The 288,358-nt window shown below is 39.4% G+C and overlaps 2 protein-coding genes and 1 pseudogene across 3 annotated transcripts; 1 reads left to right on the top strand and 2 right to left on the bottom strand.

Moving 5' to 3' along the window:
- Positions 1-51,978: 51,978 nt before the first annotated feature.
- RALGPS2 (Ral GEF with PH domain and SH3 binding motif 2) lies at positions 51,979-209,339 on the top strand. Of its 2 annotated transcripts, XM_040263899.1 has the most exons (20): positions 51,979-52,404; positions 91,643-91,787; positions 97,215-97,319; positions 98,570-98,620; positions 115,064-115,147; positions 123,272-123,361; positions 127,516-127,608; positions 132,464-132,590; positions 172,785-172,922; positions 174,099-174,189; positions 178,963-179,030; positions 180,387-180,522; positions 181,296-181,447; positions 184,652-184,706; positions 188,176-188,253; positions 189,795-189,900; positions 190,436-190,528; positions 196,673-196,778; positions 199,757-199,848; positions 202,610-209,339. In XM_040263899.1, the coding sequence occupies exons 2-20, from the start codon at positions 91,731-91,733 to the stop codon at positions 202,637-202,639; spliced, it is 1,752 nt and encodes a 583-aa protein (XP_040119833.1). In that variant the 5' UTR covers positions 51,979-52,404; positions 91,643-91,730; the 3' UTR covers positions 202,640-209,339. The 2 variants fall into 2 exon arrangements, with proteins under 2 accessions (XP_040119833.1, XP_040119834.1); XM_040263900.1 differs by lacking the exon at positions 188,176-188,253 and having other exon boundaries at positions 202,610-202,993.
- Positions 125,709-126,537, bottom strand: LOC120880529 (annotated as a pseudogene).
- ANGPTL1 (angiopoietin like 1) lies at positions 141,008-167,101 on the bottom strand. The gene is made up of 5 exons (XM_040263901.1): positions 166,575-167,101; positions 160,715-161,560; positions 147,474-147,667; positions 146,042-146,312; positions 141,008-144,734 (listed from the first exon to the last, which is right to left on the bottom strand). Exons 1-5 carry the CDS (start codon positions 166,582-166,584, stop codon positions 144,547-144,549), a joined length of 1,509 nt encoding a protein of 502 aa, XP_040119835.1. The 5' UTR covers positions 166,585-167,101; the 3' UTR covers positions 141,008-144,546.
- Positions 209,340-288,358: the final 79,019 nt, after the last annotated feature.

The following is a 288,358-nucleotide window of genomic DNA, read 5'->3' as shown; positions in this document are numbered from 1 at the left end:
GGGTAAAGACCTTGTCTTACTGTATCCTGAGCCCTAGGATGGTGATAACTCATAGTGGTTCTTAGAAAGTCTTTATTGTAAGAATGAATGAATGAATGATGAGTGGATATTGGTTATTAATAATAAAGGAGTTTGGGGAACCAGGAGAATAACGAGTAGAACATTTAAAAAAATAGATTCTGTTTGGGCTTTGAAGAACTAGAGGGATTTGGATAGGTTAAAAAAAAAAAAAAAAGAAAGGGCTTAGCAGGTGGGAAAGAGCACAAGCAAAACCCAGATATGACCACAGTATTTGTGGGGCAATGAAAATAAACCAGCCTAATAGAGACAGAGAGCAAATACAGAAAGAGACTGACACGGAATAAGTAGGAGGGGTCAGACCAGAGCTGAATGTGTCATGGAGAGGAGTCACTTGATGGGAACATGACCTCTTCCACGGGGGTGGCAAGCTGTCAGTAACAGGTGTGACATCATGTAAAACTGAAACTGGGAGGAAAGGGGAGTTCTGCCACCAGCACAACACTCAGCCAAAGCCTTAGGAAAAGATAAAGGGCTCGACAATCATATTCCCCCATAGCTTGGGTAAAAATCCCAGGAAGATTTTTGTTGTTGTTGTTTTTGTTTTTTTGCTCTTTGCTCTTGAGATATTCAGAAACTTCGAGGTCATGGCAGAATCTGAGAATGGGCCAAGCCAAGAGTACCTCACATTACTCAGTGGTCAGGGAGTCATTAACTGATGCTCTAGAAACCAGGAAGTATCAGATCTTGTGTGAAAGCATGGGAATGAGGGCCATTCTGAAAACACATTGGCAATATCATTGGGGAAAATGTCAGGTTTTTAATGACCAAAAAATGACCAACAGAATTTCAAGCAAAGCTTTCTGTAATGTTGCTGTAGCTAAAACCACTATTTGTTATGATTCAAAGTAATACTGGCTAGCTTTTCTCTAAAGATGCATACTTCGGCCTTTTGAGAAATCATATTTAATCCAGATGTTGTGTAGCAGAGGTGGAGAACCGATTCACTGTGAGAAAAAGCTGGAAATGACCTAGATGAGTACAGGAAAACCCAAGGGACCCAGGCAGTTTTCTATATAGATCAAGCAACTAATTAGATTGTAAAACGTGTTATAGTTCCCTGACTTCCACCTCCCCTCAAAGATATGAAAGGCATTATGTAGCACCAAAGACCACTTTAAAGGATGCTTTAGGATTTGCTTTATTCACAAGCCTACAACTGGACCACTTATCGCACGTTAAGAAAAAAATCCCTCCCTTGTGCCTCTACTGTGTAGACACCACAGCATCTCAAGGGTGGTGCAAACACCGTGTTTGTGCCACTCACTTCCTGGTTCAGCCTCAGTGTCCCTTTTGTCTTCTGATGCACTAGAAGAGTGAGTCACATCTAGTGGGTGTTACGTCACTGGATACTCATGTCTCTGCTGGTGCTTCCCCTATTTTAGCTCAGTGAATCCTCACATGTAAAGGCAGTAGGTAACATCACACCCATGTTACATATTAAAAGGATACACCTCAGAGAATATTTTACGTCCGTGGTCTATTTATTTTGGATAAGGAATATATTGACTCTTGGAGCTCCCATTTCTGAACTCCAAACCTTTGGGTTAAGAATAACTCTTCAGGGAACTTCCCTGGTGGTCCAGCTGCTCCCAACGCAGGGGGTGTGGGTTTGATCCCTGGTGGGGAAACTAGATCCTACATGCTGCAACTGAAATCCAGTATAGCCAAATAAATAAATAAATAAAAATAAATCTTTTTAAAAAGATATTTGTCTTAAAAAAAAAAAAAAAGAGCTCTGCCTTGTCTCAGAGAGGTGGAACTCTTTGAAACAAAATTGCTAAATAACTTAGAAATGCCTAGATTTCACTTATGTTAAGCAAAATCCAAGAAAATAAAAGTTTGAAACAGCAAAAGAATAGGGTCAAAGAAAAAAAAAAAAAGTCCCTTCTTCCTACAGACAAAGGCCACATCATCCTTATCACTATATCCCCAGTGCTTAGATTAAAGAGAAAATCAAGATGGATCTGTGGGGAACAAATAAATTCATATGATAGCTTTGGGTGTTTACAGTACACAGTCCAGACTGGATTTTCCTCAAAAGTCACTCTGCTTCCAAGCAGTTTCCCATCCAAAGTAAGCACCAAAAGGACCTGGCCTACCTCCCTAAGGCGTAAAAAAAGCTTTACAGATGGACAGTTAGGACAACAAACAATGTCTGAGATAAAATAAACTTGATCCACATTGCCCACTTGCCTTTCTTTCTTTCTTTCCTTCCTCCCTCCCACCCTTTCTTTCTTTCTTTCTTTTTATTTCCTCTTTTTTGTTAAAAAAAAAAAAAAAAAGCAGACACATGTTGGGAGGAGAATTCCTGGATGTTTCCCACAAGCAGATGGTAATGTTCTCCTATTCTCATTTTATGGGCTCTAGACAGAGAAGGGGGCGGTGGAAAAGAGAATGATAGAATCGAAATTAGATGAAGCACATCTGGCCAATCAGTAATCCTCTGATTCTAATGACTCTTAAAAGCTACAGTATTTGCAAGAATTATTTACCATTATCACTATACTATCCTTACAATCAAGGAGTAGGCCAGTAAGAAATTTCATCTGCACTTGTTCTTTCAACACATGTTTGGTCAGTACTGAGCATGTCAGGCTTTGGGTTAGTTGCATGTTTTATAGAGAGGACCATCTTACAGAGATGGACAAAACAAAGTGCTTGGTGTCAGCTAGCTCGTAACCAAGACAACCCTGACAGCAGTGACTGTGCAGGTTGGTCAATGCTGGGACAGCGGCATGCCCAGGATACTAGGGAAGTCTTGGAGTGTGGTCAGAACAGGTCCCAAGACCAGGTGACACTACAGCTGTGTCCAGAAAGAGCAGTAGAATTTAGACACAAGCAAAGAAGCAAAGGAAGTGATGTGTAGCAGGAGTAAAAGTCATTGAAATATGACAGCTCCTGAGCTGTTTGGGAATCAGATTTAGTTGGTATCTTTAGAATGTGAGAGGGGGCTGAGGATCAGCAACTGAGCCTGAAGAGCAGCAGGGGCAAATCAAGAAAGACTCTAGCTCTCATGATTGGACGTTAAACTGAAAGCAGTGGGGAACCATGGAAGGATTTCCAACCAGAAACAAAAATGCCATATTAGAACTTTTGGAAGTTCACTTGATTAGCAATGTAATACACAGACTTGGGAATCATGGAAGAAGACTGGAGACAAGAAGACTCATTAGCAAAGGATGGCAAGAAACAAGCCAAGGACTGCCAGTGAGGACGGAGAGGAGGAGGCCAACTGGTCAGTTGGGCATGAAGAATGAGTGCAGAAGGAGATACCATAGAGAATTCCAGGGCTTCTGATTTGATTTACCAGGCAGATGTTGGTATCGCACAACACGCAATGTAGGGAAAGGGCACAGTTTGAGGAGGAAGATGATATGGGCAATGCTGAATAGGTTGAGTTTGACATGTCCAGCTAGCAGTTGGATAGCCATTTCTGGAGCTCAGAAACCAGTTTTATCCTGGAGATATGAATCAGCACGTGGGTGATCACTGAAGCTCTAGGTTTAAGTTCTACTAGAACACTGGCTTACAGACAGTTTTTCTATAGCCCGCAGTAGAAATACATTTAATATCACAATCCTGTGGGCACATGCACACACAGATAAAAATTCACTAAACAGTACTGACTATTGCAAAGTGATGGACTCTAATAATTTTCCCTCTTATTTGATTTTTTTAAAATGCAAGTTAAATGTATGCTAAGTGGGTGCAAACTTTAGTTTAAAACACATAGTCCTAGACTGTAAACTTCTTGTGGCAGGGACCACATCTTACACAATTTGGATTCCCCAAAGTATCTGTTATTAATATAATTCTTTTCACGTAATTTTTGTGGGAGGAAGGGAGGGAAGAAGGGTTTTCTGATAATTTTCTCCAAATACAGTGACATCTTGTCTCCTCAATTCTCTTGAGCTTTTATATACAGTTTCCATTTTTTCCCACACATTTCCAAGATGAATCAAGAATGAATCACTAGAGAGTTCCCCGGAGGTCCAGTGGTTAGGACTCAGCGCCTTCCCTGCTGTGGCCCTGGGTTCAATCCCTGGTCAGGGAACTAAGATCCTGCAAGCCACGCAGTAAAAAGAAAAACAAAAAATCATTAGTGCCTAGGGTAAGAGCTGCTTTTTCTCCCCACAGCACCCCCAATACCAACTCCCCCAGCCACACCAAGCATTACAGGCGTGGAATGTGAAGCTGGACTGAACTGGCAGAGCAATGTGCTCACATGCCCTGGCTGCAGCTCTTTCTGTGCGAAGACTGTCATGCTCTATTCAACATGACATACACAGCTGCCTGGAACCAGAGGAAGACAGCAGTGGCAGCCAACACACAGAGAAGAGGAAGTGGAAACCAGGAGGAAACAGAAGCTATGAGCAAGCTGAAGGCAAGAGGAAGAGAGGACAGGACAGGTTGCCGAAATTAGTTGGTAGGGACAGGAGCGGTTGAAAAAGAGGCAGAGAGTAGTTGAGAAACCATAACAAAGCCCTAGAAAAGGGCGCTGTGTGTGGCCAACGTCTGCTCACAGGGGCAAGATACCCAATTAAGCTACCTTCCACTCCTCTGAGAACATTTCAGGCTCTGTGACGGCTGGCTTTTCATAGATTTATCTTACTCCATGAGGCCTAGCCGTCATAAATAAAATCCCCCCCCTCTTACTTTTGATGAATTTTTAAAATTCTTAAGTTGTAGAAAAGTTGAAAGACTAATAGAGAGAACTCATACTCTTTACTTAGATTCATCAACTTTTAACATTTCACCACATTTCCTTTTGTCTCGGCTTTTTTTCTCTGAAGCATTTGAAAACAGGATGCGTATATCATACTCCTTTGCCTCAATATTTCAGTGTGTATTGCCATAGAACAAAGATGTTTTCTTCTACAACCACAGTACAGGCACATTCAGGAAATTTTACACTGATGTACTGCTTTAAAAGTCTGTCTTTCTACGCCAGTGCTCACTGCAGCATTTTTCAAAATAGCCAAAAGGTAGAAATAACTGAAATATCCATCAGGAGATGAATGGACAAGCAAAATGTGGTATATGCATACCGTGGGATATTATTCAGTCTCAGAAAGGAATGACATTCTAATGTATGCTACAACATGAATAAACCTTGAAAACATGATGCTAAGTGAAATAAGCCAGACACAAAGGACAAATGTTGTATGATTCCACTTATATGAGGTACCTAGAATAGGCACAGTCACAGAGACAGGAAGTAGAACGGTGGTTACCAGAGGCTGGGAGAAAGGGAAAATGGGCAGTTACTGTTTGGTGGATATGGAGTTGCTATTTGGAAAGATGAAAACATTCTGGATAGTGAGGATGATTGTATAGCATTGTGAACATATTTAATGCCACTGAGCTATAAACCAAAAAATAGTTTAAATGGTAATTTTATATTTTATCTCAATTTTTTAAAAATTTCAAATTCTGTGACTTGTCCCAATAATGTCTTTTATAGCATTTTTCCCTCCAGTTCAGGTTCACCCATTGCACATGTAGCGTTTAACTATTATGCCTCCTTATGAAGGTGACGAATTCATGCCTGTTTGCCTGGACTTTTCCCATCTTAACCTTGCAAATGCTGAATCCTGGGAAACCACTCAGGCCCAGACAAACAGGGATGGTCAGTCACCCTACTCTTTAGTCTCCCTTGATCTGTAACTGTTCCTCAGCCTTTGTCTTTCTTTGCCATTTTTAAAGAAATTGGTTCAGTTATTTCATAGAATATTCGCCCATTTGATTTTACCTAATATTTTCCCAGGTTATACATTTCTGGTTGGGGTACCATTTTAGTAATGTTGCATCCTTTCAGAGTACCTCAGAGTCACAAGTGTCCCTTTACCCTGCATTGGCATCTTAATTTTGATCATGGGCAAGGTGTGGTCCAGTTTCACAATCACAGACTTATTACTTTCTTCCCTGTACATTCTTTTTTTTCTCTTCAGTTTTATTGAGCTACAATTGACATATTGGCTTTCTGGGTGGCTCAGCAGTAAGGAATCCACCTGCTAATGCAGGATACATAGGTTCAATTCCTGAGTTGGGAAAAGGCTCTGGAGTAGGAAATGGCCACCTACTCCATTATTATTGCTTGGAAAATTCCATGGACAGAGGAGTCTGGTGGGCTACATTCCATGGGGTCAAAAGAGTTGGACAGAACTGAGTGACTAAGCTACACACACAACTGACATACAGTTTAAATTTAAGGAGCACAGCATAATGATTTGACTGTGGTGACCACAGATGATGACCACAGAAAGTTTAAAGAACACATATCATCTCACATAGATACAAAATTCAGTTCAGTTCAGTTCAGTCGCTCAGTTGTGTCTGACTCTTTGCAACCCCATGAATCTCAGCACACCAGGCCTCCCTGTCCATCACCAACTAGTGGAGTTGACTCAAACCCATGTCCATCGAGTTGGTGATGCCATCCAGCCATCTCATCCTCTGTCGTCCCCTTCTCCTCCTGCCCCCAATGCTTCCCAGCATCAGGGTCTTTTCCAATGAGTCAGCTCTTTGCATGAGGTGGCTAAAGTACTGCAGTTTCAGCTTCAGCTTCAGTCCTTCCAATGAGCACCCAGGACTGATCTCCTTTAGAGTGGACTGGTTGGATCTCCTTGCAGTCCAAGGGACTCTCAAGAGTCTTCTCCAACACCAGAGTTGAAAAGCATCAATTCTTTGATGCTCAGCTTTCTTCACAGTCCAACTCTCACATCCATACATGACCACTGGAAAAACCAGAGCCTTGACTAGACAGACCTTTGTTGGCAAAGTAATGTCTCTGCTTTTTAATATGCTGTCTAGCTTGGTCATAAGTTTCCTTCCAAGAAGTAAGCGTCTTTTAATTTCACGGCTACAGTCACCATCTGCAGTGATTTTGGAGCCCCCCAAAATGAAGTCTGACACTGTTTCCACTGTTTCCGCATCTATTTCCCATGAAGTGATGGGACCAGATGCCATGATCTTCGTTTTCTGAATGTTGAGCTTTAAGTCAACTTTTTCCCTCTCTTCTTTCACTTTCATCAAGAGGCTTTTTAGTTCCTCTTCACTTTCTGCCATAAGGGTGGTGTCATCTGCATATCTGAGGTTACTGAGATTTCTCCTGGCAATCTTGATTCCAGCTTGTGTTTCTTCCAGCCCAGCATTTCTCATGATGTACTCTGCATATAAGTTAAATAAGCAGGGTGACAATATACAGCCTTGATGTACTCCTTTTCCTATTTGGAACCAGTCTGTTGTTCCATGTCCAGTTCTAACTGTTGCTTCCTGACCTGCATACAGGTTTCTCAAGAGGCAGGTCAGGTGGTCTGATATTCCCATCTCTTTCAGAATTTTCCGGTTTGTTGTGACCCACACAGTCAAAATTAAAGAAATAGAAAAATATGTTTTTTTCCTTGTGGTGAGAAAGATTAGGATTTACTCTGTTGATAACTTTCATGTATAACATATAGCAGTGGTTGTTATATTTATCATGTCGTACATTATATCCCTAGTGCTGATTTATCTTACATTTGGAACTTTATACTTTTTGAATGTCTTCATCCAATTCTACTCCCAAGCCCCCACGTCTGGTAAACAAATCTAATCTCTTTTTCCATGAGTCTGGTTGGTTGTTTTTGAAGAATAATTGACCTACAACACTATGTTCGTTCCTGGGACACAGGATAGTGTATTTCTATACATTTTCCTATTCTAGATATTTCTATGTATTTCAAAATGATCGCCACGATAAGGCTAGTTACCACCCTCCCAATATATTTTTTAACATAAACATTTATTGTGGTATGTAAATATTCCTCACAACCTGAAAGAGCCTGTTAATCGCTCAGTCGTTCTGACTCTTTGCCATCTCCATGGACTGCAGCCCACCAGGCTCCTCTGTTCATGGAATTCTCCAGGCAAGAATTGCCATTTCCTCCTCCAGGGGATCTTCCCAACCCAGGGATCAAACCTGGGTATCTTGAATTGCAGGCAGTTTCTTTACCACCTGAACCACCAAGTAAGCCCTGAAAACCCTGAGGAGAAGCTGAACATTTGATAGGAAGCACCTGACAGCATCCTTGCATTCGACAGAAGCAAGCATTTAGGACCCCCTTTCCACTGTCATCACAGGACACAATAAACCACTTTATTCCCACTCCTTCCCTCTTTGGCCACTATGTTTTTTTTATTTGTCTTTCTATAATTGTATTTAGTTACTTTTGGCTGTGCTGGATCTCCGCTGCTGCTCTAAGGCTTTCTCTAGTCGCAGTGGGTTACGGCCACACTCTATTGCAGTGTGCACGCTTCTCACTGCGGTAGCTTCTCTTGTTGCAGAGCATGGGCTCTAGTTTTGTGAACTTCAGTAGTTGTGGCAAGAAGGCCCTAGAGCACGTGGGCTCAGTAGGTGTGGCACATGGGCGTAGTTGCCTCTCGGCATATGGGATCTTAATTCCTGGACCGGGGATCGAACCCATGTCCCCTGCATTGGCAGGTGGATTCCTAACCACTGGACCACCAGGGAAGTCCCCCTGAGGAGAAAGACTTTTCCAAATGCAAATACTTCTTTCTATACAATCCCCTCTTTTTAAAAAATTCTTGGCTTGACTGGTAAAGAGTGCATGTCCTCCTGTTTGAATTTGGTGCCTTGATTCTCATTCTTAAAGGGAAGAGTGTTTTCTTGGGGAAAGCACAATATTTATGTGTTGCAGAGACCTCTACCCTTTTTTATTGCCTTCAGAATTTGTTGTATATTTATTTAGTAAGTGATCGGTTCAGATGAACACATCTTCTTTATGAATTACCCATTCGGGTAAACAGTGAACTCTTCAGAAGCACTGGCAATCACCAGAGGCAGGGCTTTGTGGGGGAAGAGGCGGATGAGCAAAGGTTTCAGAGCTGTTTGAAGGACACAGAAGCCTTCAGCACCTGGGAGCACTGTGGCCTGGAATTCAACCATAGCCCTTATCACAGGCCAACGTCACAGAATCTATTTATCTATTATGTTTTCTGCTTGTTCTCTACCTCTGTGTGCTAAAATGAAGAAACCCTCTGAAGCCAGGGAATCTTTGTTTTTGTTCATAGATTGCGGTGCCTGCTCCATAGCACTCATTCAATTAAAATTAATTGAATGAACGAATGAACTTGTTCATGGATGTAATTAACATAATAATACCGTTGATTGTACACCTAAAAATGGCCAAAGTAGTAAATTTAATGCTGGGTATATTTTGTCACTTAAAAAAAGTTTAACAAAGCCATCTGACATGAGTAGTCCTGGATCGTTCATATACAGTTGACCTTGAACAACACGGGTTTGACCTGTGCAGTCCCACTCATATGCAGATTTTTGTTTCGATAGTAAATACTACAGTGCTACGTGATCTGCCATTGGTTGAATGAACTGTGGATATGGAGGGCCTTATAGGTGGATTTGCAACTACAAGGAGGGTCAGCCACCAAACCCTCTTCCCCACCCCTCACATTGTTCAAGGCTCAACTGCATTTGAAATTACCACAGTGTAACTGTTCTACTAAGGAATCAATCCAGACTAGTTCTTCATTCCAAGAACTGATGGAGGATCAGTCAGTTTCAAAGCCCCTTGACCGAAGTTTTTTCTTTTTCATCCTACTAATCATGAAATTTCTTTTCTTTTTTTTAAATTGCTTATTTGACTGATTTTTGGCTGTGCTGGGTCTTCACCACTGCTTGGGCTTTTCTCTAGTTGCAGCAAGTGGGAGCTACTCTCTAGTTGTGGTGCACGGGCATTGTGGTGGCAGAGCACAAGCTTAGAGTGCTCGGGGTTCAGCAGTTGCAGCTCGCATGCTCTAGAGCACAGGCTCAGTAGTTGTGGCCTTAGTTGCTCTCCTGCATATGAGATCTCCCCAGTCCAGGAATTGAACTTGTGTCTCCTGCTTTGGCAGGTGGATTCTTTACCACTGAGCTACTAGGGAAGCCCGACTCAGGTTTTTAGTTTTATTGGGAGTTGGGGGCTGTGTGTGAAGGATGAAGAATAGCAACCCCTTTTTGGTTATAATCTTTTCTTGACATCCTTCCTCCTGACACACGCCTCACTATCATTCCACCAGAGATTTGAAGAATGGAATCTTTGAACCCTAAAATTAATGATAGAATAGTTTTGCTTTCCCCATTTCACATGGGGAAAGGCAGGAATTCAAATTCAAACGTGAATTCGCATTTTCTGCCAGTATTCTTGGTCATTCACCTTCAGCTGAGTACTAGGGTGCCGTGGCAACAGGGAATTAGAAACTGCCTGGTTAGAAAGTATTGCACGTGCTTCTTCTGTTCTCAGATCCTCCTCCCCCAATAGTGAAGAGCCCATGCTTGCCAGTGATGAGGTCTAGAAAGCACAGAATCAAGAATTACAGTTCAGGGACGTTCTGTGAGCTAGACTGGACAGGGAAGGTGCTCCTACATTAATGGTCCACTCTGGGCAATCTTCTGCTTTAGTGTTCACAAAATGCTTTGCGATCTGCAGATAAACGTGCAGGCTCTGCGAAGTGCAACATACAAATGGCTCCTGGTAAAATCCTTAAGGATCAAAGCTATTTTCTCTTTGCCCTTTGAACTATCTAGTTTACTTTTTAAATTTGAATGCTTTCATACAAGCTGTGATGATGACACGAGTGTGAATACACCATGACCCTTTTGAAAAGATCCTGACTTAGAAAAGTCTTCACCCCAACTCTGACTCTTCTCTGAGGCTTGGGAGGAAAAGAAAGAATGAAAGGATGCTCATTCATATAAGACTTTGAAAGTATATTGGGCACTCAGTTAAAAATACTCTATTAAATTTGACACTTAACTCAATAACTGAAGAAATAGTAATGAAAGAGATTTTGTAAAAGGTAGAAATGATGAGTGCCAAGTCCCATCATTTACAAATTTTCTGCCTTCCATGCAAATGTGGATTCAGATGAAGAAGCAATGAACAGATCTGGGACATCTTCTTTGTATTGTTTTAAGTGTTTTTACACATTTTATCTCATTTAACTTACAGCCATATCTACACATATCTATGTAGATTAGGAAATTGTGATTCTTTTCTTGAGGCAAATGATTTGGCTTTCAACTAAGAAATTTTCTCTCTCCTTCACTCCCATTTTTTCTTTTATGAATTATAGAAACAAGCTATTCTTCCTTTATCTTAATTTTATGCTTCTAAGACTCAGATACATGATTCAGGATTGTTAACAAGTAGAAAAAGTATGTTTGTGTTATAAGGTTAATTATATCAAACACTGAGCCAATATTTTTAATAACTATATTTTATTATAACTATACATTTTAGTTAAAATGTCACTACTGTATTTAGTTTAATTGTATGTTTTGATTCTGAATCGCAATAACAAATGCTGGGTTTGAGCTAAAACTGTCACGGAAGTGGGTAGGAAAGTTGCAAAGAATGTCAGGATAAGTATTATTCAGTGGGAATCAAGCTTTTAGAAGAATGGAATATTCGACTTGCCCCTCATTCCCAACAAGCTCAAGGCACATTTTCCAACTCTCATTTCGGTAAGAAGGGTCAATGAACACAGTGGCTATATGCAGATTATGTTAGTAGTGTATTATTAACAATTTTCATTCTAAGCAAAACAATTTAGCAAAATAAATGTAGATAAAGATAATTATTAAAGTACCATACTAAATAATACATAGGTCACTGCTATATGACTTATTCAATAATATAACCCCACTCAAAAACTTATGTACACTCCCCTTTGTGTAGAGACAATTTATTATTGCAGTTCCCACTCCAGTGAACATAATAAATAACTGTGGAGTTATTAGAAATTATAACTGGAGGTATAGATAAATAGATAAGTTAAATAAGTTAAATAGATAAGTTTCAGGAGAAGATAGAGGATTCTGTGTATATGAGCTTTAAGAAATAGAAATTTATTAGAGTGAAAAATCTGGAGCATGAATATCTGAATTTCAAGAATCTGTTCTAACACTTAGTAACTGTATGACCTTGAGGAAATTCATTTTCAATTGTAACACAAGGAGAAAAATATTACTTGCCTTCCAGCAGGGCTGTGATGTTTTGAGAATAAGTGATAAGGAAAAACATTTTTTAAAGCTAAAACAGCATAGATAAGTTATAATAATAAATATTTCTAGCAAGATTCAGACTTTTGTTTCCATTACAATTTTTATCTAAAAATAAGTTGCCAAATACTCATTTAAGAAATCAGAGAAGTAAATATAAGAAAAAAAATATCCATAGTCCTGCCATCCTTCTTCACCTTCAAGTCTTGCTCAAATATCACTTTTTCGGTGAAGCTTTTCAGGACATTGGGTTTAAAACTGTTGCACGACCGTCTCTACACACATGAACACTACGCACTCACTGACTAGCATTTCGGGTCATGTGACCCACTATTTATTTATTTGTGTACTGCCTATATCCCTCAGGAATTTGAGCCACATAAAGTTAAGGCCTTTTTTCACTTTGTTCACTGTTGTATCCCACTGTCGTCTCTAGTCCCTGTTCCCTGTCAGTAGTCAATAAATATTTGTTTTAAAAAATCAACAAATCCAAACACAAGTACTATAAACACTTAGATGTGTTTCTGGCAGTGTTTTTAAATTTTAAATGCAGTGAATGTTGTTATTTTTAACATACAGCATATAAGTAACATTTATTGAATGCCGGATACTGTGCTAAGGATTTTACCTACTATTTTTCCTTGTTTTTTTTTTTTTTTTTTACCTATTGTTTTTAAATTTACTATGTCAACAAGCCTGAGTGATATTATCTCTGATTTACAAATGAGAGAACCAAAGGCTCAAAGCATTAGGCCATTTTGTTCATCATCAAGCTTCCAGTAAATTAAAACTGGATACAAACCAGTGTGTGACTTTCACAACATCATTGTGCTCTGGAGTTGTACTCTTGCTGCGTTTTTATTTGTATCCATCTTTTTCTACTTCCTTTTATGTCCTAAGTATTTCCTCATGTTATCACATTTCATTTCCTACTTCAATGGCCGAAGCTAACTGCGTATATGAGGCTTAGGAGACAGCAGTAAAATGTGGTGGCTGAAGGTCATATCGATCCTTAAGTGTTCAGTTCTGAGCTTTAGCTAAAAAAATCATATTTAATCTAATCTCTGTTTTTGCCCAGGAACCCCTCCCTACTCCTGTCTACTTACTCACATTTGTATTAGCTGGGATTCCTGGACTCAACCTATCTGCTCAAGCATTTTGCTTTTTAGGGGGGGATTTATGAGAGAACACTGGATTGACTCAGATTTGAAGCTGAACAGCTAAGCCTTGGAAAGCTGTCAGTTGGACCCTGGCCACCAGGGCTCCCTCCCCATCTCCGGCCTCTTAGTGCCTTGCTCTCTGACCAGCTTCCTCCGTGGGAGTACAAGACATCGCTGCCTTGGATGGACATCCTTGCAGCTCTTTGACCAAAGAAAAAAGGAGTATCTTTCTCCAACTCAAGTTTGAAAGATATTGGTAACAAGGCACTGGTTGAACTGGTTGGGACCCTGTGCCTATCCAGGGATGGACCGATGTGCCCAGGGGAAGGGAGAACAGAAACTGACTCAGCTTGGGTTATGTGCCCTTTCTCTGAAGCACTTCACAGTTAGTAGCCCTCACATGATTTTAAGGATCATTTCCCCCAAAAATGTCTGTTCTGAACAAAATATTGAAAGTTCTACTATAGAACCAGATCAAACGCCACCATCTTCCCTAACCACTTCAGGCCTCATTTATTCTTTGTGAAGAAAAATTCATGGAACACCTATCACATGGTAGGCACCGTTAGGTTCATTTGATCAGTCAACAAGGTTTATTCTCAAGTACCATATATTAATGCATATATATGAAATCTGAAAAAAATGGTGTAAGATGATCTTATTTACAAAGCAGAAGTAGAGACACAAATCTAGAGAACAAATGTATGGATACCAAGGGGGGGAAGGGAGGGAAGGGATGAACTGGAAGATTGGGATTGGCATATATACACTACTAATCCAACCAGCCCATTCTGAAGGAGATCAACCCTGGGATTTCTTTGGAAGGAATGATGCTAAAGCTGAAACTCCAGTACTTTGGCCACCTCATGCGAAGAGTTGACTCATTGGAAAAGACTTTGATGCTAGGAGGGGTTGGGGGCAGGAGAAGAAGGGGACGACAGAGGATGAGATGGTGGATGCATCACTGACTCGATGGACGTGAATCTAAGTGAACTCCGGGAGTTGGTGATGGACAGGGAGGCCTGGCCTGCTGCAATTCATGGGGTCGCAAAGAGTCGGACACGACTGAGAGACTGAACTGAACTGAATACTATGTATAAAATAGATAACAAATGAGAACCTGCTGTATAGCACAGGAAAGTCTACTCAGTGCTCTGTGGTGACCTAAATGGGAAGGAAATCCAAAAAAGAGGGTGTATTTGTATATATGTTTAGCTGATTCACTTTGCTGTACAGTAGAAATTAACACAACATTATGGAGCAACTATACTCCAATAAAAACAAACAAATTAAAAAAACCCCACAAAGTTGATTCAGAGCCTCCTATGCCAGGCATCTTGCTAAGTTGCTGGGGACTCAACAGTGAGGAAGAGAGGTAGGTCTCTACCCTCTAGAACTTACACCCTACAGGCCCAACAGTCAATAAACAAGTAGATAAATGACACAATCAAATAAACAGGGGGCCGTAAGAGTGTAATGAAGGTAGCTATGGGGAAGGGGTCTGCAGATAATAGAACAACTACCCAGCTCACAGAGGCTGAACCCATGAAGATCTACTAAATTGAAAGAGAAACTAGAAAAAGGAATGTCTAGCTTATGGTAAAAATAAAGGAAATTTTCTGAATGTTAAGAACTGCTGGTTAAAGGAGGTCATACTCCCTTAGGAGTTTTGGAAAAAACACATCATTTAGCAGTCATTAAGAAAAAATGTGTGACCGTAGGAACTATAAAGTTCACAAGGCTTCAATACACATTTCAAAACAAGCCCAAGAAATAACAATCAAATATGTCATTGCTATACAACTCATTCGAAAACAAATCCACAACAAAAGGAGAAGAAAAAAAAAAAGCTGTTTCAGAGTTCACTTACCTAAGCAACAAAGAATGAAAAGGCTTCTCTGAAAATCCACATGGCATGTTTATTTCTTTAAAAGGACTCCACCGCTCCACCCCATACATTTGTTTGTTTATATGCGTAACAAATATGTAAAAAGAATTAAGATTTGTATTTTGAGATTACTCTTAATACAACAGCAAGCCACATAGTGTCATGAACTTACCCTTTATACACACACATAAACATGCTCTCATGCATAAAAGCAGCATCATATGGAAAAGGTATGAGTTTATAGTCAGAGCTATGTCCCAATTCTAAGTGGTTCTACCACTTAATAGCTGTGTGACTTTGAGCATCTTATTTAACCTTTCCAGACCTCATTTTTCATTTGTAAAATGGAGATAACAATAATAACTTCATGGGGGTATTCTGAAATTTTTATTAAATGAGATCTATGGTGCTAAGCAGTATGTGAATCAGAGTAGGCATTCAATAGATGGTTTTTTTTTTTTTTTTTAAGATTCAGTTTCTGATTAGGCCTGGACAAGACACAATATCATTTTGACTACTCTTGTATTCTATGAAAAAATTAATTTAGTGTATTTTCTTTGTTTGCTAGTGATTCAGACCACATCAGAAATATTAGTTAGATGATAGCTACTATTTCATTACTATGTCAGGAATAATTGGAACAGATCCAGCTAGGGAATAAGTTAAGAACATTAGGAACATTGGCAATGCTTTTTTTTTTTTTTTTTTTTTTTTTGCTTCCTTCTGCTATACACTAGAATAGACAAGGGATTAGGTTAATTATTCATGTGTGAATGGGAGACCCAAAGAACATTCAGTCAAAGCAGCCTTTACAGGTCAGAGGAACCTTGGCCATCTGTATGAAAACTCTTGCCTCCCTGTGTGTTCTGCTCATTCTTGAATTCACAGTCTGGCCCAAGGTGCTCTCATTACTTACTCCATCTGCTATCATTGCTCTGGTTTTAAGGAAAGGGAGTTCATGGTTCTTTTGTTACATCAGTAAACAACACTTACTCTGGAATGTCTTAAGTTCTTATCACCCTTTTACAAATACCTCCAAATCTCTCTTAAATCACACTACCTCGGACATGGAAACCTTGTATCTTACAGTTAGCTAGTCCAGGTCCATTAAAGTAGAAATCCTGCTGGAAGCGATGAGTCAATCAATTCTTTAAGACACAGTCAAGTCCTTATGGGTAACTCTAATCTTAAGAAAGGTTTCCATTCAACAGTTCACAGAGGTTATCTCTTAAGAGTAGAAATAGAGGAAGGTGAGTAGCAGAGAATGGAAGAGAAAGAAAGAGGGAAATTTTTACATTTCATTCCCTTAAATTTGGTTAAAATCAGTTCTAGAATTACATGGAATAAATCTAATGCTGCCTCCAAATGACACTTTCAAACAAAGGCAACTACTTGCTCTTTCTTTGTCTTCTCTTTTTCAAGCTAAGGACTCCTAGTCCTTTAAATGTTCCTCATGTGATAAAGTGTGTACCTTTGTTAGTTGTTCCTGCAGCATTTATTTCCTCTTCCCTTTTTCCACCAGCCCTGATTTCCAAGTGGGACTCCCTGTGGTTCTGGATAAGCTGATCCCCTCCCTGCTCCAAGGGTGGAGTTGACGGCCAGGGCTAACACTCCATTCTCCTGGCCACGGTGATAGCCACAGGTGTGGGCATCTGACTTAAGCCAGTCAAGTTAGAGTAAATCTCAAGACATTAATGCATTGGTTCTAAGGTGGGAGATGGGGGTAAGGGTTCTTGCGAATATTGATATCTGTCTTAGACCATGAAGGGAAGGGCCTATACTCAAAATGGTGTAGGTATCAACACTCAAAAAGAAGACAGAAAAACCTGAGTTCTGGTTGCATCAGGTGAACCTATAGCAAAGCCTTGCCTTAGAATAATTTTACTTCACAATTTTGTGGTTTCAGTTGCATGTGTCAAATTCTTACTTTTGCTTAGCTCAGTTTGATTCTAGTGTTTTGTTCCTTGCAACTAAATATATCCTGACTGATACATGTGAGATGATGTTGTTATGGTTGCCTTCTCTTGGACAAGCTCCAGATTGTCAATGACCCTCTTCCAAGAGTCCCAGGAGAAAAACCTATTATTCTAGATGAAGCCTGACTAGTACAGGTCAGAGGGGGCCTCTCCTGAGACTGGAGTAGAATGTAGTATTGATAATAACTCGATCTGAGACTGGCATTGGAATTTTGAGCATCCCAATTCCAATTACTCTCACCAATAAACTACCTATTTTCCCAAATAATTTACCCAAGTGTAACCTAAACCCTAAACACCAGGCCCTTGTAAGAAAAAAGGGAAAAGTATATTTCAGAATATATTTTCTACCTCTTCCTTCCCTACAGAAAGGCCCAATCCCTGCTGGTTCTACTTTAGCTTTCAAAATAGAATCACCAACTCCCTTCTTCAATTTTGTCACATATAGGTTAAAAAAAAATCTGCAGGTTTTCAAGTATAATCAGTATACCTGAATACTTTGCTAAGCAAAGGGACTACAGTGTTCTGCAACCATGTGGAATGATTGCTTCCTAATTACAATGAGCTCCAGGGGGTTTCATCTAGGAAAGAAGACAGGTGAGTGGTCCACAAGAGGCCTCTGGGTGGATATTTCCCTGGTAACTACACAAAGGTCCGGGTTTGGACCTCAGCTGGGAAAGTTCACAAACTAGATTTTCCAAGTGTATCCCCAGAGGTGCAGACTCAATGATACGCTCACACAGTGTGGACGTATAAACCATAATACCAATGCATTCATTTTTAACTGGAGATGAGCTTTTGAGGCAGGAAACAGATGACCTTAATCTCATTCAGAATACCACACCCTCTTTCCTGAGGACACATACCTGAAAAGTTAGGTTAGTAATCAAGATACTTTCTGGGTGAGGATGGAATTAACAGAAGTTGATTGTCTTGAGGACTTTTTCACTACATAGGTCATGGTTGACCCTGATCAAATATACCCTTACATGGTTACATGAGGGAAACTTATCTATCTAGGGGCCAGGACTATGCCGTGGATCCATATTGCCAAATTGTTCTTTGCAAAATAACAACAGTTAATGTTTATACATGGTGCTTACCCTGTGGTCCATCGCTGTTCCAGACTTCTTATTGATTAACTAACTTAATCTTTATAATGAAACTTTGAGACGTTTGTTATCAGCTTCATTTTACAGATGGCAACCCTGAGTCACAATGGGGTGAATAATTTGCTAAAAGTTGCCTTGTTAACTAGGTGGTAAAGCTAGATCCCCAGGTTTCCTGGCTCCAGAGTCCATGCTTTAAATAGTTATGCTACACTACCCCCTCCCTTTTTTTTGGCTCTGCTGGGTCATCATTGCGATGCGAGGGGGCTTCTGTAGTTGCAGCACACGGGCTCAGTAGTTGTGGCCTGAGGACTTAGTTACCCCATGGCATGTGGGATATTAGTTCCCTGACCAGGGATTGAACCAGCGTCCCCTGCATTGGGAGGCAAATTCTTAACTACTGGACCACCAAAGAAGTCCCTACACTGCCTGGACCACCAGAGAAGTCCCTACACCGTCTCTTGAACATTGTGTTCTTTTATGCTACACCCTACATGCTATGTGGGTTACTTCATAACCTACTTGACACCATTCTCTATAAATCTGATTCCTTATAATACTGTGTCTCTGAAATATTTTTCTTAAAAAGTATATATGTATGTGTTAGTGCTAGTCCCTCAGTCGTGTCCAACTATTTGCAACCCCTTGGACTGTAGCCCACCAGCTCTTCTGTCCATGAAATTCTCTAGGCAAGAACACTGGAGTGGGTTGCCATTCCCTTCTCCAGGGGATCTTCCCGACTCAGGGATCGAACGCAGGTCTCTTGTATTGCAGGCAGAATCTTTACCATCTGAGCCACTGGGGAAGCCCAATATATGTATATACATATATTGTATGTGTATATATGTACATATGAAGCCCTATATATGTATGTGTGTATATATATATACACACAATATATATATACATACATATATACAATATATGTATATATAGACATATGTATATAGAGAAATTTTAAAGAAAAATAGCATATACCATATATGTGGTGTATGTGTATAAAATCCTTACTACTGCCTCCATATATACCAACAAATATGAGCAAAACCATGCTCGTATGGGCAGTTGGCCAGGAGGACAGGAACTTTGTTATACTGAACTAGACAGCATGATGATAGCTGTTAAAATAGCATTCTGCCTATACTTAATCCTTCTCCAAAAAAGGAAATATTTAGTTTCATGGAGGTATTTAATAGTTACAGCAAGAAACACTAGAAAGGAATGAGGAACATGTATTGGCCTCGTGCTAGAAAGTGATGCTACAGTCAGAGGCAGCCCCTCCTGAATAAGGCTTCAGGCAGCGCACCCTCCGTCACTTCGGCATCGCCACAAAAGGCCCCGGTCAGGGCTGGATTTTACTAAGCTAGTCACATCCTTGTTTCAAAGGGATTATTTAAAAACAGCTACAATTTTAGGAAAGATTCTCTTGTTACTTTCTTTTTTAAAAATCTAGTATTTTTTAATAGATTAAAAATTCATGTGATTCCAAAACCCAAATGTACAAAAGTTTATATAGTTTAAAAAAAAAAAAAAGAATGTCTCTCCTATGCCTAAACCCCTGAAACTTGGTTCCCCTCTTGGGAGGCAATTATCGGTTCTTTATTTATCTTTCCAGAGGTATTCTATTATCATTTTCTTTTACTGTCACATTTTCCCCCATGGGGACGTTATTGGAAACTTTTTATCTTGTTTTTGCCACGGTTTCCTTTCTTTCTTTCCTGTCTCTTTTTACAGGCGGCAAGGTTGACTTTCCCTGGGGACCTTCTTCAAAATGTCAACTTCTTGATGGATATTGGTTTTATCCTGTTTCCAACTCCAGTTTCTGCTCTGGTTAGGAGTCAGTTTGTGTGTGACAGCTGGTGGTCCCAGGCACCTTCTGATGAATGATGGATGGGACCAGGAGGAACAACCCTTCCCTAATATTATTAATTGCGAGATTTTTGCAAGCTCAAAATTCTAAGAACTGACAGTTGCCTCCAACTGTTACCAGCTGTTAATTTGGCTGAAGTGGTGGGGATCCAATTTCCCTTCAGCAAATACTCTGGGACAACAGCTAGCTTACTATATATCTTCCTTTACACCCTCTGTGACACTCAATTCTGAATTATTTAAGCCTAAAAATAGTATCCTAAACCTATTCCAGAGTGCCCACATCTACCACTGACCATGTAACCCTGCATGAGTAACTTACCTTGGTCCTGGGTTCCCCATTCATACAATAAGGGAACGAGGTGCATTGATCTGCCTGCTTCCAGCCCTAAAAACCTTCAGACTTAAGAATAGGATGAGATGGTAAATGGTTAATGTTGCAGCAGTCTTTCCACTTTCCCGCAAAGCACCTGACACTTGAAGGAGTGAAGAATCTGGTTGTGATCTTGAAGCAACACCCAGTATGTACTTGAGCAATTTTAGAGCAAATCTGCTCTTTGCTGCCATGGCCTTGCAGGGTTTAAGAACTGCTTTGTTTCACAGCTACAAAAAAATTCTCTCCTAATCCCATATACTAGTGAGTAATTTTTCTTTCTCATTTTAAGTTATTATGAAAACATGGAATTTCCCTGGCAGTCCAGTGGTCCAATGCAGGGGGCTTGGTTTCAATCCTTGGTCAGGGAACTAAGATCCCACATGCCACAGGGTGTGGTCAAAAATTTAAAAAAATAAATGAAATGAAATTTTTTAAAGTTATTATGAAAACAAGCATTAATTTTTTTAAGTATAGAAAAGCAGTAGAAAAAAAAAGCAATCCACCCTTTTAATCTTACCTGTGCTTGTCCAGGTAATCTATAATTCTCACCCAATTTGAAAGTTTAGTTTGAGTCATCAGAGTGACAGTTTTGAGATATGCTTCATGAATTAAATTTTTCTATTTTTATTTATTTATTTGGCCACACCAGGTCATAGTTGCAGCACTCAAACTCTTAGTTGCAGCAAGTGGAATCCAGTTACCCGACCAGGGATCGAAACCCCGCTCCCTACATTGGGAGCATTGACTCTTAGCTACTGTGCCACTAGGGAAGTTCCATGCTTGGTGAATTAGATGCTTCTGTCTGAGAAGAGTGAGCCTGGTGACAAGATTTTATGAATGGAGGTACATTGGGTGCCATATTTCCATGTTCTGAAGCAGAATTTCATCAGGCACTCTAGGGTATCAGTTTCTTAGGGCCCAGCTACAAAATCAAGGAGCTTCCCTGGCAGTTTGGTGGTACAGAATCCACCTGCCAATGCAGGAGACTTGGGTTTGATTCCTGGGACGAGAAGATCCCCCGGAGAAGGAAATGACAACCCATTCCAGTATTCTTGTCTGGGAAAATCCCATGGACAGAGGAGCCCAGTGGGCTACAGTCCGTGGGGTTGCTACAAAGAGTCAGGCATGACTTACCAACTAAACAACATGAATCAAATTCTCAAGAGACTGATTTCTACCCAGACTGACAATACATCAATGTGCACTGGAAAACATACTTTCACTCAGGTCTGCTGTGTATGCATCACCTCCCCCATAGAAGGTACCTGGGGAAAATTTTTTTCTGTCAGAAGATTTGATAAGCATGGAGTTAGTATAAGATAACGTATCCAGGCCCTGATAGATATGCTAAGATAGAAAATTCCTCCTCTACAAAAGAGATTCCTAGTATGCAACTGTCTCATCTTCAGCTCACTCATTGAGCAAACATTCCTCAAATCCCCCAGCAGATATCCTGAAGCTATTACTGGTTAAGTTTCATGGTCCCTCACTTGGAAGGGTCATCCCTCTTATGACCATGGGAGGTGCCTTCATAATAAGTTCATACATTCCTATGTTTCTGTAAAATTTGCAAAAGTAGGCAATTTAAATGTAAACAGTTAAAACTTCCATCTCCTGGCCCTCCTACTTCTCAGTCACAATTCCTCTGGAGTAGGGTGGCTTTGGAGTGGTCGTGGGTACTTTGGGGGTCTGATAAAGGAGTTCAGTTGGGGATGCATTTTGATTGGGTGTAGTGGCTTGCAATCACTTCTGTAATTGGTCATTTACAAGTCTGGTCTTCCAGTGTCAGAATAACTACAGGAATGCTTCTACTACTCACTGAGCCAGTCCGCCCAGCAATAAGACTTGAAAGTGCTGGACCAGAAGTCACATTACAGTGTGAACATGTCCTATTGCATCAGAAGTACATGGAGTGTGGAAGGAAAAGATGATTTGAAACATACAGACAGAAGGTAATCTATGACGCTGAAGGTTTCCTGGCTGCCCCTCTCTTGGTTCAATGTGCCCCATCCCTTTTCCTCTAACACACCTCACACATCCTCTTCAAGGGACTTGAGATTTTTACAAACCCCAGAAAGAGCCTTAGATGTCATGCTGCCTGGTAAATTTTGACTAGAAAAAATCCCCAGGATAAGGAAACATGAAGGGGCCTGGGAATCTGCTCAAAGCGGGGAGAAATGAAAAATACTGAGAATACAAATTAATATGAATTGAATATAGTGGCAATGGAGGAGTGAGAGTATTAAGGGAATGGGAGTGAATGGGAAAGGTGTGTGTGGGAGTGCCGGGAAGGGAGGACTTGGCAGACACTGACAAATTCTTGCTCTCCGTTTCCTTTTAGAGAAGTTGAACACATTGTCCCCTTTCCAAGGGCTTCTTTTCACAAAGTTCACCACGACTGCTTAGTTCAGACTTTATTAAGTACCATGACATTCCAGTTATGCCTCCCTGACATCATCCAGATTAAACGTGAGGGTTTTTGAATACTTGGCGAAATCTTTACTAAATATTGAGTAGATTGAAAAGAATAGTAAATTATGGATATATGTCAAGTACTCAATCTTCAAGGGTAAGAAAGCAAATTAACCTGTGAACCTCTCCCTACCCAATCTCCTCCCCTTCCTCCTTAGAGCTAAGGACTATAATTTTGTAAATAGCATTTGTTTGCTTTCCTTTATAGTTTTATCACATGGATTCATTATTTATTGTTCAGTTGCCATGTTGTCTCTGACTCTTTCCAACCCTATGGACTGCAACAAGTCAGGCCTCCCTGTACTTTATTTCTCAGATTTTGCTCAAACTCATGTCCATTGAGTCAGTGATGCCATCCAAACATCTCACCCTCTGTCACCCTCTTCTCTTCTGCCCTCAATCTTTCCCAGCATCAAGGTCTTTTTCAATGAGTCAGCTCTTCTCATCAGGTGGCCAAAGTTTTGGAGCTTCAGCATCAGTCCTTCCAATGAATATCCAGGGTTGATTTCCTTGAGCATTGACTGGTTTGATTTCCTTGCTGTCCAAGGGACTCTCAAGAGTCTTCTCCAGCACCACAGTTCGAAATCTTCATATCTTCAGCACTCAGCCTTTTTCATGGTCCAACTCTCACATTCATACATGACTAATGGAAAAACCATAGCTTTGCCTAATCAGACTTTCGTTGGCAAAGTGATGTCTCTGCTTTTTAATACACTGTGTAGGTTTATCATAGTTTTCCTTCCAAGGAGCAACCATCTTTTAATTTCATGGCTGCAGTTATCATCTGCAGTGATTTTGGAGCCCAAGAAAATAAAATCTGTCGCTGCTTCCACTTTTTCCCTTTTATTTAACATGAAGTGATAGGATTGGATGCCATGATCTTAGTTATTTGAATGTTGTTTTAAGCCAGTTTTTTCACTCTCCTCTTTCACCCTCATCAAGAGGCTCATTAGTTCCTCTTCACTTTCTGCCGTTAGAGTGATATCATCTTCATATCTGAGGTTGTTAATATTTCTCCTGGCAATCTTGATTCCAGCTTTTGATTCATCCAGCTTGGCATTTCACATGATGTGCTCTGCATTTAAGTTAAATAAGCAGGGTAACAAGTAACAGCCTTGACATACTCCTTTCCCAATTTGGAACCAGTCAGTTTTTCCATGTCCAGTTCTAACTGTTGCTTCCTGACATACATATAGGTTTCTCAGGAGGCACGTAAGGCAGGTAAGATAGTATTCCCAGCTCTTTAAGAATTTTCCACAGTTTGTTGTGATCCACACAATCAAAAGCTTTAGCATAGTCAATGAAGCAGATGTTTTCCTGGAATCCTCTTGCTTTTTCTATGATCCAACAGATGTTGGCAATTTGAGCTCTTGTTCCTCTGCCTTTTTTAAATCCAGCATGTACATCTGGAATTTCTCAGTTCACATACTCCTGAAGCCTAGCTTGAAAGATTTTAAGCATTAGACTCTTTGGCATTGCCCTTATTTGGGACTGGAATACAAACTGACCTTTTCCAGTCCTGTGGCCACTGCTGAATTTTTCAAATATGCTGGCATATTGAGTGCAGCACTTTAAGAGCATCATCTTTTGTTAACTAATTAATCATTAACTTTTTCATAGATTCTTGGCCATATTTACCAGTTAGTTTGTTTCTTCCCAACCTTTATACTTTATTTTCCTTCTTATTCTGGTCAGGATCCCCTGGATGATGTTAAGTAAAGCACCCCGATCTTGTCCCTATCCTAAAGAGAATGCTTTCAGTATGTCACCATTGGATATGATGACTGCTGTAGGGTTTTTGTTAGTGCTCTGTATCAGGCATTCATTACTGTGTAACAGACAACTCCAGTGTCTTAAAATGACGAGCGTTTTATTATTTTTCATGATTCTATGGGTTGACTCTAGGGCAGGTGGCACCAGTAGTAAAGAACCTACCTGCCAGTGCGGGAGACATAAGAGACGCAGATTCGATCCCTGGGTTGGGAAGATCCCTCGGGAGGAGGACGTGGCAACCCACTCCTTATTCCTGCCGGAGAATCCCATGGACAGAGGAGCCTGGCAGACTACAGTCCATAGGGTGGCACAGAGTCAGACACGACTGGAGCGACTTAACACGCACATGGGGCTCCATGGGGATGGCTTCTCTTTCTGTTCTAGGTAGTGTCAGCAGGTCCGGCTGCAACACGGATGAGATCCAAGATGGCCTCACTACAGCTGAGATGGCTGGAAACTGGGGCCTTTCTCTCCTCCTTGTCTTTCCAGGGCTTCTCTCTCTGGCTGGCCTTTTTATAGCAGGAGAGCGTTACTTTCTTGATAGCTTAACTTGTCAAAGTATAACACTTATTGATACTTTCAATAACACAAGAACCTTTGAATGTTCTATTTCTAATCACCCCTGGATTTATATGCTATTATAGAAGTGTTTTTAGTCTATATGGATTAAAAAAATTTTTTTTAATTATAGGAGAGTTACTTTACAATGGTGTGTTGGTTTCTGCTATACACCAGTTCTGGTGAGGTGATGAACCTAGAACCTGTCTGTATTGTAGTTTAGATTTATGTTTACTCACAAATTTAACCCCTTTTTTGCTCTTAATCTCTTCTTGCATCTCAGACTTTCTGCTGGGGATTATGCTACTTCTTCTTGAAGTATATTCTTTAGAATTTCCTTCAATAAATTGGCTGAATCTCAATTCTTGAAAGAAAGTTTTTGCTAGTTATACAATTTTAGATTGCTTTTATTTTCTCTCTCCTAATCCATTGAAGATATTATTTTACCACTTTCTGACTTCCATTTCTATTGTTAAAATTAATTTCCATTCCTTTGAAGACAATATATTATTACTCATCTTCTTTTAAGATCTTCTATTTCACTTTTTTGTATTTCAATCACATTATATGTCTAAGTATGATTTTAAAAAATTATTTATCCTGCTTAGGAGTCTTAAAAACTCATACCAAGGTATAATCAAGATTGAAATTGGAGATATAGTTGGGGATCTGATTGTGAAAGATTTTGAAAGTGTTACTGAGGAGTTGAGTTTATTCTTCAAACCTGGTAGCTATGCACAGTATATAAAAATTTTGGAAAATATGTGTTCCCTTGAATACATTTTATATATATAATTTTCATCATAAGTTCATATAAGTTCACTTCTTGCTAATAAGAGAATATAATAAATATTTTATAAACTAAAATAAGGTGAGGATTGACTAAAATTGGAATATGTTTTACGGAATGTTTGAATGTATCAATTTGATATCTATTTGGATATGATTATATACTATTTATGTGCTTAATGAATAAAGTGTGCTAATTTAAAAATAAATCACATACAATTTTTACCCATCAGTTTTATTAAATGTGTCTTAAAATTTTTGTACTTTAAAATATCATGGTTTCATTTAAAAGAATAAGAATTACTTACCTATGCTGCTTCAATTATTCTGAATTTAAGCCATCCTAATATGAGATCAACACTGTTCCTAACTTGAAGCTTCACCCTTGACAGAATATGTGTAGGACACAAAAAGGCAGGAATGCTTTCATTAATCATTAAGGAGGGTTCCCTGAAACCCATTGTCATGGTAGTATAATCAGTCACACAAGAGGTCAAAACAAATTTTCAATAAACAAATTCTCAATGTCACAATGACTTTAGAGGATCACACACACACACACACACACACACACACACACATGCAAACAGACCTGGATGTCCTACATTTACTTTTGGAAAAGGATTTAGGCAGACAGGTTTTGCCCACAAATAGATATCTGCTTCAAGGGGAGAGGAAGTCCAGACCTTTTTCTTGGGCCAAGAAAGATGGGCAGAAGAGAAACCAGTCATAATTCTTCTATACTTTATTTGGAAGGTTCAAATGATCTAATGGACAGATCTTTCTCTCTTCTTGTAACAGTAAACAGGTAACTGGTACAAGTTTGAAGTAAGACTTTTCATAACATATAACATCTTCAATTACTGCAATACTATGAAATTTGTCTTTTTGAAATTTTACTTGAGAATGGTAAATTAGAGTTATTTTAGTTATTCCTACCTTTTTCTCTGAAAAGAGAGAAATATAAGAAATGTGTAACTTTAGACCAATAGAGAAGAATTTGACCAAGGGTATGGTGGCTCAGATGGTAAAGCGTCTGCCTACAGTGTGGGAGACCCAGGTTCAATCCCTGGGTCAGGAAGATCTCCTGGAGAAGGATATGGCAACCCACTCCAGTATTCTTGCCTGGAAAAACCCATGGACAGAGAAGCCTGATAGGCTACAGTCCATGGGGTTGCAAAGAGTCGGACACGACTGAGCGACTTCACTTTCACTTTCATCTTAGAACAAGGTCTAATACACACTTTATGGTTAAGTGTTAATTGTCCTCAGTACAGACTGTATGCTTGATAGTGTACTAACCATTAAGCAGTTAGAGGAGGTATTGAACAGGGATTAAGGGCACAAGTACAAAGCTAAACTGCCTGGTTCAAATCCCCTAATTAGCTCTGTGAACTTGAGTAATTTTCAAAACTTCTCCAGGCCTCAGTTTCCTCAACAATCATATCAGGTTAAAGTGTTATCTATCTCGGATGATTGTTTTGAGAATTAAATGAATGCCCTCATTTCCTTGGCTGTAAAATGATCTTTTGCTCACAGGACAGTTATAGGGATGCGATGAGTTGTATGTGCATAGTGTTTAAGAGTCGGACACAACTGAAGCAACTTAGCTTCGGCAGCAGCAGTGTTTAGCACCGGGACCTGCCTTATGGTACGACTTCAATAATGTGTTCCATTTAGCAGGTAGGAAATAAATCTGCCTTAACGATACAAAATTAAATGCTTATTTTACTTTCACACACCATATTACAGCTGGGAATTTGAGGATTTAACACACAAATTGAATATGCTGAAAGAGAAACAGACAAGGCATTAACTTTAAAGAGGAAAGTCCCTAGACATCTTTGTATTCCATTGTACGAATTACATATTAAATATAATGGGAAAGGCTAGCAAAAATAAACAAAGATAAATGATTCTCTAATTTTTAAGTAAAGCATATCTCAATTTTAGTTCTCAGTTCAACTAAGAAATGTAATGCCATTATAGAAATGTAATGGCAAAACAAGTTCTCCATTTTATCTTATATTAGTTCTCTGGTTTAGCTCTAACTTGTTGAGAGTAAGCATGTTATGGCAAGACACTAAATCTCCTATAAAATCTAATGTTTTTTTTTTTGTGTGTGTGTAATCATGACTTTTTAAGTTACATATTCTAGATTCTAAATGGCACTAAATCAGGTTAATGTAGCATTAAAACATCCAGATCAAAAAATAAAGGAAGCTGTAAGTTATCTATATTTCTCATAAAACACCAAAAGAATTGAACATTTAGAAATATTTCTATGATTGACTGAATTTTTCAGTTTTTATTTAGACTTTCTTCTTTTTTTATTGGCCATGCCACAAGGCCTATGGATCTTAGTTCCCTGACCAGAGATTGGACCAAGGCCCTTAGCAATGAAAACATAGAGTCTTGACCACTGGACCACCAGAGAGTTCCCTATTTAGACATTTATCATAATCAAGAAGGCATATATTATATAAACAAAGCATTTGAAAGCTAGTTGTTTTTTTAATTTATCCAATGTAAGCTGTTTTTTCTCTTTAATTTCCCTAATTTTCATGCTAGAGATAACTTGAACATTAGAGTGAACAGCTATAGTTTTCAACTGCTCAGAGCCACTCATTATTTGGAGAACTGTCCCTTTGTACTTTATTAGAGCTTGGGGTGGGGAGAGCTGTCATCTGCCACCCACTCTCCCCTATCATCCAGTGAAGTTGCTCAGTCGTGTCCGACTCTTTGCAATCCCATGGACTGTAGCCTACCAGGCTCCTCCATCCATGGAATTTTCCAGGCAAGAGTACTGAAGTGAGTTGCCATTTCCTTCTCCAGCTCCCCTATCATGCTGACAAGTAAATAAATTAGCCCTGGATACAGGTATATGTAAGGCTGAGTTCCTTTTCTGTTCATCTGAAACTATCACAACATTGTTAATCAGCTATACCCCAATATATAAAAAAATAAGAAACAGAGGTCACATAACACCTAGGTTTAGGATCAATCTGTTAACAGCCATAAATATAAGTTATAAACACTAAAACCCACTGGAATCTGATAAGAAGTAGGCCAATTTTTTGAAATTATTGAAATTATTTGAAATAAAATAAATTAGCCCTGGCTAATCAAAATGGTCCAACTTTCCAGGTAAAGTGATTGGTTCAGGGGTAGACACACAACCCGCAGAGGAACCAGTTAGAGTCCTTCCCTGGGACTTTTCAGCCAGAGCTGGAGGGGAAACCTGCTGTCATTTCTAGACCTGTGGGCTGAAAGGATGTTCATCTGGAGTGCTACCTTCTCATCTGTAGAAGTAGATGAATTCAACAAACCAATAAAGAAGATCTGGGAGATTGAAGGATGGGGCTTGATTATATAGCTTGGCCTCTAGATTTAACTCTTGTCTGACATCATGTCCTCACACCCCCACATATGTGGGTGTGTTTTAAAGATAATTTGAGTTGAGTTTATAGCACTTACAACTGGAGGAGTCCTGGTAACTACAGACATTTTTCTAATTTATTCATAGGTGCAACCATTCACCATGAAAGTGAATATATTACAATGAAATACATTAAAAATGTGGTCTAGGTGTCACTTGAACCCGGCTAGTATAACACATGGTTGAGGGCATAGTCTCTGGAGTCACCTTACCTGCCTGCAAAACTAAGCATCGCCTCGGGCTGAGAAGGGCTACCCTCCCAGAGGGCACACAGGCTCTCCGGTTGCCATAGGGATGGCCTCACACACCTGGAACCAGCACTGATTGCCATTTATCATTGCAAGACACTATTATCTTTCTTTGAAGTGTGTTACTAGAAATGTCAGCCATTCTTTGTTTTGTCATCTGTACAATTCTATGAAGAGAAAAGTGGAATGGGAGAACCAAGAAAAACAGGAGCCAGTGTTTTTTTCCATGGATGGGTGGAAGGTTCCTACAGGTTGTGTCTGTGAAGCCACTATTTCATGCATTTCCATTATCTATTTGGGCCCTGCAAAGTACTTGCTTTCACCACCCTGGTTCAGTGACCAGCTATGGTAGAAAATCCTCTCTAACACTCCTAGAATTTTTTCACATGTATGTTATGCTGCCTGGTTGTGTTAGGTTGCCTGGATTCAGAACCCATCTCTATCACTGACTGTAGCACAGTGACTTTGAGCAAGCCACCTAAATTCTCTGTGCCTGTCTCCTTATTTGTGGAATGTAGATAGTATAGCACCTCCCTCCTGGGATTGTTGAGGATCTAAATCATTGACGCATGCTTAGAATAGTGCCAGGCACAGCACTACTTAAGCGTCAACGCTTATTGTGCTTAGGTGTTCATACATCATTTAAATCGGATTTCCTTCTCACTAATCTGTCTGAGGACTGCTTCACGGAGGGAGTAGAAGTCTGTTGAGATGACCCAGGTCAGGGCTTGGGGACTAGAGGAGTTGGAGACAGGGGATGCAGTGGGATGGGTCAGAATGGAGAGGATAAAAAAGCTCGGGGCTTTGCAGAGTGATGAGAACCTGAATGGGATGACAGGTGGAGTCTATGGACCCAGAGTAAGGGACACTTAGAAGATGGAAGAGAGAAAAAGGAAGTAAGAAGGTGCCTAAATATTGGGTTGGCCAAAAAGTTCATTTGAATTTTGGTATAAGATGTTAAGGGAAAACTTGAATGAACTTCTTGGCCATCCCAATAAATTGCACATATTTCAAAGCTTTGTCTAGTGTTGACTTGCATCCAGAAAAGGGGGGAAGAAATTTCTTTTTCCTCTCTTTCACTCTTAGACAAATATCATAATTTAACTGCATTATAAATGAAATAGACTGGTGTGGACAAACCTGAGATCCCAACCATCGTTTATACTCTTTCAACAGGAAATCTCTTCTGAGTTCCGAATACCAGGCTTCAGCAATCTTCTGGAGCAGGATCAGTAGTAAGTTGGGGCTGCCTGTTTGCTGGGAGAGGAGTGAAAAAGGGAGTTTACCACTGGGCAGGTCAGATAGAGAGCCAGTGTCTCACAAGAGAAGAAACTGGAGCTTGCAGTGGTTGAGTTGTCTGGACGAGTGACACAGCTAGGTCTAAAGCCCAATCCCCAGGTCTCTGAATTCCCAGCAGAGATTGGATGACCACCTGCCAATGTTCATAAAGGTATCCAAATACTAGGCTGGAGAAGGTAGAAGTGGGGAGGAAAATCAGAAGATCCCCAAGTATTCCAAACTCAAGATTTAATTACGCTACACTGTCCAATTTTATTTGTATTTATTTATTTATTTTAATTGGAGGCTAATTACTTCACAATATTGTGGTGGGTTTTGCCACACATTCACATGAATCAGCCATGGGTGTACATGTGCTCCCCATCCTGAACCCCCCTCCCACCTTCCTCCCCATCCCATCCCTCTGGGTCATCCCAGTGCACCAGCCCTGAGCACCCTGTCTCATACATCGAACCTGGATTGGCGATCTATTTCACATATGATAATATACATGTTTCAATGCTATTCTCTCAAATCATCCCACCCTCGCCTTCTCCCACAGGATCCAAAAGTCTGTTCTTTACATCCGTGTCTCTTTTGCTGTCTCACATATAGGGTCATTGTTACCATCTTTCTAAATTCCATATTATGCGTTAATATACTGTATTGGTTGGAGAAGGCAATGGCAACCCACTCCAGTACTCTTGCCTGGAAAACCCCATGGACGGAGGAGCCTGGTGGGCTGCAGTTCATGGGGTTGCGAACAGTCAGACACGACTGAGCGACTTCACCTTTCCCTTTTCACTTTCATGCATTGGAGAAGGAAATGGCAACCCACCCCAGTGTTCTTGCCTGGAGAATCCCAGGGACAGGGGAGCCTGGTAGGCTACTGTCTATGGGGTCGCACAGAGTTAGACACGACTGAAGTGACTTAGCAGCTGCATACTGTATTGGTGTTTTTCCTTCTGACATACTTCGCTCTGTATAATAGGCTCCAGTTTCATCCACCTCATTAGAACTGATTCAAATGTTTTCTTTTTAATGGCTGAGTAATACTCCATTGTGTATATGTACCACAGCTTTCTTATCCATTCGTCTGCTGATGGACATCTAGGTTGCTTCCATGTCCTGGCTATTGTAAACAGTGCTGCAATGAACACTGGGGTACATGTGTCTCTTTCAATTCAGTTTCCTCGATGTGTATGCCCAGCAGTGGGATTGCTGGGTCATATGGCAGTTTTATTTCCAGTTTTTCAAGGAATCTCCACACTGTTCTCCATAGTGGCTGTACTAGTTTGCATTCCTACCAACAGTACATTGCCCAATTTTAGACTAGACATAGTAAGTATCAATCACTTGCTTTATCCTTTTGGTGCTGCAACAATCTGGATCATAATCATTCTTTGCTGATGACGATCAACTTGAAATACAATCTGCCATGAACTTCCAGGAATGTTTAGCACCTATGAGGCCCAATGGTAAACAACTTTGCCTAAGGACTGCACGCGTGCACGCATGCTAAGTCACTTTGACTGAAGTGTCATGTCATGTCAATATGTCATGTTCTACTCTTTGCGACCCTGTAGACTGTAGCCCGCCAGGCTGCTCTGTCCATGGGATTCTCCAGGCAAAAATACTGGAGTGGGTTGCCACGCCCTCCACCAAGGGATCATCTCAACTGAGAGATTGAACTCACATCTCCTGTGTCTCCTGCTTAACAGGCAGATTCTTTACTGCTGAGTCACCAGAGAAGCCCCTGACTTAGAACAGTGATAGGAAAAATTTTATGTATTCTTTACTTGCAAGAAATGTCCCAAGATCAGTGATGCCATTATTCTCTCTACCTGACTGCTGTGGAATTAACCAAGAGAGGTGAAATGACCAGCCAACTCATCGCAAATTTTGTGTGGCAAGAAACTAGAGCAATGATCAAAGAGCACTATCCTTGGACTTCCTTGGTGGTTCAGCAGCTAAGACTCGTGCTCTCAGTGCAGGGTTCAATCCCTGGTCGGGGAATGAGATCCCATATACTGCAACTAAGAGTTTACTCGATTAAAATAAAAGATCCTGCATGATGCAAGCAAGACAGATGATCCTGTGTGCCACAACTAAGACCTGGGGCAGCCAAAAAAAACCAAGAAACTCTCTCCTTTCACTGCTTAATGGGGTATAAGCATCAGTAAGACATAGAATCTGATCAATTTTAGCACCAGCACAATGAAAAAGTAATAGCACCAAAAGGCAATAGTGAGAGTGCAAATCTTTACGGTTACCTCTCTGTTGGTGTACTCATGCAGCAAGAGTTAGGTGAATTGCTAAGAGAATAATGACAATCACTCACAGAGCTTTAGCTTTACTAGGCACCAGATCCTATGCTAGTCCCCTAACCTACATCATCTCTGAACCGTACAAGAAGACTTTATTATCCCTGTTTTTCTGATAAAGAACTGAAGCTGAGAGAATTTCACTGACTTGTCTGAGGTCCCCTAGCTGGTAAGGAGCAGATGGGTTTGATGTTGCTGCCCTATATGAGGCAGCTAGGGACTTTGGGTTTGGCATTCTGAGAGATACGCTAGTAGTAGAAATGAACAAACTATAAAGAAGTTGTGGTGCCATGGATAACTTGATTGTGCTATAAGAATTCCAAGAACAGCACAGTTGAATTATAGTAGTAAGGGAGATGTTTTAGTAATATGAACAGTACAACAAAGGGAGGAGAAAAATCTCTTCTACCTGACTATATCACAAACCACTGTTGATCAAAAATCATGCCTTTAAGAAATATTTTAGATTAAATCAGTTGTTTAGGAATCCACTATAATGTATTATGTCTGCTGCTGCTGCTGCTGCTAAGTCGTTTCAGTCGTGTTCGACTCTGTGCGACCCCATAGACGGTAGCCTACCAGGCTCCCTTGTCCCTGGGATTCTCCAGGCAAGAACATTGGAGGGGGTTGCCATTTCCTTCTCCAATGCATGAAAGTGAAAAGGAAGTTGCTCAGTCATGTCTGACTCTTCGAGACCCCATGGACTGCAGCCTACCAGGCTCCTCCGCCCATGGAAGTTTCCAGGCAAGAGTGCTGGAGTGGGGTGCCATTGCCTTCTCTGATGTTTTATGTCTAGTAGATTGGTTAAGACCAGGCACCTGGAGCAAGACTGCCTTGAATCAAATCCTGCTGCTGCCACTTCCCAGCCATGTGACCTTGAACTAGCTACTTATGTTTAGTACCTACCCCATAGGGCTGCCATGAGAATGATTAAATACACATGAAATGCTTAGAAAACACCTGGACCATGAAAAGCATATGGTCAATGTTAGTCAATACTGTTTGCAGAGTAGTTATAAATGGTGTGATGAGATTGAAGGCATGGTCCTCACTTTCAAGGAACTTAGCAATGAGCTGGGATGAAAAAGCATCTGCTAATAATATATCTCAAGAAGTGGTACAACATTAAAACATCTGTTGTCAAGGTATATGCTGTTATATCACTGAAAAAATTTCCAGTAAATAATAATGATTAAGGAAATAAAAGAGAAAGTGAGCTATGACTTAGATTTTGAAGAAGCTGATGGCTCACCACTAGAAAAATTTTTATTCCAGGATTCTGGAAAAGTGACTTGTCCATCTTCATTATTGTTCATATTTATCTGTTATGTATTTAATGATATCCTTCTCTGTGCAAGATGCTGAGATAGTGGTAACAAAGGACTACAAATCTGAAGGAACTCTTATCCTCAAGGAGCTTAAGATCTATTATAAGAAGTTACATATTAATGAAATTCAAGGTAGAAAGTGCATTAAAGGCATCACCAGTTGTTAACACAATAGTTTCTAGAAGTTCTATTATGTACTTTTTTTTTAAAGTGTTAATCTGGTGCACACAGGAGCCCAGATGCCAAGTGCAATAATGAACATGAGAGAGATCTTGTTCTTTTAGGAGGGGCCTCCTGGGTTATAGTAGGAATGGGGAGCAGTCCTCCCTAGGAATCCTCTGCAGGATGAGAAATTTAATCAGGATACAGAGGCTTGAGGAGACCTCACTAAATGGGCAAGAGCATCAGGATGAGGATTTATTAAATTACCCAGCAAGATCATCCATATGGTCCCAATTCTTCTCTCTCCAGTTGTGCCTCCCCTCAATCTCACCATGCTTCAAAGGTAGATTTATTTTGAGAATAAATACTAGATAAGAGATTGTGAGTCAGATAGACTGGTACTTTCCACTCTAAGAATATTTCTGTTTTAACTAGATAAAACAGTTTTGTATCTGGACAATTACCTTTTAGATTCCTCTTTTTTACGTTTTTTCCTACTCTTATATCTGAACAAGGATTTTTAGCATGTTACAGTTTTCAAGTTGATAGCTCATTTTCCATTGGCTACACTCTTGGTTTCTTCCTGATGACATTCAGTGGGGAATCTTCATTTCTCATAAATCCGGCTGGAGGATGGCTTATGTTGGAAGGCTTCCTGTAGAAAACAGAAACTACTAGGGCTTCCCTGGCAGCTCAGACGGTAAAGAATCTGTCTGCAATGCAGGAGACCTGGGTTTGATCCCTGGGTGGGAAAGATCCCCTGGAGAAGGGAAGGGCAAACCCAGTCCAGTATTCTTGTCTGGAGAATTCCATGGACAGAGAAGCCTGGTGGCTTACAATCCTTGGGGTCTCAAACAGTCAGACATGACTGAGCAACTAACACGCATACACAGTAGTTGAATTAACATTTTTTTACCTGGAAATTTCATCTTCTTCCTGACTTTTTGTCTCTATCTCTTGTCCTAGATCTCGAATACTAATTTTAGATTTGACTTCTGTTTGCTGATTATATAACAAATTCTATTTGGTTAATTGAATAGGATTTATAGTTCATACGAAACCTAGCTCATTTGTAGCTAAGCACCACTTTGGCTATGCCTAGTGGGTTGTATCGGAGAAGGCAACGGCACCCCACTCCAGTACTCTTGCCTGGAAAATCCCATGGGCGGAGGAGCCTGGTAGGCTGCAGTCCATGGGGTCTCGAGGAGTTGGACATGACTGAGCAACTTCCTTTTCACTTTTCACTTTCATGCTTTGGAGAAGGAAATGGCAACCCACTCCAGTGTTCTTGCCTGGAGAATCCCAGGGACGGGGGAGCCTGGTGGGCTGCTGTCTACGGGGTCGCACAGAGTCGAACACGACTGAAGAGACTTAGCAGCAGCAGCAGCAGCAGCAGCAGCAGTGGGTTATATGAAACCTGAGAAAATCACACAGTGCCCTGCCTAATGGAAAGAGATGTGTACAGGTAACATCAAATTGAAATAAACGTGAAAGGAAACGAAAGTTAGGAAAAAGCTGGTGTTTGTAAGAAGGATAGGGTGTGGAGTTTTGGCCTTCCAGAAGGGGGATGGAGGTTGAAAGATGACTGATTTTTCGGTCACCTCCCAACAATGTGGACAGAAAATTTTTATACAGTGAGTGTAGAGCCTAAAATGGATTTATCACATGAATCCCTCTAGAAAGACTAGGTATGTTGACTAAATGCTGCTCAAGTAAGTTTGTGTGAATTCCCTTTTTAGGCAAGTTGGGCCCTGAACTTCTAGGCAAGTTCAGGAGCCTGCCGTGGACATGGGCAGGCAAGGCTAGCCCAAGGTTTGATGAGGCAGAGAATTGGAAGGCATCTAGAACAAGGTAAACACAGCATTGACCGGATATTTCTGGGCAGTAATTCGGAAACAAGGAAAAGAAAATGCAGATACTGTGATTGTACCAGTCTTACAACTTCAAGCTAGCACCAAACATTGGTGATTTAGAAAAGTGCTTAGAAATTAACATTATAACACATAACAAAGAATATTACTTATAAAACCAGACAGAAACACTTTTCAAGATTTCTTTTTACTTTTGTAATATTATTTAATCTTTGGAATAATGACATGGGTATAGTTTTCTCAGTACCCCATCTCTCCAAAATTCCTAAACTTTTCAGAGTTCTGCTGTGCAAATCAGCTGGCTTCTTTTTCTCCTTTAAAAAGGCAACTCATTGCATTTTACTCCACTTACTTGAATCTATTTATCCTTTATTTTTTCATCTTCCAAAAATTTTTATTCATTATCCTTTCTTCTTCCATTCTTTCTATACTTTATTGTAACTTTATGTGAATTTTGGGAGGTAGCAGATATAAACATGAATATTCAATTCACCAAGTTTAGAAGGTAGTCAATAAATTTGTTTTTAATTTATCAGAAGCCTTGCCTTTCTTGTAGTTATATTTCAAAATTAATAATATTGATAAGGAAGAAAAGTACTGAGATATAAATACATCTAGACAAGTATCAATATTTATGTTTAGATATAACTTGGCCCCAAAGCCCATTAGTTTTAAAGTGGCTTTATTTCAGTTTCAGCATGTGTGCTGGTATTGTTTATATTATAGTACATATTAGTAAATTGAACACAATTTTTTGAAAAGTGACTAACACTGTTTTTAATGACATCATGATTTCTAAGTGTAGTCACAATTTGAAGGTCAATCTATAACTAGTTTTACCCCCATTTATATCTTCTAAAGTTAAATACTCTTAAATAATAACTGCTATGTTATAGATACAGTGAAGACAAATATAATTGCCATTATTCAACAATGAGTTTCAAATCTGTGTATACTAAGTCATAGTGAAGAAAGTCTCTCTGGCTAAGTGAAGTCTCTATTAAATACAGTAAGAGTTATATAAAATGTATTGGTTGGTCTAACAGAGGGACAAATGCTTATGTTACTAATTTTCAGAGGGAGTTAGAATATTTATTTTCGGAATGTGAAACCACAGATAGAATTACATCTCTTCAGGGAAAGGGACTCATTGGTTATGCAGTAGGCTTTTCCCATCTGTAATGTGATAAGCAACTTTATTACTGCACTCAGTTCAGTTTGGTTCAGTCACACATGCAGTCATGTTGAAATTTTTGCGACTCCATGGACTGCAGCATGCCAAGCCTCCCTGCCCATCACCAACTCCTGGAGTTTACTCAAACTCATGCCCATTGAGTCAGTGATGCCATCAAACCATCTCATCCTCTGCTGTCCCCTTCTCCTCCTGCCTTCAATCTTTCCCAGCATCAGGGTCTTTTCTAGTGAGTCAGTACTTCACATCAGGTAGCCAAAGTATCTGAGTTTCAGCATCAGTCCTTCCAATGAATATTCAGGGCTGATTTCCTTCAGGGTAGATTGGTTGGATTTCCCTGCTGTCCAAGGGACTCTCAAGAATCTTCTCCAACACCACAGTTCAAAAGCATCAATTCTTTAGTGCTCAGCTTTCTTTACAGTCCAACTCTCACATCCATACATGAATGACCACAGGAAAAACCATAGCTTTGACTAGACGGACCTTTGTTGGCAAAGTAATGATTCTGCTTTTTAATATGCTGTCTAGGTTGATCATAGCTTTTTTCCAAGGAGCAAGCGTCTTTTAATTTCATGGCTGCAGTCCCCATCTGCAGTGATTTTGGAGCCCCCAGAAATAAAGTCTGTCACTGTTTACATTGTTTCCCCATCTATTTGCCATCAAGTAATTGGACTGGTTGCCATGATCTTAGTTTTCTGAATGTTGAGTTTTAATCCAATTTTTCACTCTTCTCTTACACTTTCATCAAGAGGCTCTTTAGTTCTCTTCTCTTTCTGCCTTAAGGGTGGTGTCATCTGCATATCTGAGGTTATTGAGATTTCTCCCGGCAATCTTGATTCCAGCTCGTGCTTTTTCCAGCCCCGCGTTTCTCATGATGTACTCTGCATATAAGTTAAATAAGCAGGGTGACAATATACAGCCTTGACATACTCCTTTTCCTGTTTGGAACCAGTCTGTTGTTCCATGTCCAGTTCTAAGTGTTACTTCCTGACCTGCATATAAGTGTCTCAAGAGGCAGGTCAGGTGGCCTGGTATTCCCATCTCTTTCAGAATTTTCCAGTTTGTTGTGATCCACACAGTCAAAAAGGCTTTGGCGTAGTAAATAAAGCAGAAGTAGATGTTTTTCTGGAACTCTCTTGCTTTTTTTGATGATCCAATGGATGTTGGCAATTTGATTTCTGGTTCCTCTGCCTTTTCTAAAACCAGCATGAACATCTGGAAGTTCACGGTTCATGTAGTGTTGAAGCCTGGCTTGGAGAATTTTGAGCATCACTTTACTAGTGTGTGAGATGAATCCAATTGTACGGTAGTTTAAATATTCTTTGGCATTGCCTTTCTTTGGGATTGGAATGAAAACTGACCTTTTCCAGTCCTATGGCCACTGCTGAGTTTTCCAAATTTGCTGGCATATTGAGTGCAGCACTTTCACAGCATCATCTTTCAGGATTTGAAATAACTCAACTGGAATTCCATCACCTCCACTAGCTTTGTTCACAGTGATGCTTCCTAAGGCTCACTTGACTTCACATTCCAGGATGTCTGGCTCTAGGTGAGTGATCACACCATCATGGTTACCTCAGTCATGAAGATCTTTTCTGTACAGTTCTTCTGTGTATTCTTGCCACCTCTTCTTAATATCTTCTGTTTCTGTTAGGTCCATACCATTTCTGTCCTTTATTGAGCCCATCTTTGCATGAAATGATACCTTGGTATCTCTAGTTTTCTTGAGATTTCCAGTCTTTCCCATTCTATTGTTTTCCTCTATTTCTTTGCATTGATCACTGAGGAAGACTTTCTTACCTCTCCTTGCTGTTCTTTGGAACTCTGCATTCAAATGAGTATATCTTTCCTTCTCTCCTTTGCCTTTCATATCTCTTCTTTTCTCGGCTATTTGTAAGGCCTCCTCAGACAGCCATTTTGCCTTTTTGCATTTCTTTTTCTTGGGGATGGTCTTGATCACCGCCTCCTCTACAATGTCATGAACTTTCATCCATAGTTCTTCAGGCACTCTATCAGATCTAATCCCTTGAATTTATTTGTCACTTCCACTGTATAGTCATAAGGGATTTGATTTAGGTCATACCTGAATGGTCTAGTGGTTTTCCCTACTTTCTTCAATTTAAGTCTGAAATTGGCAATAAGGAGTTCATGATCTGAGCCACAGTCAGTTCCTGACTGTGAGCTAGCAAAAACTTTCAATAACCAGAGTAAGCAAAAACACTAAATGACAGACTCCAATTTCACTGTTAAATTTTATATGCATATCTCTCAATATATAAATGCAGAGAGAGATATAAAAGGATATTCTTTAAAATATCTTTTATAATATCACTCATAAAGGTGATATGGTAGAAAATTATCTCCTGTAATATATTTTAAAATTTTCTACCATATCACCTTTATGAAGTGATATTATAAATCTAATGCTATTTTTTCCCACTATTCTAAAAGTATTTTGATTTTTGAAAGCAATTTTACTCTGGAACCCATGAATAAGCATCTATAACCAAGCTGAATTCTAGGAAATATTAAACATATATTGGGTATCTCATGCTGAATTGTTCATAGTTAGTATAAAATATATTTAATAAGTATTTTCCAAGCTTCATTTATGTATATGACATTGTGCTGTTTATTGATAAGAATACACAAGAAACTATTTTAAAATCTTAACAGATGATGCTGTTAAAGTGCTGCACTCAATATGTCAGCAAATTTGGGAAACTCGGCAGTAGCCACAGGATTAGAAAAGGTCAGTTTTCATTCCAACTCCAAAGAAGGGCAATGCCACAGAATGTTCAAATTACTGTACAATGTGCTCATTTCACGTTAGTAAGGTTATGCTTAAAATCCTTCAAGGTAGGCTTTAACAGTACGTGAACCAAGAACTTCCAGATGTTCAAGCTGGATTTAGAAAAGGCAGAAGAACCAGAGATCAAACTGCCAACATCCGTTGCATCCTAGAGAAAGCAAGGGAATTCCAGAAAAAACATCTACTTCTGCCTCATTGACTACGTGAAAGCCTTTGAGTGTGTAGATTACAACTGTGGAAAATTCTTAAGGAGATGGGAATACCAGACCACCTTACCTGCTTCCTGAGAAACCTGTATGTGGGTCAAGAAGCAACAGTTAGAACCAGACATGGAACAACTGACTTGTTCCAAATTGGGAAAGGAGTACATTAAGGCTATATATTGTCACCCTGCTTATTTAACTTCTTTGCCAAGTATATCATGCAAAATGCCAGGCTGGATGAATCTACAAGCTGGAATCAAAATTGCCAGGAGAAATATCAACAACCTTAGATAAGCAGATGACACTACTCTTACAGCAGAAAGTGAAGAGGAATTAATAAGCCTCTTGATGAGGGTGCAAGAAGAGTGAAAAAGCTGGCTTAAAACTCAACATTCAAAAAACTAAGATCATGGCATCCAGTTTCATCATTTCATAGAAAATAGAAGGGGGAAAAGTGGAAGAAATGACAGATTTTATTTTCTTGAGCTCCAAAGTCAATGCAGATAGTGACTGCAGCCATGAAATTAAAAGATATTTGCTCCTTGGAAGGAAAGCAATGACAAACCTACACAGCATATTAAAAAGCAGAGACATCATTTTGATGACAAACATCCGTCTAGTGAAAGCTATCGTTTTTCCAGTAGTCATGTACAAATGTGAGAGATGGACCATAAAGAAGGCTGAGTGCCAAAGAATTGATACTTTTGAATTATGGTGCTGGAGAAGATTCTTGATAGTCTCTTGGACTGCAAGGAGGTCAAATCAGTCAATTGTAAAAGAAATCAACCCTGAAAATTCATGGGAAGGCTTGATGCTGAAGCTGAAGTTCCAAACTTTGGCCACCTGATGCTAAGAACCGACTCATTAGAAAAGACCCTGAGGCTGGGAAAGATTGAAGGCAAAGGGAGAAGGGGGTGGGCAGAGATTGAGATGGTTAGATAGCATCACCAACTCAATGGACAGGAATCAAAACAAACTCTGGGACATAGTGAAGGACAGGGAGGCCTGGCATGCTGCTGTCCATGTGGTCTCAGAGTCAGACATGACTTAGTGACTGAACAAGTGTGTGGAGTGGTGATAGGCGGAGAGTGGAGTGAGGTTATGGAAGTCCCTGGATGCTTCCTTGTTGAACCATAAAGAAATGGGAATTTTTCAACTGGCAAATGAGTAAGGACAGAGAAGACTTGTGACATAATGAAAACAGTGATGGAGGAAAAGTGAGCAAAAGAATAAAAAAAGGATGTAGTTAAATCTAAGAGACTAGTTAGGAATACCTTTCTACATACATTGTTTGGGCTTATAGTTGCAAAACAGTCTGCAAATAAATTATAAGGATCAAGAATAAGTGGATAAATATTAAAGGAGGGAAAAGAGTAAACATTCATTCTAAAGCCTGGAAAAGAGAAGTGATAGGAACAGTAACTGATTAAAGAAAAGTTTTCAGGTTAAAAAGAAAGCTCTTTAATTGTTGTGTTATGCTGTGCTTAGTCACTCAGTAGTGTCCGACCATTGTGAAGATTCTCCAGGCAAAAATACTAGAGTTGGTTGCCACGCCCTGCTCCAGGGGATCTTCCCAACCCAGGGATTGAACCTAGGTCTCCTGCATTGCAGGCAGATTCTTTACAGTCTGAGCCACCAAAGAAGCCCAAGAATACTGGAGTGGGTAACCTGTCCCTCCTCCAGAGATCCTGACCCAGGAATTGAACTAGGGTCTCCTGCATTGCAGGTGGATCCTTTATCAGCTGAGCTACCAGGGAAACCCTTGATTGCTGTGGTTGCTTTTATAAAAGCTATCATGCTTCTGGTAAAACATAAACAAACCAACAACAACAACCAAAAAAAAAAAAAAAAACCCACAATGACAAAAGCAAACAATAGAAATATATAAAGTAGAAAAATGAAGTCCCCTTCTCCACCCCTAATTCCATTCCCCTGGAGTAACAATTGTGACAGCTTTTCTCTGCTGATTTCTATGTACACACCAACTTAAAAGGAAATGGGAGACTCATATACACAATTCCCTCCAAATTCTTCTGGCTCTTTCCCATATTGGTCTATATACAGCTATGTTTTCATGTATGCAAAGAAACAGTATAATTGTATTTACCTACCCTTGTATTGCAGAGTTCCAAAGAATAGCAAGGAGAGATAAGAAAACCTTCTTCAGCGATCAATGCAAAGAAATAGAGGAAAACAACAGAATGGGAAAGACTAGAGATCTCTTCAAGAAAATTAGAGATACCAAGGGAACATTTCATGCAAAGATGGGCTCGATAAAGGACAGAAATGGTATGGACCTAACAGAAGCAGAAGATATTAAGAAGAGGTGGCAAGAATACACAGAAGAACTGTACAGAAAAGATCTTCATGACTGAGATAACCACGATGGTGTGATCACTCACCTAGAACCAGACATCCTGGAATGTGAAGTCAAGTGGGCCTTAGAAAGCATCACTACAAACAAAACTAGTGGAGGTGATGGAATTCCAGTTGAGCTATTTCAAATCCTGAAAGATGATGCTGTGAAAGTGCTGCACTCAATATGCCAGCAAATTTGGAAAACTCAGCAGTGGCCATAGGACTGGAAAAGGTCAGTTTTCATTCCAATCCCAAAGAAAGGCAATGCCAAAGAATATTTAAACTACTGCACAATTGGATTCATCTCACCCGCTAGTAAAATAATGCTCAAAATTCTCCAAGCCAAGCTTCAGCAATACATGAACGGTGAACTTCCAGATGTTCAAGCTGGTTTTAGAAAAGGCAGAAGAACCAGAGATCAAATTGCCAACATCCACTAGATCATGGAAAAAGCAAGAGAGTTCCAGAAAAACATCTATTTCTGCTTTATTGACTATGCCAAAGCCTTTGACTGTGTGGATCACAATAAACTGTGGAAAATTCTGAAAGAGATGGGAATACCAGACCACCTGACCTGCTTCTTGAGAAACCTATATGCAGGCCAGGAAGCAACAGTTAGAACTGGACATGGAACAACAGACTGGTTCCAAACAGGAAAAGGAGTACGTCAAGGCTGTATATTGTCACCCTGCTTATTTAACTTCTATGCAGAGTACATCATGAGAAACACTGGACTGGAAGAAACACAAGCTGGAATCAAGATTGCTGGGAGAAATATCAATAACCTCAGATATGCAGATGACACCCACCCTTATGGCAGAAAGTGAAGAGGAACTAAAAAGCCTCTTGATGAAAGTGAAAGAAGAGAGGGGAAAAATTGGTTTAAAGCTCAACATTCAGAAAACGAAGATCATGGCATCTGGTCCCATCACTCCATGGGAAATAGATGGGGAAACAGTGGAAATAGTGTTAGGCTTTATTTTGGGGGGCTCCAAAATCATTGCAGATGGTGATTGTAGGCATGAAATTAAAAGACGCTTACTCCTTGGAAGGAAAGTTATGACCAACCTAGACAGCATATTGAAAAGCAGAGACGTTACTTTGCCAACAAAGGTCCATCTAGTCAAGGCTATGGTTTTCCAGTGATCATGTATGGATGTGAGAGTTGGACTGTGAAGAAAGCTGAGTGCCGAACAATTGATGCTTTTGAACTGTGGTGTTGGAGAAGACTCTTGAGAGTTAGCAGCAGCAGCAGGACTGCAAGGAGATCCAACCAGTCCATCCTAAAGGAGATCAGTCTTGGGTGTTCATTGGAAGGAATGATGCTGAAGCTGAAACTCCAGTACTTTGGCCACCTCATGCAAAGAGTTGACTCAATGGAAAAGACCCTGATGCTGGGAGGGATTGGGGGCAGGAGGAGAAGGGGATGACAGAGGATGAGATGGCTAGGTGGCATCACCGACTCGATGGACATAAGTTTGGGTGAACTCCGGGAGTTGGTGATGGACAGGGAAGCCTGGCATGCTGTGATTCATGGAGTCACAAAGAGTCGGACATGACTGAGTGACTGAACTGAACTGAACTGAACCCGTTTATTGATAGATATTAAGTATTCCAATTCTCGCTATTACAAGCAATACTAAAAGAGCAGTCCTATATATTTCTTTGAATGTCATTGCAGTATTTTCTTTTAAAACAAGTAATATCTACGTGTAAAATTGCTGGGTCAAAAAGTATGTACATTAAGATTTTCATTAATTTTGGCAAACTGTCCACCAGAGAAATATGCTCATTTAAACTGCCATCAGTTTATGAGACAGTCTGTTGCTTACATTCTGGCTAAACTTGAACATTATGAATCTTATTAATGGGGCAATCTATTAGACAAAAAGGATCTCCCTGGTGGCTCAGATGGTAGTGTCTGCCTGCTGTGCGGGAGACCCGGGTTTGATCCCTGGGTTGGGAAGATCTGCTGGAGAAGGAAATGGCAACCCACTCCAGTAATCTTGCCTGGAAAATTCCATGGACTGAGGAGCCTGGTAGGCTACAGAACATGTCTTGCTTTAATATCTTTCTCCGATTATCATGAAGGGTAGGTGGATTTTCATAGGTTTTATTTTTATTTTTTCTCCTGTGGTTATTTCAGTTTTGTAGGGATTGAACTGATGATGAGTGTCCTGATCTAGATGCCTAATTGCTGTCCACACGCAATTAGACGTGTGGACAGAGGTCTGGGAGACTTTCACCAGTGGAACTGTGATAGTTTAAACAGTAAGGCCATAATAATTCCCTGTATAATCATAAAAAGAAGGGAATACAAGAACCATAGGGAATACAAGAACCGTAGGGAATACAAGAACCATAATAAACACAAGAATAGCGTTAGGAAGGAGGAAAGAGAAAGTGATAGAAACTGAGCAGTAAGCTCAGATAGAAAGCTCAGCAGTTGTAGAGACTGAAGTAGAATCAAGACGGTGCTCTGACATGTTAACTGGTTCAAGAGTTTAGGATAAGTCTTCAATCTCTGAGCTGCAGTTTCCTCATTTATAAAATAAAAAGGTTGGATAAGATGACTCAAATTATAAAATTCATCGTTTCTGTAATTTTAACCCAAGAGATGAGACAATGTCATTGAAGTAGTCAATTTTAGAAAGCATGGGGGATTTGGCAGTAAGGTGGCCATTTAAAATAATTAGCATGTTACGGTCTAGGATGGATTGCTTACTTCTGTCACTGCTGCTTTTTTTTTCTTAATGCTTTTTAAAAAATCCATTTATTTAGAAAAAGCTTATTTGGGAATAATTTCAGATTTATAGAAGTTACAAGGAACAGCCAAGCAACGTTAATCCAGAGTCACTTATCCTTAACATTTCATTTTTTTATTACTTTTGTTTTCTCTTCTCTCTCCCTCTCTCTCTCTTTATATATATATAAATATATTTCTTCACTCCAATCATACATAGATCTTAGCCTATTACTCCTAAATATTGCAGTATTTAGGGACATTATCACAGTATAGCTATGAATTTCAGTGATTTTAATGATATAATGATATAATACTTTAATCAATCTAACATGTTTTCCAATTAATAAAATAATTTGCTTTATAAAATTTTCCCCCTCCATTTAAAGATCCAACCTAGTATCTCATATTGCCTTTAGTTGTCATGGCTCTTTAGCTAGAATATTTTCACAACTTTTGCCTTTCATGGCATTGACAGCTTTGAAGAATACAACTCCCATCCCCTTTAAAAAAAAAAAAGACAACATAACATTCCTCATTTGGGATTTATCTGATATTTCCTCATTAGATTCCTCATTATACTTCCTCATTTCCTCATTAGATGCTGCATCCTCTGGGAACTGCATCTTGAGGCAAAGAATGTGCATCTGCCCCTCATTCGTGACGTTCATTTTGATTACCTGGTAAAGGTTTTGTTCTGTTTCTCCAGTATATAATTACTGTGTTTCATTCCTTGCAACTAACAGGATATCTCTAGGAAGAACTCTAAGATGAGCCAAATATCCTGTTCCTCATCAAAATTTCTCTCCTATAGTTAGTGCCTATTGATGATTCTTGTCTTACCCAAACTTTGCCACTGTGGTTGCAAAAAGACTGTCCAACTCCAGTACTCCTCCACATTTACCTGTTCAAGTATAAGCAAGAGTACGTCCTTCTCCACTGATTTAATGTTTGTTACTAGTATGGATTTATGAATTCCTGTTGTTTTTTAATTCTAACTTTTTTTTTTTTTTTTAAATATTTGGCTGTGCTTGTTCTCCGTTGCTGTGCGCAGGCTTTTTTCCAGTTACAGCGTGGGAGAGCTGCTACTCTTTAGTTGTGGGTACGCTGGCGTCTCACTGTGGTGGAGCACAGGCTCTTATTGCAGAGCACGGCTCCAGGTGGTCTCCGGCTTCGGTAGTCGTGGCTCGCGGACTCTGAGTGTAAGCTCAGTCACTGTGGGACATGGGGCTTAGTTGCTCCGCAGCATGTGGTATCTTCCCCGACCAGGGATCCCACACTACGTGCCCCGCATTGGCAGGCAGATTCTCAACTACTGGACCACCAGGGAAGTCCTCTAGCCTTAATCTGAATGGAGGGTATGTGAATATGAGGAAACTACTGTGATTAACATTATTGACAAAGATGCTCACCTTCCATTATGTATGTAGAACATTTTTATAAAGAAAGTAGAGTGCAATAATAATTTACTTATCTGGTAAACTCAATTTCCAAAATAGAGAGGAAAATATGAAAGTAGGCAGATGGCTTTTGCCCCACATATCAGAGTTGTTTTAGCATTTTCTGAGTTTATTTACTCCCACCTTTTAAAAAATATTGGTTATTTGGCTAGCATGATAAGACAGTTCAAATGGAGTTATGAATGTGCACATAGGCAATGCTGTACAGCAGTGCATCAAGAAGGGACAGCAGGAAGATTGATCAGGAGGACTGCCCAGCTCATTTAGACTCAAAGGAGTGCAAGAACATAGTAGGCCATGATTATTTATTGTAGAGTGAAGGGTACTAAGTACTTCTAAGCTTCTGGGGACATCCTGGTATTATAGCTTTTGTACTGATATAAGACACCTCTGGGTCATTAGGAACAGGTTAAGCTACACCATATTTTATTAGTTTCAGGCAGAGAAGCAAGTGGTATTTCAGAAAAAAACATCAATACAAGTGGGTTAAATGAAACTGTTACTAGTACTTGAAGATGAAAACCTCAGTTACCTAGAATATCTAATTATGTTCAATCCCTCACTGCCCTCTTTCCTCATCCTGTCATATAAATAAGGCATTACTGAAACTGTCCTTAAAGTTAATTTGTATCAATTCATACAAACATTTAGTTACATACTAGTTTGTCTCTCCAAGAGTTGTTACAGGGAGACATTAATCTTCACAAAGTAAATACATCCCTGCTGATCCATATCCTGCAGAGTTGCCCTTGTGAGATAGCTCAGTCATAAAATAAGTCCTTACTGGACAGCAAGGAGATCAAGCCAGTCAATCCTAAAGGAAATCAATCCTGAATATTCATTGGAAGGACTGATGTTGAAGCTGAAGCTCCAATACTCTGGCCACCTGATGTGAAGAACTGACTCATTGGAAAAAACCCTGATACTGGGAAAGATTGAGGGGAGAAGGAGAAGGGGATGACAGAGGATGAGATGGTTGGATGGCATCACTGACTCAATGGATGAGTTTGAGCAAGCTCCAGGAGTTGGTGATGGACAGGGAAGCCTGGCGTGCTGCAGTCCATGGGGTTGCAAATAGCTGGACATGACTGAGCGACCGAACTGAACTGATGACTTTTGAAATTTGTTGCTCATATTTGAATGGATAGGTAATTATCTCTGTTCTTTGTATCTTATTATCTGTGGCATGTCTCTCTTGATTTGGGAATTGTGGCAGGCTTTTCCAGTAACTTGGTGTCAAGTTTTCTGGAGAATGCCTGTCTATTCCTTGAAACCCCTGTGCATTTGAATTTGGAATATGCTACTTTGCCTGTACTTTCAGTCAGAACACTGCAAACATAACAGATCTTTTCAAAATGTCCAGCCAATAAATACATTTGAAAAAAAAAGATTAAAGCTTAGGAAAATTACAGAGATACATGTTATTACTGAAATTCTGTTGGTTGTAAAAGAATTAAGTGTTACTGAAATAATAAGCTTTCTTATGCCACCAGTTCGATTTTGTTTTGACAGCTGTAATGACAAGAGTTATTTGTTGATTCTTTTTTACAGTGGTGGTCTCGTCTTTGAAACTGCTTGTTCCATATCTAAATCAGTTCCTTGGCTTACCCCTTGGAAATAAGATTGATGGACAGTAATAAAACTGTTACATAATGGTGGTTGTTCTGAAACTACTTTTAAGCATATTGAATTCTTATTGATTTCTATTTTATACATTAGTACTTTTTGTTATACTAAGACTTTGTATATTTCTTGTCTTTTGGCAAAAGCAAATGGAAAACATAAACTCAGAGAACTTAACCGTGATTAAAGATGCTCTGATAAAGAAAATTTGCTGTTCTTCTTTGGATGTAAAAAGTCACTGTTTCATTTGCATATCAATGAATAGGAAAGGACACTGACTTCCTAAAATAATTTCCAAGCTATGGAAAAAAAAAAGACATTGAGAGTGAACTTTTTTCTTTATTTCTATACACAAATTCTTAATCTTAATGAAATTTGGAAATGTGGACTTTTGGAAATTTGAACTTAACACAACTCTAAAAGTTAATAAAATTACTATTGTACAGGTTATCAACATGAGAAACAGATTTTGAGTAATTATGCCAAACTCAGAAATTCAGTATGTTAGAATTTAGTATCTCCATGGCCTAGCATCATGAGTCATAGGACTTCTCAAGTCCATATGAAAACTTCACTGCTCTTACAGTAAATTTTAAAAATTTAGATATAGGAAGACAGGCTCATTTGTTTTTATGAAACCCTCCTAGTTTTATTCCTAACTGTGGAAAGCAATCAAAACCTTTGTAGGTGTGAAGGGAAGAAATGTGCTCTGAGTCCTGTTTCCTGAAAGCCCATTTCTTTTTCTCAATCAACCCCACTGGGTGAACAGTACAGAGTAAAGGCTTTTACAACAAGCCTTTTTCATTGCACAAGCCGGATAGTATGGTGCAGGCAGTTCGGTGGATGAGTGATTCCAAGGCTGGAGAAATCTGTTTCAGCTAATTCATGGAGAGTCAATACTGTCCATGGAAAACGGAAATCTTTGGGAAATTACAGCAGATTCTAGCTCAGATCATTTCTGCAGGAGCTGGGTCATGTCCACACTGAAACCACCAGCGGGTAGGAAATGAGGAGCCCCACTGGATTCATATCACTCATCATTCCCTCCAGGAAACAGGAGAGAGAGTGACGGTCTGCCTCACCTGAGTACATTGGGAATAAAAGATACACAGTATGTGACCTGACTGCTGGTAGAAGTGGGACAGTTTCTGCAACAGATACTGGCAGTGTTAAATCTCAGGCCAAGGGAAGGTCCTGCAAAGGTGAGAAATATATAGTAGCTCCTGAAAGCTTCCCACATACCTGGTACTTGAAGTTATCTCCCCATGTAGATACTGGATGTATGAATTCAACTTCTGGCTGTTGGCTCCATTGCAAAGGCTACTATCAGAATCTTCTCTTTTATGAGTCACACTGTGTTGAGCAAGGAGAAACCCTAATCGAAATTTAAAGTTATTACAATTACACAAAATAAAACTCCCTGTTGTTCCTCAGTTTTCCTATTTTTCAAAAGCAGTGATAATGGGATTTATATATACAGATCTATATTGTTGAATTATTACTGTGGGCACATAACCTTTTCCTTACTCTCTTACTAACAATTTAAGAAGATTAAAGATTTACCCAACTAGGATTTTTCCTCGAAGTGCTAGTTCTGTTTGCCTGTTATTTCTTTGGAACTTGAAGCAATTAACATCTGTGGAAAAACGTCCTGTATACATCACACATTCTCCCCTTTTCACCATTAGTCTGCTCTACTTTTTCTTGGTCTATTCTCATTTGACTGGTTTCTCTGCTTCTCCTAGTGATTTCATCATGATTTTTTGGGGAGGACTTTCTTTGAAAGTAAATGAAATAAAAATGAAAAGAACATGAACTTTACCTATCCTTTTTTTGTTTGCTCTTTAACAACTTTGGGTGTGGAGAAGGGAGGGGGAGGCGCTTTAAAGAAGTAACTCTATTTAAGAGACAAGGGTTGAAGGGCATTCTAGCTTCCCTAACTAGAGTGAAGGGCAGTCAATGGAGGAAATAATTAGCATCCTACAATATACACGATTCATCTGTTCTGTTTAGGGGGTATTAGAGAGGAAAGAAAGTAAATGGGAAGGATTTTGTCGCTTTCCTGTTTTGGGGGCAACGCTGGTTCACAGTATTCCTTTCACATTCTACCATACATTGCCTGGAGAGAGAGAGGCAGATCATCCAATAAACCATCCATTTCTAAATGGTCTAATGATAGCATATACAAAGGTGGATCACCTTCCATTTATAGTCAGACTGCATCAAATGGTGCTAATTCTAAATAGGCCACCCCATATAGTGCACCCTCCGAAACAACACCCTTCCGCTGTTTAACGAAATCCATTCCTTTTTTATTCACAGGAAATATTTAATATTCCAGAATCTTGTTCTTGCATTCAACGTGAAATTACCGCTCACCTGGAACTCATCAATCTGAGACCCAAGGGATGCCAAAGTCCCTGTCATCTGCTCATTAAGCCAAGGGCATCACACAAAGGCCTACTTCTAACACCTCCTGAATCTTAATGCGAGAGAGTATTGATCTCTACAATTTATGATCCTACGGCAGTGGGGTGGCTCTTCACACGTGGAACCTCCTCACTGGTGCACAGTGACTTCGAAAAACACCTCTGGCGCGGGCAGGATATAGGATCCGGGAGCCGAGGGTTTCCTCGGTTTCTTCGTTCTCTGGCCTTAAAGGTAAGGTGCCGGGCGCTGAAAGCGGCGGCCACCGCAGCGGATTTCACCGCGGAGGGCCGGGCGCGGGGAGCCGGTGGCCGGGCTGCCGCGGAGGCCCCACCTGTGCGTCCCTCCAATCCTTCCCCGCCCCCTCGTTTGGCGGGTAGCGGCCCCTCCTTCTGGCCGGCTCGAGGCAGAGGGACTGCGGCTGTGGGCGCGCGCCGCGGCCCCGGGCCCCCGGGGACAGTTGGGCTCGGCCTGGCAGAGGATCCGCTGGCGGGAGCGCGCGCCGGGAAGACCCCCGCCGGCCGCGACGCTCGGGGCCCGCGCGAGCGCGCTCGGTTGGTGCACGAGCGCGGCTCCGCCCCGCCTGCTCGGCGCGCGCCCCCGCCCGGCCCGCTCTCCTCCCCCATCCCCGGCGCGGACGGGGTGGATCCAGCTCACTCCCCTCCCCTGAGCGGCCGCGGCGGCGGCCGGCGCTGAATGAGAGACGCCGACTGCTCGGGTCGCTGAGCGCTAGCCTAGGCGGCGGTGGCGGCGGCGGCGAAACGGCGGAACGGGAGGCCCGCGCCGTCCTTCCAACCTCAGAGGCGTCTGCCGGGGCTGCACAGGTCGGTGCCTTCGCCGCGGGCCTGATGCGGAGCCTCGGTGGGCGGTGCGGGGGAGGGAAGGTGGGTGCGCTGCGACCCCCGAGCGGCGCGGAGCCGCAGCGGCGGCGGCATCGCGGGGAATGGCGGCGCCTGGGGCGCTGCGGTGTGTGTCGTTCGCCCGGCCGCGGGCCCCGGGACTGCTCGCCCTCGGCGAGGAGAGGGGGTTGCGGGGCTCGGGCTGAGGGAGGAGGGGGCTCGGAACCCAGGGCCGCGCCTCCCTCGGCAGCTCGCTCTCGGCGTCAGGAGGCGGCCATGGGGTCCCCGCTCCGGCTCTCTGTCCTGAGGCCGGGGGTCAGCCGGTCTCGCCTCTCCTCGCTTCTCCCCTGGGTGGCGGAAGCCCCCGGCCTCCGCCCGGGCTGCCTTGGCGCCCAGCGGCGCCTCAGCCTCCCTTCAGGTGAGCGGAGCCGGGGCTCGGGGAGTCGGAACCCGCCGAGGCGGGCCACACCCCCTCCCCAGCCCTCGCAGCTGCGCCCCCGAAGCCCGGCCGCCCAGCTGGCCGCCTTGCGGACCCGCACTCACGCGGTCAGGGTGACCTGTTGCGGAGCGGCCCGCAGCCCGAATCGCCCGCCGACTCGGACCGGGAGGGACCGGTCCTGCGCTGGCCCCGCGCGGCGGGACGCGGGGCCGGGGGCCGCTGCCGGAGATCGGGTGTGCGGTACTGCTAGGAGCGGACGTACTGAAAAAAATAAATAAATAAAAGAGGTTCCCCCACGGGTCTGATCAAACACTTGCAGAGCGGGGATATCTGTCTGCAAATATCCGGGATTCCATTGCAGTATCGGATTAGGTAGGCTCATAAACACCATGCTTTGGAGGTGATTTGAGAGAAACCCGAGCCAGGAGTGAGGAGCTGTTATCTGTATCTGGAAAATAACCTTAAACCTGTGCTGAGCTAAATTATCCCCCCACACGCCCCCATCAAAGCTCTTTTCCTGTAGCTGTGTGTTGTGCAGACGCAGTCCAGTTTCACTGTACGTGGGCGTGTTTGGGAAGAAGCTGCGAGCTGATAGGAGGTACCTTAGTACAAATGTTAATTTGTTTTATCCAGGAGGGGTGAGCGAAGAGGAAGAAAGGGCACTGATGTTAGCTGTGGAGGAGGGGGCCATTGAAACACTAAATTCTGTTGAAGAAAGCTCTAAAAAGAAATACACAGTACCTGGCCTTTAAGATGGTTAAGAAGGAAATACAGTCAGCAGTTAATTGAGCTTTATCTTTTACATGCCCAGGATTTTAAAATTTCAGCGTTGTAGTTGCTATAGAGAGCTTTGTTTTCGTACCGGTGTTTGTGAATTGATCTTGGTGTTTTTCTGTATTCACCATCAAGCCAGCTCTTTCTCTTTTGAAGATGACCATCAGAATTTTGGGAAACTTTTGGATCTGAGCAGCATAGTATTACAGTCATAGATCATAGCTTGCTAGCCCTAAAAGCCTATTCCATCCAGATAATTATGGTTATACAGTGCTGTAGAATCATAAATAATGTGTGTTACTGTTACTGCTGCATATCTTCCTGGAGACTTTAGAATTATGAAGGATCTTATCCAAACGGTCCTATTTTAATAAAAGCCTCTTACTCAAGCTTTGTAGGCATAAAGTTTATCGTCTAGCTTCGATTTGGAAAAGTACTTGTCTTATTAGCTTGAAGACCAAATGCAAGGACATTATTTTGAAGTGGTAAGATCTACCTTTTTTTTTCTTTTCCATTTTATTCCACCTTTCATTCAATTAAGAAATTTGACTTAAAATTTGACTGGAAATATTGTTCATTTTGCCTAAATCATTCCAGATTGCAATATGCTTTTCTGATACATTCTTTGATTATCAGCAAAAACTGACCAAAATATCCTGAGAGAAAATATAAATACTTTAAAACTGACCTTGTGGATCCTTTATGTACTTTTATCATATATGTGAGTAATGTATTTGTGTGTGTGTTCATGTACCTAGTACATGTCTCTTTCAGTTTAGTACATGTCATTACAGCTGAGACAGCAGTTTTTTGTAGTGAATGATGGATATATGTATAAGTGAAATTGTTCTGTTGCAATTTAAGACACTATTGTCCAGAGGCCCAGTTTGTACATTCATTCATTCATTCTGCACATATTTATTCATTTTCTCCTTGGTGCCAGTTAGTTGCCTAGATGTTGGTGATACAACAGAGAAAAGGATAGGTCTGTGCCCTGATGGAGCTTAAAGGGTAAGTAGGCAGATTGTCAGATAACACTATTTAGCATTAGTTTACAACTTTAAGAAGTAAAAACTCCTCTGAAGAGTTTTTTGGTTAAGGATATTTGTTGTGGTTTTCCTTCTAAGGATAGTGGGAATTATTACTGAGTGAACAAAAGCATCAAGACAAGTTATTTTAAAAATACACTGATGTTTATGTACTTTGGGTATCTGGTTCCCCAAAATAAACACTCTACCTTAAGTCACATGATGCGCAGTTTACATGTGGTTAGACAGCTTTATACTTTTGGTTTATATAGTTAAATGAGATGTTTGCTAAAAATATTTTCTTGGCACTTGTTTTTAAGGGAGTCTAATTCTTTTTTTCCCCTAAAATTTTTAAATCGTTCCCTAAATTTTTTCTTCCTCTGGCTGTGTATGTGTGAGTGGACCAAGGTGCTATTGTTCTTCCTTAAAATCTAATAACCATTATCGCTAAATCAGAGAATTCTGACTGAAATTTTTCTTTTTAAAATATGACAAACACTGGTATAGTTTGTCACAAATTATTGTTGTTGTTTAGTCTCTAAGTCATGTCTGACTCTTTTGCGACCCTATGGACTATAGCCCTCCAGACTCTTCATCCATGAGATTTCCCAGGGAAGAATACTGGAGTGGGTTCCCATTTCCTTCTCCAGGAGATCATCCCGACCCAGGGACCTTTGCACAAAACTTTTTAATATACTGCTGCTGCTGCTAATCGCTTCAGTCATGTCCGACTCTGTGCGACCCCATAGACGGCAGCCACCAGCCTCCCCCGTCCCTGGGATTCTCCAGGCAAGAACACTGGAGTGGGTTGCTATTTCCTTCTCCAGGGGATCATCCCGACCCGGGGACCTTTGCAGATCACAACACTTTTTAATATACTGTTGATTCTTAAATATGTTGGTACTTCTTATTTACAGGGGTGCCAACAGTTAACATTGACCTTGTGCGTGTGCTTAGTCGCTTTGGTCATGTCTGACACTTTGTGACCCTCATGGACCCTTAGCCTCCCAGACTCCCCTGTTCATGACATTTTCTTGGCAAGAATACTGGAGTAGGTTGCCATGCCCTCCTCCGGGGGATCTTCCCCACCCAGGGATGGAGTCCCTGTCTCCTGCATTGGCAGCCATGCCTGCATTGGCTCTACCATGGAGCCACCCGGGAAGCCCAGAACATTGACCATATGTAGGTATTATCATCTCCATTTTGAGCTGAGGAAATGGAAATGTGAGTACACCAACGAGCAAGCAGTGAACCTAAACCCAAGTCTTAGCTCTTACTACAATGTGATGCTCCACCTGGGGCGTGTTGATGGGGGGAGCATCAACATCCACTGCTACAGTTCAGCATACAGTATAGCTGCTAGCCTGCTTTTCCAGAAATTTCTAAATAACTTTTAAACTCTGAACCCAACTGTCAGTTGAGATTTAATTAGAACTGTTTAGAATCTAAAAGTTTTGCTTTTTATTGCTGTATAAAAAAAAGACAGTTTGGATCTACTTTTAATGATATAAATGTTTTGAGAATAAGATGTATTAAAATTAATCCTCTTTTCTGAATGTGAAGTTTTTATTGTATAACAACTGTATGTAGAATAAAGCAAATTGCTTCACTCTGGATGATACATTTTTTTACTTACTCAGTTTTCAATAAAAAGATAATTCAGATAGTCTGAAACTCTGGCTTAACCTGAGTGAGGTTTCTTGGAGAATAAAATTACCCTCTAAATTGTTTTTTTTAAAATATGTCTTACTCCCGTTGGTTTACGGATTTTCTTCAGTGAGAAAATAAAGATTGGATATGATATATTTTGGTAGCTTGAAATTAATCTGGAGTCTTTCTTGATTAACATCTCGAAGTTTTGGTTTAGGAAACCTTTTAACCATGTCATAGGAATAAAAACACTGAAATTTGAAATATGTGACGTCTGCCTATTCTATGCAAAGAAGAAAGTTTGAGTATATATTTAGCGAGTCCCTTTAGTCAGTAATGGCTGGTTAGGGATGTAGGAAGCAGTGTTCATAGGACTCAGCTTGAAGGTGCCTGGCAGCTTATGTGTGCCACCACAGGGAACTTTGGTACAGGCTTTTGAATGACACATGGCTTTGAGAGGCTTGAAAATGAAGCCCTCACCTTGAGCTTAATTGATACCCTTCTGTTATTTTGTTTATATGACCTTTTCTCCAAACAGATCTTTCCTTTAGAGCTCAATTTCTTTCTTGCTCATTCTTGGAGAACCCTTTTCTGAAAGCCTTGCCTAAATAGCAACCCCATCACACTCTACCCTCATCTTTATTTCTCTTCACAACAGTAATTTATCTGACATTATAGCATATGTTAATTTGCTTATTATCTGCTTCCCTCTGAATATAAGGAGGGACCTTCCTTGAGGTCCTTCACGAGGTCAAAGACTTGGCTCACTGATGTCTTCCTAGCACCTAGAAAAGTGCCTGGCACAGTCAATGCCCAGATAAACTTTGTGGAGTGGTTGAATTAATTGATATTAAATGATACAAAAAACACTATAGTTATGTTTCTTGAAAACAACAACACACTAACTTTTGACTTTAAATAATACACCTGTGCAGTTAAAAAGAAAAGAAAGTTGTACTGTAAGACTTAAAATGAAAACCCCACCCCCTGAATAATTTTCCCTCCCAGGTCCTGCTTTTAGAGCAATTATTTTTGATACGTTTATTTCCATATTTTAAGGTATTACTTGTTTTTCAATTTTAGATATCTGTTGGCTTCCTCCTCTGGAAGATGAGTCTATGCTTTAGGGTTCTTAGGCCTGCTGAGGTTCCTTTCCCTTCATCTCCTTAATATAGTCACCTCCTAATATGTTATATCTCCTAATGTAACATATAGTTATGTAACTTATTATGTATTGTTTATATTATTATGACTTTGTGTATCTGTTTACCATTGAACTATGCAGTGTTCTATGATTGTATTTCATGAATTTAAAATTTGGGGGGTACTTCTCTGGTGGACCAGTAGCTAAGACTCTGTGCTCCAGTGCAGGGGCCTAGGTTGCATTGCTGGTCAGGGAACTAGATCCCACATGCCACAGCTGAGTTTGCATGCCGCAACTAAGACCTGTTGCAGCCAAATAAATAAATATTAATTTTTTTTTTTTTTTTGCTTAGTGTCCTATTTGTCTCTGTCCACCCCCTGCCCCCACCAGGAACTGTCTCAGTATGTGCAAACACATCAGATTGATCACTCGATTTTTTTTCAATTGGAAATATCTCAGAGTTCCCTGTCCTTATGCCCAAATCAGCACTGGGGCTCTTCACTCTGCTGGGCGTCGGCTTGTGATTTCCCTTTGTGACCCTGGGAGTTCTCTTTACCTTTTCCCTGTGTTAGAGCCCATGTTCTCTGGATCCCTGTCCTCCTCTTTCTCTGATTTACCCCTTTGTTTTCGTGAAATACATCCCTCAGTAACTTTCAAGAAAGAGTGTTTGAGGAGGTGAAATGTCTGAGACATTTGCATTGCTGAAAATATCTTTCTTCTACGCTGACAGCTGGTTGATAATTTGGCCCTTCTCAGTGTGGGATTCTAAACTGAAGTAATTGTCCTTCAAAATTTAAGGGATGGTACTGTAATTACCTAGCTTCAGGTGGCTGTTGAAAAGTCTCATCCCTTTCGTCTTCTTCATCCTTTCTGCGTGACCGGTGTCCATTAAGATCCTTTCTCGGTCATCAGTCTGTGTCTCTCACGTCTTCTGTGTCTTGTGTGGGTCTTACCGCATTTCTTCTGCACCGGACTCAGTGGGCCCTTCAACCAGCAGTGTCTGTATTAGATGAGAAGAGAGGTGATCATCCAGTGCACAGGTGGAAGGATTAGCTGTTGCTTTACTAGGAGTTAGGAGAGAAGAGCAGAATTTGTGGACAGACATGATGGTGGTGGCTTGAGGAAGTTCTCATCTGAGGTTTTCTGTTAGTGTATGATAAGCAAGACCATTAGCTGAGAGTGAGAAAGAATGGCTGTGTGTATTGGAGGTTTGACAAGGGGGAAGGAGCATGACACAGCCATCCATCAAAGAGTGGAAAAGTGAAGAGAATAGAGGAGAGGAATACGTTGTGTTGGCTGCTGCTGCTGCTAAGTCGCTTCAGTCGTGTCCGACTCTGTGCAACCCCAGAGACGGCAGCCCACCAGGCTCCTCAGTCCATGGGATCTTCCAAGCAAGAACACTGGAGTGGGTTGCCATTTCCTTCTCCAATGCATGAAAGTGAAAAGTGAAAGTGAAGTTGCTCAGTCGTGTCCGACTCTTAGCGACCCTGTGGACTGCAGCCTACCAGGCTCCTCCATCCATGGGATTTTCCAGGCAAGAGTACTGGAGTGCGGTGCCATGGCCTTCTCCGCTTGTGTTGGCTAGTCAGCATTAAGGGCTCACTTACCCGAGAGAGATGATTCTAAATTTCAGGTTCCTGGCTTTAATAGAAGTATCTCTAAAATCTCACCAAATATGGTATCTTACTAAAGGTCTCCCCCCGCCCCCACCCCGGTCAGGTGAGGTTTTTTAAATTAATCATCAAAACTATTCACATATAAGTACTGTATACTTATATGTGTATGTTTTTATACATACAAACATGGCCTATATAACTTCTCATTTGTAGAGAAATGCCAAAAGAAAGTACTATAACTTTTCCCACATGCACATTTGATTTAGAAATCATTTGCTTATTCATTTTTTAAAAGCCATGGAGCATTTTCTGTGTTCCAGGAATAGTTCTTGGTGCTGGGGATACAGCTGTAAACAAAAATACAAAAACATTTGCCTCTATTACATTTATATTTTAACTAACATATAATTAAATACACACATCGACATTCACAAAGAAAGGAACATTATGCAGAGATGAGAAAATATAATGTTATTAAATGTATTTTTTTCAGCTTTCTTGATGTATAATTGACAAAATTGTAAGACATTTAAAGTATACCAAATGATGATTTAATACATGTTTACATTGTGAAAATGCTCAGCATAATTAGCTGTAAGACAGTGGTCCCCAACCTTTTTGGCACCAGAGACTAATTTTGTGGAAAACAGTTTCCATGGATAGGAGTTGGGGGCGGTGGTTCAGGCAGTAACATAAGCAGTGGGAAACACCAGATGAAGCATCACGCACTAGCCCACTGCGTGGCCCTGTTCTTAACAGGCCGTGGACAGATACCAGTCCATGACCTGGGGATTGGTATTAGGGAAGTGAAGTCAAGCCATGACGAGATACCCCTTCACACTACTAGAAGGGCTAGAATTTTAAAAGTTTGGTGATGGAGCAAGTATAGGTATGGATGTTGAGAAATTGGATCCCTCAGACACTAACAGAAATATAAAATTATGTAGCTTCTTTGGAAGATAGTATGGCAGCTCTTAAGGAGATTAAATGTTGAGTTATCATTATGACCCAGCAGTTCTTTCCTAGGTATATACCCAAGGAAGATGAAAGCGTGTCTCCATAAGAAATTGTTCCCAAATGATTATGGCAACATTATTCATTGTAAGGAAAAAAATAGAAATAACGCAAATGTCTATCACCCAACAAGTGAATAAACAAAATGTGATATATCCATCCAATGGGATTATTATTTAGCCCTTAAAAGGAGTAAGGTATGATACATGTTGTATCATCAGTAAATTTTGAAAATATTATGCGTGGTGAAAGAAGTAGTCACAAAAGGCCAGATATTATATGATTACATTTGTATGAAACATGCAGAACAGGAATCTATAGAGATAGAATGCTGATTAGTGGTTGCTTGAGGTTGCAGGTAGGGGATGGGAAGGCCTAAAGAGTATAGGGTTTCTTTTTAAGATTTTAAACATGTTCTACGGCTGACTGCATTGATAGTTCTACATGCCATTGAACTGTATACGTTTTCTTTTTGGCCTCTCTGTGTGGCTTGTTGTATTTTAGCTCCCTGATCAGGGATTGAACGTGAGACCTTGTCAGTGAAAACTCAGGAGTCCTAACCACTGGACCACAAGGGAAATTCCTGAATTGTATACTTTAAATGGATGAATTGTATGGTATGTGACTTATATTTCAAAGCTGTTTAAAAAAGCAAGACATGGCAAAAATAATCAGTGATATGAGGCAATGGCACTATATTTAATTGAGAAAAGCAAGTTACAGAGCCAAGTATAAAATATCCCATTTTAATAAAACAGTAAAAATCCAATGTTTATTGCAGAGTATAAGTGATCTTGTAAGATTGAAAAATGTTGCACACCAGATGTAAACATTTGTTACCTAGTTGGTCTTAGGTAAAAAAGAGGGAGAGAAAGAAGGGAGAAAATAACTTGAAGGAAAAGGGCTTGATATAGGAGAAACAGCATTTATAACATAATAAACATAAATCTTGAAAAGAAAATAGTAGTTGTCTATGTGGTGAGATACTAGGGTTTTTTCCTTTTTCTTATTAGATTTTTCTGGATTGTTTGATTTCTTTTATTAGTATAAATATCTAAAGCTAAATAAGCGATACAAATAAAACATTTATGAAATCTGAAAAAATGCAGCAGTTTGTTTTCCATAATAGCACCCAACTGGAAACAAGCCAGATGCCCTTCAGCAGAAAAATGTAGCAATAATTTGTGGTGTGCTCTGTACTGGAATACTATATATCGGTGAAAAAGAAGGAACTACTGCTATACTTAGCAAATATGGGTGACTATCACAAACTGTTGATAGAAATCAGACACGAGAGTATGTACTGTGTGATCCTCTTTTCTTGAAGCTCAGGAAAAGGTCAAACTCATCTCTGTTGTTGGAAGTCAAAGTAGTGGTTAGGGTTGGGACTAGCAGAGTAAGACTTCTGGAGTGCTGGTAATGCTCTATATCTTTATTTGACTGGTGGTTACATGCACATCTACATAGTAAAAATTCATAAGTACATTTTAGTATTTATGTGTATCTCAATAAAAAAAAGTAAAACACATCAAGCCGAAAAAAATGAAAAAAATAAGCTTTAAAAAATCTGGTGCTCGTGTAAAAAGTCTTTGTATACTTTCAGGGATACTTATATCATTTCCAAAGACAGTTTCTCTCTGCTTTCAGTTTTTTGTTAATTTTTAATTGAAAGATAATTGCTTTATATAATTGTGTTGGTTTCTGCCAAACATCAGCATGAATCACCCATATCTGCCTTCATTTTTAATGGTTGCATCATAATGCATAATGGTTGCACATTCTGTGGGTGTGTCATAATTTCTTTAAGCAGTCTCTTGACAGGACACTTAGGTTGTTTCTAACTTTTATATACGGTAAAGAGCGATAGAGTTAGCATCTTCTCTTATACATCTTCCTGTACTTTTCTGGTCGTTTCCTTTTGATGAATTCCTAAAAGGAGGATGGTTTGCTTGTTTGGAGGTTAAGTACATTTGCATTCTTGCTTGTGCCACGTAATTGTTTCTCTGTGCTCTTACTGACTTGGTGATTAACTTTACAAACATAGATTTTGATCTATTGTATAATAAATTCTTATTTTAATTTGCATTTTAAAATATTTTTGGTGAAATTTATATTTTCATGTTTTTGGACATTTAGGCTATAATTTCCTTTTCATATCTTATATACTTATTGCTTATATTCTTCTCTCTTAAAAGTCTTTTAACCAGATAAGTCAAATAAACAAAAAAATACATAAAGATTAATACACTTAACACCTCAGATAGAAAAAGACAAATACCAAATGATATCACTTACATGTGAAATCTAAAATATGATATAAATGAACTTATCTATGAAACAGAAACAGACTCACAGAGAGAACAAACTGGTGGTTGCCAAGGCGGGGAGGGTTAGGGGAGGGATGGATTGGGAGTTTGGGATTAGCAGATGCAAGCTGTTATATAGAATGGATAAACAACAAGTTCCTGTTGTATACCACAGGGGACTATTTTTAATATCCTGTGATAAACCATAATGGAAAAGAAAAAAAAATACAGTTAACTTGAGAAATGAAACATTACCAGTGCAGTTGAAGCATCCTATTGCTTAACATTAATAACATGTTAGAGCTCTTCATGTATGAAGAATATTGGTTTTGTTGCTTGTTGTAGACCTTTTCCTTATGTTATTTTCTGTCACATAACTTAGAATATTTCCATGGTGGCTCAGATGGTAAAGAATCTGCCTGCAATGCAGGAGACCTCGGTTCAGTCCCTGGGTTGGAAAGATCCCTTGGAGAAGGAAATGGCAACCACTCCAGTATCTTGCCTGAAGAATCCCATGGACAGAGGAGCCTGGTGGGCTACAGTCCATGAGACTCAAAGAGTTGGACATGACTGAGTAACTATCTCTTTTTAGAGTCTTTTATTAAATCTATATTGGCTTCAGTTGTGAGATATACTGTTTAATATACAATTAAGGATAGAAATATACTGTCGGTTAAACCATGACACTCTTAGTTTAAGAGGCATCCTGATTTCAGAGATGTTAAAAGATGAGAAAATATTCATCCTAGAATTGATGAAATATATGTATATGTTTGGCTGTATGTGTGTGTTGTATGTTTTCTTGAGTCAGATTTATCAGTCTTTTCTACTGTTTCTGTGTTTCTGTTGTCAGTCCTAGACCTTCCTATGCCAACATTAAAAAAAAATTAACCTAGTTTTACTTCTAGTATTTTTATGCCTTAAACATTTTTCATCTTTAATTCATCCTGTTTATTTTAATGTAAGATCTAGTTTTTGTCCTTTTACCCAAATAGTTAGCCAGTTGTCATAAATTTAAAGGCCACTGGCAGTTTTTTGAATAAGTAATGAATGATACAGTCAGATGTGCTTATTTGAAAAATATTAATATGGTTATGGATCTTGGTTGGATTTAGTCTAAAAATTCCCAGTTGCATTTTCTATTAAATATATATCTTAATTCATTTGCAGTAAGAGGAACATGAACGTTACAACTGTGATTTCATATTGCCTTAAATAATGCATCTGAGTATTCTTGGAATCAGTCAAATAATTAAAACTATTTTTTGCCACATAGGCCATGGTTTTAATCCTGTGCTTAAAGTTTGTGTGAATGGGGGCAAGTTACTTAATTTTTCTTAATATTCAGCCTCCCTGTTTGTAAAGTGGGCATAGAAGTGTCTTCGCATAGGAACACTGTAAGGATTAAATGAGAAGGTATAAAAGCAAAGTACTAGGCTGAATTAGTTCTTAACTCTTTCTTCTTTCAGGACCGCGAAGATCAAGTGTACTAATCATCATAGCCTAGCTTCTCTTGTATCTGGGGTTACTCTAGATCTCTAGGGTTACTGGAGTAAAGAATTCGTTAGACCTCTTCAAATTCTGATTAAGGTGTCTCAGGGTTTGACTAGAACTTTTCTGGCCTCCTGGAAGTAGCTTGCATGACAGATGTATGTGTTTTCTGTTGCTTTTAAGCTGCCCTTCTGTGAATGTGCTGAAATCTTCATAGCTTTTAGGGTTTTTTAGGTAGGGGATTCGTATGTATTTTAGGTTTGACTGATACAGCTTTTATTCTGTCAGTTGTCATTAGGATAACCTCTGCTGCTTTTCTTTCACAGTTTAGATTTGTGGATATATTTTTTTATAGGTTTGTGTGGTTCAGATCCCATCTCTTAGGGCTGAGGGTACAGGGGTAAGTCTATTAAAAGGGAAATGTTTTGTAGATACTCTTGGGTAAGAAACTACACTTTGGACTCGCTTCTTTTTGTCAACAGTGTTTTTGAAAGGTTTCTGTGAGCCCAGTACTTGTGAAAGTTATCCTGGAGGAGTAAGTTCTAGATCTTGCACTGGTTGTTTACCTCTTCTTGGTGAAGAAAAGAGAGAGAGATGAAATCTTCTATATGAAACCACAGTAAATAACACTAGATTGTATGTGGTTATGTGTCAGATTGAAGAGCAGTGTACAGGAGAAGAGGAGGAGGGAGTTATGTCTCAGTGAGTGCAGGAGTGGTCCTTAGGAAATGTGTTTCATTAAGGTGGTAAGAACATAAGCTTTGGGGAACAGCATTACTGAAGTTACAGCAACAGGAATCAGTTTTGGCATGCTTTGGCCTGAAGGGTTTTTGGAGGTTTTGGAAATAATTTGATAAAATGAGACCAAATTATTCATTCCTTAGAAGTAAAGCAGGTTAAAATTTAAGGGATAACATATACTGTTACTGACTTTTGGCTTCTCACTCTATTTCCTTTCTTTTTTAAGGTTGTAAATTTATCAATTGTAAATGAAGATTGGAGCGAAAATCCAAACTGTTTAGAACCAGTGTTCTTTTTTTTTCCCCAAAGGGAGGGGGTTTCTAGTTAAGTTATATATGTATTAGGTAATCCTCCCCAACAAGAAGATTTAAAACAACATTGATAGGAAAGTAGCATTGATAAGTTTGTTTGCCTTTTCCTTTCTGTCCCTGTTACTTGGTCTTAGCTAATTATGTAGCAGGTTTTCATTTCAAAGTCTTTCCCCTGCCATTGAAAAAGCCAAGGGGTGTAGGGTCAAACTCATCTGAAGAAGGATATTTTGAGCTATAATTCTGAAGGTTTGAGCTTGGGGGAGCCAGCGGTACTGTCGAGGCCTCTGGGCTGCCGTGGGTGAGCAGCGGTGAAGTGGCTGTAGCAGTGGTGTCAGCACTTCTAGACCCCTCTTCTGCTTCAGTTCAGTGTGGTGCAGCGGACATAGCTACGAAGAGAGAGGGTTGTCGACGTTTACTACTTCTATCTGAGCAGAATTGAAAATGATAGACGATGATGGGCTTTCCTTGTCTCAGTCGTAATACCGTGGCTGTCGTGTGGCCACCCTCGACTTAACAACAGCTGGGCCTATGTCCCATGTCTTACTTGTGTGACACTGTAAATTATATGATCTCCTTAATAACAACCAGAAGTTGTATTTATGACTGTTTAATTACTATAACTAAATAGATTAAAAATACTGACAAGACTTTTGAGCCCCAGATGAAGGGTGACTTAGCTGACTCGGTGTCCCAGACATGTGTTTGATAATTCTGGTGTGCTTGCAATTCCACAGTACATTGCAGAGGAATAGACCTCAATAGCTATGTTTTTAACCACGTAAAAGCTATATTCCACCTGATTGATCCAGGAGTGGGCATTTGACCTAAGGGCTGCTAATCTGTAAACCAGCTAACAACCTAGCATTGTTTGGTGGGGAAAATTACAGCCATGTATAGGGAACATGGAGTTAATTTGCCATTGAGCCATGAGAGCCTGAGCTGGGAAGATAACGTTAGTGTGGAGTCCTGTAAAATTAAAGTTTAAGAGACTGGAAAGTTAAGTATAAGCAGAAGCTGTGAGTTACAGAAATGGTAAAGGAGTTGAGGAAGCCAGTTGGTAACCAGAAGAGAATGAGGCATCTGTGATGAGAGAAGCACAAAATTGTAAGCGGGAAACCGTGTGGCGAGAGAGAGATGGGCACAGAGCCTGAGACTGGAGACTCTGCTCTCTGGCTCTGTAGATACTCTCTCCTATTACTCCAGGATTTCTGTGGCTCCTGCCCTTCTGGAGACCCCATCCCGTTTTTCCCCCAGGAAAGCGTGCAGGCTTTGGTGTCACATTTTCGTCAGTAGAATTCTGGCTCCGTCTTTTAATAGTTGTGTGACCTTGGAAAGGTTGTTTTAACTCCTCTGTCTCATTCCTTATCTGTAAAAAGTGAGCATCATAAATAATATTGATACCTTTCCTTATGGGGCTGATGTCAGGATTAAACGAGATGACACAAAAGCTTTTATAACAATAGTAAGATCATAACCAGTGTTCAGTGAGTAGTGTCATACATAACATGCTCTTTAGGGTAATTTGAATGAATTTCTTGCAACTAAAAGAGCCTAAGGAAATAATTTGCTTGGAGATTCACTTAGAGAAGTGCAGCCTAGTGTGTGGGTTGAGTAACCAGGGTTATTTTAGGTAGTGTACAGGGCACTGAAAAATAGTCTTATTCACCCTGTGAGTAATGGGACTTGCTATATTTACTGGCATACCTTCTTTTATTGTATTTTGCTTCATTATACTTCACAGATACTTTGTTTTTTACAGTTTGAAGGTTTGTGGCAACCCTCCATTGAGCAAGTCTGTTGGTGCCTTTTTTCCAACAGCATTGGCTCACTTCTTATCTCTGGGTTACATTTTGGTAATAATTCTTAAAATATTTCAAGCTTTTTCATTATTATATTTGTTATGATGATCTGTGATCAGTGAACTTTGATGTTACATTGTAATTGTTTTGGGACACCCCCGAACCTTCCCCATATACCATAGCGAGCTTAATGTGTGCATTCTGGCTACTCCACCAACTGGCCATTGATGTCCCCACCCCCACTGATCTCTGTCCATCTATTGAGGCCTCCCTATTCCAAAAAAATGGGGTATTGAAATTAGGCCAAGTAATAACCCTACAGTGGCCTCTTAAGTGTCCAAGGGAAAGGAAGAGTAGCACATCTTTCACTTTAAATCAAAAGCTAGAAATGATTACGTTTAGGGTGGAAGGCATGTTGAAAGCCAAGATAAGAAAGCGGAACCAGCCTTATTGTTCATAATGGAGAAAGTTGTAGTGATCTGAACAGAAGATCAAACCAGTTACAATATTCTGTCAGGGGAAAGCCCCAACTCTCTTCAGTTGTATGAACACTGGGAGGGGTGAAGAAGCTGCAGAAGAAAAGTTTGAAGCTATCAGAAGTTGGTTCACAAGGTTTAAGGAAAGAAGCCGTCTCTGTAACATAAAAGTGCAGGGTGAAGCAGGAAGTACTGATGAAGAAGCTGCAGCAACCTAGCCAGAAGTTTTAGCTAAGATAATTAATGAAGGTGGCCACACTAAACAACAGGTTGTCAGTGTAGACAAAACAGCCTTCTGTTGGAAGAAGATGCCATCTAGGACTTTGATAGGTAGAGAGGAGAAGCCAAAGCCTGGCTTCAGAGGATGGGTTGACTCTCTTGTTAGGGGCTAATGTATCTGGTATCTTTAAGTTGAAGCCAGTGCTCATTTACCTTTCCCCAAATCCTGTGGCCCTTAAGAATTATGCTACATCTTCTTTCCCTGTGCTCTACAAATGGCATAGTAAAATCTTGATGGTAGAGCATTTGTTTACATGTTTGTTGTGTTTTTTTTTTTTTCCCAAGACAACTTTTATTGAAGCATAGTTGATTTACAGTGTTGGGTTCCAGGTGTACAGCAAAGTGAATCAGTTAATTTTTTTTCAGATTCTTTTCCATTATAGGTTATTGCAAGATAGCAAGTATACTTCCCTGTGCCATACAACAGGTCCTTATTGTTTATCTAATTTATATACAGTAGTATGTATCTGTTAATCCCAAACTCCTAATTTATCCCTCCACTTCCCGTTCCCCTTTGGTAACCGTAAGTTTGTTTTCTATGTCTATGAGTCTGTTCTGTTTTATAAATAATTTCATTTGTATCACTTTTTTAGACTATACATATAAATAATGTGATATTTGTCTTTGACCTACTTCACTTAGTATAATAATCTCTAGGTCCACCCATGTTGCTGGAAATGGCATTATTTCCTTCTTTTTTTTTATGGCTAAGTAATAAATCTCACATCATCTTTATCCATTTATCTGTTAATAGACATTAGGTTGCTTCCATGTCTTTGCTATTATAAATAGTGCTGCTGTGACCATTGAGGTGGGTGCCTCTTTTCAAATTAGTTTCTGTCTCTTCCGGATACATGCCCAGGAGTGGACTGCTGGATCATATGGTAACTATTCTTTAAGCAGTCTCCATACTGTTCTCCATAGTGGCTCTACCAATTTACATTCCCACCAACAGTGTTTATGACATGTTTTACTGAATATTTTAAGTCTACTGTTGAGACCTACTGCTCAGAAAAAAGATTCCTTTCAAAATATTACTGTTCATTGACAATGCACTTGGTTCCCAAGAGATGGAGATTTTCAAGATTAGTGTTGTTTTCATGCTTGCTAATACATCTATTCTGCAGCCCATGGATCAAAGAGTAATTTTGACTTTTAAGTCATTATTATTTGAGATATATTTTATAAGGCTGTCAGTGAAAGCATTAGTCATTCAGTCATGTCTGCCTGTTTGCGACCCCATGGATAGTAGCCCACCAGGCTCCTCTGTCCGTGGGATTCTCCAGGCAAGAAAACTGGAGTGGGTTGGCATTCCCTTCTCCAGGGGATCTTCCTAACCCAGGGATCAAACCCAGATCTCCTGCATTGCAGACATAGTCTTAACCATTTGAGCCACCAGGGAAGCCCGTAACTGCCACAAGTGTAAGGCTATGGCTGCCACAGATAGTGATTATTTTGATGAATCCAGGCAAAGTAAATTGAAAACCTTCTGGAAAGGATTCAACCATACTTGCTGCCAGTAAGAACATTCATGATTCCTTGGAAGAGGTCAAAATATCAACATAAATAGGAGTTTGGAAGAAGTTGATTCCGGATGACTTTGAAAGGTTCAGGATATAAGTGGAGGAAGTAACTAGCGATGGTGGAAATAGAACTAGAAGTGGAGCCTGAAGGTGTGATTGAATTGCTCCAATCTGATGATTGCTGCTGCTGCTGCTAAGTCACTTCAGTCATGTCCAACCCTGTGTGACCCCAGAGACAGCAGCCCACCAGGCTCCACTGTTCCTGGGATTCTCCAGGCAAGAACACTGGAGTGGGTTGCCATTGCCTTCTCCAGTGCATGAAAGTGAAAAGTGAAAGTGAAGTCGCTCAGTTGTGTCCGACTCTTCACGACCCCGTGGACTATAGCCTATCAGGTTCCTCTGTCCATAGGATTTTCCAGACAAGAGTATGGAGTGGGTTGCCATTTCCTTCTCCAGTCTCATGATTAAACTCGGATGAATGAAGAGTTGCCTTTTATGGGTGAGCAAGAAAGTGTTTCCTTGATATAGAATCTTCTGGTGAAGAAGCAGTGATGATTGTTGAAATTTTAACAAAGAGTTTAGAATATTACAAAAACTTAATGATAAGGTAGTGGCAGTGTTTGAGAGGATTGACTCCAGTTTTTGAAAGAAGTTCTGTAGGTAAAATGCTACCAGTCAGCATTGCATGCTACAAGAAAATCATTCATGAAAGGAAGGGTCAGTCACTGTGTCAGGCTTCATCTTTGTCTCATTTTAAGAAATTGCCATAGCCACCCCAACCTTCGGTAGCCACCAACATGATCAGTCAGCAGCCATTGCCATTGAAGCAAGACCCTCCACCAGCAAAATGATTGACTTGCTAAAGGCTCAGATGGGGGTTAGCGATTTTTAGAAATAAAAGATGTTTAAATTAAGGTATGTACTTTTTTTTAGACATAAGGCTATTGTGCACTTAATTGACTGTAGTATAAACATAACGTCTGCACTGGAAAACCAAAAAATTGGTATGACTTGCTTTATAGCAATATTTGGTTTATTGCAGTGTTCTGGATCTAAACCCAGTATATCTCAGGGATATCCTTTATTTTTTAACCATTTACTAGTTGCTTGGAGCTGTTCTAAGTATTTTACCTGTATTAACTCATTGGATCATCATAATAAACTGATAAAGAAGGTACAGTTGTTACTTTCATTTTAAAGAGGTAGAAACTTAGCAACAGGAAGGCTGTCTTGCTTTATATTATACAGTATGTAAGCGGCAGAACTAGGAATTGAACCCAGGTGGTATGGTTATAGTTTTAGGTTTTTTTAAAAGCATCTATGTCTTTTTCAGTTTATTTACCGTTTTAAATGAAGCCAAGGAAAAGGTTTCAATTTGTTGCTACAATTTCTTTTACATTATTCTAGTGCTTCTCTCCCATTTTAATAAAGAGTTAGCATCCAATGTATTAGGTGGGCAAGATAATGATACTAGGTAGTATACTATTGTAAGAGTCTTATACTGTATGTGAAGTGGTACTGTCACTTGAAGTTAGACCATGGTAAGTTGAAATTTATATACTGTAAATCCTGAAGCAATTCTGTTTTTAAAAAGGCTGAAGGTAATAAGCCATCAAAAGAGATAAAGTGAAGTCAGAGTTATACTTACTTAACTCAAAAGAAGGCATTTAAAAAAGGAGAAAAAGAACCTTGGACAAATAGAAACAAATTGTAAGATAATAGACCTAAATTTGACCAGATTGGCAATCATATTAAATATAAATGGTCTAAACAGAGATTCTCAGATTGGGTTAAAAAGCAAGACTCAACTATATCCTTGCCTATAAAAAATATGCTTTACATATAAAGATGCGAACAGTAAAGGGATGGAAAAAGATACACTATACTCACAACAGTCAAAAAGAAAGATGGAGTGACTGTATTAGACAAAGTAGACTTCTTCAGAGCAAAGGATATTTCCAAGAATAGAAGATGTCATTTAAAAATGATAAAGAGGTCAGTTAATCAGGAGGACATAACAGATCTAAACATTTGTGCCTCTAAGACCAGAACTTCAAAAATGGAGAGAACTTCAAGAAGAAACAGTCAAATCTGCAATTTTAGCTGTATGTTTCAATACCCTTTCTTGAGAATTGAAAAATTGACCTAATTAACATTTACAGAATACTTCACCTAACAACAGCAGAGTATTATTCTCAGGTCTCTTTAAATGTACATAAAACATTTTTCATTATGGACCATATTTTGGGTCATAAAATAAGTCTCTATAATTTAAAAGGATTGAGATCTTATGTTCTCTGATCACAATGGAATTAAATTAGAAACAGAAAGCTTTGGAAAATTTACTAATAGTTGGAAACTAAATAATGCAATTCAAAGAGATTAAAAGTTTTGTACTGAATGGAAATGAAAACAGAACATATCAGAATTTGTGGGATTCTATTAAAGCAGTATCTTAGGGGGAATTTGTATCACTTGAATGCCTGTATTAGAAAAATATCTCAAATTAATGACCTCTACTTCCACCTTAAGAAATTAAAAAGCAAATTAAACCAAAGTAATTAGAAGAGAGGAAATGGTATAGACCAATGTGGAAATTAATGTATAGAAAACAGACAAATAGTAGATAAAATCACTACAACCCCAAACTGCTTCTTTGGGAACATCAGTAAAATGGATAAAGCTTTAACCAGACTTTCAGAGTTATCATCATTACAGATTCTACAGATAATGAAAGGACAACAGGAAAGTATTACAGACAGCATTAAGTCTGTAAATTTTATAACAGGAAAAAGATTGTTCAAAGACATATACTCAGGAGTAGCCAACCTGAATGGCTGTGTATCTATTAGAAAAATTGAATTTTTCATTTAAATATTCCCCCCAAAACACCATTTAGGCCCAGATGGTGAATTCTACTAACCATTTAAGAAATAAATTATATCAGTTCCATACAAACACTTGAAAAAATTGCAGAGGAGGAAGTGCTTCCTAATTTTCTTTGTGAGGCCAGCATAACCCTTATACTTAAACGAGATATAGACTTTATGAGAAAAGTCTGCACAAAAATATTCCACATGCAAAAGTTTTAAATTATAGGAAATTGAATGCAACATTTTATTAAAATGTATATATAATGACCAAGTGGAGTAATCATTCAGGAATGCAAGGTTAGTTTAACATTTAAAAAGCAGTAAATGTAATTCACTCTATGAACCAACTAAAAAAGAAAAACCATGTAATCATCTCTATAAATGCAAAAATAAAAACATTTAATAGTCTTAGGTCCATTCCAGATAATACCTGAGCACAACAAGATTAGAAAGGAACTTTTTCAACCCAATAAAGAGCATATCCCCCCCCCAAAAAAACTACAGATAATGTATTTTTAATGATGGAAAACCAAATAATTTCTCCCTGAGACCAGACTCACTACCTCTGTTCCATGCTGTACTATAAATTCTAGACACTACAGTCAAGCAAGCAAAAAAGATAAAAGGTACCTAGAATGGAAAGGAAAAAGGAAAAGTATCTCTTTTTTCTTTTTTAAACACAACTGTTAGAAAATCTGATGGAACCTATGAAACTGGTGGAACTGCTAAGTTTTGTAAAGTTATGGGATACAGGATCAATGTAGAAATATCAATTGCACTTCTTTATACTAGCAACAAACAAATTGAAATTTAATACAACTGATAACCATTGACAGTAGCAACATGTATACAATACTGAAAACTACACAGCATTGCTGAGCAAAATTAGAGAACATTTAGATAAGTGAGGAGACATTCTTTGTGCATGGGGTCAGAGACTCATTGTTGCTAAGGTGAAAGCTCTCTCCAGTTGAGTTACGGATTCACTGCAAGCCCAGTCAGAATCTTAGCAGGCTTTTTCTGTAGAAACTGACAAGGTGATTCTGAAATTCATGTAGAAATGGCCAGGACCCAGAATATCTAAAACAACTTTGAAAAAGAAGAACAAGATTGGAGAGCTAATACTGCCTGATATCACAATTCATTGCAGAACTAAAGTAATCAAAACAGTGTAGTATTGGTATCAAGATTGAGAAATAGATCAATGGAATAGAAGAGTCCAGAAAAAAGTCCAATAAACATATGGACAACTGAATTTTAATGCAAGTACAAAGGTAATTCATTGAAGAAAAGATAGTCTGTTAAAAAAGATGATGCTGGCTCAATTGGATATATATATATATATAAGCAAATGAACTTCATCTATACCTTGCACTGTATACAAAAATTAAATCAAAATGAATCATAGACCTCAATGTAAAACCTGAAGTTATAAAACATGGAGACAAAAACAGGGCAAAATCTTTGTGACCTTGATTTAGGTAAATATTTCTTAGATACAGCACCAAAAGCACAGACCATAAAACAACACATTGATGAATTGAACTCCATCAAATTAAAGTGTGTGCCCTTTGAAAAATACTAAGAGATGCTTAGTAAGCACCTGTGGAATTGAGTTGGTTCTTCGGTCCTCCTGGTATCCTGACCTGGAACTGGGGATCATGGGCTTCTGTCTCTCTTCAGATCACAACTGTTTCAGTGGCCCTCTGTGGCCCTTATTTTTCTCACCTGTAACATGTATGGTTTGGACCACATGATTTCCAAGGTTCCTTCCAGCTTGGACACCTAACATGTCTGTGAAACAATTGACTTGCAAAGCAATATCTACCATTAAATGTGTTTTTTAAAATAAAAATTAAAAAAACTTTTTAATTCATTTGGTGAAGTGGTTCTCAAATGAGGTGGTTTTGTCCCCCAGGGGACATTTGGTAGTATCTGGAGATATTTGATTGCCAAAACTAGTTAATGGCATCTAGTGGATAGATACTACCAAACAGCCTGTGATGCATAGCCAAATCTTCACACAGAATTATCTAGTCCCAAATATCAGTAGTGCCAAGGTTAAGAAATCCTAGTACAGAGTATCTAAAATCTGTTTAGCTGCTTATTATTTGAAACCTGTGTTATTACACATTCCTATGTTGAACTCAACAGACATGAGTTTGAGTAGACTCCAGGAGTTGGTGATCAACAGGGAGGCCTGGCGTTTTGCAATTCATGGGGTTGCAGAGAGTCGGACACAACTGAGCGACTAAACTGAACTGAACTGATGTTGAACATATTCTTGGTAAAACAAGTTGCTTAATGAAATCCTTTGGAGAACATTGTGTCTTAGATTTTGGGGAATGTGTGTAGATGATGTATTTATGAGACTCTTATTTTTGAAATAATTTTTATATAACTGTGGGGAGTTGATCAATTTGGATATATTGAAGTTTGTGTTCTCATACCATTTAGAAAAAAATATATATTTTTTGGAATTCCCTGGTGGTCCAGCGGTTAAGAATCCACCTTGCACTGTAGGGGACATGGGTTTGATCCCTGGTCAGGGAGTTAAGATCCCACCCACATGCCGCAGAAAAACTAAGCTCACTCACTGCAACTGCTGAGCCCACGCACCACAACTGGAGAATCCATGTGCCAAACAAAGATCCTGCATGACACAACTAAGACCTGACACAGCCAAATAAATAAAAATGTAAAAATGTTTTTAAAAAACCACCACCACCATACATATAATTTCCCAGCCTAGTCTAGTAGAGGCCACCAGTAGAGCTTAATTTTAATGGATGAACTAAAATTTCGTTTTTGAAATAATCTGAAATTTACGTTTAAGATTTGCTAATTACAAATGGCTACTTTGCTACCTTTTTGCCAATATTCCACAGATAGGCCGAAACCCAGGTTCTCAGATTGGAGAATTTCATCAGTTTACATGGTGATGCTTAGATCTTAGTATTTTTTGTTTTCTTGTTACTTTAAAAAAAGAGAGAGAGAACCTAGGGGAGAGAGAAAATAGGTTTTAGTGGAAGAATGAAACGAACAGGGATTTGAATTGGGTTGAGAACATTGTCCCTTAATATGTTGCCTTATGAGAAATGGTCTTTTTTCAAATAGAAGGATACTAGGAATTTTGTATATTCAGTTTGATAAGTAGTTTGCTGCTAATACAAATATATCTAAAGCTGCACTCAGAAGATTGATGTTACACAGTTGAATTTGGTCCACACATAGCCGCCTTCTACATGTTAATCCCACCTGTTGTACTGAAGGAGTACTTTCTGAGATAGAATCTATCCCTGTTTTTGTTCTAGGCCAGGAGTTGGCTGACTTTCCATCAAGGCCCAAGATAGTAAATACTTCAGCCTTTTTTTTTTTTTTTGGTAGGCCATACAGTCTGTGTTGCATCTATTCAGGTCTGCCTTTGTAGCATAAAAGGAACCATAAACAGTACAGAAATGAAGAAATGTGCCCGTGTCCCAATAAAATGTAATTTACAAAAATAAGCCTGGGTCCAGCTTGTAGATTATAGTTTGCCAACCCCTGTTGTAAGCCATCAGCATTTTCTCTTTGGAGCATTTGGCATTTCTGGTTAGTTTCCCAGTGGTGGCTGGTTACAGATGGAAGAAAGAGGTACCTTGTCACTTGCAGCTGCTCTGCCTTGTTGAATGGCTTTTCTTGATGATGGTGTGGGGTAAGTGGATGACAGGAGCTTTAACTGAGAAAGAGAGTTAGCTCTTTAATTCTTTTCAGTTCAGTTCAGTCGCTCAGTCGTGTCTGACTCTTTGCGACCCCATGAATCGCAGCACGCCAGGCCTCCCTGTCCATCACCATCTCCCGGAGTTCACTCAGACTCACATCCATCGAGTCCGTGATGCCATCTAGCCATCTCATCCTCGGTCGTCCCCTTCTCCTCCTGCCCCAAGTCCCTCCCAGCATCAGAGTCTTTTCCAATGAGTCAGCTCTTCTCATGAGGTGGCCAAAGTACTGGAGTTTCACTTTAGCATCATTCCTTCCAAAGAAATCCCAGGGTTGATCTCCTTCAGAATGGACTGGTTGGATCTCCTTGCAGTCCAAGGGACTCTCAAGAGTCTTCTCCAACACCACAGTTTAAAAGCATCAATTCTTCGGCGCTCAGCCAGTCCAACTCTCACATCCATACATGACCACAGGAAAATCCATAGCCTTGACTAGACGGACCTTAGTCGGCAAAGTAGTGTCTCTGCTTTCGAATATGCTATCTAGGTTGGTCATAACTTTTCTTCTAAGGAGTAAGCGTCTTTTAATTTCATGGCTGCAGTCACCATCTGCAGTGATTCTGGAGCCCAAAAAAATAAAGTCTGACACTGTTTCCACTGTTTCCCCAAAAAGGCTTGGTTCCCTTCACCATTACAATCCATATGCAGGTGGTCGACAAATTCTAGCAAGTTTACCTTTGGAAAGTCTCTGGAATTAGGTTGTGTGTGTGTGTGTGTGTTTAATAGAAGTACTTATAACCTCTTGGCTGGAGCAGGGTAATACCTTCTTATCACTCTCTGCTTTTAAGGTTCTTTTCTCTAATCCATCAACCTCCTCAGATGTTGCCAGCTACCTTTCTAGAATGAGTGTGTTATGGCACACATCTCTGCCTATAAAAAATTATACAGTGATTCCCAGTCATTCAGAATAGTGGTTCTTAACCACTTTTTATTTCTGAGTTCCTTTGAAAATCATTTGATAGCTACAGATCCAGGAAAATGATTTTGTGTGTGTGTGTGTTTATCACACAATTTTCATACTTTGGGGAGAAGGGCATTTCATGGCCCTACGGTTTAATTCGTGATCTCTCAGTTAAGAAATCTTGATTTAGAGAGTAAAGTGCATGTTTCTTCCCAGGCTGTTGTTAATATTTTGTGATCTTCCTCCAGTCTGTCTTCATAGGTTATTGTTCATTTCCGTACACACACGCACACATACACGCATGCACACTTTTTCTGCAACACATTAACCAGCATTGTCCTGACATGCCAATTTCTTCCATTCTTCTGTCTTTGCAAGTATTATTTACTCTTGTCAAGAATGTCCTTACCATTACCCTCCATCTGCCCAACATTTGCTTGTTAAGGCTCATCTCAAATATCAGGTTCTCTGTGAAAGCCATCCTCACCTTTCCTCCTTGACAGACATAAGTAAATATGGAGGAATTGTAGTGAGGGAAAGGTGTGGATAAGGATGGAAGAAGGAAAATTCTAGGAGAGAGTTCCTTACTCATAAGAGATATTCCTCCTCTTAACCTCCGTGAGCCTCAGTTTCCTAAGTTGAATGTAATAATATTTATCTCAGGGGGCCGTTAAAATAAGTGAAGAATGTCTCAATCCCTACAGCACCTCAGTCTTTATGCAGGCAATTCCCTTCCTCTGGTCATTGGGTGGCCCCAGGATGCAGGAGCAAACATCTTCAGAGATCAAGTACTCTTGGTTCTTAAAATGTCTGAATGGAAGACTAGGCGGTAAATGTAGTAATGCAAGATTTCTTGAAATCCTTCTGCCAAAATGGTGGTGAGGTGTGTGTTGTAAGCTATAAGTTGCTATGCTAATATTTATATTGTTACAGGCATTGCTGCTTTTAAAAGGCCAGTGGGTCGTTGCTATTAAAGTACGTGATGCTTTTTTTTGGCTAGTCAGTTGCTGCTAGAATAGAGCTCCGTCTTTCGCAGATTAACACTTATGGTGTTCACTGTTCGGTGAATGACTGGGAGGGTGTATGACCTGATAATATGTAATTTTGCTGGGCACATATTGGTCCTAGTCTGCCACTGGTAGGCACATTTGTTATTCTCTGGGTTTTTTTGTGTAGTAACTTTTGATGCGAGAACTGTTTATGCTGCAGGAGGCAACTAGTTCTGGTGATCAAAGAGAAGTAGAAGACAGTACATCTAGAAAGAGGAATTTGGGGTAAATTGTAAGATTCTGTGGTGGCTTAATAAATTCATGATGTAAAAGAGTCTGCTTTGCAACTTGCAAATAACTAGAGATTCAGTTCAGTTCAGTTCAGTCGCTCAGTCGTGTCCAACTCTTTGCGACCCCATGAATCACAGCATGCCAGGACTCGGTCCATCACCAATTCCCAGAGTTCACTCAAACTCATGTCCATCAAGTCAGTGATGCCATCCAGCCATCTCATCCTCTGTTGTCCCCTTCTCCTCCTGCCCCCAATCCCTCCCAGCATCAGGGTCTTTTCCAGTGAGTCAGATCTTTGCATGAGGTGGCCAAAGTATTGGAGTTTCATCTTCAGCATCAGTCCTTCCAGTGAACACCCAGGACTGATCTCCTTTAGGATGGACTGGTTGGATCTCCTTGAAGTCCAACGGACTCTCAAGAGTCTTCTCCAACAGCACAGTTCAAAAGCATCAATTCTTCGGCGCTCAGCTTTCTTCACAGTCCAACTCTCACATCCATACATGACCACTGGAAAAACCAGAGCCTTGACTAGATGGACCTTTGTTGGGAAAGTAATATCTCTGCTTTTGAATATGGTATCTAGGTTGGTCATAACTTTCCTTCCAAGGGGTAAGCATCTTTTAATTTCATGGCTGCAGTCACCATCTGCAGTGATTTTGGAGCCCCCAAGAATCAAGTCTGACACTGTTTCCACTGTTTCCCCATCTATTTCCCATGAAGTGATGGGACCAGATGCCATGATCTTTGTTTTCTGAATGTTGAGCTTTAAGACGACTTTTTCCTTCTCCTCTTTCACTTTCATCAAGAGGCTTTTTAGTTCCTCTTCACTTTCTGCCATGAGGGTGGTGTCATCTGCATATGTGAGGTTATTGAGATTTCTCCTGGCAATCTTGATTCCAGCTTGTGCTTCTTCCAGCCCAGTGTTTCTCATGATGTACTCTGCATAGAAGTTAAATAAGTAGGGTGACAATATACAGCCTTGATGTACTCCTTTTCCTATTTGGAACCAGTCTGTTGTTCCATGTCCAGTTCTAAGTGTTGCTTCCTGACCTGCATATAGGTGTCTCAAGAGGCAGGTCAGGTGGTCTGGTATTCCCATCTCTTTCAGAATTTTCCACATTATTTCAGGGTTTTTAAGAATCATTGAAAGTCTGTTGGAGTGAAAAATATTAGTTATGCTTTAATGTGCTATATGCTATAGTAACATTCTCAAATTTGAGGATATTCAAGATGTCTTGGGACAGATCACTCTTAAACATTGAGGATCTGTTGTACTTGAAGTAATTACGCAGGTACCCATTTGTTGAGGTTTATGAATTCAACAGGAATGTCTTTCTATCACTGTGTATGTGTATGTGTGTATATCTTCTTAATGAGACTTGTAAGATCCTGTAATTTAATAGTCCCATTTATAAGGACTGTCTTTTTATTGCCTCCAGTCCAAGCTTTTGTTTTTACTGTGGCAAACGTTGCCCTTTATACCAGCTTCTCCAGACTCACTTCCTGATGCGTCCCATGACTCTTTTTTACATTTTACCCTCTAATTATATTGTACTCCACTATTGAGGGTTCCCTGAATGCCAATGACAAAGGATTTCACTGTCCCTAGCTTTTGTACATGGTGTTTTCCTTTGTCATCATGTTTACCTAATGAACTTCTATTAGAAGTGAAAAGAGAGAAACCAGATATTTTACCCTCTACCACTCCCACATTTCCACAGTACTTAAACATCCAGTTAAGGATTGGTAGGAAGAGGGTAATTTGGCATTGTAGAAAGCACCAAGGATTAGCATATAGAAGGCTTGTGTTTAAGAGCTACCTGTCCCTTTAATGATGTGAGCTTGGCCAGGTCACATGACTTCCCTCCCATTTGATTGTTGTCTAGCTGTAAAATCAGGAGATTGGAATAAAGCAAAGGGTTAGCAAACTCACCCGCTCCTTCTTTCCTTTACTTCCATTTTTCTTCCCTCCCCTTTTTATTCTTGCACATTTGAAGGATACAGTGGTTTCATGTTGCTTTATAGTAAATTACTACAGCAGTGATTCTCCTAGGGAGTTGGAAGGATAAGGGCATTCCCTGGGTTGAGAGGGGCAAATATTAAAATAAAGGAAGACCTGGAGCTTTGAAATGTACTCCAAGTGGAGATCTCCAAAGTACCTTTCCACCTCTTAAATAATGTTCATCTGTGTTATTCTTGGTAGTAGCATGAGGCAGAAATATTTGAGGGTTTATGTAGCTTAGTTCCAGAACACTGTTCAGGGGATCGTTTCTGGCTCTGAGGTTGAAAGTGACACTAAATAAATGGCCACTAACGCCATCTACTGGTGGAAAGAGTTATACTTTTTATTAGAAATGTACCTTATTCTTTGAAATTTTGCAAGTTGAAGATTTTGGGGACTTCCCCACTGGTTCAGTGGTAAACAATCTGCCTGCAGTACAAAGACACAGGAAATGCAGGTTCAATTCCTGGGTTGGGAACATCCCTTGGAGGAGGAGATGGCAACCCACTCCAGTATTCATGCCCAGAAAAGGACCGAGGAACCTGTTGGGCTGCTGTCCATGGGGTCACAAAGAGTTGGACGTGACTGATCATACACAGACTATGAAATGAAGATTTTAAGGCCAAGAAGGTTTTGTATAACTCAGAAGAACTTGTAGGATTCCCTCCACTTTTTACTTTGAAAGACTTTCAAACCAAAAAGAAAATTATGAGAGTAGTAAAAAAAACTCCTGTTTACCCTCTGTACAAATTCACCAATTTTCAACATTTTGCCCTATTTACTTTGTAATTGATTTATTTCTCCCTCACACACACATATATGCTGTTTTTCTGAAATATTTGAGATTAGTTTTCATACCTCATACCCTTTTATCTCTAATACTTCAGTTGTATTTCTTAACAGCAAATTAATTTTTTTATATAACCACAAGATAGTTATCAAATTCAGGAAACTGATACAGTACATTGATTTGCAGTCTGTATTCTGGTTTCTGAATTGCCCCCAATAACATCTTTATAGCACTTACTGTAGTCCAGTACAGTGGGTGTAGTTATCATATGTCTTTGCGTTTTCTTTCATTTGTAATGGTTCCTCAGGTTTTCTTAGTGTCTCATAACAGTGGCATTTTTAAAAGACTGCATCTATAGACCATACCTCAGTTTAGGCTTGTCTATTTCCTTGAGATTAGGTTCAGGATATGGGTAAATTTAACTCAGATGACCATTATATCTACTACTGTGGGCAGGAATCCCTTGGAAGAAATGGAGTAGCCATCATAGTCAACAAAAGAGTCCAAAATGCAGTACGTGGATGCAGTCGTAAAAATGACAGAATGGTCTCTGTTCATTTCCAAGATAAACCATTCAATATCACGGTAATTCTAAGTCTGTGCCCTGACCAGTAACACTGAAGAAGCTGAAGTTGAACGGTTCTATGAAGACCTACAAGATCTTTTAGAACTAACACCCCAAAAAGATGTCCTTTTCATTATAGGGGACTGGAATGCAAAAGTAGGAAGTCAAGAAACACCTGGAGTAACAGGCAAATTTTGTCTCGGAGTACAGAATGAAGCAGGGCAAAGGCTAATAGAGCTTTGCCAAGAGAACGCACTGGTCATAGCAAACACCCTCTTCCAACAACACAAGAGAAGACTCTACACATGGACATCACCAGATGGTCAATACTGAAATCAGATTGATTATATTCTTTGCAGCCAGAGATGAAGAAGCTCTATACAGTCATCAAAAACAAGATGGAAAGTTGACTGTGGCTGCCAAATTCAGACTTAAATTGAAGAAAATAGGGAAAACCACTAGACCATTCAGGTATGACCTAAATCAAATCCCTTACGATTACACAGTGGAAGTGAGAGATAGATTCAAGGGATTAGATCTAATAGACAGAGTGCCTAATGAACTATGGACGGAGGTTTGTGACGTTGTACAGGAGACAGGGATCAAGACCATCCCCAAAAAAAGAAATGCAGAAAAGCAAAATGGCTGTCTGGGGAGGCCTTACAAATAGCCGAGAAAAGGAGAGAAGCGAAAAGCAAAGGAGAAAAGGAAAGATATACCCATTTGAATGCAGAGTTCCAGAGAATAGCAAGGAGAGATAAGAAAACTTTCCCCAGCGATCAGTGCAAATAAACAGAGGAAAACAATAGAATGGGAAAGACTAGAGATCTCTTCAAGAAAATTAGAGATACCAAGGGAACATTTCATGCAAAATGGGCTCAATAAAGGATAGAAATGGTCTGGACCTAACAGAAGCAGAAGACATTAAGAAGAGGTGGCAAGAATACACAGGAGAACTGTACAGAAAAGATCTTCATGACCCAGATAATCACGATGGTGTGATCACTCACCTAGAGCCAGACATCCTGGAATGTGAAGTCAAGTGGGCCTTAGGAAGCATCACCAAGAACAAAGCTAGTGGAGATGATGGAATTCCAGTGGAGCTATTTCAAATCCTGAAAGATGATGCTGTGAAAGTGCTGCATTCAATATGCCAGCAAATTTGGAAAACTCAGCAGTGGCCACAGGACTGGAAATGGTCAGTTTCATTCCAATCCCAAAGAAAGGCAATGCCAAAGAATGCTCAAACTACCGCACAATTGCACTCATCTCACACGCTAGTAAAGTAATGCTCAAAATTCTCCAAGCCAGGCTTCAGCAATACATGAACCGTGAACTTCCAGATGTTCAAGCTGGTTTTAGAAAAGGCAGAGGAACCAGAGATCATATTGCCAACATCCGCTGGATCATGGAAAAAGCAAGAGAGTTCCAGAAAAACATCTGCTCTGCTTTATTGACTATGCCAAAGCCTTTGATGGTGTGGATCACAATAAACTGTGCAAAATTCTGAAAGAGATGGGAAAACCACACCACCTGACCTGTGTCTTGAGAAATCTGTATGCAGGTCAGGAAGCAACAGTTGGAACTGGACATGGAACAACAGACCTGGTTCCAAACAGGAAAAGGAGTACGTCAAGGCTGTATATTGTCACCCTGCTTATTTAACTTATATGCAGAGTACATCATGCAAAATGCTGGGCTGGATGACGTACAAGCTGGACTCAAGATTGCCAGGAGAAATACCAATAACCTTACATGTGCAGATGACACCACACTTATGGCAGAAAGTGAAGAAGAACTAAAGAGCCTCTTGATGAAAGTGAAAGAGGAGAGTGAAAAAGTTGGCTTAAAGCTCAACATTCAGAAAACTAAGATCATGGCATCTGGTCCTGTCACTTCATGGCAAATAGATGGGGAAACAATGAGAAACTTTATTTTTGGGGGCTCAAAAATCACTGCAGATGGTGACTGCAGCCATGAAATTAAAAGGCACTTACACCTTGGAAGAAAAGTTTGACCAACCTAGACAGCATATTAAAAAGCAGAGACATTACTTTGCCACAAAGGTCCATCTAGTCAGAGCTATGGTTTTTCCAGTAGTCATATATGGATGTGTGAGTTGGACTGTAAAGATAGCTGAGCTCTGAAGAATTGGTGCTTTTGAACTGTGGTATTGGAGAAGACTTTTGAGAGTCCCTTGGACTGCAAGGAGATCCAACGAGTCAATCCTAAAGGAAATCAGTCCTGAATATTCATTGGAAGGACTGATGTTGAAGCTGAAACTCCAATAATTTGGCCACCTGATACGAAGAACTGACTCCCTGGAAAAGACCCTGATGGTGGGAAAGATTGAAGGCGGGAGAAGGGGATGATAGAGGTTGAGATGGTTGGATGGCAACACTGACTTAATGGACATACATTTGAGTAAACTCCAGGAGTTGATGATGGGCAGGGAGGCTTGGCATGCTGCAGTCCATGGGGTTGGGCAGGGAGGCTTGGCATGCTGCAGTCCATGGGGTTGCAAAGAGTCGGACACGATTGAGTGACTGAACTGAGCTGAACTGTGCAGTCTCAGCTCAAATACTCCTAAGTGGTGTGTCCCAGAGTATCCCATAAGAGACACACGATGTCTGTCTGCTCCTCAGGTCAAGGCGTTGTCCAGTTTCATCACAGTATACTTGCTTATTTTTCCTCTCGCAGCTAATAAGCAGTCTGTGAGAAGACACTGGTTTTGGGTTTGTTTTTTTTTTTACTTTTCAAAAATTGAAGTCTTTGTGGGAAAGTTTAAAATATACTGGTAAGCCAAAGTTAGGGAAAACTTGATGTGTAAACCTGGATACAGCCACATTTTAGTGTGTGTTGATACAAGTTCTCTTCTAATGCTGCAATGATAATGACAGCTGAAAGGGATTATACCTGAAATACCCGTTTTGTCACATTGCTTTATTGATTTAGCAGTAAGTTGTGGGCATTTCTGCATGTATCATTGAGGATTTGTTCTTTAGTGACTGCATAGAGTTCCATTGCCTATGGATCATTCAGTGGTGTTCAGTCAGCCTCACATTTCAGGTTTAAGAATCTCCTGAATGTCCAGGCTGTTTAATTGTCCTCCTTTTTATTTATTCCTTTTTGAAAAAATCTTTCTGGCTGTGCCACATGGCTTGTGGGATCTTAGTTCGCTGACTGGGGATTGAACCCAGGCCCTCGACTATGAGACCGCAGAGTACCCACCCCTGGGCTGCCAGGGAATTCCCTGCCCTTGTCTATAGACCCTTTTCCCTCGTGTCTTAAGGGAGGCCCTGCTGTACTGTTGCCCCGCCTGAAATCTTGGCTTGGACATAGAGTTCTGATGCCTGCCTTGCTCCTGCCACACTGACTCACCATGCTGTTTTTCTCTTCCACTGTTTGAATACTAACAGGCTGAGTTCATTCCTCTAATCATTTCTAGGCCTACAACGACACACTTTTGCCAAATACGTAAATGTACTTCTGATTCAGTTGACTTGTCTTCATGCTTTATTTGCTAATATTGTGCAGTATGTTTTTTTTTTTTTTCCAAATAGCATATAGTCTTATGAATTAAATGGACATTTATGGGCTAGTCTTCTGAGTTGAGCCTCTGACCAAAATGCACCCAGACCCACCAAAACAGAAAAACAGATGTTTGAGGGACAGTTATCTTTTTGCTTGGAGCGTCCTTTCTGTTAATGGAATTTCTAGTTAACCTATATTTATATTTTGGGCCAAGTCATATAGGAGATCTTGGAGCTCTCTTTTTTTTTTTTTTAATTATTTGGCTGCTCTGGGTCTTAGTTGCTGTACACAGCATCTTCGATCTTCCTTGCACCACGCACCATCTTTAATTGCGGCATGTGGAATCTCATTCCTTGAACAGAGATCAAACCTGGGGCCCCTGTATTGGGAGCGCAGAGTTGTAGCCACTGGACCACCGGGGAAATCCCCTCTTAAGTATTAGAATCTTGGTAGATTATGAACATTTTATGCTAGAGATTGAATATAACATTTAAAGGCGTTACTTAATAGATTTTCCCCCTTGAATATCTAACTTGAAAGCCTCTCCTGCCTTACAGATAGATAGTTTTAGGCCATTTAGGTACGTAGAAATACAACTTTCCTGTGCAGCGGTGGGCCAGTTTATAAATGGTTCATCCCATTATATGTACAGTTTAGTAGAAATGCAACAAAATTATATCTGAAAAACATATATTGAGTCTTTAGATGGAGAGGTTTAAGCTGGCTAGTTTGTTTTCGCCATTGCCTGTAACGCATGCTTTACCCCTACTTCGGGCAGGCTGTGAAAGTGGCAGTGTGCTAAGTGAAATACTTTTCTGCTATCCCTGTCTTCTCCCTTCTAATTTAAGGTCTCAGCTTACTTTGTTTTGAAAATAATCTTTCTCACACATCTTAAATATGTACCTAAAATATTTCTAAATAAAATACATGCCTGGAAAAAAACAGAGATGTTTAAACTTAAACAATAATTTGGTAAGTGATCAAGTAAACAGTCTTGCTGGGAAACAGTTTATTAAGTTCTTTTGACAGAAGATTTCTAAATATGTAGATTAATTTAAACACTGTCTTTTTTTTCCCCCCAACCTGGGTGGTGTGTGAAATTGCTAAACCTGTCTTTGTGGTTGGCTTACAGTGATTGAAGCTTCTCCAGCACATCTTGTTTTTCTTACAGTTTCAGGGTGTTCTTGTCCATGTGAATTACTATTGTTTGAAAATGCTTGTTATCCTTTGATTAAGAATTAAGTATAGCTTAGAATATTTTATCACTTACTCTGTACTACTAAGGATACATGGGATCATTTCAGTGGACTTTTGAATAAATTCATAAAATAATTTTATGAATTCATGTTTAATTTACACTTGGAAGTTAGTCAGCCAGCATGCAAAGTGGTGTCTCTCCTAAGAGACCTCTCATCATTAAATGCATTGATTTAGTGTTGCAGACTGTTTTGTAGGTTTATCTCCTTCTTGTGCTGAAAGATAGCAGTTATTATTAATATGTTATACACCTAGCACTTCTAAGAAATGAATATTTTTTAAGTAAAAAAATTTTTTTAATTGTTCAGTAAATTTCTTTTCCAGTGTACTTGTGGCTTAAAATATGCTTTCAAAATGGTTCATTTAGAGGCATAGTTTACCATTTTTTCTAATTCACTAATTTATATTGTAATTTTCACATGCTTCTGGAATTTTAAAGAAGGGTTATTTGAGATCTGCCTCTTCCTTTCCTTTTGATTTTTTTTGTGGGTTTTTTTTTTTTTTTTTTTGGTGCGGGGGTGGGTGGGGGGTGGGGGGGGTGGGTTGCCTGTTTTTATGTTTGTTTTGTTTTGTTTTAAGCCCATCACTGATAGATGGACTTTGAGCCTCTGTCTAAATATTAGCAATGCCTTGCCTAATGCCTTACAGCTGGCTGGCAAGTGCCCAAGCTAGAATTTGAGCCCAGGGCTTTCCAACTCCAAAATTTGTGTTCTTGCTATTATACTCACCATTTCTACATGCACTGAGTTTTTCCTATTTGATTACATTTAATTCTCCCAAAATCACTTTGAGGTACACTTTATTGTTTCTTATGACTATGTATGCGTTGTCAGTCTTGTCCAACTCTTTGCAACCCACGGACTGTAGCCCACCAGGCTCCTCTGTTCATGAGATTATTCCAGCAAGAATACTAGAGTGGGTTGCTATATCCTCCTCCAGGGGATCTTCCTGACCCAGGGATCAAACTTGTGTCTACTCCATCTCCTGCATTGCTGGCAGATTCTTTACCACTGAGCCACATGGAAAGCCCATTGTCTCTTATTTATACACAGAGAAATCAAAGTTCAGAGATTACATAATTTACCCAACAGCACATACCTAGTTAAAGTTCTAGAATTAGTATTAATATCTTATGGTTTTCCCACTGAACTACTCTCACTACCCCGCAGGGTGGGTGAAGCCAGTGTTCACAAATTAATATGAATTTTGTTAGATTTTTTTTCTCTTAAATGTCATCTGAAGTTGCCATTCTCACAGCATCAGGGATTCTGAATTAGAAGCTGGTGATGGAGAGTGAAGGTGATGGCAGTTAAGGGGATAGAGTGTGGTCATGGGCTTTTTATGCAACTGGGAAACTAGGCGAGGGTCCTAGAGAGCAGAGATTGGAGAAGCCAGGGTAGGAAAGGGGTCTGCATGTCATTTCAGGTGCTTCGCTGTTCTTGGCGGAAGGTAAGAGTATGTTTTTTTTCACTACTCACCTTCCATAAAGCTCAGTAGCATACCCCTGGCATGGTAATCCTTGAAATACTGATTTTAGTTTCCTAAGCTCATTTCCCTACTCAGAAAACGTGAATGGTTCCTAGCTCCTTTCCTTTCCAATCTAAATTCCTCCTTTTAACAGTTGAGACCATCTGCAGTCTGGTCCTGTCCCTTCTTTGAATCTTTCCAGAATAACTCAGAAAGGTTGTCCCCACTAAGCAAGTCTGTCCACATCATACTTTCGCTCTAGGCCACCTTTGCTTTTAAATTTGCACCCTTGGTGGTGGTGTTTTACTTCCCCTTTCTCTTCAAACCCTTCAACCTGTCTTATTTGGTAAACCTAAAGATATTTCCTCCTCTAGAGATCATGTGACTCTTGAAGCTGAATCACTGTGTAATAAGTTGTCGTATTCCCTGATTTCTCCTGTTTCCCCTCTAGTCGTATTATATAAATCTGCTCAGAGGAAGAAGAAACTTTTAGATTCTCTTCTTTGAACTCCCTCTTCCCTCATTGTGTCCCCCTACCTTCCCTCTCCACTCCTTTGCCCTCTTTTTTTTACCTCCTCCTTCCCCACCCCAAGTTTTTGTTCTATCTGTGCATCAGTTTATCCATCTTTGCTGTCTTTTGTTTTTCTGTCCATCCATCCTCCTTCCCTTTTTCTTCTTCTAGCTGCCTGTTCCTGCTGTGTAAGCTTAGGCAAGTTACCTTTCCACTCATCTCTAAAAACAGGGATATAATGTAATAACTTTGTAGGATTTGTTTTGATCATTGAGTGAATTTTTAGTGGAAAAGTGCTTAGAGCAGGACCTACTGGATAGCTGGCACTCCATAAATGTTAGCTTTGATTTGTTATTGTTGCAGTGTTTTGTGTGTTTCAGTGTATAAAACAAAATGATAGGATTGTCTATAAAAGAAGTTATTTTTTTTTACATAAACACAGGTCATTATTTTAAAAAGTTATTAAATAGAGGTTAATTTTAAACTTATAAACACACTGACAATCTAAAATCACTAATCATCCTAATCATAGTTAACATAAATATTTATATTTTGATCTTGACAGTGAGAACTTATTTTCGGAATTCCACATTGCCTGGATTGAAGGAATGTTACTTCCGACAAATTTTGTTTCCTTCATCTGCTTTGGGTTCCAGGAGCCTCATTCGCTTGTTTACTTATTTTATGTGAATATCTCATCTTGAAGGTCTTGGACCTTGCTGGTAGTATAAATTCAATTGCTGTGTTTATGCTGGAGCATGCCTAGGATAACAAATTTTCATTTCATAGGCACCCTCCTCCAGCCACCATATTAAAGCCCAGGCAAAGACATACAGGTACTTCTCTTTCTGTACCAGAATTTTTTAATAATCCATCTTATCACTGATTGGGTAGACTATCAGTCTCTCTGGTTTTATTCTAGTTAAAATTGTGTTTGGATGGGGTAGAGAGGATAGTGTGTGTGTCTCAGTCCTCATCTCTTGGTTGCTTTTTCTGTTCAGCTGGTGTCAGAGTCCAAGCCCCCATCTCTAAATATCCCTTGTTGTCGTTTTTTAGCCATGTTGCTAGAAATAGAAACATTCCTTTTTTAAAAAAAAAAAACCACAGCTGCGCCAGCTCATCGTTGCTGCGCTTAGGCTCTTCTCCAGTTGTGGTGAGTGGGGGCTACTCTCTAGCTGTGAATGCTTGGGCTTCTCGTTGCAGTGGCTTCTCTTGTCATGGCGCACAGGCTTAGTTGCCCCACACCATGTGGAACCTTCCGAGACTGGGGATCGAACCCATGTCCCCTGCTCTGGCAGGCAGATTCTTAACCACTGAACCATCAAGGAAGTCCTGTATTCATTTAAATGTGTGTATTATTGTGTGCACTGATTATTTGATTGCCATTATGCCGGTATGTATATTACCTGCTTTTTAGTAAATATTAACCATGCTGCTGCTGCTGCTAAGTTGCTTCAGACATGTCCGACTCTGTGCGACCCCATAGATGGCAGCCTACCAGGCTCCTCTGTCTACAGGATTCTCTAGGCAAGAGTACTGGAGTGGGTTGCCATTTCCTTCTCCGAATATTAACCATAAAATTTATTTATTTGATATGTAAGTTAGACTAAGGATACATTTCTTTTAACGATTTGATGAATTTTTCTTAACACTAGGGGGCACTCTTGATCTATGAACTCATATCTAAATTAATCAGCTGCAGAATGTGGAATGAAGTTAAAATTGTTTGAAAACATTTCATTGCAAACTGAATATTGCCTTCAGAAAGAATTCGGATTATCAAGTTCATTTTTCATAGTAGCATAAATATAAATGATTCTTAGTAAGATTCTTAAGAATAAACAAAGTTTATAAAATGAAATACTGTAGATTGGAGGACATTAAAGTATTTATGTGCTCTATTCCTTTTCACATTGGTTTTCCAAATGATTATTTTAAAAATCATTGTTCCAATGATATATATTTCTAATTAAAAAAATTCTATCACAGTGTTTTGCTCTTATCAGGTACTTAGGATATATCTGAAGAAATGAAGATAAATTTAGGATGTGACTGAAACCTGCTACCATTAGTAAAAATTTTTAAGCATTTGAAAACCAGCAGCGTGTTTTTGCTACATCTGGAAAACATATTTTAGGCATTCTCATTCATTGTTTCTGCCATCAGGATATTGCTGATGCCCACCAACAAGTGTTTTGTTGGAGGTATATTCCTAAGATTTTTTTTTTTTTAATTAGAAGATTCTCTTGATTTTAAGCTTCGTGTGGATTCAGTAGCAAGTAGGCAGAATGTGCATTATTATAACAGCACTCTTCACGTGTGTCAGCACTGTTTTAGGTGCTTTGCATGTATTAATCTCTCATCACCACTCTGTGAAGTAGGTACTTCTATCTCTGTTTTATATGTAAGGAGATTGGGTACAGAAAAGGTAAACAGTTCACTCGGTTTAAACTTAGGCAGTTTTGTCCTGTAGTTTGTGCTTCTAAATCACTGCCATACATTGCTTTTCCAGAGAGAAGAAACTTAGCATTTCAAGCGAATTAGTATTTCAAGCTCCGGTTGTTAAGTGGGTATAATTTTATAATGTACAGCATAGGGAATGTAGTCAGTAATATTGTTAATAACTCTGTGTGGTGACAGATGGTTACGAGCCTTATTGTGATGGTCATTGTAATGTGTAAAAATATCAAATCCCTATGTTGTATAGCTGAAACTAATAATGTAAGTCAATTATACTTCAGTAAAAATAGATACAGTTTTAAATACCTAATTGATAGACACTTATCATTTCTCTTCTGGAAAATATCATAGAAATTTAAAGTTTGAAAGGGGCCTTACTCTGTTTAGAGGAAGAAATTGCCTCCGAGATAGATAGTTACCAATATACCCATCGAGGAGGCAATTTCTTTGTGGAAAGGGATTAGAATCACAAGTAAACATTTTGAGTTTCAGTAAAGTAGAAAAAATATGGTAATGTGGAAAAAATATTTGACAAGAATTTCAGATGGCTTAAATTTTATTCTTGACTCCTTATTTACCAGCCTGTGTCCTCAGAGACAGTGTTTGTGTTATGACTGTAATGAAATCCTCCTTAATTAGCCTTATGGTCATTGTGAAGATCAGTGAGATAATGGATTGAGGCTATTCAGTAAGCTTTAAAGCCCTATACAAATAAATATATATGTCATATATTGTGTTATTTTTATAACGTGATATCTTTATAAATAATAATTTGTTTTTAATTATTTGTGATATCTGTGTCAACTATCAACTTGTAAACTTTGTAACTGTAGACTTTCAGCAATGCTAAACTTACTCAGTATGGTTGATTTAGGGATGTCATTTAGATCTCTAAGACATTATTTTGTTAGGCCATGTGTTACTTTGCAAGATTTTTTTTACACTTTTTATTTTCTTAAAGCAAACACTTAAATTTTTTTTCTAACAATAAATGAAAAGTTATATGTTTGTTTTGCAAATAAAGAACATAACAGTAGCATGTATTGAACATATGTGTTGAAAGTAGCATAATAGGATTGTCCTCAAACTGGATTTACTGATTTAACTGAAATGAAAAACAGAATTTGGTAAACTGGAAGTATTTTATTTGGGGGCATAGTGAGAGTTATGGATTTGTTTTCTTAAACTTCCAATAAGACGCACAGTTAAAAGTTTTCTGTTTATTTTTTTGCAGGAATAATAATGTATTTGTGGCCTTGGACGTGAAGCAGTCAGCTTTCTGTTGCTATTAAATAGCGTCAGGGACTGATGTTGTGGGAAGCATGGACCTAATGAACGGGCAGGCAAGCAATGTTAATATTGCTGCGACTGCTTCTGAGGTAAGACATTTAAGAAGTTTAGTTGTGAAATTTCTTGCCTGGCATTCTTTTTTTTTTGTTTTAAGCATTATGGTTGGTTACAGATTTTAAATCATAGCTTGAGAAAAGGGTTACAGGCTTTTCAGTTTTTTAAAAAGCTATTTTAATTGTACCATCCATGTATTCATTATACATTTTAGGAGTTAATCCCTACCTACTTAATATAATTGACAGATAATGATTACTTAAAACCCTTTTGTAGTTTTAGTTTTGAAGGATGGGCAGGATTTCTTCTTAAGGTATTTTCACATTATATGAACCTTGAGAGCAGTAGAACAAGTGGGGCAAAGAATGGCCATGTTGACACTCAGATCCCTTGGTTCCAAGCCTGCTGAAGGAGCCTGGAGAACCGTTAGGCTGCAGTGCTGAAAGGGCTCTTCTGGTGATGTAGCTCAGACTTTTGGAGATGGAGATGAAGACTGAACTAGATGCTCATCTCTGGTTAATGGATTATGATTTTATTTTTGCCGCACTCCCCCCCTTTTTTTGCTTTGTCTATAAATCTAGGGTACTTGCCTGCTTTCCTTAATACTTTCAGCATCTAGCTTCTGTATTTCCCCTTTATTTCATCCTTACCATAGAGGATGAGAAAAAAATGTTTGATACTTTTACACCTTGACTTCAGAGTTCCTTGGTAATTTCAGCTTCATTTTGCCCATGCCAATTTACGTAGGCCTTGCTGTTGTTAGAGAATTCTCAGTCAGCAGTTTCAGTTATTTTTCCTATGTAGATTATTTCCATATTTTTAGCTCTGGCTTCTGTTACAAATTTTATTAAGCATTTATGATGGACCAGGCATTTTACTTACAATACGAACAAAATCAGTTTACTTGTTTCTTTTCTGCTCTACTACTTGTAAAAAAAATAGCTCACTCCCCTTCTCTGACTTCCATCAGTAACTTCCATCAGTAACATCACTATTTCCTTAGCATCTAAGTTCAGTTCTATAGATTTTGCATTAACCTGCTCCTCCTTTGCTCAGCACAACCATTTTCACATCACAACAGGGAGAGTCCACGAGCAGAACATAAATTGGAATCCTCTGTAATGTAATCATCGAGTAACATCTTGGGTCCTGCCCGTACTCTAGTGGAGAGGATCACACAGGCCAGTGACCACCAAGAGATAGAGAATGCCTGGCAGCTGGCTTAGAGCCTGGCCACCACAGCTTATCTCTGAGAGCCAGTCCTGTTCTCCTTGTTTCTACTAGAAGCATCTTGGTTTGGTCAGTTATTATTTCTTGTCTAGAATATTGTAGAGGCCTTTTATTTTGATCTTGCACTTCTGTTCTCTGCTGTTTTTGGTCCATTTGACTATAACTCAATTTTAATATTCTTAAAATACAGTTGTTATACTTTATTGTATTCCCAAACTGTCTGTGGTTCCTTGTTACCTACTAACTAAATACCCATGACATTCAGCCCTGCATTTAGGACTTTTCTCAAAATGGGCTTAAATTTTCTTTCTAATGGATTTAACTACCACTGATTCTCTACTTGAAATTTATATTCTAATGAAAGAATACTACATCTTGCTGATGTTTAAACCCTCAGCTTTTTCTATTTTAAATGCTGTGCTTTTATGAAAGTTTTCTCCTGATTCCCTAAACAGGAGCTTTCTTCTTTCTGAAGCTATTACTTAAAAAAAAAATTTTTTTTAATCATTTTTTCCATAAGTTTGTATATAGCTTTTATTTCTCCTTGAGGAATAGATTAAATATATTTGTAAATATGTCTGTATTGCATGTATATTTACTTGGTATCTTTATAATCATATTTCTTAACTTTGTTAAATGTATGTGGGTATATGATGGTATATTTATGACTTTGTGTCCTGAAATATATGAGATAATATTATAGGAAACAGTACAGAATTGTTTGTTAAATAAAACAGATCATTTCACTTGTATAAAAAAATTATGTTGGCTTTTCTAAAAGTAGATGAATTCCATGAGACCTCAGAGTAGTATAATTCAGTATGTGAGAAGTAAGGGTAGAAAGTCTGCCTTTTAAATTGTCTTCCTGCTATGTCAAGAAAATAAAATTAAAAATACATATTTTTCTACTTTCTGCTAAAATAAAGATGTATTAACATATCAAAATGCAAGCTTCTCAGAAATGCGGCACCCTTACCCTTCTATCTTTACCTTTTAGACCTAACCTGTGCTTAAGCATCTGGTATCAGTAGAGGGGTGGTGAACTTTTTTCATACATTTAGAAGTGTCAATAGTTTTTTGGTCTTTCAGTGGATAAAGAATGACTACTGTGAACTTAGTGTACATTATGTCTCAGTACTGCTTAGCTTGTTATCAATACCAGCCTGTTTGTCACCAGTGGGGAAGCAAGCAGAAGCACATCACTCATAATTTTTAAAGCCCCTGCTAATGGTTTGTAAGAAGAAAAGGAGGAAAATGATTATTCGTTTTGATAAGCATTAAGACTGCCATTATGATCTGCTCACTTCTTTTGAATGAGTTAGAAACTTGGAGAAAATTGCCAAGTTATATTTAAAATGAATGTCTTTACCTAACAGAATATACTTATTATTTGGTAGTTACTGGATTAGTATATACTGTTTAACTGATGTCTGTTTGAATTATTGACATGAATAAATTTCTGTGTTAGTCTTGGAATATAAAATAACATTGTTGACATATTGTAAGCTAGTCACAGTTACAGAGAGCAAACACATGAAATAAGATAAATATATGAAATCCGTTTATTAGACTTTGGGTTTCTGCTCAGACACATAAAGAGCTTGGAATTCATGACTCCTGTCCTCACAGCTTGAAAAAAGCTGGAGAATCTGAAAACCTGCTCTGTTGGAGAACTGATGTCACAGAGCAAATTGACAAGTGGTGCCCTGAGAACTGGAGAGAGAAGCAAATAGAGAGAATCACTGTTTACCAAGAGCAGAAATCACTGGAGTCAGGAAAGGGCAGGGACACTTACTGTAGTTGACAAGCTGCTAGAGGCTCTGTGTGGACTAGCTTGAGAGTTAACATCTCCTGGGGGCTTAGTTTTAGGCCTCCCACCCCACTTTTGTGAATTTTACCTCCAGGAGCTCCACCAAACTTTCACAGTGAAGATCATAGAAAAATTCCTCATACTTCCAGCTGGAGGAGGGGAAGTAACCATTTTGAATATACTAGGGGGAGGTAATCATCCTGAGATATGCCCAGCATGTTCTTTTCTCCACCTGTCCTCAGGGGAGACTACCAGATCCTAACCTACCTGGGGAAAGAGAAACACCCAATTCCGAGCCCTCCAGCCTTCCTGTCTTACTTTCTAAGGGGAGTCTGGGGGTACTGAGAATCACCTAAGGTCACAGCCCAACACAGGCTCACCAAAGTAACAGGCTGTAGGGCGGTGGAACATATCTCCTCTTCCTACTTCCCGTACCTTACCACCACAGCAGCAGGGTTCCTGTATGATAATAAAGGATCACAGCCTAAAGAACTGCAAGGCACATATCTTATCTAAGGAGTTTCTAGGGAAACCCAGAGAGAAAAACAAGGACACTACAGGAAAGTGAAGACACCTCTAGCCACAACAAATAGTAAACAACATAACTCCTATCTAGATAAACATAAACTCTTACACTAAAGGCCTGTTTACCTCCATTTCTGTTACCCACTAAGTCACATCTGACTTTCAACAAATTTTAAGACATGCTGAAAGGTAACCAGAAAAACTTAAATTGAAGAAGTAAAGCAAACAATGCAGTAAGAAACTCCAGATATGGCAAGAGATTTTGGAATTAACAGGCTGGGAATTAAAATAACTATGATTAGTAATGTTAAGAGCTCTAACGGAAAAAAATGGACAACATGCAGGAATAGATGGGTAATATAAGCAGGAATATTGAAACTCTAAGAATCAAAAGGAAATGCTGGAAATCAAAAACGTTGTACCAGAAATGAAGATGACTTTGCTTGACTCACCAGTAGACTGATTACCAGCAGACACCTAAGGAAAGAATCAGTGAACCTGAAGACATGTCAGTAAACTCTTCCCAAGCTGAAGTGCAGTGAGAAAAATCGAATGAGGAAAACGGAACTCAATATTCAAGAATGGTGAGGCCAGTGACAAAAGGTGTAGTGTACACATAATGGAACATCAGAGGAGGAGAAAGAGGAAGGAGCAGAAGAAATATTTTAAGTAATAATGGTGCAGAATTTCCCAAAATTAGTGAGAAATCCCTTCCTTTGTAATGATTTCGATATTTAGTTGCTACTGAAAGGGTAGCAGAGTCTGACAGGACTGAGCGACTGAACTGAACTGAAAGGGAAGGAAAAAGTAAAAATGAAACATAATGACAAGTGCTCAAAACTGATGTATAATAGCTGTTAGCTTGATATACATATTATACCTCTGTAATTGAAACTTTGGTTAATTTTTTGTGCCATTGACTGTAGCCTGAAATTCTACCACCATTTAACAGAACGTGATCTGAATGTTCTTACGGTGCTTTTTCTTTTATTTCAGTCAATGATTTGCAAAATGCATATTTATTTTGTAGTACAGATGAAGTGGAAATTTAACAGAAATAAGGTCTTCAGAGCGAAAAGCCACCTTTTGTTCTGCATATGGCAACAACAAATTAAAATTAAGCAGTAACCTTAAAGCAGAAAATACTTAAATTTGTACTGTAATAGGAAGGGCAGTATCAATTGTACTATCACAGACAGACATTCACCTGACGGATAAGACTGGGTTATTTAGTTAATGGAATTTTAAATGTTCTCCTGTTATGTTAGGAAAATAATTTCTTTTTCTTAATAAACATTAGTTTTAAAAATTATAGATGAGCGTATCCTCCCCCCTGCCTTTTTTTAAAATCTCATTTGAAAATCAGTGAACTTGCTAAAATCTTTCATTTCTATTGGAAATGATAGGAGGTCTGGGTGAGGAAACTGACATATAGGAAAATGACTTACTCGCAAACATAAAAATCTAAAGTTGAGGTTAAATTTAGGAACTGACTCATTTGAAAAGACCCTGATGCTGGGAAAGACTGAAGGCAGGAGGAGAAGGGAACAACAGAGGATGAGGTGGTTGGATGGCATCACCAACTCAATGGACATGAGTTTGAATAAGCTCTGGATGTTGGTGATGGACAGGGAAGCCTGGCATGCTTCAGTCCATGGGGTCACAAAGAGTAGGACACAACTGAGAGACTGAACTGACTGACTGAGGTTAAATTTTACATTGCCCGACCCTTTTTCTAGTGCTCTTCCAACTAAGCAGTCTGTTCCGACTAACTTTTCTCCAATTTGTTAACTCAGTATTCTTAGCTTCCTCAGTTTGTAAAGCCAGTCTAGTTTCCATGATGTTGACTGCAAGACAGTTTTTCAGTGGCTTCGTTTTTTTTTTTTTAATTTAACAGAAAAGTAGCAGTTCTGAATCATTAAGTGACAAAGGTTCTGAACTGAAGAAAAGTTTTGATGCTGTGGTATTTGATGTCCTTAAGGTTACACCAGAAGAATATGCGGTAAGTCTTCCACCTCTTGTTCTCCAGTTTTTGCACATAATTTACATACTGGTATTATTCAATTAGAATTTGTAGGCCCAACAGAGATGTTTAAAAAAAAAAAAGCAAAACTGGGTTTGGGAATCAATGGGGAAAGTAGCACAACAGTGGAGCAAGCAGAGGGATGAAATGGGGAAGGTGAAAAAAAAAATGATACTTGTAGAGAAGCTTTGTAGGTTACACTATCAACTTGGTAAGTAATAGTATTTACCTTTATGATAATTGCTTTCATCTCTACCTACACCTCCACCTCAAGCTAAATGTACTTTACTGACATAGGTAGGAAAGAAGTACTTTTACGTCAATTAAAAAATTAAAGTTGAAGGCATTATTGCATTTCCATCAAGGATACCTAGAAAAACTTAATTCTTAACAGACAAGTGTTCATTTATTTATGTTATCTTTTTCCTTTAGCTTGTTAGCAGAATATACTGATTTCCTGATATTGAGCTACTCTTACATTCCAGGAATAAACTTTAGTATATGGCTAGATTTTGTTTTATATCTGTAGTCACAAGAGAGGTCCATAATCACGTGAAGACCTTCGATATGAGTTGCCACTAGTGTAGAGTCAGTTACTTTGTATAAATTGGGAAAAAATACCTTTGTATGATTATTACATTTTATATTACTGTTTGAGTAGATATGATTTAATAGTCACAGCAACACCACTGCTTTATAAACCAGTAGATCCAATTTTTGTTTTTTATTTTGATTTAGTGTATGTATTTGGGCTTCCTTGGTGGCTCAGATGGTAAAGAATCTGCCTGCAATACAGGAGACTCATGTTCAGTCCCTGGGTCGGGAAGATCCCCTGGAGAAGGGAATGGCAACCCACTCCAGTATTCTTGCCTGGGAAATCCCATGAACAGAGGAGCCTGTTGGGCTACAGTCCTTAGGGTCAAAAAGAGTCAGACACTACTGAATAGCTAACACACACAATGTATGACCATGTTCAAGCTTTTAAAATTATTTGTTTATTTTGTAACTTTACCTCACTTGTCTCACAGGAAAATATAAAAAGGCATGAGATAAATAGAAATAATTTTATTTTATGATATAAGGACTAAATTTTCATTTTTTAAGCCCTTATAAAATTGGGACTTTTTTCTACTAAAGATTTGAGTACAGACTAATAATTTTAATTTCAGATATATGTCATATTATGGCATTCCAAAGAAATTCTAAAAATTTTTTACTTTTTATTTCAGGGTCAGATAACACTAATGGATGTTCCAGTATTTAAAGCCATTCAACCGGATGTGAGTAGTTTTAAGAACTTCCCTTTAAAATATGCAAAATGGTGAATTATATCTCAAATTGAGAAGTTTTAGAAATGAAAAATTACACTTCATTTTAATTTTTAAATGTTTAACACTTTTGGCATTATTCAGGCTTTGGAAACTCGTGGCATTCATAGCTATACACTGTTGAGTCATAGATGAGACTGAGTCATTTTGGTTGCTTTGGCTTCATCACTTTACTGAAGGGGGCATAGACTTAGGCAGGTTGGATGATCTACCTGAGGCTTTGAATCTTTTTAATGGGATAATGGGAGTAAGCTACTGGGTTTCACAGCTCACTTTAGTAATCATTTCCCTTGTACCTTAATTTATGATTTTATAATATGACTGTGTGTTGACACTTCAGCAAGAAGAGAGAGAAGGAAGGCATTTTTTGTTTTATTAAGAAGAAGGAGACTATTATGCATCTACCCACTGTAAGCTGTTTATTACACTGTGTGTGTATGTATGTTCCTATCGTTATCACAACCTGAATATGGTAGCATCTATTTTACTGATGAGAAAACAGCATGACAGTTGTCCCTGACTACAGCTTAGTATTAGAACTGGTTTTCAGACTCTACAAATTGATGCTTTTTCCACTCTTATCAGGTAAGAATATACATATGACTTTGTATCCCCAAACTAAGTCATAGATAATACTGATATATTCAGTACCTTAAGACAGATATATTTTTAGTTCTTTCAGAACAAAATATAGTGAATTTGTTATAGTATTTTCAGGGCAACTATAACATAGCTGTTAGAGAAAACGTCTGTATCTTCAGTGCCATAGACCGTCCTGTGTATTTCAAGTCACTTAATGTCTGAATATCTCAAGTTTGTCACTTACAAAATGAAAGCGTGGGCCTAAATGACCTCTGAGTTTTTGTTATATCTACAATTTTTTTTTTCCCTTTCTCCCTATACCATGGATGGAGGGCACTCTGAAACCATTAGTTTAGCAACAGAGGAAGCATAACAATCTAGTCTATAAAGAAGACACGAACAGAAAAATGGCTTTTGTGTTTAAATAATAGTAACTGGAATATTCATTTCCTCACATCCTTGAACAAAGCAAACTAAATTCTTCATAAAAAGTGCAGCAGTTTGTCCTAAAGCTCAGTCATCTTCTCTTTTTGTGCATGCTCAGGCCCTTCAGCCATGTGTAACCATCTGTGACCCTATGGACAGTTGCCCACCAGGCTCCTCTGTCCATGGGATTCTCCAGGCAAGGATACTGGAGTGGGTTGCCATGCCCTCCATCAGGGAATCTTCCCAACCCAGGGACTGAACCCATGTCTTTTATGTCTCCTGCATTGGCAGGTGGGTTCTTTACCGCTAGCGCTACCTCTTCTCTTTAGACTTATTTTTTTTCCCTTTTGAATAAACTGTAATTACTATATATCTAGAAGTTTCAGACAAGATTAGTGCCATCCAATAGAAATATGTGAACCATTTATATAACTTTACATTTTCTACAAAATAAAAAGAAACAAGTAAAATTAATTTCAATAATTGTATTTAACTGCAGCATCCAAAATATTATCACTTCAACCTGTAATCAGTATAAAAATTATTGAGATTTTTACTCTTTTTTCTGTGCTAAGACTTTGAGATTCAGTGTATATTGTACAATTACAGCAAGTCTTGCCACATTGCAGGTGCTCCATAGCCATTTGTGGCAAGGGGTTGAACACTGAAGATCTAGCAGTGACCACTTACAGACATAAGCTTCAAGTCAATGGGGATTTTTGTGAACTTCCTAGAAGTGAACCTTAAAAATTCCCTTGACCCCCACTTCCTGATCTGATTTAACACTGATCCTGTTGATTTTTTTTTTTTTAGCCTAAATCTCTTATTTATCCATTCTGTCTCTACTCTGAATACCCTAATCAAATAGTGTGGTAACTCATCTGAATTGTTGCATTGCCCTCTTACCTGATCTGTCCACATCCATCCTGACCCTTCTAAACTTTCTCTACCCAAGATCATCTTTCAACATGTAAATCTGCTTTCATGATTCTTCTGCTAAGAATGCTTCAGTGGCTTCCTGTCGCTCTGAACATAAAGACACATTGTCCCAATATTGTCTACAAATCTCTTCTAAGCTTTCCTCTTCCTACCTACTCCAACCTCATCTTCTACCTTTTCTACCTCTTTCTGGTCTAGCTACAGTGGCCTTTTAGCAACCCTCTCACCACTGAGCCTGTGTGCATCCTAGTTAACTCCTAATCATCCTTCACTTCTCAAGTCAAGTTTGACTTTCTCAGATGAGCTTTTTTCTCTTCATACAGGCTCTCCCAGAACTTCCTACTACTTCACTGGACTTGTCAGTTACAGTTTTACATTTATGGATTGTGATTCAATAAGTATTTACTGAGTGTCTGTTCTATGTCGGATGCTGGTTTATAGCAGTGAAGAGACCAAAATTCCTGCCCTTGTGCATCTTACATTTGAGTAAAGTTAGCTAGTAGTGTGTCATGGAAAGTATCAGCCAGCCAGAAGAGGACAGGGCGTGAGGGCCGTGAGAGCTGTGATTTTTGCGTACGGTGATCAGAAAGGCTTCACTGCAAAGGTGCCATCTGAGAAGGACCTGAACAAGATGAGAGAGCAGGCCATGCAACTGTTTGTCGGGGAGAGTGTTCCAGGCAGACAGAACAGTGCCGATATATGGTGCCATAAGTTTCTTTCTTAGTTCTTTTGGGAACAAAATATATTGTATTTGGGGTAGTATATACAAGTCTACAATGGCCCTGAATACTTTTCCTTATACCTTTATTTTGTGACTTTATAATGTGACTATGTGTTGTATCTTAGAGACAAGAAAAAATCAAGGAAAACATTTTTTAGAAAGAATTAGACTAACATTTATTATGCATCTGCCCACTGTAAACTATTTATTATGCTCACATAAGGGAAAAGATTACTGGAGTGAGGTGTGAAGCCCAGGGCAAAGGCCAGTGAGCTCAGTGAGTAAGTGTGGGAGTCTAGTAGAAGGTGAGAGGGCCAGATGGCATGGGACCTGGAGAACCATTACTCTGTAAAAGATCAGAAGCTATGGAGGGGTTTTGAGCAAATGAGTGACATTTTCTGATGTGGGTTTTAAGTAGCTCTTCCTGACTACTGACCAGGGTGTGTGGGGAAGCAAGCATGGGGGTGGGGAGGAGCAGGTACCCAGGACTGAATCGAGGAGACCAGGTGAGCGAGGAAGGTGACTTGGGTCAGGGTGTGAAGGGGGGTGGTGGTGAGAAGTTGTCAGGCACTGTATGCTAAAGAGGAGTCAAGGATGATGGCAAGATTTCTGACCTGACACCTGATTTCTTCCATAGCCTTTGAGATGGAAAATGGTTAGTATTGTGTTCATAGCTCCTGGGACTGCCATTTATAGAGAACAGAATATGCAGTGTAGTCTGTGGAAAAAGGCCAGGGGAGCAGATTTTGAAGGAAGAGCTTGAGTTTGGCTTTGGACATGTTTAGTTTTACATGTGTGTTGGACAGCCAAAGAGAATGTTGAGTTAGGTAATATATACTGTATTTTATATATCTATATATCTATATCTCTATATATATTCCACCACCACCACCCCCACCAGTTCAAGCTGGAAATGTAAGTTTGAGAGTTGTCAGTGTAGAGAGATTTAAAGCGTGGGTGAAATTACCAAGAGTGAATATACTTGGAGAAAAGACGGAACCTATTTAGTGTTGAGGAGGAGCTAGCAAGAGAAATTGAGATGGAGCACCCTATGATTTAGGAGGAAAATTAGGTTAGTGTGAAATTCAGTGAACCAAGTGAAGGACATATTTTTAAGAAGGAAGGAGTGATCCGGTGTAAAGTGATGTTAATCCTGGGCTTATATGTTTATTGCTTGCTACTTCCACTAGGTTTTAAGCTACATGAGGATACTTAGGACAGATACTTTTACTATTTTATCTGGCATGTAGTGGGAACTCAATATTTAGAATGAGAAAATGAACAGTGTTTAGTAAGTGTTTGTCCAATGAGAGAATGTTGTTTGTTTGTTTTTCCAAAATTGAAGCAGTAACTCTTGGAAGGAGCAGTGTAGCACGAAAATATTCTTGTCATGTATCCATCTCATAGAATCTTCAAGATTACGTTAACTCTGGCAGCATCAATAGGACTTTGTCACCTGGCAGAAAAATGTCTTCTGATTTATCCTGGGATATTTAAGACATGTAATAAGATGTGAAGCGTAACAAGATGAAATTCTGTGTACCTACCTAGCCCAGTACTGTTGAAGCCACTCTGCGTCCTTCCATATTCACCTGTCTTCTCTCCTCCCACCAGAGGAACCACTATCCAGTATTGATCATTGATCTGTATTATTCCTGTGCATTTAGTTATCGATTTTCTATAAGTGTATGTTCTCTCTTAACAATATTTGCTTTTGTGGGTTTCAGATTTTTTATGTATGGTATCCTGTGATTTTCTTTTTTGTCTACTTATGTCCAACATTGTTGACCAGCATCCGTGTTTATACTCTAGTGCGTTAACTACTGAGTTGTAGCACATTAACATCCTTAAGTTTATTAAATACTGCCAAATTGTTTTCCATATTGTTTGTACAGATATTATTTGTTTATTATGTAAAACTCTTGCTATTGATAACTTTAACAAAAGATTTTTTAAGTCATGATGTTGTCCAGTCTAATGTATTAGTCTCATTTATTAGCATAAAATGAAGTCTTTCTTACTATGTAGTCAGAATATTAACTTGACTACCAATGAATTATTTTAGTGAAATCCAGATTTAACTTCAGATATGAAAAAACAGTGGTTATCACTGAACAAATAAATTTATCTTCATGTTTCTGTCCATTATACCAATGTTCAAGTATCTATAATTTTATATAAAGCTTTAAAAACTATATATATAATATATAAAATGAAACTATTTAAAAGATCGTTAGTTACACTAAAACTGTTTTAGTCTAAACTCAGTATTCTGTGTATATATCCACGTGTAACTATTTCAGGTGATGATTTATTCACATTTTCTGAAATAAAATGTTCTAAATTTGAGTTTTAAAGAATATAGATTCTGAATCCAGCTATGTGGTTTAGTGATTTGATTTGCAAGTTGGTGATTGAACCACAGAGGTCTCAGTTTTCTGCAAATGAGGCAATTTCTGAGTTACTTGCAACTTATATATTTCACATTAATTCTGTTCCCTAAGTAGATCATTGCCATTCTTACCAGTTTGTGGAATTCTATATTCCCAAGTCTTTTTTTATCATGCAGAATTTATTTAAACTTTTGTCCCTAAACTTGTTCTTGACTTGTAGAAAGAAAGTCCAGTTGTTTTCTCAGAATAAAGCTGTTTATCTGCCTGTCTGCTGCACTGTCTACCTCAGAATTGCTCAGGAAAAAAAAGAAAAACTCCAAGCCTTTTGTTTCCCACTGAAAACTATTGGCCTGATGTTTGAGATGTCAAAAATTAATTTTTATTATATAGAGACTATCCTTAGTCATCAGTAAAACACTGGCTGAAGAAATCTGGTCTTTAAGTAAGCAGATCTGAGTCAGACTTAATGCTCAGTCTGGTTTTTCTCCAACTTGTGTCGCACTTGAAATGGCTTGAAAGTGAAGGAAGAAGAACAAACGAACAGATTTTGCCACTTTGTTTTTTTGTTTTATAATAGAGAATAATGGGAGAAGAACATGTTTACCAATGAAAAGAATTTAATGCTAAAGGAAAGTTCAGTAATTTTCCAAACTACTTAATAGAATTACACAGAAAAAATGTTCGCTCTGGTTTTAAAGTTGTCTGTCTGAGTGGTTTGCACCATCTGTCTATCCATTTTTAGTACCATTCAGAAACCTGCGAGTCATTCTTTTCTCCCTCTGTCCTCTTTCCTCTGTTCTTTAGTATCTCCAGTTGATTTTATTTCCCAAATAACTTTTCTCCCCTTCTGCTTCCCTGTGCTTCCCTGTCAATGCTGAAGGAAATTTTTTAAAAGAGCGCAGTATTTTTACAGGGCTGCAGCTCATTGGCTCGGAGAGTATGAACCTTCCCTAGCGCCTGTACATGTTTGTTGGACCTGAGACAGGTTTCATCTCAGTCTGTTACCTGTATTTACTGGTGGATCCTCCTTTATGTGGACACTGCCCTGACGTCCCTGTAGCTGCTGCCGCCAAGTCGCTTCGGTCGTGTCCCAGCCCACCAGGCTCTCCTGTCCCTGGGATTCTCCAGGCAAGAACACTGGAGTGGGTTGCCATGTTCTTCTCCAGTGCATGAAAGTGAAAAGTGAAAGTGAAGTCGCTCTGTCGTGTCCGACCCTTAGCGACCCCATGGACTGCAGCCCACCAGGCTCCTCCATCCATGGGATTTTCCAGGCAAGAGTGCTGGAGTGGGCTGCCATTGCCTTCTCCGTCCCTGTAGCTAGTGCTACAGAAATCCCTCGCCCTGGTGTTCCTATAGCTTGTGCTACAGAAATCCTAAGAATCTTCATTTGCCCCCTGGCCCAAGCAGCAAGGCCAAATTGGGAAGCTTCTGTGCATGGTGATTACTCTCACACAAAACCCGGCTTTTCATTCTTCTCCCCTTCCTTCTTATAAGTAGCCATTCCTTAGTGATAGGCATGGGAGGGAGACACAGTGATGTATGGTTGCTGACTCTGCAGTTACACTGATTACAAGGAAGGAAAAAAGCTAGTAGTTCTGTTAATACATCCTTACAATTCTTAACTATCAGAGTTGCTCACTGTCTTTTTGTTCTCGTTATTCTTTAAATTAGACCAGTTGGGGGTGTAAATGGGCTTCCCCGATAGCTCAGTTGGTAAAGAATCCACCTGTAATGCAGGAGACCCCATTCGATCCCTGGGTTAGGAAGATCCCCTGGAAAGGATACCCACTCCAGTATTCTGGCCTGGAGGATTCCATGGACTATATGGGGTTGCAAAGAGTCGAACACAATGGAATGACTTTCACTTTCACTTTGAGAGGTAAATTGTTATATATTTTGCTTTCTCTTTTTTTAATCGGTCCAACATTCACAGCTCTTTCTGTGGGAGCTCAGAAAATTCTCAATTACTTAATTTCACTTATTTTAAAATTTATTTTTAAGCCCTTTGAATTCCAAGAAATAGTAGCAAAACATAAAAGCCATGAGCCAGAAGACTTGCAGTTTTGTTTCAGTTTTGACATTTATAGAGTGTGCCACTAATATAACCTATTTCATGTCATTAGGCTTTGTTAAAAAAAAAATTAGATAAGTGAAACAAAGGATTTTAGACTACTTGACCTTTAAAATACTCTTTAGGTCTTTGAAGATTCCTGAAAGTAGAATAAGTTTGGGTGGTGACTTCAGAGTAAGAGCTTCAGTTAAGTGTAGCTTCAGTCAGTAATAAATAGGATTTTGACCAAAACTGCAGAAGTCTTGAGATGATAAGTGTTGGGGGTGGTCAGAAGTCAAGTTTTTAGAGACTGAGGTGGCGGGGGCAGGGTGAGGGTCTCAATGGAACATAAATTCCACCAAGGCAGCAACTTGTCTGCTGGGGTGTCTATAGTGATTGAATGATACTTATTTGATATTTGAATTTGAGTGACCATTCCAAGGCTTTACTCTGTACAGCCTGCAAGCATATCATCTCCCATTGTTTACCATGTTTAGTTATTTTCACAAAAGTCTGTTACCCTGTCCAACAATAATTTTTATCAAGTAACACTTGTTCTGTGGAAGCAGAAGTGTTTTTTTCCTCTCTGCCCATAATCCACAACATTTTCTTCCTTAGTATGAATTCTTCAGCGTTCACTAAGGGCAAAAGTTTACCGTAAGTTAAACACTCATTAATTTCTAGAATGAATTTTCTGATATTTAGTTGAGGCTCTGTTGCTGCTAAGTCACTTCAGTTGTGTCCGACTCTGTGCGACCCCATAGACGGCAGCCCACCACGCTCCCCCATCCCTGGGATTCTCCAGGCAGGAACACTGGAGTGGGTTGCCATTTCCTTCTCCAATGCATGAAAGTGAAAAGTGAAAGTGAAGTCACTCAGTTGTATCCGATTCTTAGTGACCCCATGGACTGCAGCCTACCAGGCTCCTCCATCTATGGGATTTTCCAGGCAAGAGTACTGGAGGGGGTGCCATTAACTCTCATTAAAGTTTTTGCACATTTCTTATATACAAAGGTTGTCCCAGTATGGTTTCTCTTTTGATCATGAATGGTTTTGTTTGTTTTTTTTTTCCTTTAGAAGACTGTTACACATTTACAGGGCTTCTCTCCAGTGTGAGTTCTCTCATGTTGAGGAAGCAATGACTGTATTCTGAGGAATTTTCCATGTTTATTAATAGGATTTTTGTGTTTTTTTCCTATTATGAATTCTCGGATGCTCTATAAAACTTGTATTTCTTCTGAAGAAATACATTGCCATTTTCACTACACTAATGGGATTTCTCCTCAAAATGAGTATTACGTTACTTGGCACAGAATGAGTTATGACAGAACAGTCTCTTGCAATCAGGTTTTCTCTCCGTTAGCAGCTGTGCTTGAAATCTGTACTGTAGTCATTACATTGGATGATGTTTACTTCTCTTAGAGGTTCCCAAATGTTTATGAAGTAACATGATCTGACTGAAAGTCCTCTGACGTGTATTACATTCAAAGAAGAAAGTTCTGTGCTTTATTGTTTATTCTGTTCAGTTCAGTTCAGTTGCTCAGTCGTGTCCAACTCTTTGCGACCCCATGAACCACAGCACACCAGGCCTCCCTGTCCGTCACCAACTCCCAGAGTCCACCCAAACCCATGTCCATTGAGTCGGTGATGCCATCCCACCATCTCACCCTCTGTCGTCCCCTTCTCCTCCTGCCCTCAATCTTTTCCAGCATCAGGTCTTTTCAAGTGAGTCAGCTCATCGCATGAGGTGGCCAAAGTATTGGAGTTTCAGCTTCAACATCAGTCCCTCCAATGAAACACCCAGGACTGATCTCCTTTAGGATGGACCAATTGGATCTCCTTGCAGTCCAAGGGACTCTCAGGAGTCTTCTCCAACACCACAGTTCAAAAAAATCAATTCTTTGAAGCTCAGCTTTCTTTATAGTCCAACTCTCACATCCATACATGACTACTGGAAAAGCCATAGCCTTGACTAAACACACCTTTGTTGACAAAGTAATGTCTCTGCTTTTTAATACGCTATCTAGGTGGGTCATAACTTTCTTCCAGGAAGTAAGCGTCTTTTAATTTCATGGCTGCAGTCACCATCTGCAGTGATTTTGGAGCCCAAAAAAGTAAAGTCAGCCACTGTTTCCCCATTTATTTGCCATGAAGTGATAGGATGTAGGTCAGTATAATAAATCATTTAGATTATATCAATAAACACAATATAATATACACAAACAGTATAATAAGTCATTTAGATTATATCAATAAACAGTAAATACAAAGGATAGATAAAACCTTCCTGTATAACTGGGATACGCTAGAGATTGAGGAAGAATTCTGGTTAAATGAGGGAAAGTACATATAGGTCATTCTGAATCTTATTAAAACATTTCTGAAGAACTTGCAGTTGTGATCTTTCTGGTGATATATGTAAAGAGCTTTCTCTATGCAAAATTTCTTTCGTATGCAAAAAGGCCATAATCTTGGCAACATCCAAAATTCCAACATCAGGAATATCATAATTCTGTCCTTGTTTAATGAAAAGTATCATTTTCATTACGCTTAAAATATAAAAATCCATGAATACAGTAGGAGGTTTGAAGAAAGCAAAGAAGACATGACTTTTCTTCTCGTATTTCGGTGGACTTTCGTAAGGTTAGCTGCTTTGTCAGTTCTTATTGCTGTTTCTCACTGAGAATTGTCTTAATATATAGTAAGGTCAGACTTAGGGAACTAGGGAAGGTGAAGAAGAAAGCTGTTGACTAGGAGAGTAGGTATATCACACCATCAGTGGTAGCAGAAGATAGCTCCTGCCTTAATCTCTGACTTCACTGTAAGGGGCAGCATTAAGGTATTGGAAGTAGGGAGGTTGGGGGAGTAGAGAATGTGACTACATTAGAAAAGTGACGTGATATTTTTGATTTAACATAATACATTAGAATTATATAGTTTCAGAGCTTATTCTGTGGATTAGAAGCATAGGGGTCGCAGTGAGTGCTTCATTTCAGACTGTGACTTCTTTCTAAACAGCCATATAGGCTGAATGGATATACTGGATATACCAGTTCCCTCCAGATCTTCCAGGTTTTGAGCCTAGGAATACCTACCTCAGCAGTAGTGATTTTCTCATTGTGAGGACCCCTACCCTTGCAGTCTTTTACAAATTCCATCGCTTTTTCTTTCTTTCCCTCAGTCTTTGTCTACAGCTGGTCTATATTGGCCTTTTCTCTTCTTCTATCTATAGGTATCCCTACAACATCACCCTTAGAGCAGTCCTTTTAAGAGTGTTGGAACCTACAAGATGAAATTTAGACCAAGAATTTGACTTTACAGAACAAACCTACAAGACATAAGAGAAGCTGTGACTCCCGTGAAATTCAGTAATTCTTTCATAGGGTAGGTGGTCGTCAGTTGTGGTGTTTGCCTTCCACATGCTTTCAAAATATTCTGTTTAATGGCTAAAAATGAACCACGAATATTCTCTCTGATACACTTTTAGTAACCATTAAGAAATTGCCTTTGTATATGTGAGTTACTGCTAGAAGCTTTCTCTTCACTGCCTGTTTTAAAAATTGCAAGTTGAATCCATTTGAGCAGATTTTAAGCATTGAGGCTGCTCTATTTCCTTTAGCCTTTGCTGAAATGGAGGCTTATTTACATAGTGTACTCAACTTGAATCAGTCCTATTCATGAGTCAAACCCTAAAAAAACATCTTTTGAGTCACTAAGTTTACTTTAACTTTTTGGTGTTCATGGAAAGTGGTTTAGTATAGAGCAACTTGAGACCTGGCAGATAACCTGTCAATACAGTATGGTGCTGGTAGGAGAATTTATTTCTCAGATGGTATAGTCTCACTTGGAGAAAGATTCTAAGGTCTGAGACAGAAAGAGACAGAGACAAAGGGAAAAGCAGGGTTTTTTTCCATAGAGATATTTAATGGCTGTTGAGGTAGAGATGGGGCGAGACAGATTCCTTTAAGGTCAGCTAACTGTAAATGCATGTCAGGGTTTAAGAGGAAAGTACTGAATAAGTCCCAGTGTCTACTTCATAATCCATTATATGGGTTTTTCTTGTTTTTGTTTTATAAACTTTTTATTTTGAGGTAATTAGAGATTCACAGGAAGTTACCAAAAAATACTACAAGGATAATTTTAAGATAGGGAACTGTTTTTCTTTTCCTTTTTAAAAAAATTTATTGAGCTGCACCATGTTTTAGTTGAGGCATGTGGGATCTAGTTCCCTAGCTAGGGATGGAATCCAGGCCCCCCTGCACTGGAAACAGAGAGTCTTAACTGCTGGACCACCAGGGAAGTCCCCAAAGATAGATTCACAGTTTTGAAACCAGGAAATAGATGTTTATACAGTACATGTCTGTACAGTCCTGTGGCATTTCATCATCTGTGCAGATTTGCCTAACTGCTTCCTCCATCAAGATACACAGCTATTCCATCAGCACAAAGCTCTGTCACCTGTGCTTCCGGCTTATGGTCACCCCCCCACTCCCCTCTATCCATAATTCCTGGCAGCCGCCATGTTGTTCTCTACCCTTCTCTATCCTTCTCTATCCTTGTTTGATGTTGTATTAGATGAGCTAGTAATGTAACATCGTTTCCAACGGGAAATGTTTTCTGACGCAGAAAGTGCTATCTTAAAACTTAAAGAACCTCCTTATTTCTTCATGTTTTTTTATGTATAAGATGGAGAGCTCCAATGGAATTTTAATGCATCTGCTCCCAAGTAATTTGACTGGAGTTTCATTCAACCCCTGCCTTCTTTCAGGTCTGCTTCGAACAGAGTTTTCTTAAAGAGGAAAAGCATTTTTTCACTAAGTTAGTGATGTTGCAACTCACCAAAAATCGGATGGAGTTTTCAAAACCTCTTAGCTTCCCTTTTTTTGAGGAGCCAGAAAAGAATTTTAAAAAGTTTAATGTAAAAAATAAGGCTATAATCCACTGCTACCTTTGTGTTCCTTGTCATAATAAATTGTAATGATAAAGATAGGATCAAATGAGTTGATATGTATAAGACACTTAGAATAGTTCCTGTCACATAGTGATCTCTACCTTCGGGTTAGCTTTTATTTTTATTGCAGCTGTTAAGACCTATGTTCTAAGGAAGAAAGAACTTTTTAAGCACAGAGTCAGAAGATTAGATCACACAGAAAAGGACAGATGTATTGGCTACTGTCAATAGTTCTGTATGCACATAAAGGAGATAGGGAAGATGTTTACAAAGGTTTATTCAGGTGGTGGGTTCTGGGTGGCATATGGTCCCTCCCTGCTGCCCCTCTCCACCCCCCGATTTTCTGTTTCACAAACTTATTTAACAACTGTAATTACTCTTACAGATGGGGAAGTTAAGGTATAATATATAGAAAGAATTAAGTACACCTAGTGTTGATAAGACGCTTGTGAAACTGACAGCAGTGCTCGTATAAATGATTCAGTATTTCAGAAGGGCAGTTTGACAAATATCAAGACCTTGAAAGAAAGGGTTCCTACTCTTTGACCTAGTGATTTCGCTTCTAGGACTGTATATTTAGGAAATGATCAGAAATGTCAGAAAAGGTGCAAGGATATTCTTTATTTATAATGTAGCCTTATGACAGGAAAATGGCTTGTCAAATGGCTAGATAAGTTTAATAGCAATTTCATAGAGATACTTTGATTATAGCATTAATATAAATTTGGAAATTTTGTTAATTGGTTAAAAACAAATTTAGAGTTGATGGATTTAATCCTAGAAATTTTATCCTAAACCTCGACATCTTTATATAGTTGTATAAATATACTGTGATGTTTAGGAAGACCCAACATGTTTTCTAGCAGTTTGATGTTTTTAATATAGTTATCATGTGTCATGTTTATGTTAATATAATATCTACCACTAAATATTTTGTGTCTATACAAGAGGATTATGTGAATGAGTATATATCTCGGCTGAGTACAAAGTACTCAAATTCCTTTTAACTGTAAAGTTGCTTCTGTCATTTTCTTTTCCTTCAGTAATTTCAAAATTCTAGGTTTAAAAAAAGTGCTTTATATCTTTAGAAAATTTACTGTTTACCGACTGTTAAAGTGACAATTGTTGTCTCTTTCTTCAGTATTCCCCATCTCAATTGCTCAAGCCAGAAACTTGGGAGTTTTAGTACTTCTGGATACCTCATTCTTAACTTACACTGTGTGGATCCAGTTTTTGACCAAGTGATATTTTCAGTATCCATTGATACTGCCCTATTCCAGGGAACATTGCCTTTTTCTTAAAGTGTTATAATACCATCATAACTTCCTCAGTCTTTCCTAAGTCAGCTCATTCTTTTTTGTTTTTATTTAATTTTAAAATTATATTGAAGATACGTATATATCATGCTTAACAAGCTAAATATTTCCACAAGAGAGCAAAATATAACAATATCCTGTTGTTCCCACCCTTCCAACCTCCACCTTTGAGCCCTACACCCATCCAGGTCTCTTAACTTTTCTTATTTGGAAGACTTTATATATGTTTGAAAGATAATATATCTAAATGCCTATTGCTTATGAGTTTTTAATTTTGGATATGATTTATTGACTCTCTCCTATGGAAGATGATTTCACTCTTATTTTCTCTTCCTCTCACATTTGCACAGTTTATTTCCTCCTCTTTTCTTTATAGTTATGTCACAATTTTGACATGAATGAGTAATCACGGCTCAGCTGTTCTTTATAAGTGTAGAGAAAGCTGAAGAACAGTTGATCCATGATTACTTAAATTTTGTTTTCTTTCAGCTAAGTAACTTACTGTAACTTTCTCTGTTTTGGGGTGCAAGCTCAGTAGTATCCAGCTCTTTGAAATCCCATGATTGTAGCCTGCCAGGCTCCTCTGTCCTTGGGATCTTCCTGGCTAGAATCTTGCAGTGGGTTGCCATCTCCTCCAGGGCATCTTCCCGATCCAGGGTTCGAACCCATGTCTCCTGCGTCCCCTGCACTGGCAGGAGCGTTCTTTACCACTGAGCCACCTGGGAATCCCTTTAGCTCTCTCTGTGACTTGTCACTAATTTTTCTGCCAAAAGTGAATCCTGCTGCTGCTGCTAAGTCACTTCAGTCGTGTCCAACTCTCTGTGACCCCAAAGATGGCAGCCCACCAGGCTCCCCCGTCCCTGGGATTCTCCAGGCAAGAACACTGGAGGGGGTTGCCATTTCCTTCTCCAGTGCATGAAAGTGAAAAATGAAAGTGAAGTTGCTCAGTCGTGTCCGACTGTTCGCGACCCTATGGACTGCAGCCCACCAGGCTCCTCCGTCCATGGGGTTCTCCAGGCAAGAGTACTGGAGTGGGGTGCCATTGCCTTCTCCGAGAAGTGAATGCAGTGAGTGTGTTCACTCCAGATAGTGTTTCATCTTTCAGAGATGTCTCTTTTGGAATTTCCGTCCTTGCTATTTACCATCTGGACTGTCGTTCTTATGGTCTGCTCTTAGCTTTGTCTCAGAATCTCCCTTTACTCTTAATCTGGGAATTTCCAGTATTTTCTTTCAGTCTTGGTTCCGTTGTTTCCTGGATCGTCTCTCCCTTTTTCTGACTTTGCTAGTTTGTTTTGATGGAAGACATATTCTGCAAGCTCTGTGAGAATAGGTGCATAAAAGGAAGATTCTCCGAGACTTGCTGAAAATGTCTGTGATATACTTTCATACTTAATTGACACTTTTGTTGAATATAGAATTCTAGGATTTTGAAGGCTTTGTTTCAGTTGTCTTCTATCTTCTAGAGTTGCTGTTGAAATACCTGATACCTTCTGATCCCTTTTTTCTGTATGTTATCTGTTTTTATTTTGTTTTTGAATTGACAGATTTTATGATTTCTTTTGTCTCCAGTCTGCTACAGGTTTTTGATGCTAGGCGTTGGTTTGAGTTTTTGTTTTTTTTTTTTTTATCTTTTATAATGGACATTAGACAGGTCTCTTCTTGTCCTTTAGATTCAGGAGACATTTTCTTGAATTAGCTTTTTTTTTTTTTTCAATAAGTTACTTTTTTTTTTCCTCTCTGTAGTCTCTTAAAATTATTTTTATTATTCAGAAGTTGACTCTAGTGGACTCTTCTAATTAACATACTATTTTTGCCCCCATATTTAGCTTATTGTTTAAAAGGTATTATCACCTTTATCTTTCCTGAATTTTAACAGTTCTTTTATTATATTTTTCATGTCCAAGAGTTTTATTTGGTTATCTGAATCTTTCTTGTTTGTACCCTTCTGTTTTTTCTATTTAACGGGAGCATATCTATCTGGAAGGAATAATTACGTGGTTTTACCCTTTTCTCAGTTTTCTTTTGTTCTCCACCCTAACTCAGTGTCCTCGGAATTCTTCTTTCTTATGGATTATGTCTCTTCCTGGCCATGGTGGTTGTATTACAGCAGGGTTCCTAAACTGTTTTGACCCTTGAACCCCTTTGGAAAACTGAAGCTTCTGGAGCTGAACCCTTACTTAAAATCCAAGAAAATCAGTTCTCATAACATATACCTATCAAAATATTTTTTTAAAACTGTTCTATGGCTATATATGTGCCTCTTCATTAACATATTAAGTATCTAGTGGTGCTGAGATTATAACTTCAAAGCAGTGATGAGTGTAAATGATGTTTTTGAGATATCTGTACCAACATAATGTGATATGAAAATATCTGTGTTTTTATTAGTGATAAGTCACATATATTGCCAATTCTTCTACAGTCAGTAGCCTACATATGTAATTAAAAGCAATGTCATTTCAGTTGGAGGTTAGTGTAAAACAAAATTTTAATTTTCTTCCTTTTTTTTAATATCTAAGTTCTTTCTTGAGCTCTTTGAATTCTATTGATAGATCTATGGGGAATCAAATACCCCCTTTTAGGGGTTTCTTCAAATGCCTGGGGTCATTGGCATTCAGCTCAAAAGATTGAGGTTGCTAGAAAATTGATTGGAAGCTCTGAATGATTGACTGGGACTTGGCAACAAGTAGGCTTCACTTTACGCTGTGGGATGCTCATCTTTCATTATTTGTAGATTTTCCTCTTGGGATTCAAATCTCTTCAAAGAAGAACATATAATTCTGCATATGGAGTATAGTTATAATTATCTATGTTCATATGGATAAGTAATTGTGCCCACTTGTATTCTTGTAAAATTTGCTTTTGTGATTTACCTGAATTGTTATACTATTAAATATGTTCCTATTAAATAAAACAGTTCTGGGAAAGTACACAAACTGTCTTTAATGCTTTTAAACCATTAATGTAACAAGAAGACTGGTCTTTTTCATGAATTTGATTTATATTTGATTTTTCAGGAGCTTTCAAGTTGTGGATGGAATAAAAAAGAAAAATACAGTTCTGCACCAAATGCAGTTGCCTTCACAAGAAGATTTAATCATGTGAGTTGCTTATAAAATTTTGATGTTTAGTTTCTGAAATTCAATTCCTTAGTATGTAATTTTTCATTAAGAAATAATTTAAGTTTTTACATCAGTTCTAGAGCATTTTCAACCAATATCTCTTCAGTGTCTTTCCATATAATCTTTTTTTCTTTTACCTTCTGTAATTCCTGTTGGAAATTTACTGGAACTTTATGTTCTTTCCTACTTGTGTCTTAACCTGTCATATTTTACATCTATCCGTTTGTGCTCCATTCTGTGTTATTTACTCAGATTTATATTTCAATTCAATAAAATAATTCTCTTCAGATGTGTTAAATCTGCTTCAAATCTATGTACTTTTTTTACACTAATGTCATTCCCCCCCCTTTTTTTTTCAATTTCTTAAGTCATCTTCAACTTTTTATTTTGTATTATTACAAGGTGTATTAAATCCCACATCCCTATGCTCTTGAGAGGAAATCTGCCAACAGCAGCTGTTGTACCCTTTCCTTTTTTGCCTTTATTTCCTTTATTTTTGGCCTCAAGTGAAATCTTTTCAAGTTAGTCATGTGCAGTGCTTACTCAGTCAGTTGTGTCTGACTCTCTGCAACCCCATGAACTGTAGCCCAGCAGGCCCTCTGTCCATGGAGATTCTCTGGGCAAGAATACTAGAATGGGTTGCCATGCCCTCCTCCAGGGGATCTTCCCAACCCAGGGATCGAATCCAGGTCTTCCACATTACACCTATAATCTTTACCGTCTGAGCCATAGGGAAGCTCAAAATTACTGGAGTGGGTAGCCTATTCCTTCTCCAGGGGATCTTTCCAATCCAAGATTGAACTGGGGTCTCCTGCATTGCAGACCCATTCTTTCCCAGCTGAGCTACAAGGTAAGCCTACTTTTAAAAAAATGGTTGTCTTTAACTCAGCATTTCTAGGGATTTATAGCAAATAGTATATCTCAAGTTATTTGGTTTCACTGCATTATCCAAAATGGAAATGTGTTAGTATTTTTTTTTTCCATTTAAATTAAACCATTAGTAAGGAACCTACAGCAAACATGTCTTATACTGAATTGCTTATTTAAACTATATGGCAGTTGTTTTAAATTTTTTCTGGAGTGGTCAGGATTTATCATCATGGTAAACTTTTTTCTTTGCCAACAAAAACATTGTCACAGTACCCACTAATTTGACTTTAGATTTTTAAGCACTAATATTATTCTTATATAAGTCAAAAGATTGTTAGGGTCAAATATGTCACAGTATACCAAAAGCTCTTACATTAATCAAGATTACAGTTGATCTATAATAAAATTCATTACTTAGTTATTCCATTACTCTATTACTTTCTCTTAGAAGTGTGATGGGAAATCTGAAGTAGCAAATTACAAAAGAAGTTGCAAAGAGACTTTTATTTTTAAAATGAGTTTCTTGTAGATAGCATATAGTTGAGTCCTTTTTTTTTAGCAGGTAGTTGCTAAAATAAAATCATTACTATTTGAAAGAAAACAACAAAATCTACAATCTATAACATATTATCCATAATGATGACTATACAATTGAAAAAATTACCAGACACACAAAGAAAAAGAAAAGGTTGACTATTAAGAGAAAAAGCATTAAAACTCCAGGAGTTGGCGATGGACAGGAAGGCCTGACATGTGCAGTCCATGGGGTCGCAAAGAGTTGGACATGACTCAGCGGCTGAACTGACTGACTGAGTTAACTCGGCTGGGCTCAAACTCTAAATTCTCTTTCTTATTGGAGAATAGATCGGTTCTTTCCAGATTTTGTCTTTATTTGGGCTTCTTAAAGTTTCCCCTGCACGTGCACAGTTCCGAGGTCAACTGGAGATTTGGATGAAGTTTTTATATAGATTTGGGGCACTTTTCTTACCTTTCTAGAAGTCCCCCCCTTATTGTCTAGCCAGTTGTTCTCTGACTCTTGAAGCCATCAAGACTGTGGCCTTCTCTAAAATTCTCAGTGCACCACATTGTAACTCTGAATGTCCTCAGACACTTAGCTTTATAAGTGCAAATCTCACCCAGTGCATCTTACTTCTTCCAGTGCATCTTACTTCTTTCAAAGATCTGTTCTCCAGTTTATGCCTTCTTTTGGTTCCTCCCTTGTGCTTTTAAATATTGTTTTTATAATTTGTAATTATAATCAGAGGAGCATTTCCAGAGATACCCGCTTCTCCACATTACCAGAAATGGAACTCTCCCACATATTTTTAAAACTATGCTTTTTTAATTGATTATCAAAACAGTAGCACACATTGCCAAAAAACTGAAAAAATGGTAGAAATGTATAAAACCTGGGGGGTAGGTGCAGAATCACCCAGAGATGGCTGTTACTATTTTAGTATATATTTTTTATAATATATTTTAGTATATATTTTTCCATTCTTTATTTTCTTCTTAATCTAATAGAAATCATGTTGTACATATAATTTACAGTCCTGTTGTCTTAACATATCATGAAATGTTACTGTATCATATTGATAAAATCACTTCAAAAACATTTTAAGTATCTGTATAGTCTGCTGTGACTTGACTCATGACAATTTTAATATTCATTCTATTTTGGCTATTTCTTTGGTAACTTTTATTTATGCCTTCTGGCCAGTGGCTTTCTGATATTTTTTTTAATTGGGGGAAAGGTTATCTAATTTTTTTTAAAATGTTACCTTTAGATGATTGGAAATTTGACTAATTAGAAATCAATGTTTTTAGGAATGATAATTTTAGGTTATGTTTATAGAAAGATTCCTTTTTGAAAATGTTGATAGATGCTATCATGTATTGTCTGTGATTTGCTTCACAGTATTAATGGAGCATTTGAGAGTGGGATGAGAGTAGAAGTGAGAAAACTTGGCCATAACTTGGTTGTTGAAGCTGGTTGATGTGTACTAGGGAGTTCATTATTATTATGTTTAGTTCAGTATACGTTTGAAGATTTCCATGATAAAAAGCTAGGAAATTATCTTCCAAGCTTAACATATGTTTGGCTGTAAATAAAAGGTTTTCATAACACTTTTATATGATTATAAAAGCTTGAATAAAGCAGCTACAGTTAGAAATAACCTTTGAATAAAAGTTTTCTAAGATTTACTTTTTAATGAAATACTTGATTCATTCCTAAAATATGTTAAATGTTTGTTTGAATCTTATGAAACTGCCGTTTCTGGCCTATGGAACTGGCAGGTTCATATGGTTAATCTAGTGTATATTAGGAAGTATTATAATAAAACAACTGTGAATTCACCACTTAAACTAAGAATATTACCAAAACTATTGAAGCATTTTATATGTTCTCTGCTCTGTCCTCACTTAAAGGGTAACTATGATCTGAAAAAAATTGTTTCTCTTTTATTTTTTCTTAATTGATTTAAAAAATTTTAACTCTTGTTATAATTCCTATACGAGTAGATTTACCAGAAAAAGTTGTGCCCCTAAACAACATATTGTATATCTTGCTTTTCATCTTTGTAAAACATATCATCAGACTATATATAGACTTCTGTGGTTGGCTTTTTTCACTTGTATTTCTCTGCTGTATCCATAATGTATATAGTGCTTATTCATTGATTTTCAGTGCTATCTTCTAGCATTTCATTGCATGAATGTATCAGAAAGAATTCATCATTCTTTTGAGTGTAGACTAATTTTGAGGGTGGACTAATGTGTCTCCTAATTTTTTGCTGTTGTGAAGAATTTGCTATCAATATTCTAAGAGTTTGGGTGCCCACGTGAATTAGTTTCTCTAATTGGTGGCTTTCAAACATTTTTTGCTATGACCCAGAATAAGATAAAATATTTATACATTGTAACTAAAGTTTTCTGAAATAATACTTACCTGTATTAGACAATATGTACTTTGGTCTTTGCTTAAAAAAAAATTGCTGCTTAAACTTACTAAATTGATTACCATAAAATAAGAGGAAAAAAAACACTGTGATTCATTTGAAAAATATGTTCCTAAATACAAAATTTGTATCAGAAAGAGTTTATCCATGTTTAACTACATAAGACAATATATATTTTACTGTGTATCCTAATCAGCACTTGGTGTCATTAAACTTTGAAATCTAATTGATGTAAAATGACTCAACTTTTATTTTCATTCATTTAAATATTTACTAAGCTCCTACTATGTCCTGAATATTGGTCTTGATGTTGGGGATATATTAGTGAATAAGGAAAACAGAGATCATTCTCCTCATGGACTTTTTCATTCAGTTTTTCCTAATTTTAATTTTAGTTGGTTTTTTTTTCCATTTTCTGACATTCTATCATTTTCAGATTTCTCTGGTCATGTGTATTATTCTCTTATTTTTTACTTTAAACTATTTATTGTAAAATAAAGCATGGATACAAAAAGAACCCACAAAACAAACATATAGTTTAATGAAAGTTTAGGAACTACCCTAGAAACCCCTCCATGTGCCTTCATCCCAATTCATACCCTTTCTTCCTCCAACAATAAGTACTGTCCTGACTTTTATAGCACTCACTGTCATGTATTTATTTTTATAGTTTTTATCAATAAATATATAGTTTTTATCCCTAACTTAGCTTGGCCAGTTTTTTTAATTTGTTAAATGTTTGTGACTTTTTAATTTGCAATTTCTCCCTTTATCCTTTTCTCTTCCTTACTATTTCCTGTGGAAGAACCTCTAGAGTCTCCCATAGTCTACCATAGTCTAGACTGCATTTTGTATAGTGTAATATGTTCTATGTTCTCTGGAAATTAGCTGCTAATTCCAAATGTTCAGTTGTGTTCAGTGCCTTTGACAAGAGTCAGGGTTGTATGGGGTTTCTTCATTAGATCTTTTCTGTGATATTAGTAGATACATTAGATGTTAGATATAAAGAAATATTTTTAGTGAGGATAATTTTATAAAGAGTTATTTTTCCCTCATCTAGTACTTGCATACCTAGAGATTCCATTTCATACAGGTAAGGAAGGATAAATATTTGATTTTTTTCTCTTTATTTAGCAGTTTTGAAGATAATGAATTGGTGTTCTGTCATCCTTTAACAATGACAGAGTAGTTTTTAATTTCTTTAATTTTATTTTAAACTCATAAACATAAACATATATGATGTGAATCAGTATTCCCATTGCCATTATTATCATTATTGAAACTCCACATATTATCCTGTGGTTGGCCAACAGGAGTCTCTTCAGATTGGCTTTCATGACCTTTCTCATGACTCTCTCTTTCATGACCCTTGTAATCTTGAACAGTTTCTTTGCTTTTGTTTGCAAAGACGTTGCATGTTCATTTTGTCCATTACCAGCTCTCTGCCTGGAATCAGCATTTCTTTAACAAATGTTGGTTTCTTATAGCAGGAAATGGACCGAGGTGCTAAAAATGCTCATTGCTATTAGAGTGACCATAATGTCTAGGCTTTTTTAGCAGATATAGCTAAGATATCTATATGTCATACACACACATATATATACCAACTACTTGAAGATAAAATATCTCATAAATTCATACTAATACTTCTAATTCAAATTCAAGACCAGAGTTTTACTTAATCTCTTCCGTATTATGTCTGTATATCCTTTCTTCCATACCTGCAACCTGGTTTTCCATTAATCCTGGGCATGATCCAGTATCCTACAAGTTACTTATTTGCCTTAACCTACATAAACAAATAACAGTTTCAGAATAGCAATACTAATGCCAATAATACTCCTTTAAACAGTTATGTACATATTTTTGCAAATGTTGTATTTCTTTTATAGTAAATAGTATATAGTGTCTGGGCATATAGGCGTTATATAATGTACTCTCCTTCTTTTAACCCTTATCATTCTTATTTCTGTGAACGTGTGTATTTAACGGTCACTGTCTTTCTAATGTTGGTGTTTCTCTAGTCATTTGATTTTCTGAAGCCTGCTCTCCAGGCATTTACTCAGGAAGGGCTCATTGGAACAATACTTGAGTTCTTACATGTTGATAATTTTGCCTGTCCTTTGTATGAAATTTTCTTTCCTTGATAATATTTGATGTAGTACTCCATTTTTTTCTGGCAAAGTGTTGCTATTGGAAAGTCTGATGATAATTAAATTTTCTTTTCCTTAAAGATCACTTTCTCTTTTCTTAGCCTAAAGATTTTTCTTTATTAAGTCCAGTAATTTCATTAAACCGTGTCTTGCTGTTGATCATTCTGGGGCAGTATTATCAGGTGTGATTGGCTTTATGTGGGACTGTCAGTTGGGAAGCACCTACACTTAGCCTTTCTGTCTTGGTGGTCTCAGGGTAGCTGGACCTCCTACGTGGTAGTTAGGAATCCCATAGAGAAGGTTCCAGCAATCAAGGCATGGGCTACATGTTCTTTTATGACCTTGTCATGGAAGTCAGTATCAATTTTGTTAATTTTCTATTCCTTGAAAAAGTCACGAGCTTATTTATCTAGGTTCGATGAGAGGTGACTTATACCCCCAACTTTCAGTGTGAGTAGTGATAAAGAGTTTGTGGCCATGTTTTTAAATTACCATAGTATTTGTCTTAAAATTTGACATTAAATTTATTAAGTCAGTGATCGTGGAGCTAAGATTGAATCATAATTAATATTTTCTAATAAGGTTGTTGTTGGGCTTCCCTGGTGGCTCAGTCGGTAAAGAATCCACCTGCAATGCCCAGGGAGACCTGGGTTCAATCCCTAAGTTGGGAAGATCCCCTGGAGGAGGGTGTGGCAACCCACTCCAGTATACTTGCCTGGAGAATTCCCATGGACAGAGGAGGCTGGTGGGCTGCAGTCCACGGGGTTGCAAAGAGTTGGAAACGACTGAGCAGCTAAGCACAGGACAGCACCAGGTTGTTGTTAAAATAACCTTAACTTTAGGTACATTTTATACTTCTAAAAGGTAAAATTTATTAAAATCAGGGATAATTATTGTCATTAGTAGCTCAAATATAGTAACAAATATGAAGATGTCTTTGTAAAATATATTCATTTTACATTTACACATATACTTTAAATATACAAATTTTGACTGTTTATAGATGAAAGTTGCAAATAATTCTGAAATATTTCTCAGAAGAAAGATGGCAGTGGCTTTATTTTTGTACTGAGATTTCTAACTACATCCTACTTTTGTAATTTTGAACCAACTGATAGTGCTTTGATTTTGCTTTCATAGTGCATGAATTGAAATATGTTATATAAAAAATGTATATTACATACATATTACTCTGTGTCATATGATAAGCACACTATTTTCACCAGAACATTTTAGTAATGTTACAGACCCATCCTGCCTTCTGATGAATGATGTTTATTGTTTTTTAAAAGAAATCTTGAAGATGGTTTCATTGAATTAGAAAGCATTACATAATTTTTAAAAATACAATCTTGATTTTAGACTGACTTAGATATATTTTTCTTTAAGTAGTTTTATATTTTATCCTATTCATATCAGGAAAACCATACTTGAGATTCTTTACATTTAGGATTCTACTCCATGTAAATAAATAGCAGCATGGGATTTCACAGACACAGAAAAACATACGATAAGTAGCATGTTTTACAGAGTCTGATCTTAGAGCTTATCTAATTCTGCCAGAGTATTATAAAATACAGCAAAAAAAACACTTGTATACTGTTCTTGTTGCATCATTCTGGTTTTATTGCTTTCTCTTTTCCTTCCAATTTTACATTCATTTTTATAGATGAAAAATCATTATGATGTTTTTATGTGTTGGTACAAATCTGTATGTATGTTTTCCTGATGGCTCAGCGGTGAAGAATCTGCCTGCCAGTGCAGGAGACGTGGGTTCGATCCATTGGCAAGATCCCCTGGAGAAGGAAGTGGCAACCCACGCCAGTAGTCTTGAATGGGAAATCCTATGGACAAAGGAGCCTGGTGGGCTACAGTCACAGAGAGCTGGACGTGACTTTGTGACAAGGACTCACAAATAAATACACATGTCTATATCTGTCTGTCTACATATGTGTATGAAGTATGTGCAACATTTAAAGAGTTATGTCCTGGTGGTGAGTCAGGGGCAAGAGAAAGTATTTTTATACCATTCTCAGTAGTTCATCAAGTAGCTCTTGTCATTCTTTGATCCTGTAAGTAAATAATCTTACCATTCACCTATTTTTATTTTTTATTTGCAGGTAAGCTTTTGGGTTGTTAGAGAGATTCTTCATGCTCAAACATTAAAAATTAGAGCAGAAGTTTTGAGCCACTATATTAAAACTGCTAAGGTAAGGTAAACTTGTGCTTCTGTTTTTTAATTCAGCCATTTACGAATGCTTGTAAGTAAATATTTGGCTGTGTCACTATAGTCACTATTTATTGATGCTGGAAAATAAGGCCTACTGATTAACGTAAGTTAATTTTTTAAATTGCATGTCTGTTTCCTTTGCCTTTTCTTCTATTCCTCCTATCTTCCTCCCTTTTCTTTTATAGCTTTCCTCTCTTTCTCAGAGAAGCTGAATTGTATTTGGGCAGAGGTCAGATTATCATGAGTTTAATATTTATAAAATAGTTTGGTATATTCTGCAGGTGACTAAAAAAGCCTTACAGGATAAGGTAGGGAAATACATATCAGTTATTTGCCTTTGAAATAGATTATAAGACTTAATTTTTAAAAGAACAGTATAAATGAGGGTGTTAACCAAATACATTGAGTAACATAGATAATAGATGCAGCAGGAGAAATAGAACATGGATTTCAAAGACAGTTAAAACTTAGAGAGGAAGATGGAATAGGACATTCCACAGGAGGTTACAGGATTTTACTAAAATTCGTAACAACTCCAGATTTATGTCAAGTTGACTGAAAAGAGGTATAATGGTAGCCACGTTCATTATTCTAAGAATAAATACGTAACTTATCTCACCTGTGAATGAAGGAAGATGGGATAAGTTGAAGATACCATTTTTACAATTGTAAATTATTGTAATCACTGAAGTCATAACTCTTCCATAGTTTCCTTAGCACCTGGGAGCAATTGTATTCTAACATTCTATGGCACTAGGTGGCAGAGCTAGCCTTCTTAAAAGTTGTTATTTTTTCAGAAGTGTCATAAAATTTTTAAAAACATTCTTTGTGATATGTTAAAGATTGGATTTTAGCTAGTAGAATCCATGTCTTTTCTCCATAGATCCTGAATTTTCATTATTGTTTTCTGGTGTTTTTGTTAGTTTTTTGTTTTTAATGTATGTTCCACTCAAAACCACCAAATCCATGTCATTATTCCCATCAAATAATCATAATTCCAGTTCAGACTCATACTTGGAGTTATTTCTGATAGTGCTTACTTTTACCCCAAGGTCTAAATTCATAATTTTTTTGTCCATTACTGTCTCTTCAGTCCCTCTAGGGACTCTGCCTTCTATTTTGTTTCCTATAAAACAGGCAAGTCTTTCTCTTCTTTTAGTAGATGTTTCAGGGAGGTTCTGTAGTCAGAAAACACACACACAGGTATATGTATAAAATGTATAAAAAGGTTTAAGAAATTATCTCATGTGATTGAGTTGAGGAGAGGCTGGCAAATTTGAAGTCCGTAGGACCAGTAGACAGCCTAGAGACTTAGGAAGGAGTTTCTAGATTTTTGCTGTTATCAATACCACTACTTATACAGCATTCTTGTATGAATCTCTTGGTGCTCAACTGCAGGTTAAAACACTAGAAATATAGAGAGAAAAGACAAATTACCTTCAAAGAAATGACAGTGAGACCAATAGCTTCCATTGAATCTGATGAGAATGAACATTTTTTGTGTTTTGGCTATTTACGTTTTTCTCTCCTGAAATGTCTGCTCAAGATCTTTCTTTGAACAGTATTCTGTTATAGTGTTGGTCTTTGATTTTTATAGTTTAAAAAGTATAATAATCCCAGATGCTAAAGTTTTTTGCTGTATTCTTTTCATACATCTTCCTATTTGTGACCTATCTTACAACTCTTTTCCTATTGTCTTTTGATACAGATGCTCTTATCTTTAATAGGCAAATATATTAATCTTTAACTTGTATTGTCTTATTTATTGTCTTGTGCCTAAAAGACTATCTCATTTAAATCTTACTCTAAACTCTGAAAATGTCAAAGATTTTCTTACACATTACTCTTTAAAGCTTCTATAGCTTTGATTTTGGTAGTTTATTCTTAATTTTAGATATAATACATGTAATTATGGATTCCAGTTCATATTTTTCCATATGAATAATCATTCTGGCACCATTTTAAAATCTTTTTTAAAGCTCTCTTTATTTTGTCTGGAAGCGTCTTTCTGTCACCCGTGTTCTTGAAAAATGTGATTCCAAATTCATGATTCATTTTTTTATTTACTCTGCTTGGGATTTCTTGAGCTTCCTCACCCTGGGAATTAGTGTCTTTCAGTAATTTGGGAAAATAATCCACCATTACCTCTCATAGGCTACCCACTCCGGCATTCTTGGGCTTCCCTTGTGGCCCTGCTGGTAAAGAATCCGCCTGCAAGGTGGGAGACCTGGGTTTGATCCCTAAGTTGGGAAGATCCCCTGAAGAAGGGAAAGGCTACCCACTCCAGTATTCTGGCCTGGAGAATAGTCCATCGAGTCGCAGAGTCAGACACAACTGATCAACTTTCTCTTTCACCTCTCAGATTGTTTCTACCCCATTATTTAGCATGTCCTTCTGTAGCTCCATTTAGATAAATATTAGCCTTTTTCTCTCTACCTTTCATGTCTTTTTAACCTTTATTTCACATTTTTAAAAAGATTCCTTAGCTTTTGTGTTGCTTTTTGGATAATGCCTTCCTTTTCATTTCATTCGCAGCCAATACCTGATGGTTGTTCTCCATTTGTGAATTCTTGTTTCCTTTTATTTTTCTTATTTTTCCTCTGAGGCATTTTGTTTGTATGAATTTGCATCCCTAGTTTTTATGAATCTGCATCCCTAGAAAAAGAAAAATAATCCAAGGATTTTCTCTCCTATGTGTTTTTGTTTTGCTTCTTCCTGGCCTATGATGACAGCTGAGGTTGTCAGAACAATAAAACCAAACTGATGGGATGGGAGCAGGTTGTTCTGCCATTTTTCTAGTAATAGATCTTGAGTCACACATCAAATCTGGGGCTGATCCCTCCACACTTACTGAGCCTGCCTGTGAGGTTCACAACAATTTTCTCAGCCCTGTGATCGTCAGTGATTTCAAATGCACTAATGTAACCATGCTTCATCATCACAGTTAGAAACCCGATGATGACTTTGGAGCACGGCCTAATAAGCACCTGGCTTTTGCCTCTCTTTTCAGCATTGTTGATAACTCTTGAGAGCTTCAGGCAAGACATTCAAGCGCCCCATTATGGTGGCACGGAAAGATGGCAGAAAGAGTCCTTGTGTTTTTCCCTTTCCCTTTTTAACTTTTTTAAACTTGAGTTCATATTTCTTGAAATTTTATGGGAGTTCTTTCAGACCTGAGTTAAGGTGGTATTAGTTAGAGTTCATCAAAGAAATAGAACCCCTCGCCTTTCCTTGGTTCTCATATTCATAACATGAAATTTTTGTCTTGGAGTTTCTTGATGATTAAGGACAGTTTTACCTTTGAGGTGTAAGCATCTGATAGTTTGAAGAAACCTGAGCAATTAGCAGTAATTGGACAAAAGTAGATGATGTCTTGGTAATGTGACGGAACCTAGCATTAGCATGCGTGCACAGCATCATATGGCTCTTCTGCATGGAGGCTATAAAAAGCAGTGTCTAGTATTGGGAAGCAGGCGGATGTCGCAGCGTGAACAAGGAACAAAGGAATGTGGATTCAGGTGGGAGGAGGCCAGAAATTGAGGAGGGCTGTGAAAAGCAAGCTTGAACCCTAGCCCTGGAAGGTTAGGGGTCCTTCTGCTGCTGCTGCTAAGTCGCTTCAGTCGTGTCCGACTCTGTGCGACCCTATGTACAGCAGCCCCCCCAGGCTCCCCTGTCCACAGGATTCTCCAGGCAAGAATACTGGAGTGGGCTGCCATTTCCTTCTCCTGTTAGGGGACCTGAGTAGGACACAAATCAGGATCCTGGGCATGGGCCTTTCTTTGAACTCGGATCATAAGGCAGAACTAGTAATAGTTCAGTATAAGAAAGGAAACTGCCTACCAGAAACAAGGATGCATACCAGATAACTTTGATACTGAGCTATAATTTTGGTTTTCTTAATGTATTAGACAACTGGAGGTGGATGTATTCCCAGGGCTTGGAAGGAGTTCTGTGTGGGCCAAAAATCAGCTTACTGTAAACACAGTGGATACCCCCAAAACAAATCTCAACAATGAGGGTAATAAGTATGCTATAAGAACCACCAGTTGCCTAAACTGTATTTGTGTTCAAGTTGTCTTGTATTCATACTATTTATTTTTCGTCCCTCCTCCCCCTTTTTCTTAAATCTTCCAGAAGTTGTATGAGCTGAATAACCTTCATGCACTTATGGCGGTGGTTTCTGGCTTACAGAGTGCCCCAATTTTCAGATTGACTAAAACATGGGCGGTGAGTAATCTTCTTTAGTTAATGATAGGTTGGACTTCCTGTTGGAAGTGAAGATGTTTTAGTTCCTTTTGTAGTTCTTAGTAAGGTTAATATTATGATAATAGATAAAGATTTTTTAATTAGTTTGTACTCTGTTCTTTGAAACCTATATTTTTTCCTCTCCCCTTAAATTAAGTATTTCATGAGGCTTGTTAGGTATTTTGAGCTAAAAACCAACTTGGTGCTTGGTTTCTGCTCTTTAGGAAATCATTTTTGTAGAACTTCTTTAAACATTTTTGACAATATAACATTTCAGGTTTGCTGATGGGAAACTGTAAATGTGAAAATAAATTGCATTAATCATGTAAAGATTATGCTTTTAGAAAATTTGAGGAAGGTATAAATTGTAAGTTGCCCACAAATTTTACTGATACAGATTTCCATTACAATATTTTTTACTCAGTAAACTCTTGGGTTTTTTCCTTAGGAATAAAGGAAAATCTGATAGCTAACAGGGAAGTAGGCACTGTTTCTGTGCACATTGTGATATTATGCTAATCATACTTGGTCCTATTTAACAGGGTCAGAGTGTGAGGTTCTACTTTTGCAAATTTGTGTATTTTTATAGTTAATCAGTGTGATACTGGCCTCAAGCTTGCTGGGTATTTTTCATTTAGATTTTATAAAACTGAAACTTAAGATTCAGTTAAATCTGTTCATATTAATACTGTTCTTTAACATTGAAGAGGAATGATTTTGTTTACTACATTTTGTACAGAGGGTTAGTGTGTTCTTACTGTCATGGAATAAAGACTCAACTAACTTTAAAACAGTTTTTTACTTACTAAAATATAACTTTGTGTTTAATTAGCCTGCTGTTCTCACTTTTCATAGTGTCTGAAGAGACAGATGTTTCTCATACTGGAAAAACATTAGTATGGAAGAGCTTATGATCTTCTTTATATCTCATTTGTAGTTTAGAAACACCTGAGTGAACAGTTTCCTACACTAAAAATTTTTAATAACGATGACCTAATTCTCTTTTATTAAAATTTTAATTTAATGAGGGAATGGAAGTGATTATAAATATACAGTCATGAATTCCATCTTTGAAGTTTTAAGGAAAAGAAATTGTACTCTGGTTTATATTGTGGTTTAGAAATGAGATACATTTCCCTCAAGTTAGTTTTTATTTCCTTGAAGTTATTTTCATTGTCTCTCTCTCATGTCGTGCGTCGAAAATAGTTTTGTTTAAATTTAGTAACAGCTCCATTATTAATCTGAATAAAATTTTTGGTGTTCATATAAAACTTAAAAATATTCCACAGTTTTGCTAGGTACTAATTGTTTGACATGCATAGTGGATGATATAGACAAAGTCCTGTTCTTATAGAGCTAACATTCTACTGGGAAAAGATAAGCTGTAAATATATAAATGATATATCATAAATAATGATGAATGCTCTGTAGAAAAATAAAACAGAGTAAATGAGATGTAAAATACTTCCCTCATGCTTTTCTGTGATATGTCATAAGAATTTCTGATAAGTGATTGGACCCAGTTGCAGTTAGACCTGGCAATTGAAAAGTATTGATGACCTTGTCAAAGATGTTGGAATGGTTGGATTTGAGAGAATAGTGGAGGAAAAAATGGGACAGTAAGAAAAGAGAATGCCTTTGAGGAATTTTGTTGTGAAGTACTGGGGTGAGGGCCAGTGGTAACTAGAAGAAAGGTGAGATTAAAGGTTTGTGGTGTTTTGCTTTGATTTTAAAGATGAGATCCATGACAGTATGCTTGAGTGGTAGTACAGTGATCTAATAAAATGAGGAGGTGGTAAGAAGTCAAGCCTGTGATACCTAGATTAGCCCAGAGGAGATAAGATCCAGTACTCTAGTGGGGCAGGAACAGTGTCTCCGTTTTAACAGGAGAGAAGGGGGTGTGATTGGTTACAGACACAGGTATGTTGGTAGATTTGGTGGTGGGATTCTGCAGAATTCTTCTGCAAAATTGTGTTTCATAAGACATAAGAAGCAAGGTCATTAATTGACAGTGGGAGAGGTATTGGTGGTTTGAAGAGAGAGGAAAGGATGAAAGTCATCAAGGGGACTGTGAGAGTGAATTAATTAGGCAAACGTGTAGGTCTTAGGAAGGTCCACTTGAGATTTTTGGTCATGAGCTTAGAGTGAAACTTAGTGTTCAGCATTATTGTGAAGAAATGCTGAGAATTAATTGTATTTAACCAGTTGGAATTTTTCTAGGCTTGTTTGTACCACAGAGGGGTCAAGGATAGTACAAGAGATAAAGTAGGTAAATATAAAAGATAGATGAGGAATCTAACCCAAGTAAAAGGAAAGAAATAATGAACAGTGAAAGGGTAGTATGGTGGAAAATCCTGGTGCCCTCAAATACAGGGAATGTACCAAAAAACAACATCACAAATGGGGGAAATATTAGAAACATTCTGTTTAACATCAAGGAAAAAGTATGCCCATTTTCACTGTTTCTACTCAACATAAAAATTTTAGCATAGTCAAAAAAGATTAGAAATAATAGGATATACCCTCAAAAAATTAGAATTATATTGAGTTACCATTTATCCATCAACTCCACTTCTGGGTATATACCCAAAAGAATCAAAGATTGGGACTCAAACAGGCATTTTTATACCAGTGTATAAAAAAGCATCGTGATTAACAATAACCAATAGGTATGAACAATCCAGATGTCCACGAACAGATGGATGAATGTACGAAATGTGGTGTAAACATACAATGAACTGTTATGCATCCTTAAAAAGGACTGAAATTCTGACATGTGCTGCACCTTGGATAAAGCTTGGTGATGACATGCTCAGTGAAATAAGCTAGACACAGTAAGACACATAGTGAATGATTACATTTATGTGAGGTGCCAAGAGTAGTCAAATTCATTGAGACAGAGTAGAAGGTGGTTCCCAGGGCTGAGAGGAGCAAGAAATGAGTAGTTCTGTTTAACGGTTACAGAATTTCAGTTAGGGAAGATGGAAAGAGTTCTAGCCATGGATAATTGCAATGATTGATGGATAATGTGAATGTTCTTAATACCACTAAACTATACACTTAACACTGGTTAAAATGGTAAATATCATGTATATTTTACCACAGCTTTTAAAAATAGTCCTCTGAAAACAAGTCTCTGCTATCCCATCCCAAATTGAATCCTTTCATTCTGATTATCGATTTGTTACTGTGATTGTTCTGATTATTGTTGTTATTATACATATCAGATTATTATTATTATTTTCTGATTATTGTGTTATTTTTATACATATCAGACTCCATGCTTCTTTTGTTTTGTGTTTCAGATATGTCAAAATCAGCTATGAGTTCCAAGTAATTTGTTTCTCCAGATACTGTACCAGAGTTCTGGAATGATTGACTTTGGGGGGAAAAAAAAAAGATGTCTTGTTATCCTTGCTGTGTCATGCATGTGTCATGCAATATTTTGCATATTCAATTACTTTGTTATGTGTGAGAGAAAAGAATGTTTGGATTTATAGATTGAAGTGGAGAGTTGCACCTAATCTTGAAAGTGCTAATCAAATGTGTTGAAACTGGGCCACAGAAAGTCGTGAAACCAGTGTTTGCAGGAAAACCTATCTAAAACATTCAGGCAGAGGACTCTTTGAACTCTTTAAGTTTTAAAGAGGAAGGAATACTGGTCAGTTTCTTTGTTTTTGTTTGTATTTTTTTAGAGATTATCTAAAGATAATCTGTTATCTTGGAGCCTGTGAAAAATAGATTACAGCATCAATCCCAACTATATTACTTGTAATATTAAAAAGTGTAGTGGATTAGATGTTAGAATATGCTGTCTCCAGGACCAGACTAAGACCCTGAAAAGCAGGACCTAGTCTTTGTGAGTGGTGACTGACGAGTGTTGGTGTGTTCTGCCTCTCCTTGGGGTCTCAGTCGCCTCATCTTTAAATTAGTCCTCTTGACTTTTCTCTTAACCTCGTAGGAGAATTAGATGAGAATTTTATAGGTGGAAGTGTTTTGCCTGCTATAAAATAACAAATATTTTATGACATAAAGTGAAATCTGATTTACAACATAATGAAATAGTAACTTCACATATTTAAAGAAGAGATTTTTTTTTCCAGAGTCTTTGAAACACTTAAAAACATGTATTTTCTGAATCTTTTAGTTAATATTATTTCGGATGACGGCCCTTGTTCTTTTATTCCCCTTGTTATCTCCATTTTTCTCAAAGGGCACGCGCTACAAATCTACTCCTCAAGCCTCCTCAAACAGCTGCAGTTGATTGTTCAACTGTATGTAATACAGCACTGGTTAAAGGGATCAAGGAAAAAAATGTCAGAAATCCAAACATGTAAATTGTCATTTTATAGTATAGGACTAGGTATGGTTAGAGTCATCAAGAAAAATTATTACTTAAATTATGAAATTCAGTATTTATTTCTTAATGCTTATGTAAGAATTAACTATCTTTGAGGGGACAGGGGACAAGTCATGAAAATATTTGGGCCTTTGAGGTGAATATGAATATATAATTATTTTTAATTGGGAAAATGACTAATAAAAATTGTTTAACCATTTAAAATAGTAAAGATGAGAAATAATGTATTATAATGTACTACTTAGTAAGTTAATTATTTTAGGTACATACAAAGTATATTGTATTTTATAAATAATGAATTTGGGTTTATTATATTAATAAACATGTCTGGTTTTTGTTTTATTTATATACTACCAAAATATAATTAAAGAAAATAAAACTTTGAAATTAAAATTCAAATTTATAGTAATTGTAACTTTTAAGTCTTTAATTAAATTGGATACAGAAATAACTTGGGCTTTTCTGTTTGTCTTTTAGTTATTAAGTCGAAAAGACAAAACTACCTTTGAAAAACTAGAATATGTAATGAGTAAAGAAGATAATTACAAAAGACTCAGAGACTATATAAGTAGCTTAAAGATGACACCCTGCATTCCCTATTTAGGTGAGTTATGTCACTGTATATTCATTATGCGTAGTTGTTGCTCTACTTTAATCAATAGTTTATAAAAAATTCAATGTATTTTAAAAGTTTGTGTCTCCTTTAAAGAAATTAAAGGATTCTTAAGTTGAAAAAATTGTCTAGAGGAATGTGTTACCTTACTACCTGGAATGTATTTTCATTTTTTCTTAGAAATGAACCATATGGTAAAGCCATACATTTTTGCTATTTTAGTAATGCTTTGAAAGAATGAACTAGTAGTTTGCAGTGAAGTTTAATGCTGTGAAAATATTTAAAATTGACTTAAGAAATTGATCGAAAGATATAATGAATTTATTGTCAATATCATGAGTTCTTATATTTTTGGCAGGTATTTTAACAGTGAATTGTGAAAAACAGTCTCAATGAAGCTGTTATTGTTTTTCTGGAAGAAATTAGCTGTTTAGCTGTGCAAATTTAGCTCAGTGCTGAGACAAATCTATATTTTACATATTATTACACATAGTGTGTATCTCTTTATTGTATATTTTACAGTGTTGATGAATTCCAAGAAGTATTGAACCAATAACACAAGATGTTCACCAAAATATGAATAGTAATTTTTTATTAGGTGTTTGAATAAAAAAAGTGACTGAAACTATACCTTTTTAATGTATATATGAATTTAAATACAAAAAATATGTATACCTAGTATATGCATCAAAATAAATTGACTTGATCCTGTGTAGAGAGTAATCAAAATATAACATTTGTTTTTAACCCCCTATTTCCACTCTGTCTTTTATGTAACTACTCATACTGGATTTCACCATAACTGTTTCTGAAAATCATGGAAAAACGTGTTACTTGTTCAGGAGACTCTACAGTGTCATCTTTGAAGTCTTTATAGTACCACTGAACAAAAAGTACCAGTATAGTACCAGAACTCAAAGTAGGGGCAAAGACAGCTGATACACTATCGTTCAACTGCTCTAGACTATCACCTTAATTTGTCAGAGATCTTAATTCATCATATCATTGTGGGACATTCTCAAATTCCAGTGGGAATAGGAAATGTTGTACATCCTATGTTGAAGGCAGAATACTCCTATGCATTGTACAGTGGCCACATACTGTTTATCTGTTTCTTTGATAAATAGTTCAGGGCCATAATAAACATAACTCAGTCAGAGAGCCTCTAAGCTGATATTAGGAAAGGCATTCTGCATACACTCTACTTTATACCATTACCTTGGCTTTGACATTCTTGAAAGTGGGGAAAGGAAGAATAGAGGACTTTTAAAAGTCATCAATATCTTCATACTACATAAAAACATAAACTTTTAATAGCATAAAGGACATTAGACAGAATTTTTTGAATTGATGTCACTCAGTTGTGTCCAACTCTTTGTGACCCCATGAACTATAGCTGCCAGGCTCTGTTTGTGGAGTTCTCCAAGCAAGGATACTGGAGTGGGTCACTGTTCCCTTCTCCAGGGGATCTTCCCGACCTAGGGATTGAACCCAGGTCTCCCAAATTGCAGACTGAGAATTGGGAACTGTAAATTCCAAAATGGCTCTATGATATTCATTTTTCAAGTCATTGAATTGTCTTCTTTAAGCCTTGTTTTCTTTGCCTAGAAGTAGCACACATGTTTTTCTTAAGGTTGGATGGGACCACAGTGATCTCTTCTATATAAATCACTTATATACTATACTTGAGAAAACCAAAGTCCAGAAAGGTAGAAGAGCTGATTCAGAATCCTAAAACCTAGTTAATGACAGTTCTGAGGTTCTGACCTAACATCTTTCCAGTTATAGCTGCTAAACTCTTATTCTAAAATTTACTGATTCCACAATTGTGTTTTTTCTCATTGAAATAAATATTTTTCTCAAATTTCATAATTTGTTTTTTAGAAAAGGAGAATTGAGATTATTTTCTATTAAAAAGGACAAAATAGCATAAATCCTTTGCTGTGTTGTCTAGTTCAGGGGTCTTTGTTTTATATTTATCCACAGTAGAAACTTCAGTAGAGGGTTTGAAGTTGTCTGTGCATGTGCACTTAAGCACACTCATATATGCCTATGAGGGTGTGGTGGGAAATCATTGAAATAGTGGAATCTGGAAAAGTTTTCCTTTAGAAAATGTACCTGTTTTCTCCCAACTCTGATACCTGAAATGGAGTACTTTTTTTTTCTGTGGGTTAAAGCAAATGAAGAAAACACTGAAGTATAGAAGTTAGTTTGGAGAAAATAATAGAACCATAATCTTTCCTGTGTCTTCAATTTGGTCTGCATTAACTCCTCTTTTCAGTTATTTTTCACTTTATATATTCTCATGACCCAGAATCTTCCTTACTGAAATTCTCCACCAGTAGCCCCAGTCTCTCTTGATTTACCTTCTAATTTATGGCTTTTGTTTTTTTGACTCCCTCTTTCCCTGCCTTTCTCTTAAATCTGTTCTTCTAAAGGTCTCAGTCCTTTCCTTTTATTCCATACACACACTTAAAGTGGTCTCATTCAGCTTTTTCCCATATTATCACCTGATGACTGCCAAATCTTAGGTTGGACCTATATATTCAATTGGCTTTGTAATTCCTGTGGCTTAGTAACATTTTAGGTACTCAAATACTGATTGAATGAGATATCTATTGGTAACTCTTAGTTTAACATGTTCAGAAGTATATTAATCATTTTCCCCCTTTTTCTATACCTTATCTCCATCTTATCTCCTGGCTTAGTGAACTAGTGATCACAGTGTTGCATTATCTACTCTGCTCCACCACCCTCAACACTTGGCAGGTTTTCTGTTCTTTGTTTTTGGCTTTACTGGATTTCTCCTCCTCCTCTGCTCATACCCTCTGTTAGTTCAGTTCAGTTCAGGTCAGTTGCTCAGTCATGTCCGACTTGTTGCAACCCTCTGTTAAGCAAGATGCAGATATTTGTGAGGGTTATCAAGAATTAGAAGCCAAAGTGAAAGTGTTAGTTGCTTAATCATGTCCGACTCTTCACAACTATATGGACTGTAGCCCACCAGGCTCCTCTGTCTATGGAATTCTCCAGGCAAGAATACTGGAGTAGGCTGCCATGCCCTCCTCAAGGATATCTTCTGGACCCAGAGATTGAACCTGGGTCTCCTGCATTGCAGGCAGATTGTTTACCATCTGAACCACTGGAAAACTCCATTAGAAGCCAAAGGGTGAAGGGGAATGGCAAAAACTTACGCTAAAAATAGAAAACATACACTTTCAGTTCAGTTCAATTCAGTTGCTCAGTCATGTCTGACTCTTTGCAACTCCATGGACTGCAGCACACCAGGCTTCCCTGTCCATCACCAACTCTCAAAGCTTGCTCAAACTCAGGTCCATGGAGTTGGTGATGCCATTCAACCATCTCATCCTCTGTCATCCGCTTCTCCTCCTGCCTTCAATATTTCCCAGCATCAGGGTCTTTTCCAATGAGTCAGCTCTTTGCATCAGGTGGCCAAAGTATTGGAGTTTCAGCTTCAGCTTCAGTCCTTCCAGTGAATATTCAGGACCGATTTCCTTTAGGATGGACTGGTTGGATCTCATTGCAGTCCAAGGGGACTCTCAAGAGTCTTCTCCAACACCACAGTTCAAAAGCATCAATTCTTTGGCCCTCAGCCTTCTTTATGGTCCAGCTCTCACATCCATACATGCCTACTGGAAAAACCATAGCTTTGACTAGATGGACCTTTGTCAGCAAAGTAATGTCTCTGCTTTTTAATATGCTGTTTATGTTTGTCATAGCTTTTCTTCCAAGGAGCAAGCATCTTAATTTCATGGCTTCAGTCCCCATCTGCAGTGATTTGGGAGCCCCCAAAAATAAAGTCTGTCACTGTTTCCATTGTTTCCTCATCTATTTTCCATGAAGTGACGGAACTGGATGCCATGATCTTAGTTTTCTGAATGTTGAGTTTTAAACCAAGTTTTTCACTCTCCTCTTCCAATTTCATCAAGAGGCTCCTTAAGTTCTTATTTGCTTTCTACCGTAAGGGTGGTGTCATCTGCATATCTGAGGTTATTGATATTTCTCCCAGCAATCTTGATTCCAGCTTGTGCTTCATCCAGCCCAGCGTTTCTCATGATGTACTCTGCATAGAAGTTAAATAAGCAGGGTGACAGTATACAGCCTTGACGTACTCCTTTTCCTATTTGGAACCAGTCCGTTGTTCTATGTCCAGTTCTAACTGTTGCTTCCTGACCTGCATACAGATTTCTCGGAAGGCAGGTCAGGTGGTCTGGTATTCCCATCTCTTGAAGAATTTTCCACAGTTTGTTGTGATCCACACAGTCAAAGGCTTTGGTGTAATCAATAAAAGAGAAGTAGATGGTTTTCTGGAACTCTCTTGCTTTTTTGATGATCCAGTGGATATTGGCAATTTGATCTCTGGTTCCTCTGCCTTTTCTAATTCCAGCTTGAACATCTGGAATTTAACAGTTCACAGACTGTTGAAGCCTGGCTTGGAGAATTTTGAGCATTGCTTTGCTAGCGTTATGAGATGAGTGCAATTGTGTGGTAGTTTGAGCATTCTTTGGCATTGCCTTTCTTTGGGATTGGAATTAAAACTGACCTTTGCCAGTCCCTTGGCCACTGCTGAGTTTTCCAAATTTGCTGGCATGATGAGTACAGCACTTTCACAACATCATCATTTAGGATTTGAAATAGCTCAACTGGAATTACATCACCTCCACTAGCTTTGTTTGTAGTGATGCTTCCTAAGGCCCACTTGACTTTGCATTCCAGAATGTCTGGCTCTAGGTGAGTGATCACACCATCATGGTTGTCTGAATCATGAAGATCTTTTTTGCATAGTTCTTCTGTGTATTCTTGCCAGGAATATTCTATATTCTGTACAGAAGTATTCCATGTATTCTTGCCAAGAATATTAGGTATTCTGTACACGAAACAAACACTTTAACATCTACATAATTTTATACATTGGATTCTCCGTATAATTATTCATCCCCATACCAGTCTGTAAAGAAGCATCTGAGATTGTGAGATGATTGCGGAACATTTGGCACAAACATTTGGTAGACTTGGGACAGGAAAATGAAACAGTGAAATATTTGTCAGACAAGTTCTTGTGATGCAGTTAAGCTCGTTTCCAGCATGAAAATCACCTTTTTAATGTAGTGACAGTTTCATTTTATAGCACACTTTGAGATTAAATGTATTCATCCCATCTATCAAAATAAACATGCTTTTCCTAAGAAAATGTGAAGCATTTCAACTTTATACAACTTTTTGACTGCTTGATTCTCATAGGCAGCTGGTTCATTTTCTCATTCCTAATCTTCAATATTAAAGTATGTTGAAGAATGAAGATTTTATAATAGTTTATATCCTGTTAATGTTTATATTTTTCATATTTTGTCCTTATTTAAAATGAATTAGGATCATGGTTTTTAAATTTAACTTTTCTTCAGAATTTTTTCCCCACTCATATTAAACTAGGCCTAGTGCAGATAGATGCCAAAAATGACAACATTTACAAGATGCTGTACATTTGATAGGAGATAACTTGTCCTGAAGACATTTGAGAGATAATACTCGTTGTGTATATTAGGAGCTTCTAGTTAACTATCCCTCCTCAAGTGTACAGAATTTGCATAATGCTATCCTTTATCCAGATGGCTCCATGGTAAAGAATTCGCCTGCCAAGCGGACGACCGGGGTTGGATCCCTGGGTTGGGAAGATCCCCTGGAGAAGGAAATGGCAGTGTATGTCAGTATTCCTGCCTGGGAAATCCCAGGGATAGAGGAGCCTGGCTGGCTACAGTCCATGGGGTCGCAAAGAGTCATACACAACTCAGTGACTAAACAACCACCCCTTATCCTTTAATGTCTGCGAAGGTTCTTTTGGAACAGATGTGTCAACCAAAAGAATCTGTACTGTACAGAGAAAAGGTAAATGTTAATCACCTATTCTTAACATAAGAGGCATTATCCAAACTAACGGTGTTTTTAGTGTTACGAATTATGAACGGAACCAACCATCATTCTCTATGAAATTTAAAACAGAAAATGGAGACTTAAATACTGACAAAACTCTTACTTTGATACTGCCAGATTTATTTATAATTCAATGTGGATTAAATTATAAAAAGTAGAAAATGTTTTCTTGGCTTTCAACTCATCATCTGTTGAAAAGTTGTCTCTTCTGTTGGTTTGCATTCAAGGTAAAATTAGTCAGCCTGGACAATATAGTGAAAAGTTCTTAGGCTAAGGATGCAGTTTTTCTGGAGAGAAATAGTTTGGCAAATTTCAAGGAAAAAATTGTTTTATATGAGAATTATTGCTTTAAATCTGAAAATCATTAACAGCACTCATTTGTTCTTGTCACTGGAGAATAATCTTAAGGAGCTTATTGGAGAATTTGGCATGGGAAGTTTTGCTTTGCTGGAGAGAGGGAAAAAGAGCATTGTGCAAAAATAATTTAGTTGTTGTATGAAACATGATAAATATTCTTTCATGTGTGTTTTCTAGCCTCATTTCTACTTTATTTATGTAATTTTGGGAAGATGCAGTAGCTCACCAGCTTAGGATGTTTTCTGGGAAGGAAAACATATGTTTTTAAAACTATGGAAATAAGTAAGTTGTTGCAGTTCTGTACACTGCTTCCTGTCAAGTAGAAGCAGAATGTTACAGAGAAGTAAGATGGCCTGACTCTGTCTCTTATAGAGATGCCCCCAACTTAATTTGCAATTTTGTATGTTAGATTTTCAAGATAGCCCCCTCTCCCCCACCCCGCCTTTTTCCCCCCCTTTTTTGAGAAGAGAAAAGCTGTCTTTATGTTGGGCTTCTCTGGTGTCTCAAGATGGTAAAGAATCTGCCTGCAATGCAGGAGACCAGGGTTTGATCCCTGGTTTGGGAAGATTCCCTAGAGAAAGGAATACCGACCTGCGCCCCACTTTTTTTTCCCCCGCTTTTTTGAGAAGAGAAAAGCTGTCTTTATGTTGGGCTTCTCTGGTGTCTCAAGATGGTAAAGAATCTGCCTGCAATGCAGGAGACCAGGGTTTGATCCCTGGTTTGGGAAGATTCCCTAAAGAAAGGAATACTGACCTGCTCTAGCATTCTTGACTGGAAAAGGCCATGGATAGAGGACCCTGGTGAGCTTTTTTTTTCTTCTTCTCCTTTGTGAGAATAGAAAAGCTTTCCTTATATCCATCTGTAATAAAGAATAAAAATTGTGCCCTTTCCATCCCCTGTCCTCTGACACTGTTTTCATTAATCTCTCTCCCTCAGCAGTGTGTAATAAACCCTTAGTTTGTCTTGGTCCAGGGCTCTATATTTAGCATCTTAAATAAAAGTGGGCACTTAATATTTAATACTTAACTGGTTGACTTAATTAATTAAATTATCTCTTTCTGGCTCTTCCCATTGTTCCGGCAATTTTATTTGTGTGTCATTTTTTGTGTACAACTGCCTACCTACTCCCAGTGTTCCGCTGGCCATCCAGTGTTTGCTTAGCGCTGATCTTGGTGATAGATGTAGAGCAGAGATCAAAGTGGACTTTGACCCTTCCTTTTTGGAACTTATCATCTCTTTAATACCAACGACTGTGTTGATGTGATTACCTTGTGAATAACCTCTCCTATCTCCTAAGCTGTGAAAGAGGTGCATAACATTACAGGCCTTGATAGCAGTGCCCTCATCACAGCAGTGTGTGAAGCATGCCTAAACTTGCAAGGACCTTCAGATGTTATCTGATCCTCTTTAATGTTTCTGGAATTTTCAACCTATCTTGATCCCTTAGAAGAATATAGTTCTTTAATTTTATATTAGTTTTAGAAATTTTTGCTAATCTATTTACAAATATTTTCAAAAACAGTAGCTTTTTATTCACATTTCTACGAAGATATTTTGACAAAGTCCAAAGTTTTAATGAGGGTGTTTTCCCTGCCCCTTTGGTAGAATTTTACTTGGTTAAATGTATGAAAGTCTCTGGCACTGATCTCAAAAATGCCTAATGGTCAAAAAATGTCATTGGCTTTTAATATTTTAAGAGTTTTATTCCATTTTCCTTTCTTTGATTTGTAGGTAATACACAACATGGATTACTTTACCTTATTCTTCTCATTAGGATTACATAGTGAATTCTAAAACAGCAATAAAGCATGTTCAGTCATTTTCTTCTGAATCCTGAGAATGAGGTCTGAAATGAGCTCTGACCAAATGGCAGCTAGCCCTAGCTTTTTCTTTAGCCAAAATTACATTCCCATTTTCCATTACCTCATTTATATCCTTTTTTACTCTCATTCTTTTTTATATATCGAAAATTCTTCTAACTTTCTTTAATAGTGTATTTTCTGAAGTTTACTTTAGACCATTCAAAGACTTGTGATATAAAAGGGCTGGGTATGGGGTTATATTGATTGCTTTCCCATTTTCATAGTTTTGGGTTGGTTTTTTTTGAAGGGCCTATATCTTTAAAATATATTTATATTATGTGTAGAAGTTATATAGATCTGCATTTTAATCATAAACAGAATCAGATTCCCCCAGTTCCAACAGCTTTGCCAGCAGTGTTTCCAACTTGCTATTTCAGTAATGTGTTTTGTACATTTTTTAACAAACCTTAATAGGAGGATAATAATAAAAATCTTAAGTAACATTTATTTGCAGCTTAATCCCATATGCCCAACATTGTATACTTTACATAAATTTTCTAATTTGTTACAAGTTTATAAGTGATATTATTATTCATATCAGTGAAGAAACCTGAACAAGAGAGGTTAAATTGACTTGCTCTTAAGATATGCATTATAACCATTTCTTTTATAGCTCCAAGAAAGCATTATGGAATTATATTAATATTTTGGAAATCTGTCTTTAGTTTTAATTTTGAGTTCATTTTTCGGTCTTTCCTGTAATTATCTATAGAATTACAATGTAATAACCATTGACCCCACTGACAAAATTGAAAACTGAGCTTATTTTTAGGTGGCTTCTTTAAGGAAGGGTCATGACATCATTAGGTAGAATCATTCTTTTCTTACTTATTTTCTCAGACACTAAAAAGAATTAAAAAATCATTAGGATATAGTCACCTTTAACTTACTATTGATTAATTCAAGTATATAAAAATCATATCACATTAGTACAGATTTACAGGTAATTTGAAACATTTTCATAGTTGTAGAAACTTTTACAGTTTTCTTATATGATTACCAGTAGGAGTCCTATCAAATATAATGCCAAAAGAATTAGCACTCCTTGAATCAAATAGAGTCAAGTGAACATTAAACTGAAAATCTGATCTTTACACTCACGCAGGCTTGGAGCCTGAGGATGAGTTTATTAGTTCATATCTACTTAATTTTAGAGATGCCAAGTTTCCTCGACATTGCCGATGTCCCGTTGAGTGGAGGATAGAGTCTAAGTCATTTTTAGGATAAGCTTCATTTCATTTATTAAAAATAACTAAACACAAGTAATCCTTCTATAAACCAGCTCCAAGTTTACAGCTCAATCTTACTGAAGGTAAGGCAACCGCATCTTATTCCCCAGTAACCTGTAAAGTAGCTAGCTATCAGACCTTGCCTACCATACATATGACTTACCTAATCGTTCACAAGATTCTCATTAGGCTGAAATCTCTTAGTGTGGCTATTCCTTTTTAAATTTTTTTGGCTCTGCCACACAGCATGTGGGATCATAATTGCCCAACAAGGGACTGAACCCTAGCCCCCTGCATTGGAAGTGTAGAGTCCTAACCACTGGACCACCAGAGGAGTTCTTTTTTTTTTTTTTTTTTTAACTATGGCTGTTCTTAACTTAATTTTTCTTATGGCCAATGCTCTTTACTACCTGCCATTAACAGGTGACATAACTCTATTAAGTTTGCACATGAAGATCATGGGTCAGTGTAATTTTGTGCTGGAAAATTTGGATATTGTTTCTTTTAGCACGTTTGTTACTCACTCTATGCAAGGCACCACATGATAGGTAATGCAGAAAGTATATAGATGAGCAAAAATAATCTGGTAGTTGAAGTCTACTGAGTCCTTACTAGTATCAAGCATTTATTCTAAATGCTTTACCACATGTATTACCTCATTTGATTTTCACAGTAATTGCATGAGCTAGGTACTGTTGTTATCTCCATTTTATAGATATGAAAACTGAGGCAGGAATATATAAATTGTCCTCAGGAATATCTAAGTCTAACACATGTACATAGTAGATTTGGGCCACAAATCCAAGCAGTTCTGCCTTTAGGACCTTGCTTAGCCATCATATAATGTTGCTTCCTACTCCTTGATCTCGAGGAACTCAGTTGCCTAAGTTATTCTTAAGTTTTCCAGGAACTTTAGAGCAGAGCTGTATCACCTTTCTATAAAGGAGGGTACAGTGGACTCTATAGGCAAGGTGCTGTTAGCATTCAGCAGTTTTCCAGTTTGTATGTTGACTTTCACATGATTCTGGTGTTAATAATATTCCACTTCTACGAAAATTCTCTGAGACTTGTCTTTAATAGGGTTTTGGATGTGTGAGTGAAATGCTGTAGTTCTGCAAATAAATGGAATGCCCTAGTAAAGTTTTATTCAATTAAGATTTGATAAAACGATTAGATGCTTAATTTCTCCCAGAAATTTTATAGTGGATTTTTATGGTTCTAGGGGTGGTAGAGGGGGACTTGATGTTCTCTTACCTTCTTTCACCAGAAGTTTTGAGATGTGGCAGAGCAGAAACGTTGGACTTGATGTTGATGGATTAAAGTTGTGCAGATAATTGTCTTCAGTTCTGACTGGTTGAGCAAAAGTCTCAAGAGACTCCTCTAAAATTTTTAGTTCACAAATGAGTTAAGGGAAGATCTGCTCTAAGCAGAATATATTTTTAGAAGATAATTATTCTGGAAGATTGGTAGTAAAGTTGTTAGTTGCAAAGATGAGCTAAAGACACACACACTGGAATTAGCCATTTGGACTAGTGAAACCCCTGTGGATTCCATTCTGAAACTGTTGAATCTCAGTATTGGAAAAATATCTAACAGCTCGTTGAAGTTGTTTTAGTCCCATCAGTATGCAGTAATGCTTGTAAAGCTGTCCAAACTTTCTGACTTGACCAGCAGATAAACTTTTTCTAAACAGTTAAGATCAGTAAATTAGGGAGGGAAAAGTATTAATAAATAAGCTTAGAGTTGTAATTCAGTTCTGTAAAACCATTGACTCACCAAATATTTTGCACATTTGTAATATCAATGTTTTACTGATATAAAAACATAAAGTAGATTTTAGGAAATTTTGGTATTCATATGAAATCATATGAAAGTAACATTGAAAAATTCATTTGTCTATTTCTGTTTCTATAAATTGGCCATTAAATACTGTATACATTATTTTTGTTTTTAAAAATATATATCTTCTGGATTTCTTCATTCTTTCTGAAATTGACATAAAGTATATTGTCAAGAATTCAAATTTAATCATTTCATGTGAAAGGCATAAACTCAATTTGAAATAAAATTTATTCAATGTAAATTGTTGGCAAAACTAGAGTTTTTCTAATTTCCTGTCTATATTTTTTATAAATAAAATGTATGATGTTGCTGAAATCTTAAAATTTTTCCATTGAAAGTTACAGCATTCTCATAAAGGTTTTAAATAAATTGTTAAAGATCTTGACATGTATTGAATTTTGATTTAAAATAAAGCTAAAATTTGTTTTATGTTGTCACAAATAATTTACATTTTAGAAAACAAACTTTGCTTGTATTCAGTCAATAATGTTTTTAAAATAACTTGGATTATAGATACAGATAATCTTCTACAGTATATTGAGAGAAGATGAAACTATATTCATAAATCCCCTTTTATAGTTACAGTAAAAATTCACTTAAAAAACTATATCTGTAGAAATGAATTGTGCAAAATAATATACATGTAACATTTACATTTTTAAGAACTGAAAATTAGAGTTCTGTGTCATTTAAATTGGAGGCTGCGTCTCTTCAGTCAATAGGCTTGATCAGCATCTGAACTGCTCTCAAGGAGTATGAGCCGCCTCGGTATTCGGCCCAAAATATCCCATCTTGGTACTTGCTTCTGTAGTGGCCTCCTCTGTACCAGACTCCATTGAGATTAGAGTGTGCACAGGCATTGTACCACCATCCTCCTTTATGGAAGTGGGCGCAGTTCCCTTTGAGGAAAAAAATGTAGACATCAGAGTAAAAGCTTCTTCTAAGTGTGGTACTCTGTAAACCATCAAAAACTTACTCTACTTTGAGACAGTTTGAGTTTTTCAGTTAACCTTTATGTTCACAGTGTTGTTTTTTCATTTGTTACTGTTGCTTGAGTTCAGCTACTTGAAAGATCACTTGAATTGCCATTTTTATTTTGCTCTTTGCTTATTATTAGTGCATGCTTTTTTTGTTGTTAGTGATTTTCTTTTCTGGGAGGCAGGGTAAATAAAATGCAACTAGTGTTTGTATGTAAGAGAGAGAGGTGGGAGAGATTGGAACGGGAAAAGATACAGAGGAGTTGGTAAAGAGAGTAAAGTTGGGTAAAACTGATTTTCAAAATAGCAAAAAAAATCTATATATAAAATAGTACTATTAACAAATCAAATGAGTTTCTGTAAATAAGGCATATATTATGGTCAAATCTGTCTTCCTTTTTCCTCTTTTGCCGGAGTGAAATAGAGACCTGTGTGCTGCTTGCTATACCTCTCAATGTAAAAATAAATCAGTTTTCAGGAGATATCTCTTTGTCAGAGCCAGAAACCTAGGCTAAAAGGCAAAAAGTGTGTGAAAATTAAATTAAAAATTGCGTTATGTGGATGACCTAATTGAGTCTTTCTAAAGAGAATATTTTGAATAAAGCTTTTCTGCTGTTCCTGTACCCCCTGCTGCAGTCGTCTTGCTAGTCATCTTTACCAAAAAGTGCCTTCACCCCATGTACCCAAATGACTCACTTCCTTCACTCCCTTCAGGACCTTGTTCAAATGTCACCTTTTTTGTCCAACCCACGTGAAATGGCACCATCCCTGTTCCCTTGTTCAGTTTTATTTTTCCTGAAGCACTGTCACCACCTGATAAATCATTTTGTTTCGTTCCAGAAAGTAAGTTCCCAAAGGGCAGGAACTTTGTTCACTGCTGTGTTCCTCAGAGCCTACAACAGTGCCTACTGCATGGTAGGTGTCCAGGGAGATTTGTTAGCAGTTTTAGGCAGTTGCAGGTTTGTTTCCAGATGACTATGTTTTGTTTCCCATCCCACCCCATCAGGTTAGAACAGCAGGACCATGTTCACAGAGTTCACACTTTGCAGTTGCCTTAGAGAAGAGCTCCTAAAAAGCTGTTCCTTTTAGCAGGTTGTATTTCCTTTGACTGAATCCAAAACAACTTTTCTGAAAAGACTTCAGTGGCATATACTTTATAACAGGGTTCTATTTAGTGCATAGAAAGCGGTGATCCTGCAAAGAACATGCATCAGTTTTTTCTCACTCACCTGCATACATATCTTTATCTCTGTCCAGAGTGGTGAACTGTTTCCCATTATGCCACATCATGGAATCCCCAGCATTCCCCTGGTAAGTCCCCAGACGCAGTCTATAGAATTCACTTTCTGGTTCCAGGCGGAAACTGCTATATTCTGCATAGACTTTTTTGTCACTCCAGTCTTCTAATTCAATCAATAACTTATAATTATCTTGATTGCTAAGCAAATAGATATTTTCCAGTCCAAGCCAATATTCTCCATCAATGTTTCCAAATCCTTTCTGTTATTAAACAAAGAACATGCATACATGAATAAATGTAGAGATAGTAAGCATTTTCTAGATGTTTTAAACACCTGATAGCTTAAAGATATTGACCACTTAAGTGGTAATGTAATCTTCCATTTTTGTAGATCACCTGTTCTACTGAAGTCCCACATAATCACTTTGTTTTGTTTTGCTTTCTCTCAATTTGTCAGCATTTATTTGCACAACTAACTCCAAAGTCTACAAATAAGATAAAAGCAGAATTGAAATTATTCATAGAAACTAAAAACATTAGCTAGTACACTACCCAGATCCTCGAAAAGGGTTCCTGAGTTCCTTCATACTCATACAAAGAAACAAATTTTTGTTCTAAAAGTAATATAGGTATTGTCTCCACCATAGTCAAATAAGTAATACATCTAACATTTTTTATGATAGTAAAAATGGTAGTATCTGTTTTAGAACAAATTATCTTTAGCTCTATTAAAAATAAAATTAGTAAATGTCAGATGATAAAATAGTAATCTTCAAAGTCCTTTTGAAATATTTTAGGTCAATGTTTGAAGAAAATGAATTAACAAAACAAAAGAATGAAAACAAATTATCCTATTTCCATAAATATTTGCCATCGCAAGTATGCAGCAGAATATAAGTTTGATAAACCTGATCTTAATGCTAAATGTATTTTCCAAGAGGTTGTGTTCTTTCACTTGTTACTTGTTTAGAAATTTATACAACTTCTTACATGGATATATTAATGTCTCATTATTATAAGCAATAATACAGAGTATAGGCCTTCCAAAACATGACCTTTTTTCTAAGATTGTTTACCTCCGATTAAATACACTTGATAATGGGTGCAGATGTGGTCATGAACAAAAAAGCAGTTGTCTTCCTAGAAAATGAAATTAGGATCAGTCTTTGCAAAGAATTAAATATATGTGTAAATCATCCAGACTGAAAGGGAACATTTTAAAGTACATCTTTAGTTTCCTTTTTACATTTTAATTTTGACTTGAAACCAAAGATGAGGATTGTCTTTTGAACAAATGCAGATAATGAAAAGCATGCGAAGAGTGATTTTTTAGCTGTGTATCTTATTTATTGCATAGAATGACTATTTTTGCAAGAGCTGCTTTGTTCTACCTCTCCCCCAGGGCTGAATCACTGATTTACCTTATAATTTTCCCAGTTTCTGAAGAAGTTGACAGAGCCATCTGTTCTTTTCTGAATAACAGTCCAACCCCCAGGATCCAAACTGTTCTCACACCATAGTTGCATTGGTCCATTGCTGTTTTCAGGTTTGATCAGATAAATCCCACTGACTGAATGTCCAGCGTCTTTTGCATGCTGACAATCTTTGTATGGTCCTGTAATTAAAATTGCTTTGATTGCCAGGAAACTTAATAGGAAAAGAGCCATATTAAAGTAGTTTTTAGTCAAGAGTCTTACCGTTGTATCTTTCTTTACAGATACCATTTTTAATGTATTGTGTACACAAACCTCTAAAAGCTAAAGAAACTAAATTTTAAAAAAAGAATCTAAATAAAAGAATTACCCTCCCCCCAGTCCCACTATCTGGAACATTAACTTGATTTTCCACTGTTCTTGCAAGTCTTTGTCCAAATACATATATTTTTTGTATTATAATTCTAACACTCATAGAAAATTGGATTCTGTCATTTTGTTTCAACAAACTTTTCCATGGGACTACAGTCTCCATTCTAATGCTTATAGTAACTGTAAGACACAATCTTTGATGTTATATATCATGTTTACCTCTGCCATTAGACACTGAGGTTTCATCTGATTTTTGCTGTTATAAGTAACACTGTACATAGTGTCTTCTTTTTGACTTGATTTTTTTCATACGTATGAAAATGTTGCAGGATTGATCTGCTATATCAAAAGTGTGTGAACAGTTTTACAGTTTTTCATGGCGTCCAATTTATAGTTAACCAAAATTTGATTTCAGTGGATCATGCTAGTCCCTTGAGATACTCAGTGAAAATGGCATACCACGGTCAAGTAAGTTTTAGAACTGCTAAGTATTATATTACCCTTTCAGAAACACAGTATACATTCACATATGAAAGACTGAGAAGCCCTGAAATAAACCAGTCTCCCAAGCTTTCGGAATCTTTTAAATTTTTCCCTCATACAACAGTTCATAAGAATACATTTCAGGAATGTTGGCAACATGCCTTTCTAAAGTGTTGTATCAATTTATATGACTAACAGTAATTTTCTTATTTAATCTACACAGTAACCTTCCGATAGTTTACAGATGTTCTGTAGATGAAACAGTTAACTGACTAGTCTTTAAACCCTAGACTTAAGCCCACTTTTTTCTAATCCCAGAACCCATGCTCTGAACTGTTATGCTACAATTGTTCCCATGTTATCTCATAGTTGTATGAATTCACTCCCTATTTTTTAATCCACTGATAAGTTCTTCATATATTTTAAAATGACAGAACATTTTGTGAAATCGTTTGTAGAGTATCTGACTCTTGAACTTGTGATTTCCATATTTCTGATCTAAGGAAAGATAGCATTTAGTTTACTGAGCATTCTTCAGTTTCACCCTTCTCTAGTGTTTTGATGCTTTGAATTTTTTAATAAGCATGTCAAAATATTAAGTGATTCAGAAATAAGAATTACACTAAAGATCAACCCTAAGTTACCCTAAAGAACAACCAAATGACTATAGAAATTTCAGTTGTCAAATTTTATATTTTACAAAAAGTTTTTAAGTTCTGACATGTAGAATTTTTAGAAATTGTGTGAGAGTTTAGTCGAGTAAAATTCATACAAGAAAATCTGTACTGTAATGATAATAGGATTGTTGAGATTTTGAGGAATGTGTTTTCTGTACGATGCCAAGTATGTACAAGGTCCCTTATGGGGCCTTATTGGGGTAGAATTAATCTCATTAAATAAATAGTTACACAGCTACATCATTAGAAGGGTTTCTTAGAAACTGTAAACTCTTCCCTCTAGATTATTCCTTAAGGATGGAGACTGTTTTTGTTTTTCTTCTGACTTCATGTCATCAGTGTTTGAACAATTAAGTAGACTGTCAATTTTTTGTTAAGCAAATGAATCAAAGTTGCTTTCACATTTTAGATCCAGGGAGATTGAAAACCACACACAAAAAGAAGAGATGATCAGTTTCTCTAGTCCATATTTTTATTGTGTTTCATTGATACTTCTGTTTCGGGTTTCTAAAAATTATAATGACTGTAAGCACTACTGATTGCTACTAAAAATTTATAGAAACTGGAAATACGTAATGCTGCCTTTCTTGGGTTATATTTATTTTAAGTATTAAATTTCTTAGTTCTAGAGCTTCAATTAGATTATTTTTTATCGTTTTTATTTCTCTTCTGAGATTCCAGTCTTGCATTTATTATGGACATAGTTTCCTATAAGCTGTAATAACTACTTTAAAAATTCTTGTTCCTTCTATTTCTAGTTTGTTGAGAGCTGTTACCATGAATGGATTTAGGATTTTGTCAAGGCTTTTTATTTATCTACTGACATGATGATATGGTTTCTCTTTTTTTATTCATTAATATGATGAATTCTATTGATTGTATTTTTAGTGTTAAACCAACCTTTCATTCCTGGGATAACCTCAGCTTGATCATGCTATATTATCATTTTTATATATAGCTTGATTTGTTAAAATTTTGTTAAGAATTTATGCTTATATAGTCATGAGGATATTGGGTAGATTGTGAAAGCTCATAAATGGTTTCTTAAGCTAGGGAGGGCTCTTCGAAAAATGATGTTTTTCCTTTTCACACTAGCCGTAAATTAGATCACATTCCATTTAAATGCAATGTGAATTATTTTTACCTATCTACCTTCTCAGTTATTGAATTTAAATTACAAAGTATTCATAGCCTTTAACACAGTGCTTAATAAAATTGTCATCATCAGTAACTTGGTTCCCTTTTCTTCTTTGTTGCTGACCTTTACACATAGTACTAACTTATTTAATAATTTAAGTAGCTTGTGTAATAAATGTTGTTTTATTAACAGATTTAATGTGGCTATTCAAAGTTGAATGTACAGTCGTTTCTATTGTAGAAAAATAATGTATTCCTGAAAAACCTCATGTTCTGCAAAACCATGCACTAAAAATAACAGCTAATATTAGCTGTTAGCATACTTTGTGTTCATCTGCAGTTACTTGTGGCAGAGAACATTACTATCCTTGGATACAATCCCATGTGAACCAATTTGACCACTTTGTTTTACTGATGTTATTCACCATTTTTTTTAACCAGTCATGTCTGAGCTACTTCACCTTACAGAAGCATGCACTGTAGTCAAGTCAGAGAAGGGCAGAGAAGTTTAAATGAAGTATGACTTCCAGATCCAGTCTTAGATTATTTTGTGTAATGCATGGTAACGTGTTTTATTTGTTTACTTGTGGGTGAGAACTGTAGTTTTTATATCCAGTTTAACTGTGTATCTAGTTTAACTCACTTCAGTGCTCAAATATTTGTTGAATTAAACGATTCCTGGCAGCCACAGTGGTTTCTTTGGTTCTGTCTTTAATGCATCTGCAATAGGCTGGAGACTGTGTCAGGCTCCAAGGATAGAGAAACAGCAATTAGAGTCCAGGGGAAGTGGGGAGAGAGACTCCACCATAGCTTGATGAGTCCTCCGATAGGCCGCAGGGCACACAGGAAACCTGGCTAAGAACTAGCTAACCCAGACTTGTGGGGAACCATGGTGTTGGCTCCATCTGCTGAGGCATGGAGAGAAGAGAGCTTGATGAACCAGGGGAGTTAGAAGTTCAGCATGAGATGTCTGTGGTGGAGGGTGGCTCTTAGAGCTCTTGAGGTCTGCTGCAGGGTTGAAATTGATTTCTGCAGTCTGAGAATGCAGTTGTCATAGTTGTTTCCGTAGTTGTCTAACCAGATTTTTTCTAAGTTGTCACTTTCAGAACAGTCAAGAATATCTGAGGAGCACTGCTTTTAAAACTTATATCAGTATTATAGTTAATGCACACATGAAGTGTTTGTTGCAATACGTACAGATATTTCTCTCATTTCATAAGTGTGCTTCTTCTGTGAATGTCATCTTTGTAAATGTTTGCTCTGTACTCATTTGAGTATAATTTTGACAGTTTACATTTTCTATCTTACTATATATATTCACAAGTTGGACTTTCATTAGATTATTTGAATTGCTGTAAAACGTTTATAAGCATCGTTTTGAGTCTTGACAGAATATTTGTCGAATGCCATTTGTCTCTCTTCTGCTATTTAATAGGCCCTCAGATATTTAAGCAAATTGGGGAGTTTTCCTGGGTTTTCTAGATCCAGCTTTGATTTGATAAGATTTCAGTTTATGCAAATTTAAAATTACGTTCAATTTTAATTTTCAACCCACTTTTTTATAGTGAGCTTCATGTTTGCAATTTGGATGCCTATTAGACTTGGTTGATATAAAGGCTTAGGAAAATGTGGTAGAAATTTTTTTCTGAGACGTGGATAAAATTAGCAGTATTTGCAGCTATTTTTTTCCTCCTCAGTAAAGCTAATAAGTATCAGAATTTAGTGTTTGTTTATATTTATTTTTATAAATAAACCATTAACCTGTCTTAGCCCAGTGTATACTATTGATCTTGGCAGAAATATCTTCTCATTATTACTTGCATATCTTATTTATTTTCTGCTATAGGATTAGATTATAGATCATTCTTATATTAAATGTTTTACAGCTTTCTCTTTACCATAAAAAGTGCTTCCCAGGCATTCTTAAATGACTAGTAAAGAAGTACCAGCTTTATTTTTAAGAGGCCAGTTTCCCAGTTTAACTTGCTGATTTGTGTATATCAGAAATTAAGTAAGTTGTTTATCTATGATATGATTCAGGAATTTGTTATTAGTCATTTACAGGTATAGACTAGGAGTACCTTTCTTTCAAAATAGGAATTTTATTACAACCTTTTGCTTAGAACTTCTTAAAAATTTTTATTGGAGAATAGCTGGTTTGCAGTGGTGAGTTGGTGTCAGGTGTACAGCAGAGTGAATCAGTTATACATACACACGTGTCCATTCTTTTTTTTTTTTCAGATTATTATCCCATATAGGTCATTACAGAGTACTGAGTAGAGTTCCTGTTGCCATACAGTAGATTCTTATTAGTTATCTATTTTATATATAGTAGTGTGTATATGTCAATCCCAGTCTCCCAATTTACCCCTCTCCCTCACTTTTCCCTCCTGCTAACCATAAGTTCGTTTTCTACATCAGTGACTTGCACTGAGTAATCTTGAAATAGTTGTTTTCTATGACGCAATTGGATTCTTCTCAAAGCGTGAAAATGGAATTCTGTACATTGAATTTGATGGGCCAGTCTCTTTCTTCCTCAGTTTATTTGGTGATTAAAATTTGTATAAGACTAAGCACGTCCAGTTAGTAGGTCTGATTCATCATAGAAAAATACTGACCAGTCATGCCACATATTTCACAACATGTATTTTTTTAAGAAGAACCCATGTTTTGCACAGAACATTGTGTTGAAAAAGACAAAAAGATTTCATACTTTGAATAGCACCTTTATTGGAAACCATCTTTATTTGATATACCTGTCCTCTTTCTATAAAGAAACTGTTTAATTACTTAAGTGGAGAGGAAAATCATTTTCTTTTTGTTGCTGAATTTCTCGTTAATTTCCTTACTTTGTCCCAATACTGTGTTCTTTGTGATAGAAGAAGTAGGACGACAGGGAGAACCAACTTAGAACTCTCAGATAATTGGTCAGCAAGTAAAGTCTTCCGAGGGGTAAATTTTTTAATTGGGTTAAGTATAAGATAAATATATTTAGCATTTCTGGAATGGGAAATTTGAGGCAAATGCCTTCTAAAGTGATAATAGATTCTTTCTTGTAAAAATATGAATTACTTTGTTTATTAATCTATAAGCTTAAAATGCTGTTAGCAGCCTGAGCTCTTTTACTTAAGAATATACCAGTTATTTTTCATTACTGGTTAATAGAAGCATACTTCAGCCCCTTTGCTCAACTGGTCGTCCTCATTAATTTAGTTTTTGTTGGTTTAAATGTTAATATAAGTATTCTACTGAAACCAACTGCATTTGTAAAATTTACTAATGGGAAGCATTATAAATAATTAAAGTGAAAATTAGCTTATTACTCACTAAAAAGCATGTTTTTAGTTTCTAATGACTGCTTTTCAAATTTAACTTTATAAGATTGCCTTCTATATTCCCATATATGGCAAGGTATATATTGGAAAGTACACTCCAAAAAAATACGACAAGGATGGTCAGAGCATACACAACGCTTATTTTCATTTGTATCACCTCATTTGATCATCACAACAAGCTCTTACAAAAGAAGCAACTGAGGCTCAGAAGAGCCTCACCAGGATCCAGATTTCCTGGTATGCAGGTCTATTCTCTAACGTACTATGAAGGAACTTTCTCAACTTCATTTACCTACAAGGAATGAACTTATAAATACGCCATCTGTAAAAGGAAAGTGTTTCATTAAAGACTTACCCAGAATGTAGCCAATGAACAACATTACCAGTTAAGAATTTTTTGATAGCAGTCTGCCAAGTGTATAGTTACATTCCCAAACATTTTGTTTTTCAGGTAGAGGGAAAGTAATTTTTCTGGGGATTATTTATTGTAAATGAACAAAAATATTCTGTTATTTTCCATAAGCTCATAGTAAGTTTATTCTCTTGAGGTGCACTTTTCTTATAACCATCTTAAATGAAAATATAAAATTGCCTGTCATTAAGACACCTTTTTAAAAATGCTGGTAAGATATATATAACATAAAATGTACCAGCTTAACCATCTTTAAATATACAGTTCAGTGGCATTAGTACATTTTCATTACTGTACAGTTAATCTCCATAGCTCTTTTCCTCTTGGAAAACTAAAACTCTGTACCCATTAAATAACAACTCTGCATCGTCCCCTCCTCCAGCCCCTGGCAGCCACCATTCTACTCTCTGTCTCTATGAATTTACTGTAGATACCTCACATATATGTAGAATAATTGTGTAGTATTTGACTTCCTGTGATTGGCTAGGACACTTTTTAAATATACATGTTATTCATTTAAAGGCTTTAGAATGACCATGTACCTACATGTAGAGGGCAATAATGTGAAATTCTTGGTGCCAAGAGCATATGTGAGTTCAGCAGTAGACATTCATGTTTGCCCTTTTTGTTCAAGTACCCAAACAGCTGACATATTTTCCAGTCTGACATAGGAATAATATGAACAAAGATTTTAGCACATTATATATAAAGAAAAAATAGCAGGTCAGTTGTTGCTTGTAGTAGTTTATATTTGATAAGAATCACAGAATACTAGAACTAAAAAGAGATATTAGAGTCTTCCAGTCCCACCAGTACTTATTGTACAAATGAGAAAAACAGACAGGCAAAGTGACTTACCCAGGGTCAATAACAAAGAAAACAAGTTTCCTTAATTCTATGCAGTTTCCCTTGTAGCTAACTAATGTTCTTGAGTTTCAGAGACCAACATTTACAGAAAAAAATAAAAGTTAATGTTTGCTTAGAACAACAAATACATAATGAATAACAGAAGAAGTTATGCCCGTGCTTCATTTTTACATTAAGGATTGGTTTATTTGGGATATATACACCATTATTTCTTTTAAAGCAAGTCTGTTTAATGGGACCTTTGATATGCTAAATCCTTAGCATGAGATTTAACTCTCTAATACTGGATTTTTTGGCAGTACAGCTCAATGTCTAGTAAAACCTAGAACTGATATGTCTCATTTCCCATAGGCATGCTTAGTGTGTCATTGTAGGAATATGTGAATTATCATTTCTTCTAGAACTGGCGATAACCATCAAATTAAGATAAGCCATGGCAGTCATCCCCATATTTATGTGACTGTACATCCCATCAGTTACAGAAAAAATTTCACACACTTCAGTTATATTTATTTATAAATTATATGTAAATCTACTGATTATATACATTGAAGGCTTAGGCAAGACATCCATTTTTAAGAGAATATAAAAATGTTTTTTCATATACACATCATTCCCTTGGAAATCAGAGGGCATGGAGATCTTAATAATGATCATTTGCCCAATTTACTGGTTCACTAACCTCTTGTTTCTGACAGTTACAACAACGTAAAATAAATGACTGCAGTAGAATAGAATGTGTCAAAGTACTTTCATGAAGGTCTTTGGAATGACAGTTTTAAGAAGCTCTATAAAAATATAATATCAAGTTAATCAGCATTTATTTAGCATCTGCAAAGGACACAATATCCATCTACCATGAAGGAGCTTATACTATAGACTGAAGGCATTTTATTTAGGTGTGCATACATACGTACTGTGTGTACATGTGAATATACCTGATAATTCAGCAGTGAACATAAGAAATATTGTGTCTTTGTTACAGAGTGTAGACATTCGTGTAGGAACAATCACTTCAAACCTGGGGAAGTCAAAGAGGCTTCAAGGAGGACTCACTATTGTATTGTATAATATTGTAGTCTGAGCCTTACAATTTGAATAGGGAGAATGCATGGAAAATATTTAGAAGACAATGAGTTGATTTATTTTATTGAAGCAGATGGTTTTTATGAAAGAAATCAATAGAAGGAAAGCTAAAGAAGTGGGGTTGATTCTTTTGAGGAGGATATTAATCTTCCCCAGGCTAAGCAAACTGGATGTTTTCTGTTTGTAGTAAGGACCTACTGGGCCCGTGTGTGATGTGATCAGGATGGAAATGTGAGGCATATCTGTTGGCAGTGTAGAATATATTTTGATGGAAAGAGAAAATGGAGTTAAAGAGATCAGTTGGCAAGCCGTTACATGATTCTCAGTAAGAACGATGTCTGAGTGCCAGGTGCACTGTAATGGCTCCTCACGTGTGGTAACTACTGTCACTATCCCCACTTTACAGATGAGGAAACAGACACAGAGCAACCCCTTCCACCTGGCTAAGGTCACCCAGCTAGTAATCCAGGACGTTTCTGTCCACTCGCTGCTTTCACAGATAATGTGGATCTAAGTTAGAGCTCTGGTTCTGAACAGATGTGAGGGACACATCCGTGAAAGACTGAAAGCAGCACAGATAGAGCTCAGTTGACTCCCTGCGTGGGAGAGGAGGGAGGAGTCAGGGACGAGCGAGACAGATTCTGAAACAGGCGGTAAATACGCCAAAACAGGGAAGTCAGAATCCATTTACCTATCAGTTTCATTTACAGAAACTTATGTCCTAAGAGTATTATTTAAGGACAGAAATGGTATGGACCTAACAGAAGCAGAAGATATTAAGAAGAGGTGGCAAGAATACACAGAACTGTACAAAAAAGATCTTCACAACCCAGATAATCACGATAGTGTGATCACTCACCTAGAGCCAGATATCCTGGAATGTGAAGTCAAGTGGGCCTTAGAAAGCATCACTATGAACAAAGCTAGGGGAGGTGATGGAATTCCAGTGGAGCTATTTCAAATCCTGAAAGATGATGCTGTGAAAGTGCTGCACTCAGTATGCCAGCAAATGTGGAAAACTCAGCAGTGGCCACAAGACTGGAAAAGGTCAGTTTTCATTCCAATCCCAAAGAAAGGCAATGCCAAAGAATGCTCAAACTACCGCACAATTGCTCTCATCTCACACACTAGTAAAGTAATGCTCAAAATTCTCCAAGCCAGGCTTCAGCAATACATGAACCGTGAACTTCCAGGTGTTCAAGCTGGTTTTACAAACGGCAGAGGAACCAGCGATCAAATTGTCAACATCTGCTGGATCGTGGAAAAAGCAAGAGAGTTCCAGAAAAAACATCTATTTCTGCTTTATTGACTATGCCAAAGCCTTTGACTGGGTAGATCACAATAAACTGTGGAAAATTCTGAAAGAGATGGGAATACCAGACCACCTGACCTGCCTCTTGAGAAACCTTTATGCAGGTCAGGAAGCAACACTTAGAACTGGACATGGAACAACAGACGGGTGCCAAATAGGAAAAGGAGTACGTCAAGGCTGTATATTGTCACCCTGCTTATTTAACTTCTATGCAGAGTACATCATGAGAAACGCTGGGCTGGAAGAAGCACAAGCTAGAATCAAGCTTGCCAGGAGAAATATCAATAACCTGAGATATGCAGATGACACCACCCTTATGGCAGAAAGTGAAGAGGAACTGGAAAGCCTCTTGATGAAAGTGAAAGAGGAGAGGGAAAAAGTTGGCTTAAAGCTCAACATTCACAAAACGAAGATCGTGGCATCTGGTCCCATCAGATGGGGAAACAGTGGAAACAGTGTCAGACTTTATTTTTCTGGGCTCCAAAATCACTGGTGATTGCAGCCATGAAATTAAAAGACGCTTACTCCTTAGAAGGAAAGTTATGACCAACCTAGATACCATATTGAAAAGCAGAGACATTCCTTTGCCAACAGAGGTCCGTCTAGGCAAGGCTATGGTTTTTCTAGTGGTCATGTATGGATGTGAGAGTTGGATTGTGAAGAAAGCTGAGCGCCGATGAGTTGATGCTTTTGAACTGTGGTGTTGGAGAAGACTCTTGAGAGTCCGTTCGACTGCAAAGAGATCCAACTAGTCCATCCTAAAGGAGATCAGTGCTGGGTGTTCATTGGAAGGACTGATGCTGAAGCTGAAACTCCAAAACTTGGCCATCTTATGCGAAGAGTTAACTCATCGGAAAAGACCGTGATGCTGGGAGGGATTAGGGGCAGGAGGAAAAGGGGACGACAGAGGATGAGATGGCTGGATGGCATCACCTACTCGATGGACATGAGTTTGGGTAAACTCTGGGAGTCGGTGATGGACAGGGAGGCCTGGTATGCTGCAATTCATTGGGTGGCAAAGAGTCGGACACAAGTGAGCGACTGAACTGAACTGAACTGAAGAGTATAATTATAGAGGGGAAAAAAGAACAAAGTTAATTTTTAAAGTTAAAAGAATATTGGTTGCCATGTTTATGGGGGAGCCGGGGAGAAAGACCTGAAGGTTATTACCAAAGTGTTTTCAGAAGTAAACTCCTATTACTACTAGTAACTATAAAGTAGTTCCTTAGAAGTAAACTAGTATTACTGTAGTGCATTTTTAAAAGTTTGTTAGTATTTTCCAGATTTTCCTCAGTGATTATTGTTTTTACAATAATAATTGACTTATTTCTGAGAGGAGAATGCTAGTTTGGGGAGAAAGATTGTTTTAGACTTTAGTTACTAATTTACGTATTCATTCCTCAAGTATGTATTGTAGTGCTTACAATATGCGGAATACAACATGCCACACCTAATCCTGGCTAGATATTTGAGATAGAAAAATGAAAAGACAATTCACTTTCTTCTGGAAATGTTCAGTCTAACAAGGAGACGGACATGTAGACAAATAACTTCAGTGTAATATAACTGCAAAAAAACATGTTCAAGGCATTATCAGCAGTTTGGGGAGGGAGCCTTCTAGATACATTTGTTTGAATCTGAATAGGTATAACATTTAAGACACTATTTTAGCTAAGCCTTGAGATCTGCCAGGTTGACAGATAAGCTGAAAGAAGGCATTTCATTAGAGGAAGCAGCAGTATGTGAGGTAATGATCGAATATCCAGGTGCAAACATCCACTTTGGTTAGAATCAGGAGGGAGAGCTCCATGCAGGAGTTATCTGAGCAGTGGTGAAGCTTGTAGCCTTGAAGGAGTGTGAGACCACTAATAAAACAGAACGTCTTCGAGAAAGCCTTTTAAGTCATAGGAGATGGAAGAAGATGCCAGTGAAGGACCTAGAGAAGTAGGAAGAGTTAGAGTATTATGATCTGGATAACCAAGAAAGCAGAGATGTGTGAATGGTCAGTGATGTCCCCTGCTACAGAAAGACACGAGCACTTTGCAATGTACATACTTTCCGTCTTTTCTTTTTTCTGTGCTGCTTTTAAAATTATTTCTTAGTCTACATGCAGTCTTTTGTCCTCCCTTTTCAATAAGTGAATAAACTACAATTAATTTCTTTTTTTTCTTTCTTTTTTTGTTAACTTTTGGGGCTTTGGGTCTTTCCCTTTAAGAAAACAAATCAATTTGTAAAAAATTCAGGAGAATATAGCTTATGAGAAATTGGATGTATGTGTAAAATAACTGTATGCAGAAAGTTAGCAGTGAGCTTACTAGACTGAAACAAAGATGACTTATTCATCTTTTTGTGGCAGATACCTTGATCAGTGACTGATAATGAATGAAAGGAGGAGGGATGGAATTAGAGGTAGAGATACAAGGATCAGTTCTCAGGATTTTTGTGGACTAAACACTTATTTATATTTACATGGTTACAGGGTATTTTAGCTTTGAAAAATAGGTGAGATGGATACCTTTTCTTGGGCTTCCCTGGTGGCTCAGATAGTAAAGAATCCTGCTGCAATGTAGGAAACCTGGGTTCGATCCCTGGGTTGGGAAGATCCCCTGGAGGAGGGCAGAGCAACCTACTCCAGTATTCTTGCCTGGAGAACCCTCATGGACAGAGAAGCCTGGTGGGCTACAGTCCATGGGGTCACAAAGAATAGGACTAAGCTGAGTGACTAAATACAGCGTACCTTTTCTTCTTGAGACTGAGAGCAAGAGGCCCGGGTTTTATGCAAATGTTTTCAAGATAGGAAAGCACAAGGAACCTGGGACTAAATAGACTTAATCTCAGCACAGCAGCAGTAGGTGGTGCAAGTGCTGAGAGTGGAGATAGGAGGAAGTTAATTCTAAGCTTCAGGAGCTACTGTTGTTGTTTAGTTGCTAAGTCATGTCTGACACTTGGCGATCCCGCAGACTGTAGCCTGCCAGGCTCCTCTGTCCATGGGATTTCCCAGGCAAGAATACTAGAGCAGGTTGTCATTCCCTTCTCCAGGGGATCTTCCTGATCCAGGGATTGAACCACTTCTCCTGCATTGACAGGTGGGTTCTTTACCTCTGAGCCACCAGGGTGGCTTTAGGAGAGTGAGAACTTACTCTCCTAAAGATAATAATAATGGGAAGATAATAATGGGAAGAACAGCAAGAGGTAGATGAAAGGGATGTTTAGCATATGTGAGGACCTAGCTGGAGACCAATAGGATGGCAGAGAAGTTAGGAGTGGATTGTGGACTCATTCCTGTCTCAGTGCAAATAATTTAGATTATAAGAATTTGGATGAATGACTACTTTTTCCACAAAGTATACTGTTTCTAGAAACTGTTAGACCTAGAGATGTATTTAAGAACAATTTCAGGTTAATAGAAAACAAAATCAGAAAATTTAATATTCATGTAAAATTACATCACCAAAATGAAGGATAGGCATGTATTACGAGCATTATTTCACAAACCATAAAACATATTGACCTCGTACCTCCATTTTTAGCAGTAAGAGGTAACTCACCTTCATTGATGAAAGTTACCGGTGGTATCTTAAGAGGGCTTTTCGTGGGAGAAGTTAACAGATCAGGTGGCAGCATTAAATCTCTGGGATAGCCTGGATCTCTCTGTATCTCATTGCCTCCCAGCAGACCAGGAGTGTACTGATGACTGTTAGGAATGTGCTGTGGCACGACCTGGACGAGAGGAGGAGACACATGGGGGTCCTGTCGAGAAAATATCCTCAAGCACTGTTCTTCCAACAAAGTGATCATCACAGACTGGTTATTGACCAGATCAGTCAAGGAAGCATATTTCACCTCCAGTTCCCTGTACCTTGTTGCCATCTTCAACATTTCTGTGGTGACATTGAGGATTTTATTTTCCAACTGGGAAAGTTCAAGTGAATTGTCCCGCTTTCGTATAATCTCGTGCAGCAGCTGCATATACAGCTGAGTCACGCGGGAGTTCATGTTACGGCTCTCCTTCCTCAGCAGCTTCACCTCGTTGACAATGTTCCCATCCACATCCACCACCAGCTGCAGGACGTCCATCTCCCGCTTCTGCCTGGAGAGCACGTCCTTCAGGTTCTCAAGGTCCATCCTGGTGATCATGTCCTTAATGGTGCCTGCGTCTTGCCCTTTGGTATTGACACAGATTGGCCCTGTTATTTTTTGTTCAGGTACCAGAAATGTGTATGAACATTTCTTTGCTTCCTCTTTACCATCTGTGGCGCGAGGGTATCTCCTCTGGGTTATTTTTTTAATTTTGAACTGTCCTCCTCTGCAATGTCCAGTGCCCATTAGTAGGAAGAATAGCACACTTAGGGTCCAGATAAAGGCCTTCATTTTGAAATGAGGTTGTATGCTTTCTTTAAAAAAGAAAAAGCAAACCAATGAAGGGAAGAAGTAGAAAATAATTAATATTAATCTACTTTTTAAGTCAGTAATCTAAAAAAGTATCTAAGGGAAAAACTGAATATCTATTGGTGTTAATAAATGGGGCCAGAATTAAAGTTATTAATTTCTTAAATTGAATATTAAGTACCTTCCTACTTGTTTAAAAATTAGGTTTCAGAGAAGAGCTTTCCAACTACCATCTTATGGTCATGCTTTTTGTTCCCCAGCTCAGTGAGCAGATCTTGGTGCCCCTGTGTTGAGGCATATGGCTAGATGCTTTGGGGGCTTTTGAGACTCTAGTAAGACACTTCTCTTACCTTTAAAAAGCTTACTTGTTGTCTTAAGGCTTGGAAAATGGTATATAATGCCTGTAAAATTAATTACAACATTCTTCTCTCTCTAACTATTGTGAAAGTTGCCAGTGTTTTTTCTTTATATTGTATGTTTTGAATTAATTTGACCTTCTCTAATAAGTATCTTTTTTTATCTGTCAAATTAAAGAAACATTTTTAGACAAAATGTAAAACCAGAAAGTTTTAGCATGGTGGTTTTTGCTTGTTTTTGTAGTATGTCCTTTTGGTATTGGTGACAAGTTTAAGAATGATAGCATGCTCACAGTCATTACTGTGGGTAATCATGTTTCCTAAATCATAATCCTATATATGCTCTAAGTTTACATATGATTCAGCAGGTTCATTCTTCTAACAGAAGTTCTACTGAACTGCATTTTTGTAAAATATTAATAACTTTTTATAACCATTACCAAGGAAAGAAACTCAACTGTAGTTGAATCTGATCAGTGAAAAGTGCCTTAACAACCATCTCATATCATCTAAGACTTCTCTCCCATGGACATGTTGAAGGCCAAGGCCACACAAGTAGGTAATATTAGAACCAGGTCTAGAATCCAGGTTCCCTGGTTCTTTAGTCAGTGTTTCTAGCAGTGGCACATAGGCTAAAATGTGTGCTTGGAATGTTTCACTTCTGCTGTGAAAGATAAATGCTTATTTTTTTATGGTATAATCAATAGAAACACTCTAGAAAACAAAAAAACTAGTTCCAGGAAGCAAAACTGCTTCCTTTCTGTTTCATTACCTCCCTGCAGAGTAGTGGCGGTTAGAATGAGTAGGATGTGTCATCCTGTCGTTAGTATAGCCCACTGTGCTGCAGTATAGCCCACCTTCCTCTCTTGTAAACTTCCTGTGTGCTAATTTTGAAGGATGGCAGTGGATATACCAAGAATTTTCTATCCCATTTTCCACCCAGTTGTTTTTTGATTTGGGAAGCCAGGTCCCAAATCGTTTATGATGCTACCAATAAATAGCAATGCAGCAGTAACAGTGGTTCATTTTTATTGGGTGTGCCAGGCATTATTTAAGCCTTGTACATGCATTAAATCATTTTACCACAGCCCTCTGAGGTAGATTATTACTATCCTCATTTTCAAATGAAAAGACCTGGCATCCAGATGTTAAGTATCAGTACCTCACCCAGAGTCACACTGCTTTCTAAGACATGGAGCCAGAGTTTGAACCCAGGCGGAAGACTCCAGGGTTCATGTTTTTCATTAACAACTGTATCATATGGCAACATATTCTCTCCTTTTTTCTATCACCAGCACTACAACAATCCCTTAGATTTATGTAGCGTTAACGCATATTAACTGTTTCATTCACAGCAGCACTGGGATGTAAACATACACCATTTTGCAGAGAATAAGCCTGGAGAAGCTGAAACACTCAGATGGGATTCAGATCTTCTACTCTTAACTCTCTAGACCTGTGACTTTTATCCTAGTTGTGTCATAACTGCAGAGGAATCTTAACTTTGTGTTCCTTGTCTTTCACAGTCTCTTCCTGGTTTGTGTCTCTTTACATTGACCCCTTACTTATTATGCACGAGTACTTGTGGATCATTTTTATATCCCAAGCTTTTCTGCTACCATTCCTTTCCCTCCATATGTATTCTATCAGTTGATAGTAACATGTCTGACTTGATTATGAATCCTCCTAAAATTAAAGGTTGTATCAATAAAATATGGACTCTTCAACTAGAGTCATAAAGATGGGCTTCCCCTTTATAACAGGCTTCCCTCATAAAGATGACTACTACTTTCTAAAACCATGTCTATTTCAGTGTTTCCAAATGAGTAAGGTTTGCAAACTGGAGTGATAATGAAAATAAAGCAGAGAATGGATGGAGTGCAGGGAATTCTTTTTCCTTTATTAACATAAGATAGGAGGGATGAGCATAATAATATTCCATATCTGTGTCGGAGGCCTTCTGTTTGCTGACAGATAGCTGGAAGCACACTTGGATGAGTACTTTTCATTTTTTGTTTTCATCCTTTACCTTCTGACGTCAGTTGAAAATTTAGACCAAGTGTCATTTATTTTATTTAAAAAGGACTTTAGTTACTATATTGGAGTTACCTGTACCAAAAACCAGTAAAATGTTTCTTATTATACTTGCAGATTCATAGGATTTAGATATGGTTTATTTTTAAAACTGCAGACAGTAAAATAGAAGCCATCAGCCTCCTGGGTAAACATACAGCATTTCTCCTGTAGTTAATGCAGCCCTTGTTCAGATGCACTCATTTCTTTCACTTTAATAATGGAATGGAAACTCTTAGATCATAGAAAATTATTTTATCTAAGTAATCTCCTATGAAATAAGTTACCAAAACAAGGAAAATTCAGAAAGTACCGTGAAACTTCAAAACATGTAGACTTTTCTGAGCAGTGTTCTGACTGAAGATCTTACATTCCTACCAGACACAGATTTGTGTAGAACTGAGAAGCATATAATCCAACTCTGTTGGAACTTTGTATCGGTGTTGTTATGGAAGAACAAAAATGTGAAAATACAAATCTAAATTAAAATAGCCATAGCTTCCTTTTGCTGTATTCTGCCTTGGCTCTTTATGGGTTCCTGTACAATTAAATCATAAGGTGAATCACCATCTACGATAAGAGAATCTGACCTAGGATTAACATTTAAAGGGGACAACAAAAAGTTTATTTTTTAAAATAATAAATACAATTTCCTTATCCTTTACAAAAGTCATGATTTCATTGTCACCTAAAGCTGAATAAGGAACCACATTTCTTAAGTAGTAGACTAGCTACGTCATGAGTAAAGAATGAGTTTTTAGAATACATTTACTGTTACCTTTTATGAAAACATTCTCTCATTTAATATTTTCCCACATATGTTCAGTTTTAAAAGTGAAAGATCCATAAATCTGTGTTACCTCATAAAACCTTTCTGTATATGTTAAATTTTTCCTAGGCCCCATGAGAATGTTGTAAATTAGTTACAGTATACTTAAGTTTAAATCTGTGTCTGCCTGGTTGTTTTTAGGTGGGGCGGGGCGGGGTGGGGGGGAGCCTTCCATGCTTTGAGTTAATTTTATTGGTACTGTTTCTCTTCATAGTTGCTACATTGCCAGTTAGTAGGGAGAAGAAATGAAAGTCAAGATTTGACTTCCTTTCAGATGGTAAACGCATAGAGGCATTTAACTGGCAGTGTCATGCACTGAAAACAGCATGAGGCAATGAAATTAAATTTATGAAGCACCGAAGATACCTTAGATAAAGAACTTCTAGATTGTGAATTATGTTCTGGGAAGAGACACAAGAACGATTTCATCCCCTGGAGAAGTTTAAGAAAGGGATAAATAGTTATCTGGGTTTCAGATTAAATGCTTGCTTAAGGCTTCCGTAACAACCAAGGTTTAATTGAAGTCCTGTACTTTCCATAGCGGCAACAACAGAAAAGAAAGAGATGACATATTTCTGATCCAGTATTTCTTGGAAATTTTATCAGAATTTCTTATAAAATATATTTAACAGAGATTGTCCCAGTATTTAGAGTTTTGAATCTTTAAGAAAAGGACATGAAAGTAAAGTTGAAGAAATCCTACTTAGCTTTAACATTTTTTTGCTTGTTGAAGATTCTTACCTTGAATTTCTTTGATTTTTTAAAAGGACAGAGAACCCCCAAATCATCACAAACTTAAGTGTCTTTGGTTTTAGTCTAGTAATACAATTAAACAAAGCTCCTAGATAGAATATTTAAAGAGTTGTGTTTGTTGATCAAAATTGTATTTGTCTAAAAATATTATATACTTTTGGTCTTTTAATTATGTATTTAAGTAATTGTATCTTCTGGGTTCTTACTTTATATTGTTAATGTTGACCACTTATGCAATACTTCTATAACATTTTATTTCTTCTTAACTGTAATCTGTAAGGTTTTAGGACTTCTTAATGTATCCATCGCTTTGGCTTGTCACATAATTCCGGTTGTAGCAGTTTTAATTTTTGTTACCCAAGTTAAAGTACTGTTACATGTAAACTTAGAAACTACTTAAAAGTTTGAGTTTTAGCAAGAAATACCATAGACTTATTTTAAAACTCTTATATTTAGGATTACTAAATACTAGGTTATATTTGGTTATGCTGTGATTGGGGTATCATTGCAAAGCCTTGCAGTTAATTTGATATCTTCTTAATTGTGTTTGTAGCTTTACTTTAAGATATTTTAACAGTACATGTAAATCATTAGCATACACACTGTAGCTGTAAAGACAAACTAATCATGTTTACAACTATTTAGTTTGTATCCCTTTGTTTTTATCATTGTGCAATAAATCATATACATTTAATGTTAATTGTTAAAATTTCTAATGTCACTAAAGCACTTGTTTTTTGAAATCCATAATGTATATACATCAGTCTATAAACATACACACTAAATATCATTAAATTGAACCTCAAATAATTCATTAATCATCACAAAGTATATAATTACCAGTTTTATCTAAAGTTGCAAAACAAAACCTTTTCCAGACAAGGCAAATTGTAGTATGTTCCAAAAGTCTTTGATTAATAAGAGATTTTGAAATTTCTACTACAAATATAAAACAGTTATACATTTCAGCATACATAGAATTTTAAAATAAAAGAAATATTAAAATACCTTTTTGCATCTGTTGATAAAGCAAGCCCAGAAACTTGCTGCTCTTACTCTTGCTTCTAAAAATCAGTGTAGACGTTTGTTCGTCTGTGACTTTAATGGCAACTGCATTTTTGTTTTGGACCGTTGAATCCAAGCTGTAATAAGGAGCTTCTTTCTTCTTACAGCACTAATCAATTGGATTTGACAAGCCACCTATGTAATTTTAAGTAGTAGAGTGGAAGTTCCTGGTCTGCGGGCTGTCTTTAATCCAGCAGAGAAAGCATTGTGGCTTTGCTCTGTCTGCCACATGGAGAAATGCAGTAAAACCAGCTGCAGCTGACCCAGATTGTATATACAGTACCCTTGAATAGTGATTCCCTCTCTTTCTCAGGAGACTCAAGTTCAGCCCACATATTACGTCACCAAACATTTGCTGGAGACTAGGGGGGAAAAGTCTCCTTAGGATTTCCTCTCTGTAGCCTTAAATAGGGGTGGGGGTAGTGGCATCAGCAGGAGGTTGAATGCCTGCAAACAAGGAGAGACTGTGTGCAGCTTGAAGGAAGGGCAGCATCTGGAAGCAGACTATCGTGGTTCAGCGGGCAGTTATAAAACAAACACGAGCCCGCTGCCCAGAGATCTTCCAAGTTGGATACTGAAAAAACAGTACTCAGCTTCACTGAGAAGTAGTTGCAGGCTGATGAGTTTGTTGTTTTATTACAAAGCTTAGGAGTGAGACTCTGTTCTAAAGAGGCAGCCTCCTCATTAGCCTCCTAATCCTAATTAATAGAATACTCTTTACAGCCTGGAAGAATTTTTAAACATTTTACTAAATTTGCCACTTTAGAAGGTTTTGAAGTTGTAAGAAAAACCTGGTGTGTATTTCTAAGATAAAACTGCTCATGATATATAATTATTAAAAATAATTGAAAAGCTAGGTATGAAATTCTCTCAGAAATTTAATATTTCTTAAATTCTAATGTTATATAACTAAATTCTGATGTTATATAATGTCACTTCCTCCTAATCTGCAACATGACCCCTGTTGTCTGAATACAGTTATTCTTATTAGTTTATGCTGTGATTTAAAAGCAAACATAACCCTGGCCTGAGTCATAGGGGAAAGAGAGAGTTCTGAGCCCCCCGTTGGCTGTGGGAACTTAGACAAGTCACCTTTACTATCCTCTGACCCAATTCTTCTGCTATGAAATTAGGGTGCTGCTTAAGAGAATTAGTAATTGTCAGGTACCGACTATGCCTTTTTATTTCTTTAAATCAAGAATGTTGATTAACTCAGTGGCTGAGGAGACACAGATTCAGACATCTTAGGTAATTTGGCTTAGGACTTCAGTACTAAGGTGTAGCACTGGGATTTGACTCTCACTCCAAAGCATTTGGCCACACTCTCTCTGATTGGATTGTATACCTGTTGATTGCTGCTTCTAGATAAAACTTGCGGGGTTCTACTTTCTGTACGTGTTGTGTGCGTGCGTGCGTGCGTGTGTGTGTGTGTGTGTGTGTGTAAGTCCGTACAGTCATTTTGTTCTCTTTGCGACCCTGTGGACTGTAACCCGCCTCTGTGGGGTTTCCCAGGCAAGAGCACTGACGTGGGTTGCCACACCCTCCTCAGGGCATCTTCCCGACCCAGGGGCTGAGCCGGCATCTCTTAGAGTCTCCTGCATCGGCAGATGGGCTCTTTGCCAGTACCGGCTGCTTTCCCCCTGTCGCTGCCTCACGTTGTGCTACTTTTCTCTTTCTCAGGCGCTACCATCACCTCTGTTTGTTGATCAACATCCTTTATTTGAAGTCAGCTTAGTTTCTACTTCTTTCACAGAATTAATTATTTCTTTAAATTCCTATGACATACATAGGTATAGCAGGGGTCTACTCAAAGGCCTACACACGCTCACAACAAGAATGAAGCAGGCAGTGTATATAGGTGAAGGAGACGAGAAGTAAGAGAGCAGAGGAAAATAGGTTATGACAGACTGACGTCTGTAATGATTACTATCTATACTCTTCCCAGCTGTACCTCACTATTGCCAGGTCTCTCCATTTTTTTAAGGAAAAACTCATATAGATACTTGCTATGTTATTTCTTGATTTTAAAAAGATTGGGATAGCTTCTAGCCTCTGATTTATACTATGTACTACATTACTTGATCATTCAGTGATCACATTGTATTCACTAATAGCTTAACCTGGAGAAATATGAGATAGTAAACTCCTTCAGAGTTTTTTTGTCTAAGCAGTGTAGGGGTTTCTAATTCAGTTACAGTTCAAAAGCATCAATTCTTCAGCGCTCAGCTTTCTTTATATAGTCCAACTCACATCCATACCTGACTACTGGAAAAACCATAGCTCTGACTAGATGGACCTTTGTTAACAAAGTAATGTCTCTGCTTTTTAATATGCTGTCTAGGTTGGCCATAACTTTTCTTCCAAGGAGCAAGCATCTTTTAATTTCATGGCTGCAACCATCATCTGCAATGATTTTGGAGCCCCCCAAAAATAAAGTCTGTCACTGTTTCCATTGTTGCCCCATCTATTTGCCATGAAGTGATGGGACCAGAAGCCATCTTAGTTTTCTGAATGTTGAGTTTTAAGCCACCTTTTTCACTCTCCTCTTTCACTTTCATTAAGAGGCTCTTTAGTTCTTCTTCGCTAGTTAGTAATGCATATCACTGACCAGGTTTGGAAAGTGGAATGGCAGGTGTCTAGGGACAAATTATGGTTCGTTTGGCATGTTAAATTGGAAATGAAAGTCAGGAGCTGTGTTCTGTAGAGAAATTTGGAGAGTCATCAGCAATCAGGTGATGGTCGAGGCCTCAGAAATAAGATAATTCAGAAGTACATGTAGAGTGAGAAGGTTAATGACAGAACCACGGGGAACACAAATTCCAAGGGACCTGAGGAAATAGAAGAATTGAGGGAGGATGGAAGCACGGCAAGTTCAAGCCAGTAAAGGCTGAGAAACGAAGGGAGTCAGTAATACAAATACTGCAGAGGACTGAGCAGTGTGAGGAGGCCGAGAGGGATGTCCACAGAATCAGTATGGGAAGGTCACGTGTGCCTTTGCCAGAATCAGGTTCAACAGTGAGACAGATGTGAATTTCACGTTAGCATGTGTGGATCAGTAGAAAGCCATATACTGTCAGTGGGTGTATCAGTTGATAAAGCTTTAAAAACCAATGTGGCACTGTCTGGTAAAGGTGAACATTATATATGCCTGCATGTATGCATATATGTGTTTATATCTCTCCTAGAGAAATTCTTGTACGTGTGCACCAGGAGACATGTACAAGAGTGTCTATAGCAACAAGGAGGAAGGGGGCAAGTAACTCAAAACTCGTATCAAACAAAATGAATAGGTAAATTGTGATATAGTTACATATAGTTTATTCTCTTAAGGAACTACGGCTGTACTTACCAAGATGAATAAGTCTTAGAAACAAAATAGTGAGACAAAGCAATCACAGACCATATTTAACAACCACTTATAAATCACTTATTGTGTACCCATTCTAACTTTGCCAATATTATCATTTAATCACACATATAAAAGTATGATTTTTTTTTTAAGCTCAAAAATAAGCAAAAGTAAAATAAAATGTGCAGGAATACAGACATGTGCCTCAGAAAGAACAAGGGAAATAATCTTAAAATTAGAAATGGTAGTTCCCTCTAGACAGGAGGCAGAGAGATGACACAGGGAAAGAACATAAAGATGAGGCAACGGTACTGATATTGTCACTCTTACGTTGATGAGTATTTATTACATTATTTGATAACCAGTATGATATGTTAAACTGTTATTTTTAAAAGATACAGTTATCTTTCTCACACAAATAAAATATGAATACATGTCAAAGGTTTTGTTTAAATCATCAAATATACAGGGAATCAGGAAGATATTTACAATAACTTCAAGGAAGAAGTCAGAGTACTGCACATACATGCAGGCCGTTGGGAATGCTGGAATGAATTTACAGATGGTTGCAAAATTGGTCAACATCCACAGGGCAATAATCAGTTACATCCCACTGGACATAATTCATTGGCATTTTTATGGACAAGAGTTTGTATTATTACCAGTTTTCAACAACTTATAAAATAGTTCAGGCCAAGAGGATGCACTGGAAACAGGATATACCTAGTAATCTTTTAGCCTATTGCAAAGTCTATCATAATTTTTCCTGACACAAGTAAACTTCTATATGTATCAAATATTACATAAAAATAGAGTGAAGGATAAAAAAAACTTAATTGTACCAGTCCTGTTTCTCTTTCAAGGTGTTTGTTGAAGAAGGCAAGAGTCCTGTCTTGAGGGGGGCATCAGATTTAAAGGAAGGGTTGCTTTGCTTGTGTTTTTAAATAGAGGAGATTTAAATGTGTACACTGGCTCTTGGAAAAGAGCCATGGAGTGTGAGTGATAGTGGAGGCAGCAGCGGATATGTTAAAAGGAGGCAGTAGAGATTATGTTCAAAATCGCAGTTTAGATTTGGAAGAAAAAGAAGGGGATTCTTCTTCCTCTCAGATAGGAGGGAAAGAAAGGGAGCTAGGCTACAGATTTATTTGAAGTCATAAAAAATAAAGTTGAGAGTCTCTAAAGAAAAAGAAGTATTTATGATAGATGGCTTAAAGAATACTGTTAAGATTTTGCTGAATGGAAAAGGAATGATACTGGAATGAGTAAAAGGATTACCATTGCCAACTTTTTACATTGTGTTAAACACCAATTGTCTGCAAATACTGGCCAGGATTTTCATTTTTTAAAGTGCAAGATAGAGTAACCACCTGAATGAGTTTATTATCTTAAACAGATTAAATATAAAATACAAAAGATTTTCAATAAAGAGATTAGAAAGTCTTAAAAATTATCAAGTGAATGATACAGATACTGTATGAGTAACAGTGTAATTAAAAAAAAAAAAAAAAACACCTTGGAGTACAAGTGTATACTCTGAGATCCAGCCCTGTCACTAACAGTTCATGTGGTGTTAGGCACTTCCTTAATATCTGTGGACCTTAGAGTGTTTGCCTATGAAAAGAGGGTTTGGACTAGACAGTTTCTAAATTCCTTTCTTGCAATATGTGAGGAAACTAAAGAACCGTTGACACGGACCTGAATATAAGATAATGATTTAGATGGGCAGAGTTGAGTTCAGGTATCATTTAAGCTGGAAGAACCAGCATGAGAAAAAACACAGGGCTTATTTGGAAGGCAATAGGTACATCATTTTGGTTGCACTTATTCTGAGAGTTCACTAACGGGGAGTAATGATTTGGAAGTAGGAACGTGGTGCCTTTTACGCTTTACACATGCATAGTAAACTCTCAGGAAATATTTTCTGTAGATGTGACTTTGAATATCCAGAACTAGAACAACTCAATCATTTGGGAGGATGTATTATTTTTGTTGGTACAGAAAAAAGAACAAGGTTAACTTCAATGTGTAGTGAGTAGAACTATTTCAAAAATCCAACTGTTAACCTTTAATAAAAACAAGACGTTTCTACTAGAATGAGACAATTTTCAAAGTAATTAAGAGTCGAGACTTCTCTGGTCCTCCCGAGGTTAAGAAACTATCTTCCAAGGTGGCGAGGGAGGAGAGCACAGGTTTGATCCCTGGTTGAGGAGCTGGGATCTCATGTGTTTCGGGGACAGCTGGGCCCAAGCGCTCTGGAGTCTACCCACCTCAGCGAAGAGCCTGTGTGCCACAACCCAGACCCAGTGCAGCCAAATAAATATTTAAAAGGAAAAAAAAAAGTAAGGCTCATGTGACAAGTTACCCACTCGAGCCAAGCATGTATAGAACTAATATTACGGTAACTGCACCATGGAAGTGGAAGGGAAGTGGTTAGGCTGGCTAACTTAAAACTTCTTCAGGTTATACCACAACTTGAAAAATAGGTACTAGTGTATAGACATAAAAACCAAGGTTCGGAAATTAGAATAATTATCTTTATTTTATACAGAGGCAGAGCCAGTTCAGGAGCTCATCTTCTTTCCATTAAGACCCATGGGTAGGTAGGTACTGGAGTTTCTAACTTCAGCTTTAAGTTACATGTCTGACCTGGACTCCACAGAAATCTAGGCCTTACTGGTCATGTTTTAACATAGTATTAATAATGAATATATTTTAAATATGGCATATATTGAAATATAGCTATAAACAAACTATACTCATCCAAACAAGTAGGAAAACACTCATTTATCTTAATTTTGTTTCAGGTATCTATCTATCAGATTTAACATACATTGATTCAGCATATCCATCAACTGGCAGCATTCTAGAAAATGAGCAAAGATCAAACTTGATGAATAACATCCTTAGAATAATTTCTGATTTACAGCAGTCCTGTGAATATGGTGAGTTTCTGGGAGTAATGCTGTAATTCATTTATAAAGGTTTGATTCATTTACACAGGTTGATGGCCACTTTTCACAGGGCAGGGTACATCATCCTAATGTAAAGGAAAATAATGATTATGTCACTGTTCAATGTTTAGCATCCTGTTTAAGATCTTGCTTTTAAGGAGTTCAAGTATTTCATATTTAAAATGCTAAGTTTTATCTTTTGCTCTTCTGTAATTTGTAGCAGCTTTGCTAATGTAGTTTTCACAATTATTTTCTATTCTTTTCATTTCGTTTGATCTCCCTGATCTATTATATAAATATTTCTTTTATTTTTCAGTTAAGGAGTGAGCTGAGACTGTTGTAGTAAGAGTTGAGAAACTTTCTTGAGTTGTATGTTGAGTAGATAACAAGTTTTTGTCCAGGATGTATTTTATGGAAACACATATGTGAAAAGAACTTATGCAAGCCCAAATGATTTTTTTTTTAATTTATTGTTTTAAAGCATTTAAGTGCTTTCAGCTTGATAGAAAATAGAGGTTTTTACAGCTATGTAATTTTAATGCTGTTTAAAAACAGTTTACAGTTTGTTATTTAACTTTAATCTCTTTTTTTATCCTTTTCTCAATTTTTTTTAACAAAACATCTAATTGTAATGTTAAATCAATCTTATTTGAAATTTCTAAGTAGGAGAGAAAAAAACTACAAATGTGAGCCAGGCTTCTTTAAAAAAAAAAAAACCCTAAACTACCTTATATCTTGCACTTAGATGAGGTATGACTATAAATTACAATGGTGGCTCTGATTTTTTTAATGAAATTTCTCAGATATGTGGGACTTTCTAAATGGAGGAGTTTTAATCTATACAAACAGCCTGCAACTGCAGTTTTCTAAATTAACTTCAGTTTTACATTAAATAACATTTACCTCAGTCATGTCCTTCTAGAGTTAATTTAAATTTTGGTGCCATGTGGCCTTCAGTTCAGTTCAGTTCAGTCGCTCAGTTGTGTCCGACTCTCTGCGACCCCATGAATTGCAGCACAGCAGGCCTCCCTGTCCATCACCAACTCCCAGAGTTCACCCAAACTCATGTGGCCTTAATTTACCTTTAAATATATTTTCTCAGCTTAACTTTAAAAATTTTGCCTGAGATGTACTTTATCAGATAATTATTTATCATGTTTTGCCTAGATATCCCCATGTTGCCTCATGTCCAAAAATACCTGAACTCTGTTCAGTATATAGAAGAACTGCAAAAGTTTGTGGAAGATGATAATTACAAGTAGGTTGGATCTTCAGAAGTGGTTTGTATAACTGTGTCCTGTCCTCTCCCCTTTCACCTCTGTATTCAAACATCTAAATACTGTGTCTTATCATGCAGATACAGTTGTGCATTTACGGTGGTAAAGTTATCTATTCACATGAATTTTTTAAATCAGTCACTTGATGTGATGGAGCCAGTATACGAGTACGTCATCTCTTCTTCTATTAAAAAGCATCATATGTTTCTCAGCTTGTTGAGAGCTGATGTTTGATAGTTCTAGTTTTACATTTCTTCCTTTCTCTCTCCATTGAAGCATTGAATCTTTATGGAAATGTATCTTTTAATTTTTCATGAAAAATTAATGAAACAATCCATGAATAGAAAAATTGCTCCTCTTTAAGGAAATTTTTAACACAATTTTGAACTTGTTTTCAATTATTTTTGTGTACTGAGAGAATATTGAACCTTCTGGACCCTGAATTAATATTTGTCCAATAGAAAACCACACTCGTCCTTTCCTCTATTCAAGCAAGTCCTTCGTTAAAGGCTTTCAAAACTTACTTTTAATACAGCTGATATCCATGTCTTTTTGCTTAACCATTCTCAGTCCTGCCCAGCGGAAAAGGGATTTTTTTCATTATTAACCCTTCTTATTTTTCTGGAGTAGGAAATGCAACCCACTCCAGTATTTTTGCCTGGAAATTTCCTTAAACAGAGGAGCTTGGTGGGCTACAGTCCATGGAGTCACAGAGTCAGACATGACTGAGCACACACACATTTGCATTTATTTTTCAGTAGTGTGCTCTACATCATGACTACCAGGTTTGTTTGTTTTTTTTTTCAAAAGATAGAAGGATAAAGAGGCTATTTCTCTTGAGGCTTTTCATTTTCCTTGCAGGTTCATTTATTTAAAAAAAATCTTTTTTTGCTGTTTCTAAGCTTTCAAATTTAACTTTGTATCTGCCACAAGTATTTTTTTCCAGTAAAAAGTTATGCTTTAAATTTTTATTAAAGTGAAAGATAAGGTTATTTTTAATATTAATGCATTATATACAAAAATTTTCTTATGCTGTGTGATAGTAATTATCAGCTTCTTTGTTCCATAAGTTTCAACATCTTTTAAGGAATTCTGGAGAACAGAATTGGTACCCATAATAAAAGGCTAGAAATTCCAGAAAACAACTGGAAATAACTTTTCTTCAAATATCAAATATATTAAGAAGCTCTGAACATATACTTAAAATGTATCTAAAGCTTTACTTATATTTGAAAACACCTTTATTGCCATCTTCTCCACCATACTGTATTATTACCACTTTGTCTTTCTGTATCAATTTTTGTTTTATAGAAAGATTTTACAGGGTAATTCATTTGAAAATGTATGAGGTCCGTGCATCAGCTTTTTAATAATCTTGGCACTGTTTCACAGATCTGATGCCCCAGATAGTAAGTTTCTTGAGCGTGATGGTCTGTGTCATATTTATCACTTACTTCTTTCATCTCTCTACTGACATAGCATAAAACACTCATATTTTGTCCAGTTGGGTACAGAAGATTATCTTAAAACTCAAAACATGAGTAAGTCATTATTAAAATTTGTGTCTGTCTCAAGAAACTTAATGGATTTTTTAAAAGTTAAAGTATAACTCTTCAGTAGAAAGTGAAAGTCGCTCAGTTGAGTCGGACTCTCTGCGACCCCATGGACTATGCAATCCATGAAATTCTCCAGGCCAGAATACTGAAGTGGGTAGCTCTTCTCTTCTCCAGGGGAATCTTCCCAACCCAGGGATCAAACCCAGGTCTTCTGCATTGCAAGTGGATTCTTTACCAGCTGAGCCAACAGGGAAGCCCAAGCATATTGGAGTGGGTAGACTATCCCTTCTCCAGCGGATATTCCCGACACAGGGATTGAACCAGGGTCTCCTGTGTTGCAGGCAGATTCTTTCCCAACTGAACTACTGAAAGCCCCTTCAGTAGAAGTTAAGTCTAAGAAATTGTTGCATAAATACAGAGTATGGTGAATTTTAATGCTGAAAGGATAGAGTTAACTCAGCTGTTAAGTAGTTTTAACTGTCTATATCCTGGCATGAGAGCTTCATTTTGGTAGGAAAGTGGATGCTGTTATACTGATTTTTGTTTTAATGAGTAACTAGAACTCGAGCAGCCTTCCCATTATATTCATTGTGTGTTAGTCCCTTAGTCATGTCCAACTTTTGCAACCCCATGGTCTGTAGCCCGTCAGGTTCCTCTGTCCATGGAATTCTCCAGGCAAGAATACTGGAGTGGATTGCCATTTCTGTCTCCAAAGGATCTTCCTGACCGAGGGATCAAACCCAGGTCTCCTGCATTGCAGGCAGATTCTTCACCATCTGAGCTACAGGGAAGCCCCATTGTATTCATAAACAAATATTTATTCAGCTTTTGCTATAGGTAAATGCTAGCTGCTGGGATTACAAAATAAATATTACAGAATAGTTCAAAGAGTACTATACTAGAGACGTGCCGAGGATGCTGTGGGAACATAGATGAGGGGAGACCTAACTCAGCTGTAACTGGGAAAAGTGAAGAGAAAATAAACATGAGCGGCTTCAGGTGACCATCTTAGCTTAGTCTGCATCTCAGCAGGTGAGTTGCTCCACATGAGTTAGGAAAGGTGTTTCAGGGATGGAACCATCAGTGATTCCGAATAGGGTGGGAAGCTATGTTTGCTTGGGGTACTACAAGTCATTTGGTGGTATTGGAGAATCTTACAGGAAGCTAAAGAAGATAGTGTTTTCCTAAAGATGCAGTTCTGTTGAACCTGCTGATTAAATATGTTGAAAAATCAGAGCATTTTAACATAAGAGCTATTAAGGTCATAAGTTGGGAAAAACGGATTTTATGATGAAAGATTTAAATAAAAATGACTTTTCATTTATCCATAAGCCTCTGTTTTTGGCAGCTTCATCTACATAGGCAGCCAGTATCAATATTAGAAGTTACATGCATGTGTTTTAATCAGGGTGAAAATCTTTCGAAGTTATTTCATTTTAATACTGAGCATAATATCTTTTGGAGAAGGAAATGGCAACCCACTCCAGTATTCTTGCCTGGAGAATCCCAAGTACAGAGGAGCCTGGTGGGCTGCCGTCTATGGGGTCGCACAGAGTCGGACAGGACTGAAGTGACTTAGCAGCAGCAGCAGCATAATATCTTTTCTCAATGAATCAGCATCACTGTTATATATAGTGTTTTGATGATGATATAGGCAACTGACACTGACTTCATTTTAAGTGCAGTTTAAGATGCTTCCACTTTTTATATTGCTGTCGGTTATCAGCCATTATTAATAGCAATGTGATTCTCCCATAGCCTCCTTTCTGTTCCTTTCTATTTTGGTTCTGTGTTAGGAAACTTTACTTAATTTGCTTACTTCTTTGTCTTCCACCTTCTAGACTGTGTGCTTCTGAAGGGGAGAGACACCCTGTCTGCTTTAGTCTCTATTATATTCTAGCGCTGAGAGAACGGTGCTTAACACAAAACAAGAGTTCAGCGAAGGAATATAGCATAGTCTGAAGCTCACATAATTAGAGTCAGCTATCCTGTAACAAGAAAAAGAGCAGAGAGTTCCGGTTAATCATACATCTGTTCAATACATGTACTTTACATGGTAAAGTAATTAGAGTACAATTATGTGTGATTTCTTCTTTAGGATATCAAAGAAACTGATTAAAAGTTAAGCACCTATAATAGATTTATCATTATAATATCATTTGTATTGTGCAGTTTCTTAAAAAATTCCAGTTGGTAGGATGCTGAAAAATAAAAAGTCTTTATTAATTTCCAGACAAATGCTTAATGATAATACAGAGTACATCAAAGTGTATTTCCTGGAATACACCAAAATATTTTCTATAACTGCTTTAGTATCCTATTTCCTGAAACCATTTCCATTGATAGGAATTACCATTGTTTGCTGCAGAACTCAAAATTGGTACATTTTCCCAAATGGAACTTGTGTGTGTGTGTGTGCTCAGTCGTGTCTGACTCTTTGTGAACCCATAGACTGTAGCCCGCCAGGCTTCTCTGTCCATGGAATTTTCCAGGCAAGAATACTGTAGTGGATTGCCATTTCCTTCTCCGAAAGATCTTCCTGATCCTGGGATTGAACCCAGGTCTGTTGTGTCTCCTGCATTGGCAGGCAGATTCTTTACCACTGAACCACCTTAATTTCCAACTAATAAACTCTGACTTAGAAAAGGGGTTTATTGGGGATTTTGTAAACAGTCTTTTTATTTGTATAGATAGATCTTTCTTTTGATAATTTGAGTTGGTTGGTTTTTTGGATGGTTAGTTTTAAATAAGGTTTTATTTTGTTTTAATTTGCAGTGCTACAGAGACCATTCACCCATCCAATAAAGATTCTAGAAAGAATTTGCATAATTTAATGCAATGTCGGAAAGTTACTGAACTTACTTGCCTTGTATCAGTATAACCTCAGGTTAACTCACCAAATAGCTTTAAATGTGTTGAATTGTTCGGCAGTATTGAGGTTCTGGGAGAGCTATCTCTGTTTTTGAATATGAGGTTTTGATGTTTTTCCCTCTCTTAATATTTCCTGGAATCACTGTAAGATCAGCTTTGTATGAAAGAGAAAGGGGACTTAACTAAGATCACCCTTGAAGAAAAATATATAGTTGAGATTATTTTATAAAAAATGTTTTTAGGTTTTTGGTAGAAAAATACATGATTTTAATGTTATTTGGTCAAATATTAATCATTTTATGTGCTTTTTTCCTTTTTGAAATTCAGGCTTTCATTAAAGATAGAACCAGGGACAAGCACACCACGTTCTGCTGCTTCCAGGGAGGATTTAGTAGGTTAGTGCAGCTTTCTCTTGTTACTGAGTAATACACCAGATAACCTAATAAGAAAGAAGGAATATACTCCAAAGTGAATAAATGCTTAGTACATTTTATTCTGCCTGCACAGTTTTATTTTTGGTATTAAAATATATCTTTTTCTGTTTGGTTTTTCTGTTTTTTTCATTAAAAAGTTGTCATGTGTAGTTTGCAAGTAATATGCAAATAAATATGCCAAGTAATCAAGAGTAATAGATATAGCCAACAGAAAATAATAAGTAAGTGTTTATGAATTATCAACTCTTTTTTCATTAAGCATACTGTAAGAGGCAATGAAGGTTAATTATGTTGGAAATTTCTGTGGTCTAAGTGAAAAATTTACTAATTTGAATAATTATAAGAGTCCATTTTAGTGGCTTAATTTTTTTTTTAAATTTCACTCTAATGCTGGACCAAGTACTGAAAAGAATAATCATAGTCTCTTAATTTATCTGTTGTATTACAATTGGGATTTATATGTATATAAATAATCTAAAAACATAAAATTGAAGAGAATTTTTTAAAGAAATCATAGACAGTACCTTGTTTAATATTCCAAATACAGACATTGGCACTAAGCTTTGTATTATTGTATATCCTAAAAATAATTGGAGACCCATCTAATAAGGTATGAAGGGAATGAGGGAGCAAAACCATGACAGTATCTACAGAGGAGAGTGGTCCAAACAGAAGAAATCATTTCAGGCTATATCTATTTAAATTTGCTTTTCTTTTCATTCTTAAAGTGATATTTTGCTTGTAAAGCAACTGTACACCAATAAAAAATTTTTTTCAGTGTTATTTTGCAAATCTGTGTACTCTCAAGTTCCATTTTTTTAAAATTTCCAGAAACTTGAGCAGTCAATATAGATTTAAATTGTAACTTGAATCCTTGACCTACTCTACACATTCTGTATCTATGAAGAATCTGAAACTAAGAGTGAAGAAGTCATGTGTAAAATTAAATGAGCACTGAACTAGGATTCAGAAGACCTGAGGGTTTAGTCTAGGTTTCATGTGTGATATGAGACCTTTACACCATCTCTTCTAATTACACTGTTTCCTCTATAAACAGACTATTTATACTGGCTACTTAGGGCAAGTAAAAGAGATAGAAATTAATAGATTTTTTTTTTTGAGGTTTTGTGTTTTATGACTCAGAAATTAAGTATTTCTTATGTTCAGTCAATTAAATAGAATTCATATTACCTTAAACCACAATTTTTATTTCATATCAAATGATTACAAATAAAGCAATCTTTCTAAACCATTTAACAATTTCTGTCTGTCTCTCTTTGTGTCTCTGTCTCTCTCTTTTTTAATTTAACCCTTAAGGTCCTGAAGTAGGAGCATCTCCACAAAGTGGAAGAAAAAGCATGGCAGCTGAAGGAGCCTTGCTACCACAGACACCACCATCCCCTCGGAACCTGATTCAACATGGACATAGGAAGTGCCATAGCTTGGGTTACAAGTCAGCACTTTAAATTTTATCTTTCAAATTTTTATGTATTTAGTTGGATTTATTTCCTACTTATTTTACTAGTTGGACAGAAAATAGTGTCCTTGCATAGTTTTATTTATGTAAAGCAGTCTTTTTCTGATTTAGTAAAATATCTTGTTTGCATAAAGGCATTTATTTCTTCTTTACCTTAATTTGGAAATGAGCTTTTTCCAGTAGTGCTTTCACATTTTGGGAAATAAAAATGAACATTACAGGTCATCATCATAGATAAAATCAGGAAAGCAAACACTATTTCCATTTTAAATTATAACTTATATCATGAGGCATTGCTTGTCTTAACCAAAACAAGTCACCATAAATAAAGCATATAAAAACTGTTCTTTTTATAACAAAATACAAAGAAAGGGAAACTGTCTTTTTGTTTAGCTTTATAAGATCGTTTCCTCAAAATGGACCCCAAGGTTCTCTTTTGTCATGATTTATGTGAAAATTTAATAGACATTTTCCAAAAGTGAACGTGAAAATAATTTTTAATGAACCCAAGCGTCAAGATAAAGTATTTTCTGTTATATAGGTAGATATGGCCTGGTTTTCTAAAAAATTTTTCCCTAAACTGTTAGCTTGAGGCTTTCATGGTAAAATCTGTGTGTTCATTAGTATGAGAGTTCAGAAGTAAGTTCAGGATAGCAGGTACATCTTTTATATCCTGAATCTTTATGTAAGAGTATCTTGAATTAGTAACAGTAATGAAAGATATGAAAAATATTTCTCTTTGTTTCCAGTTTCATTCATAAAATGAACACAGCAGAGTTTAAGAGTGCAACGTTCCCAAATGCAGGGCCAAGACATCTATTAGATGATAGCGTCATGGAGCCCCATGCACCATCTCGAGGCCAAGCTGAAAGCTCTACTCTTTCTAGTGGAATATCAATAGGTGAGAAATAATTCTCTGAGAGAGTTCCAACTTATGTAAAATAAGACTTCTAACAAAACTCAGCTGGAAAAGCATGATTAACCCTACTACAAGTAGAAAAAATAATTGATAAAAGCCAAGTAGCAAAGTGTGGATATAATATCGTATTACTAGTAGCTGCTAAAATTAATAATTCATGATGGTTTGAAAAGTGCTTGATGTTTTTGACTTCAAAAGGGAAGGCATTCAAGGAATGGTGCGGAAGAGAACAGGCACTGGTTGAATTGGTCACTGCACATAGTTGGAATGCAGGAATGAGGAAAGGAGCAGATGAGTTAGGATTCTCAGGTTTTTTTTAGATTAAGCAGCTAGTTAGATGGTGGTGCTGTTACCTAGGCAGAGAACATTATAAGAGAAGCCATTTGTAGGTATTGAGGTGCTTGTAAAGGGTGACTAGATTTGCGGAATTAAGAATTCCATTTTGGACGTGTTTGGATCATATTGAGTTGTGAGGTAGGTAATCGAATGTATGAATCTGAAGCTTAAGGAGGCAAAGTCACATCTATAGATACAGGTATAAGAATTAGCATATTTGTAGTATTTCAAGCCATGAGACCAGATAAGGTCACCGAGGGAGAGGATATAAATATATAAGAGTAAACATGCTAACATTTGGAGGTGTCATTTTTTTTAAATGGTTGGCCATCAAAGGAAGCTACAAATGAGGACCACTGAAGCAGGGAGAAAAGCAGTGTGGTATCACAAAAGCCCAGCAGAGGAGGGGTCTCTGAAGGGAGGGATGTGCTGAACGTATCCATGTCAAGTGCACAGAAGAGAAAATAAGAGGAGAACAGGAGTTGGTCACTGAATTTAGCAAGATAAAAGCAGACTTGGTGACCTTGACTAGATTTGCTTTGTAGAATTCTGTGGGCAAAGCCCTGGCTGGAGTAGATTGGAGAATGAGAGGTCAGAAAATAGAGATGGCTATTATGAAGAAAACCAGGACTGGAAAAGGACGTGAAGTTAAGAAGAATTTGTTTGTTTTTACTTCCTAAACTGTTATTTATTTTCTGAACCTTCTAGCTGAGCATAATTTCTTTGGATAGTTAGGAAATCTCTATACAATGCTATTTTTATTTTAAAAAGAAATAAAGGAGGAAAATATCTTCTCTGATTAACTGCCAAGGTTGCTCAAGGGCTGTTTATTACTCTTAATATGATCATCTCAATATTGATGAACAATCAGTAGAAAGAAATGTAGTTCATTTTCTTGAACATACTGACTTCTTTTAACCCTTGAGAGTTTTGAACCCTGAAATTGCTTTGGAACTGGAAAGCTCCATTCAGCAGTTTTAGTCCAGTATTTCCCTTTTTATAAATGCAAATGATGACAAAGTTTACAGAACAAAAGACAAGTTGGTCACCTGAAATCTCTCTTCATTAATACTGTAAATTGCCTATATGCAAATATTAACCTCAATCTGAAAAATAGTACACAGAATAATTTTGCAAAAGAGAGAGGAAGAAACTTTTTCTAGTTAAAAATGTGTTACAGTTCTGGAATCTAGCATGTTATCTTAAGTAAAAAAAAAAGGTAATTTTAAAAATTATAGCTCTCAATTTAGTATAAAGTATTTGCCTTTTCTGTAATACTTATCATAAGTATTATAATGATGATTATTTTCTATTTGTGAGTTTTACTTTCCATAGATGTTCTTTTGGTTACCACAAGATAGTTATCTAATTATTTCATTCCATTACAGTTAATGTCTTATTTTAGAGAACTCCTCTTTTAGAACAAGAAGGGGCTAATTCAATTTTTGCTTTTGTATTTATTGTTTAATTATTGCAAGGCTAAGTAGGTAAACAGTAAGGATTGTTGTATCCCTGTTTGTAAATTAAGAACATTAGACATAAGCATTACTTTCCAGGGTGTTTCCTTTAAAACTTTAACATTCTAAAAAGAAAGTTTATAACCACAGCTGGTAGTTATTAATATACACACACAATTAATAATAACAAAAAATATTTTCCTTAGCTGTAACTTTTATATACAATATTAATTTATGCCTTGGAGGCTCTGAGAAAGTACCCTGGAGAAATTAACCAGTGCTTGGGACTGTGACCTCTAACATTTTCTAACATGGCATATATGTCCTGGGTAACCCAGAATCCCAGAATAGTCTTGACCAGCTGAAGGAGGCATATCTACTCAAGGTCCGTGCTTCTGGAAGAAACTTTTGTTTTCTACAAATAAGTCCTACTAATTATGCTTAAATTTTCAGTCTTTATCACATAATATTCTACACATCAAAAATAACATACAAGCCTCCACTACCAACAGCAGATTACCTCCAGTTTCTTATCTGAGCCACACAACCAGAAAATTATTTCAGTAACTGTTAGTACTTCCAAGGATGGGACATAACTTGTACCATTCTACATGCATGGAAGAGGTGTTAAATCCATCACACATAATGGGTTTCTTATAGTATTCGAGTTTGAGCCTCTCAAAGAACCCTGGTTGTGAAAGTCTGATAGATGACTCAATGTGATACACAAAGGACAAATTAATTATTGATTAATTATCTTTAAAATCAACCTAAGCTGTTTTGGACTCTCCAAGTTCTTTCCCCTCCAGTTAAGCTAATTTAAAACTTTCTATTTTAACTGATATTCTGGGTCTCTAAGAGAAAGTTTTTACATTGTTACGGTACTTTTTTTTTTTTCTTAAGGATTCCATCCTCTTCTGCCTTGCCTCTAAAGACAAAAGTTGAATTTCATTGAGCTTTTTATCCTTAGGATAGTAATGGGTTTACAAAAAAAGTGCAAAAGGAAGTATACCATGAACCTCTAAGAAATTTGCAATTATATTGGTCTTAAATTATGACAAACCTTATAAGAAAAAATTGTGTACTTATATGTGTACTTACATGTACTTATTCTCCAATGATAGAAAAAGTGTTTACTAATGTAATAAACTTAAGCCATAAGTATACATATAAAAAGATTTTATGCTGTTTTGTTTCTTTCTGTAGATTTGTCAACTCTGTTCTAATATATTGCAGAATAAATCAAGCACAATTATATTAGAATGAAGAATTGATATGTGAATGTTCACCAATAAATAATGTGAATAAGCACAGCTAGAGTATTTATTTTTTAAAAGTAAAATCTAAACTATAATTATGATGTTTAAAAAAATAAGATAACTTTTGATTTTAGGTAGCAGTGATGGCTCTGAACTAAGTGAAGAGACCTCATGGCCTGCTTTTGAAAGGTAAGAAAAATTGTCCATTTACATTGTTTTGAGTTTATTTTAAGTATATGATGTTTCCCAAGTGGTTCAGTGGTAAAGAATCCACCTGCCAATGCAGGAGATGTGGGTTCAATCCCTGGGTTGGGAAAATCCTCTGGAGAGGGAAATGGCAACCCACTCCAGTATCCTTGCCTGGGAAATCCCATGGAGAGAGGAGCCTGCCAGGCTACAGTCAACGGGCTCTCAAAAGAGTCGGACACGACCTGGGGACTAAACAACAACAACAAAGTATATGATAATGTGAATTTTAAGACAGAATATTTATTACATATAAAAGGACTATTTAGGCTTCCTGCTGGTGGCAGAAATAAAAAGTTAATACTTAAGCCTAGAATTCAGTATTATCTCGTAAAGACATTTTATTTGGTGACTTGACACATTTATTTGATTTTTAGTACATTTTAAATTGTAACTTAAAAGTAGTAATAATCAGGGCTTCCCTGGTGGCCCAGTGGTAAAGAATCTGCCTGCCAATGCAGGAGACACAGGTTAGATCCCTGATCCGGAAGGATCCCACATGCCTCAGAGCAACTAAGCCCATGCATTACAACTACTGAGCCTGTGCTCTGGAGTCTGGTAGCCACAACTACTGAAGCCCACACACTCTAGAACCTAGTGCTACACAGCCGGAGAATTCACCACAATGGGAAGCCTGCATACTGCAACTGGAGAGGTAGCCCCCACTGTCCACAACTAAGGAAAAGCCTGCACAGCAACAAAGACCCAGCAGAGCCAAAAATAAATTTTAAAAAATATATATGAAAAAATGACTTAAAAAAATAACAACCAGTCATAGCTTACCTACTTTCATGTACAAAAGTAAAATCTTTTCCTTAAATTCTGGTTTATTTAAGTAATTTTATGGTATTTAATGAAATGATCAATTTCATTCTCTGCTAATTTATACATTTTAAATTATACTCTAATAGATGAAAGTTTGAATTTAAATTGTCATTAATTAAAAGGTTCCACAAAGCTCACAGACACATGCTTAAATAATGTAAGCCATATTCTATTCTCTTTTCCTTGATGCTTTAATCTATAAAAGTTGTCATCTGCTTGCAGCAAGTATGCTGTGTTGATCTTTCAGTATAAGATTTTTCTAAAAATGTAGGCAAGTAGAGCAAATAATTGTTATTTAATAAATATCCATTAGAATTTTGCTGTCTTTGATCATTTTAGTTCTGCCATTGTCATACTAAAATATTTGAACCTTGAGCAGAATAATTGCCCCTTTTGTGTATATATTAAGCAGTAAGTTTCTGAGCAATCAGATTAGGTTGAATTTTGAATGTCATATTAAAATTGATGAAGTTGAAAATAGTTACCTAACTCCCTGCCAGTCACTTTTTTAAATATAGATTTATTTATTTTAATTGTAGGCTAATTACTTAACAATATTGTATCGGTTTTGCCATACATCAACATGAACCCGCCACGGGTGTACATATGTTCCCTGTTCTGAACCCCCCTCCCTCCTCCCTCCCCGGACCATCCCTCTGGGTCATCCCAGTGTACCAGCCCCAAGCATCCTGTTTCCTACATCGAACCTGGACTGGCAATTCGTTTCATATATGATATTATACATGTTTCAGTGCCATTCTCCCAAATCATCCCACCCTCTCCCTCTCCCACATAGTCTAAAAGACTGTTCTATACATCTGTGTCTCTTTTGCTGTCTCGCTCACTTTTTAATAGAAGCAATTATACTCACTATACATCTGAAATTGAACTATACATATTTGAATTGGTTAATTTCATGGTGTTATTGGAAAATTAGGTCCCTGGAGAAGGAAATGGCAACCCACTCCAGTACTCTTGCCTGGAAAATCCCATGGACCGAGGAGCCTCGTAGGCTACAGTCCATGGGTCACAAAGAGTCAGACACAACTGAGTGATGACACACATTTGTTCTTGAAGCTTCGTGAAGATTTCTCACCATGGTGATTAAGACTTTACTTGCATATCCAATATTTCAAAATACTTTTGAGCACTTCTAATTACCAGTGTTCTTAAGTTTTATTCTGTTTGGGGAAATTTTTAACAATTTGTTTTTACATATTCTTTCTCCTCCAAGTGTTTATTTCAGCCTCTTTATTTGGGTTTGCCTGAAACAGGAAGATCGCAAGAGTTGCCTCTGGCATGCTGTCTGTACAAATTGTTTTGTTAGTTCTCTCCCTCTAGTAGGAATGTGGTATCATCAGAAGTTGATTATAGTTATTGTATTTAAATAAAAAATATTGATGAACAAAATTGTTTATCATGTGGCATGAGACGTAATCAAGTAACCAGAATGGTGTTGTGTTAAATAATCTGTTCTTATTCCACCAGGTTACTTAAGGAAGACGGTATTTAAGTGTTAACCTTCACATCTCAAAATAGTATTTTTCTTTTGACAAATGTTTTGCTTTGCAGACATTTGCAGCCAAAAATATCTACTGTGCTTTTGCCAAGTTTAAATCAGTGGCTCTTTTGAACACTTTGAAATCAAATCAGTGCTGCCCAGCAAGATTCAAACATGAAATATTAAAAAGTGAATAAAGAATTGGGATTTAAAATACTGTTGTACTTGTGGATAATGAACTTTGAAAATAGAGAGACATCAAATATTTTGCCACTTAAGTTGCTAAAATAAAACTTTTTGTTTTAAATATCATTTATCAACAGTGCTGCTTTTGGCTTTTTCTAGGCAAAAAAGTATCAGTGTTTCTGTGTGTGTGTGTTTATTTCCTTTGTTAAGTATCACATGCCATTTTGGATGAAAATTAACTAATAACCATTTTTTTAATCATTTACTGACTTTATCGTGTATTTTTTGTAGTTGATGTGAAAATAAAATAAAGCCTCTATTTTTGTTCAGTTTATCTATTTTAGTAGTTTTTTTTAGATTTAATATATAAAAGAAAAGAAAATAAGGTGTTTAGATCACATTAATTTTAAGTTTTAGATCACATTGCTTTTAGGTATCTTCATAGGGGCATATAATAAAAAATTATTCTTCTATAAATCCAGGTATCATATATAAAGTGGAATCTAAGAACTGGAATATAAATAAAAGGATTTCAGGCTTTGTTTGGATATAAATACTTCTTTAATTATTTTAGTAAATTTGTGAGAATGAATGTGTATATAAATACAAGGTTTAAACTAAGAAACAACCTTAAGTATTTATAGTCAATAGTAGAAGAAAATAATAATTTAAAATCTGTGCTGCATGCTTTTTTTTAAAAAAAAAGGAGCAATCATATACTGTCCTTTTGTAGGATTTAGAAAGCTGTATTACATGAAGAAATTATTATGAAAGCTGTATTACATGAAGAAATTATTATAAAAGCAGTATTACATGAAGAAATTATTATACTGTTCTAGGTTATTGATGATGATTATGTAAATAAAAGTAATATATGCAATTTATAATGGAATCCAACAGGAACAGATTATACCATTCTCTCGGCCCAGTGACAAGAGTGGCACGAAATGGCTATCGAAGCCACATGAAGGCCAGCAGGTACAATCCCCCTGCCTTCGGGGGTCACGGAACTCCCCTCTGGTGGTGGTGACTGGCTTTGATAGGTGTGGTCTCACATTACTTCTGTTCTTTCTCAGCTAATTGGTTTCAAAGCTAAATAAAATGCCCATGAAAACTTTCTTTCCAAGATTTAATCTAGAGATAAATTTGAAGTATTCTTTCTGATCCACAGAGCTAATTGCTAAAACTTGCATCTTTATGTCACATTCTTTAAATAATCCAAATCAGTAGCTTTTTAACTGCACAGGTCTTTCTAATGTTGCTGATTATTAGAGGAGCAGTGCAAAAACCCACTTGGTTTTCAAAGGCTGCAATCAAAGAATTTACTACATTCAGTTTGTCTTTTTTAAGGATTTTTCAGATTAACTGCAGGTCTGAATTTAAACAAGTCTGTTTTATGAAATAATATTTGTGTATTTAACTCATGTTCATTTGGTTGTTTATCTAATCCTGATCTCCTTCTGCACTACATTAGCTGCTGAAGAAAATAAAGATGGTAGATTGATTGGGGACTGGAGGTTAATGGTAGTGAATAATCAACCAATTCTCATAAGACAATGCAATAGCAAACATTTTAAAGTTAATTTTTTGTCAGTTTAATAGTGTCTAATCTCTTTGGATATAAATAGCTCCAGCATGAAATTTCTAGTGGTTTCTAGGTTTTTAAGTCATTGAGAACATTCCGTTTTCATCACTGTTGTAGAAATTCTGCAGCTCACGTCAAATCACTGGAGAATGACAGATTTTTTTTCATCAGTGTATATGTTTTAATTGACTCATAAAAATTGTTCTGTTCTTCACTATAGGAACTTAAATGACTTGGGGAAAGATATTTAAATGTTTGATTAGTCTGTGATGGTTTTCTTAAGATACAAGAAAAAGCAATCTTGAGTTTTAGTTATTCCTTTCTTGCAGAGTTGTTAGGCTGTAATCACTTAGATGCACTGATGACATTAAAATGTCGTTAAATTTTATCTCAGTAAGTTTGATTTTTTTAATATATTGTTAATTGCCTTTTTTACTTCTCTCATCTATTTTAGAATTGAGCATGGATTTTCTTTTGCTGTTTTTCCTTTTTTGATTTTCTGATATTTTTATTTTGTGTTTCATATGCTTAAAAAGACTTTTAACATATAGAATCCTCACCTTTCCTACCAGAATTTGACTTTCTTCTGGGAAAAAAAAAGGTTTCAGCAGTGCTGCAGTATGGCATGTTGAGAAGAAAAGTCTTGAATCCCTAATTTACTCTTTACTAAAGTGAATCACTGTATTCTTTCTGCATTATGCTTGTTCGGATATGCAGTAAAATGCGTTTTTTAACCATCTGCTGACTTTAGTAACTGCCTGGTTCATTTTGTGACAGCTTGTAAATTTCAGATCAGTAAACCTTTATAATTGTCAGTATCTTCTCATTCTGAATAAAGTAACAGTCTTAAAATTGAAAATAATTACATTTTATTTAAATACCTACTTGATAATTACCCAAGTGCTTATATGTTCTTTTCTTTTCACTTTTATAGTTCTGCAGAATCAGAGGATTTGGCAGTACATTTATATCCAGGGGCTGTTACTATTCAAGGTGTTCTCAGGAGAAAAACTTTGTTAAAAGAAGGCAAGAAGCCTACAGTAAGAATTATTTTATATTTTAAAACATGTCTAAAAACAAGCAACTGAATAAAACCCTTAAAAAATGAAGACAATTGAAATAAAACCAGATATATAATACACTTGAAATAATTTGAAATATACTTTTGCCTCACAATGTTATTTAAAGTGTTATTATACCTGCTACATATTAATAGATTTTGGTTAAATTATACACTTAAGGTATTTAAATCAAGATGCTCCTGTACTTCTCTTTGCTCCCTAATATAGTTCTTGGAAAATCTTGAAAGTATATCCTGTTAAGGAGTATTTTTAGAAGGAATAGAAAATAGAGAGCGAAAACTCTAAAAAACAGAATTCAGCCAAATTTGTTTTGTCAGTCCTAAGTAGAATGTATCAAGTAGACATAAGAATATTTGAGATAAAGATTTCAGAAGTAATAAAACTCCTAGCTAAGGTGGTGGAAGTGAAGTGGAGTGCCTCTTTGGCAAAGAGGAACAGTGACTGAGAAGCCGGTAGCATTTGAGTAGTATATTCACGTGTCTGTCCTCTCCAGGTAGCATCTTGGACAAAATATTGGGCAGCTTTGTGTGGGACGCAGCTTTTCTACTATGCTGCCAAATCTCTAAAGGCTACAGAAAGAAAACATGTAAGTATTCCTGTTCCAAGTCATTAACATAGTTTCACGGCCTCTATATGGTAGTAAGGAAAGTAGTCCTAATAGGATGCGAGGGTTTGGGTTTTTTTTCACTTTCTAACCCAGAAGTTCTTAGACTTTCTTCGTATGAGTATTGTAATGGAATTATTTTTGTTTAGTAATACAATCCTAAGAAAGGTCTTGGAATAACTTCCATATTCTGAAATTCCTTTTTTGAATACTGTTTTTTCTTTGCAAATGTTAAAACTGCACCCTGCCATTATCTTATCTTCATGTCCAAGCCCTCCCAAACCTGGGGTTTTTAGTTCAGAAAAATGGTTGAAAACTGTTGCCTTGGAGTGTCATTTCCTGATTTGTAAAGTATGAAAAATTAGGACCAGGATCTGCAGTTTTTTCCACCTTAGTCTCTGACTGAGTGATTTTTCCAACAGTGAAGAGGAATAATAGTTACTAAGGTTACTACGATCACCTTCTTGTGCTTGAAAGAAGCCTCGAAAAACTCTTTTCTTGTAGAATCTTGCTATAAATGTAGAATCTTGCTATAAATCTTTTGCATGCTGTTCTGTCTTTGTATGCCAGTGATACACTATTTGAAAGGAAAATAAATTTTGCATTATCTCTTGGAGAGGAATTTATTTTTAAATTGTGTATTTTGAGGGTGGGGGGAATTAAGTGGTTTACTATATTGAGGAAAGGTAAATAAGCCACTGAGAAAAAAAATTTAAGTTCTTTTACTATTTATAAATTACCTAGTGATACTGTGTAATTCAGAAATGCCCCCCCCTTTCTTTTCTTTTTGGCAATTATCACTTTATGTTTGTTTTTTTTTTCCAACAATGGCTGGCTGTTAAAAACAATAACACATACATATCATGTGTACATTTTAATATCAGGTATTACTTCACCAAATACTTTAACTAAATTTACTAGGATTTGGTGTTTTATTGTTGTTTTGTTTTTTCCTTTTAGTGAGAAAATCCCTAGTTTGAAGTTTGGTTGGATGAGGCCAGTTATAAGTTCAACTTCAAACATTATCATTATACAGAAAAGCTTTTCTTTATTCTCACAGTTTTAGCCCTTTTATCAAACCAAGGATAGAGAAGAATACAGTTTTGGTTTACATAAATGTGGGAAGTGCTGTAATAAGGTAGCATCACCTGCCTTTCTTTATCAGCTGTACCCATACCCTATTAGTGTCCTGAGTTTATGTTAATCATTGCCTTGCTTTTTTTTTTAGAGTTTACCACTTAGGTTTCCTTAAATGATACATTGAATCATTTTTTAATTGTATCTGAATTGTACCTAAAAGGCACCAACCTTTTTGTTCAGTATTATAAATGTCTACATCTAGTCCTCACATTAAGGTGAAGGACTGTTTTTTTATATTCTAGTCAAATCGACTAGAATGCCCACATACCTGACCAAGCTACAGTTTAGTTTCACTGGAATGTTTTGCAAAGTAATTGCCTCTGGTTAGTATTTCTGTACTCAAAGGAGGGGGGAAAAAAGAGGTTAATATAGCTGAATTATCATCTTTAGATAAAGTTAACTCTTCACTTAGCCACTTTGAGAGACTTGGCTAGATTTCACTTAGTTGACTATTAAAAGGAAGTAAAATGTATAAATTTTTTTTGTTTTTTTCTAACTGTAATTAGAAGCCAAACTAGAGAATTGATAAAAATAACTGAATTTGTTATCTAATACATATGTTAAGTATCTTTTTGTGTTTGGTATTGGTACTTACACAGCTAGTTTGGATTTATAATTATATGAAGTGATAAATAATGCATATGAAATGTTTAGATATTAGAGCCTAGTGGGCTGTGAGGGAGCCAGATTGAGTGCCAAGGAAATCGACTGTGTTTTTCATCTTTTCTAGTTTAAACTGTTAAGATTAAAGAAAGAATTATAATAACAAAGCAGTATGGAGACAAGTCCATGTTTATATTTATCCAATTTTAGGATAGAAAAAGGGCACAGAACTAAAAGCAGTGGAGAAAAATGTTTTTAATCATTTTCAAACAAAAGTTAAAATGCAAATTGAAAGAAAATACTGGCTATATATAAGCAATAGTTGTGGGATTAAAATATATAAACAGAGCATCACCTGTGTGGTGTTCTTGTCAAAAATTTAATCATGAGGAAGCAATCAAATCCACATCATGGAACATTGCGTAAGACCACTGGCTTGGATTCTTAAGACCAAAATTTGACAGCTGGAGCAAAATAGAGGGATAGAAGGAATGTTCTAGATTAAGAGAAACTTTAAAAGAGTCTTGATAACTAAATGCAGTGTATGTACCTTGGTCTAATCTTGGAGGTAATTTTTTTAAGCTGTAAAGTTCATAATTAGGACAATCAAAGAAATTATAATAATAGACTTTATATGATTATATCCATTAAATTTCTTAAATGTGAATCATTGTGATTATATAGTAATATCAATATATTCTTAGAAGGTACATGTTGAAATATTTAGGATTCAATATTATGTCTGATGCTTACATTTAAATGTTCAAAGAGATCAAGCAAATGCAAAATGTAGATATATGGGTAATCCTTGTAGCATTCTTTCAACTTCTCTGTAGTTTGAACTTTTTCAAAATTGAAAGCTGGAGGAGGAAAAAAGTCACTAATAAAAATATATGTGTTCCTATATGTAAATAAATGCAGGAGGAAGAAATGTGGAAGCCTACACCTGTTTTATTACTTTGTAAAGTATGATTTTTTTTTTTTTTTTTGCATATGAGGAAAAGAGCAGACTTGGGAATAGACAAGAAGAGTATGACTTCTTAATGTTTTGAAATGAAAGCATTCACTGTAAAACTATTTTTAATGAAAGTATATTCATGATAACTTTTAAAAGTTTGCAGATATCTTTGAACCTCTCTGCATAGTAATGAGTGAATAAGTACTGTTACATAAGTTGAAAACAAAGTCTACACCTGGAAAAGAAGTCTGTAACATATATAAAGACCTTCCACAGCTCAGTAAGAATAAAACAACAGTAGAAAGATGAAATAGGGAGATAAATAGAAAGTGAATATAAATGGTTAATATACATGAAAAGGTGATGAACCTCACTAGTTATCAAAAAGGCAGATTAAAGAAGATGCTTTTTTTTGACCATTAGGCAGAAATTTTAAAGATTGATAATGTAGCATTGGCCATGATGTAGGGAAACAGACTATGACCCAAAGTTGGCAGAAATTTAAATTGGTACTTGTGGCGGACAGTCCTACTCAGCATTTAACTTAGTAATAACCAGTGATTCTTTATCTGAAAATCTGTTCTATGAAAATCATTAAGCTAGTGCACAAAGATATCTATAGAAGAATATTCCTGTTATATTTTTAGTATCAACAGTCTGCAAACACTGAAAATACTTATTATTAAGGAAATATGATGGGTAAAAAAACACATGTCAGAGTATAAGTATACCCCCATTTGTACATGAAAACCAACAACGACAAGAAAGTCTTTGGTGTAATGCAGACAGAAAGGTCCAGAGGACTACACCCCAAAGGATGGTAAATTCTGGGAGCAGGATGAGGTTCAGCTGGTGGTCGAGGGCATTTGCACTCTGTGAATGAAAAAAGCAATTGATGCAGAGGGTTTTGGGTCTAAGAAAAGATATTAGAAAAATCATGCTGTATGCTTTGACATAAACTATAAACTGTCAGATCAGCTGCATTGCCAATTTGATTCTTCATAGCATTGTTGTCGCTAAATCGTGTCCAGCTCTTTTGCAACCCCATAGACTGTAGCCCTCCAGGCTCCTCTGTCTGTGGGATTTCCCAGGCAAGAATCTTAGAGTCACTTGCCATTCCTTCTTCAAGGGATCTTCCTGACCCAGGGATTGAACCTGTGTCTCCTGCATTGGCAGGCGGATTCTTTACTGCTGAGCCACCAGGGAAGCCCTCTTCATCATATTAAAGCTTCCTAATTCCTTTAGCTTTCATTTTTGCTGTAACCATGTTGTTAAAAATAATGTGGTATGTTCTTCTTTTTCCCATTTCTTTAAAATTGTGAAATATATACATGCAGAAGAAGATATATTGTATATGTGTATATTTTAAAGAATAATAAATAAAATAAACACGTGTATAACTCCACCCAGTATAAGAAGACAGAGCATTGTCAGAACCATCCAAGTCTTCCCAGATAGCATCTTCTTCTTTCCTTATCAGCCATGATAAGTATCTTAGTTCCCCGAGATCAGACCCATGACCCCTGCGTTGCAAATGCAGAATCTTAACCACTGGATCACCAGGGAAGTCCATACCTTGTGATTTTAATGTATATACCCCAGATTATTAATGTTTGAAATAATTTTTTTTCATGTTTACTAGCTATTTGTGTTTCTTTTATAAAATGCCTGGATAATTATTTTGCTTATTGAATAATTTGTTTTCTTACTAATTGGCAAAAATTTCCTTATATATTCTGGATACTTATTAGCAATTATGTATTACTAATATCTTCTTCCAATTTGTTCAGTTTTTTTTTCACTCTTTGTGATCTTTTAGTGAATGGTTCTTAGTTTTAAAGTAATAAAATTTATCTTTTATGCTTAATACTTTCTGAGTCGTATTTTTTAAATCCTTCTCTAACGTCAGATCATCAAAACGTTCTATATTTTCTACTAGTAAAGTTTTACAGTTTGCTTTAAAATCATTGACCTACTTGAAGTCAGAGGAGGGTATATGTGAGATGTGTTATGAAATAGGCATTCATTTTTATTTATCTGCCTGGAGAAGTTATTTTCCTGGCACCACATGTTGAACAGTCCATTCTTACTTGGCTGGTCTGCAGAGCCCATTTTTGTCGTTTGCGTTTGCATCAGTATTCACAGATTGCTGTCTAGACTTCCACTGCCCTGTCAGTCTGTCCTTGTCCGAGTAACTCACAGTCTCAGTTACTACAGATTTGTAAGTCTTGTTGTGTAGCAAGGCAAGTCCTGCCTAATTCTTCAGGAGCATCTTGGCTGCTTCTGGTCCTTTGTCTTCCACACAAATTTTAGAATCAGCTTCTCAAGTTCCACATAAAACCCTACTGAATTTTTTATTGAAATGACACTGAATCTGTAGATCAATTAAGGGTGAATTGACATCTTTGCAACACTGACCCTGTTTCTTCATCTCATGGTATTTTTCTCTTGATTTAGGTCTTCTTGAATGTCTTTTGACTGTTATACTTTCCTGTATGTCTTTTGTTACATATATTCCTAGGTACCTTTCTTAGAAGTGACTTTTATAGTTCTAGTGTATAAAATTGCAGATGACTTTTATAGTGATCTTTTCCAAGCATCCTTGCTCATTTTTCTTATTAGTTTGGTGGATTTTCTGAATGGATAATACTATCTGCAAGTAATGGCAGTTTTATTTCTTCCTCATCCTTATACCTTTTATTTCTTTTTTTTTGTTATCTTATTCTGCTGACTAGGTCTTCCAGTTCAGTATTGGATGAAAGTAACAATGGTAGGCATCCTTGTCTTGAAACTGATTTTGAAATGTTTTATGTATTTTACCCTTGAGCATATATTGCAGAATGTTAGTTTGGGTTTTATTTTATTTTGTGTTTTTCTTTCCTGTATACTTTGTTCAGTTTTTTTTTTTTTTTAGTCAGTGCGGGGAGGAGGAGGAGTGTCGTTTGTTTCTTTGTTAACAAACAAAAAAATAAATTCCTTGCCAAGTCTACCACAAATATGCATTATATTTTAACAAATGCTTTTATTTTACATCGACTGAGTTGATAATATTTGAGTTGTGGCTCCCGGACTCCAGAGCACAGGCTCAGTAGTTGTAGTACACGGGCCTACGGCATGTGGAATCTTCCTGAATCAGGGGTTGAACCTGTGTCTCCTGCCTCCACAGGTGGATTCTTTACCACTGAGCCACCAGGGAAGCCCAACAGTTAAGCTTTTGATACAGAGTTGAAGCTGGGAAAGATCTGGAAAGTAGGAGATGATCTGAAGAGGGCATGTCTACATGGAATTTAGTAGTAAGAGGCCAGGAGCAGAGCTAACCAGCAGGAAATCCTGTCTCTCCCGAGGAGAAGCTGAAAATACACTTTAAGTTTTTACTTAGAATAAGCCATAAATTTTATGTTTTTATTATGTTTTTTGTCTATCAGTTTAAATCGACATCAAATAAGAACGTGTCTGTAGTAGGATGGATGGTGATGATGGCTGATGACCCAGAACATCCGGATCTCTTCTTGCTTACTGACTCTGAGAAAGGTGAATCATTGAAATAATTAGGGGTTACTATACAGCTTTAGATAACCCAAATTTTAGTTTAACTGGAATCTTCAACTGGGGGCATTGCTTATATTGTTTCACCTCTTGGGAATATTTCTGTCATGTGATGTATACTAATTATGCCAATATTTTTAGATATCAGTATCTATTAATTGCTTCTTTAATAAGCTTATTTGCTTTGCTACATGGGCAAAAGCTTGAAGAGCTAATAATCAAGAAAGGAAGGAGGGAATTTAGGAATCTATAAACCACTGTTACTTTAAAATCTCAGATTTACAATATGCAATACCCCTTCATTTATATCTTGAATAAATTGTTAAGTTCTGAATGTGGCAAAAGTTTTTCTTTAAGTGGTTTGTGTTCCATTATTTTTAATTAAATTAATTGGTTATTTGACTCAAACCACTTTCCAGATAAGTATAATTTCAATTATAATGCTTTGGTTATAATATGTATTAGAGAAGGAAATGGCAACCCACTCCAGTATTCTTGCCTAGAGAATCCTGTGGACAGAGGAGCCTGGTGGGCTGCTGTCCATAGGGTGGCACAGAGTCAGACACCACTGAAGCAACTTAGCATGCATGCATGCGCTAGAGAAAGAAATGGCAACCCACTCCAGTATTCTTGCCTGGAGAATCCCAGGGACGGAGGAACCTGGTGGGCTGCTGTCTGTGGGGTCACACAGAGTTGGACACAACTGAAGCAACTTAGCTGTATAATGTGTAGTGTCATTTATGAGTAACATTATTGCCTGTTAACCACAGGAGTTTTTAGAATGGATGAGAGAGGTTGGAGGGTGGGCTGTGCAGAATCAAGTCATGTGTCTCCTTACCCTGCTTGTGTGTGTCGTGGGGACCTCAGTGGTCATCAGAACAGATCCTCACATGATTGTAGCTCTTGCTATATAACATCTGCCCAGAACCTTCCACTTCGGCAACTCACTACTAAAACAATACTATATTACCTTTTATTGACTATAAAGTTATACTCTTGACTTCTGTTTCTTTAGAACGTATATCAACAGATATTCTGCTTTTAGGATGTTGTGGTATTTAGAGTAAAAATTTAAGAAAACATGCAGAAAAAATAACAGCATGATGTCACATTTTGAGGTGAAATAGACTGATTTACAGAGTAAGGAGTTTCTACTCAACATTCTCAATTCAGCCTCCACCGTGCCAACCCCAAAGACATTCATTATTTATAAAAGTACATTTTAAAAGGAGATAATTTTCATAGGATTTAGTTAACAAATTCTGTTTTCCTTTGATTCCTTGTGTCCGACTCTCTGCAACCCCATAGACTATAGCCTGCCAGGCTCCTCTGTCCATGAAATTCTCTAGCAAGAATAGTGGAGTGGGTATCCGTTTCCTTCTCCAAGGGAATCATTGATTCCTTAGTGTACTTGATAGAACTACTTCTGAGTACACGGTTTTTATGAAATCTATACTGACAGCCTTTTTCAGGAAGAAGAGTAGATAAATGGCCACTGTGGCCAGCTTGTCAGATACTCCTGCTATTTAGGTTGATCTCATGTTTGATCTGGGTTCAACAAGCAAAAAATGTTACTTGAATAATTTAAAAACATATGGTGAAGAGAACTTTTGCTTCTGAAAATGAGTAAGTCTTTGATTGTTAAAATCTCAAAGAAGAGCTGAATAAAGCCTACATATAGATCAGATAAGGCTCTTGAATCACTGGATGCAGTTATAAAGGAAGGAGTAGAAGTCAGTAGGAACTGGGAAATAAGAACAACTCGGGTCATTGAGAAGGAGAACTAAGCCCAACTTAGGGCAGCCTATACTACATGAATCCCTTCTTTTCTTAATTTATTACCTTAATACATATAAATGTGTAAAAAATACTCTTATCGTGTATCAGTTTTTGATTAGTCAACGTAAGGTCTAAATGGTTTTTCCTAGTAACTCAGATGGTAAAGAATCTGCCTGCCAATGTGGGAGACCCAGGTTTGATCCCTGGATCAGGAAGATCCCCTGGAGAAAGGGAATAACAACCCACTCCAGTATTCTTGCCTGGAGAATTCCATGGACAGAGGAGCCTGGTAGGCTACGGTCCTTGGGGTCACAGAGTTGTATGAGACTGAATGACTAACACTTTCACTTTCAAGGTCTAAATATATACATCACAAATGAATTTCTAATTTTCTAAAAGAGAAAAAGGTGCTTTCTCAGATTTTTCACATAAGCCCTTACTAGACCTAGGAACTTCTCTAATAATTTTGACAAATGTAAGTAAAAACTAAAAGTATAGGTTATATTGATGTTAGCTGATTAATCCTTAATCACATTAAATAGCTAATGTTTAAGTGTTAAACATGTTAGAACATTTTGGCCTATAAAAATTTAGTCTTAGCATCTATTACTGTTTAAGTCATCTAAATAGTGCTGAGAACTGATATTCTGTGCTCTCATCCATGCATACAAATTTAGAGAAGCCAAACAATTGTTTTATTTAGGTATACTTTAAAGATCATGTACGGAGAGGCAATGGCACCCCACTCCAGCACTCTTGCCTGGAAAATCCCATGGATGGAGGAGCCTGGTAGGCTGCGGTCCATGGGGTCGCTAAGAGTTGGACACAACTGAGTGACTTCACTTCCACTTTTCACTTTCATGCATTAGAGAAGGAAATGGCAACCCACTCCAGTGTTCTTGCCTGGAGACTCCTAGGGATGGTGGAGCCTGGTGGGCTGCCATCTATAGGGTCGCACAGAGTCGGACACGACTGAAGCTACTTAGCAGGAGCAGCAAAGAAAACAAAATACTTCTCTTCGAATTGATGAATAGCAAAACAGTGACTTTCTGAATAAATTATAGCTTGTGAATGTAGCATATGGAACTCTGTATTGGAAAATCAGGTGATAGAGAAATAAACAGACTGAAACTGAGAACTCTCATCAATTTTTGTTGTTTTCCCCTTGTTTTTAATAATGTTAGGAAATTCGTACAAGTTTCAAGCAGGCAGTAGGATGAATGCAATGCTGTGGTTTAAGCATTTGAGTGCAGCCTGCCAAAGCAACAAACAACAGGTAAGCATTTCTCTTCATCCTCAGAAGAGTCCATAAACTGGGAATGTATTTAAAAGAGCTGGAAAGAGAAGTACGTGCACTAATATTTGGAATGAAGTAGAAAAACTGTATTGTTTATGTTCTTTTTTTGTTGACCACAGTCAGCAAGACGTGAGGTCCACATTTTAGTGAGGGAGATGGGCCACAAACAAGTGAACAAATAACAGCATTTCAAAAAGTAAAAACTATGAAGGCAGCAAAATAGAATTAGGTGATATGGAAGGATAGGAGTAAAGTCAACTTTAAATAAATTAAGAGCAAACAGCGGAAGTGTCCCTAAGGAAATGACAGTGATGTGAATGACAGGAAGGAAGGGCCACATGAAGTAAGGGAGAACAGAGTTCTGGTGAAAGGAAGGGAAGTGCAGAGACCCTGAAGGTGAAACAGGCTTTAAGGTGTTCAAAATAGGGAGATGTAGCCTGTGTCAGAAGAATGGGAATGAGAGGCAAGGAAACGTAGCTTCAGAGGTTAAAAATTTGATGGTACCTTGCCAAAAATTATTCTGATGCATCTCTATTTGTTCTGTTGACAATTTTATGTGGGTTCCTATGCTTGCAGTGAAACCCAAGCATAGGAACTTTTTCCTTGTTTTTATTTTACTGAAACAAAGATGGTCTACTCAAAGAGGTCTATGATGGTCTAACTCGGCTGCAAAGAGGTGTGAATCCATAGTGGTGTTTTCCCCAAATCCTGCTGCCGACTTAAAGTTGAACAATGAATTGGTAGGGCAGACATAAATATAACTAGAGTTAAAAGTTACTACACTATTTTTGGCCAGTTTTTAGTTGAAAAGTTTATTGCCTGTAGGTACTGAAATACAGAAGTATAAGGTAAATATTATCAGTAGCTAATTTTGAATTATATAATACATTGTAGAAGTTAATAAAGCTTATAAATGTGTTTTTTACCATGTGCTATCAGGACCTAAGTTATAACCGCTTTTTTGGTATAGGAAGAAACTAAGGCTTAAAAATGCTAATAAATGACCTCTACAGGGTCAAACAAATAAAAAAAGTAAAACAAACAAAATTTTTAAATGGTGGACCTAAGACACAAAGTTTGTCTTCATTCTGTAGATGCATTCTTCTTAAATATTGTTGGAATGGGCTTTGTTCTTTTATAATTTTTGTTTTAAAAATAATAAAGCAAAAATTACATCCTTGCCCTTGTCAAATTAGTGTCTGGGACAGGATGAAGGAAACAGACCTTCTTTTGCCTAAACCAGGTTCTTCAGGATTCAGTTGCATGCATACATTTTCTTTAAATGTGGCCTTAAAGTATTGTATCATTTTTTTTAATCTGAAGATTTCAAGATTAATCTAGAGAGTATATGCATACCAGCATAGAGATTCAGTTACTGTATTAGTGGATCTTCCTGCTAAAAAGGTTAACCAGATGTGTATAAATGGTTGTTTTGTTTTTTCAGTTTGTTTGTTGCTATACTTAGAGGAACGAGAGAAGTAGCAGATTTATAAATTGAAGCCATTAAATTTGAAAACTTTCAGTAGAAGACTGTAACTCAAATACAACATCTTAAACCATTGTCAGGCAACTTAGGAGGAAATGAAAATTTTACCTTATTTAAATATGGATTTCTTATAACCAGACCCAAGAATTTATACTTTAAGTACTCGTCCATTCATACTGTATTTTATTTATAATTCACTTACGATTACATAATCAAATAATTTTTCATTCAGAAGCTGACATGTGTAAGAGATTAATCTTTTTTTTAGTGTCCTAGGTTTTCAGGAAAAGGTTGTTAAAGAACTGTTAACCTCTTTCTAACTTCCCTTGTGGGCCAGTGGTTAAGACTCCGTGCTCCCAGTGCAGGGGACCCGGGTTTGAACCCTAGTCAGGGAACCAGATTCCATATGCCTCAGCTAAGAGTCTGCATGCCACAACTAAAAAAAGAGAGAGAGAACTGTTAAACTCTTTTAAAGGACACAGCAGTGACTACTGATACATGAATATCTCTTCCAGCACAGCTTTGGAAAACTGGTAGTAAAAGTTAAGAGCATTTTTTTTAACACGGCAAAACCCTCTTTAGTCCTTAACTAGATGACCCATCAACTAATTTTTAAAAACAAAATATATTTATATTTCTAAGAATTATTGTTGAATTTTAGACTTGAAATCAAGTTAAATTTGATCCAGTCTATTAGCATCTAACTGTTATATAACCTGTCGATTTTTCAGAGCCACAAAGTGTCAGATTAGAATTTATCTAGTGATGAGTTTTATTCTTTTTTACTCATTTCATGATGATTTCACAAAGAAATTCTTAGTAATGTCTGTTATAAAATTATGCTGATTTTAAAATATACACGTAGAAGTTCATTGTAATACATATAATGAGGAAATAAATGATGACAGGTGTGTCTGGAATCTCACACCTACTAGAGCCATACTTACTCTTTCCTCGTTCATTCATTTATTCACTCAGCGAATGTCTACTGAGCTCCCCTGTGTTAGACAAGAAAGGTATTGTCTCTGCCCATTTTACCATCCACATTTCAATTTACTGGAAAGGATATTAACTTACTTCAGTGGTTTTCCTCTCAAAAATGTTCTAGTATATTTTATCCATTATTCGTAAACAATTACAGTACCTTTTATCAAATTCCTTTGGGCTTACTTAAAATGACAAGGGAAGATAAGAAATAGTACTTTGAAGAACACCTTTCAAATACTGTCAGTTTGTAATGCTTGTATTTTTTAGGTTCCTACAAACTTGATGACTTTTGAGTAAAAACGTGATAAAGAACAAGGTGAACTGTTACCCTAAGTGAAAGCAAGGACCTGATGAAAGAGTGCCAGCTACAAACCAATCCTGTGCCAGGCAGAGCCCAGAGGCTCCATCTCAGCCTCTGGAGTCCTGAACCAAAAAAGCACTAATTTCAGGGAACGAAGTGAGATATTCCCAGGGAACACATCAGAGCTGTAAAACAAACTGCCGTGGACCATGCTTCTTATCTCTGAACTGACCTGTGGAAACCACTGCCTTAATAGAATGAAAGGAAAACCACCACGAAACACCAAATAGTGCGTGTGAATCTCCTGGCGGTGCTGTGCTTGGGATAGATCGTAGCCAATTTGCATTTCTTTTAACTTTGTACTAATTTTGGAGGGGGGAATCGCCTTTTTTTAGATACACTTTAAAAGGAAAAACATATTTCTTATGGGTCACATCAGGAGCTGGTTTTGAACTGAAGTGTGAAGATGTTTCAGCTTAGTAGGGTTCTACCAGCCGCCTCGCCAAAAGGTTTGCTTAAGCCTCCATGAGTCAGCGGCCTCAACGCGCTTTCTCACAGCAAGAGTGTAGGAATTAGAAATGTTAATAATGTGAGTTGTTGTGGTTTGTTTGGGACTGGGGTGGGTTGGGGGTTGTTTTGTTTTGGATAGGGGAGATTTTTTTTTTTAACACTAAACTTCTGAAATTTGGTACTGTATGGGGTATATTATTTCCTGCTGGAGGTATAAAGGCTGAGTGTTCACATGCCAGACACTTTTTTCAAGTGGGCTCCAGAAAACATGGTTGTTTTTAACTGGGTTTAAAGTTTGGCCTTCTATATGAATTCATTGTTGGACCACAGATCTGCTTAGTAGAGAACTGTAATCCCAACCTAAACTTTTCTAAGAAGATTTTACAATAACTACTGTTTTCAAGTTTAAGTGGAATATCCCTTCTGTCACTCACAGGTGATTTTTATCATCAAGGGTGATGTATCAATATTTTATTAGGATATTTTCTTTTACAGTGTTAAATGTGCACAATGCCAGTTTTTTTTTTATTATTTTCATTATTTTTGTTCAATATGAGATTCAGGATCACATTTGTTTAAAAGAGAACCTACATGTGTTTGTATGCATGTCTGTATTTTATTATAAGGGATACAGAATAATTTTCAAAGGGAAAAGGTGAAAGATTGAGAGGCTGGAAATTTTGAGTATCAAAACTTTCCTTCCTACTTAACTTTCCTTTATCACAAACATTTTTCTCAAAATTTACTATAGGTCCTTACCATGAAACCATATTTTGTTAATAGTTGATCAAGAGAGTTTTGTGAGAGCTCTTTTATGCAATAATGCATTTAACTTCCAAAATAAATGTTGAGTTTTAAAAAAGGAGGAAAAAAAAAAGTTTGAAGGTGAAATGCCTTAGAGTTTTAACCAAAAAAAAAAAAGGGCACTTGAACAAAGGCTGTGTGTTGGATGTTGTAAACTCATGAGGCAGCATGAATTTCGCCTATGGCCCAGAGTAAGAAGTGCTTTTTGACTGATAACTTCTAATAGATTTCTATTACTTTGGGCCTCACATAAAAACTCTCAGATTGTATTCTAGGGGAAATTTATCCTTTTCCTTTTTAATCATAAGTATTTTATCCTTGAATCCATGAAACTTATATAGAAAATATTGCTTGTTAGAATAATTAACTAAAAGTATATCCATTTGAAAGTAGAAGAGCTTTCTCAGATTGCTAAATTTTTAAATTTTGTTTTCTGTTTGAAAAGTATATCAAGAATTCAGATACTTTTCTCATATAGTACAGTTAGAAATACCATTATTTCTTGTTTTGTGGGAAATGACATGAGCTGGCGAGGACAAAAACGTGGCTGAGACCTCCCAGCACGGCCCACGCTGGGCATGGAGAAGACCCCGTCTGCATAACCAGCATAGCAGTATTACTCTGAGACCTTGCACATCTGACTTTTGTTTTAATTTTCTTAACTTGTTTATTTCTCTTCAGAAATAAGTGTTTTTAACAGTGTATGTGCTTTTTAAAACACATTGTGGATGAGAACCCTGTGGATTTTTTATTACCTTGTCTGTTTGTCATAAATAAGCTAAAGTAGATTAAGTAGTAGGCTAACCATATTGCTGATGGGCAGCTGGAAGTCAGAGCCCGGCAGCACACAGTTTTGCCAAAGAGAGAGCTCAACTGGAAGACGTGTTTGATGTTTTCAGCGCTAAGCACAAGGCTGCTTGTGCAGGTGAGAACAGTGTTCAGATTTGATGACTAGACCACACGTAGATTTGTGGCCTCCGACTGACTAAAACTCTGAACTGTGCAACGGAAGTCACCATTGTTTTCTTGTCTTCAGATTTGTCCATTCAAAAGCTTGCTCATTGCTTTTTAAGGCTACTTTAGCATTTGAAGCAAAGAGAAGACCAGTGAGAGAAGTGAATTAAAATAGTGTGGGTGAATTTTTGATCTTATAATTCACCAAATGAAACCTAATAATAATTCAAGCAAAAATAAATACTACAATATTAAATATTTAGGCATCGTGTTAGTGAGAAGATGAAATTTTTCTCCTCTTACTAGGCCTACCCTTAATAAATTTGTAAACTAGCGCCTCACAAGCTTGAAATTTTCATCAATATTAAGCCCATTTTTTTCTCTCTGAGTCAAGAAAAACTCATTGGAAATTCCATTATAATTTAAATTTAAGCTAGTTTTTGATAAGCATAATGACTGGTATATTATCCAGCCTGGTACAGCAGTATAATACCAACCAAAATACAATTTGAGGCACATCTCATTTAACTGTTTAAACATGGAAGCTTATTTTTCATGCAAAAGTAACCTCTAACAGTTTTTAAAATGCAACTATAAAAATAACTATGATGACATTGAGGAGCTCTGATTTTGGTCTCATGCCCCCTCTGTGTGTGAGTTCTCCTTATTTTTTTCAGAGACATTATTTTTTACCATAACCTCCAAACTGTAAAAATTAAAAAGAACCAATCAAACACACCTTCCTATTACATTTCCTTCACTGTGTAAATATTATTTGTGTAAACATTACGAAAAGGGATCCAAACAATTTGAGTCTGAGTATTTTTTTTTCCTCCCCAGGCATATGCTTCAATGATAAATGTTTTCCTGTGCGGAAAATGCCATATGACTGTTGTGCTACCTTCTGTATGGACTGTTTTGGTATTGTATCTTTCTGTATGTCAAGAACTTAGGGTGTTTGTAGCTGCAGAGTTTCTGTAAGTGGCTTTATTCCTCTTCTAGAAGGTTTATAAAGGAGCCCAATGTGCACTGTTAACAGAAGGGAAAAATGTTTACAGTCTCTAGTGTATACACCTTGTATGTTAGTTGAAACCAGGGCCCGCCAAGAGCAGCCTGGCCTATTGCTCTCTTAGGATTACTAGAATTCACTTGGCCAAATGATTTGAGCAGAAGTCTTTTTTTCTTTTTAGGTTAAATCTGTAGTTATAGATGACTTTACTGCTAAAAACAAAACTGCAAGACTTGGTATTAGTTTAAAAATCAATAATAGTAGATTTAACCCATTAACTATCCACTCTTGATTTCCTTCCCATTTTCTGAGACATGGTCCTTTTCAATGTTCTTTTAAACCACCGTATTATCTTTTTTTGCAAACAAGAGGTACCAGTATTGTTAACAGAGGATAATATCAGTTTTTTAAAAAATCGTCTGCCTCAAAGGCTTTTGAAATAATTGGATCCCTTTTTGAAAATGAAAATGAATTTGATTGTGTCCTGGTGGAACAATAGTACTGCTGGTGCATGAATAGATCACGTGATACAAAGCAAGTGGTGAGGTTTGTCTGACTTCTTCAGTGATCTTTTAGGGTTTGCTTTTATTTTCTGTCTCTCTTTTATATTATTTCTTTCAAGCATAGTAAATGTATAATTTTACAGCTAGAGTAGTATTCTGTTTTCTTGTAACAAACATTGTTATTTAACACATTGATGATAATAATTTTCTGTGTGAAGTTAACCTTTTTTGGTTTTGCTTCCTTAAAAATGGCTTGTGTCTAAGGTGACTTGTTTTGGTTTTTTTTCCCCCTATTTAGAGGATTCTGACAAAAGAGATCTGTGTGAGCAAACTTTTAAGCTTTCTGAAAGCTATTTCATTACACTGGTATCTCCAGTTGTAGTGTGGGGAAAATTTGCTCAGTGCCTTATCAATTTGAAGACCAACTTTAGGGCATCGAGTGTGACAATAATCATTTGTCCTCTTACTCCTCTTATTTCAGGAGCGTGTGCTATTCCTCTCTCCACCAGCTTACTCTTGCTCACAGCAAGTCTAAGAAAATGCGTGCGGATCGCTCTAGGTTATTGTAGCATTCCTCCTTGGCTCTGAGTCTTTTCTGACAAGCTCCTTCCCGGCTCCTCTCCTTCCAGGGTAGAAGATTAAAAATAAACCCTCCAAATCAGCCTTTAGATGAACACGCCTAAGAGCAACTTTGAAGAACATCCATCCAGCTGAGTTTATTTTTATTTTGTGTTGTTGAAATTGTTGTTTTGAGCATAGATTTAATTATCAGTCCTTTCAGAAAATCCTTAAAAGAATACAGTACAGCCAGAAAGATTTGTTTGGGTTCTATAAAAGCTACTAAAATCCTGAAATGAGAGTTCCTTTGCCCAGAAGTGAGATTTAGTTCAGTACATTCTTACAGTTAAACAGGACTCAGAACAACAAGCGGTGCTTCACTTACTGGTTAGTGTTTACTTGAAGATACTGTCAGGAGAGTGAAAACGACGACAAGGTATAAATTAAAGAGAAGTTGAGAGACTAAGCTAGCTTTCTCAGTGAAAACAAAGTGCGGAAGTACTTTGCTTCTCTGTGATTACTGCAAGATCTGGAGATACTGTTGTTCAGCTGAGTCAAAATGTTTTGTAAAGGGCTAGTATGTTCTAGAGGAGGCAAGTAAATTTAGTCTTTAAAGCCAAATGAAGAGATTAACTGGTCCTTGAAGGTTATTAGTAGGATTTAAAGTTTGATTCTAGTCATTTGGACTGCAAAGTGGTGATGGGATTAATACATAATGAAAGGAATGCTTTGGGATTGAGCTTTTTTTTTTTAAATAGACAAGTAGAAAATTTCATAATTAGCTATGCGTTAGATACCAGGTAACAAATTTCAATTTTCCCATGAAGATATCACCTATTAAAACTATTCACAGAAGATAGTCCAATAATTATTGACTTACTAAATCTGACAGAGTAGCTGATAATAAGTCACCAGACTCAAGAGTTTCTTCACCTTGATTATTGACAGATCCATTGTTTTACAGCTGACCAAAGTATGTATGTGTGGGGAGGGGGTAGGGAACTCATTCACAGTGTAATCTAAAGGAGATAAAGGCATCTGTGGGGATGAATATCCAATAATGATAATATACAGGAAAACACAAGCCATTTTTACTCTCCTTCATCCCGGTTAACTTGAGGTACTAAAGATGAAGTACTCATTTGCACTATGACCTCCTGGAGTGACGTGCAGCTTGGTTCCTCTCTCACTTTTGATTTCTGTTTAATATGCAAATGTGAGCGTGAGATCTTAAGTGTGTTTGCATAAGCTAACTTGAATTTAAGTACAGTTTTCTGAAATATTTCTATTGGAATAAATTACTTAAAAATATAGGTTGTGTGGAAATAATTTGTTTCTATAGTTACATTTTTATCATTAACTTTTAAAGAAATGCTTTAAGTTAATTTTTTTCCCCCCACTCTTTCTAGAATAGCTGACTAGGATTTTGTTGGTACAGGGAAGCTTCTGTCTGGGTAAACTTCAGCTGCTCTTCTCTAGCCCAGAGCGAGGATGTGCGGCATGCTGACAGATGGGGCCTTGGGGAAAAGAGGTCAAGGGTATAATGTTTCCGACATTATCTCCCCACCCCAAGTATGTTATATGAGCAGTCTCCATAGAGGCTCTCTTTGCTAATACTGTAGTTCATAAATTCCAAACCATGACACTTTCACTTCTCACCATTTCTGAGAGCAGAATCCGCCATCCAGCCTCGGGAGCCTTAAATCAGAAGAAGTACCGAAATATATGTGTTGAAGTCTCCTGTACGTTATCAGCTGGGGTGTTTGCTCTGCCCTTTCTTAGAATTCCATGAGTTTGCTTCTAAGAAGCCTGGGAAACCTCCAGACGGGACTGAATGCCCAGGGTTTGGGCAAACCATAACCCAATTTTGAACTATTTTCTCACTTTTTTGATGGCTTTTGAAATTTTTCACTGACACTGTGCTAGAACCAAAAGAGAGTGCCTGTTCTCTTCTGGGCTGAGCCTGTCCTTGCCTCACACAGCACCCCGTTCTCCGTGTGTGCATGCTGAGTTTCCGGGTTCCCTCCTCGTTTCGTTAGTGGTTGCTCCCTGAGCCAGTACCACGTTCTCTTCATTCCTGGATAGCTGTGTCAGTCTTGATGTCTGGTGACGTAATTGCATTGTTCTTCAAATTCGCCGTGGCTCCTTGTGACTTTTTCATCCTCCCTATGAATTCTATAATCAGTGTGTCAGGTTCAGCGAAAACACTGTGAATATTTTTATTGGATTTGTTTTGAATTTGTAGATTAATTTGAGAATTAACAGTTTGAAAAGCTTACTCATCTCATCTATGAATATGAACTCTCTGTTTTATTTAGGGTTTTTAATGTCCCTCAATAAAGTTTCATAGTTTTCTCCCTCCTAGTTTCATACCTCTTTTATTAGTTTATTCCTAGGTAAACTAGTTTTTGTTTCTGCTATGAGTTATCTTTCTGTAGGAATGCTATTTTTATGTTGACACTTAACATCCAGCAACCTTATTGAAATCCCTTATCTAATTCTAATAGTTTGTCCAGTATGATTCCATTGTCACGTTAGCTGAAATAAGGTAATAGATTGTGAGAAAATATTTGGAGTTTATAAAACAAAGGATTCATATCAAGAATATACATGGATTGGATTTTTTTGCAAATTATTAAGAAAATGTATTCAGTAGAGAAATGTGCTAAAGGGTGTGGATAAACAGTTTATAGAAGGAGGCGTATGTGGCTAATCTATGAAAAGGTGTTCAACCTCAGTTAGTAGAGAATTTCAAAGTAAATCATGGAAGAGCTGTCTCATTGAACCTATCAAATTGGTAAGGCAGTGCCAAAGAGCATCTGGGCAATATTACAGAGATTGTGTATGTATACAGAGCATAAGAATTCAGAATTCCGGCACTGGACCACTTATTAGCTGCGTGATCTTGAGAAAGTGACTTAACCTTCTTCCTCGGTTTCCTCTTCTGTAAAATGATCACAGCGACAAGCGCACCTCAGAGAGTTGTGCGGCTCACCTTAGCTCATGTCTCTAAAACCCCATGAGCAGAGCCAGCACTAGGAAGAACTGTCAGTGTTAGGGAGAGTTGGAATCAGTTATAGAGAGTGGGATTAGAGGTGAAGGGGAGAATAAGGAAGAGGTATTTGCCTAGTTAAGTCATAGTGAACTGAGAAGTATCTTATAAACCTTAGTAAACTAAATGAAGAAATAAACCAGGTATATTCATTATAGACAAACTGGCAAGTAGAGAAAAACCTAAAGGAAAGCCACCTAAAAAAAGAACCCTACTTTATCATTGTTGATTATTAAGATCTGTATTTCACCCACCTGTTGCGTGTTCAATGATGACTTCTGAACACCACCCCCCAAACTGCCTAAATCAGAATATGAGGACAGTGCCTGGTGCACACTGAACTTTGAATTCATTTTGGTCTGATTTGCCCATAGCCCAGGCTCAAGCGAAAATAACAGTTATTGAATTTGCTTTGTTATTGCATAACTGTCAAAACCAAGTTGTTCATACAGTTAAGGTTTGGAAACTGTTAACATTTATATTGAGCTGTTGCAGAAGAAAGACAAGTTGCTGTTTTTTATTGACAGAAACTATTCTGAGATTTTAACATGAAAACGGAATCCTTTTCCATTAGGCATGGAAGAAAAACCTGGAGATTCACCATGAGTTTCTTACTTCTCAAGCAGTTATCAGTAAGTACAAACAATAAGTACAATCAGTGAACCTCTATTGACCACTGAGTTCTACAGTAGCCATGTTTTATGACCTTGTGCAACCTCAATGATGTGTTAGCAAATCTTAACCACACAAATACAGGATTGGGATTTCTATGTTGAAAGAGATTAAATGACTGTACTTTGGGTTGTGGTCATATCTACCTGGATCTTTGGTATAGACAGCCTACAAAAAAGTTGAGAGAGTATGACCTGATGCAGTTTGAATTGAAACCTTTGATTCTAGCCTAACTTGCTGTGACATAACTAATTACGTTCTGTGTCTCATTCTAAATCAAGATAATTCATGAACTTACTTGGGTGACAAATTTTCTGTGATTCCTTAGTTTTACTAAATTAAAATTCCCGGACTCTTAAAGGAAGAGTCATTTCTGGTTCCATGTTTCTCCTTTAAGAAGAGGCTTGTTTTCCTGTTTCCTCTTTGGTTAAAATCTTCCATGGATGCCTTTTGTTCTTTGAGCTCACTTCCAGCAGGAGGGCCTTCTGCTCTAAAGGGACTCTCACAGAGGGCCGTCAGACGTCTGATGATAACTTGACATTTTCTGTTGGCAGTTCAAGCTCAAGTACCTGCCATCCAAACTGTGAAAAAGGAAAAGGACAGTGACAGAATGTATTAAATGATGAAAGTGTCTTATAACAGTGAGCTGTGTGTTTTGAAGCGGTAAAGAGAACTTTTCATATTCTACATGAAATTAGAAACCTATCAGTATATACTCATTCCCAAAAGAGGTAATGAGCTGATTTTCAGCCTAATTTAAATAGTAGGAGTGGGTTATCTGTCATAGTGTCTAAAACAGATCATCTCTGTTTTTATACTTCTCAGTTCAGTTCAATCGCTCAGTTGTGTCCTACTCTTTGCGACCCCATGGGCTGCAGCACACCAGGCTTCCCTGTCCATCACCAAATCCTGGAGTTTACTCAAACTCATGTGCATTGAGTCAGTGATGCCATCCAACCATCTCATCCTCTGTCATCCCCTTCTCCTCCTGCCTTCCATCTTTCCCAGCATCAGAATCTTTTCAAATTAGTCAGTTCTTCACATCAGGTGGCCAAAGTATTGGAGTTTCAGTTTCAGCATCACTCCTTCCAATGAACACTCAGGACTGATCTCCTTTAGGATGGACTGATTGGATCGCCTTGCAGTCCAAGGGACTCTCAAGAGTCTTCTCCAACACCACAGTTCAAAAGCATCAATTCTTCGGCACTCAGCTTTCTTTATATAGTCCAATTCACACATCCATACATGACTAATGGAAAAGCCATAGCCTTGACTAGATGGACCTTTGTTGGCAAAGTAATGTCTCTGCTTTTCAATATGCTGTCTAGGTTGGTCATAATTTTCCTTCCAAGGAGTAAGCGTCTTTTAATTTCATGGCTGCAGTCACCATCTGCAGTGATTTTGGAGCCCCAAAGTAAACCCACTGTTTCCCCATCTATTTCCCATGAAGTGATGGGACCAGATGCCATGATCTTTGTTTTCTGAATGTTGAGCTTTAAGCCAACTTTTTGACTCTCCTCTTTCACTTTCATCAAGAAGCTCTTTAGTTCTTCTTCACTTTCTGTCATAAAGGGTGGTGTCATCTGCATACCTGAGGCTATTGATATTTCTCCCGGCAATTGTGATTCCAGCTTGTGCTTCCTCCAGCCCAGCGCTTCTCATGATGTACTCTGCATATAAGTTAAATAAGCAGAGTGACAATATACAGCGTTGATGTACTCCTTTTCCTATTTGGAACCAGTCTGTTGTTCCATGTCCAGTTCTAAGTGTTGCTTCCTGACCTGCATATAGGTTTCTCAAGAGGTAGCTCAGGTGATCTGGTATTCCCATCTCTTTCAGAATTTTCCACAGTTTATTGTGATCCACACAGTCAAAGGCTTTGGCATAGTCAATAAAGCAGAAAATAGATGTTTTTCTGGAACTCTCTTGCTTTTTCAGTGATCCAGCAAATGTTAGCAATTAGATTTCTGGTTCCTCTGCCTTTTCTAAAACCAGCTTGAACATCTGGAAGTTCACAGTTCATGTATTGCTGAAGCCTGGCTTGAAGAATTTTGCGCATTACTTTTACTAGCATGTGAGATGAGTGCAATTGTGCAGTAGTTTGAGCATTCTTTGGCATTGCCTTTCTTTGGGTCTGGAATGACAGTTTAACCTCTCATATTAACATTTTTTCCCCCTTACATATTTTGTCAGTTGTCTCACTTTTGGATGTCTACTCATTTACAGTATGTTGTCTTCCTTCATATTTGTTTAGATCAGTGATTCTCAACCTTGGCTGCAGTTCAGAATCATCCAAGGAACTTTTAAAAATTTCAAAGCCTGGACTACACACCAGACCAATCCCATATGCATGGGGGCAGTCGGGGTGGAGGGCACTAAGCCCCTCAGAAGACACGAATGTGTAGCCAGGGCTAAAACCAACATTTAGGTTGTTGGTCTCTAAACACCGCAGAGGCTTTAGGACAGTGGCTTTCAAACATCCAAAGGCATAAGAATCCCCTGGAGGGCTGGTTAAGACTTAAATTGCTGGGTCCCATCCCCCAGAGTTTCTGATTGAGCAGTTTTGGGGTGGGACCTAAAAATGTACAGTTCTTACAAGGTCCCAGGTGCTGCTGATGCTGCTGGTTTGCAGGGCATACGTTGAGAACCACTGGAAACGAGAAACTGGGTTAGGAGGGGAAGATGAGAGGATCCATCTTTGACGCACACTAGGCTGTGAGTGTGTAACTTCATGCTATGAATGTGGTGGACGGGGTGCTGTCCAGAGTGTGAGCATCTGTGCCAGGTGGTAAGAGGGCACGAAAGGAGAAGACAGCACCCCAAAACTCTGAGGAAGCTTGGGATGAGAGGGAGGAAGCCAAGCTTGTAGCTGGGCAGCCACAGGGTTCCCAGCAGCTGTGGCATGGCAGAGAGCCAAGGACTGAGGACGCTTCACGCATATTTGATCTCTGGCCCATCTCCTGTCCCTGCAGCTCAGTGCTGACCTCTGCAGAACTGGAGCAATAGCAGTGTTTTGACTGCTTGCAACAATATATTTACTCACAAAGCAGTTACTTCAGAACATCCAGGATACCCTTTTCCTCCCTCTAACAACAAAGTATTTTGAAGCAACAGGAAGAAAATTGTTCTGTATTTGAAAGCCTTCGGCAAGGTCATTTGCTCCAATGCGCCATAGTCCCTACACTCCCGATAGTCTTTTTTTTTTTTTTTAATATTTATTTGTTGGATGTGCTGGGTTTTTGTTGCTGTGTGCTGTGTGCAGGCTTTCTCTAGTTGCGGTGAGCAGGGGCTGCTCTTCATTGCTGAGTGACGGCTTCACGTGGCAGTGACTTCTCTTTTGTCAGAGCTCAGGCTCTCGGGTGCACGGGTTTCAGTAGTTGTGGTTCAGGGGCTTTAGTTGCCCCTCAGCATGTGTAATCTTTCCGGACCAGGGATCAAACCCATGTCCCTGCATTAGCAGGCGGATACTTAGCCACTGGACCACCAGGGAAGTATCCCCGTAGTCTTTTGACCTATTTTCTCCACTCATCTCTTTAGCAGCCTAAAACAGAAGGTCCCATTTTATGACAAGGAAGCTGGCCTGGAAGTAAAGCTGTCTCCAAGAATAGAGGGAAAAGATGGAAAGAACCTAGATCCTTAGTGATTCCCTTGTGCTGCTGAATTAACCCAACCCTGGCAGATTCCAACTTCTGAACTCCTTACAGATCGTGATCATCTTTTATTTTTAAGAGAAGAAAAGAGGGGAGAAAAGAAAGAAGACACAAAAGAATAGAGAAAAGAAAGACGGGATGGAAACAAAAAATGAGGAGGAAGGAGTGGAAAAGGCAGGCCACTTTTAAGACTCCTGTGTGCTGGTAAGGAATGATGGGGCTGCAAAAACATAATAGATTTCTTGCAAGATTTCTGCTTGTGCCACCACAATTTATTAATTTTTAGAAGTACAACCAGGAGGTATTAACAGTCTCAAAATAAGGGAGAGAAACACCTCTTCTTTATGTGGTGGTATTATTATTAAAGGGAGGATACAGGTTTGACACTGGGCGCCCCGGTGGATGGTGGAGCCCCATCAGCCTCTGCTCTTGCCCACAGCTAGAGTGCCCTGAGCCGCCTCTGCTGGGAGCCAGGTCAGCCGCTGTTCTGCTCAACAGGGAACGCTCCGTTCCTCTACTTGGGTAAACCAGACACAGGCCCCTGCTGCTGCTTCAATCAACAGGGAGGCCAGCAACCAAGCAGCTGCCTCCTCGTGGGGTCAGTCCAGTGTCGGCAACAGGCCCTCTGCTCCCTCGGGGCCCTGCTCTCCCCCTGCTGACAGCACCAGCTTCATCAGAGATGCTGAATTCTCATCAACTGTGAGAGCCAGATTGTTTCCCTCCTTGCTTTTGTTTTGATATGTCTTAAAATGATTAGGCTTTTACTCTCAAATATTTCCGTCCACCCTTACTGGCTAACGAACGAGGCACCTCACACACCACCGCAGGACAAGGCGTGCTACTATGGTATCCAGTAAACAGTGGCTAAACAAAGTCAGAAGTCTTGCTCAAATCAAGTTCTCTTTTGTACTTGTTGTTCTTCCATCTGCCCTGAGCTACGTAATGGCTGTCCAAAAATGTAACCCACTGCATCTCTGTGAGGAGTTCAAGAAAAGCAGTTTCCTGGACCCTTGCCAATAACTTTCTTGCATCGTCTTAATTGTCCATTTGCTAGTTAACAAGTCAGTCTAGAAAGAAGTCTTTCTTCTTTTATTCTTGGAAAGTATGTACTTGGGAATGTCCAATAAAAGCCAGTATGTGCTGAATGCCTACTCTCTGACAGGTTCTGGCCAATGAGAGGCTGTCTCTCAGGGCTGCCTGGCTGGGAACATGAGGGCTGAGGAGAGGCTACTCAGGAGTGACTGAGGGCCTGATCAGTGATCACCTGCGTGAGACAGGTAGAATCTCACCCTGTGGCTGAGGTCAGACAAGGGCGGTCTCTGGGAAGAAGGGGCACATTTCCCTGTCTGGGGGCAACCAGCTCCCCATCACCCGGTTCCCGCACCTGGACCCCAGAGCCACTCTCGGCAAAGTGGCTGAGCACCTGGCCTCAGTCCAGCCCACTCTAGTCCTGCCCTGTGTCTTCTCACCGTGTCCCTACAGACCCCAGTCCCAGGTCCCCAGCGTATTTCATGGAAACTTGTCAGTTTGATTCATCACACAACCTCTGATGGCTTGGTTATAACCTTACTCATGTTATACACAATCTCTCAGTATTCCTTAACCTCTAGGAGGAAAGGATACTTATTCCCAGATAACAACAGGAAGAGTCAAAGAGGTTAAGGAATTCGGTGAAATCACCTAGTAAGGGGCGGAGCCAGGACTCAGATTCTGATCGGTCTCATTCTCAACCGGGTAGACCTTGGCTTTCAGAGCCATAACCTAGCAGTTTCTGTGCCCAGAGCTAGCAGCACAAAAGCTCAGCAAATAATGTTGTGATTTATTATGTGGCTCAAAGAAAGAACAACCAGCAGTTTCCTGTTTTAGTTATTCTTGCTTATGATAGTTTCTAGCTAAAGAAATTCATGTGCTGTCAACATGCAAGTGTAATCTTTTTTTTTTTTTTCCAATGTCTCTGCCAGGCCAGAGCCTCCCTATGGGTCTTGCATGCACTGTGCTGAATCTGGTCCCTTGAGTTCAACAACCTCACCACAAATACAAAACACTAAAACAATTATCACGAACAACCCCGAATTGCTTAAATGTCACGTGTACATGTTACACTAGAAAAGTTCTGCCCAATCAGAATGAAAAGCACCATGCTATGGCCTCAGAGAGCTTGGAAAGGCTGGGTGGAAGAGATGAGGTTTTTGTGTGGATAGGATTTAGGGCCAGAGGATAATTGAAAGCAAGAATTGGAAGTGTTAACCGACCTGGGTTCTTGGTCTCTTATTGTTAAGCTGCTCAGGGGTGTCCAGACAAGGACTTCAGACAAGGCTTTATTGGGACTCAATTACAGCAGGAGGGCGTGAGAACAAGAAACGGTTTCCCTTGCTTGCTCCCTGATGAGGGGTGGCGGCGGGTGGGGGGTTGCTTTGGGCCAGTCTCTTAAATGGGGTGAGCGTAGGGGCCCATCGGTGGTTCAGGCTTCAGGGCTGGCTTAGGCAGTCTGCCCATCCGCTTGATGGTGCTGTGTGCAGGGTGCATGCTCAGTCCCTGCTTTTGCTCCCTGCACCTCAAGAGTGGCAGTTGGGTTTTGGCCTTTTCTTCACAGGTCCCAGGCTGTCTCAGAAGTACACTGTTGAGGCTGGGAAGAGATCACACTGACAAGAACCAGGGCACAAAGTGGAAAAAGTAGGTTGGAATCCAACAGTCAGGACTTTGCCAGGATGAGGAATTGAGGGCGGAAGGCTGGGAGAATAGGCAGGGAGTAATTAACACTCCAAGGGAGAGAGAACGAGGGTCTGACCAAAGTAGGAACATGGGAGGGACAAGACAAGGAAGTCTGCTCCTCTGCCCCAGGCACCCAGATACCCTGCTCTCTGGTAACCAGTACTAACTGGAATGATGACTGATTGCTCAGTGGCAGGCTCTGTTGGTCCCCACTGGCAATACGATACCCTTTCTAGAAAAAAGTAGAACCTCCCAGCACCCTCCATGTTCAACTGCCAATTTCACTCACCTCCTCCTATCAATTGTACTTAACCTTCCCAGCCTATTTCCTCATCTATAAAATCAGCAGGAAACGGTTCGTCCTTCCTGGGGTTGTTATGAGTTTGAATGAGATAATGCATGCAAAGCACAAGGCCAGGCACTAGGCTCATGACTGCTAGTGATGAGCCACCAGCATAAAAATCGGCTCCTTTGGTCAGCTAGAGCCTCTTGAGCCATGAGCATGCTTTATGAGGACTTACTGCTGGGGAAAGTGGCTATTAGGCCCTCTCTCTCTCTGGAAAGCATTAGACACTGGCAAATAGCTGAAGGTGCAGTCAAGCAAATTTATATTGTGATATCTCTCAAGTTTCCTGTAAGTTAATTTGGACATAGGTAGCTTTCTAACTGGAGAAGGAAACGGCAACCCACTCCAGTACTCTTGCCTGGAGAATCCCAGGGACGGGGGAGCCTGGTGGGCTGCCGTCTGTGGGGTCGCACAGAGTCGGACACGACTGAAGCGACTTAGCAGCAGAGGCAGCAGCTTTCTAACAAGAAGTTCAGAATTGTTCCATTTTGACAGTCAACCGTCCTGTTCCTTGTTTTATACTATTGTCCATACAGACTCCTCTTCCTTTGTGTTTATACTGGAATGTACCTGAGCTAAACTGTAATGGAGCTCTGGGTGGGAATCTGGGATGCTTTAGACCCACCCATAGAGGTCAAGGCCTGAGAATACTAGAAGGATCTGAGAATACTAGATGGGCCCTTCAATAAGACTTCACTCATTTCATCCTCCAGGGCCCTGTGCCATACATTTGGCATACGTCATGTTATGTAATCCTTACACCAGTCTCATGAGATAGGAATTGTTAACATTGTTATAAATGAGGAAATAGAGTCTTGGTTGAAGGGTCTTGCACACACACACCCAGCTAGCGCTGCAACAAAAATCCTCTCGTGTGTCTGGCTGAAGCCCCTTCTTTCCTGCACATGCTCCTCCCTCAGGTTGTCACTCCAGGCCTCATGGTAAGCCTGGTACAGTTGTTACTAAGATTTTAAGTTTAGCATATTTTGTTGTTATAGGATGCTTAAGAGGTTTATAGTTTCATAATGGTGATGTTTTTTAGTCACTAAGTCGTGTCTGACTCTTTGTGACCCCATGGACTGTAACCCACTTGGCTTCTCTGTCCATGTGATTTCCCAGGCAAGAATACTGGGGCAGGTTGTCATTTCCTTCTCCAGGGGATCTTCCCAACCCGGGGACTGAACCTGCCTGTCCTGCATTAGCAGGAGGATTCTTTACCACACAGCTACCTGGGAAGCCCTCTAATTTATATAATTGGGGATAAATGTAAACACTGCAGGCTCTAATCAGCCCCAAATAGCATGTTATTTCATGACAAGTAAATAACATGTTGAATGAAAACAAAAGCCATAGGATAGAGTATGGAAAGCCATGGTAAATGGAATTTCTTGCTCTTCACTAAAGAAAATAGGCTGACATGGAGAGTCAGTTCAGACAGAAACTAAAGATCAAACAACAGAGCATTTTAGATTATGCTTTTTACAGCTGGATTCCAAGGAAGATAAATTCTATTTGAACTTATCTTTTCAAATATCTTGCTAATAAAGCCAGTCGATTTATTGAGTGTCAGACAAGAAATTTAAAACACATATTATATGTATATATGACTTAGGACATGTAATTGTATATGTATGTGAGATTAATATGGTAAGGGCACTAATGGATAAAATAGCATGCAAGAACAGATAGACAATGTAAGCAGAGAGATGGAAATCCTGAGAGAGAACTCAAAAGAAATTCTAGAAATGAAAAAAACACGGAAATGAAGAATGCCTTTGATGGGCTTATTAGTAGACTGGACACAGCTGAGAAAAGAATCTTTGAGCTTGAGGCTATTTCAATAGAAATCTCCAAAACTGAAAAGCAGAACAAAAACTGAAGCAAAAACAAAAAACCCAGAACAGAATATCTGAGGTCTCTGGACAGCTATAAAAGGTATAACTGAGTAACACAAATGCCAGAAGGAGAAGAGAAAAAGGAACAGAAAAAATATCTGAAACAATAACAGAATTTCCCCCAAATGCCAGATATCAAGTCACAGATCCAGAAAGCTCAGAGAACACCAAGCAAGATGAATGTCTCAGAAAAACTACTACTGAACATATATTTTCAAATTATTGAAAAGCAAAGGTAAAGAAAAAATACTGAAAGAAACAGAGAAGAAAAACACCTTACCTAAGGAGGATCAGAGAGAAGAATAAATCTCACTTCTTCATAGACACCATGCAAGCAAGAAGAGAGTGGAGTTAAACATTAAAAGTCTTGAGAGGAAAAAACTACCAACCTAGAATTCTGTACTCTGAAGAACTACCCTTCAGAAATGACTGAGAAATAGACTTTCTTAGACAAAACTGAGGGAATGTGTTGCCTGCAGACCTGCCTTGGAAGAAAAGTTAAAAGTTCTTTGAAAAGAAGAAAACTGACATAGATCAGAAACTCAGCTCTACATAAAAAAAGAAATAGCATCAAAGAAGGAATAATGATAAAACTTTTTATAAAAAAATTTTATTTTTCTTAAGTGATCTAATAGCTTGTTCAAAATAATAATAGGAACAACATTTGATTATGAATGCTTATGTATCTATCATATATATACATCTTGAAGTGAAGTGAAGTCTCTCAGTTGTGTCCGACTCTTTGTGACCCCGTGGACTGTAGCCTACCAGGCTCCTCAATCCACGGAATTCTCCAAGCAAGAATACTGGAGTGGGTTGCCATTTCCTTCTCCAGGGGATCTTCCTGACCCAGAGATTGAACCTGGGTCTCCTGCATTATAGGCAGACGCTTTACTGTCTGAGCCACCAGGGAAGCCTTTATACATCTTATATATATATGTATATACATACATACACATGTGTGTGTGTGTGTATATATGTAATATGCTTATATAATAATGTGAAATGAGTGACATCAATGATACAAGGGACAGGGAGGAATTAGGATTACTTCCTTCTTATTAGTCATTCACATGACCCAAGAAATTGTATAGTGTTATTTGAAAATGAGCTTGTATTAGTTGTAAATGTGTATTCTGACTTTAGTGCAACCACTAAAAAAAGAAAAGAAAGAAAAGTATAACTGATATCCCAAGAAAGAGAAAATGGAATCATATAAAATGCTCAGTTGAAATTACAAAAGAAGGAAAAAGTGGAAGACAAATAACCTCAAGGAACATTGGCAACAAATTGAGAACAGTATCAAATAAAATAGATATTAATCCAACCATATCAATAATCCCTTTGAATGTCAATAGTCTACGTGCACTAATTAAAAGACAAAGATTGCCAAAGTAGATAAAAAGACACACAAGTGGTTGTCTACAGGAAATGCACTAAGTATAAAGACATGAACAGAGAAGATTATACCATTCTAACACTAATCAAAAGAAAGGAGTGGCTCTATTAATTTTCATCAGAGCAAGACAGTTATCAGGGATAAAGGACACAATATAATGAACAAGGGGTCACTACTCCAAGAAAACATAACAATCCTAATGTATACACATCTAACAGCATCAGACTTTATGAAAAATACTTGTTAAGCAGAAATCAGGGAAAAGGTGTTAAGGGGTATGTGTCTCAGATTCTGGAAGAGTTTGGAATGCCCTCGCTACCATTCTTTCAACATTTTCCTGGATAAATACCAATGTGATTATTCTTTAACCCCCTTTTTCTAGGCTCAGTACAGGACTATTCATGTCTACCCACTTAATTCTCTCCAAATAACATGACCTTATTACAATCTAGTTTGTCGTTTCTTTATATAATTCAGTTTTCTGATAAATTTTGAGTAACCTTAATGTTCCATCTAGTCAAGGCTATGGTTTTTCCAGTGGTCATGTATGGATGTGAGAGTTGGACTGTGAAGAAAGCTGAGTGCCGAAGAATTGATGCTTTTGAACTGTGGTGTTGGAGAAGACTCTTGAGAGTCCCTTGGACTGCAAGGAGATCCAGCCAGTCCATCCTGAAGGAAATCAGTGCTAGGTGTTCTTTGGAAGGAATGATGCTAAAGCTGAAACTCCAGTACTTTGGGCACCTCATGGGAAGAGTCGACTCATTGGAAAAGACTCTGATGCTGGGAGGGATTGGGGGCAGGAGGAAAAGGGGACGACAGAGGATGAGATGGCTGGATGGCATCACCGACTCAATGGACATGGGTTTGGGTAGACTCCGGGAGCTGGTGATGGACAGGGAGGCCTGGCGTGCTGCGATTCATGGGGTCACAAAGAGTCGGACACGACTGAGCGGCTGAAGTGAAGTGAACTGAACTGAACCTTAACGTAGCAAACCATGAAATCCTCAACAATGCATATGCAAAACCCACCTGAGACAGGTCACATCTGCAAGTGGTTAATCTCAGGTGTATTACGAGGGTTCTAGTAGCATTCTTCTTCAATTCCTGACCCCTTCTGACCATGTCCCCAAATTCTGGAGGTGCTCTCTATACTGCCCACAAAGATAGCAGATGTGTGTGAGAATCTGAAAGTGCTAGAAAACTGGAGGGAAAGAGGAACTGAATTTATACTGTCCTGAAACAAATTTGGTCATACAGAGGCTGTCTCACATGATTCTTTTATGTCTGATGCAGCTCAAGTATACAGATACCTGATCCCCTGGAATTTATGGTAACAGAGCTCCTAACAGCTTGACTGGCTTAAATAGCAGTCCTTTAATTCTTATAGTTCTTGAAGCTAAGAAGTCCAAGATTAAGGTGCCAACAGATTCTATTTCTAGTGAGAGCTCTCCTCCTGGCTGGCAGACAGTGGGCTTCTTGGAGAGAGAGGGGTGAGCTCTAGTCTCTTCCCATTCTTAAAAAGGCACTAATCCCATCACAGGGCCCCTCCCTCATGACCTCATCTAAACCTAATTATGTCCCTAAAGCTGCTCCTCCAACCACCATCATATTAGTAAGTAAGCTTTCAAACTATGAATTTGGGGAAGACACATACATTCAGTCCATAGCAAATACCACTGGGTTCTTTTGTATCAGATATTTTCTATTAAATGCGGAAATGGTAGACGGGTTTTGGGACACATACAACTGTTTTGGTACAGAGCCCAAATGAATTCTAGAACAGAGAGGTTTGTTTCTAACCAGCTTCTTAAATGAGCTTTAAGTAAAAGGTAAAGGAAATTAATGTACCTAGAGATGTTATACCATGATTTTGCCAAAGATTGTCCAGGGTCTTTTAAGGCCACACTTAGAGACAAGACTAGACCTTTCCATTCCTCCTCTGCTCTTCTGGACGCCAAAGCACTGCCTTTCTCCAAAAAGAAAAAAACACAGATTCTCAAGTGGTTTGATAGTAATTCAGACCAACAAATTTTACTTTCCATTAAAAGTCACCAGCTGTCATGTGCTTAGCTTTAAATGGGAATAATTTGCTCTCAACATTTTTCAGTTGATGTCACTTGTGAGTTTTATTTTCTCCTAATAAAAAATGGATTTGCATTAGTGTGGCTTTGGTGACAGGAAACCCCTGCTTGGAGGCCTGACTTGGTGATCCGCCCATGCCCTGAGGAAAGCTATTGTTCTCAATTGTTCTACCAGCCAACTCAGAGGACTAACACTGTGGTCAGGAGGGGCCTTTGAGGGGACAGAGGAGAGGGGTGGTGATAATTTCCGGCTTCTTGCAGGGAGGGTCTCATGGGGCTTCTTCCCTTAAAAAAACAAAAAAAGCGTTAAAAAGATGTTTTGAGAACAGGGTGTTGGGAGCAAGGGCTTTCCTGATAGCTCAGTTGGTAAAGAATCCGCCTGCAATGCAGGAGACCGCAGTTCGTTTCCTGGGTTAGGAAGATCCGCTGGAGAAGGGACAGGCTACCCACTCCAGTATTCTTGGGCTTCCCTTGTGGCTCCACTGGTAAAGAATCAGCCTGTAATGCGGGAGACCTGGGTTCAACCCCTGGGTTAGGAAGATCCCCTGGAGAAGGGAAAGGTTACCCACTCCAGTAGTGTGGCCTCGAGAATTCAAAAGCAGGGAACTGAGCATGCCCCGTGCCCTCAACACCACCAAAGCAGTGGGCAAAACACTGAACCCACCCCACCCCTCCAGCCAGACCCCTGGACACACCCCTATCCTCACCCCATATAAGGAACAGGCTCGCCCCACCCCCAGTGAGCAAGCAAGCAAGGGAATCTGTTGTTTGTTCTCCCTCACCCCTGCTGCAGCAGGAACCCCAATAAAGCATTGCCTGGGTGTGGGGGGCAGTGATTTTAGGTATTGAGGACTGGAGAGAGGAGTGACTCATTTTAATGTGATTACCGGTTTGAGGGAGGCAGCCCTTCTGCTACCCGTGTGCTCAGAGACTGGGACCAGGTCTCTGCCACAGCTCTTCTCAGAGAAGTGTCACTGTGGACCTGCCACTCTGGGCAAGGGCCTAGAGATCTCTCTTGTCTGTTGGCCACTGGAAGAATCTCATCACAAGTCTCAAGAACAAACCAAATCAAAAAGAATCTCTTCACTGAGGCTCCTGAAGCCTGAACCCTGTCACGTGCAGCCACAACTCTGTGGACACTCAGGAGCTGCCCGCTGCGGGGCCCTGTGATGACCATCTGCTTGGCAGGCAGGAGGGTGACGCCAAGGGCCCTTTCTCTACTTATGGGCAGTCTCTGCTAGAGTCATCCCAACAAGGTCCCAACCCACCGAGAATGACCAGAGTCATGAACCAGTGAGGGGAGCTGGTTAAACCAATGAAACTAGGAAATAGGCACAGGGAGACACAGACAGCCCTGGCAGAGAGCAGCCCGCACACCTGAGGGCTGGAGGCACCGTCGACCTAGGTCCTCAGAAGGGCTCGGTGGGCTCTCTCGCCTCGCCGGCCCCTGACGTACACACCCACACACACGAGCATCACACAGCAACTGTGGGCAAGCTCCCTGTGGAAACAGCAACATCCGAACCCGGGGCCATGACAAGGGCCCTCCCAGAGGCGAAAAGCTCTCCCCACCCATCCGCCTCGTCTCAGTGCTCACAGTGAGGACTCAGGGAGTATCCCAGGATTCCTGAATACTGTTCGTGACAGACACCAAAGCGCTCTCCTCCTCCAAGCGTGGAGCTCTGGGACTGCCCCCAGGGAAGACGCCTCTGGCAGCGCCCAGCCCTCCGAGCCACTGGGGCCAGCTCCAGGAACACTGAATTCTGGCCACACTTGCAGCCAAGCCTGGTTACTTTAGATTCCCTCTCCTCCCCGCTTGTCTTTTCAAGCTGGAGCCAGCCAAGGTATTCGTCATATTTCCAAGCTACCCTGCTGCTTGATTTATGTTCTGACAGGGCAGAAGGGAAGACTCCAGAGTGGGGTGGGGCAGGGGGGTGAAGGCAGGGTCTGGGGTGGCAGGGGGTTGAGGGGTACTGAAGGGTCCTGTCACCCTAGGTAGGGGTCACTGAGGGTGTTGCCAGTTGTAGGATCGACTCTGTTCACTTCAGTTAGTGCTGAGGAGCACACAGGCTCTGTCTCAGGGGAACCAAGATGATATTCCCTCTCTCTCCCTCTCTCTCATGTTGAGATACGGCCATAAAAGGAATGAAGCTTCATTTGCCCTCTCACTGGGCTTCACCTAAAAGGGCTTTCAGAAAAATTTCCACCCTTCTCCTGCAGGACATTGGATGCGGTCTTGTTGGCCAAAGAGAAAACGAGTAACAGATGAAGCTCATACAGATGAAGACGCCAAAACCGAAATGTTAATCACCTCAAAATATGCGCTGCTCCCTCCAAAACTGCTCTTGGCTCTCCTCAGAGGATCTCTGATTGGAGACTTTTCCCCTATGGGGTGGAGGGGTCTGCTGCTGATATTCGGGGTTACATTTGAGAGTCCAAGCTGCAAGAAGATAAAGAATTGTCATTCAGGGCACTTAATGCGCCGGTTGCAGTGATTTGAAATGGCTAGAGTATTGACTGGCCCCTCTTGGTTAAGCGAATCCCACTAGGACGCTCCCATAAAAGCTCAAGATGCTGTCATCCAAGATGAATAAAAATGCCTCTTTTGATTCCACTGCATATGAAAACATGAGATCATTGGAATATATTTAGAGTGAGATTTGGCAGTGTATTCATGTTTACAATTCTTGGACTCGAAACTCTAATGTGAACCCGAGGCTCTCTTTTCCCTCTTCACCTTCTTTTCTTTCTCTAAGAGGGTGAAGGCCTGTTCCAAGAGTTCAGAATCCCTTTCCTTAGATTCTGAAATTAATGTTGCTGTGATTGATGACATCCTCACTGCCACTGACCAGCTTTAGAGGCCCCATCTTGAGGTGTTAATGTATTAATCGGACCACTGAAGTGACTCCACACCAGGGCGAAGCTTCCATTGGGTTTGAGCTGAATATCTAAAAATACAGGCTTTTCCTCAGTTCTTTGAATCATGACTCTGTCTGATTGCATGAGGGAGAAGTCTATGATACCTATGGTCACTGACTCCTGTTAGTACACAGATTTGGGGTTCTTTATGGAGCCTTTAGGAGCAGCCTGGAATCAATAAGAAGCTGCCTGTGCTCTGCTGTCTTGTACTATCCCCTTTAAGGGCTCTTGTTCTCAATACTGGCTACTCGTTGGAATCATCAGGAAACCTTAAAAAGCAGTGATGCCTAGTCCCCGGCCCACAGCGACTCTGATTGTATGGATCTAGGGTACAGCTGGGCATCAAAAGTTTTAAAAACAGTAATATACTCTATTTCAAAATTTAAAAAATAATCATTTATCTCAGTGGTAAAGAATCTGCCTGCCAATACAGGAGACACAAGAGACTCAGGTTCAATCCCTGAGTCGGGAAGATTTCCTGGAATAGGAAATGACAACCCACTCCAGTATTCTTGCCTGGAGAACCCCATGGACAGAGGAACCTGGTGGGCTACAGTCCATGGGGTTGCAAAGAGTCAGACAGGACTAAATGACTAAACAATAACAATAAAGATATCAGAAAAAAATTGGAAGAATATTCACCAATATGTTGATTATCTCCGAGTGGTAGAATCGAGAGGAAATTTTATTCACTTATATACTTTTCTATATGACCTGAATTTTTATTGCAACAAAGCAAAATGCAATGAAATAAATTACTGGTATAAAGAAGGGAAACGCTATTTCTCACTTGAAAGAAGCTCAAGATACTTATAACTCTTCATCTCCCACCACAACCTGATGCCCTCCTGCATCCCCAGTTCTGAGAGTGGCCACACCCCCGCCCTTACTCAGTGCTCCAGTCCGCCTCCTATCTTCCCGAATTCCACTCACTTTATCTTCATTCAGCATCCTTAATACTTCTGACATTTCTCTGCCTCTGGCCACACAGGCCCCCCATCCTCTGCTACCTTGATGTGGGTCTCCCATGATCTCGCTTCCATGCTGATGGCACTGGCTCCTCAGCAGGCTCTGTCCTGGAGGCTGCAGTGTGGCAGTCCCCCAGGGCACACTGCAGCCACATTTGCCCTATACCCCACACCTGGTCCCAGCACTCACCTGCTTCAAGCCTTCAGTGACATCCTCTATTTCCAGAGCATGCTGCAGTTCCTCACACGGCTTACCAGGCCCTCTGTGACCTGACCTGCCCACTCTCAGAGCCCCTGGCCCTGCACCCTTCCCCCCAACCGTGTACACTGGAGACCTCCAAACATCACCTGTGCTTCTACTTCTCCTGTGCTTGGAAGGCCCTTCCCGCCCACACTAACCATTTTCCCCTAGTAAACTCCTACCCCTCAACATTCTGCTGGGGCCACCTTCTGCAAGGAGTCTTTGCTTTACTGGATCTCAACACCCAGTCTCTTTCACATCCGCCTATACCTGTGTCTTCAAGTCTAGTGTTGGTTATTTGTGTGTGTGTCCGTCTGTCTCCCACACTGCTCTCTGACCTCCTTGAGGATTAGGACCTCTCACCTTTGTGCCCCAGCACCGCTCACATTGCTTGACAGGTCCCAGGTGTTCAATGTATGAGGTAAGGAGTGGATGGATAATATCGATCCCTTACATTTATACAGCTCTCTGATTTTTCAAAGCATTTCTGTATCTGTTTGGGGGTGGATGTTGTGACCTCAAATTGTCTTCAGAAGTACTACCTGCATCCTCTGCACTCTAATTTATCCTCCAAGCAAGTTTGAAAGAGAGGAACCATTTATTCTTCCTCCTTTTTCTGATAGTTAAAGTGAGGTATGTGATAATGGGGGGCTGGTGGGAGAGCTGCTGCCCAAGGCCATATGGCTGGCATGTTGAAGACCCAGGAGACAGACTCTCTGCCTGGGTTCTTCGCCCTCAGCTTATTTCTTCAGCATGTTGGCTCCACTGGCCTGGCTCCCAAGTCTGCCCTGGGTGTTTGCCCACAGAGAAATGGAGATTGTCATTCATTTAAAAAATCTTGCCTCCTCCATTTTCCAATCATGCTTTCAGAAAGGAAGAGAGGGGAAACCAAGAGAAATGAAGTGGAAACTGAAGCTCTGCTGAGTTTAAGATGAGCTACTCAAGGGTCTACAGTCTACCACTATCCACCTTCTCTGGAGAGAAAGCAGACTCAGTATGTGCGGATTTCTCCTCAGGAGGAAATAACACAGTCACTAACCCCTTCCACTTTAACCAGGCCTGGGCTGCCAGGCACTCCTTTCCAGAGGGTTGTCAGTGGGAGAAAGAGCAGAGCGACCTGTCTTCTGACTCAGTGGCACGTCCTAAGACTGGACACAGTGACCAAAACCATGACTCATGGTTTTGCCCATCAAGCCAGGGTTGGGAGAATAAAGCCAGGTTTGGGAGAATAACATTAGGAGGGCCTTGTCTCTGGCACGCTTGGAGTCATCCTCATTTGATCTTTGCATTAAGTCTGGTCCAGAGAAAGCTTCTGGTCCCCTGTCTACTCAAGCAGACATTGGAGGAGGTCATCAGGAAGATGTGGGAATCGAAGACCCCTCGCATCTCCCCTGGTCCCTGCACTAGGAGCTGCCCAAGGATACAGCCTTGAAATAGTGAGCTGTTGTTGAGACCATCTGGACAGTATATGTGACTGAACCCAGCTAAGCCCTCTGTATAAACTTTTAAGATTCTGGCAGGGAGTGTGCAAAGATCTACTCTTCTTGTAGCTGCCCAAGACAAGCCTTATATGTCAGTCCCCTCATTTATCAAATCTGCCACCTACCAATTTAATCTGCAATGGCCTGCCTCTTTCCTAGTCTTTCCCTGCCCTCTGAGTACTGGGGGTCTGTTTCTGATAACATTCAGGGAAGCACCCAAGGTTCTGAATTAACAGCAAGGCCAAAGGTGCATCTTCACCAGGCCCTTCCCAGGAGAGCGCAGAGGTGGGGGTGAGGAGGTTGTGAAGGTCAGGAGTGGGAGGGTGGGGCAGGGAGGAGTGCTGCCCCCACCTCAGATTCTCCTATAAGCTATGGGATGGAGCCCTGGTACAGGCATGTCCCTCCAAGGAGAAGGAAGTCAAATAGTGGAGCTCCACCAACTCTTAACAGGCACCTATAGTGTGCTATATACTATACCAGGAGCCAGTTGAAAGTCACTCAGTTGTGTCTGACTCTTTGTGACCCCATGGACTATACAATCGATGGAATTCTCCAGGCCAGAATACTGGAGTGGGTAGCCTTTCCCTTCTCCAGGGGAGCCAGGTAGGTAGGGATAAATTAGACATGGCTCCATACCAGAAAAAAAAAGACATGTACACACATAGGCAAATAACCATGATGCCTGGAAAACGGTGACAAGAAATGCAAACAAGGTGCTATGCGACTTTGGGAAAGGATTTCCAGATGGGAATTCAGCAAAGACTTCCTGGGAGAGATAGCATTATTTAAGCTGAAACTTGAAGTGAGAGTAAAATTTGGACAAGAAATATTGTTGATTGAGGATAGAAAGAGATGGAGTAGTAAAGATAATAAAGGCTTTTCAAGTTGTAATGTCTATGATTGGGTTAAATCACATGATATTGCTGATACTTTACTGTTTTATTTACAATAACACTGATTTCAGATGGCTCAACATAATACTTCCCAGGTGAGTAGAGACAGGAAAACACAGGTTGTAGAGAGGAAACAAGGTGAAAGTCCAGCATCTGTCAGTAGCTGGTAAACATGCACTTAGTTTCACCTTTTGTCAATGTGTTGATAGAAATATCCTTGGGGTGGCTTTTTCTTTTTTTTACTTTCTCCAAAGGAGACTGATGCTGCGAGATTTGTCTATTGTCCAAAGACTTGAACTTTAGAATCAGACTGAATTAATGAGTTGCTGGAAAGCAGCGTTGCATCCCCAGTCTGAAAGATTTGAGTTTAAATCCTGGCTCTACAACTTACGAGCTATGCTGCCAGTTTCATAACTTTCTGACTCATACTTTTCTCACCTGAAAAATGGTGATAATAATAGTATAGTAGTAACAGTATAGTATTGTAGTAAAAGTAATAGCATTTCCCATAACATCTTATAGGAAAATCCAAATGAACTTTTCGGCCAACCCAATACTTCCCTTCTAGGACTTCCCAGGTTATCCAGTGGCTAAGACTCCTCAATCCCAATGCTGGCAGCCCAGGTTGATCCCTAGTCAGGGAACTAGATCCCACATGCCAAAACTAAGACCTACTACAGCCAAATAAATAAATTGAGAAGAAAAAAAAAATAGACTTCCTTTCCTCATAAGATCATGGAGTTGAATACACAAGTTGGTGCCTGCATGGCTTAGCATAATAGCTAGCCCTCAGAAAGTGCCCAGCATCTGTTTGACTGTAACCTATGTCAAGAAGCACCGAGAAGGACACTGTGTCCACAAATTATAAAGGGAATTCCATCCTCAGTCCCTTGGCTTGTGTCAGTAGAGACAGCAAGACAGAGACCTGTTTTAGTGCCCACTTCAGTCGCAGGAGAAGAGGGAAGGAAGACACAAGGAAACACAATACTTGAGTTTCTCAGGCCAAAATAACAAGGGCTTGACGCGATCCTATAAAGCCATTCAGTTGCTTTCAGCCCTCAAGCAAACCTGCTAAGGAATTTCATGTTCCCAGGTCTCCCCTGGCAGGCACCCCTGGCACAGAGATGGGTTCTTTTGAGCAACAGGGTTTCTGCAAGCTACCAAGTCAACCCCATGGGAGCAGTTCTCAGGAGAGAGCAGTGATGTCAGAACAGCAGGCTGGCTTGGGCACAGAGGTGCAGGAAAAACAGATGCTGGGCTTTCCAGGGAAGTAATTCTTGGCCACTCGGGGAAATATAAAACCAGAGAGGTGAGGCGGTGAAGGGACACATCCTAACCAGAAAGCGCAGGGTCGGGACAGGCCCCTGGATAGGACTTCTGGCCCAGCAGGGTGTGGGATGACTTAGCTGGGTTGGTTCCCAGCCTTTCACTGCATTCTAAGCCATCTCCTGCCGGGCATGGAGACAAAGTCCCATCAGCACCAGAAGACTGGCTAGTGTATTTTATAATCATCATCAATAAGAATTTTAAAATGAAATTTAGAATTCTAAAGTAAAGAGTGTTTGTGATGGGGCACTGCTTTGAGAGTAAGAAACTGGAGTGTCAGGGAACATTCTCTGCCAGTCCGCCTGACCCTCCTGCCTGCCCTTTGCCCACATTTCTGCTGTCCTCGGTGACCCAGCCTCATCCAGGGTCCAGCGGCCCAGTTTCCTGTTCCTGCAGGTTCCTGAGCCCGGGCTCAGCAGGCATCTTCCCATTTTTCTGTTGGTCTTTTACCACCCTTCCCCACCCCCCCAAAAAAAAATCTGATGGAGCTGGGGGCAGGAGTGGCTTGTGAACACCCAGAGACAAGGGTCATCGTTGGGGACTAGAGACCCCTGTAAAAGCCCTGAGGGCAGCACTTCTCTCTGCAGCCCTAACAGTTTCCTCGTGGTTTAAAATTTTCATTCAAGCCACCATTTGCAGTCCTGCTGACAAGTCTTTGGGGTCGGAAAGTGGCTCCAGCTGGGAGCAGCAGCTGGGGGAGCAGGCAGCCAGGCCTGGCCTGGGCGTCGACAGCTGGGAGCCTTCCCAGAGGCCAGGCGACCATTTCATGCTGAGAGATCGGTTCCTCCTGCCCCCACTGAGAGGGACCACAGGCCAGCGCCCTCCTGCCATGCAGAAGGAAGCTCCAGGCTCTGTGCTCAGGAGGGCGGCTTCTCGACCATTCTCTGCACTGTCAGCAGGCCCTGCTCGAGCTGCCCTTCACCTCACCCCCTCCAGGGAGCTCCAGAGAATTTCCCCTCTAATTTCAAAGACAGCAATTTCCCTCCACTCGGCCCCACCGTGACTCAGCAGCTGTAGAGAGGAGTCTTTTCCCCAGGAAGTGATGCTGGACTTGAATCTTGAAAAATGGCTATTTGAGTTTTTTTGTATTTCCATACAAATTGTGAAATTATTTGTTCGAGCTCTGTGAAAAATACCACTGGTAGCTTGATAGGGGTTGCATTGAATCTGTAGATTGCCTTGGGTAGTATACTCATTGTCACTATATTGATTCTTTCGATCCATGAACATGGTATATTTCTCCATCTATTAGTGTCCTCTTTGATTTCTTTCACCAGCATTTTATAGTTTTCTATATATAGGTCTTTAGTTTCTTTAGGTAGATATATTCCTAAGTATTTTATTCTTTTTGTTGCAATGGTGAATGGAATTGTTTCCTTAATTTCTTTTTCTACTTTCTCATTATTAGTATATAGGAATGCAAGGGATTTCTGTGTGTTGATTTTATCTCCTGCAACTTTACTATATTCATTGATTAGCTCTAGTAATTTTCTGGTGGAGTCTTTAGGGTTTTCTATGTAGAGGATCATGTCATCTGCAAACAGTGAGAGTTTTACTTCTTCTTTTCCGATTTGGATTCCTTTTATTTCTTTTTCTGCTCTGATTGCTGTGGCCAAAACTTCCAGAACTATGTTGAATAGCAGCAGTGAAAGTGGGCACCCTTGTCTTGTTCCTGACTTCAGGGAGATTGCTTTCAATTTTTCACCATTAAAAATAATGTTTGCTGTGGGTTTGTAATATGTAGCTTTTATTATGTTGAGGTATGCCAAAGCCATCTTGAGAAAGAAGAATGGAACTGGAGGAATCAACCTGCCTGACTTCAGGCTATACTACAAAGCCACAGTCATCAAGACAGTATGGTACTGTCACAAAGACAGAAATATAGATCAATGGAACAAAATAGAGAGCCCAGAGATAAATCCACACATCTATGGACACCTTATCTTTGACAAAGGAGGCAAGAATATACAATGGATTAAAGACAATCTCTTTAACAAGTGGTGCTGGGAAAACTGGCCAACCACTTGTTAACAAATGAAACTAGAACACTTTCTAACACCATACACAAAAATAAACTCAAAATGGATTAAAGATCTAAACGTAAGACCAGAAACTATAAAACTGCTAGAGGAGAACATAGGCAAAACACTCTCCGACATAAATCACAGCAGGATCCTCTATGACCCACCTCCCAGAATACTGGAAATAAAAGCAAAAATAAACAAATGGGATCTAATAAAAATTAAAAGCTTCTGCACAACAAAGAAAACTATAAGCAAGGTGAAAAGACAGCCTTCGGAATAGGAGAAAATAATAGCAAATGAAGCAACTGACAAACCACTAATCTCAAAAATATACAAGCAACTTATGCAGCTCAATTCCAGAAAAATAAATGACCCAATCAAAAAATGGGCCAAAGAACTAAATAGACATTTCTCCAAAGAAGAAATACAGATGGCTAACAAACACATGAAAAGATGCTCAACATCACTCATTATCAGAGAAATGCAAATCAAGACCACAGTGAGGTACCATTTCACACCAGTCAAAATGGCTGCAATCCAAAAATCTACAAGCAATAAGTGCTGGAGAGGGTGTGGAGAAAAGAGAACCCTCTTACACTGTTGGTGGGAATGCAAACTAGTACAGCCACTATGGAGAACAGTGTGGAGATTCCTTAAAAAACTGGAAATAGAACCCAGCAATCCCACTGCTGGGCATACACACCGAGGAAACCAGAATTAAAAGAGACACATGTACCCCAATGTTCATCGCAGCATTGTTTATAATAGCCAGGACATGGAAGCAACCTAGATGTCCATCAGCAGACAAATGGATAAGAAAGCTGTGGTACATATACACAATGGAGTATTACTCAGCCATTAAAAAGAATACATTTGAATCAGTTCTAATGAGGTGGATGAAACTGGAGCTGATTACACAAAATGAAGTAAGCCAGAAAGAAAAACACCAATACAGAATTCTAACACATATATATGGAATTTAGAAAGATGGTAATGATAATCCTGTATGCGAGACAGCAAAAGAGACACAGATGTATAGAACAGACTTTTGGACTCTGTGGGAGAGGGAGAGGGTGGGATGATTTGGGAGAATGGCATTGAAACATGTATAATATCATGTAAGAAATGAATCGTCAGTCTAGGTTCAATGCAGGATACAGGATGCTTGGGGCTGGTGCACTGGGATGACCCAGAGAGACGGTATGGGGAGGGAGGTGGGAGGGGCGTTCAGGATTGGGAACTCATGTACACCCATGGCGGATTCATGTTGATGTATGGCAAAACCAATACAGTACTGTAAAGTAAAATAAAGTAAAATAATTTTAAAAAAGAAAGAAAAATGAAGCCAAGCCAGGGTAAGGGGGCAGCATTCGCAGAAAGCCAGGGACAGGAATAGTGGTCCATTCGGCACTTCCGGTGTGGGAGCTGAGCCTGGAGAGAGGCCGGGAGCCAGACCGGAAGCGGCCATCTGAGTAAATGTTTAACAAGCAGCTGGGGGAAGAGTTGAACAAGTTTCTGATGTGTAATGTCTGTGCCAGTTTCTGTGGTGTAAATACTTCCCTCCATGGTAGATTTCAATCTACCAGTGGTTTGACAACCAACTCACAAGAATTCCTGAAATTTTAACAATTAGTTTGCCAGCTGATAAAGACCTAGCTCCAACACCCTAGTTTATCACAAGTCACATATAAACCCTACCCTCCCAAACTCGTTGGCTGCCACAAAATCCCTACAAAGTCCTTAGGTAGAGGGGCAGCATCAGGTAACTCAGTCTTCCTCACCTTCCTGCTGCTAGTTGTTCCTTCTCCCTGCCCCATGGACACAGGCATTGAGCTCAGCCACTTTTCTGGAGTTCCACAAAAAAAAAAAAAATGCTCACTCATATAATGTGGCCAATTTGCGGAAATGGAGAAGGTCTACATCACAGAGATGCTAATTACATCCAAAGAAATATTAAACTGTCCATTCTTAAATTTTTCCTTAGCCATTTGTACCATCCCGGGTTTGGTCTCCTTTCATAATTCTTTGTCCCTCTGTCTCCAACCTTGACTGACTCCGTCTGCCCTTTACACCACACCACTCACCTTCCCTATCAAATCCTATCACAGAGAGCAATTTGGTCCTTTTTTGCTACCCCTCACCCAGGCCTGCAATGTTCAGTACATATTCAGTCTATCAGTGGGTATTTCAACTCCGAAGGGCCTCTGGGAGGAACACTGACTACTCTTAACACCTGATTTAATGCCCATTGATTAATCTTATGAAAGTGTAGCCATCATCATTCCTCAAACTATCAGAATTCCTTTGAATATTCACACGCTACTGCTACTGCTTCTGCTAAGTCGCTTCAGTCGTGTCCGACTCTGTGCGACCCCATAGACGGCAGCCCACCAGGCTGTCCCATCCCTGGGATTCTCCAGGCAAGAACACTGGAGTGGGTTGCTATTTCCTTCTCCAATGCATGAAAGTGAAAAGTGAAAGTGAAGTCGCTCAGTCATGTCCGACTCTTAGCGACCCCATAGACTGCAGTCTACCAGGCTCCTCCGCCCATGGGATTTTCCAGGCAAGAGTACTGCAGCGGGGTGCCATTGCCTTCTCCGTCATGCACTACTAACACAGGTAATAAATAAAATATTCATTGCAAACAATAAGATACCACTACACATCAATCTGAATGGCCAAAATCCAGCACGATGACAGCCCCGAATGCTTGAAGGGTGTGGAGCAATGGGAACTCTCTTTCATTGCTGGTGGAAGTGTAAAATGGTTCAGCCACTTCAGAAAGCAGTTTGACACTTTCTTACAAAACTAAACATAGTTTTACCACATGATCCAGCGACTATACTCCTTGGTATTTACCCAAATGAGTTGAAGCTCAACAAAAACCTGCACATGAAAATTTATAGCAGTTTTATTCATAATTGCCAAACATGGAGGCAACCAGGATGTCCTTTGTACGTAAATGGATAAATAAGTTGTGGTACACCCAGATGATGGAATAACGTTCAGCACTAAAAGAAAAATAATGAGCTATCAAGGCGTGAAAAGATACGGTGGTGGTTTAGTCTCTAAGTTGTGTCTGACTCCTATGACATCACGGATTGCAGCCCGCCAGGCTTCTCTGTCCAGGGGATGCTCCAGGCAAGATTGCTGGAGTGGGTTGCCATTTCCTTCTCCAGGAGGTCTTCCCAACTCAGGAATCAAACCCTCGTCTCCTGCAATGTAGGCAGATCCTTTGCCAACTGAGCTATGTGGCTTAAATGCATGTTACTAAGTGAAAGAAGCCCAGCTGTAAAGGCTACATACTGTATGATTTCAACTATATGACATTCAGGAAAAGGCAACAGTATAGAGGCAGTGAAAGGGTCCGTGGTTGCCAAGGGCCGGCTCGGGGGGAGAGATGAATAGACAGAGCACGGAGGTTTTTTAGGGCAGCAAAGCTACTCTGTGTGGTGACACAATGGTGATACAGAGCCTTATACATTCGTCCAAACCCATAGAGCCCAATCCACCAAGAGTGAACCCTAATGTAAACAATGGGCTTTGGGTGATAATGCGGTGTCAGGGCCGGTTCACTGATTACAGTACCTCTGCCCGCTGCTCTGGTGGGGGATGTGGACTGCGTGGGAGACTGCATCTGCTTGGGGTACAAGGGGTGAATGGGAACTCTCTACTTCCCACAGTTTTGATATGGACCTGAGGCTGTTATGAAACTGAATTCTTTTTTTAAAAAATTCATTAACTTAGGACTTCCTTGGAGGTCCATTGGTTAGGAATCCACCTGCCAGTGCAGGGGACATAGGTTCTATCCCTCATCTGGGAGGATTCCACGTCCCTCAGGGCAACTAAGTCCATGCACCACAAATACTGAAGCCCGTGTGTCCTAGAGCCCACGCTCTGCAACCAGGGAAGCCACCACAATGAGAAGCCCAAGCACTGCCTCTAGAGAGTAGCCCCCACTAGCCTAGAGAAAGCCTGCACAGCAGTGAAGACCCAGGGCAGCCAAAAGTAAAATAAATAAATAAAAATCCATTCATTTAGCACATTGGATTCTCACAAACATTTAACACTGATTGCAAACTTAAAGTAATACCTCCAAACATTTAATTAAATTCACAAATTTAACATAGCAAATCCTCTTTAAAGCTCTCAATGTATTAAATACACAAAATATTACAATCCCAAAGCTGTTTAATACCCTTACATCAAAACCTGTTATAAAAGTACTAATATTGTGGATTTCACTTTGTTTCTTCTCCTGAATTCTGCACCTTCCTGGGGTGCCAGTTTTGACACTTTCCTAGGATTTCAGTGATTTTTACCAAGTACTATTTTTAGCTTTCTAAGGATTTTAACAATTTTACCAGACCACAAGAAAAAGAAAAAGCACCGCCTCAAACTGCTGGAGTTGCAAAATCTGGGAGGTTGAACAATTCATTCTAAGTCAGGATGTCAGGCTAGGGGTTGCAAAGGAGACGAAATCAGGTCAGGAAGCTTCCTTTTCATAACGGTTCTTTGTTTCTTCAATAAGACTTTTAAAGTGCACACCTTTGGGGGAAGGTTTTCTGTTTGACGGCATTGAATTTTCCCCCTCAAATGAGATGAATTCTCATCTTGCTTGGCCAGCATTGACCTAACCCATTGTTCTGTCATCATGATGAATTGACCTGGTCTGTTAGCATTATTAAAAATGCACATCTTCTTGCTGGTGTTGTGTTATAATTTATAGAGACCATCTCCAAGTTTCACTCCCTAAGAGAGCAGGCAGTGGGTCTGTGGTTTCAGCTCCTCTCTAGGACCCCATGGAACATGGGGTAACCACCTTCACTCAGTTGTCCTGTATCACCCCAAGGCGGAGAAACTGCAGCCTGGACGGTGCCTACTTTTTCTTATACAAGTTGGCTAACTCAGTGTTCCCTGCATTTATTCTTTCCTGCTTTCACAGATAGAAACAAAAATATATCTATCCTTGGTAAACAGATATATAATTAATAGAAGAAAGAAAAGACCTGTTTACATGAAATGCCCCACTTACTAAAGTCAATACAAAGCAACACACGCCATTACAGTCACTGCCCTTTTGTTCTCAAGCCACTGCTCCATATGCTTGGAGAGTTTTGAGAATTATCTTGAACACATTCTTTCTCTGGCTTGACTTGTTTTAATTAATGCCCTAATGATCAAAGCTTGGCTCCAAAGCCCCTTTGTTTGGCTCCTTTGTCCTTGCAGCACCGCCCTTGACATTCTTGAAAGCATTCTTGATTTCTGGCAACAGACGTTCCAGACCCATCCTAATGTTTTTCCACCCTTGATACCTGGAATCAACTGCATCCGTGGCATTCTCATTCCTGTGAGTGATATCAGAGCTCACAACCTGGGAGCTTGAGGTGCATGTGAGCACTGGGGGGAATGACGGATGGGGGCAAGAGTGCCACCTTCATGGTAACAAACAGACAAATATTTCTTTTTAAGGTAGTGTGTTTATATTACTTTTTCTGACTGAACCCAACATGCTTTGTAGCTTCTACTTACTTTTCTCACAGTAGGAGTCATCAGTGACCACTGAACCTTTTTCTGCAGCTCTCAGCTATTCTCCCCATCCCTTCCTGCAAGAGAAAGGGAGGTGGACAGAGATTTACTTGCCCACTGATACAATCGATGCCCCTGCCTCCCTCACCCTTAGGGGGGTGCTGCCCTGCAATGATTTGGTTTTCAGCTATTTTCTCCATTGTGCATTCCAAGGGAGTGGCGTGGGGCACAAGATTGACTTTGTGTTTTGGATGAATTCCCCTTGTTTTGAGAATGGACAGGATAGAGGTAGGAAGATCATTGAAGAGTCAGTTGTGGCAGATCAGAAAGAGAGCCTTGAACCAAGAGAGCAGCAGGAGAAGTAGGGAGGAGGACAGGGATTTGGGGGTTATTTGGTGTCTGGTTCTAGCCTCTGAGAGTATGGTGGTACCAGTCACTGAGAGAGAGAGAGAGATTGAACACCAGGGGTCTGGGGTGAGTATGACTTTGACCTATTGAGTCCGAGATGTTTCCATTAAGATGGAAACCAACAGTCAGTTTCAGCTGGACATGGGGGTCAGAATTTCTAACATGAACCACAAGCAGAGAAAGCCTCCCAAGCTAAAAGCAGGTGGTTTGGGGCTGTCTGTTGCCAAAGAGTATTCTCCAGGGGCCATCCACAGCTTGGGCTATTTTCTTGGGAAGACTTGGAGACTTGTCTGTTTTTCTAATTTTCGTTTTGTCTGAGTCCTTGCCAGGAATCCCTGATGTTTTTACTTAACACCAGAGTTCCAAAACCAAAATAAGCAAACAGCCCAAGAGGCTGAGACCCAGAGAAGGGGCCAGCCACCTCTCCCCATTGCTAATCCTAGAGAAAAGGTAAGGGTGATGGAGACCTGGAACCAAGGTGACAGAGGCTTCTGGAGCAAACCCTGGCCATTCCAGGAGCTGATCTTCCCATGTTTGCCTAGCAGGTTCTGGAGTCTCTGGAGGAAACACAGAAGTGAGGAATAGAGGGGGCCGTGCAGAGAAAGACCTTCTCCCATTGTCTAAGCATCCATTGTGGTGGTGCTTGGAGCATCATGTGGCCTGAGCATCACCTGCCCCCAAGAGTTCACCTTGGCTGAGAGAAGACGCTACAGCTTCTTTCCTGACTCTCTGCAGGACTGTGCTCATCTGAGAGTGTTGTTTGAGTTGAGATGGCACTAGGCAGCCTGTTCTCACTCAGGCTCTGGACACGGCAACTTGAATCTCAGCTGTTTGCCTAATCGAGTGTTAGGTTATATTTTCCCCTCTCCTGATTATAGGAAATTGCCACATGTAATCAACACTCTCACCCTCATCACTGTTCTCTACTCTGAGCCAGAGAAAATCAGACCTGGAAAAGGATCACTCCCCAGGCTAACAGCTAGTCCAGGGGCCCTGTCTCCAGCTTCATTTCTCACCCTTCCCCAACACAAACCCAACCAAGTGAGCTCTGTCTCCTCACTGGCCCCCCACTCACTCCACACATTCCCTTCTCATGCCTATCTTCCTGCCTGAGTTTCCACCATCTCCTAAGCAAGTTAACTTTCCCCCTTTCTTTACACCAACTGGGGTCTCACCCACCCTTTGGAGCTGAACGTGGCCCTCATTGCATCCAGCCCACTCTGATGGGGACCTCATCACTTCTTCACACCAAAGTAGAGTACAGCCCAGACCCCTCCTTCCTACAGCTTTTTGCACAGTTGGAGGTACAACATCAACTTTAAAATGACAAGTATGGGAATTCCCTGGTGGTCCAGTGGTTAGGATTCAGGCCTTTACTGCCGGGGACCCAGGTTCAGTTCCTCATTAGAGAACTAAGATCCCACAAGCCATGCTGTGCAGCCAAAAGAAATAGATAAATAAAATAAAAATAAAATGACTACTACAGTTAGGAAGAGTACGAAATTTCTCTCAGGTGTTTAGAGGAAACCCAAGTACACTTAGCCCTTTGCCTTCTTTTTTTTTTTTTAAGAAAGCTTTTTAAAAAATATTATTTTTTAAAATTTACTTGTCTGTGCCAGGTCTTAGTTGCAGCCTGCAGGATCTTTCATTGCAGCATGTGGTGTCTAGCTCCCCAGCCTTTTTACAAACATAAGCAAGGGAGAGGGTGGAGTTTTCAGAGCCAGAGACAGTGCATAAATCTCAAGATGCCTGAGACCTAGGGAAGATGGCTTCCCTGGTGGCTCACTTGGTAAAGAATTCACCTGCAATGCTGGAGACTAGGGTTTGATCCCCAGGTCAGGAAGATCTCATGGAGAAGGAAATGGCAACCCACTCCAGTATTCTTGCCTGGGAAATCCCATGGACAGAGGAGCCTGGTGGGCTACAGTCTACAGGGCTGCAAAGAGTCAGACATGATTTAGTGACTAAACCACCACCACTGTGACCTAATTCCCTATCTGATGGTGACTGGGAAGCCAGCTTTGTGAGCTGGGCTGGTGCAGACAAAACTAAGACAAAAGTTGACCTTCCTCCAGTTTCTCTGCCCCCCATTCCACCCACCCCTTCATATCCTGCTGGCCTCTCTGCCCTTCCAAAAGAAATGTATGGACAAAGATGTCCATCGTACGATTATTTATAAAAGTGAACATTAATCTTCAACTACTGGGGAACAATTTAACTATGCCTCAAAAATGTGATAGAAGACTCTACAGACGTTAGAATGGGTCAGCATGAAGATGAGAGTATGGAAAGATGTCTGGAGGCTACTTCTGAGCAAAATAAGCAGAACACAAAATTGTAAACTCTGTATTTCTCTGGCTGAAGGTTAAGAAGATCCATAGATGAACTGTGTAAAAGGAGTAGGTAGGATTGTGCCTTGGACTGTTGTCTCTTTAAATTCCTTCAATGTTACTGTAATGTTGTGTTAATAATAAAAATGTCATATAAAGTTAAAGGGCCAGTCCACTGTCCCATTCCAACTAAGTTCATGACAAGCTGATCCTGGCCTGTGCTTACCTTCCCCTAGTTACGAATTTGGATCAGAAAGAAGCCTCTTGGGAAGGAGAGGAGCCTCCTGAAGACGAGACACTGGGAGGTGAGGTCGTGGATGGGGCAGAATGCAGCAAGGTCTCTGCTGCCCTAGCACCTGGTATGTCTCCTCACAGGGCTGGAGAATTTCGGGGCTCTGCTGGCCAGAGCGACCACTGCACTTTTCTGGGCTCCTCCCATGGGCAGGGTCCCCTGGGGTCAACAGCCTCCATAGCCACCATGGAGGCTACAGGCAGACCAGGCTCAATCCAGGCTATGGTACGGGCTACAAAGGCAGGAAGAGAGTCCCTGCAGTCCCAGAAGCTGAGGAGGATTTTGACAGATGAAGAAAAGCTCAGATTTGGCTGAACTGAAATAGATGGGCCCGTGCCGGGAGGCAGGTGCTCCAGGAGAGAAAGCACGGACTCTGCAGACTGAGTTTAAATCCCAGTGCCATCATTTACTACCCAGGTGATCTGGAGCAAACTATTAACCTCCCCAAAGCCTTAGTTTTATTGTCTGTAAAATGGGCATTAATGATCCACACAGGATTAATTCTTCTAAATATTAAGAGAGGCCAAAGAACATGAAAGTACAATGCCTACTCATGGGAGGCACTCAATAATATTGGTTTCCCATATACACTACCACATGTGAAATAGATAGCCAATGGGAATTTGCTGTATGACTCAGGGAACTCAAATCTGGTGCTCTGTGACAGCCTAGAGGGGTGGGATAGGGTAGGAGGGATTCAAAAGGGAGGAGAATATGTATACCTATGTTGATGTTTGGCAGAAACTAACACAATATTGTAAAGCAATTATCCTTCAATTAAAGATAAATTTTTAAAAATAATATTGGTCTCCAACTTCTATTATTGGTACAGCTGGAGGGGAACCCAGGGCAGTCTGTCTCCAAACCCATGATGCTCCCACAGAACCACTTGATGGGAAGGACAGAAAGAGTCTGTGAATCGGGGCAAAAGGCAAAGAAATGCCAGACGGTTTCCAGAAGAGTACAAGATGAGAGCAGCCCTGATAATAATCCCTCTGGGTAGGGTTCTTTCTTCTAGATTTTCACCCCACACTTGTTTGTGTCTTATCACCACCATCGGTGTCAGCTGAGCATCACAAAATCTGTTTCCACTGAGTTGGGTGCTCTCTCCAAAGCGTCTTGCCCCCAGGTCAGACAGAGTTCAGAGAGAGGAGTGGTGGCCCCACACAAGCTCTCTGATCAAAGTCAAGGGTGATCTTGCAATGTTTTGACCAGCTGTGCCAACCCAGTGCCTAAACTGTGAAATGAATGCCAGAGGGAGTCTCCATGAGTGCCAGCTGCCCTGTGTGATAGGAAGGGCGTTGGATTAGGATTCGGGACCCTGGAGCAGGGTTCATAGCCTGGTCCCACCCCCACCATTTATTACATGTCCTCAGGCAACTACCTTGCCTTTTCTGATTCTGATGAGCTAAATGAGGGCTTTGGGCTTCATCAGAGGTTCTCAGCCCCCTGCACATTACTACCACCTGGAGACCTATCAAACCCAACCTGGCCAGGGATTTCCCTGGTGGCCCAGTTGTTAAGGCTTCCCACTTCCACCATGCTTCCCTGGCTCAGATGGTAAAGAATCTGCCTGCCAAAGCAGGAGGCCCAGTTTTGATCCCTGGGTCAGGAAGAGCCTCTGGAGGAGGAAATGGCAACCCACTCCAGTATTCTTGCCCAGAAAATCCCATGGACAGAGGAGCCTGGTGGACTACAGTCCACAGGGTCACAAAGAGTTGGACACAACTGAGCAAGTAACACACACACTTCCACTGCAGGGGCACAGGTTCGATCCCTGGTTGGGGAAGTAGGATCCCACATGCAGCACAGCACAGCTGAAATAAATAAATAAAATTTCTTATTCTTCAAAAATGTAAGATATTTAAAACAAAAACAACACCCAACCAAGTCATAGGACTCCCAGGCCCCCAGAGAGAGTCTAATTTCATTGGTCTGGGGCAGTCTGGGACATGGAGATGTTTTTTAAAGTTCCCTAGCCTTTTTAGCAGCAGCAGCAGCAGCCTTATTTTTTCAAACTTGGCCACACTTGAGAGTCCCTGGGGCATTATTTGTTTGTTTATTCTTTATTGACATAGAGTTGATTTACAATATTGTGATAGTTTCAGGTATACAGCATAGTGATTCAGTGTTTTTGCAGATTAGATTCCATTATAGATTATTATAATGAGTATAATTAATTCCCTAAACTATACCTTATGTCCTTGTTGCTTATCTGTTTTAAATACGGTTTCTTTAAATAGAGTTTCTGCAAACTATTCTATAGGTTGTATCTGTTAATCCCATCCCTCTGCTCTTCCCTCTCCTTTTTGGTAACCACAAGTTTTGTTTCCTATGTCTGAGTCTGTTTCTGTTTTGTATATACATGTGTTTTATTTTTTTAATTCCACATACAACTGATATTACCATATAGTATTTGTCTTTCTCTTTTTCTTTGACTAATTTCACTAAGCATAATGCTCTCTTGGTCCATCCACATTTCTGGGGCATTTTAAGTACTGACTCCTGGGTCCCACCTCCAGCCGTTCTGCTGTGAGATGAAGCCAGGCATCGCAGTTTTCGAAGCTCCCTCAGGTGATTTGAATGTGCAGCAAAACACATCTCACCAGGTGGCCTCTCTACAGGAGGCTGACATCACCCTGGCTGGTGATGCTTTCTGGGCTTTGTCAGATTTTCATTCCTTCTGAGTCTGGGAGGAAACAGAACCAGGAGTGACCAGAGAGGCCCAGCCCAGTGGCAGAGCTGAGATCTCTGTGGGCGGCAGAGGGGCCCTGGCTGAGAGAGGGTACCGGTTGCCTTCTGCCTGCCTGCCCCAGGCAAGGTGAGTGCTGGCTGGACACGGGCGTCATGGGGCCGTGCACCTGTGGCCACCATCCCTCCAGCAGCAATTGCAGAAACTCATGAGGAGGGCGTGAGTACCACACACAACTGATGCTGGAGACTTGGGTCTCCAGACGGGTCATGGTTTGAATACTGGGGAATCCCAGGTGAGTCCCCTACTCTTTCCACTCATTCGTTTTTTCATACACGTTTTTGGCCATTTACCAAGCACTCTGCTGGGCCCAGCAAAAACAGGTGAATTGGTGTAAGGGATCGCCAGGCAGAAAGGGCAGGGAAGGAGAAAGTTCAGGCAGAGGTGCAGACCAGGCAGAGGCCAGGGACTGTAAGTGGTGAGATAATAACGGCTCGAGGGAGGGAAAGGCGGGGGCCCAATCAAGCCTCGGGTGCCATGCTGAGGAGCTCAGGCTTTATCCTGGTGAGTCCCGCTTTCCAGGCACAGGAGCCTCACACCAAGTGGTGTCAGGGTCACAGGACAAACCATGCTACCCTCTCTGCCTCCAGCTGCTCTCACGAGATGGCTGCTTCAAGCAACCTTAATGCTGGGAGTCCCTGGGTCTGTCTCCAGGCTTTCCAAGGCAGCCCTGAGGGGCCTGTCCCACCCCAAGGGTGCCTCTCTCCCAGCCCTTGTGAAGGAATCCTCTGTCTAGTGCTCCCCAGAGCCCTTCTTGGGGACCCTTCTTGGGTCCTCTTCTTGGGTCCCCTGGGCACCTGCGGGTGGCTGCCGAGACTTCTCCAAGAGGACCTCACCACATGGGCCTCAGCTGCGTGCAGGCCTCTCCTCCCAGGCTGAGAGAGCACTTGGGGAAATCACAGCATCCCTTGCGTCTGTTGCCCTTCCTCTTGGGATTCCCCAGAAGTACTCAAAGCCCGCCTCCCCTGCAGACAGCCACCCCAAGCCCTGCCTCTACCCTCCCCTCCCTCAGGATGAGCTCTCCCCTGAGTGGGATCCACAGCCCGTGCTAGCAGTGAGCTAGCAGACCCCCTGGCACTCCGAATCCTGGGCCCCCCACCCATGTACTGCTGGCCACTGGGAGCACTCAAGACAGGAAGGTAAGCCAGAGTGTGACTTGTGTTTTCCTTTGTAAAAAAAAAAAAAAAATATATATATATATATGGGAAATTGAAGATGCTGTTACAATGCTATAAATTACAAGTTGCAATTTTTTTAAGTGAAAAAAAAAGATTTCAGCAAGTGAGATAAGGTGGTATCAGCACCACAGCAACCACCTTCAGCTGTTAGCACTTTGCAGCTTGAAAGTGACTTGCTGGCCTTTTATCACAAGATTCACAACTAGCCTATGAGACAGGAGTCAAGACTTTCCCCATTTCACAAGTGAGTAAATGGAGGCTCAGAGAGGTTGGGTGATTTGCCCAGGGTTGCACAGCTAGAACAAAGAATGGGAATCTAAACATTTTGGCTCCAACATACTGGCTATATCAAGCTGCTGACAGCCTTTTTAAAACTATGAAGTGTTACACAAATGTCAGGCATTAATAATTATTATCACTTCCACCGTGTGGAGCTTGGCTTGAAGCCCCTGCGCAGCCCACACTTCAGCTCTGCTGCGCTGCACACGCTCCTCTTTCCACTCGCCTGTCCCCAGCTGGCCTTCGATGAAAACGCGCCATCAGGAGTGGGTAGAGCTATCCTGAAATTCTCCTGGCCAAGGCTCCAGGCTCCCAACAAAATGTGAATCCCCGTCTGGTTTTACATAAGTCTTGTACCGTCTGGCTTTGTACTGTCCTGACTCCGAGTGTGTCCAGAAACATTGAGGTCTCGCAGGGTGCCTCCACTGTTCCCAAGGCAATACTCATGGAGTGGGACACACGGAATGGATGAGGGCAGCCTGTCTGATGCGGCGTGAGGCTCGGAGGTGACCGCCCCTGGAGGATGCTCCCGTAGGCATCTCAATGGCTCAGAGCCATTCCAGCTTCTCAGCACAGAGCTTTAATGCTTCCCCATGGTTAGCTTTTGCTGGAACCTGAATTCCCTCTTCCTAGTGTTGGGAGAGATGCAGTAATGTAGAAGACAGGGAGAAGCAAGTGGGGGAAGGTTCTGGGTATTGGGAAAGTCAAATACTCCCTCAGAAACATTTCAGTGTATAAAGGCTGAGAAACATATGGATTGAATTTTCCCAAAGAATACACAAAGAATTTAAAAATTAAAGGGCTAGGGTGGAGGTTGGATTTTTTTTTTTTTTTAGATGATTGGCTGTTTTTCCCCCAGAGCATATTTTGGGGAATTTTATTGGCAGCCAAACCACTTACAGCATCCTGAGATATTAACCAGACGTGGAGTCATCCAAGTGACCTATCACCCAGCTCGGCAGTTTAGCAAGCTGTCTGTCTCCCTATTTCTGAGCACACATTCCTGCCTGCTCCACACCCAGAGGCTGAAGAAATACAAGGAGATGATGACTGCAGGTATTCCCACTGCCAGTTGGTACCCTTTGACTGTGGTCTGCAGGGGCTGGGGGTCACCCAGTGTGAGCTCCAGACTATTGGCTAATAAAAGTCAGGTGGTGACGGTGAATCTGGCCTGAACTTCTCCATGGTTCAGTTTCGTCATCTGATAAATGGGAATAATAAAAGCGCTTATCTCATATTTAATTACTAAGAATTAAATGGACATGTAAAATGCTTAGTTCTGTGCCTCGCAAACTTTGGCACTCAAAAAAACTGTAATAAAAATAGCAATTATTATTATTACTATATGATATGTACATATATATATCAATACCTAGAGTGGAGTTCTTCAGGACATTATGAAGGCAAGCAAAGGATTCATTAACTATTCATTAAATATTTCTTGAAGGCCTGATGTATCAGAAGGTGAGCTAGGTTATTTTGCAATAACGAACATCCCCATCGTCTCAGTGACTCAAAACAACAAGCTGTCTTTCTTGCCAACATTAGGTACCTCAGGTTGCAGGGGCTCAGCTCCACCCAGTCCTAAGGGGTATGGGCAAACATACCGCATGAAGGGGGCAAGTCACACATTGACTCCGGAATGCCCCTTTTAGAGGCAGCACATGTCACCTTTCGGAGAAGGCGATGGCACCCCACTCCAGTACTCTTGCCTGGAAAATCCCATGGACGGAGGAGCCTGGTAGGCTGCAGTCCATGGGGTCGTGAAGGGTCGGACACAACTGTGCGACTTCACTTTCACTTTTCACTTTCATGCATTGGAGCAGGAAATGGCACCCCACTCCAGTGTTCTTGCCTGGAGAATCCCAGGGACAGGGGAGCCTGGTGGGCTGCCGTCTATGGGGTCGCACAGAGTCGGACACAACTGAAGCGACTTAGCAGCAGCAGCAGCAGCAACAAGTCACCTTTAATTCACATTTCAAGAGCCAAAACAAATCCAATGGCCATTTCAGAGGAGTGGGGAGAGTGTGGTTCTACTCTGAGCCAGAAGGGACAGAACAGGAAGAGGCAGCAGAGACAACGAAGGAATCTTATCAACCAGCTGCCCCTCTCGGTGCTTGGGATGTAACAGTGAAAAAAACCCTGCCCTCAGAGAGCTTATCATCCAGTGAAGGGAGAAAAAGAATAGACATAGTAAATTGAGGGCTACAGTTTGTTGTAGTTTTTTTTAATTTTTATTTATTGGAGCATAGTTGAATCACAATGTGAGCTAATTTCAGGTGTACAGTATAATACCCCTGTACAGATTCAGCTATTCATGCATGCATGCGTGCTAAGTTGCTTCAGTCATGTCCGACTCCTGTGACCCTATGGACTGTAACCTGCCAGGCTCCTCTGTCCACGGGATTCTGCAGGCACAAATACTGGAGTGGGTTGCCATTTCCTTCTCCAGGGGATCTTCCCAATCCAAGGACCAAACTTGGGTCTCCTGCATTGCAGGTGGATTCTCTACCACTGAGTCACCAGGGAGGCCCTATATATATATATACATATATTCATTCTTTTTCAGATACTTCTCCAATACAGGTTATTACAGAATATTGAGCAGAGCTTCCTGTGCTATATAGTAGGTCTTTGTTGGTTATTTATTTTATACATAATAGTGTGTATCTTAATTCCAGTCTCCTAATTATTCCTCGCCACTCCCTGCCCCATTTTCCCCTTTTATAAGCATAAGTTTGTTTTCAAAAACTGTGAGTCTGCTTTTGTTTTGTAAATAAGTTCATTTATATCATTTTTAAAATTAGATTCCACATCTGGATAATATGATATTTGTTTTTCTCAGTCTGAATGACTTAGTATGATAATCTCTAGGTTCATTCATGCTGCTGCAAATGGCATTATTTCATTTTTAATGGCTGAGCAATACCAAAATATTTCAAGCAAGGCTTCAGCAGTATGTGAACTGAGAACTTCCAGCTATACAAGCTGGGTTTTGAAGAAGCAGAAGAACCAGAGATTAAATTGCCAACATTAGTTGGATCATGGAGAAAGCAAAGGCGTTCCAGAAAAACATGTTCCTCTTCTTCATTGACTACACAATAAGCACCAACTATGCACCAAGAAGCATGCTAGTTCATTTCAAGAACTTCTGCTGAATCAGCTACAAACCCATCTATATTAGTCAATCTGTTGTTCAGTCTTTAAGTCATGCCTGACTCTTTGTGACCCCATGGATTGCAGCACACCAGGCTTCCTGTCCTTAGTCAACCTAGGCTGCCATAACAAAAGGCCATGGTCTGAGTGGCTGAAACAATGGAAATTTTCTTTTCTCACAGTTTGTGTAGACTGCAAGTCCAAGATTAGAGTGCCATCAGTCAGATTCTGCCGAGGTTCTTCCTTCTGGCTTGCTGATAGCCACCTTCTCATTGTGTCCTCATGCAGTGAAGAGGAAGAGAAAGAGGGTGCTCTGGTGTCTCATCCCCATCTTGCTGCTGCTAAGTCACATCAGTCATGTCCAATTCTGTGAGACCCCATTGAGGGCAGCCCACCAGGCTCCCCCGCCCATGGGATTCTCCAGGCAAGAACACTGGAGTGAGTTTCCATTTCCTTCTCCAATGCATGAAAGTGAAAAGTGAAAGTGAAGTCGCTCAGTTGTGTCCGACTCTTCGCGACCCCATGGACTGCAGCCTACCAGGCTCCTCCATCCATGGGATTTTCCAGGCAAGAGTACTGGAGTGGGGCGCCATTGCCTTCATCCTCATCTTATAAGGGCACTAATCCCATCATGAGGGCCCCATCCTCATCATCTCACCTAAATCTAATTATCTCCCAAATTAGATAAATCTAATTATCTCTCTTCTGGCACATGGGCTAAGAAGTCGCATCTTGCAAGTTGCAGAGCGAGGGCTTGTTAGTTGTGGCACAGGGGTTCAGTTGCCCTGGAGCATGTGGGATCCTCCCAAACAAGGGATCAAACCGGTACCCCTTGTATTGCAAGGTGGACTCTCAACCACTGGATTACCAGGGAAGCCTGGTTTTCTCTGTTGTAATGCCACATGTGGGGTGTGGAAATCATTGATGAGATGGGGCACCCTTGTACTTGTGCCCTAGCCTCTCCCAGGGTACCATACAGCCAATGAGCTACCATCACATTGGTGGTTACAGCTTCAACCTATGAATTTGGCAGGGAGACACAGACATTCAGTCCATAACACCATCTAACCAGCTCATCATCTGCAAGATTATTTTTAATGAGAGTCTTCATTAAGGTCCATGCTTCAATTCAGAGTGTATTATTGCACAGATCCTGCAGTCTGGTGACCACACTATTAAAGAAATGAGACCATTTCTTTGCTGAAGGCTTACAAATTGTGCATTTAATAATCTTCTCAAAAGGTTTTGCCAAGTTTCAGGTAGGTTGGTATTGGAATCTACCTCTTGTCCCAGTTTTTAAAAATTAGTTTAAAATCTACCCATCTCCTGGCATCTCTTGCCTTTTCCAAGACTCCTCGAAGAGGACCAATCAGAGTTTGGGGATATTCTTTGCAGGTTCTGCCCATGCTCTGGGTGTATCTGAACTAGATTAAAGGTGCCAGGAACTCCCTTCCTTGTGTAACTGAATAATTTCTTAATAATTTCTCCTTTGAATGTCCTGATCCCAAGATTGGTGAAGGTAGCTGCACCCTTGTGTGTTCCTATGGGAGTTTTGTACAATAAAGCCAACAATAGAAGTACTTACTTGGCTGTCTAGTCTAGAATTGGTTGGAGAGATTATGATAAATACTTTTAATCACAATTGGAAGAGTAGGGGACAGAATTCCCTGAGGCACAAAAAAGAATCATCAATCAAGGTGCAAGGTAGCAGGACTGAGGAGTGAGGAGGAAGTGAGAAGTCCCAGGTGGTTGGCTGCATGGTACCCTTGGAGAGGCTAGGGCACAAGTACAAGGGTGCCCCATCTCATCAATGAATCCACACCCCACATGTGGCGTTACAACAGAGAAAACCAGGCTTCCCTGGTGGTCCAGTGGTTGAGAGTCCACCTTGCAATGCAAGGGGCACCAGCTTGATCCCTTGTCCAGGAGGATCCCACATGCTCCACTGAAGCCTTGTGCCACACTAACAAGCCCTCGCTCTGCAACCTGCAAGATGCAGCTTCTGAGCCCACGTGCCACAACTACCGAAGCCTGTGCATCCTAGGGCCTGTGCGCTGCAACTAGAAAGCAGTGCCATTCGCTCTGCAACTAGAGAAAAGCAATGAAGACCCAGCACAGCCAAAAATGAAGAAAGAACTGTTAAAAAAACGACAGAAAACCTTCAACAGATCACTCTGTGTTCAGACAAGGAGGATATCAGCCACAACCATAATGACCTAGATTTGTGTGACTTTGAACAAGTTCCTACACGTCTCTGGGTCTCAGTTTCTTCATCTGTGAAATGGAGGTGTTAGTATTATTTGTCTCAGGTTTTGTTATGAGGATTAAATGAGTTCCTATGTGCAAATCCACCAGTGCCTGGTGTCTCCCCCAGACTGCCAGCCATGAGACTGAGCCCCATCCAAGCCCCATATGACTGCAGACCCAGTAGACATCACATGGAGAAAAGGCACCTCTCAGGCAGGCCCAGTGAGCCCACAGAATCATGAGATAATACATTGGGCTTTGGTGGTGCTTTTTTTGTTTGAAGAATGGAGGTTAGTATATTAACTTTTTTTAAACTGGAGTCAAAATATATATACTGGGCTGCCCTGGCAGCTGAGTGGTAGAGAATCTGCCTACCAGTGCAGGAGATAAAGTTTCCATGCCTGGATCTGGAAGATCCCTTGGAGAAGGATCCAGGGGAAGGATCCCCACTCCAGTATTCTTGCTTGGAGAATCCCATGGACAGGAACCTGGTGAGCCACAGTCTGTGGGATCACAAAAGAGTCAGACATGACTTAGTGGCTAAGCAACAACAACAATACATACATTAACAACAAAAAAAATATTCATTACGTACAATTTATCATCTTAACCTTTTTAAGTATACAGGTCAGGGCATTAACTGTGTTCACATTTTTATGCCGCCATCACCACCCTTCAGCCACAGAATTCTTCTCATCTTCCTAAACTAAAACTCTGTCTTCATTAAACACTAACTCTCTGTTGCCCCAGCCCTTAGCACCTGCCATTCAACTTTGTGTCTATGAATTCTCTAAGTACCTCGTGTAAGTAGAATCATATAGTATTTGTCCCTTCGTGACTAGATTATTTCACCAAGCATAATGTCTTTAAGTATCATCCATGGTATAGCATGTGTCAGAATTTCCTTTCTTTTTAAAGCTAAATAATATTCTCTTGTATGTATGTGTATGTGTATACCACATTTCATGTATCCATTCATCCATCGATGGACACTTGGATTGCTTCCATCTGTAGGATATTACTTAAGAATAATACTGCCAGGAACATGTGTGTACAAATCTCTCTTCAAGTTTTCAAAGTTTCAGAGTAGAAACCCAGAAGCAGGATTGCTGTATCAGATAGTATAATAATTCTATCTTTAATTTTTTGAGAAACTGCCATACTGTTTACCCTAGCAGCAACACCATTTTCGATTTCCACCAACAGTGCACAAGTGTTCCAATTTCTCCACATCCTCACCAAGACACACTGTTTTCTGTTTTTCAGGGTTTTGTTCATTTTTGGTAGTAGGCATCTCAGTGGCTGTGAGGTGTTGGGTTGGTTTGTTACGCAGCAATAGATAACCAAGACATTGCATTTGCAGTCCAGCTGCTTCCCTAGCTGTCTAGTTACCGTGGGCTCTAACATGGCACACTGACCTCCCCGCACAGTCTGCCATCTATTCGTTCCAATTTTTCCTGCTGTCTGAGAAGTCTAGAGTAGGTGGTCCCTGAAGAGACCTTTGGAGAAGCATATTGAGAATTTCCCCCAACACTTTTTTCTGAAGAATTAGACACTCCTGCCTCCCTGGACTTACGGTAACACGTTGGCATTGGTTTGCGTAGGAAATTCTGAAACTTCAAGGTAGAACTGGGTTTAACTCCATGGCTGGCCACCCTCATTTACCACTGTAGACACAGATCTCATACCCCTGAAGTCTTGTATATTTCTTCACGTGTTCACATATAAATCTAACTTTTCACTGACTCCTACCTTCACATGTTCAGATACAAGGTCAGACCCTTAGAACACAATTACAGTGAAGTTCAGCCAAGGTCAATCTGTCTAGCTGCCCTGGAGCCCTCAGCAGACCTGCAGCCTGGATGAGATGCCAGCCTGGTGGAAATAGAAGGGAAGGTCCTGGGTGCTGGGATCCCTTGAACAGCTTTCATAAATCTCTGTTTTCAGGCCTCTTCCCTGATGATTAAACCGGAATCTCTGAATGTGGAACCCAGGAATCCATATTGACTGGTGACTCCTACATATACCAGCCAAGTTTGAAAAGCAAAAAATCTTCATCTACCATCAAACATGGGCCTAGAGCAGAGATTTTTTTTTAACTGGGGCAAAATTCACATGACATAAAATTAACCATTTTAAAGTGTCCGATACAGTGGCATTTACCACATCCACCATGTTGTGCAACTACCATATCTACCCAGCTCGTTTTCATCACCTCAAAAGGAAAGCCTGTACACATCAAGCTAGCATCCCCCCCAGCCCCTGGCAATGGCTAGTCTGCTATTTCTACCCAAGACATGTCCTTTACTTGGAGAGAGCTTCTGCACACGTTTACCAGGTGATTTCGAAGATCAAAGTGCCCAGTCTTCAGAGTGGAATGAATCACTCCCTCATCTGATTTCCCATGAAACCTTGTGCACACATTCTGCTATTTGTCTTATGTATTGGGGCTTCTTCGTGGGTTTGTCTTTTCACATTCACATTGGAAATTCCCTTACAGAAGAGCCAGATCTGCACCAGAAATAGTAATAATAACAGAGGCACCGCTAAAAATATTTGCCGGCCATCACAGACTTAGGGAATGAACTTATGGTTGCCAGGGGGGAAGGATTGGGGGTGGGGGAAGAGTTAGAAAGTTTGGGATTGCCATGTACATACTGATATATTTAAAATAGATAATCGACAAGATCCTACTGTATAGCAAAAGGGAAAAAATTATTTACCAACCAAAAAAAAAAAATCTGTTTCTGTGGAACCTAATCTGGATATTTCATATAAATGGAACCACTTATGGGACCTTCTGTTTTCACCTTTTTTCACTTAGCATATGTTTATCATGTTGTAGCAAGTATCAGAGCTGCATCCCTTCTTATAGCTGAATAATATTCCATTGGGTAGATGGATGACATTTTGTTTATCCACTCATCAGTGAAACGATATTTAGGTTGTTTCTGCCTTTTAGCTACTAGGAATAATGTGGCTATGAACATTCATGCACAAGTTTTTGAGAATCTGTTTTTTATTATTTGGGGGGTCTATATCTAAGACTGGAATTCCTGGATCATATGGTAATTCTATGTTTACCTTTTTGATGATCCGCTAAACCATCTTCCACAGCAGCTGCGCTATTTTGTATTCCCACCAACAACCTATGAGGTTTCCAGTTTCTTCACATCCTCGTCAACACTTGTTATTTTTCATTTTTCTTTTTTTTTATTGTTACAGCAACTCTAGTAGGTGTGGAGTGGTATCTCATTGTGGCTTTAATTTTCATTTCCCTAATGACTAATGATATTGAGCCTCTTTTCACGTGCTTGTTGACCATTTGTATATCTTTGGAGAAAGGTTTATTCAAGACCCAAATATTTCATATTCCCCAGTCCTCACAACTGAAAGAAAAGGATTGTGCATGCTTTTAACAGATGAAGAAAAAGAGACTAAGAGAGGTTAGGTTGTCCCAAATCCAACTAGTGATGGAAAGGGAGGTCTACCTGACCCTGAAATTCACACCACACGCATACCCCAAACATCTGAGTGTGCGGATGCTAGCGCCAAGTGAGAAGCTGCAGGGTGTGGAGGAGGGTGAGCACACAGCCCTGGAGACCCCACGGAGGTCTTCAGGTGAGGAGAGGGCTCACATGGATTCGCAGTGGCAGAGAAACACACAGTGTAAGGGGCAGGGCACACTGAAGGGGACCCCGTGGCGAGGTCTGTGTCTGCAGCAAAGAAAGACACGGCTGATGTGTACCGCTGTGAGCTACTTGAGTTTCATGCTCTGGGCTCCCTTGGGCCCCAGTAACTCTTCAAGCTTGGCCATACTCTGCTCCAGTTCCGGATTCTGGGATGGACTCAGACAGACCCAGCCGATTCCAGGCTCATGCGATTGGAAGCAATAAGAGCCCTGCACAAGCCACCACTGCAGCTGCAGGAAGCCTGGAGGTGTGAGCCGACATTTCTGTTAAACTTCCAGTTTCATCAGAAACCAGTGCCAGAAAATGGCTTTGCAGCTGTGTGTGCGTGTGTGTGTGTGTGTACATGTACACAGACTCCAACATGGGCCCTTTAAGAATCCAACCTCCACCTCTAAGAGGTGCAAATTGAAATTGGGATTGAGGGTCCATGAGGTGCGAGGAGTTCCGACAGCCTGAGGCTGAGGAGAAATAAGGACCAGAACTGCCCTCAGGCCCTGGCAGGCAGCCTTCAACTCTGGAAATGATGCTGAAATTTTTAAGCTTCTCTCTCCTGGGGCTTCCTGTTTCCTATTTGGTCTCTGGTTTCCAAGCAACACACGAATACCCTGCCCCAACTCCTGAAACGTTCCGGCTTCGAAGTGTCCCTCTTAACGCTGAAGTGCACATCTGTAATGAGTTTCCGATCTGCAAGGTCTCCCATCCTTTCTGCTCTCTCCGGAGGACAATAGCAACCGAAGATGCCTTGTGGTTTGAGTGTTTGCGTGTGTGTTTCCCCCTTTGTAAGTTCCTTCAGTTTAATAAATCCTGCAAAGTCAGTTTGGCTGGATCTGGTGTGGGGGTGAGGCAGGAGATTTAGGGTTTGATTTAGTAAAGAATCGAGTCTTGGCAGGAGCCCAGCAGCGCAGGGAAAAGGTGAGGGAATAAGTAAGCGGAGTCGACCAGCTGCTGTGCTGTTGGCTGGAAGGAGAGAGGAGCTGCTTTTGCTTTGGGTGACTCTGATGGGCTTCAGGGGACATGAAGCCCTTTTTTAGACGCATGGAGAACCCGGTTTCTGAGTCCAGAGCGGCTGGCAGGGTTGTAGTATAAAAGTAAGGGCGGTAGAAATTTGGGGAATTGTCTTAGTTTTTGTTTTGAGCAGGAGAATACAAGATATATAGTTTTCAAAGTTGAATAGCACCTCAGGGCTTATCACAAAAAACAAACAAGAGTCCTCAGCCACTTCTATCCCCTTCTAAGCCCCTAACTCCAGGGACAGCTACCTTTATTTCCTATAGCTATTTTTTAATGAACTTCCATATTGAAAAGATTATCTCTTAATTTATTTTTCATTTTAGACATCCTTTATTGCCTTCTACCAGAAAAGATAAGGATTTATCTCTCTACACACCCCCTACACACACACACACACACACACACACACACACTCTCTCTCTCTCTCTCTCTCTCTCTCCCCTACTCTCTCACCTTACAGTAAGTTTTGGTTTTTTTATTTGTTTGTTTTTTTTTAATTTTTACAACGTTGTGTTGGTTTCTGCCATACAATGTGAATCAGCCACAATTACACAGTAAGATTTATGGCAATATTTGAAAATCAGTATTCAATACTGTATTATTACTAGGTAAATACCCAGCTGAGGCTTCTGGCCCCAGATTATACTTTCCTATATATACAGCTTCCTCACATCTGCCCCAGCCCGACATTGACAACTGCCTTTTTTGTTCGCTTTCTTCTCTACTTATCTATCATTAATTTTTCTCCAAAATGCATTGTGAGCAGACCTTGGACAATGGGCCACTTTTGTGTTTTCTCTGAGACACCAGCCTTGACTCTGACCTGGGCCTGATGGAACACGAGGGGCCGTCATCCAGGGCTTGGCTTCGACCTTACCCTGGAGGTCCCTGTCACCTCCCTCCCAAGATTCTTAAACACCCAATGTTCCCTTTCTTGGCTTCCTCCCTCATTTTGCTGGAACTCCTGCTCCAGTAGCTTCCTGAGACCAGGCTGCCTGGGAGGTACATCGTCTTAAAGCCTACAGGTTTGAAATGCCTTTAGTCTGTCCTTCCGAGATTAAGAGTTTGGCTGGAAATAGAAGCTGTGACTGGAAGGCATGTCTCCCATTGTTTTGAATGTATCACTTCCTTGTCTGCTGGTTCTCAGTGCTGCTGGTGAGAAACCTCATCCCTTTCTCACTATTGATCTTTGCTGTGAGTTTATTCCTTGACTTCATAGGATCATCTCTATTCTGGATGTTCTGATGATTCAAGATTAAGTACCTGGGGTTAGCTCTATTTTCATTTTTCTCGCTGGTGCCCTGTGGGACCTTTCAAGCTTGTGATTCGTGGCCTCAGACGCTGAAAATGTTTTCTGTATTAGTTTATTGATAACATCCTCCTCAACTTCCCCTGGTCTCTCCCACTGAAACTTCTCTAGTCTATGATGTTTAACCACCCTGTTTTCCATCTCTCTGTCTTTTTGTTCTACTTTCTGAGAGATGTCCATGAATTTACATTCTATCCCTCCTACTGAGTTTATTTTGACTTTCATATTTCCAGAAACTATTTCTTATTCTCTGGGTGTATATATTGTCCTCTCTTTTGCGGATCTTTCTGAGGATCATTAGAATCATTTTTCTTCTGTGCCTCATATTGTCTTTGTTTCCTTAATTCCTTTCCTGAATTTCTGTTTGTTTTTGTTTGCTTGTTTTGTCTCCATCTTTAAACATTGGGGGTTGTCTGGTATGGATAAAAATACATAATCCAAAAGAGCAAAACATAAATAAGCCTCCCTTTAGAAGCAATATATATATGTATATGTATATATATACATATATATGTGTATATATATATAGCAATATATATATGTGTGTGTATATATATATATATATATATGCTCCCCTCTTAAGGAAAAAAATTAGGTTTTCTTTCAATAAAATACTTTGCTAGGTAAACTCACTAGTGTAAAATTTAAAATCCAAATCAGATTGCATTTTTCTGTACACTATATTTTCTGTTCTTAAAATGTCCTGACACTCAAGGAATAAAAAATAAGAAACCTTGTGTTAAAACTTTGTTTTCTATTTAAGAAACACATAGAAAACACCTCTTATTCTTGAATTAGTCATCAGATTTGTGAAACCTTATTTTGATAATTATGTTATCATAAATTTATGACCATGTGAATACTATTAGTGGTTCAAAATCCATGTAAGTCTTTTTTCATAAAAAGTATGGTTTTCAAAACTCAATGTAAATTCCTAGCAGATAAAGATAATTCTACTTTTTGTCTTCTGCAGTAAAGCGATAGTTATTTTAAATATGCACAGGCATGCCTCACTTTATGGCACTTTGTAGAGAGTGAGGTTTTGACAAAATGAAGATTTGTGGCAACTCTGCATTTTTCAGTGATAAAGTATTTTTTAATTAAGGTGTGTACTTTTTTTTTTAGATGTTATGCTATTGCACACTGGATAAACTACAATGTAGTATAACCATAACTATTACATGCACCAGGAAACAAAAAACAATTGGGTTTTGGTACCAAGTGACTTGCTTTATTGTGGTGGTCTGGAAATTCCCTATCTCTGAGGTATGACTGGACAGTGTTTTCCGAGCATTTTTCCTACAATTTGAACTTAAGGCAAAGCTTGTGTTTGTTGGTTCCCTAATGATTTTCTCCCACTCTGGTGACCCTGGGCTACCCGGGGTGACTGAGTGGGTCTTCTCTGAGTATTGGGACCGGGCGTAGGGCCTGCAGGAGCTCTCCATAGAGTGCCTAGGTTGAGATCTGCTTCTTTTGTTGGGAGGACCCAAATTTCAATAGCTGTAGGTCTTTTTGCTCAGGCTCATCAGTTTTCCAGAGAAGAACCCTCCAGTTGCTGGCCTGGAAGTACCTTCAGTTGCTGGACTGCTCAGATCAGGGTGGAAAAAGGGCCCTGGTGCCTCAGAGAATAGTGTTGGGCCTTTCAGTCACTCGTCTTGCCTTCAGCAGGTGCCTTTCTCCCAGTCTGCTGGGCCTTGTGACATGGAAGGCAGTCTCCTGGCCTGTTTCTGTAGAGAGTAAATGTCTTGTCACCCACGGGGGTGAGGACAGGAGAGGTGGGTTCCGACTCTCCCTGTGTGCTCTGCTGCAGTTAGTCTCCTTCTAAAGGTGTTGACATCTCTTATCTTTGTCTTTGGGAGTCTACACATTTCGTATTTTTTTCTTTCTTTCTTTCTTTTTTTTTTTTTGGTGGCCACACTGTGGGCATGCCAGATCTCAGTTCCCTGCCCAGGGATTGGACCCATGCCCTCTGCAGTGGAAGCTCTGAGTCTTAACCACTGGACCACCACGGAAGCCCCAGTATTCCTTGATGAAATTTCTTAAATAGAGTTTGAGGAGGGAAGAGAGACATACATATGTTTTCAATCCATTTTGTTTAACCCAAAGTTCTCATTTTTCTTTGGGGATGACCAGAGGTTGTGCCTATCAGACTCCAGCTCCTTCGTGAATGCCTTCCCAACTACTCATTTATTCACTTATCTATTCATTTATTTAACCACTCTTTTTCAGTGTCCCAGCTTCAGAGCCTAGAGGAACACTCATGTAAACAGACAAAAGCCAGTGTGACAAGGCTCATACTTCACAGATATGGGACTCAAATCTAGGTTTTTAAATCAGACCCAGAGCTCTTTCCATATGAGAATCCAAGTTAAAGAGTCATATATACAGTGGGCTCTCCGTACTCACATGTTCCACATCTGCAGATTGAGCCAACCATGGATAAAAAGTTGTGCTTTTTTTTAATTTCCAGAAAGTTCCAAAAAGCAAAGCTTGAATTTGCAGTGTCGTGGCAACTCTCTGCATAGCATTTACATTGTATTAACAACTAATATACCTACCATTTACACTGTATTAGGTGTGATAACTAATCCAGAGATGATTTATAGTACACAGGAGGGGCTTCTCTGGTGGTCTAGTGGTTAAGAATCCGTCTGCCAATGCAAGGGATACGGGGAAGATCTCATATGCCTCAAAGAAACTAGCCCTGTGCGCCACAACTACTGAGCCTGCGGGCCCTACAGACTGCGTACTCCACAATAAGGGAAGCCACCGCAGTGAAAAGCCGGTGCCCCACAGCTAGAGCTCAGCCCCTGCTCAGCACAGCAAGAGAAAGCCTGCACAGCAACAAAGACCCAGCACAGCCTAAGTAAATATATAAATAAATCGGCAAGTAAAGTACATAGGATGTGCCTAGTTTATATGCACACATTACGCCGCTTTATATAAGGAACTTGATCAAGGGATTTGGGGATCCTGGGGGCCCTGGAACCAATCCCCAGTCCCCAGTAGATACTGAGGAATGGAGGTGATTGTACTGCCTTCCAAAGCCCTGAGCTGGGCAACACAAAAGAAGCTTTCTTCCCTCTGGAGAAGGTGAGCACTTCGCTCTGCAGGGCGGGAGGCAGTGGGGAGCTTGGGGATCATGAGTGCGGAAACAGCGGTTGTAGGTTCATCTGTCGTGGGTGCTCTACGAGTGCCAGGACATTGGACAACCCCCTAGACCCCTTCCAATTCTCATTGCCTTACTTCAGGGCAACCCATCGACCCAAGCTTGAATCATGTGCCCTGAGCTGAGATTTCCGCTTGGAATGACGTCTACCGGGAGACACTAGGTGGCCCTAGCAGCTCCCGCGGCAGTATCTCAGCCCATAAAAGTTGATTCTCTCAGTCCCCTGACTTGAAACTGCATCCTCACTGAGGCTAGAATACTGTTTCCAAATTCTTGATAGGTATTTAACTTCAGCATTCAGGAGGAAGAAATTGAATTCCTGGGAATTCTTGAAACTTTGCCAAATCGTGTTATTCTTGAAATACTTTCAACATTCTTCAGGTTGTTGTTCAGTCACTCATCTTGTCTTACTCTTTGGGACCCCATGGGCCGCAGCACGCCAGGCTTCCCTGCCCTTCGTTTTCTATGCTCTTTACTTATTATCATGCATACCTATAATTTTTTGTTTGATATATAAGAAGTGTTAAGTTCAATGGTATTCACGAAGAATCACTGCCTATATAGTGAATATTCAAATACAGGAAAACGAGCTCATGTTTTGGGCTGTGCTGTATTTGGATAATGTAACATTTAGATCTTCTAGCAAGGTGAACAGTGCTACACAAAACTGTGTTAAAATGGGCAATTTAGTAGACTTAGTTTTGCTTTCAAAACTTGTTATTTCTTGGAATATGACTCGGAGGATTTGAAAAAGGTGTACAAACTATATATATCTATTTATTTGTTATGTTTGCAACAATAACTCAAGTGTTAGAGCCACAAACACACACTCATATCATAACAGCTTTAAGTAAGAGAGACTATATAGTGACCACATCTCTCCTATGGCTTCCCATCCCTGTTCCCCAAAACATCGACCTTTACCATCAACTCAGCATTATCAGCACTTTCTACTTCTGATTTCGTTAGATGTCAGTGGAATCCTTCACACCAGTCACGTCTCTGTGTTGGTTGTTAAGCTTCAATTCTCATAGGAGAAATGTGATACTTTTTCCTGTTTTCCAGATTGATTTTTCTCAGGATTCAGGATTTGGAAAAGCATACTAATTTCCCAAGAAATGCCCAGAAGAAATGTCTGCATAGAAACAGTAGGCTGTAGTTGGTGTTTGCCTGATTTCTAAAGGAACACCTTGTTAAACATAATAATGTCAGATGAGAAATGCAAGGGAAAGGACGGTGGCAGGTTTGGCCCCAGTTACCCCGTCACTGCCTGTTAGGGGCAGTCCCCTGGGTGCATGGCCCCTCAGGCACAAGCAGCCTTTGTTATTCCCTCAAGGGCCTCCTGGGAGCAGTCAGATCCCCGACCCCATTCTACTCTTCAGATTCAGCATTCACGGAGCAACAACTATGTACTGAGAAGCACGCTAGGTGCAGGGGACATGGAGATTAGTAAAACACAGCTTCTGTCCTCAGGAGATCTGGTCTCCTCTAAGGACAACTCACAGTAGGGTCTGATGGGGCCAAGGAGGGCCATGGCAGTGACCCCGGCCTCTATCTCATCCTGTCATCCGCAAGCTTCACCTCTCACTCCGGGGAGACCCCAGACATGTTTTCCCCCAGTCTCAGCTGAAGTTGCAGCATCAACACCTGTGTGTGCTTTTGTCTCTCTGGGGCACCCGAGGAGAGAAGGTAAGGGTAAGTTGAAAGGATGTTTTATTCCCTGTGTCTATTGTCTCTACTTGTCAAATCAGTCAAGTTCAGAAGGGTCATATGTTTATTGGAAGGAAGGGCAAGGCCCCAGAGAGGCTGGGGACCCAGGTGTGCTCTGCTTCCATCTTGGGAGGGGCAGAAATTCCTCCACCAGAAGCAACACAAGCTGGGTGATAGAAAGTGAAGAAGGCAAGGCAATTATTCCTGGAAGAAGGAGGAAGTAGAGAAAGAATAAGAGGTTCCAGGCAAGGGTGGATTTAGCATGAAGCTAATAAAGCACAAGCTTCGGGACACCTCACTGGCAAGAACATGGGAGAGCCTTTAGCAATTGCTTAAAATGTATAAAACTTGAAAAAAAGGAGGTATATTAACCATTATCAATTAAGACTATCATCTTAGATGACTGATATGTATATCCTGGGAAAAGTTTCCCTCTTTGAGTTAATTAAAACATCCATCACCTAAAAAACTAAAAACTATGGTCGTTTCCCACTTTGCCATCTCTTGGTCACACTTGGTTTCATGGTGAATGGTGGGCTATGGGCTGGCTTTGGAATGCTATCAGCATTTTTAGTATCCAAGGGAAAATGGAGCCAAGAGTGCATTGTATACACGTGATTGGCTATGACTTCCTGGTATAGTTAAATAATTATTAGCACCTTTTCCTAGTGTAGGAATGGCTTGTAGGCGTGTTCCTAGTGTCTACTCATGACAAATGACCAAAGGCCATATTACAATATGAATGTGACCTCTGTACCTAGTACCAGAAGTAGGTGGGAAGTGTGAGAGAAACTACATTCAAAATGTACAGAAATCAGAAGCTAGTTTGTGGGAAAATCCCTCCAGTCATCATAAATCTATAAGACGGTAGTTTGATTGTTAGTAATGCAGTTTAATCCCTGGGTTGGGAAGATCCCCTGGAGGAGGAAATGGCAATGCACTCCAGTATTCTTGCCTGAGAAATCCCATGGACAGAGGAGCCTGGTGGGCTGTAGTCCATGGGGTCACAAAGAGTCAGACAGACACAACAAGGCAACTGAGCACACACACACAATAGCCAATCAAAGTTTTCTTCTGTGGAGATTCTCTCTTGTCAAGAATATACTTAATAATGTAGCATATCGCAACTTTAAGCACACCACGTGTTTTCCATCTTTGTTGGGACTGACAAATAGAATATATGAACTCCTGAGTTTGTAAGCATAAACCAGTAGCAATATTACATAAACTGCTGATCAGCTGTAGTAAAGACTGAATTATCTTTCTGTTCTCTCTATAGAAAATGATATTACAAATTGCTGGCAAATGAAGTGCTTGTCAAAGAGTAGGCAGCCAAAACACCTGGAAAAATACTATAGGGGTGTGCTGCTGCTGCTGCTAAGTCGCATCAGTCGTGTCCGACTCTGTGTGACCCCATAGACGGCAGCCCACTAGGCTCCCCCGTCCCTGGGATTCTCCAGGCAAGAACACAGGAGTGGATTGCCATTTCCTTCTCCAATGCATGAAAGTGAAAAGTGAAAGGGAAGTCGCTCGGTCATGTCCGAGTCTTCGTGACCCCATGGACTGCAACCTACCAGGCTCCTCCGTCCATGGGAGTCTCCAGGCAAGGGTGCGGGAGTGGGTCGCCAGTGCCTTCTCCAGGGGTGTGGTGGGTGGTTAATAACAAGGTTATTTTTCTGGATTTTGTGATACTTGTGCCATTTGTTAGCTTTTTAAAATTTATAATTTGATGTCATCTGTTTTCTCAACCCAAGTAAATATTTGTTTCTCATTCTAAGGAAAAGATCTCATTCTGAGTAAATATTTATAAAATTGGGTTTACAAATATGATTTTGTGTTTGTAATTTTATATTATTTTTCTTAAAATGAGCCCCAAATGGTGAAAGCTTCAGACCCACAAAGTCTAGATCTGGGCCTGGGCCTGGATTTGAAGGTCAGTCTTGGCCTTCAGATTTCCCTAGGATCTCTAGCTCACTCCTCCCCCAAGGTCTCCTGCAAGTCAGTCAGTCAGTTGTGTCTGACTCTTTGCGACCCCATGAACTATACATTCCATGGAATTCTCCAGGCCAGAATACTGGAGTGGGTAGCCTTTCCCTTCTCCAGGGGATCTTCCCAACCCAGGGATCAAACCCAGGGAATCAAACTCAGGCCTCCCGCATTGCAGGCAGATTCTTTACCAGCTGAGCCACAAGGGAAGCCCAAGAATACTGGAATGGGTAGTCTATCCCTTCTCCAGTGGATATTCCTGCCCCAGGAATCGAACTGGGGTCCCCTGCATTGCAGGCGGATTCTTTACCAACAATTTGAGCCCAAGGAACCCCTTATCTTCCAGGAGCAGCAGGGTCTGCCAGCCAGTTGAGACCTGTCTTTGCCGTATTAGGATGGCCTCTGGGGACTTTTCTTCAGAAAGCCCCCTCTGGCGGGGTGGTTGGCCGTCGGGTGAGCACATGCCATGCCCCTGGGGTAGAGTGAGTCCCACCCCCAGGCCTCGTGGCCTTGTGGGAGGCCCCCACCACCAGCACCATCTGAGACTAGGAGTCCTGCAGTTGAGACAGGGCCAGCAGATTGGGGCTGGCTGCCGCTAACTAGAACCCCCATGTTCCTAAGGGGGATGACACTCCATCTTCCTAAACTTGCATATTTGGGGCTTTGCCCCTTGTCTGGCATGTCTTCCTGCCCACCCCATGGTGCCCAAGTGAGTGCCCACTGTTTTTAAATTAGTCAGATAGCATGGAGCCAGCCTGTGCAGGGCATCTGGGCAGAGCCCCGTGGCCCCTGTCAGTGTTAACAACGTAACTGTTGTCTTCTTCCTCACCCAGACCATCGGGTGCCCCCAGCCACGCTGCTCCAAGCCGAAGGGGAGTTTTCTGTTTTTCACAATTAGCCAGAACTCTTCTGCAGAAGGATGCAACAGAGAGCTCTGGGGTCCAGGGCGGTCCCCACCCAGCTGTGACGATCCAGGCATGAAAAGACACTGACCCCGTGTGGCCACTTGTGGACGTGCAGCAGGAGGGAAAAGAAAGGCAGAGAGGCACTTGTGAGGTCTTTTGGTCCTTTGACCTCAGGCAAATGACCCTTCCAGGCCCTCCCTCTTCAGCTGAGCTTGGTCCCTACTCATGGCACAGGACCCCTGCCCAGAGCCAAGCTGTTCATCCCTGATGACACGTCCCCATCCCGCACTCAACTCTGTGTTAATATTGGGCTGTAGCTTCACAGGATATTTGAGCTCAGTGTGGGCAAGAGCGGTGCCAGGGAGGGGTGGGCATGGGCCATTCAGAAAGGGTTTTGACAGATGGAGGGGAGGACAGTTCTGCTCCCCACCCTCAGGTCCCCAAAGCCCAGACCGCAATGTCCAAAACATAGCGGCTTACTTAGTGAGGAACCTGCAGACGCCTGCACACCTGCACTCCAGGTGAGGGAATTGGCCTGAAACCAGGCAGGCAGGTGGGGAGCAGGCATAGAGGGCTGGCCAGGGGAGCTGCCTCTCAGCAAAGGTTCCAGGATAGGTGGGGCACTGAACTGACTTCTCTAGAAGCTGAGTCTCCCGCCCCAGTTCTGTGCTCTTTCCCTGACCATAGGGCTTTCTGAAAGTGAAGAGGCCTGAGGGCCACCGTCTGGGCTAGGGGAGGAGTGGGTGTAGAGCTAGGCAGTTGTAGCATTCTGATGCTATTTAAATTCTGAACATATCAAAATCAGGCTCTGTTTCTAAATATTCACTCTTCGTTTGATGCTGTGATCAAGGTGCTATGAAAAGAAAGTGTCATGCTTGGGAGAGATGAGGAAAGAGGCTCAGAAAAGTCAAATAGCTGTGTCTCGAGTCAAGACCACTCTGTAAGAAGCCAAGCAGGGGGTTGAAAAATATAATGAAAATACAACATAGGCAGGGCTGTTGGGCTCCAGAATCCACGCCCAGCTGCTGCCCCCTGTAGCTTCTAAGGAACAAAAGCCTGACTGGTTTTTGGAGCTCCCTCCTCCCCAACTTCAATCCACTCTCCCCTTGAGGTAGAGTTATCGCCTCACAGTCAAATCTGATCACCTTGCTCCCTGCTCAACATTGTTAGCAGTTCTCCTTTGGTGTCAGGGTAAAAGATCCAGCCTTTGCCTTAACTTCAGAGGCCTTCCTGACCTCTCCCCTTGCTCCAACCACATAGTTCCCCTCTAATTTCCAGCTGCACTGACCCTTAGGCAGTTCCTACCTCTCAGACCTGATGTGCAAATGAATCCCCTGGGGATTTTGATAAACTGCAGATTCTGGTTCCCTAGATCTGGGGTGGGGCTCTGGATTCTAAACTTCTAACAAACGTCCAAGTGATGCCAATTCTGCTGGTCCACAGACCACAGGTGAGTGTCAAAGTGGTCAACTTGTCATATTCCCCTCAGCTTTGACCCCTGCACAAACTATTCCTTTGGTTTGAAACATTTTCCCCTTCCTGTCTTCCTCCTGCTCTATCACTTTTGTTGTTGTTGTTCTGTCGTTAAGAGACCCCATGGACTGCAGCCGGTCAGGCTTCGCTGTCCTCAGCTCTCTCCTAGAGTTTGCTCAATTCATGTCCATTGAGTCAGTGATGTTTTCTAACCATCGGATCCTCTGCAGCCCGCTTCTCTTTTTGCCTTCCATCTTTCCCAGCATCAGGGTCTTTTCCAATGAAATGGCTCTTCGTATCAGGCGGCCAAAGTACTGGAGCTTCAGCTTCAGCATTCAGTCCTTCCAGTGACTATTCAGGGTTGCTTCCCTTTAGGATTGACTGGTTTGACCTGCTCATCCTACTCCTCCGTACATCAGGTTAGATGCCACTGCCTCTAGGAAGCTTTCCTGCCCACTTTGAGGCTAGTCAGGGCATGCCTCATCTGTTAGAGCTGCAAACAGATAACTGAAGTGGGATCTGGGGTTGGTTTTTAAAAATACTCAAGAAAAAAAGTGAGATCAGGAGATAGATGAAATAAGGATGACAGAATATTGATCCCTGTTGAAGCTGGGTGATGGATACTTGAGGGTTCATTGTGCTCTCAACATTTGTACATGTTGGGAAGTTTCCCCCAAAAAAAAACTGATTAAAAAAAACCAAAACCTATGTTAGGAGCCTCTCCCATGCGCCTCCCTAGCTTGTGCCCCTGCCTGTCCCCAACCTCACTCTAGCATTGACCCCACGGCACTGTGAGTTGCCAATTTTTTTAAGGGCCAAGATTATACTGTATTTTGTTCATTTTTGTACCCTGGCCTTTGGCACAGTCATCAACACAGAGTAAATACTCAACATATTTTTGTTAAATGATTGAATGAAAATCCTGCCAAGGTGATAGAAAGCAAATTGTTGAAAATGCATGTTGAAACAAAACCATGAACTATTGTTCTGCCTTATGTAGAGCTGGTTTGTGTCCACTCCTGGAATCCTCTGTGAAGTCCAGTGTGTCTTGGGAGAATCAATTTAAATGGTGAAGCAGAAAGAAAATTTAGACCCAGGACCTCTTTATTGTATAAAAGAGAAGAGTAAATATGATATGATTCAAACCTGTTGAAACAAATAATATAGATTCATTCATTCAGTTATCAAATATTTGTTCAGTGTCTGAGCGTAAGATTTGTCTGTCATGTTAGAGACGCCTCTTCTCAGAGTAGCTATTTGCATGAGCTTATATGAATAGAAGTTTTTTAAAAAATCAAAACTCAACTGAGTACATTTTAAAGATCTCATTGGCTTTATTCAATGATTCATGAATCAGACAGTATCCAGTCTAGCAGATAGAAAGGAACTCAAAGGGGTTTACCAAATGAAAGTGTTTTATAGGAGAAGGGAACAGGAGAAAGGAAGTTACACTAGGTTTAAAAAAAAAAAAAAGTGAGTTAGTTATTGCAAAGTTACTTTCCTTTAGTGAATGGCAGGATCTATCAGGCAGATTACCTAACTAATGCTGATTAGGCCTGCTTGACTGGTTTAAGATTCCATTTCCAGGAGAGCCGAAACCATAATAATGTCTCAGTTTGGTGACATAGGCTTAGCATAAGGAACTCCATTTGGGGCCTGTTGTCTTGTTTTTAACAGAAGCTTGTGTTTGTTGGCTAAATGAAAGAGGCAGAGGGTTTTTTGGCATGGGGAGGGGTATTGTTTCAGTTTGTGAAGGGGAACCTAAAGAGAAGGAAGAGAGGCTGGGACAGAGATGGGATGATGAGATCGCTGGGTTCCCAGAGGAACTAAAAAGAGTAAGTTAGGGCCAGAGCTTAAAGAGCAGTCTTTGGAGAACCCTAGGCATCAACACAAGCCAGTAAACCACTTCTACACTCCATTTCCTACACCCATCTGCTTGAACCCAGGGCAGCTTTTACTCTCAGATTGCATGGTGGCCAGGAGCATTGGGGGTGGGGAGAGAGAGCATCATCTCAGTTTTCTGTCTTGAAGAATGGGGTGAATGGTGATGCCTTTCAAAGGCATGAGAAATACAGTGGGAAGAGCAAGACTGAAGGAAACGCAGTGAGTTCACATGTGGAGACACTTCACTAGGGGATCCCCTTTAATGTGTGAGAGATAGGCTTGTGCAAACCAGAAGAAGGGGCCACCTGGTTCCCCCGACTGGAAACAAGCTTCCAGGACTCATTACCCTATAAGACAGGATCAGAGGCTGGAGTTACAGACAGAATCACAAAAGACAGGTGGATGCAAGAGTCAGGAGAGACAGCATAGCGGAACTACCACGCATCGCGGCAAGTTCAAAACTTTTGAGGCTAACTAAGGAAGGCAATGGGGTTCTTTGTAGTTTATTTTTGTATTATGTATTTATTTTTGGCTGCACTGCATGTCTTCCAGGCTGCACGTGGGCTTTCTCTAGTTGCGCCAAGTGGGGGCTGCTCCCTAGTTGCAGCGTGCAGGCTTCTCATTGGAGTGGATTCTCTTGTGGCAGAGCATGGGCTCTAGGCTGTGCAGGCTTCCACAGTTGTTGCACACGGGCTTAATTGCTCCCCGGGATGTGGAATCTTCCCAGACCAGGGATTGAGCCCTTGGTGCTGTACGTTGGCAGGTGGATTCTTGGCCACTGGACTGCTAGAGAAGTCTCACGATGGAGTCCTTTGACAGTGGAAGAACTTGGGCATGTATAAACACATGTGCAGAGGTTGGCTGACTTCCATGAAACCATACAGTCTGGGGACAGACCCAACATCTTGTTCATTTCTATACCACTAGCCCTAGAACAATGTCTAACTCAGAGTAGGTGCTGAACCAATGTTTAAAAAAATCCATGAACTAAATGAGTGTTCTTGGAATGGTGTTCATTTTTGCTCTGCCCCGAGGCTGAAACGATTAATCTAGCTCACTCACACTCCATTTTGTTATTCTTATCTCAGTTACTGTGTTTACACAGCATTTTATAACTCCCCTGTCCTCCCAACTTCAGGGAAATTGAAGCTTCCATAATGAGGGAAATTTTCACTTAATTGTTTTCTGTGGGAAGTCAGCCTCAGCTAACATCTGGTGGCCTCCACGACATCCTCATGCTGAAGGGATTTTATATTTTCCTTCAGCCTGCTGGATCCAGACCTTAGAGAAACAAACCTCCCTGTCTTTCCATTAAGAGGAAGTTTAGTCTCATCTAGACTCTGTCTGCTTAGGGCCTGATTTTAGATGAGCAGAGCAGACTTTAGCAAAATAAGCAGAGCAGAGAGAGAATTCTGATGTTTAGGTTAGACTATTTTCTTGTTCTTTATTAAGGAAATAAGTCTTTATATAGATATATAATTTTATTTACTTATGTGTTGACTCTGCTGGGTCTTTGTTGCTATGCGGCTTTTCTCCAGCTATAACAAGCAAGGGCTACTCTCTAGTTGGTGTGTGGGCTTCACTGTGGTGTCTTCTCTTATTGCCGACCACAGGCTCTAGGCTCACAGACTTCGGTAGTTACAGCTCCCAGGCTCTTGAGCACAGGTTCAGTAGTTGTGGTCCATGGGCATAGTTGGGCTTCCCAGGTGGCTCAGTGGTAAAGACATCATCTGCCAAGCAGGAGATGAGGGTTCGATTCCTGGGTCGGGAAGATCCCCTGGAGAAGCAAATGGCAACCCACTCCAGTACTCTTGCCTGGGAAATCCTATGGACAGAGGAGCCTGGCGGGTTACAGTCTATGGGGTCACAAAGAGTCAGACACGACTTGGCGACTGAACAACGACGACAACAGTAGTTACCTTCAAGAAAGACAAACAAGGCAGCAATTGGGAGAGGGTAGGTAGGGCTCCTGGGATGCTAGAAATATTCTGTTACTTGACCTAGGTGGCTGTTAGATGGATGCATTCACTTCATGATAATTTATTTTTCTGTTAGCTTATATTTTTAAACTTTAATATAAATATCAGTTCAGTTCATTTCAGTCGCTCAGTCTTGTCCGACTCTTTGTGACCGCATGAATTGCAGCACGCCAGGCCTCCCTGTCCATCACCAACTCCCAGAGTTCACACAAATTCATGTGCATTGAGTCGGTGATGCCATCCAGCCATCTTATCCTCTGTCGTCCCCTTCTCCTCCTGCCCTGAATCCCTCCCAGCATCACAGTCTTTTCCAGTGAGTCAACTCTTCTCAGGAGGTGGCCAAAGTATTGTAGTTTCAGCCTCAGCATCAGTCCTTCCAATGAACACCCAGGACTGATCTCCTTTAGAATGGACTGGTTGGATCTCCTTACAGTCCAAGGGACTCTCAAGAGTCTTCTCCAGCACCACAGTTCAAAAGCATCAATTCTTCGGCGCTCAGCTTTCTTCATAGTCCAATTCTCACATCCATACATGACCACTGGAAAAACCATAGCCTTGACTAGATGGACCTTTGTTGGGAAAGTAATATCTCTGCTTTTTAATATGCTATCTATGTTGGTCATAACTTTCCTTCCAAGGAGTAAGCATCTTTTAATTTCATGGCTGCAATCACCATCTGCAGTGATTTTGGAGTCTCCCAAAATAAAATTTGACACTGTTTACACTGTTTCCCTATCTATTTCCCATGAAGTGATGGGACCAGATGCCATGATCTTCGTTTTGTGAATGTTGAGCTTTAAGCCAACTTTTTGACTCTCCTCTTTCACTTTCATCAAGAGGCTTTTTAGCTCCTCTTCATTTTCTGCCATAAGGGTGGTATCATCTGCATATGTGAGGTTATTGATATTTCTCCCAGCAATCTTGATTCCAGCTTGTGTTTCTTCCAGTCCAGCGTTTCTCATGATAGACTCTGCATATAAGTTAAATAAGCAGGGTGACGATATATAGCCTTGATGTACTCCTTTTCCTATTTGGAACCAGTCTGTTGTTCCATGTCCAGTTCTAACTGTTGCTTCCTGACCTGCATACAGGTTTCTCAAGAGGCAGGTCAGGTGGTCTGGTATTCCCATCTCTTGAAGAATTTTCCACAGTTGATTGTGATCCACACAGTCAGAGGCTTTGGCATAGTCAATAAAGCAGAAGCAGATGTTTCTCTGGAACTCTCTTGCTTTTTCCATGATCCAGCAGATGTTGGCCATTTGACCTCTGGTTCCTCTGCCTTTTCTAAAACCAGCTTGAACATCTGGAAGTTCACAGTTCACGTATTGCTGAAGCCTGGCTTGGAGAATTTGGGGCATTACTTTACTAGCGTGTGAGATGAGTGCAATTGTGCAGTAGTTTGAGCATTCTTTGGCATTGCCTTTCTTTGGGATTGGAATGAAAACTGACCATTTCCAGTCCTGTGGCCACTGCTGAGTTTTCCAAATTTACTGGCATATTGAGTGCAGCACTTTCACAGCATCATCTTTCAAGATTTGAAATAGCTCCACTGGAATTCCATCGCCTTCACTAGCTTTGTTCGTAATGATGCTTTCTAAGGCCCACTTGACTTCACATTCCAGGATGTCTGGCTCTAGATGAGTGATCACACCATCGTGATTATCTGGGTTGTGAAGATCTTTTTGATACAGTTCTGTGTATTCTTGCCACTTCTTCTTAATATCTTCTGCTTCTGTTAGGTCCATACCATTTCTGTCCTTTATGGAGCCCATCTTTGCCTGAAATGTTCCCTTGGTATCTCTAATTTTCTTGAAGAGATCTCTAGTCTTTCCCAGTCTGTTGTTTTCCTCTATTTCTTTGCATTGATTGCTGAGGAAGGCTTTCTTATCTCTCCTTGCTATTCTTTGGAACTCTGCATTCAAATAGGAATATCTTTCTTTTTCTCCTTTGCTTTTCACTTCTCTTCTTTTCACAGCTATTTGTAAGGCCTCCTCAGGCAGCCATTTTGCTTTTTTTGCATTTCTTTTCCATGGGGATGGACTTGATCCCTGTCTCCTGTACAATATTTCACTTCAATTAAAACAATTGTTTTACTGATTTGATTATACCCAAAAGAAGAGTGATATAGATATAACTTACACAGTCAGATCTGGCTACTCAACCCAGGGATGTGGGCAGTGAAGCCCTCCTGCTGTCCTGTAAGCCCCCTAGGACAGACTGCCGGGGGACCCAGGTGACACCTCCCTTGGGATGTCTGTCTCCCTGTGATAGAGGAGCACTGCCCAGCACCCTGTGTCACTCTACCCCCCAGAAAGGTCCTCAGTCCATCAAGGCCCAGCTGGTTGTGCAGAGCAGTCAACACTGTGATCCAGCAGGGAAGGCCAATCCTTCCCCAGACCTCCCAGTATTTACCAAAGGGGCTTGTGAGAAAGACTAGGCATGGGACAGGGGCTTTCAAGATCTTTGAGGTCAGTGGACCAACTACACAGAACCGCCCCAGGCTGTGCAAGAGCTCAAAGGAGACAGCTCACTGCTGGGGTCCAGCCCCTGCAGTATCCAGGGGAACCTGAAGGAAAAACGGCATCAGCGGATGATTTAGAGAGAGATAAGGAAAGAATATTGAAGATAAGAAAATAGAGGAGAGAAAGAGGCTGATATTCCTTGGTTTACATAGAAAGCCAATAAAACTTCGAGACAAGATGTTTGCCCTGTTCACGGAGGCCACAGGTGCCTTCCCGGTCTCCCGAGGGAGTGAAGACGCAGAACGTCTTCCCGTTCAGGTCTTAGAAACCCGGGCAGATAAGTGAACGCAGGGAGCCTCTATGCTCCAAGGGATCAGCCTGAAAAAGAAAGTAAGAGAGAAAAAAAGAGAAAAAAGAAAAACACGGGGTGACCAAGCTTCTTCAAGTGAGGCCCCTTGTTTTTATTTTCAAAAGGGTCTTTTATACCTTTACTTGTACGTAGAGGGAAATGAAAGATGCAAAGTCATACAGAGTCAGCCCAAACATTACATCTGTTTTGTCTTTATCGAAACCAGGATTTTTCTGCAAACCTTTCCCATAGACAATGTTGTGTACATTATCTTCTGGCCTTGGAGGCCTGTGAACATTTTATGACCCTCTTTTGATAAAGGCTGTTCAACCAAAAAACTTATTTTCCCTTGAAATGTTTTTTCTTATATTTCTAATCTATGTCAGCCTCAGAAAGTATTAAACAAGTTACATTTCTCACGAAGCAAAGGTGCAGTGAGTTACAAGAAAGAACCAGTTAGCTCAAAAGTCTGATGTGGTTAATTTCAAGGCTACACTTGTTTTTCTTACCTTCCAACTATGTTAACTAATGCACTCCCAGGTGCAGAGTGGATAAGAGATATGGGAACTTAGCAACAAGCATTGGCCCAATAATGAAATCCTATGCCTAGCACTACTCTAATAACTTTTAACTCTTTAAAAGGCTCTATGTTATAGGCTTTCTGTGCCTCTCACAGTTGGGAGGATGTAAATAATCATATGCGTAGCTGCAAGGGTCTGGATGTAATGCTAACAGAGGGGTTTTGATTGGAAATATTCCTCTCATGTCCAGGAGACTTATTAGCTATAGCCCTAAGTTAATTTTCTCCAGAGAAAGGTGGTCAGGACTAGCCCCCTGTTAATGTCAGAGGAGTTGGTAAAAGTCATGAAATAGTAAAACAGACAGATTCTGATTTTGGTGTAGATGCTCAAGAAAGCCTAGGGAGCCCATTGAGTCCTGAAGCCTTGCTTAACAGTTCTCTTCCACATGACCTTGTCATGGGTGGGATCTCCCGTGGTGGCTCCCGGCAGCTCACCTCTTCCCTCTTCCCACTCACAGCACAAAAAGCATCTTTTGTCCCAGGGCCGAAGTCAGTTCGCTCTCTGATTTGATCACTGGCTAAGTTTAGATACTTCCCACAACCTCCATTCTCTTGCAAAGAAAGAGCAACAAGATAATTCAGTCCTAAAAATGGACAAGGGACTTATCTGGTGGTCCAGTGGTGAAGACTTCGAGCTTCCAGTGCAAGGGGCACTGGTTTGATCCCTGGTCAGGGAACCAATATCCCACATGACTCGAGACATGGCAAAAAAAAAAAAATGTTTTAAAAAAAGGACAAAACATTTAAACAAGCTCCTCACATAAGAGGATATACAAATGGCCAAGAAATATATAGAATGATGCTCAATATCATTAGTCATTGGAGAAATGAAAATTAAAACCACAATGAGATAAGACTTACATCAGAATTGTTACAATGACAAGACCTGATAATACTATGTCAGGGAACAGGGCGAGTGTCTGTCTACCTTGCTGCTGGGACTGTAACTGGCCTCCCTCTTGGAAAACTGTTCAGCACTTTCTACTAATGCTAAATGAACCCAGTAATTCTCTCCTGGGTGTGTACCCAACAGAAATGAGTGCTTGTGGCCACACCAAACATACAGAAACACACAAGAATCTTCAGAGCAGCTTTGTCCCTAACAGCCACGATACTGGATCCAACCCAAATATTTGTCACAGGAGAGTGAATGTTGGGATTTTCCTGGCAGTCCGCTGGTTGGGACTCCACGCTTCTACTGCAGGGGGCACAAGTTGGATCTCTAGTGGAGGAACTGGGATTCCCGAATACCAAAAGGAGGAGCCAAAAAAAAATTATTTTTAAAAAGAGGAGAGTGAATATTGAGGCATAGTCATTTACCACAATACTACTCAGCAAATGCAAAAAAGACCAAAATGCTGCTGGATGGACTTACATGACGCTGAGCAAAAAGAAGACAGACACAAGATTACATACTATATGATTCCATATAAATTAAGCTCTAAACCAGGCCACACTAATCTCTGGTGCTAGAAATCAGGATAGCAATTCCGCCGCTGGATTGTGGGGTATTTACTGGGAAGAAGTGCTGGGACCACCCACGTCTTGATATGGGTGGTAATTACATGGGTATACATACAAATGAAAGTCCATCCAGTGTTTTACATTCTTCAATTCAGATGACATGTAAGCTCTACTTCAATAAAAATTTAAAAGAAAGATGAAACAAAAAAAGGAAGGGAAAAATGAAAGAGCAACAGCAAAACTCTCTCATAGGCAAAATGGTACAGTCACTCTGGAAAATGGGCAATTTCTTAAAAAGTTAAACTTTCACCTCCCTGGGAGCCAACAATCCAATTTTGGGTATTTATCCTAGAGAAATGAAAATGTATTTCACACAAAAACCTGTATATAAATGTTTATACCAGCATTATTGATAACAGCCCCAAACTGGAAATAAACCAATTGCCTTTCAATAGCCAGTGGATAAACTGTCACAGATATGCACGGAAAACTACTGGGCAATGAAAATGAAAAGATTATGATGTCTGTGTCAGCATAGATGGATCTCAGATACATTGTGCTAAGTAAAAACTCAATCTCAAGAAGGTACATACTGTATGATTCTATTTCTATGACAGTCTGGACAAGACAAAAATATAAGAACAGAGAACAAAGCAGCAGTAGCTAGGGTTTAGAGATGGAGGAAAGGTCTGAACACAAAAGAGGCAGCACAGGAGAAATCTTTGGGATGTTGGAATTGTTCGATATCCTATCTGAGATCACAAGAATCTATAGGTGTGTAAAAAGGCATACATTATACACCCAAAAAGTGACTTTTACTCTATGCAAATTAAAAATAATTTAGTAAAAGCAAAAAACCATACAGTTGTGATCATTTCACATGCTAGCAAGTTTATGCTCAAAATCCTTCAAGCAAGGCTTCAGCAGTACGTGAACCAAGAACTTCCAGAAGTACAAGCTAATTTGCAAGAGGCAGAGGAACCAGAGAACAAACTGTCAACATTCATTGGATCACATGGAGAAAGCAAGGAAATTCCAGAAAAACATCTACTTGTGTCTCATTGACTATGCCAAAGTCTTGATTGTGTGGATCACAAAAAAAAAACTAGAAAATCCTTAAAGAGATGGCAGTACAAGACCACCTTACCTGTATCCTGAGAAACCTGTGTTTGGGCCAAGAAGTAACAGTTAGAACCGGACATGGAACAGCAGATTGGTTCCAAGTCAAGAAAGGAGTATGACAAGGCTATATATTGTCACCCTGCTTGTTTAACTTACATACAGAGTACATTATATGAAATGCCAGGCTGGATGAATCACACGCTGGAATCAAGATTTCCAGGAGACATATCGACAACCTCAGATATGCAGATGATACCACTGTAATGCAGAGAGTAAAGAGGAACTAAAGAGGTTTTTGATGAAGGTGAAAGAGAAGAGTGAAAAAGCTGGCTTAAAACTCAATATTAAAAACCTAAGAGCATAACATGTGGTTCCATCACTTCATGGCAAATAGAAAGGGGAAAAGTGGAAGCAGTGACAGATTTTATCCTCCTGGGCTCCAAAATAACTGCATGTGACTATAGCTGTGAAATTAAAAGCTGCTTGCTCCTAGGAAGGAAAGCGTTGACAAATCCAGACAGCACATTAAACAGCAGAGACATCACTTTGCTGACAAAGGTCCATCCAGTCAAAGCTGTGGTTTTTCCAGTTATCATGTATGAATGTGAGAGTTGGACCAAAGAGAGGGCTGAGCACATGAGAACTGGTGCTTTTGAATTGTGGTGCTGGAGAACCCTTGGACTGCAAGATCAAATCAGTGAATCCTGAAGGAAATCAACCCTGAATATTCATTGGAAGGATTGATGCTGAAGCTGAAGCTCCAGTACTTTGGCCACCTAATGCAAAGAGCTGACTCATTGACAAAAAGACCCTGATGCTGGAAAAGACTGAAGACAAAAAGAAAAGGGGTCCACAGAGGATGAAACGGTTAGATGGGATCACCGACTCAATGGACATGAATCTGAGCAAACTCCAGGAGATAGTGGAGGACGGAGGAGCCTGGTGTGCTGCAGGCCATGATATTGCAAAGAGTGGGACGTGACTTAGCAACTGAACGACAAAAGCAAAAGACATCAAGGGAGTTCCCTGGTGGCCTAGTGGTTAATATTCCATACTTCACTGCTTTGGCTCGGGTTCAGTCCCTTGTCAGGGAACTGAGATCCTGCAAGCCATGTGGCGTGGCCAAAATATAAATAAGTAAATAACATTTTTTTAATAATAAAGGATAAAATTATACCTTAAAAAAAAAAAAAAAAAAACAGGGGGCTTCCCTGGTGGCTCAGTGGTAAAGATTCTGCCTGCTATTGAAGGAGACAGGGTGTGATCCCTGATTCGGGAGAATCCCACATGCCACAGAGCAACAAAGTCTGTGCGCCACAACTACTGAGCCTGTGTTCTAGAGACTGGGAGCTGCAAGTCCTGAAGCCCTGGAGCCCGTACTCCACAAGAGAGGCCCCCACAATGAGAAGCTCACACACTGCAATTAGAGAGTAGCTGCCGCTCACTGCAACTAGAGAAAGCCATGTGCAGCGATAAAGACCTAACATAGCCATAAGTAAATTAATCAATTATAAAAAATAAAACAAAGATCCAAAATAAAACTCTACCCTCTCTTCACCGATCCTGGCCTTCACTCCTCTGGGCCCAAGCTGGAGGAGCAGGTGGCAGAGACCTCAAGGACTAGGGCAGGGCCTGGCTCAGAGCGGAAATTCATGAGCTTAATTTTCTAACCGACCGTTCATGTGGCTTTGGAATCATCACCGTCCTGTGAAATGCCATCAGCTCACCGTCCATCTCTGTGTGTTTGCTTTTTAATCCACAGAACTCACCACTCAGAGGCAGCTGAGCGGCCCACACGACTCCCCAAGGAAGAATTAGTTCTCTGAGGTCACGGCCAATGCAGAGTCCCTTTGGAGGCACAGAGGGAAACTTATCACCCAGTAGACCCATCTTACCCATAACTCAGGACTCCTCCCAGCTGGTGGGTCCGGGGTGTGAGCTGTTATCCACCTGGGGAGAACTGCAGCTCAGTTGGCCTTGGTTACAGAGAGTGCCTACCATTCCCCAGCGCCTACCGTGTCCCCTCGCTCCTCAGTGCGTGTACTCATGGTGGTGGTTCTGCCTACAATTCTTTCTTCTCAACCCAAGACCTTATCCTCCTGGACTGCTCAGGACCCTGCTTAAATGTCACCCTCCCTCTCCCAAGAGAGGCAGAGTCTAGCACTTGCCTACTCAAGTCCTGTTGATTCTTCCCCTAAGCATCCACCAAAGGCCCTCTGCTTTCCACCAGCACCATCCTGGCTTCAGTTCAGACCCTCTGACCCGGACCCTTGTGAGGATGAACTGGCCTCCAGGCCACCTTCTCTGCTTTGACCTCAGTCTGCTCCAATTCTCCCTTAAACCTTAAGACCTCCATTGGTTCCCCGCCGTGGGGTGAGCACATGTGAACCTGCCTGGCTAGACCCCTGCCGCCTTTTCCACGCCCACCTCCTTCCCAGATACATCCCCTATATGCCTGTAAGATCTGGCCACCTTCTTTCCTGCTCCTTTCCATCCCTGCTCACCCTGGTCCCCCTGCCTGGAATGTCCTTCCTACTCTTCTATTTAGTAAAGACCTACTCCAGTGCTACCTCCTGGGCACCATGCCTTCTTTCCACCTCACCAGGCACACTCATCCATTCAACAAGTATTTCCTGAACACCTACTTGCTGGAAATTAGAACAGTGCGTAGGACGGTTGAGGACGCTGCCCCGGGGGAGCTCCCACTGGCCTGGGTGAGACAATGACAGACACACCCATGTGCACTTTCATTTCAGAGTCTCAGAGGTGCAGGGCCGGTCCCAGGGGCCTCGCTGAGGACGTGCCACACAGGTGGCAATGTGAAAGAAACCCTCCCTCTGCGTTTCTGAGCACTTTGCCTTCTTTATGGAGCCTCCTATCTGCCACCTGACTTAGAGACCCAGAATATTGTCTGAAACACATGCTAAAAAACTGTGCTTTGTTTCTCTGAAGTTCCAGTTTAGCTGGCTATCCTGTGTTGAATCAGACAAGCTTACTCCTAAGGTCTCCCTGCCCCGTGAGATCCGGGAACGGGAACTCTCGTACCTTCAGGGCCCAGCACTGTGGCTGGCTTGTATTAATAGTAGACACTCAATAAACAGTGAAAGAACCACCAGCAGCACTCATGACCCTCGATGGCCTGCTTTACTGGCATAGTCTCCTGGACACAGTAACCTCTTCTGCGGTGGGGGCGATGCTGGATACTGTCCTCTGGGCCTAGTGCAGGGCCTGGCTAGACGCAGCCCAAGGGACCTGGGGGCCTTTAGCTGCCTTCCTACCATCTCCACCCACGGCTCCTTCCCTCTCCTTGTATAATAACAAAATAAGAAAAACATTTTAAGATGTGGTGAAATATGGAATGTGGAAAACCAACATTTTCTCAATCTTATGTTCATGAATAGAAGAACTTTTGTAACACATATATGTGGAATCTAGAAAAGAGGTACTGATGAACCTATTTGAGGGAAGGAATAAAGATGCAGATGTGGAGAATGAACACGTGGACACAGGGAGAAGGCAAGGGGAGAGTAGCGCTGATATACATAGACCACCGTGTGAGAAATAGCTAGCTAGTGGGAAGCTGCTATATAACGGGGACCCCAGCCCAGTGCTCTGTGATGACCCAGAGAGGTGGGAAGGGGGAGTGGGAGGGAGGCTCAAGACGGAGTGGATGTATGTATACAAGTAGCTGATTCATCTTGCTGTATAGCAGAAACTAACGCAACAATGGAAAGCAATTACACACCAATAAGGAAGGAAAAGCATGTTTGGAAAACTGCACATATATGGGGCTTCCCGTATGTATTGATGTGCAGTGTACAACCTAGGAAGAAACTGTCCAGTCCAGTTCCCTTACTACCCGCCTCCAACCAGACAGGCTCCCTTAAGCCTCTCTATTGAAACTGTGGAGCTGGCCCATGTAGCTGCCGGATAGGAGTTTGTTATCTGAGCAAGGGGCGTGGAAAGGCACTCTTGTGATTCCGGCTGTACGTGTCTGTCTCCCCAACGGACTGGCGCTCCGTGTTGTTCCCAGGGCCCTGCACGTGGATGAAGCTCCGGAAACGCAGGTTGGAAGGAAGCCTGACCATGGAGAGCAACGGTCAGACCTGGCAGTAAAGCCCTTCTCTACCCCAGCCAGCTTCCGAAGCGAAGCGAACAGGCAAGAGCAGAGCAGGCTGCTTCGGAGGCAGACCCCATGTCGCCCCCTGGAGGTCAGCAGTGCCATCAAGGCTCAGCCTACACGGATCACAAGCAGCAGCCGGGAAGACTGTGGACTGACTGCCCAGCAAGTTCTATGAATAAGCCCAGTCTTCGCTCACAGTTCATGAAAGGAACACTGTCCCAGAGCAGCCTCAGCCCCTGTGGGTTTCAGCTCAGAAGGAGAATGTTGTTGCTTGAGCCTCTTTCGAGTTTTAAAAAGGACAAGGAAAGACACTGTGTACAGTGTTTCACTTCGGGCCTTTTTTTTTTCATTACTCCAAACTGTTGGATGTTGAAAACCTTGCATTTACTTGTGAATTGCCTGTCTGTGTTTATGTATGGAGGAGGGTAAAGACTTGAAGAGTCAAAATTACTTTTATTTTCCTTGCAAGTTTCTCCACAACTTAGCTTTTCATCGAGCATCCCATATTTATTTCTGTGTAATTATGTCATTATTTGGTGCATTTTATAACCAAGAGATGCTAAAAATTGTTCTATCCCACCCTTCCGTGCTGAAGTCAGATGAGCCACAGTTGGCGGCACAGAATACAGACCCACCCAGCAGTTAAATGGGGCCTCACTTACCCATGGAAAATAGTCCTGGATGAGCACGCCAATTTATCCAGGAGAATAAGCACAGAAACACTGTAGGTAATAGGGTCAAATACTAACTCAAAGACAGAAATTTAATTAGGACCACACGATTTACTTGTATGTAAGATGTTTCATATATCAAAGGCAAATTAGGAGTTAAATGGGAGAAGGAAAAACTGAAGACAAGTTGGAAATAAAGAACAGTTTGTCATGTTCTTGCCCCTTTCTTGGTCAAGCTGTTGATTTAGCAGGCAGCTAGCTAAGAGGGTCACTTCATGGCAAACAGATGGGGAAAAAATGGAAACAGTGACGGACTTTATTTTCTTGGGCTCCAAAATCACTGCAGATGGTGATTGCAGCCATGAAATTAAAAGATGCTTGCTCCTTGGAAGAAAAGCTATGACCAACCTAGACAGCATATTAAAAAGCAGAGACATTACTTGGCCAACAAAGGTTCATCTAGTCAAGGCTATGGCTTTTCCAGTAGTCATGTATGGATGTGAGAATTGGACCATAAAGAAACCTGATTGCCAAAGAGTTGATGCTTTTGAACTGTGGTGTTGGAGAAGACTCTTGAGACTTCCTTGGACAGCAAGGAGATCAAACCAGTCAGTCCTAAAGGAAATCAGTCCCCTGAATATTCATTGAAAGCACTGATGCTGAGGCTGAAGCTCCAATACTTTGGCCACCTAATGTAAAGAACTGACTCACTGGAAAAGACCTTGATGCTGGGAAATAATGAAGGCAGGAGGAGAAGGGGATGGCAGAGGATAAAATGGTTGGATGGCATCACCAACTCGATGGACATGAGTTTGAGCAAGCTCCGGGAGTTGATGGTGGACAGGGAAGCCTGGTGTGCTGCAGTCCAAGGGGTTGCAAAGAGTCGGACATGACTGAGCAACTGGATTGAACTGAGCTAAGAGGGTGGCTCAGCAGTAAAAAAAATCCGCCTGCAAAGCAGGAAACGCGATTTCAATTCCTGGGTTAGGAAAATCTCCTGGAGAAGGAAATAGAAATGGCAACTCACTCCAGTATTATTGCCTGGGAAATCCCATGGACAGAGGAGCCTGGCGGGCTAGAGTCCATGAGGTCACGAAAGAGTCAGACATGACCTAATGACTAAACAATAACAAGCTAAGGGGGTGGTCCGGACATTCTGCCCTTGGCAGTGGGATGGGTGATCATAGAAGACAATTCCAGTTGTTTATGAGTTCTCCAGAGCCCCTGGGAATATAACTGTGCTGTGAACATAACAAACTGTCTCTGGGTTAGGACTGCCAGGGTACTAGGGGAGCACCTCCATCTCTGTCATGCAGGTCTGCACCACAACCCTTGTACACATTTCTCAGGAGCAAACAAATGCAAACAACCTAAATGTCCATCACAGGGAAACCTGCTAAATAAATTCTAGCATACCATCAGCAGAGGATACAAAAGATATTTTTAAATGTTTTAGTAATTTAAGAAAATTTAATAAAGGAATATATAATAGTATGAAAAGTTGATCATGATATACTGTTAAGTTAAAAATAAAAAGTGGATTTCAAAGGAATATATACAGGGGCTTATGGGTAAAGACGGCAGAATAAACACATGTATATGTTATTTTGGCTCCTGTCCAAACCCTGCTAAAACAACAAAAAAAGCCTTTTTTTTTTCCCCCTAAATGAAGTAAGCTCTTTACTAGAAACTTAGCAATAACATTAATAAGTACAAAGTCTATAAAAAGGATAACACATAAATGAAAATTTGCTTTAAAATAAGACTAAACCTGGCTCAGTAACTGGGACCTCAAAAGGTATTTTAAATCGCATGCACTTGCAAAGATAGGGAAGAAAAAAGAACATGACAAAATTTGGAAGAACGTGGATGAGTGATCCCCCCTTGGGAGTCCAGGGAGATTCCCAAGCTGATGTTGAAGGAGACCAAGTAAAAAGTCTGTGTAGGAGTGAATCAGAAGGCTCCAAGGAAAGACTGCTTAAAGATGGTGAAACTTGAAATGACGAATATGTCTGTGCTTACAGAGAGGAGATAGAGGCAATTGGCAGAGGTTTTTGGACTGAAATAATAATAAGGACAACTAAACAAAAAATAAAAAGTCATTAACCTTAAAAGGTGGGGAGGGTGTGGGTAATCAGAAAAGCACTATATCCATCAGGGTCCAGTCAGGAACTAGAAACACACAGTAATTTGAAAGACTTATTAACTATAGAAGTGGATTGGACTAAGGAAGGACCGGCCAGTAGAAAGTGAAGAGAACTCTGTAAAATACAAAAATAGCAGACACGAGGCAGCCACCACCCTCTCGGGCTGAGATAAAGAACCAAGGAAGCAGGGACTTGCTTGAATGCCACCCTGACTCCCACCACTCCCCTGCCAGGGTGCTAGAAAAAAAGACATTTATGGAAAAGGGTCTCACTGGAGACACCAGAAAGGGTACTTCGGGAAGCCCCTGGCTGCTATGCACTGCAGGAGCCTGGCCGTCTGCCAGGGTCACATTAGAACAGAGAAGGAAAGCCCCCTCCTCCTTGCAGTGTCTCTCTGGCGCCCTCTACTGACAGGGCTTAACATGGTGCCGCCGCCCATTAAAGGAAAAATATTTAAAAGGTGAAATATGATTTTCAGAGCAGGCAGTGAAGGGTAGGTTGGAGCTGAGGAGCCATAAACTGATAACTGGCACAAAGGTCTTTTTTAAGATTATTGTGAGAAAAAAATGAGATAAAAAAATGAGAAAGCACAGGATCTATCCTTGTAGAGCACCTTAGTTGGAAAGTTCTGGGCTGCATATAACAGACAGTCTGACTGGTCACTGCTTAGACAGTCTTAGTTGGAAGCAGACAGTTCAGGTCAGGTCAATTCAGAGAGGTTCCAGGTGGCAAGAAAGTGCAGCTACTGCCATTCATGCACTGCTGGTGTGCATTTAAATTGATACCACCCCTTTGGAAAACCAGCACTAAGTCTGACGTCAGCATACCTGATAACCCAGTGGGTCCACTCCTAGGTAACCCAAGCGTCCTTCTTGACAGAAGAATGCTTAGGGCAGCATTACTTATAAGAGTCAAAATCTGGAAATCATCCCCATGTCTACCAAGAATAAAAATGGATAAATAAATTTTAACATATTCTCCCAATGGAATTCTATTCAGCAGTAAGAGGGAATGATCTATAACCACACACAGCATGGATGAATCTCACAAACTGTTAAATGAAGTACACCAAACACAGATGAATACTGTGCATTCAAAAAAGGACTTATCTAGGGAAAGAAATGGCAACCCACTCCAATATTCTTGCCTGGGAAATCCCACAGACAGAGGTACCTGGCAGGCTACAGTCTGTGGGGTCACAAAAAGTCTGACACAACTGAGCAACTAAGCATGTTCCAGCATCATATTCTGGAATGGAATACAATCAGGGCTTTGGGTTTCCAAGAGACAAAGTCATATTAGCTTAAGGGAAGAACTTATCCCAGAGAAAGTATACAGCATACCAGTTCATAGAATTTAAGACGGTAGAGGTTGCTAATCCTGATGCCCTGGAAACATTTCAGACTTCATGGCTGGTTCTGTGAGTGGCTGAATTGCTTTAATATTTCTATTGCATCTGGTGGATTTCTGATGAGTCAGAAATTCAAACCACATCATTTTATATAAACAGTAAATCCAGAGCAGCCAAAAAAGGGCGTATCAGTCAGGATCCAATCAGGTTCCATCTACACAAGGCACAAAAGTGGGTAAACTTGTCTATGATATTAGAGATCAAGATAGTGTCTAACTTTGTGGGAGGTAGTGATTAGAAGATGCTGGTTAAACAGGTATGTTCAGTGTGTGAAATTTCATGGAGCTATATGCCACTTGGAGCTATATGGCACTTTCTATGCTTCCTTTCTGCCTTCTTCAGATGGTTGGCCCTGTTTTTAGGCTTGTACCCTCATGGTTATAAAGTTGCTACCAGGTTGCATACTAACCTCTTCAGAGAGACACATCCCAAGGTAGGAAGTTGGGCATTTCTCCTTGTCATTCTCCTTTTAGTAAGGAGGATGATCTCTAGGGACCCTCCAGGTAATTTCTCTTCGGGTCCCATCAGTTGGGATTGGTCATATGTCCCTGTTCTAGCAGCACAGGAAGCTGGAAAAACAACTTTGGGCACGTCCAGCCCCTACCAGAGGCTGAAAGCAGAGGGAAGCATGAAAGAATGACTATAGAATGGGAAGCCAGTTGTGTCCACCCCGTATAGTAACAGTCACACATGTAGGTGAAAGACACCACTAGCCAGATCCAGACAGCCATAGCTCCTTTCTGATAGGGAGGACCAGGCAAGGTGAGAAGGTGGTCCTAGTTCATCAGCTCCATCCACTGAGTACCAGGAGGGAGAACGGTGTTGAAATCCAATCTCTCCGATTGGAATCTCCGAGTAGAATCTCTCCAATTCTACTCTAAGCAGTTGTGTCACTGTGGGCAACTTACCGCAACTTCAGACCTGTTTCTACATCAGTAACATGAGGAGACTGGACCAAATCTAAATTCAGTACATCCTTGCATGAAACTTCATTACTTCAAGATCCCTGAAAAGACATTGAACTGCTCTATTGCTGACATTAGATAATGTTGCCCAACTGTTATTATGAAAGCTTTTCCCTTTTGAGGTTGGTTTGCTTCCTTCTGTAAGCACTTTTTTGAAGCAACATTCTCAAAGCGGTCCTCCATTCTTCTGACATCCTCTTTCCTCCCTCCTTCTTCCTCTTCTTCCCTCTCCTTCCCTCTCTCTCTCCCTCTCCTCCCCTCCCACCTGTCTAACCTAACTAGGGAGTAATCCATCTGCACTACCCTCCCAACATAGGATGAGTACCAAGAAGATACTAAGAAGGGCCACCCACAATCAAATTTTTTATATGGAACCAATCCTTTCCTAGAGCTTCCCTCATGGGTCATACAGTAAAGAATCTGCATGCAATGCAGAAGACCTGGGTTTGATTCCAGGGTTAGGAAGATCCCCTGGAGAAGGAAATGGCACCCACTCCAGTATTCATGCCTGGAGAATCCCACGGACAGAGGAACCTGGCTGACTACGGTCCATGGGGTTGCAAAGAGTTGGACATGACTGAGTGACTAACACGCAAGGAAATACAATACGTTCCTAGAGCTAAACAAATGGAATTGCCTTAGAATAACTTAATAATAACTGACTTTCCTAAACATGTATACAAACGTAATTAATGACGATGTGAGTTTAGTTCAACCTATGCATCCTTATTCAGTGATCTTGTAAAAATTCTATAGTCTCAGTTTATATATTCAGTGTTCCAGTCACTTTATTTTCAGTCAACACATGTATTGAGCAACTACTGTGTACCAGACACTCTATCAGTTTCTAGGTATACAAATAGAGTAAGACATAGCCCATACCCTCAAAGAGCTTTCATCAGTATGAGAAATAGATGATTTCAATATAAGAAGAAGAAAGTAATGATTATAAATATGTACTGATCGACACACAATGCATAAAGATTTAGCTTATATAACAAAAGAGCACAGAGGAAAGGAGAAGCTATATAGATGCAAAGCTTCATGTCCTATATTAAAGTTGGCATTAATTTGAACTACACTGTATAAATTAAGATAGTAATTGTAATCACCAGGGAAATCACAAAGAAAATGACTCAAAAATATATAGTAAAAGAAACAAGGGAATTAAAAAATGGTATGCTAGAAAACCTAGATAGCATATTAAAAAGCAGAGACATTACTTTGCCAACAAAAGTCCGTCTAGTCAAGGCTATGGTTTTTCCAGTGGTCATGTATGGATGCGAGAGTTGGACTATGAAGAAAGCTGAGCACTGAAGAATTGATGCTTTTGAACTGTGGTGTTGGAGAAGACTCCTGAGAGTCCCTTGGACTGCAAGGAGATCCAACCAGTCCATTCTAAAGGAGATCAGTCCTGGGTGTTCATTGGAAGGACTGATGCTGAAGCTGAAACTCCAGTACTTTGGCCACCTCATGTGAAGAGTTGACTCATTGGAAAAGACTCTGATGCTGGGAGGGATTGGGGGCAGGAGGAGAAGGGGACGACAGAGGATGAGATGGCTGGATGGTATCACCGACTCAATGGACATGAGTCTGAGTAAACTCCGGGAGTTGGTGGTAGACAGGGAGGCCTGGCGTGCTGCGATTCATGGGGTCGCAAAGAGTCAGACACGACTGAGCGACTGAACTGAACTGAACTGATGCTAGAAAATACTGATTTAACACAAAAAAAGGCATTAATGGATGAGTAAAGGAACAAAAAGTCACAAGACATAGAGATAACAAATATCAAAGTAGCAAACAAATCCTACCTTATTTCTACCTTACATTAAATGGATTAAATATTCCAATTAAAAGGCAAATACTGACAGAATGGATTAAAAAAAGAGAAAGGATGGCAAAAGAGATTCCATGCAAAGAGTAATCAAAAAGAGTTTGGCTAGTTACATTAATATCAGCCAAAAAAGACTTTAAGAAAAAATGTTGCTGGAGACAAAGGACATTTTAGAAAGATAAAGGGTCAAATTATCAGAAGAGGTAACTATTAAAACCACATATGCACCTAATAATGGTGCTGCAAAACACATAAAGCAAAACCTGACAGAATTGGAAGAAAAACAGGCAATTCAACAAGAATAGTGACTTTAATACATGTGTGCATATGTGCTCAGTTGCATTAATCGTGTTCGATTCCTAGAGACCACAGGGACCATAGTCTGCCAGACTACTCTGTCCATGGGCTTCTCCAGGCAAGAACACGGGGGTGGATTGCCATGCCCTCCTCCAGGGGATCTTCCCGACCCAGAGATCAAACATGCATCTTCTGCACTGTAGGTGGATCCTTTACTGCCGAGCCACTGGGGAAGCCAGGACTTGAATACATACCTATTTTCAATAATGGATAAAACAACCATGTAGAATATCAACAAGAATATAGAAAACTTGAACAATACTAAAAACCAACTAGAAGTAGAGACCTATAGAACACACCACCCAACAAAAAGCAGAACATGAATTCTCTCCAAGTGTAACAGAAGCATTCCAGGACTGCTCTTGTGTTAGGCTATAATACAGGCCTCCGAGATTTAAACAAACTGAAGTCACACAAAGTATGTTTTATAACCACGATGGAATGAAATTAGACATCAATAACAGAAGGAAATTTGGGAAATACACGAACATCGGGAAATTAACGCACTCCTGAAAAACAAGTGGATCAAAGAAGTAATCACAAAGGGAATTAGAAAATGAGAACAAAATGCAAGATACCAAAATTTATAGGATGTATCCAAAGTTTAGAGGGAAATGTACAGTAAATCCCTATATTTTAAACAGAAGAAAGATCTTCAGTTACTATAATATAGAGGGGTGTGCAGAGGCCTAGGCGAGCTGAATGCTGGGGTACTTAGCTTTTCCTTAAAGATGACATTTATGGATGAGTAAGGCTGGAGGAAGGTAGGAAGGGAATTCCAGTTGGAGAACAATTTGAACAAAAGCATATAGGCATGAACTAGCAGGGGTTGTGCAGGAGAGCTTTACACAGTTCTGCCTTTCTAGAACATAAAATGTGTGGCCAAGAAGGCTGATGAGTCTGTGCAAGAAGGCTGTGACTCCCAGCCCTGAGGTTCTGTATGC

Source organism: Oryx dammah, unplaced genomic scaffold (assembly GCF_014754425.2).
Source record: "Oryx dammah isolate SB20612 unplaced genomic scaffold, SCBI_Odam_1.1 HiC_scaffold_21, whole genome shotgun sequence".
Lineage (NCBI taxonomy): Eukaryota > Metazoa > Chordata > Mammalia > Artiodactyla > Bovidae > Oryx > Oryx dammah.
This window is presented reverse-complemented; position numbering and strand designations above follow the sequence as displayed.

Coding starts and splice junctions, on each gene's coding strand:
- RALGPS2 (XM_040263899.1), top strand. CDS start 91,731: ATGGACCTAATGAACGGGCAGGCAAGCAATGTTAATATTGCTGCGACT. Junction 189,901..190,435: donor AAGAAGGCAAGAAGCCTACA/GTAAGAATTATT, acceptor TGTCCTCTCCAG/GTAGCATCTTGGACAAAATA. Junction 190,529..196,672: donor AGGCTACAGAAAGAAAACAT/GTAAGTATTCCT, acceptor TTTGTCTATCAG/TTTAAATCGACATCAAATAA.
- ANGPTL1 (XM_040263901.1), bottom strand. Junction 146,313..147,473: donor GAAACTGGGAAAATTATAAG/GTAAATCAGTGA, acceptor GTTTAATAACAG/AAAGGATTTGGAAACATTGA. Junction 144,735..146,041: donor AGATAAAGATATGTATGCAG/GTGAGTGAGAAA, acceptor TTTTCCTCAAAG/GGAACTGCGCCCACTTCCAT.